Source organism: Drosophila elegans, unplaced genomic scaffold, assembly GCF_018152505.1.
Source record: "Drosophila elegans isolate 14027-0461.03 unplaced genomic scaffold, ASM1815250v1 contig_208, whole genome shotgun sequence".
Taxonomy (NCBI): Eukaryota; Metazoa; Arthropoda; class Insecta; order Diptera; family Drosophilidae; genus Drosophila; species Drosophila elegans.
The window spans coordinates 6,366,848-6,572,267 of NW_024545578.1; the positions used below are offsets into that span (position 1 = coordinate 6,366,848).

The window sequence follows — 205,420 nt, forward strand, 5'->3', positions numbered from 1 at the left end:
GAATTAGTTGCATTTATTTTAAGTATATACGTTTAAAATTTAAATTACAATTTTAGTTAATAACATTTTGGAATTTAAATATTTAAATGAAATTTTTTAAAAAGAGTAGAGCCTCTACGCTTACATTTATGAAATGTAAAATACTGCAAATGACATTTAATAGCTATAAAGCTTGAGTAGATATCATGTTCAATATTATCTCAATGATATATCAATATGTTAGTAATATTTACAAACTTTAAATTTTGATATTAGTTTAAAATCTATTAAGCTAATGCTGAGCAAAATCGACAGTTTTAAAACAGGGGCATTCTTAGAGGGTTAAGTTGGCCCTCGGGGGTCCGCAGGCTTTCGCACCGTAAAACGTTTTCGGCTTTCGGTATAATGGCGCTGTAATTGAAGAAGAACACGCGATCGAACGGAGGGGCAGGGGAAGGGGAAGTGGAAGGGAATGGGCCAAAAAGGCGGCAGAGGGAACCTCCTTCTAACAGAAGGGTTTTCGGCTCTTCTTTTTGTTTTCTTCTTTTTGTGTCGGACCCTCTTTTGTGGTGCCTTCGTCATGCATTGATCCATCGTCTTAATTTCACGAGGCTCCCTTTATTTTGTGGATGCGGGCCCCCGATTGATGTCGGGGATCTGTCCGCCCTGTAGCCGATATTGATTTATGTTTTCTCCGGTTTCGCATTCAGAAACCCCTTGCACTTTGTTCTGCTGAATTTCGCACAACATTTTGCAGCTTTGCGTTTGACAAAAGTCGATGTCGTTGGTCCGATGGTCGATGTCGATGTCCACAGGCTGGGGGCTGCAAATGTAATTACCCAAAAACGAGTCTGAATTTTGGTGGGCGGCGGTCATATGTGACGACCGGCTATATATAGGGTTTTTGACATTTGCCCCGACGAAGACTGAGCGACGGCCATGGCAACTGTTCGCTGTAATTGACAAGGAACCAGTATTGGATTCGCTCTGTGTCATTTTCCTCGATTTTCCCCCAGTTTTTCCCAACCTCCCCGTCTCTGATCCACCGAAATGTCCCTATCTTCACACATATTGGCAATGCTGATGAGTTTTTGAAGGGTTAGACGAGTTTAATCGAGCTTTATGTGGCGTGTGTGTTTGCATTAGGGAGTTGATTAGGTTATGGGGGTCATTTTAGCGACAGCAGATAAACATAATTGGCTTGCCTCGAACGGTGTTAAAGGGAAAACATTTTGTAGTTCCAGGGCACAGTGTTAATCGAAAAATCAGTTGACATTCTATTTATTTAATTAAATTGTAGTGTAAGTGTTTTGTATAAAAAATAAGACAAGTGTTAATGGATTAATAAATGTCCTTGGAGAAAAACATTAAATGTTTTTAAATAATACATAAAATGTGTCATTTTATTCTTTACATTTTAAAGAAGTTGTAGTCATCAATATTTTACAAGCAAATGTATTTTATTTTTCATTAAAACCTAAACTAGTATAAAGTACTTCAAAATTACCAATGGCTTTCTAAATAATATTTCCAACTTTTAAATGTTATTAAATAATATTTTAAATAGTTAATACTTAGCATAAAATCTTCAATTTAACTCTCAGCACTCTAAAGACTTTTCAATCATCAATACATTATTATTTTGTTTTTTTTTTTCAGGAAAATGTACACAAACTTATATGAAATGCATTTATTTTTTTTCAAAGCATACTATTCTTCAATCTTAATTGTATTTATTTTAATTCCTAGAACCACAAAAAAGCTCCCTTTAGTTTAAGAATAAAACTCGGCAATTGATTATTTTTCTTGTTCAGAAACCCATTAAACGCTCAACAACAACAAGGCGATGAGGCGCTCCCAATTTTCCAAATATTTTCAGTAAATTATGGGGTGATCATAAATTAGATAAGAAGATATATTTTGTTCAACTTGCGTCAGACTGAAAGCGGCGCTAAATCTTTGGTAAAAACTCATTAAAAAATATATATTTTCAGTGATCGGCTAGGCGCAGAGTTTCAAAATAATTTTTTTGGGAAGTCGTAAACCTAAGCAAAATCAAATAAATATCATATGCGCGTATTGGGCGGATCGTGTACATAGTGAAACTATAAAATAAATAAACTTTGTTGTAAGTGCTGGTCATAAATATTTATATTTTATAGTATGTATGTCGTAAAATTCAAATGAAGTTGTCCCCATGATGATGGCCGATGTGTGGGACGCGTTTATAAACAAATTTCGAAAGCAATTATGAATTGTAGTTTTTGGCATTCGTCGTCTGACTGACAGGAAATTATATTGTAAGGCCATAAAACTGGCAGGCCCAGAGAACCACCAAATGAGCGCCCGAAGAGATCTCCAGGCCCTTGGTAACATGTGCAACAGGCCTTTTGAAGTCCCCACCTCTTCGCCACTCAAATGACTTTTACCCAGAAGTCGTTAAAAACAAAAAAAAAAACGACGAAAATTTCCAATTAATTTTGATAAACGCGGGCCCACAACGAAAAAATAAAAGATGCATATTGGTGTTGGGGGCCGAAGGAAAATTCGTTTGCTGCCCCAAAGCGGAAATCGTAACTGTGCATTGATTGGAATCGGGAAAATGGGAAAGGGGATAGGCAGTGCAACCAATTGTTGCTTATTAGGCCGAAATCATTAAAAATCTATCCAAACAACAACAGCGACGAAGCAACAAATTTTTGTCTACGAAATGAAGCCATTTCAATCAGGCGTTTTATGAGCGTTTCTTGGGCACTTTTTGCTTGCCCGTTTCAACTGGATTTTTACGATTTTACATTTACAAGAGTCCGTCGTCTCCCGATGTCTATCAAACGATTAGGCCCAGTACATACTATATATATACACATACATATAAAGAGAGAGAGTGAGTCTGTGGGTCTTAATGACCAGATTAATGATGCCAAAAACATGATGGGAAGCGATAGATTAAATGGGAGCTATAAAAGCGATTTAAGTGTGGGCAGTGGCTGGGGCCCTGTGGATCTAAGGAAATTCTTCTGAAGGAAGAAGCTTCTTTGAAGCAACTTTACATATCTCAAATATCCAAAGAAGATATTTTCTTTAATGTCAATTCCAGGAAGAGAATTTCTCGTTTATTTACATATCTACTTATTTTTGTGAATTTGTAAATGCAGCATACATACATAAAATGCCATGAGTTCTTTCGTGAACAAATACAAAAAGATTTTAGTTATTAGCTAACTAACTAAATTATGAAATAAATACCCACCTGCATTACCTCTTGATTAGATCACGCCCCACTCATATTTAATTAAACCTTTTGAGCAATATTTACCAAAATAAATAATCAAATCTTGCAACACACAACATAGAAAAATCATAAAGTGCCGCCTTGGTCGCACCGCAGGCGAATAAATAATAATTTAAGCATTTTCATTTATTTACCACACGCTATTGACCAAAATAAAGTTTTCCATTTATTCTGTGCTCCACTCGTAAATTACAGACAGCTGGCATAAAGTGGAGGGGTTGGGGTATTACTTTTGGGGCCAGGCTAAAAATAAAAATCATTATTAAAAGCATCTAGTGCCCAACAAACTGCCCCAACTCCCCGATTGTATCTTGCATTATCTACGCTGCCGTATCTGATAATGATCAACTGCTGGCCGACGCCTCAGTTGCCGCCTTTTTTCTTTATATATATTTTTTCCTTTATTTCGTGTTTTTTTTTCGCTTTATTTTGTCTTCTTTGTTGCCTTTTAATTAAACGCTCAAGCCGCAAGCGGAGCTCAAGTCGCAGTCGCTGGCGGAGTCGTGCATCGGCGGCTGCCCCTTTGAGAGAAGCCTCCTCAATTCTCCTCCTCCTCCGAAGACGATCTTATAGAGGTTGCCGCCTCATTCAGTCATTCATGCCGTCATTGCTTCATTATCCATGCGCACATCACTCAACGAACACTCTGTATGCACTCATTCCCATCCCATCCCATTCCATTCCATCGCATCCCATCGAGAACCCGGTTCCATTTCCAGACGGAATATCCATATTCATCAGCCGATCCATTCGTCTGTCTCCGGCCAAACTCAATTTCGAATTACTGCCTCATTTTTTGAGCTATCAAAGTTTTTCTTTGTCGCACATCTCTCGGTTTTTTATTATATTCAAACACTGAATTTGTAATCAAATAAAAATTGGGAACAAATCTATTTATTAATAAAAACTGATCTGCTGGGCAATGTTTGGCAACTAAAAAAGATATGTTTAACTGTGAAGAATATTCCATCATTTAGGCCAATGTCTTAAATACAACAAAAGTTTGTCATCAGTTAAATTTAAAAATATAAAAAATTAATAATTGTAGGTATACATAACTCAAATGACATTTGTTGTCTTGAAAATATAATACATTTTACGTTATGAGAGAATAAAACATTGTATTTTGCAAGTAATATATGAATTTGAAAATGTAATATTATAGAATGATTTCAGATATGGATTAATTGTATTATTATTAGTTTTAACATATTCCGCGATTAGTCCAAATCGGAATACTTCTTTGAACAATTCCCTGTAGAAGCCAGTCCATCCATGTCATCAATTCGACCAACTGCGTAAATATAATCTTTATCCTTAATGACAAAGACAAATGGACGATTAAGTTCGAATGTTGTTATATTCTGCATATTAATATCATTCACTTTAGCTAGAGAAAAGTTTAAAAATTGTTAAAAATTGCATCAGAGGTTCATTAAAAAATATGTGGCTTACTTAAAATGTTCCTGGGTCTAATTTCGACCTTAGTTTTTTGCATAAACTCATCGATTTTCATGTTAGACTCCAAATAAAACTGCGTACCATTGAACACCTTAGCCATATTTATTTTTGCTAACTTCGAACTGATGTCCGATTCAAATTCCGCCTTGAATATGGGTATCATTAGATTAACATCTATGGGATCGTCCAGTTCAGCCCTAATCTGGGTGCCCAAATTGTCCAATACATTCTGGCAAGTTACACCCTTTCGCGGGAGAAGAAACAAAATGCCAATGTCTGTGGTTTCGAATTTGATGAATATACCTTTGGCCTCGTCCGTGGACATTGTTTCCATTTTGAGTAAAGAGTGCATCATGGGCACGCATATTGGCGCTTTTGATCTGCCTGCAAAGTATCTGTTGACCTGTGATTTGAAACGAATACTCCATTGGGGAGTTAGTGACATTCCACTGAGGGCTACCAATTGCTTAGCTCTTTTCTCCCTTTTGTCTTTTGCATAGTCGGTCAATACCCTATCCACATTATCCAACACCCACTGGTTAACAGTGCGTGCGGTTTTGATATCCTTGGCGTAATCATGCTTCCTGGCACTTGCCATCAGCAAGGAGAATATCATTGATATTTTCTTTGAAAGCGGGTCTTCCTGAGGCACGAACACTCTATTGGCCATCCAGAATTTCGCCCTTGATGCTTTTCTAAATCTACTGGCTAGTGCTTGCATTTCTTTTTTTACTTCAGAGTTTCCCAATCCAGTAATCAAATCTCGACTTAGTTTCGCATCATTTAAACTCGCTTTGCCGGCATAGATTTTAAATAGAATCATTTCAATATCAAACAAAAATAGTATATAATTCCTTTCAGTCTGACTTCCGATTTCCTTAAACAGTAGAAGCGAACGGTTTTGTGACTGAGCTGCACAAAAATACAGCAAAACGCACAGCACTGAGAAAGCTAATTGAAGCTTGGCCATTTTTCACAAACTAAATAAGACTTCAAGGGGTATGATATTTAAGTAAATGGATTGTAATATAGGAACAAATTTCAACTGTCACGGATAATATTAAAAAATTGGCTCATGGAAGACGAATAAAATTGAAATAACACGGATTTAGACACTATTATCTAATGGTTATACATAAAATAAAAAGTGTATATTGTACTTTTGCAAAACTATATGTATTTTCTTTGTGAGCAATAATATAATAAATAATATAAATAATAGACAGTTGTTTTATTATCTCTTGAAAACCAAAAAATAACCACAATATGTTTTAGAAAACAACAGCATTGCAAAACATATCTTGCTCATGCAGTGTTTGGTTTTAATTAAATTCTCATGTTAGGCGGTGGGAGTTTTAAGTCTTAGACACGCACTCCATCCAACTGAATGTGCTATCCACTCACCCCACCGAGCCACTCATATGTTAATCGCCTCATGCGTCACTTGCATCCTGACGCATTCCAATTCGCCTCCAGATTTTCACGTCTGCGTGGGCGCAGTCCTCCGACTTCAGACTTCAGCCAGCTGTATGACTATGACTTCGTCCATGGACAATATGGTCGCTGCCTGGTGGGTGCCTTGCGGTTTTCTGATTTATAACACTGTTTACACGCCCTGCCAAAAAGTTTGATTTACTGGCCATTGGGCTAGTGGCCACACGTGTGCCCATTCGATTGCCATAACTCATACGACACGTTGGTTGCTCCAGCCAACGAAAAGGACTCACGCATGCGCAGATAACGGCAACATATAGTTTGTAGTTAGTTAAATATATAAAATATTTCGAGTTTAAATAAATCATCTTATTTTAATATTAATAATATTAAATATTAATATTTAATATTTTAAACCCAGTTGATATTAGACAAATAAAAATATGTCTTGCATTGAAAAGTATGTATCTAAACATTTTGAAAATATTTTCGATTTAATTAACCAAAAAAAAATAATTAGAAAACCGTCGATTAAAAACCTTTTAAGTGTTTGTGCACCAATGCTTTTCACATAAAATGAATTAATTATGATGACAAATACACCCAACAAAAAACTGAAAGTTTAGTTGTAGTAAGTGTGTCTTGAAAATAAACTACAGACTGTATTAAAGTATAAGTATTAAACCACTTACGACTTATTAAGTTGTTTTACTACTCGTCTTGAGTTAAAATTAATACTCGTCTAAATGAGACATTTTTCATACCTAGCAGTTCATGCAACAATAGTTTAGTTCTTATGAAAATTTTTTGTTGAGTGTAGAAATCGCCAAAAGCTTCATGGCTTTACACACATTTTAATTAAAAGGTTTACATTGTTTATTATTCAGCATTGTTTCGTGGACAATGCTAAACCAGGTATATTGATTTTTATTGCGGATAATGAATTAAAAAACAAATTTTTAATAACAAATAAATATATAAAAATCGCTCGATGCTTAATGGATCTATGCCCATTTTAATTAACTATGAAACTCTTTTTAACTTGAGGTCATCAAAGCACTGCCGCTTTTTTTTCCTGCGATACAAATGCATTTCCTACATGACTAACTGTTCACGCTGCATCCAAAAACGCAGCCATGAAGAAGATGATGATGATGATGAAGTATATGCCTGATGCTTGATTAGCTGGACAGACCCGATCCTCCTTCTCCAGACCCGATCTCCTCCCCATTTTTTCAATGTGTGCATGTGTCCATTTTGCCCGGCCCGCAGGCGGCCACCTCACACATTCGCCCATCACACACCTTTTGATGTTTCACCGACGTCTTGGCCAAGAGTCGGATCCATCCGGACAGTTTCAGCCACGTCGAAAGCCACCCGTGCGAAAATTGTGAGATAAAAGATCGTTGATTTGTTTGTTCAAGTCGAAGTGTAATTATACTCTTACGTTTTTACTTTTTATCTTTTGATTTTATTTCAGGAATATTTCAAATATATGAAAAGGATGTTTGGACCTTATTGTTTTTGAAAACTTTAAAACATAGGGAACATTTTTATTACAATTTTTTATTAACTTTTTTTTACTGTAGTTACTTTTATGCTCACAACCTCAGCAGAGAAATATTGTAAAAAAGGGGTTTTACTCTAGCTTTTGTATTAAAAATAATTTATTAAAGTAATCTTGTTGTTTGTATGAAATATATTATAATTATATTATGTTGATGATCAATTTTTAAGGACTAACATTGCTATTACTCTATAGATGTGTTTACAAAGATAATGCCCACCACTATAACAGCAAAACGGTGCTGTCGGATTTCTGCTCTTATCAACTTGTCTGAAAGCTCTTGAGCTGGTTCAAATCAATTTGGCATCGGCATCTCGGCGACTTCAAACCGGGCTCATCAGTGCTGCCAATTTGTCCTTTTTTGTGTAAGTGGAAAACCCTATATGGTCAAACTTATATGGAATATTATAACTCAAAAATATATTTTAAAAATCCTTAACATATTGGCATATATACCATAATACTTAGCAATAATTTCATAACCCTTTTTTTTTTAATTTATATATTTTTTTTTAAATATAACAAAGTTAAAATTAAGTTTATGGAGCTTTTTGATGAATAACTCATTTTTTTGAAATACAATATTCTAAATACTTTGAATATTTTAAGGTTTTTTGTCACTCTGGTAATATTTCAAAATTGGCAGCACTGAAAACCACACATGGAGAATCTGCGCATGCGCGGCAGATTCGATGCGATGGTGGGCTGCTGTCGACCAACTGACATATTGAGGGTGCTATTGCCGCCCCTCCAACGAGCAACTCTTTTAGCTTTTTTCGCTTTTCGGCCAGCTGTTGTCGGCTTTTTGCCGGTCTGTTGCTTCGGCTTTGTTCTTTGCCGGCAGCGTTTAATGGTTGATTTTGCTCACTCGATTTTCGATTTTTTTTTTCGTTTTGTTGCGCCGCATTTCGGTGTTTTGTTTTGTAGTTTGCGGCTGGTTTTTTTTCTGACTTTTTATTAAATTATTATTTACTTTTATTACAAAGCGCGACGGCGGCATGGCAAATTGATGCGATATTTCAATTTGCGACGGCCACAAAGCAAATTATTGTGTGTGGAAATAAATATATCAATGGGGCCGCTGCTGCGCCTACACTTGAACTTCAAAGCGCTTTCCCAACCCTTTTGCTAATAAAATTTCTTTGCTACCAAAAATAAAACTTACTCACACCGTGGCGGACCATGGTAATGCTCGACTTCAAAGCGAATTCGAGGGCGCTGGCCGGGGGGAAATGGAAATCTCTCGCATAAACAAAAGGCAATTGAAATGCTTCTAAAAGAGATTTTGCTTTTTGTATATTTGCTGCTACTTAGCTTGGTGGACCTGCCACCCCTTCTTGGCGATTTGTTTTGCCCGTCACTTTTTAATTGTTGTCAACCCACACACAGAGAACAAGAGCTGTAAGGCTAAACAGAGGCGTACACTGTGAAAAATATGCTTTAATACTAATTAGTTATACCAGAAAATAAGAAGCTTAGACACTACAATTAATTTTGATCTACATAGTAGCAATAACATTATAAGTAAATCCTAATACACCCAAATTAATGGTTTAAAACCTATTATTCGTTTAGTTTTCTTTATTTAATATCTAATAGCATGTTTCTTAAGCTTTAAATATGATTTATAAAAATACGAAAATGCTGAAGAAAATCCCAGAGCTAATTTAATTAAATTTTATGTAAGAATGTCTAAAATAAGCAAACATTTAAATTAATTAATTCCAAGGACATATTCTTTTCATGTACTTGAAATTTGAATTTCTATTTGAACCTAAGCTTTCTAGATTTAAAATTTGTAGGGAGTGCTTAGTATATGTGAAGGCAAGACATAAAATATATATTTTTCAGAGCTACAATTTTTTTTTACCGTGCAGAGATGGAGCAATTGGACATGGAGAGGGCCGCACCCAAGTCGGGGACATGAAAAAGACATCAAAGCAAATCTTGACAAGCGTATATGCCTCTTATCTGCATCGAGCCAAGCGGTGCGAGTGCGAGTGAGAGGACAAAGGGTGTGGAAGAGGGACGAGGAGATGGGCAGGACAGTACGGAGGAGCGATGCACAAGGAGCACACACACACACTCAAACATTCACAGGAAGTGCCTTCCGCTCTGTTCTGTTTCTGGTCTACTCCTTATGGGATACATTTCCTGCAGTACTCGCCACCCCTGTGCCACGCCCCCCCTGAACGCCCACACACCCATAGACCCACGGACAACTTTTAACCATGTTCGAATGCATTTTAAAGTTGCCAACAAGAGCAATAACAACAGTCATAACCGTCACAGCCACAATAAAGTTATGCCGAAAAATAGTCATGTGAAACCTGTAGAAGGGTTTTTTGGTCAACAAAACTGGACTTTTGGTACTCAAATAAGGGACATAAGGAGACTTTGTTGGAAAAGTTTGGGAATGTGGCCAGCATACTTGTTTCAGGTCGGCATGGGAGTAATAAACGTGTGTTTGCAACTGAGTGCATCTCTGTGTTTTAATTATGCATTTAGTGTGGCTAGTATGGCAAAAGGAATCTTAAATATTATAACCACAAATATATTCATGTGAGCTTAGGAAGTAATTATTATTTAATCTATTCTTTTTTTCTATTAGTTAGTCAAGTTCGATAGATTTTAGGAGGTGAAACAATGCTATTTCACACCTTGTAACCCTTACCTCAAATAATAAAAATAAAAATTCGTTAGCTCATACAAGGTGCCATTTAACATTCAGTTTATTATTTCTTTAAATTTATTTTAGAATTTATATTCAGTCGACATATAAACTAAACATTTCTTAGATAGTCCGACCGCAAACCCACTTGCAGTAATTGGATATTTTTGGACTTTGATTCAGCTCATAAAACTGACAGCAGGCTTTCCTGTCTTAACTTTGAAATCGGGTCTCCCATCCCATATTTTCCCCCGATTTATCCTGTCCGTATACCCCCTACTTACTTATTCTGATGTTGTTTTTTCTTGCTGCAGCAACAGCTGCCACATTTTGTGTTTTTTTTTTGTTTTGCTTTGCTTTCTTCTGCTGCTGTTGACGTTTATGCAAATTGTGTTGTTATTTTTTGTGTGTCACCCAAAAAACAACAGCAAAAAAGAATATATAACAGAAATCAGAAAAAGCCTCTGCTTGGACCTGTCGTCGACTCCTCCAATCGATAAATGCAAATTTTGTGCAAACGAAACCTGGAGGCTCTCGCCTTTACAACTGTGTTATCCTTTGCCGTGGATTTCAACTAAGGACTTGCCTCACAATTAATTTAATTTGTGATTTATGAATTTTAAATTGAAGACTGTGCGGACATCTAAATCATTTGGCTACTGCTCCATTTACATCCCATGCAAACTTCGTCCTGTCCTGGTTGCGTAACTCGAAAGTAATTAAATTGAAACAGAGTGCAAAATGCACACAAAAGCCGGAAACTCCGTATGAGAGGCAAATGAGGGAGTGGCATATGTTCGTGTTCTACGGGCACTGTAAAAAATTTATTTTTGTATTCTATTCCATTTTGAGTTTTACTTAGATATATTGTATATTATTTGTATTATTCTTCAATATCCGTACAACACTGAGTTCAATATTTTAAATAAAGTTTATTGATATAAGTGGTTATGAATATAATTATTTCCACAAATGAATACTATACTTAAGTGTTATAGGGCTGTTTGGTAAAAAAAAAGTTAGAGCAAAAACTAATTTTTTAGGTTTTTTTTTTTGTAAAGTTTTTTTTTAAAGTTTATGAAAACCTTTAATGTCAGACTACCATACCTTCTTTAAATATATTTTTAAAGGTCAAATTTCATAGCGCAACATTCTGATTTCAAAGCTGTACATTTTTTAAAGTGTATTGCGTGGGATTTGCCATGGCAAGAGTCAAGTGTGTTCCCTACAAAAGTGTTGAGTATAGCGAGGGGCGGGAAATGAAGCGAGCACAGCAACTGGCAGCATGTTGACAGCACACACCGCCTGCCCCTTTTCCTTTTGGGCCAGCACAAAGTTATAGTTATGATGATTGTTGATTTAGAGTTTTTAGTTTTTAGTTTGCCAGATGGGCCGAGGAGGGATTTGTGTAGCATGCAATTAATTTTGTAGCCCCGACTTCAAAGGAGCTGAAAAGAGCCGCCGCCCGTGGACGACAGATGATGACAACAACTCGGCAGCTCTGTCAATGGGGAAATGGTGGGCCTTTGATGCCAATGTCAGCCAGGCCTCCAGTCCAATGGATTCGGATCCCCATGTCCCCATGGGATCTCTGACAGCGGTGCTAATGGGTGATGGGGGCCACGGGGCGGGGAAGCTCCTGTGCCAACCCAAAGCCAATTCGAACTCTTTCTGTTCCCATGGCCGTAACCCGAGACCTCGGAATGTCAAATTCTTGTACTGCACTGAGAAAAAAAAGTGCTCTTAATTTATAAATAAGAAGAAAACAACGTATTATTGAACTGTTAAAGTTATTACAGAAGAAACAATATCAATCAAAAGGTTTTTATTGAACTAATCAAAAAAACTACAGGTTTTAATTGACTTTAAAACAATAATTAAAAAAAATAAAAATAATAATATTAGGTCATATTGTGTTGATGAATTGACCTTTTATTTTGTATACATAAATTGTGGTAAAGTTTGTTAAGTTCTTTTTGGCTATAGCCATATAAAATCATTGATTTATAGGCTGGCCGAATTTTTTTCAAAATTTTACAAATTTTATTCTATGAATGTACATTGTTCTTTACATTGTCCATAATAAATATATTTAAAAAAAATAATCTTTGGTAAATTCCAATTATAAATCAATTAGAAATTAAACGTATCAATGAGATTCTCTGGTATGGCTTAAAGGCTTGGACTTAATAAATCAATTAAACCCTTTAATGAATCATTACACACGTTGAAGCGTAATTCTGCATATAATGCATTCCTTAGGTCAAAGGAATCCTTGACCAACGTGTATAGCTTATTTTCTTTCTGTGTACATCCTCCGCTTCCCCCTTTCATAAGCTCATGTTGTGGCCGACTGCACTGGCCGCCTGTCAATGCGAGAAGTCTTCACTTGACTCCGCCGCTCTTCTTGCGGTTGACATTCGCGACTGGCGGTCGTGCCCGTGGTCTCCGCTCCAGTTGGCCCCCATCCCAAGTTTTTCCCATCCTCGTGGCCCCCGTAACAAGTGGGGCTTTGATGGGACACCAAATCGGACTGTCGGTTTGATAAGCTGACAGCGACCCAGAGCAGAAGTCGACCGCCTATGATGGGGCTTGAACTTGCGTTGCAAAGAGCGAGTTAAAATTAGCGGTTTTATGGCCTTCAGAGATATAAAGTCTACGCTTAAGTAAAAAAAAAGCTGACAAATAACTTTTTAAACCGAAAAATCGTGATTAAAAGGATAAATGTTGTTTGCAAAAAGTGTACAAGTGAGAAAAAAGTGTTATCAATGCGTACATATTTCATTCTTTATTAAATTTTACACAATTTAATGAGCAAATTAGTTATTTATTGTAAAAGGGAAAAAAAGGATCTATTGTGTATGTTGCTAACACCTTTATAAGCTAGGTTTTAATCCTTAACAACACATGTTCAGAATATCCTACCCCACGTCTATTTTCGATATAATTGCCCTAAAAATGTTGCCGTGCATTCTTGTATAAAAATCTGACTTTGGATCTCAACCACTATACACACATGACTTGAGAGGCACTATTAATTCTCCATTCCGATCATGCCCACCCAGAATTAGCCTCCGTAAGCCTTTGAGATGAGGAGTTATGCCATGGGAATGCCATCGTGTCATGTCACTTGTGGTTTTCATATCGAATTTCCAATGTCTAACCAAAAATATGCACATGAAGAGAGGAAACTTAACCCTGCCAATGTTTTCCTCCCAGGGTTCTTCAGTAGCTTACCTTGGGCAAACGGGCATAAATACAGTTTTATTAACAAAAAGCCAGAAGGGGAAGCCAAATGAAAAGTGCCACCCACAGGGCACATACATTCACATTCCTCCCCCAAAAATTTCCACTCACCTGCTTTTGCCCTTACCCTTTTGTCTACGTGTGCGGACTGATGAATGCAAACAGGTGAATTTGCTGCAACAACTGGCATCCTGCCGTCCTGCCGTCATGGCGTCCTGGCATCCTGCCATCCTTTGCGGAGCATCCGCAGTGACATTCACATCCGCGGCACATCCTCAGAGACACTTGTGCCGCACTCGGCTTAAATGAAGTGCACACGCCGCCATGCACATCAAAGCATGCCGCCATTAGCAACTAATTAGACACGCCCCTTGCCCCCGAACAGCCGTATGAAACCATAATTAACGCTATCTGTTCTTTGCCAACTAAAAGAATTTTGAATTTGTCATAGCACAATGAGAGTTCAAACAAAGATGTGGCACAATTAAGTGATTAGCATGTGAGGGCAACTAAAATATATAATTCCAATTTGCAGGAATGAATTAAAATGGTAATGAATAAAGAGTTTAAACAAAAATGAAGGAAAAATTATTTTGCGGATCAAAACCATTGTTTTACCTTAGGCTCAATCACTTCGTTACAAATAACTTTCAAAATGATATATATCAATAATAAATGCATTCCTAGATCTGGTGATTATTTTATATTTTATTCAACAATTCATACATGGCTTTATAAAATTATTCTTATCTTAAGTATTTTAAGCAAACTAAACCGAACTAAAAATTGCAAATAGTTTCCCTATTGTACAAAATGTAGCTCCACTAATAAATTTACCATTGCATTTATGTCGGTAACTTCGTTTTGAAATTAACAATGTTTAGATGCATTTTTAGCTGAACCCTTGCAGTTTAACCGCAATTATTGTGTCTTTTAAGCTTAACTTTGTCATTTAAGGGGTATACGAAAGTGGTTGTTCAGTCTTTGAATTGAAATATTAGTTGAAAAGGATTGCGGCAATGAGCTCTGACAATAATATCAGCAATATGAAATCAATTTCGAATACCCAAATCATTGTTATACTTGGTTGGATATATATACATATATCCTCAGTTTAAAATCGGAACTTTCGTTCACACAAAATTTATAGAAACCAAAATCATTCAAAATTATGTACAATTTATAAACATTAAAACTTATTTAAACATAAAACGAAAATTTTTCTTTCACATATCCACAATAACAAAAATTTACACTTAATACTAGTCGATATTTATAGGATTAGTTAAGGGTGGATCATTTTTTGTGACGCGGGCTCGGAAGGTACTCTTTAGACAATCGAAAGGGAACTTACTTCCTTGCTGTTTGACCCACCATAAGTTTTAGTTATACGATTCGTCGGGAGATATATCGTTATGAGAACCTTCGTTCTCCGTTTTCCTCCTGTGATGTCTTTCGATCGCCTGAGTTTATCCGTTGGTGATTCACGTACAGCTGTAGTGGCGGTACCTGACCGAGGAGTTGAATCGCAGGCGGTGGAGTCAGGTCCAGCGGCGTGGTGGACGCTGTCGATGGGCTTGGCGACGTGGAACTCATGCTCGAAGAGCTGGACCGAGCCGATAGGGATTGAGCCGATCGCGTTCTTCTGAGTGTCTCAGTTCCTTTCGGAGATCTACAACTCCCCGGCTCTCCATAGCTATGAACTCTTCCAACCACTTTCAGATTGGTTCTGTACGAAGGTTGATCCTGTGCCGCCTGACTGTGGTAGGATTTTCTCAGAATAATACAAATGGCCAAGAAGGGAATGATTAAAATTCCACAAAAGCCCAGGGCTATTATAAGCAGCAAATCCACGCCCTCGGCTCTCCAAAAATTCAAAGTATTGGCGTGGGATTTGAGGAAGTCGGCTCCCCCGGACTCCAAAACAAGCTGGATCTTCCGTACTGCCTTTTTGGCTGGCGAGGAATCCCTGCTGATCAGTCGATCCTTAAGTTGACCCAGCCTCTCCACATAACTGGTATTGAGGGTGAGTTGCCTTATTCCATGAAGCAGGGAATCATATGCGATAGAGTCGTAGCCAACTGTCAAGGAGACTCCATGGTGCTGCAGGCGCTTGGCCATCACCTCCTGATCGGCCAATATGGGTATGGCAAGTATGGGCTTTTGTCCATTTATCGATTCCCAGACGCTCAACTGTCCACAGCTACTAATGAACATCTTGACCTGCGGATGGTGCAGAATCCCCTGCTGTGGCCACCAATCAGCAATCATCACGTTCTCCGGCAGCTCTTGGTCCGCTGCAAACTCCTCCTTTTCCCATTTGACCAGGAAATGAAACTCCTTGAGGTGACCAAACACATCGAGAATGATGGCCAACTTCTCCTGAGGCAGCTGAGCTGTTTGCACATCGGCACCCAAACTAAAATAGATCACCCCACTTGGAGCTGATTCCATGAACGACAAAAGATGCTAAAAATAAATAACATTAGGGATAAATAGTTAAAAATAAACACGACCTTACCGCTCCCAATTGTTGTTCGTTTGGGTCGCTTAAATGCAGTCCTCCGATTTCCACCATATTTGGCAAATAGGCACGTGGATAATGCAAACCAGGATGGGAGTTGATCAAGGCCAAGCTTAGGTTCTTGGTTAGATCTCTATAGAGCGGCAGTTCCTTAACGAGCAGCTCAAAGTGATTGGTGTACACCGATTGCTGGGAGATCAGGTGGAAAAAGCTAGGGGGAAAAGTTAAAAATTAGTGACAGATTTTTAAGTTATTTTGGACGAACTTCTATAACTCAACATTATATATAAGTTTTATAAGGAAGTCTGAGTTATAGAAGTCTTTCTCAGATTAGTTCCTACTTGTAGGTCAACCGTTCGAAGGTGCTCATCAGTGAGTTTAGGACCCTCTGCCAGGTGTTCATTCTCTCCGTGAAGGGCAGGAAATTGCTGGGATCCAGTGAGGAGGATTGGGGATTACCAAACATATTGTTCAGCCAGGAATTGGCGCCAGTTGGACTGATTGCAACAGTGGGTATGCCATAGTAGAATGCCAAGCTGTAAGAGGAGAATTTCAAACATTAAATATTGATAAATACTTAATACATAAATCCCATTTTGGCCTCACCCAAGCAGAGCATCGCTTAGAAACAAATCCACTATGAGTAGGTCGAATTTTTCGCCACTCGTTAGGAGCTTTCGCACCTGGGGATCGGATAGCAGGATATCCACATTGGTGGTGCCCGCATAGATCATTCGGGTGAATCTTTCCATCACACTTTGCGAACGCATTTCCTCGGCCTCGAAACTCATGCCCATGTCGAGCCAATTTTCCCGCAGACCCTCGATTCGCAACTCCCTGATCTCGGGGATATTTGTACGTCCATTTTCCAGGTAGCCGGCATGCGGACTGATCAAAGTCACGGAATGATTTTCCCGACTTTCCACCAACTCCTGCAGTATTCTCCGGCCAAAGAGATAATGCGATTTCCATACACTGGGAAAAACCGCCAGGATATTGGCGCCGCAAACGAAGCCACAGAGCAGCGTTGCCAAAAACACTTGCAGGATTTGCATTTTGTGTGTTTGGAGATAATATCCGCTTTAGGTGGATAATATCCGCATTCGCAACCGCATCTACATCCGTATTCGTGTCGGTGAGCTTTGGCTTTCCGGTTTTTTTTTTTATTTTTGCAAAATCACACACCAACACACACGCACAGCTGGACTTCTATTATTATCTGCTGGTTTTGCTTCTGGGTTTTCCGCCGATTTTCATCATCTTGCTGCCACGAAACGGTGGCACAATACCACAGATGTTGAATGAGCACACAAATTGCCAAATAAACTGTAGAGCGAAGCGCAACGAAAGTGAAAAGAACTCGTATTTGCAATTGTGCGGCTGTGTTGGCGTTCTGTGAGAATGGCAATCTCACGCCGTTAGGAATGGCATCAGAGATGTCGGTTCAGCTATGTTAACTATTTAAAGCAAAACTATCAATAATTCCTTTGAAACATAAAGCAAAGCATTTCTAGTGGAGCAATGTTAAAAACTATTATTACTAATGGAGAGGAGCGTTCTATTTCAAAATATAGTTCATAGCATTCAATAATTTTTTTATAAAAATAAAACGCTTGTTTCCATATCTAGCTATCAAGCTTTATCTAGATAGTTGGATATCCAAGAACTGCTTGCTTGCGATCAGCACTGACACCACTTTTTAACTGCTTGCCTTTGGTGTTTTCCACCGGATTCGCGTACGGTCACACTTGTGTGGGAAACCACCCCCGTCACTCTTCTTCTTCGCCATCGCTGTAAACAATTTGAAAATTTGCATTTATTCGCCCATTCGATTTAGTTGCTTATCATCCGCTAAATTGCACGACAAAAGAAGTGCTAAATTGAGTAATTGCAGTGGGTGCAAGCGGACGAACAAATAGAGCAAATACAGAGCGGACAAACAAACAACATTTTTTTGCAATTTGGACGGGTGCCAAAAAAAAAACGGCAAGAAAAACAAAAAGCGAACATTTGAACCGCATTACAAAGCAAAAAAAAGTGAAAAGAACAGCTGGCGGATCAGGTGCGTGGCTGAAACTGAATCATTTGGCGTTAATTCGGCCCTAGGTAAGCACATAAGGTGAAAATCCGGCCAAAAGAGCAGCCAACAACAACAGGCCGTAATAAACCGGCAACAGCTGACAGTAATTACTTACGTAAGCCACTCGTAATAACAGCCAGTTAAGCAATTGGATCAACTGACAAAATGTCGCAGGTATCAAGTAAGAATCAATTAACATCATAACTTTATCTGGGATGCCAAAGAAATCCGGTTACCTAAGACCAAATGTGCACTGCAAAAATGTTCATGTTTTTTCTAAATAAAAATAAATTAATTCAAAATAAGACTGTAACCTCACACTGGTTATAACAAATTCAAGTTAATCAAGCTCTAAAATGCACAGTTTAAAAAGTCTTAACTTTTAAGATTTACAATAAAAAAATATTGCAGTGTTCAAAGAGTCTAACATAAATCCAGTTGACTAAATATTAAAAGTGCACAACAAAAATCAGTGTTAGTTTGGAGCTCAATATAATTATTTTTTGTTGTTAAATTTTCTTGTACTTATTTTTATAGAAATAAAAGGTTTTAGAAAGCATAACAAATGTTTTATTTTGTGCTTATTTTTTAGAAATAAATTGTTTTAGGAAGCATAACAAAGTGTTTTTTTTAATTGTTATTAAACAAAGAGGATATCTAAAAAGCTATAAGTTTTTCAAAAAAAAAATCTAACGTCTTGGATTTCTGTGATAACCTGCAGATAAATATTTAAATTTATTTATAGTATATTGATAACCAAATCTACCTATTTCTACCCTAGCCCTTATCGATGTGGACAAGCCCCTCTTCGATCTCAGCACCTTTGCTGGGCGCTTTCAGTATTTCGCCTGGATGACGGATCCCCGGACCGTAATCCTCTCCAGCGATCGCCTGCTGGAAGCCAAAACCATGATTGAAAAGTACCGGAAAGGTGATCAATCGCTACATGTGAAACCGGAGGAGGTCCATTACAACATGAAGCTGTATAGCTCCGCATTTCATCCGGATTCTGGGGAACTGCAGAACTTTTGCGGCCGCATGAGTTTTCAGGCAAGTCTCGTGATGGTTTTGGCACGTGGGTGCTGAAAATAGAATCGTCTGGCGAAGACTTTAGTGAATGGTTTGCCAAAAATACAGACGAGGCACGAAATCAACACAAGACGGCTAGGAATTTGAAATCTCGAGGGATTACATACGTCAGTTTGTTAAGTTGAGGAACCTACAAGTTTGAAATGATATAATTGTATAATTGAACGATTTAAACATTTCATTAAGACTAACTTTAGATTTTTAGAAGTAAAATAAGTTTTTACTGAAAATAAGAAGTAAGTCGTTCTTAATTCTGAGTGTGATTTATCTTTAAAAATTGTTCTAATCTCTTGAAAGTTTTTATGGATCTTCTCTGATAAGAATATAAAGTGTTCAAGGTTTTAACTTACAATAATCTTTTGCTTCAAGGTAGTTTTTAAGTGTTTGGCAAACTACTTCTTCTGTTTACTAGTCAAACTAATTGCTTTGTGTTTGTGTAACCCCTTTAGGTGCCCGGCGGCATGTTGATCACCGGCGGCATGTTGGCCTTCTATCGCACCGTTCCGGCCGTAGTGCTCTGGCAGTTCATCAACCAGTCCTTCAATGCGGTGGTCAACTACACCAACCGCAATGCCAATTCGCCCACAAGCGTTACGCAGCTGGGCGTGGCATATGTATCGGCCACAACATCGGCCTTGATAGCCGCCATTGGATGCAAAAACTATTGGTCCAAGAAGGCGAGTCCGCTGTTCCAGAGATTTGTGCCCTTTACGGCTGTGGCGGCGGCCAATTTTGTGAACATTCCGTTTATGCGACAGAATGAGATACTCAATGGCATTGAGGTGAAAAATGAGGATGGAGAGATAGTGGGCCAGAGTAGATTGGCAGCCATCAAGGGAATTGGTGAGGTGGTTATATCCAGGATTGCGATGGCGGCACCTGGCATGCTGGTCCTGCCTTTGATAATGGAGAGGCTGGAGAAACTGCCCGCTTACAGACGCATCAAGTGGATTAATGCTCCCTTCCAGACCCTCATGGTTGGCTGTTTGTAAGTGGCTAAGTCGTCCATAACTATTTCTTTAAGTTAAACAATTTATATTCTTTATTTCAGCCTTTGTTTCATGGTGCCCACTGCCTGTGCTCTGTTCCCACAACAGTGTTCATTGGACACTTCAACTATGCGCACCTTTGAGCCGGAACTCTATCAGGAAATCGAGAAGAAAACTCGGGGCAACGTTCCCCAACGTGTCTACTTCAACAAGGGCCTGTAAGATCAGCTCGATATTAACTCTAGATTTTGAGGAAGACAATAACGTGTTAGTGGTTTCTGTTCTCGTCGTGTTTTTTGTAGCATTTATTGTATCTGTTTGCGCAATATTTTGCGAATGTTCCTTGTCTCTTGTCAATTGTCGTAGTCGCTAAGCTGAAAGAATCTCAACTCTCTGAAAAATTAATATTCAGCCGTGTTTCGGTTTTCGCAATTTTAATTAAAATATTTATCTATTAATGCCATCTAAAATAATAATTTTTAGACAGTTAAATATTGTAAACTTTACTTCGTATATGATTTCTAAGTCCAGGACTCCAAATCAAAAGTGAAAACCGTAACATGGCATGTACTTAATGTACTTTAAAAGCATGTCGTAATTTTGGTAATTCCAAATAATTCCGGTGAAGGTATTAAAACTGTGGATATGCTTATATTGGTTTTAAATAAACTGAATACATTAAAATACCTATGTATTATGAAACTCATTTAAACTGAAATACTTGTAAATGCCCAAAGATATAATGAGATCCTTAACTTAAACAATAAGAACAACGTTAAACACTTATTTCCTGTAAGCATACAACAAAAACACCGTGGATTATGCTTTTTAGAACCACTATTAGATAACTAACTAACTCGTTATGTGTTTCGTTTTAGGACTAATTTACTCAATTGTTTTAAATAAATGTTTACAAAGCAAAATCGAGAGTTAAACTGCAATTGTTTACGGGTTTTAAAAACGGTTTTATTAGTTATGCTCTTGTATCCTGTATAAGTATATAGATCATTATATATAACGCTGCGGGGCTGTTGTTTATTTAGATATTCGGTTTTCTTTCATCGTGTTGTAAAGTTTACAAAATGTGCAAAACACAACTAGTTAGCTATAGAATATTCGTCCTTAAACGTTGACAGAAGGGGACTCTTCTTTATTGTTCGACTACTTATCGATCGGTTTTGTTGAAGCTGCGTGCTCAGTGCTACCGCCGCAAATCTTTTCTCTTGGACTTTTCTCAAGGTACAATTTCGTTTTTCGTAAAATTTAATTACATTTTTTTTTGTTTTAGGTGTATTTATTTTTTGTTGGCACTGTCGCTGTAATTTCTCTTTATCTTGGTGCTAAACATTGATGGAAAAATTCAACACTCAGATGTACAATATGTAAAATTGTTTATCTTATGCTAACAAAACCCAAAGGACTAAAATGATCTCGGCAAATAGGCCCACGCCACGCCCATTTTTGGGGGGGGGCATGGGCAACAAATGCGCTGCCTGGCAGCAAAATTTCGATGCCACTTCGCATTCGCTTGTAAAAATTGGATCGCCTTGTGCTGTTTAAAAAAAGTTGGAATTTGTCACATGGAACAGCAAACCTTTTTTGTTTATTACACTTTCGGTTATCTTAATTATTAAGTGGCAAAACGTTCGACACACGATTATTTACGGGTTTTTGGGGATTTGTTTACTTTGCATTTTGTTTAAAAAACGTATTTTATGCCGTTCAATAGTTAATAATTGTATTCTCTTATTTATGTTATACTGACTGAGGCTTTCAACATTAGATTGGCATTTTAAACTTGTTGCTTAAGTTATTTTTCCCATTTTTTTTCTTTTTGCTTTGGCGCTTAGCTGGAAAAGCTCGTTCAAAATCGTAGGGGTTTCCTCTGCAAAAATCTTATTGGCTAGAGCAACTAGAAGTTTTCTAGCTTAGCAAGCTTCCTTTTTTAGCAGGAACTTCAATCCGTATTTAGCTGCCTAATCAAAACCCATTCGTTCGCTTTAATAAAGCCATTTATCTAATCAAAACCAGTTCCGCTTCGGAACTTCAGTTTTTTTTTATAATAAAAACTCTTCAAAGTGGACACTGATTTGTATGGAATATTTTTGGATGAGGAGTGCCATGGAGTTGGTAGTCGCCTATTTTGTGAGACCAACGTGAGTTGGGTCTATATATTTCCCAAAGCATACCTATATCGCACCCTTACAACCCATCATCGGGGCTGGACCTAGTTCCTGAGCTTTAAAATTTAGAATATTCTGACCATTTCACTTACCACATCTCCGTCTGTCCTTTCTATCTTTTTTATCAAATCGAATCAGTCGAGCTTTGGCTAGAAACAAACTCCTGCCTTGGGCCAAAGAAAGTTGTTCACCGTATCGTATAAATCCAACTAACCCATCCATTCTGGCATATCAACCTTTTTCATATCAAACTCTGTATTAAATCTCCGCTTGTCTCTACAGTTATATATATTGTTTTTATATTGCGCACAGCCTTATTTTTCCAAAAAAGTTTCTGGTATTATTTTCAGTTTTTTTTTCTTTCGTCTTGCTTTTGTATTACATATAAATCTTTGTTCAGATTTATTTTGGTTTTTTATTTTGTTTTTTGAAACGTCACCTGATAAAATTTTGTACCAACATTGCCTGAATGGAAAACAGCTGACATACAACTTTATTCATATCCATTATATAACAAATTAGTCCTTTCATTTATTTCCATCGAACTGTTCTCCAACTTTAACATTTCATTTGTAGAAAATATTTTTTTATATGATTAATCGGCTTGTCCTACAATCTAGACAAATTCTCAAACCTTGCTAATCATTTTTTAACTTGTTTGGTCTGTGCCGATATTTTTTCAAGCCACCCTTTAAAAACCATAAAAAATGTTTCACTTTTGGCAAAAGTATTTTGTTTTCTGTGGTTATTTGTGTTGTGCAAATGCTTGTATTTTATTTTCTTTCATTTAGTGTTGTTTTTTTTTTGTTTTCGTTTTCGTTTCAATTTTTAAAATTCTTCGATACTCGGGATTTTAGTTCACTTTTACACTTATATGACTTGGCATTCGGTAATTATGTGGTAGGTAAATATATATTTATATTAGGGGGCTTTCATTCGCGGCCATTCGTTCCGCATCTAACAAACTTTACATTTAAAAACGATTTCGAGTTTTAGTAAAATTTAGAACTAAAAATAAAACTATACGCCTAGAAAACCCGTTTAAGGTTTAATTGTTTATTTCTGTTTCGGCTTTCATATATATATTTATTCTCTTGACTTGGCTTACGAGTTAAATACAAACATGTACACTGCGTATATATAAATATATTTTATATATTTTAGTTTTTCATTCTTTTTGTATAGTTGTAGTTGGTTTGCGTGTGTGGATAACATTGGATTTTGTTTGCATTTGACCTTAAAAATGTACTAAACATTAAATTACTATTTTTTATGTGGTATTAATTTATATATGTGTACGTTGGGTATTTCCTCAAGACTTTTTGTACATTTCGAAAAGTTTGAAATCGTACCCCTATTTAATAAGCGGTTCATATGTATGTATGTACTATATATGTGTTTTGTGTGACCACCAAGTTGGGAAATGCCCAGCCATCTAGGCAGCCTCATCCTCATCATCTTCCTCGCCGCCGGATTCGATGTGCTCCTCCTCGGCGGCCATTTCCTGATCGCGATGCTGCACCACCTCCACCACGGAGACCGCCTCCGCCGTGGTCGTGGTCGAGGTGGACGAACTGGTGGTGCTGGCCGGCGACATGTTGTCCGGATTGACCGCCAGGCCGATGGGCGGCGGCGATGTGGCGACGGCTGCTGCTAGGATCTCCTGACTTGGCGGCAGCACGAAACTCTTACCGCCCAGCTGCTCTCATTTGAGACCCGCATCCGACGGGGTCCAGCGGTCGAACTCGATGCCGGAATCGGGCGACACGCCGGTGGCCTTGGCCAAGTGGGCGGCCATATATCCACCCGTCTGCATGCACTTGCAATCGGGCGCAATGCAATTGCACGAGAACTTGGAGCCGCGTCCGCAACGCGAGGCAACCACACTGGGATTCGCTGTCAGAACATTGGACACGGTCCCGGTCGAGGCAGGATGTCCCAGTGCCATGGACACAACGGTGCCCATCATCATCCCGGACTCGTCCATCGCCTGTCCGTCACCGGGACTCAGGCGCAGTTGACTCTCGAAGGACTGCAGCTGCTGCATGAAGTGGAAGTTGGGCGACACGTCCGGCTTCCGGTCCCGCACCATCGTGAAGGCGTCGTTGAGACTCAGGCCCCGGGTGTGCATCAAGTAGGCGAGCGTCACGGTCACCGAGCGCGAAACCCCGGCCAGGCAGTGGACCAGCACCGCCGAGTTTGCGGACCGCGCTTCCTCTGTGAATTTGGGGAGGGGGGTAAAGCAGAGCATTAGTTTTGAGTGGATAAATCAGGATGACATCATAGTACTTTTGTATGGCATCATCATATACCCCTATCACTTGTATCCCTCTTTATATTTAGTAAATACTATTTATAATGTTAAATAAACTTAACTCTGTATAGCATTATATAAAATTAAAAGTAACAATAACCAAACAACTATAAACTATCATAAATATTTATGTTTATAATACAAATAATGAGAAATTCTAATCAATAATAAGTATTGAACTTAAAATGTAAATTGAACTTAATTTGTTTATTAAACATTGATTTTCATATGATAACCAAAAAAATACAATTTTAAAAATGATTAAAATAAAAATCTGCCTCTCCATATTAATAAATCTGATTTCATCTATACACATAATTTAGGGGAAGTATTTTTTGACAATTCATATGGTTATGGTTAATTAAGAACTACCTAGTTTAGAGTTTTAAATGCTTACCTATAAACTGTATGGCATCTGGGAAATGCATGGCCAAATCTTGTGAATAATGATCGGTGATCGGAATTTGCAGATACTTGATGATGCCCGACTTCTCAAACTCATTTGGCAAATCTGGTGTCACATTTAGCACATACTGGAAAAGTCAAATTTAAAATCTTAGCAATTATTGTACAAGGACATAAAGCGACGAGGACTCACCTTAATATTGTACTTTTGCAATGCATTCGAGTCGCAGCTATGCGAAGCATTTCCCAGGAACAATAATCCTGGAATTATCTCCACGGGCGCCTCGTTGAAATTATGATGATGGTGGTGGTGGTGGTGATGGTGGCTGGTGCTCTCGCAATCCGACGATTCGGCCGAACTGCTGCACGCGGAATCGGAATGCGGTGTGGAAATGCGAAGGGATCTGCCAAATACACAAAGGAGGGTTTAATTAATTACAGCAATTTTAAAAGAGCCTTAAAGGTTAAAAATTAAACAATACATTTCACATGAGAATATTTCAAAAGAAACAAAGGTGTTATCAACCATAGATTTCATTTAAAAAGGGATTCTTTGAATTTGTCAAATGAAAAAGAGATATTTCATAAAAAAATAAGAAAACATATACTAATTGAAGTTGATTTAAAGTTCACTTAAAAACAAATCTGTTGAAAAAAAAATCCCAGAAATCTCTTCAACAAGAGAATCCCCGCATGTATCCATTAAACTTTAAAATGAAATATAGATTAATGAGGAATGTCCCAGAAATGTCTTTCTTTCATATATCAACCAGTTTTCAGGGACATCCCCGCTAATCTTCTTCAAACTTTGTTATTGTTTAATATACTCTATTTAAGCTAATATAGATGTTGCACTTACCTAAGACCCATTAACTGATCGGTCTGTACATTACGACTAGATTCCATCTCTTTGCTGTGCGCCTGATTATCATCCTCGCACCATTCCGGAAATGCTTGGCGAAAACTGGAGAATCCATCTGCAAGTTAAATAGAGAGGGGAGAAAACTTTAGAATGCTTTTTGAACAAAGTGTTTGAAACCTTTCTAGCCTCGCTTTTGGCCAGCATGTCATTTGAGGCCTCTGGAATTTGACGTTCGTTATGCTTGGCCAAGTGTAGCTTTTTGGTCGTTCGTCTTTGGTAAGGCAACACCTACGCGGCATGTTGCAGCTATTAACCCAACCCAACCCAAGTATGCGTGAAATTCTTGCAAGCGAATCATTCATAAAAAAAAGAAGGGGAGGAAGGAAAACCAAGTGAGAGGGGCTGAGGAAATGGAGAAGATCGACTTTCCTGCAATTGGAAACGGAAGTGCGACTGGCCATTTCAACGGAAATGCTGTTTCTATATTTATAAGCTTGAGATTGGTATGGGAATTGCCATCAAAAAAGGCAACGCCAACTGCTCATCAGCATAACGCAAAACGGAAGCTTACAATTTTCTACTTGGCGCATATTAAATGCAAAAAACAGAAACAGCAAATTGAATAAAACGGAAGGCACAGCAAAGAGTTCAGTAATCATCAACTTATTGCCGGGCCAACGGGTGGTATACGCACTTTGCCGGCTCAATCTGCACATGCTGCAGAACTTTAAAAATAGCCCAAGATATGGCCGGATCGAAAAGCAGGAAAAACCAAAGGGGGCGAAGCCATTTTTTTTGCACCGATTACAAAACGGCCATGGCCGTGGATATCAATCCTCGGTATGACATGGCAAACTGCATTTGATAGCAATTTCCTTTTCAAACGAACTCAGCCCAACGTTGAGTTCCATGGAATGCATCGGAAGAAATAGATGGAAATAAGCATCGCCAGGGTGTGACTGAATAAGACGGAAATGCTGGATAAGCTTTTCCTTGGAAATGATCCTTGCCATGGCTATTTTAAATGTTTATATGTAGGTAGGTATCTTAGGTTAAAAAAAATATTTCAGACATCATCATATATTTTATATGATAAATTATAAAACTCCAAGAAAATATCTAAATTTAATTATTGTCATTTTCTCATAAGCAATTAAGATTTAGTTATTTTGTCTCTTTTTCATAATTTTCCCTCTAATTTCAATAAAATAAACAAATTTAGGCATGTAGTATTTGAATTCATTTGTAAATAGCCCACCTGAACAAATTATATTTAAATTTCATTCATAATGCGTATTTTTCATCACTGTACCGCTACAGGTAACTTTCCCTATCATAAACTAACCCTAATATAAATTTACAATTTGTATCTGCCCATATGGCAATCGTTTCTCCTCGTTTTCCCCTTGTTTTGCCCTCATATGGTTTATAATCACACACATATAACTGCCAGTGTGTGCCAGTATCTATATCTTTATAGTTTTTTTTTTTTTATTTTTTTGTCACGTTCTGTGTCACACTTGTGAGTGCTTTTGTGTTTAGATTGTTTCATTGATGAGTTCACACAAAACAAAGAGAAAACAAAACCACAAAAACAATCGTGAATAACAGTGGAAACGACCTTCAAAACGTTGAAAATGTAAACTTGAAAAAAAAGCGAGTCAACAAATTGCTGAACTGAACAAAGCGTAAACTAAATGCGAGCAAACAAAACAAAAAACAAAATGCTTCTGAGTATATTTCATATTTGTTAGAAAACCGGATTTTGGCAACATCAGCACATCTGGAATGAAGGCACCCACCCACTGAACCACTAAGCCACCACACCAACCCACTTAAGTCAGCTCATCAGCCTCGCCCCCACAGTGTTCCAAATTTGTTGCGATTATTTATAATTATGTGGCTATATAAAAAGGGAGACAATGTTTGGGGGCTTAAACGATTTGTTCCGCTCATTCATTGTTTTTTTTTTTCGTATATTAATATTTTTATTTCTTTTTTTTGAACTCATCCACTTTGCGCCCACAATTTATAAACAAAAACCCTGAACATTTAAAGTGTTTTGTTGACCGATTTGTTTCACTCATTCATGGTTTTTTGCGTATCTAATGATTTTGTTAAAAACTTGATGTCTTTTTTATTTTTATTTTCTATTACAAATTTGTAAAACTAGTATAATTGTTGTATAATTAAACGAGTATAGTAAGGGCATCAAAGTTCGGAAGAGACTTGTAAAGAGACTTGTTCCGCTCATTCATTGTTATTTTTTATTTGTTTGTTTTTAATTATAGTATGTATAACCTTTTTTGTGTACTATTTTTATTATTTCTGCTTATCTGGTGCTCTCTCGCTGGTTTTGTTTATCTCCGTGTGTAAATATAAAAAATAACAACAGGCGCAAAAAAGACAAAACGTGAGTTAAATAACTTTTTAGCTCACTTCGCTAGGTTTCAACAGAGTGCCGCAGATACAGTGAGTACACAGATATGGGCACACACCCACAACCGCAACGCTATTCATTCACAGGTACCCACTTCAGAGCCCCCAATCACCCCCGTTCACCTCTTTTCCGCCTTTTTTTTTTTTTTTTTTTTTTTTTTGTTTTTGCTCCCAACGGATATGACGTAGGCGACTTTTTCTACTTTTTTTCTCTATTTTGCCGCATGAAAACTGTTAGAGAAGTGCTTTTTCGAGAGGGGGGAGGGCGGGCAGAGCCCTTGTATGGTTTGCCATTCTGTGGGCGTTTTTCGAGTGTGTGCCTTGTTTAATTCATTTGCGGTTTCAGATGACGCAGATCCCTTAAGTGGAACAGTGGATGCAGAGCCCGATACGCAACCAGACCCCAAAACCGAATCCATGTCCGAATCCCCAGCGAATCGAGACACGTACTTTGCATCATTTTGGTTTGGCCCATTGATGGATTTCATGGAGCACCAAGCCCCAAGCCGGAAGTTGAACACATGCATTTAGCGGAACACGGCACATACCGAACATTTCTATTCCCATATCTATTTATATGGTATTGTTTACCCCGATCTCGAAAGTTTTCCGTGGAAATATTGTATGGGATCTTTAAATGCCGAAGAAATTCATTGGAAATACTTGGTTGCTCCAATTAAATTAGCTTTTGAACGGGGATAACTTTATGATTATAGATAATTCTCTGTTAAACCACTTTTAGTTTAATGTCTTTAACTTGCCAATATAAATATTATCTTTAAGTTTTTATTACAAATTTTTTTTTGATCTTAGTCCAAACTTTTCAATAGATTGGAATGTTTGTTTCCTTTAGTTATGAAACAAAAAAAGTAAAGTTGTTATGAAATTAATGAACCCGCATTATTTTCCAACAATAACAATTTTCGTAACATTTCAAACACAATATCACCATGTGTTTTCCGAGCCTGTACTGGAATTTTTAAAGCTATTTCACTTTACATTTTTCCGCATTATTCCGTTCCATTCCCGAGTCCCCACAGAATGCCTTTTTAATCACTGTCGGCACATAAATTCTTCAGCCGCATTCCATGCACCACCGTAGCTCGATTTTTTTTAGAGTTTTCGAATTGTTTGTCGTAGGGATTTCGAGCTATTCGCTGTTCAAAGGGATGTTTCAAAGTTGAGACAATCGATATTACGCATACGCAATGTGTGCGGCGGTGGGTAAATATTGTTTACTCGCACCCCGGTGCTTCTTGGTCTGGCAAATGCACTCAGCCGGCCGTTGCACAATGCCAGATACTGAGCTACTGAGATACCCGGGTACTATAAATATATATGGTACCTATATATCGCCATGTCATATATGTATGTAATCAGGCACCCGCACGCATGTGTGCATTCGTGAGGCATTGGGTGGCAGAATGGGGAGTACTGGCATGAATGAAAAAACCAGACCACGAGACAACGCCTGCCTGCAGTTCAATGCTATTTGTCAATGAGTCAGTAGTCCGTCCGCAGTCGTCGCTTTTCGATTTCAACTGGAATGAGGAATGAGGTATGAGGTATGAGGAATGGGGAATGAGGAAAGAGGAAACGGGGCACAGCCGTAAAGCACAACGGCAACCATAATGCGAGCCCCATTTGGGGGCCCCCATATCCATTAGCCATATGCATATAGAGCATTTAGTATCTCCCATCGATGTGGGCGGTTGCGTATGTTTTTCCCCCACTCAACGTGGCCCCAATTTTGTTTACATTTCTTCCATTCCGTCCCCCCAAAAAAAATCAAATTTTTTATGCCTTTCACTGAGAGCAAATTACAAGTTTTTTAACTGCCTTATATTTGTCATCAAATTAATATAAAACAATATTTTAATAGCTTTAAATATAATACTTAAAATCAAGCTTTAAGAATTTAAGATTTAAAAAGTTAAGAATTTTTATCTCTTTTCTTAATTCTGTTTTACAGGCAAAAATTTAATTAAAATATTATTTTTGTTATTTTTTTTTTTTTTGTAAAAATTCTACCTTAGTATAAAACAATTATTTTTCGTGTACCTTGCTTTTATTCATGGAGGCACATTTTTTTCAACTTGGCATAAACAAAGTGCACAGGAAAATGGAAAAAACCATTCGAGAAAGAAGAAAACTTGAGGAAAATATTAATGTCTGCCACTTCCGCCTGCGTATATTTCGAAAGAAGAAATTGTTGATTTTCCAATCATTGCATTTCCTCACTGATGGGCATAATTTCTTAATCAACTTCGCTCGTGTTCCTTTTTTTTCTTGTCTGAAAGCGTTGACATTTTAACTACTCGTTCTCGTGTTAAAGAACGGAAGTTGATTGATTACAACATGATTGATTGATGCGAAGAGCGAGACAGACACGGAAAGCGACTTGCAAAATGTCAGACGTTCACGTTTGCCTTGGCTGCACTTGGATTGCCCTTGGGCCATCTGCCCGGTGGTAAAAAGCGGAAATTAAGGCGTTGTTTGCATATGAGAGCACCTCAAAGTTACCTGGCATTTAGCAAATATCACATGTGCAGCCAGAGCGCTGAATATTAAAGGGCACTCACGAATTATTGATTCGGTGAAAGTTTCAAGATAATCAATCAAAGACTTTGACACTGGATTGTGATCGATAGATAACCATATTCACTTTGGTTAAGCACTGAATATTTAATTTAAAATTCTTGCTATTAAGGTGATTTTTAATTCTAGTTAGCCAATAAATGATGAGAGAGAGTTTATCAAGAAAATAAAAGGAACTTAATATTGTTTTTTAATTTGAATTACTGTGCATATTCAAAAAAGTGATCTTAAGTAAAGAAAATATTTTAGGGCTGAGCACTGTACCCAATTCATTTGATTTGATTACTTAACAAATTTTTATTGAGTTGTTCCGTTCTCAATTGATTGCCCACTATATTTGTATTACCTATATGCTGGGCTTACTGTACTTGGGCATTCAAATGGCCCAGACACTTGACGTAACTGCCGAACGGGCTTTAAAAAACAAAAACATCAGGTATATAAAATCCAGGGCTCAAGTCACATTTTTTTTTGCTACCGAGGCAGTTCATGTTGCTGCTGTGTTTCAGTTGTTGTTGTTGTTGTTGTTGTTGTGGTTGCTGCTGCTGTGGGAGTCGCCCACACCGGCAACTTGCCTCTGAAAATCCCCCGCCCACGGCCGTAAAACCAAAAATGAACGTAACAACTGCAACAAACAACACAAAATTCTAAATAAATGCCTCGCCCACAAGAAAATATTATTGTATGGAGAAATATATATAAAAATAAAGCGAAGGCAGACCTCTTAAAAAATCAACAAAAATAAATATGTATGCGTACACTGGACCCAAACCTCGGCACACACAGTTTTTAATGCTGCTGCACCTGATATACAGATATATATGTACATTTCGAGTTTTGGGCTTGTGTGGGTGGAAAAGTGAAAGAGTTTTTCTTTATATAAACCGACTTCCATGCCAAAATGGCTTTTATGAATGAACCCAGCCGTAATGAAGACGGCAAAAAAGAGAAGGCAACCTAAGTGGCAACTTTGCACGCAACTATTTGCTCAACAACCCACGACAACATATTTGCATGGAAAATGAGCCAGACCCCCATAAGTAGTTAAAGTCCATTTTCATTCCATTTCATTCATTCATTCATGCATTCAATTAAGTTTTACGTTGTTTTTTTTTCCTTGCTCTCCACTCAATTTGCTGCAATTGAAGAGGGGATACTACGAAGAGGCGGCAAAAGAGTGAGATAGGTTTTAACACGGAAAGAAATTGTATTCGATATTGATTTTATTCAGAAAACATTACTTTTCCAGTAGATATATTATTACTTGTTAAAATATTATAAATACTGTTAAAACAGCCTGGTAGCAATAAATTTTAATATATAATTTTAACAAATATAATTTTTTTTAGTGTCCTCTCGACGAACGTGCGACATAATAGTTTCTTTTAGCTCTTCACCGTCATTGTTGCCACTTCCGCATTGCAAGCAACAGGCAAATAGAATACTGCCGACATGAGAGACTGAGCTTAGTCACCGCATCAGTTGCTCACTTAATCAGTTAGTCACTTGTTCAATACGGACTCACTCACTGAGTGCATAGTTAAATAAGCCAGTTACCCGTCCGTTCTACATCGCTGTACGAGCTAATAGTTGCAAATGGGACATGTGGGAAAAGAGGAGTCGTGGGTAGTGACAATGATTAGTGACGAAAGACTACTTAACTTCAGAGGATAGTCCCAAATGGAATAGGTTTTACTTGTATAATTAATTATATGCTTTTTCTAGATATTTACTCCTTTTTTGACCCACTTCTGTTTAATTATTTAAGCTTTTCCATCTATTTGATGAGCTATTCAGCAATTAAACTTGCCTTGCTGCTAAACTGTTTGCCCAGAAACTCGACTCGTCTTCAAGTACTCCCCAGATACACTTTTATGCCTACACTACATAATTTCCCCGCTCAACTCTTAGTCAACGATCGAACAGTCTTTGTAAGCCTCACCTTGTGTTCCATAAATTTCGGGGGACACCCATCTAATGACTGTCTAATGGGTGCGGGATGGGGAAGGGTTTACCTTTGGCATCCCTGCTCGGGTCGCTGGCAAAATGTCAAATTGCGTAAGCCAATCAATCAAAATGTAAATAAGCAAAAACCTAATTTTGGTCTAGGCACGCCCCGAAAATTTCCCAACCCTCCCCTCAGCAAGCTTCATCCCTTGGGGAGCTGTGAGCTATAAATAGCAGGAAGCCGCAGCTTTGGCAGCGTTACATTGCCCCAGGACCCATTTTGGGTCCCGAATTCACTCTCAGAAAATATGGTTTACTCAAATTGCAACTTTAAATTGGAAACATGTCCTTACATTTAAAAATGTTGAATAAATTACAATAAATTATGTAAGTACTTTATTGTGATTTTGGCTTTCATGTCAAATGAGTTTCATACTGGTTTTGAATTTGGAACATGAAAATAGCTTTAAAGTTATCACTTATTTACAAGTTTCAACCACATTGAAAACTATACTTCAAAATAAAATGAAAATCATTTTTTTCTTTTGGTGCACACGCAATTCCTCTCTGGCTTCTGTCCTTAGTGGATGCCGCATTATTAATTAATTATATTGTTCTGTATTTGCTTGAAAATGGCAACTGACAATGTTGGCAGTGGTGGAGAAATTTGGCAACGTTGCGTGGATGAAAACGTATTCTCGCAATGGAAAACCGAACCAATCCGGGATAATTGAAGTAAACCAACACTCTGTAAATGTGAGTGTGTCCTGTGAGTGCGTTTGTAATGGTTTCGTGCTTTTGGGGCGAAGGTTGCCAACGAGGTCAAGTTTAATGTGCAATTTCCTGTTGCTTCTTGCGATGCTTTTTGTAATTGCAGTGGGTTTAACTGTGTTATTCTGCTCTGCCATGGGTGCAACAAGTAGTAGCATAGATATACATTATTGTAAAACACAGAAAACAGTCAAAGTTCTTTAGCTAATCCAAAGCCTTGCAGGATATTTTATAGAGACCTTAAATTATTATATCATTACTTCTTGGCTTAAATGTTATCATGGATATCGTAAGTATCAAATTATCCGAGGCATAGTGGCAGTGTAAATAAATTTTGTATTACCCATTAAAAACAGAAAACTACAAGCATGTATTATGTTTATAGAGTGACAGCTTCGCGTAATCTATCTACTAATTATATACTTCAGGAAACAATAGAAATAAGAGTTACGAAAGCTACATTTTTTCAGGAAAACATTAAAATATCCTTTTGTTTACCAAACCGTTTTTGAGTGCCTTGAACTCAAATGTATTTAATAGGCAACGTACAAAAGTTTGACTGTGCTTTTCCGGTATTGATTTATTCTTTGAGAGACAGCGGCAAGTTTGCATAATAACAGAAGAGTGAAACGCACTTTGGTCCAAGACTGGGTCCCCAAGCCCCTTAATCCCCTTCCCCCACCACCAGCAGGGATGTCCAAAGCACAAGCCACCCGCTGGGCTGGCAAATAACAAAAGACAGCGACGACGACAGCTGAATTTGCACGGTAGCATTTTATCCAACTCCAAACAACGTGCGTTGAATTTCATTTGGAATTGAAATGCTAAATGCGCCAAAACGCAAAAAAGGCATATAAGAAATGAAAACAGAATGTAGAGGAAGGTACCAGGGATTTTATAAATATTGCATATGCACCAGAAGAATAAAAACACAGTAAACCTTGGATAAGACCGACCGTGATTTTACAAAAATATAATCCTTTAAAAATAATACTTGTACTAATATTTTTAGATCTGCTGTTTATGAATACTATAGCTCTTCAATTTTTTCTTTTTATAACAGGAGTAAATAATTAACAAAGTTTAATTTGTGAGCTAATCTAAGAATTATATCAATTCTGTTTCCAGCGCTTTGAAATTTTTAAAGGTTTGAGTTTCAAAGGACATTCGGTGCTGTTTTCAATCTTGTAAATAAGGAATGGCCTCCAAACACAGCGCTTTCTTTCTCTTAGTTGGAAGACTTTATTGCCTCCCCAGCAAGAAGAAGTCCAATAAGAAGAGCACCAGCCAATTGTCAAGGGGAAAAGGATTCTGTTTCGCTGCACTTAGGAAAGGGGCAACAATATTGCCATATTGAGAAAAATGTGAGAGAAAGGACGCAAGAACTGTAAAACCAAATGAAAGTTTAAAGATGTAACGAATAAGAAATACCCTTTAACAGAAATGGTGAGGCAGAATTTCTAAAGTATAATAGAGTTAAAGAATTGCAAAAATATGGTTTATTTTCTTAATTTACAGAAAAGTACTATACAGAAAACTAAAGTCTCCACGCATAAAAAAGTAAAGCACAGCGCTCCTCCCTCTCTTTCTCACTGGGAGTCTTCTGCAGATTCTTTCAATTCTTTTTGGATTCTTCTCCACCCTTTTTGAATCTTCTGCTGCCGTTTGTGGCTCGTTCTCTTCTCGTTTTGGATTCTGTTACTAATTTGCACTTTGATGAAATGCGTTCATGCTGTTGCTTTTCCTTCTGATTCTTCAGTTTTTTCTTCTTATTTGCTATTACTGTAGATTTATGCATGCAAGCGCATCGGCTACAACTTTTAGCTCCATTTCATTTTGATGCTCGCCCCCTTGTTCTCTTTTTTTTAGCTTTTCCTTTTTGCGCGACAGACTGAAGTTGTTGTTATTTTTTTGTTGTAGCTTGCTAATTCCGAGAATATAACAATTTACGCGTCGTCCCCCGCTAAGAAAAAAAAAGAATTGAATGAAGGGAAGCGCGTCTCCGGCCCCTGCCCCTTTTGCCCCCGTCCTCCCCCTCGTTTTACACATTCTTCCATTTGCAATGCGCCGTTGATTTTCTGTTTCCCATTCCATATGGAATATGTGTGCTCGTGTGAGTGTTTATGTTATATGCGCCCTGGAAACTTCCGTTGAACGTTGAGGTATGCAACCGCAAAAAGAGAGAAAGAGAGTGGGTGGAAAAAGAGAAGGGGGAGTGGGGAGAAAGAGACAACACGCCCGCACAAATTTGACCGGAAGTCTTTGTTATTGCCTGTACTTTGTTATTACTGTTGTTGTCCCTGCGTCAGTTAGCGTTGGAATGTTGCTAATGTAGTCATACCTCTTTAACTCGAATTGGAATCTAAACTCCTTACATTTTTCTTACATTTTTGGAGAAGACATCACTTTGAAATGAATAAAAACTTCTACGGCTTATGAGACTTTAAATGCTGACCCGTTATTTGTAGTGAAATTGAGTTTCGAGTCATCACTGTGTTTAAACTGCAAATATTTGCACAGCCTCCAACGAGGCGTTCTTCGATGTGGGTCTCGCCGTTAGCCGCTAGTTAAGTTATCCGTTTTCAACGCCTGCTTAATTACAATTACAGCCCACACAAACTTTGACCCAAATCTACTACTAGCTACAAAAACAACACTTAGAAACTTTTGTCGTAGGCTTAAAGTCAAAAGAGATCAACCGACGACCATTCTCCACCTCCCTTTCCCACTCTCTGCCTGTCCAACGCCCTGCTTGTCAAATGTTGTTGCTGTCTTCCTTCCACTTTGGGCCCCCCCTTTATCCCCATCTTGCTCCCGCGAACTGTGATTACTCTATAAGATGCTGACGCCAACTCCAATTGGAAAGATGTCCGACTGTCTTTCGGCTCAATTTGCATGTGGGCATGCGACAAAAACAACAAAAGCAGCAAAAAACAACAAGGCTATGTAGTAGGATCGATGAGCACAGTGGAACAAGCAGACATTTAGTAATTCATATATTTCACTTTATTAATTAGAAGTATTAACAACTTCGATTAAATCAGTTTTGAAGAACAACTTGAAGCTTTGAAGTCCATAAGAAACATAGGTAATTTAGTGCTTATATTAATTTTTTCCTTACCGTTAGAGTGCTTGGCAAATTATCTCCCTGCTTTAATCTAGCCCACTGTTGCGGCAGACAAATTTGGCCCAACGGCTTTTTGGCACGTAGGTGGGCAACCAAGCCAACTGTCTCAGCCTCTCAGTTATTTTACTGTGTTTTTTGTAGCTGGTTGTTGACGCCGATTTTTTTTTCGGTGAAGGCAGACCAGTTGGCAGAGTTGCCTCAATGGAGAAGAAGAGGAGGGGGGTGGGAAAACATGTGGGGGAAGGGGGTTTGGTGGGAGCCACCGCCTTTGTGATGAATTATCATGAAATCGTAATGAGAGACGGTCCACTCGATTGGCCTTGGGATTGTGCCACGTGTTACTTTACTTTTCACAGGCAAACCCCAATAAAATCTCAAGAACTCAAAGTACAAGTTGTGAAAAATTCTATATAAGGACTATCTATAAGAGATTTGAGGGTACATTAGCCCAGTCACTATTTGGGTCTCTTAATTGAACAGGCCCATGGATAATGTTCATACATACATTTTTTGGATTATTTAATTTATGTATGCTCCTCTGTATTGTGTGAATACTTGAATGGGTGAGGAGAAAATGCAGTGGAAAATGTTTGAGAAAATCGCCGGGGCCCAAAGACAATATCAATGCCGACCCGTCCCAGGCCAAAAACTAATAAGCCAAACAAAAAAGCGGCAACAACGAATTCGTTAAAAACAGCAAATGAGGCAAACAACTCTCCGAAACGGAGAGTCAGAGAAAAGCCAGTTGGGAAAAGCCAGTGGAAATGCAGGCGGCTCGACGAGAAGTGGTTTTTTATGGCGCATGCGCAGCAGCTCGAGTTCAATCTCTATAAAAGGGTCGGCTGCCAACAGAGCGCAGCTTTGTATCCGCCTGGCCATAAAAACGTACGAAATAAGGCAGAAGACAGAAAATAAAATAAAGCAGACGAGTCAAGTTCCCTCCCATCACCATCGCGCGGATCTCATCTCCCGATTTTCCAGTCTCCAGAGAGAGATGCATCGTTCATTCAACTCCCTCAAAGAGAGGCCACGATCACTACAGCGGTTCGGAACTCGGCTAGATCTAATTGAATTAAATTCCGTCAACGGAAATGCTTAGTTTACGATACATAAGCTGCAGTTTAAAGCAATGAGTCCACACACATATAAGCAAGTGCAGATGCGGTCAAAATACTAGTTGTTATTCCAAAAATTTTAATAATACGTTTATATTATTTTTGTGAGATAAAGTTATTAATAAGAAGCACCGAACTACACACTATAAATATTATCAAACTTTAAGAGCTACATTTTAATGTTAAAGAAAACTAAAAATATATTTTAATATTTAAATTCAAAATACTTTGAAAGTTTTTAGTGTTCTTGATGCTTAAAGCGTGCCAATACCACTATTCTTTTGACCTCAACTGTATAAGAGTGTACATTTCGCATTCTATCCTATATAGTTGGTGCCCCAGTTGGCCCCATCTTAATTGTTTTAATTCCGAGAAATACATACAAAGTGGCATTTAATTAAAATGAATTTTACATCGACGGTTCAAGCTGGAAACGTATCTGCCCGCGATGCATTATGCATTTTTCCATGCTGCCCAGGGACTTAATAAAGTTTTCATCATCGTCCTGAAACTGAACCTGAATCTGAAAAAGACAGCTTCTGATTTGGCAAAAGGGACAGCATCAAAGGTTGACAAAGACCTCATAATTGCCCGGACTTGATTGAATTTCAAGGTTAATTAGCGGCAAAGAGGGGGAAAAACTTTATTGTACCCAAGGATTGGTAAGAACTTCTTGGTCAAGTTTGCTCGGGGAGCTTAAGCTGATTACCGACGGTTGGTTGGCGGCTGTTAGCCGGAGATTTTCTGTTGGCCAGAACACAAAAAGGGATTAGATAGAGTGGCCATTAGGGGAAGGCACATAAAGAGCTCTAATGACCACGGAACATGATGTTATATGAAAGGATTTTAGAAAGACTGCCTAAAGGAACTAATTACAAGCCATAAATACAAACTTTATTACAAGCAACAGAAAACAAATCATAAGATCTATCAAGATTTTTGGTAACTCAAGTACTGTAAACATATTGAAAGATGATTTTAGTGTAGGTATAACGTTTATAATGCATTTAAATGATTCAAACAAATATTTTGTCATATAAATGGTTTAAATTCCTAAGAGTTTGTTTGCGGTTGCGATTTAAATATTTCTTGAGTGTATCATTATTTACATCCTCTTTCTGTCTTCCGCTTTATACTTCCTTCCCCCTTATTTTTTTTTTTTTTGCAAACCTGCCCCAGTTCCGTTTGCTTGCCAACCCAAACTTCCTGCCCCATTTCTAATCGTATCCAATAGCCATAGATATCCCCCCAAACACAAATAAATTCTGGAATGCCGATACAGAGGGGATGTACATACATATATATGCCACAATTTCCTCTATACTCGGTTGCTTTTAATGCATTTGCATGGCATAAAGACCCAACCCCAGTTCACGTGATAAGATAAGCCAGTCCGACAATATTCCCCGATAGATGAAAATCATTTACGGATTGAGGCAAAATTGTGAAATTGATTTTGAATTTGTATATGCTCAAACTTTGCCCATGATTCACTTACGATTTCTAGGTGATTAAGAAAAATCGTTAAAACAATTATGAAACTCATTCTTGCATCTTGTTGAAATTGAGAAATTGGTTTTATTGAGTTTTGTTTTAGGAAATGCAATAAAAGTCGGTTGCTCATAAATGTTTCCATTCAAAATATTTCCCTCAGGTCGAAGAATTCATTTACCATTTCGGGATCATTAAGGAAAACGGTTGAACAAAGCGGGCACTTCAGCAGGCCGGAAAAACAATGGAATCCTTTAAAAGGTGACACTGGATTTTCACGCTGTTACCTTCTATTCGTGTTTCCATTTTTATTTTTATTTTCATTCCCAATCCGTTTTGTTCTTCTGGCAAATGTCAAGAGGTTCCTTATTTTTTTTGGGTGTTTCCCTGGTATTGCCGGTCGTAAAATTTTTCCGGGACCAATTCTCTTAATTACCTGAGCACAGGTAGATATCGCAGGATGCTCTCGAGCAGCTATCTCTTTCTATGGTGCCATCTCTTTTCATTGCCTGACGTCATCGTTGGGAAGGCACCTTATGTTATGCTAATTTCTTGGCCTTTCATGTTCTATTTTTCTTTCGAAATTAAATCGGTAAACAAAGAAAAGTTTCAACAAAAAAAATATGAGAGGGAGGAGGAGGTTGGAAAGCCGGTCCATTTGTTGACGCTAAATTGTCAATTTGCGATATTAGCAGACGTAAAGTTTTTATAGGATGGTAAAGTAGCACAAATATATATATATATAAATACAATCACAATTCTGGTTTGCCTGTAAGCGAACGGAAATTGAAGTGATAAAAATAAAATGAACCCATAGGCAAGACAGATAATTATGTATATATTTGAACTATATATATACTATACAGAAATAAAAGCTAGCATATATGCACATAAATAAGCATATGTTTCTCTACATATATGGCAATTTATGTGGCTTTGAGTCATGGGAGTTAGGCCCCGACTCACTGAAAAGCAATTGTGACATTTTTCTGAATGACACAAATCTATGGGAACACAACAAAAGTGTGTAGTCAACAATAGTGGGAAGACCTCAAAAGCTTCGACAGAATGGATGTTTATTTATGACTTCCTTAATCTCCGATCGTGTTTGTAAATTACCAAATGATTTTTAAAGCACATTTATATTTAAATCGCCTTTTAATTGATATGGGGCAATCAAGGAGAGGCATTGTGTTTATAAATAAAATACACAAGAGGGCAAAGGAATGCATTATATATTGGATAAATAACCGGCGATATGGCGAGTTTGGCATTTTATTCATCGATTGCCTGTAATTGTGATAAGGGCAAATGAATAAAACCATTGAGCGCATTAAACAATTTGGATCGCATAATAAAGGTTCGTCGTTATACATAATTTGTGACAAATGATTAAAACATAAAAAAACTGGTATAATAAATCCATTTAAATATTTTCCCGTTTCTTCAAGAAAGTACTCTACAAGCAATTAAAAAATATTCTTGCGAATATAACTTTTCATCGATCAAAATCAACAACATCGTGTCAGCCAAAAACAAGTTCAAGAAGGTGAAATCTATTCAAAGACCCAGTCAGAATTTGTAGTATAAAAATTTACTATAGAATGTCAAATCGAGATCAGGCAGACTAAATATAAATCTAATCTGGCGCTAGCGTTATCAGCAATATGGACTACTAAGCTTTTTTGCATTTTTCATTTTAGTTCCTCCCCCCAGACATTCTGTTCCGCAAAAAAAGAAAAAAATAATAACAAATAAATCCACGCAAATGTTTATTTATGGCCAGGCAGTGCTTGCTTGTATTAAAAATATTCTTTCGACTTTGTTTTGTTTTGGTTTATTCGTGGTTTCGTTCTAAAAATGCCGCAAACAACATTGGGAAGTATAAATAAATTATGATTTGGTTAGGCCTAGGAATGGAATGTGCCGTAGTGATTTATGGACGGTGTTGGCAAGTATCAGGTATTTTAAGAATCTGATACCATTACAATCAATCTAGAATTCTTTTTGCGTTACAGGTACCGGCTAAACAGATGATTAGTTTCAAAGTCTTACGAATCCTTCTAGGTGTTACGTTATTAGTTTTAAGTTGAAACCAATTGTTTATGATATCTGTCATATATTGAACCCAGCGCTTAAATGACTATGTGAAATCATTCAACTAAAAAAACATAGTTTGGTCATCTATTATAAAAAGAAAACTCAGAGTTTAAGTTCGTAAATTTTAAAGGAATTAGTCACGAAACCAGTTACCAAAACTGGGATTTAGTCGTTTTAACTGCAGTATACTGAGAAAGTTCTTATCTGTAACATTCGCTTTACATTTATTTTAATTGCTTTTGATTGATAACATAAAACTCTTGTATGATTCTGTCAAAAGTCGAGTTTGAATATGTTTAGTTGATTAACCCCCTATTTCCCATATAATATTGTAAAGTCTTCGTCCGTTTTTTGGAATGTTTTTAAGAGTTTATAGATGACTCACCTTGTAGGGCAACCACTCGGCAGCCGTCCTGTTTGAGGCGACGGTGCAGGGTGCTGATGATGGAGTCCATGGGGATGGCACTAGCTAATTCCGGATTCGGGCCGACCACGCCCTCGCCGTTGTACAGGATGAACCAGCAGAGCTTGTAGCCCGTCTGGATGCGCTCCTTCAGCTCCGGCGACTTGATCGTGGAGGCCAGGTCGATTTTTCCGTTTGCCAAACGCCGGAGGACGATGCTGGGAATGCAGAGGTTGACGGCTCCGCGGATGTGGGATTCACTGTACTCGTGGGATCCTCGGCAATCCAATAGAATGAGCTCCTTGGAGTCCAGGGATCTCAGCTGCGATTGCAGCCACTCTTTGTTGCAACTGTCCTGCTCCGTTTCTGGCATTTTGATTTTGTAGAAGATTCTCAAAATCTTAAAATCACTCGAAGATTGAAAGAATTCAAAGTACAACTTTTCCCGTTTTCGTCTTTTTTTCTCTGCTTTACACTTATTTGTTTTTTGTTTTTTTTTTTTGTTGGGTTACAACAAAGTTTACATCATCTTTCTTCTTCTGCTTCGCGCTGGCTCTCTGCTTCTTGCTTTGCCGCGCGTTGGTATTGGTATTTGTTGCTGTTGCACGCACACACGCCCGCAATCATGAAAAAATCTTGGAAATCAAAACGAAATTTTCTTGTTTGTCCTCGATTTGTGAAAACTGTAACTTGCGCTGTTTTTCTTTTTTTGGCTTTACGATTGTTTCGCTTGCCGTTTTCTGTTTCTTTGCACTCCGAAATTCTTGTTTTCCCTATTTATTCCTCACTTTTTGATTTTTGTTGTATTTACACACGCACACTAGAGCGCGCCAAATCACAACCGTGTATATGTGTTTCCTGTGTGTATGTGTGGTTTTTGTATTTTTTTGTAGGTGTGCTTCACTAAAACAACAATAACCGTTCCGAATCGAATGAAAAAAACGTGCGGTGAACGGAGAGAGAAAAACCTGTCGCCGAGTTATTAAAGCATCCGAAAATCGTTAAATATTTTCCCAAACAAATATAGGTTTTTATTGGGTTATAACTTTGTGCCTATCAAATGTCCATATTTTGTGTTGATGTTTTTTTTTTGAATGGAAAGCGAACACACAAGCAGCGCGGGTGAATATTTGTCGGGCAATAACAAAGAGCGTGATTCGCAGGTCCCTTAAATAGGTTTCGAACGGGAGAGAAATGGAGAGCAAGAGCGGAACAGATAGAGCGAGAGAGAGAGTGAAAACGTCTCTCTCTCTCCATTTCATCGTCTGTTTTAAAAAATCGAATTTTTAAAATAACACTTTTTTTGCATATATATTTTTTAAAAATATGGGGCCAAGTAGATTTTTTATTATCTTAATGGAAATTTTTATTTTAAAACAAGTACTCTCCATTACAGACACTCACTCGAAGGTAGAACGCACCCGCACACACAGGTACACGAGAGAGGAGAGAAGTCAGTTCTCTCCAACTCTCCAAAAAGGTGAACAAGTACCAGTGCACAGAGAACCCAGTGGAAAATTCGCTTCGCTTAAAGAGGGTATGGGAATGCAGGCTGAAAAACATTAAAATTTATAAATAACAAAAATGATTTACTAAATTGGAAGTTTTAGGGAACCATATTAGGTTAAAATAAACTGGAGGAAGGCTTTTCTAAATGTAATCACTGAATAATAATATAATTTGAATTAGTTATCACCTTTATAATAGGGTAAGAAAGTCGTTGCCTACTTTTGGGCGATTGTATGCAAGGTTAGAATGGCAATTTAACTTACAAATATATATAGGTATACCCTTTCTTGGACCGATACGCTAGCATTTTTAACAGATATTCAAAATTTCGTGCCGGATTGGACTACGCTCACATTAAAGTACACATAACCAACATGGCGGATGAGTATTTTTTTTTATTTACGGTTTTATTTCAATTACATTTTCTTGTTTTTATTTAAGTTGCCCATAAAAGTAACTTAGGAGAACGTTCTGAAATCGATCCAAACCTTAACATAACTCAACACATATAACCGACATGGCGGATGGGTAATATTTCTTGTAATTTTTTATTAAGTTTTAAATATAATAAAATATGTTTCTTGCGCATAAAAGTAACAAAGGGGAACAGTTTGAATTGATAGAAATCTTAAACCGACATGGCTAAAAATTAATATTTTTGGTATACACCCTAAAGCTATAAAGACATTTTAAATTATTATCGACTGATGTTGCACTTAGTCTCCAAAAAAATCATTTGCAACTGAAAATTCGCATAGCGAATTTCTCACCTGCCTTTCGCCGCTTTGACTATTTCTCCACGCTCACAAAGTTTTTGAGTAAAGTTCATTGATATTTTTGTGCAGTGGTGTGCGTGTGGGAAGTAAAACGCTTGTATTTGTGTTGATTCATTGAATTCGCAAACCAAACTAGCTCTCTCTCGCTCTCCTACCAGCCGCCACCCGCTCTCCTTCCACTACTCATTTAATTTATGATTACTCTCTTCTTCAAGAGAGCACAGTTAATATTATATTGCTCTCTAAATTAATGCAAAAGTTAATGGACCAAGAATTTGGAGATAAGAAATTATGGAAGTCAGGAGAATCGGAATCATCAATGAAGTTTCTGTCTTCTCTTCAACGAAAGCTCCTTCGCAAGTTCTCCCCCAAAACTGTCGTTATTTTGGAGACTCCACGAAATGTTTAATTTTATAACCATGACCCTGATATTTACACCCAAAAAGAATATATGCACATATACACACATACCGAAATCGCAAGGAAGGACAATTTCAAGGATATGCGGCGCGTGCAAAAATTTCTCCACAAAACAACAACATTTTGAGCTGCGCCTGCGTTGCAACAGTTTTATATACTAACATGTATATCGTATGTATATGTATTCCGTTAGGTAAAGCCCAGCACAACGTGCTTTTATATGCGAAGCGACGACTTTGAGCGAAATTTTCATGAATGAAAGTCCCACGCAGAGAAATAAAGAAAGAAAGCCAGACAGGGACGGAGATAGGCAGTAACAGAGAGAAACGGCAATCGAAATCTATGCTTAACCCACACATTTTTTGCACTTGGGACACGGGGGTCTTGAAATTTAGGGGGGCGTGGCACGGGGCGCAATTCCCCAGGACTTTACTTCGCTTTTGGCCCTGGCGCGTGGGAGGCTAACAGCTCGTCTGCAGCCGGGACGACAAAGAAGAAGAAGAAAGAGAAGTCCACTGAAAAAAAATCTACAAATAGCAAGGAGAAAGAGGAAAACCAAATTTCAAAATCTATAAATTGACGTTACCGTATAAATAGCTCTTAAGTATCAAAAAAAGTGAACAGAAAAATCTGCTTCTGAATCTTAGTTTTTAATAACCAATAATTATATATGTATTTTGAAAACAATTATAAAATAAATACTTAAACCGATTAAGAGAGCGAGTAAGTAAGGAATTCCAATTTCTTAAATTTAATCTTCCAGTAGTGTAAAGTCTTACAATGAAGATCACACTCATCTTAATCTCAATATTACGAAAATCAATTATGAAATTATTTAGAAAAAAATTATTTTTAAACGTTTCTAATTAAAAAAAAAAAATTGTCAAGTAGTTAATTTATAATAAATAATATATATATAAATAAAATATATACTTTCAAACATTTTTATATAATCAAATTAACAGGTCCCTTTTTTTATTTTAAAAATAATTTATTTAAGACCATTTTTTCGACAAGTTGTATCTTGAAATAACATTTAATTTAACGATTAGCGAATCACGAAAATACACGGATGCAACTAGAATCTAGAAAACTCAGATTTGAAATGAGTAGTTAATCTTTTTGCTTATATTAGCGGTCAAAATGTTGCTAATTTTGTACAGTGCCCCTCTCGAGTTTATAGGAATCTCAAGTAAGCACCTGGATAGCTCACTTCAAAAGGCTGCTCAATTGCACGTTCCGCGTGTCTTGGGGGCTGACCTTGACATTACATTATTTTTGCCAGTGTAGAAACCAAGGTCAGTCCTTAAGGCTTTTTTTTCAATAGCACAAGTTTAAAGTCTAATTCCAGCCAAAAAGGGAATACCCAACCCATTTTTATAGCTCAATGAATCACTTGACGCATTATCTGTATTATCGCAGTAAACTTAAATCAAAACTGAAGAATGAAATTAAATTTCTTGCACCTCACAATTGGCATTTTCAAATAGCTCAGGTGACGGGACTTTGCCTTGATTATCAGGCCACCTATTGTCTAATCAATTTAAAGATGATGACGCTCGCGAATGTGTTTAGATATAGTATATACACTCAGTCATGGCCATTTCCGATTTTGGATGATTCTTACCCATGAGGAAAATTCTGGGAAAATGAAAAAAAGGGGATCATCGTGATTTGCAGTGCGGAGAATTATTTTATATTTTTTTTATATCAGAGTTCTTTCATTTTATTCATGATATATTGTCTTTTTCCATAAGAGCTACAATTTATACTTTTGGCAAATGGGCAAACCAAATGAGACTGAATTATCTTGTCGCATTTTATAAAGAGTTAATATTTAATATTTGAAATTTTAGTTAATGATTTAAAGTGTTATTGATATAATACTTAGGTTTCATTGAAAACTAAAAAACTTATTCTTTAACCCACTGGTAGCCATATTCTCCCACACTACTTTTGCATTCTGCTTTACTGACCTAAAACAACTCAAATGGGATTAAGAATTTGCGCGTCCGCTTATCTGCCATTCATATTTCCGTTCTGCCTGATCAGACATACTTGTCGTACACGTACACACATATTGGCACTCGTATTTGGGTATAAAACCAGCCCACATCGTTGTCCAGCCCCCAGAGTTCCGTTCCGAGAGATTTCTGTGAATCACTCGCCCATGTGAGCAGCGGATGTCGGTGGGCGCCACACGGGTCTCGAGAATCGACCAACGACCATCGACAATCGACAATGGACGTGCGTTTGACGTTTGACCAGCCCAAAGAGGCTGATATATCTCACCGATTCTCTACATATATATTCTCGTGCGCCTCCCCCTTCCAACATTTAAAATTCGAGGCACTCCAATGACGTTGTTCCAGACAAGTGTTGCTCAAAAATTAGAAGCCAAAAAACTAATTACTCAATTAAAAAAAAAACATTTTTTAAAAATGTAATCCACAAAATGTATTCAAATTACTAGTATTACATTCTTCTTTATTTATTTGTTCATGGGTCGATCTAGACCACTTGCCGTATGCGCAATTATTGTTTTACAATTACATCCCTGCTTTAAATATCAAATTTTCACATTTAGTTTTGCAGCTTATAAAATTATCTGGTTTGGCTTCTTTTAACCCATAACATAGAATTATTATTAATTACATTGATCTTAGTTTGATCTGGAACACCTGTCGTATGCGTAATAACTTTTGTAATCATTGTTTTTTAATGTCCCAAAACTTAAAACTAAACATGATATTTTATTAATCAAATCATTTTTATGTAATTAAACAAGTTAACTGTTATTATGAAATATGAAGAATTTCTCTTAAAATAAAAACATGTATACTTCTTTTGAAAATTGTTTTATACTCTAAATCGTTGAATTCCCCCAATGAATGATATGAGTTTCAGCAGATAAAAGAGCCATTAAATCGCTAAAAAATCAGAACTATTCCAGACGCTTAAAAAAACAAAGAATTGAAGACGCAAAGGGGCAACAGATGTGAAACAATCATTTGGCTTTGGGCGCCCACGCGAGCAAAAGTTGCGATTGATACGAAACAAACTGCGACCTGACCAAATGACTGACTATTCAGCGAATTGAAATTCGAATGACGTTGGTTGTACCCACTTTGGGCCTGCTGCTGTATGGCTCCACTGACTCATTTCACTTTGGCCATTTCACTCAGCTCACGGTGGCTTAAACAGCAGCCCGTGCCACGTGTTCCTTTCGCAGGGAAAATAAAATAAAATAAAACAAAATACAGGACGAAAGGGAAAGGCAGCAGCATCTACGCCAGGATCAAAATCCTTCTGACGTCATTCGGCGGTTGCTCAATGAGTTTTCTGCATTTTATTTTACTGTGAATTGATTGCGGAACCTTAATTCTAGGCAACTCATAATTGCTGTCTGCAACTTCTGAATACATCAGTTTATGAGCTGTTTATATTATATAAATATTATATGGAAAAGTTGTGGTTGAGGTTTTTATAATCACTTGTAAATAACTTTTATTTTTAGCAAGTCTCGACAATTAGTTTTTTTTATTGTAAACTAATATTTTAAGTACTCATTTAAAAATCATTTAGGAATTCTGTTAGACAGAAGCAAAACTTTAACATTGATTAAGATTAGGAGTATTATAAAGTATTTTAAAATTCAGTAAATAGAAAATTTAAAAAAAAATAATTTTATTTGATGCATTATTAATTTTGTTAGGAATTAATTAATATAATTTAATAAAGGCCTACATATTTATGTGGTTTTAAAATAAGCAACAAAAGTGTAACTAGTGTTTCTTGATATTAAATTCGTGCTTATGTCCTTGCCCTTTTTCTTAAGCATCCCTCGTTTTGGGTTTTTTTTTGGTGTTGACTTTACGAGATTGTATTTTTAAACTAGAGCATTCGAGCGCAGAAATTTCCGCCACTTCCACTTCTTTTTCGCCATCATCATCATCATCGTCGTCGTTGTCATCGCCAGTCCATCCTTCTTCAATTGAAATGGCGGAGGGGCTAACGAAGGTTAATGCGAGGCAGTGTTCGACCTCCAGGGTCAAGCTGAAGGCAAATTAATTGCGAGAATTGGGTGAGACGGCTAGAGAAAGCGCGGAGCTACTGTAATTGATACAAAAACAAAAATGAAAAGCCAAATTGCAGCCAATTGATTCAATCAAAAGTCGAGTTAAAGGGGCGATGCTCTCGAAGTTGGCACTTCCGTTTCTTTATATATGGAATGGGGATATCCCCGACCAGAGTGATATTTTTTCGGAATTTTTATGGGTGTGCAATGAGCTGGCAGCTCCTTAATTATGTTGACCCAAGTAATTTGTAAAGTAAATAAAGAGCTTTCCAAGGGGCCTCGGTCTTTTACTGCCCTCCACCCCCACTTGATTATGAACCGGAAGAAATACATTAACCAAATTGATTCAGTAATTGGATTTCGATTTTTCTTGTTTTTATTTGTTTTGCTTTAGAAATGCTGCTGCCATAATGTCTTCGACTCAAATCATCATGGCTTTGTAAAGAACTTTAGTTCGAGTGATTAAATTAAAGTGAGCTTTCAATTAATTTAAGGTAAATTTGTTATTTAATACAATATTGTTAATTTAAACAATATCAGTAGTCTATTATTTTTGACAATTTTTGTAACGATTTAAACTAAACCTCAAACAGAGCTAATAAATAGATTAATAGGCAACCCGATTGATTAAGATAGAACGGATTTAATCATGACAATGTGGATCTGGCAGTTACTGCGATTTGTGGGTATTATAAGTCTGCCATTGAAGGCGCCGCGGCCCACGCAATGACTTGGCCCAAAAAAATGGTAATAAAAGAAGAGCGTCGCTGTATGTACTTTGCAAGAGGGACACCCGACAATATATATATACTATTATATTTTTGATAACGCTCGACGGCGGAAATATTGCACGCCAACGCCCGAGCAGCGCAGTCGACGCTTTTCCAGACCGCCAAGCCGCCATTCATTTCCACCAGCTGCAAAATGGCAAAATACACAGAGGCAGCCAAAGATACAAGATACAAACGCACAGATACAAAGTAACAGCGGCCAACTCACAGATACACACTGTGCCAGCATTTTACGCATTCCAATCAGCCATGTGGGCGTCCAATTCCCCGCAAAAGCAAAAAGTCCAACGAAAAAGACAATATATACATTTATATACATATATATATATATATATATATATATATATATATAAATCTTATGAATGAAAAGCTTCTGGGAAGCGTGGGCGGAACGCTGGGCCAGCTTTTTGCGGGCTAAAAGCTTGCGAGCCACCTTTTCTCAGTCCATCTCAATGGCAATCGCATTATGCCAAGCGACCGAGCTTCGGATACACACGGAATATTGATTGGACGTAAAGTCTCCAAATGCGAAGTAACCTTGAAATGTGGGTGGTCGGTGGGCGGGGAGTGGGAGTGGTGGTAGGAGTGTGAGATGTGTGGATTGCGGATTGCGGATTGTAAAGAGCTTGTGTGTGGGCTGAGCTTATAAAGTGTTGTTTAATTAATGAACTGCTCTCCGAAAAATTGCCATCAAGAACTAAGAAATTAAGACTAAAATCGTTGTTTTGCGTTATTTTTATAACAGTTATAGGAAAACTTCCAATTTCCAACATATTTATGAAACACTATATTTAAAGAAGTGCAACCCCCTTTTTAATTTGTTTAGAGAATATATTTTAGTAAACAAAAATGTGATCTTTACTAATCATTTGCTCTTAAACCACAACTTGACTAATAAATATTTGTTTAATTATACAAAAAACTTGTACATTTTTAAAAATGAAGATTTTATAAACAAGTATAAATTTTAATTATAAATAATAAGTAATTTTTATAAAATTACTTGTATAACCTCGATTTACATAAGCCAGCTTTAAAATACAGCAATTATTGACTTGATATTAGTTTTATAGATATATTATACTCTTTAAGAGAATCAAGTATTATTAAATATAATAAAATCGGTTCATGACTAAATATAATATTTCAAATTAGGCGGGCGCTATCAACTATAACAATATAAAGTTATCGATATTTGTTAACTAGTGAGCCCTTATTCTAGGGTAACCATGCTTAAATTAAACTTAATTTTACTCGCGAGAACTGGTCACACTGCCAAACAGCTGTTTGTGGTCAAAGACCCCCCATAAAAATTAAATGCAAAAGATATAAAGTCTGCCTTCTGCGAAAGTAACCAAAGAACGTGCTTAAAAACAAGGATTGCTAGCCAAGTAAACCGAGGGAAAATGGAATCGGATACGCTGGATAATGAAAGTGCTGCGGCGGCCCTGAAAAAGCTATCGCAAAGTGAAAGTCCCGAAAGTACGAAGAAATGGGTGCCGACGTCTGTTGACGAGGGGGTGGCGGAGGGGGATGGGGCACCGCCAACAAAGAGACAAAAGACTGCAGACGAAAAAAAGGAGAATCCGGAGAAGAATCTGAAGGAAAACCGGGAGGAGGAGGAGGAGAGCGAGAACAGCGAAGATCTGGATGATGATGACGAGGAGCAGGAGGAGGATGATGATGAGGAAGTTCCCTTACTAATCCCCGCCAGGGAAACTCCCCAAAATCCCACCCAAAACAGTCTGAGGAACTTCCAGCGCATCCCTGTTTTCATCGTGGACTATCACAACGATGTCCTGGAGTTCATCTATCGCTGCCTGGCCACCCGTCATCTTCCCCTGGCGAACAACACCCTCGTGCACTTCGATTCCCATCCGGATCTGGTTATACCCCGACATATAGCCGCCAGTTCGGCCTACGAAAAGGACACCATGCTCAACGAACTGAGCATCGAAAACTGGATCATGCCCACTCTATATGCAGGTGAGTAGTCTTTAAGGAATCGGGGGAGCTTTATACATATAATGTTCACAAGTCTGCGGTTTAGAATAGTTTAGCTACAGAATTGTTTACAAACTTTAAATATATAAAGTAAAAATTAAAAAAAAAGAAAGAAAGTAATAGTCAATATTTACTTACCATCACGAATGTTCATCCAATTATTCTATTGGCAATCGCCAGTTCTCGGGTTTTAATAATTCAAGATAACAATTTGAGTATATCCCAGAGATAAATTTTCGCGGGATGTTTTGAGAATTTTAAAACTAAATTATTAAGCCGTCAAATTTTTATGGATTAAATCCTTATCTTTTATCTTTAATAGAATTGTTATGAAGTTTGGTATTATTAACCGACACCAAAACTATTCATACTATGTTTCATATAAAACTACTTTAAAGTAAATTAAAAGCAATAAAAGATAAACCTAATGATTCAACATTGATTGACAAGAAGTAAAAGGCTCATATATGTTATAATTTGTTTACCTAATTAAAAAGCTCAACTCAACATGTTTGTTTTACTTTCGCTTTCAGGTCATTTCAACCGAGTGGTGTGGCTCAAAAATTCGTGGTGCCAGCAGCTGCCCACTGGCAGGCATGACTTCAAAGTTGGTCAAAAGGAGGACCGAATTGGCGTGGACTGTCCGCTGGACTACTTTATAGCCGATGGCAACTACTGCACCACCGAAGATCTCCAGGATGTGAAGAGCGTGGAGCTGCAGGTTCACGATGCAGACAACGAAAGTCTCAATCCCAATGATTTCCTAACGGAGGAGGATGCCAAGGGATTTGTACTGGACATAGACCTGGATTTCTTCAGCACCTCCAATCCCTTTTTAGAGATCTACAAGGATGCGGATTGCTACAATCAGCTGAAGGAGATCTTTCATTTCGAAAGCGTGGAGAAGGTGAAAAAGTCGGGTACTGCCACCATAGCCGATTATTTGGCCACGGCGGACAGGCGACAGACGCAGTTGGAGGCACTGAAGGCGATTTTCTGGCATTTGGAAGAGGAGCGCAATCTCGAGGGTTTGGAGAAACCAGATGAGACTGTGGTTACCCCGGAAGTTTATGCCAGGATTGTTAAACTGGCGGAGCAGCTGCAGGAAAAGTATCCAGATGACGAGATCGACTGGCATTTGATCTTCGATTCGGGCAGCACCACCGACAATAATGGCTTGCCCCACCACATCAGCACCGCCGAAGAGTTGGAGACGTACTTTGCGAACTTCAAGAGATTCATAGAGCGACTACCAGTTCCACCGGTGGCCATTACGATGGCCCATTCCGCTCAGGACGACTATTGCCCCCAGGATCAGGTGGCATTCATCGAGGAACGCGTTCTACGGCTGCTACGCGACGTCTTTGGCGACAGACTGCATGAGAAAGCCATTCTGCACTACATGGACGATCCATGGGACGTGATGAAGCTCTAAGCTAATTAATATCTAGGGGTTTTCGCACCCGCCATCTCGAATTGGTTAACGATTTTACAAAACTCTCTTGGGTGGGAAAGCCCCGCAATTAGGAGATCCCAGTAGTAACTTAAAGATCGAAAATCCAATTACGATTATAACAATATTTTTTACTTTTAAATATACGCAACGTATTTATTACAGACAAATAAGGCAAGTCTATTATTTAAGAAATATAACTATAATATTTTGTCATTATTGTTTCAAATATTTTTGTTTTGATATTCAACGTTTTATTTAATTTGTTTGTTAAACAAATCAGACACAATGAAACCAGTGAAAAATGATGGTAATGCAAATATTTATTATACTTTAAAGTAAATAATAACTTTTAACAGGTATACAAGGAAAACTCTTTGATGAAATGCCAGTTGTTCCTGGGAAATGCTTGAAATCTCATTTATAAAAATGCTTAGGTGGTTGTAAACACCTGGTATTTGTGTCGATGGGGGTTGTCCACCTCATTGAGGGCAGTCAACTTTTAATTGTTGACCCCAATTCGTGGCCGAAATCAATAAGCCAATGTCCCCAGGCGAAACTTTCAGTAACATTTTGTGGTTCAGTCGATGTGGAAGTTTTACAAATAAAATTGAGATACAGAGTAAGTTTACCTAAACTAATTACACACTTTTTGCTTTGATTCTATAGGTAACACAAATACATCTTGTTTTCCATTTCGAACAAAGTTGGGGATTAGTCAATTGAATTAACTTAGTTTTCTAATATGTTTTGAGTGGAATTAGAAAACTAAGTTAATTTAATTTTCAAATTATGTTTCGTTATGGTATTTAAACAAGGAACGTAGTTCTTGAAGATACTAATTGATTTGATGGCTTCACAGCTCCTCCTTATCCCCCTTGGATTTTTCGTGTTTTTTGGCCTTTTTCGCTTCCGGCAGAGCAAGTTGCTCCTTGAGACATTCCCTTTCTTCCTGTTTCTTGAGTACATGGTCCTCGCAGAGGTGCTTCCTCAGGGACTTCTCGTCCTGGTGCTTGAAGTACCAATCGCTGATGGTTTCCTCGTACTCCTCCAGTAAATTCTCGCACTGTGTCTTCATCTGGGTGACCTCCACCGGTGGCTTGTCCCACAGCTCGTAGGGTATACCCAGATCGACCTTGACACCCTTGTCCACCAGACCGTGAAGAGTTTGGAAGGTCTGCGACATTCCCTTGGCGAATCTGGTGCTGTCCGATCGCTCCTTGTGCAGATTGTACTCCAGGACTCGCTCGCAAACATTCTCCAGCGACTCGAGTAGTCGCAGTTCACTCCGGCGGTACTCGGTGCGTTTCTTGGGCTTCACATCATCCACGGAATAGCCAATCTCTATCACGTCGTGCGATTTTCCGGTCTCTCCAAGTCGCGCTTCCAGTTCGGCGGACAGAATTTTGCAGGCCTCACAGCGATTTGCATAGCGAACTCCCTGTTCCTCTTCGGGGGAATCCCCTTTGGCTAGTTGAAGGACCACCAGGAGTCCCACAATTATTGTAGCTCCTTTGAAGCGCATTTCTGTTTATTAATACGAAAAACAATAATAAATCTGACGTGGAAATGCCGCTCGCGATAAGAAGGCAGTGCTGCAAAACATTCAAAAGTAAGCAGTTCTGACGGTTTGGCATTTTATTCGCCAATGTATTGGTTTGCAAAATAAATAAAATGGCAAATTTAGGTTTTTGAAGTTTTTCATATCGTTCATTGCTTTTTGTATCACAAAATTTTACTTTATAGTATTACTAAACAATTAAATAAAATAAAGGTCAAGATTAAACTTGTTTTTTGTTTTATTTTATATTTTTAAACACCAACCATGCAACAAAGGGATGAAAAAGTACAATTTTCTTAGCCATTCCAATGAAAAGTACTTAAAAATTTGTAAATTAATTTAATATACAATATTAACGCTTATGATACCGATTAAACCGGATAAGAACTGTTTAACAATATATTCTTATCAGTAATCCAAATCGAGACAATAACCAATTTATTTTTTTTTACGAAACAACCAAAACCAAACACTTTACCGGCTATAAAAAAAACTCATAAAAAAGTTCTAACAGCTTTTTTAGATTAATAGATTAGCAGATGTGAAAGCACATGTTTTTGTGGTGGTACCGAATTTTTGTACATATGCATATGTTTTTTAAATTATTTAACACAGCTTTAGCTGTATTTTAGGTTTTTTTTTAAATAAATGCTTATATTTTTCTAATTTTTGGGGCATCAAATAAATAATTTTATATTTTAAAGTTGTCTCGATAGAAGAAAATTTGAAAAGCCAAAAATGTAATGTTCAGAATGTAAGCCTGGATTAAAATTCTGGCTTCGGCTGATATATGATTATGTTGTATTTAAAGGTCCGTAAAAAAGTTTATAAAAATACAAAATATTTTTATTAGTTTATAGTCTATTTCGGACACTTGTTCAGACTTATTAACAGTCGCTATTTTCAAAATCAGCTTGAAATGTAGAAGCTATTTCATTTACCATATCACTCGCTAGCAAGCTACGGCCAAACTTTTGAAATACAGCTGAGTTTAGTCTCTTCACAAAATAGCTTGAAGCACATGCGGCAATGAGCGCAGGATTTGGTTCATTTGACTGCAAGGACCAATAATAAAAAGTTGCCAAAGATCCGCTGAGCAAATCGCCCTGACCTCCGCATCTACGACCGGAACCACCTATTGGCATTATGTGGACTTCGTTCTTTTGGGGAATATGAACCTTGTCATTAGCTCCCTTTTCAAGGACCACAACTCCATCTCCAAGGAGGGACATCTTTTGACGAGCAGCATCGTTATCTTCTCCAAATAGTCTACGGAATTCCATTACATTTGGCGTCAATATAACATTTCGCTGTCCACAGATCAGCTCTAAGTTATCGTTGAGAAGAAACAATCCATCGGCGTCTATAACAACTGGTTTTTTAACATTCAAACAGAGTTTCAGAATGTTAGAAGCAGTTTTCAAAATACTCGGCTCCCGACCCAATCCAGGACCAATGACCTTAAAAGACAATAAATATGTTAAGGTATTAAAAAAAATAAGCAACAATTTGTCATTTGTAACATATTGGTTTTCAAAAACGAGTATTTGTAAAAAATTTCAAATCTTTGTCGATTAGTAATCAAAAGTATTACAAGTACTTACAACTACATGAAGTCGTTCCAACCACGGTGTGATTTTTTCTACTGCGTCTATGGAATCCAGTACTGGATGTACGATAAGATCAGGACTATAAGACTTGATAATCGCGGATGCATTTGAATGGCAGAAGACGTGCCCCAAATCAGCCCCAACTCTTATCGATGTAATGGCTGCGAAGTACGGTGCACCAGTATATTCCAAAGACCCACCGATTACGCCTATTCGTCCATACTGCCCTTTATGCTTGTTGTTAGTCAACTTCGGCACTATTGTTTTGAACAATGCCAATAGCTTTGGCAAATGTACCGGTATTTCAGTTATTGTTGACATCGTCCTAGCTTGATTAGTATTTGTTTTATTATTAAGACTAGTGAGGAGTTAAAAGACTATCGCACTAAAAAAACATCTGTTGCTTTATCTTATTTTCGCTGTGAAAAGAAAATAGGGGATTCGCACGGGTTTGCATTTGCAGTCAAAAGGCAATTTGTGACTTTTTCTATTTAGGATTCAAATCGACTAATGTTTTGGACAAACATAAACAATTGTTAGATCTGATATAAAATGTTTCCTCTACCCGAACTGAAAAATTTTAAGCAAAACGATATTTGAGTAATCTTTATACCTCGTTTTCTTATACCAAAGAAAATCTTTAAACAAAAAAATGTTTTTTTCCATTTTTGATTTTTTCTTTACCCGAACTGAAAAATTTTAACCAAAATTTAAGCAGTACACAAAACTGATATTTGCTTTAAATCAAATGCTTGTGTTTTTGTGAATTTTTAAATTTTGCGTTGTATACAAATTAAAAAAGAAAAAATTTATTTTTGCTTCTTTATAAAGCCAAAATAACCTTTTAAATTTGTTGGGCTAGGAAAATTGCGCTGACTATTTCAAAAATGTTTAAAAAGTATCCTTAAATACTTTAATATTAAAAGCAAAAACACAACAAAATACATTTGGTTATTAATATCGACATGTTATCGACTTTGAAATTCACTTTTAACCGCTGCCCCGGCAACGAGTGGCTCCAAAACAAAGAACCACGCGCTTTCACCCCCAATCCTCAAATCCCGCCAGTTAAGTTGGCCCCTTTCCGGCAGTCAAGTAGACTTTCACTGGAAGACAGCCAAAAAATGTCACACAAAAGGTTTTATGTGAAGTTGGACTTGCAACTTCATGCGGTTGGTGGTGGATTCGATGGGATATAGGCTAAGCTCTAAGACTATTTCTACTTGCAGCTCACCTGTCCAGGCGTTTGGCTCTGTTCCCACGGATTTTTGGAGGCCACCATCAAGACCTTGGGCTACTACTTTCGAACCGGAGCGATGGAGCCGAGATTTCCGATGCTCTGCCACGACCAATTCACGATGGAGGGATATTTCAAGAGTGTGGGCTGCTTGGAGGACATGCACGAGCTGCTGCGAGCTGAACAGTTGGAGATAACCGTCTGGCAGAATGGTCGAAGGCTGGCCTACTTTGTGGGGAATCTCTCGGATGTGATGCAGCCCACAATTCCTCGGCTAAGTTGCGCCCACAGCTCCAATGTCCAGCTGTTGATGAAGGCCACGCCAGCGTTTCCCGGAATCCTGGCGCCCAAAGTGGAGCTCTCCGCGCAATTGACCACGCAGGATCGAAGAAAGGGCTGCAGTTGCTCTGGTTTCAGAGAGCAACCCGTTCCTCCGCCCAATCGCCATGTGGAGAGCCGTTGCCTGGACCATTTGGACCAGCCTCGGAAGCAGCAATCCGTGTGCCATGGCAGGAAATCCAATTGTTGTCCAACTGCGAGTTACGCCGGATGGAGAGGAGACTCGCCGGAGCAGCAGAAACAGCAGGAACGTCGTCTGTCCACCTGCTCGAGCACCACGCAATTGAGTAGTCTTAGCCAGAGTTCCTCGCTGACGCAGTGCAGCCACTTCTCCAGCTGCAGCAGTCCATTGGACGATCATCACAGCAGTTGTGACATTTGCCAAGCCTACAGACGCATGTTTCCTGCTTATTAAACAAACTACAAAATAATAAAGGAATAGAGGCTAACCTTTTTGTTTTAATTGAATTTATAAAGAATTTTAACTAACCATTTGAATAAGAATTTTTTCGGCTTTACGGAATTTTCAAACTTATAATAAATCATCTTTGGACATTATATTTTTTAAATGGAAATGAAAATGATTTTACGCATTATTTAAAATATATAATTTAAGTGATCTTTGAACTTAAGAATCTCAAAATATTTCAGCACATATATGTTATTAAATTCAATATTAAGCATATGAAACAGCTAAGCTCCGAATGTTTTTAAATGACGTTTACAAAAGTAGTACTAAACATCGTTGGGTACAAATAGCTTAAGCTTATTTACCAGAGAAACTTCTTGGCTTTTAAGATTACCAATCTGAACAGTCAATTTGTGCTTATATTAGGGCTTACTAAATCAAGAAATCAATACCTTAAATATACTCCTTAAAATCACTCTGGGCAAAGACCTGAACAATGAGGGTTAGTAGCAGATTGTAGGGCGCTGCTCGCTGCACTTCCTCTGCCTTTAATTGATTCCTCAGTTGGATGCAGGATCGGGCGACATATCGAAGGGTGCTGAAGACATGAGGTTCCAGCGGCAGATGCAAACACACCAAGGTGGCATATAGCCAGCGGGCCAGCCAGACATCCTGAAGGAGGTCGATGTCCTGATCCTTGACCTGCAGCCATTTGCTTAGCATTTCCAGCAGGTGCTCCAAGTCACTTTGGCTCAAATGGAGCAGTGTGCTCAGGAGGGGCTGTTGCTTGCGGCAGAACTCCTGCCACTTCTCCTGGTCCGAGGTTAGCGGGGGTTCCCCACTCTGGTCGTAGTTGTGGTTGACCAATTCCCGGCGAAGAATCAAAACCTGGGAGCGAGCGGCTTGGAAGGATTTCACCTGTTCATCCCGCCATTCGGGCGTGGGCAGCAGGCACTTAAAAGGCGGCAAAGCGGGCTATGAAATATATAAATACAGTAAATTACCCATATGGTCTTTGGACTATTTCCGATACTTACATTATCCAACATTTCGAAGGCGTTGTTTCCCGTAGTATCCCTGATTTTGGGCGACCTTTTGGTCACCACCGCTGGACAGCGTTTCCTCTCGTACATCATGTGCATTAAGTACTCTTCTCCGGATTCTGGCGGCTTCTTGGGATCGAAACTGTCATCCGGTTCGCGGATCTCCAGTGCCTGGAGTTGGAAAGTCTGCTCTTCGGGCTCGTGCTGCATGTTTATTACCGTATTTGTCTAAATTTTTGTTTAATTTAAATGGTAAGACTAGTGAGGAGTAAATAATGGAGAATCACCGATGCCGACATCGATGTCAAAAATATCGGACATATCGATGTTTATTCGCACTGCTTACTGAGTAATTTTAGCGCCTGAGCACTGCTTGCCGTGAAAAGTTAGAGCTGCGCACTGCTTATTTCACAAATGGGCACACCGACAACATAAATACAAATCGTAACTATCGTAAATTGCTGGTTGAGCGTTTGAAATTCAAATTTGTAATTATTAAAACAAAAAGTATTTGATTTAAAATAACTTCTTAGATTGTCTTAGATTTCCTGAAGTCGCCACTTATTTCCACAAAAAGAAGTATTTTTGTTTTGGCTGTAATATTTTTCATATAATTATGGCTTTTAAAATTTTTAATAAATATAAACAAATATTTTGTCTGTTAGGCATCAAAGACCGATTCAAAGGAACAGAACAGACGTTAAACCAACCAAAGGTTAACATTTGTGTGGTTTTTCTAAGCATTGTTCTACTAAACACTTGACCAAATTATTTAGCTTTTAATCTTTAAAATTTTATTTAAATACATAGCTTTTATAAAAAACTTTACACAGCTAACCTAGATTAGGTCTATTGCTTAATCATCTTTTAAATATGTATTTGTAACTTAATGCTTTATGTTTTAATTTGTGTTGATATTACTCCCAGTAATACGGAGGTTTAACTTCACCTTCTAAGTTTTAATTGTTGGTCAAAAATTATATAATAAAGCTTCTTAAAATTAATTACCCTTTGTTAACCATGTTGAGCCTTTTTAATAACCGGCCTTAGCACGAATTTCCTTCTCTTAAATAATTTTAATTTCAATCTCTTCAACCAGCGGAAAATTATATAAAAAAAAGGAAAAAAGGACATTCTTATGCAAGTCGTTTGCACGTATAATTTTAATCAACGGCAGGCCGAGACAAAGCGATCTTGGCCATATAACAAAGCCCGATTGTGTGCCGTCGTCCTGCAAAACATCCCAGGACCCGGGCAATAATAGGACTATAAAAAACGCATTTCATAATTGTCCGGGGAGACAGTGGGCGGACAGTCGGGACCTGAGACTCAGTCCCGATTTCAGGTTAAGCTTCAGTTTCAGGCTCAGGTGTGTGCGTGCGTCCTTTGTGCGAGTTCTTTGGGGCCGTAAAATAGCCCGTAAGGAGCAGGCTGAGCTCAATTAGCTGTCAGTCGCAGGACGAACTTGGTCTCGACAAAATCTCCATTTTTTTGCTCGCTCCGGCATTGAATTTGCAAATAGTTATGACCGGTAAAGTGCTTATTAAGCTGCCAGTTTAAGTGCATGAATTAAATTTAAAATTCATTAAAAGTAAGCGCTGAGCGCAAAGCACATTGGCAAAGGGCGCAAAGAGAGGGAAATTGGAAAAATTGACAGAGGAAGATACATATGTTGTCGAATGGAAATTGCAGACATTTCGGCTGCTGTTTGTGTTTTTTTTAGTACACAGGAAAATATATCATAGAAATATACCACTTTTATCATTTTAAAAAAGATAAACTGTAACAAATAAAACCAAACAAATATTTTTAGATTGCAATATCGTTAAAGTAATAATTTATAGTTAAGAAAATGTACCATTTGTAAGAATAGGACATTGGAAAAAATGTTAGTACTTCGGCAGCTGCTGCTGAGATTTTCAGAATTTAAGAAAGAGAAAATATCTGACCTGTTGTATATTATATTTCGGCTGCTGATGTACAAATTTTCTGTTATAAAAAAAATTGTGCAAAATAAAGTGCAGATTGCATGTAAAATTTAAAAAAGATAAATTAAATACCTTTCAAAATATATATTTTCTGGTTCAAAGAAAAAGTATCTTGGATATATTTAAATAATATTATGTTCTTGAACGCATCGCCAAAATAAAAGAAAAATAAGAAAGTATAGTAAAGTTAATTAAGATTGCCCAAGTATTATTGGTCTATTATTGTTTTGCCTTTCTTACACTGTACGTTTTATTAAGGAAATCATAAAAGAATTGTTAAAAGCCAACAAAAACGGAGCAAAAGGATGTAAAGAGCCAGCAACATGCGTTGACATCCAGACACTGTGTCGCTTTTCTTTTCCCTCACCCCTCAGCCCTCTTCCTCCATTCCTCCACTCTTTGATGCCTTTTCCAATTGTGTTGAGGGAATGGAAAACTTACTGCACGCGCTTTTCTTTGGAATCCTTCCTTGTCCTTTTGCTGCACTGAAGTTTCTAGTTTCCGGGTCGGATCGTAAAAAAAATGTATCCGCATTTGTTTTTCTTCCCTTCGCAGTCAGCAAAACTAATATCCTTGCTTGCAGGACCCCCACATTTCTTTTTAACCGTTCGGCCTACGTTGGCATAAAATATGCCACCACAAAAAAAAAAGAATTTATATATATACGTATATAGCCAGGGAAAATCTTAACTGTTTATCTGTTTGTTCGAGTGTGTGTGACAGTTTCCCAACTCGGCTTCTACTACTTTTCCAGTTGGTTGTTTTTCTTTCCCCCTGAAAGTTATTGTGCTGCATGCGCGCCTTTTAACCTTTTCTTGTGTATCTTTAATCATTTTTAATTGAAATGCAAAAGGTCTGCGCAAGGCTTTGGTACAGAAAGTCTTATCTGGTTATATAAAACACCATTTCCCCAACTGCGAGCGGCTGGCTTTCCCATCCACACGAAATGCCTTCCTCATCCAATTTGGCGGATCATCATTTGCAAAATTTGTAGGCAAATTACTTTCATCGTGTGCGTAATTTAAAATTTAAATCTAATTTAGTTTGACCTTTTTGCGAAGGCCAAGGAAATTCGCTTAGGCTTGTTTTCTTCAATAATTTAGGACGGAATATATTTTAAGCCAAGAGTAATTTTTCATAAAATTTATTAGGCACCTTTTTCGTTTTTGAATAAATGTTATAACATTATTGGAATACAAAGATTAATTAACTGCAAAATATATTTTTTTGTTGATGTTTTGTGAACTTTATGAAGATTTTAAGAAATCATAATTTATACCCCGAATACAATTAAATTTATGCACATATGATTTCCTTCTTTTGATTGCATGCATTTATTCCTAGTTGCTCGTCGAGCCTTCAGCTTTTAACTTCCGACCCAAAACTAGTTTCGGCCATCTCTCTCCAAAAAAAGTAAAAAAAAAGTCCGAAAATATGGATCTTTTGCTGCTCTTAGCAGGCGGACAAAAATTTCAATTTCTGGCCGAGGTCACCTAAACCCCACACAAGGACACCCACAGTCAGAGTCAAGGCCTCGACAGAGGCTCGCATTTGCAACAAGTTTAAGCACAAAGGCTGGAAAAAAATAAAATAAAACAGGTGCATTTGCGGTGGCTCTCAAGGCGGCGGCTCGTGTGTGCTTAACCCTCTTCCTGCCCCACCCACCAAATAAGACCCGACTATCAGCCATCCACCATCCACCAACCACCACCCACCTGCTAACTGTTGCCTACCACTTTTCAAATCATCCACATCCGCATGAGCATCCGATGTTCTGGCAACCTTGAGGGCTAAAAATATACGGCCCAGGCGTATCAAAAGTTACAAATACCAACAGACGGCAGCAGCAATACACCGATAAAAAACAGTTTTCATAATAGTTAATATATGTATTAAACACTTGTTAAAGTATCTACCAGAAATCCCAATACATCCATATATAATATATAATATATGAATGCATTAATTAACTTTAAATGAGTATCTGATTAGTTGCAGTTATACTAATATCTACAACCTTGGAAGAATAATCAGTGTGACCTTGAATTTGTTTTAATACCAATGAATTACTTGAAACATTAAGTTATATATTATACATTAATAATAATCAATATTACCATAAACCTGACTTACACCTTATAAACCTTATAAATATTTTAAAAATATTTTTTCTCTGTGAGCGCAAGCAAAAGCTGTTGAAATATTTTTAATGCAGCCAAAAGTGAAGGCTTGAAATTGAAAGTCATGCTATAGAAATGTTTCGAATGCAGTGAGTCGTTTAAAATTTCATTTCAATTATCTGGGCATTTCAATTATTTGGGCAATTGTTACGCATTCGCTCCCCACTGGTCACACACTGCGTATACGCAATATGCTATACATATGTATGAACATCCGGGCCAGCAGGAATCGAAGGTCCTGACAATTGTGTTTACCCCTGTTATGGTTGCGTCCACAGTCACTGATTCCATTTATGGGACTTTTATTTTTGTTTCTCTGCGGTTTGCGTGCTTAATTATGCACCAGACCCCCAGAACAGACCATATTTTCGTACTGGTATATGTGTGTATATATGTGTATATATGGCAATGGATTCTTCCGGCCCCAGCGCCTTTAATCCAGCCGGGATTTCGTCAAATGTTCTGGCCTAGTTCTGGCAATCTGTGCCAAATGTCCCTTTGGCTTGGTTTCACTCAGTGTTTTCATTCCATTTCGTCTGGCAGCCAAGTTTGCTTTGCCCTTTATGGATAAATTAGTTGGCAGCACACACAGAAATGTGGGTGTTACATACCCCACATGAGTATGTGTATATTTGCACTGGCAAATCAAATTGAGTTTGCTTAATTATTTAGATTAGTAAGTTGGCCGAAAGACAACCAACGACAGAACGATTTATCACAAGGCCCGAAGAACTTTGCGAAAATTTCGCATACCAACTGTGATTGCTTGTCCAAATGGGAAACTGGAGATTGGGTTGGAGCCATTTTCAACTGGCCAAAGTTCCCAAAACAACTTATTTCCTGCAATTTGTAAAGTTCTTCTGGCTCATCAATCTGCGTTAAATCGATTTCGTAAATATATGCACGGATGCCAGCTTACTGACAATTCAATTATTAGTGGTTCACAAACATGATTATTTAATGAATGGCCATAAACTGAAAAGCTTGGTTAATATTTAACAAAATATCTTTTTAACTGACTGACTGTTCAAATAATAATGGAAACTAATTGTTGAGCAATTGCCTTTAACAATGATTTACTATACCACGACATAGCCATACATTTTTACATACATACATCTGTTGATTATTTTTCAGCAATTTTGTTGACACGGATTTCATTTAACTGTCGGTATCAAACGATTTTAATACGTGCAATTAAAAGTTTCAATTTCATCAATTTAAATAATTGTGTAATTAATACAAGCAATTAATTGTGTTGATTTGTTCAATACTTTTTAATGAATGAAAATAATCAATATTCGTGCAAAATTTATTCAAAATAATAATTATTGATTTATTTCGTGCAATTAATAACTGATCGATAGGAATAATTTATTAAAAAACCTTCACAATTAAATTCAAGGGGCAACAGATGAAGTACAATTAGAGTTGTTCTTAATGGATCAAAGTTTGTTCCTGTAGCTTTCAGTTTACACGCTTAATTCGTTTCCATTACCAGCATTTATGCTCCCAAGCATTTTCCAACTTCTTCTGCTGAAAATCGAAATTTTCCATTAATCATCATCATTTTCATTAGCTTCGATTCTTCTTTGCACCTCACTCTCAATTAGTTATTTCCGATTCCCGGTAGCCAAAAGCAAAACGACCCATAAATGATATAGTGAAAATTTTACGTTTTCAATTTAATTTTCCCTTTTACCGTGAATAAAATCGCAAAGGGAAAAAGAAACACAAATGGAATGGTTTATTTGAAAATTTCTTCCTTTTTATTGTTGCACGTTTCAACTTACTTCAGTTACGATTACAGTTGGTTTTTCATTTTCATTTTCATTTTCTTCTCATTTCGGTTTGTGTGACATTTAATATGCATTTTTTTTTTTATTTAACCATAGTTGGTTGCACACCAATCGTAACAAAAAAGAGAATGTCGTAAAACTATGCATAAATATTGATGAACGCCATCGACAAATGTTGAAATTATTTATGCAAAAAAGAGAGGAAGGAATAACTTATATTTATGCAACCAAATGTTTATACTTTAGCCGGCTTTAGTATTAATATCAATTATTTAACATTACATTTAGTATATATTTTTTTACTCTATATAAAATGTCTCTGTTTTTGTTTTGTATTTTTGTTTTTTTTTTCATATTTTAAGGTTTATTGGTAGGCCAAGCTCATAGAGGAAATAGGAAAAAAGCTCTGAGAGATAAAGATGTTACTTTCAAAAGGTTTTTAGTTCGTAAGGCAGCAATTTATGAAGAATTTGTAATTGTAAGTCGGGACTTTGTTCATCGATCTTGTTGTTTTCTTGTTGTTCTCAACTATTTTCACTAGAGGAAAGTAAGGCAGCAAGTTAAGAGTAGAGAGTTTGTATTGGTATTTCAGCAAGTGCTTTGTCACATTTAAGCCGCTTAGGTATACATTTATAAACACCCATATACATATATATAATGCATGTATACATATACATATATATTTGCTTGTATAACTATATATATCTACTATAAATATGTTTATTTAATATGCCTGGATTTCCGTATATATCATATCATTCCGCCAACATCTAGTCGTCTAACAACTCAGTACAAATTTGTCTTGTTTGTCGGTTCTACAATCGTCTGCCAATATTCCAGAACCCTAGAACTAATGCCAATTATTCAACACTAAAATGGTGTTCTGGGGCTTGTAAGGAATGGTAATGAATAATAAAGCTTTGGTTAATGACGATAATTAGGTATCAAATTGGTTGGATATATTTAATTGACATAGAAGCTCCCATGCGCCGAAAATTTTATACAAGAAATTAAATATTAACTGTAAAATTAAAGGTACAAAAAAATACATAAAAGCGAAATACTTTGACATAATTTCATTAAAATATGTGATAAAACAGAAAATGATATCTTAACCTAAAAGAATTAAAATAAAATGTATTTTTATATTTAAATGAAGATGCACATATCCTCCAAATTCCCAACACCAATATATAGTATATGCCCTTCAAAAAATGTTTAACTACAGGATTATTTATCTGGACTACTGCAGCGCATAAATAGTTTTATTTTCAAAGCTGCTGCCATTTTCTAAATTCGTTTTTATGAAGAAAACATAAGTAAGCAGATTATTAATACAATTTGTAATCATTTTAAAATTAGTTAGGCACTTCAACCGCAAACAATGAAACTGGATTCTGGGTTTTTGTCCTTAAATCTTTGCCAAATAGGAGCCTAGAAAATGCGAGCAGCGATTTTTAATATTTATAAAAAAATATTATTATTCATAAGTATTTTATAAATTTGATGAAACTCTGGCAAGCCTCTTGAAGCTGTTTTTTCTAATGTTTAAGCCTTTAATTTGTTATTCCATTACCTTACATTTTTGTTACACACATTTGTGTGTCTTTGTCTTTGTTTGGTTTTCTTTTGTGGAAAATTTGCTTTCATTGATAGTTTATCACAAAATTTCACTGGTCAGCAACTGTTTGCAATACTTTTAAGGTTTTGATAGGGATGTTTTCAAATTTAAGTCTTGCTGTTTTTAATGGGCTATCTATAAATTATTTATATTTGACTACCGATAAAAAAGAAAAAATGGATATAGTTTTAGATAATAAGGTACATTGTGGAATCAAAGAATAATTTTATTAAAATTTTCAATTAAACATTTTTTTTTTAAACATTTTTTACAATCGCTTTAAAAATGCCAATTTTCTTATAGAGTGTTTTGTTTGAATGGAAAAAATTATATCAAGACCATTTGAGGTAGTGCAAATGTTGCCGACCAGTTTTCTCAATGCCTGTTTCAATGCTTTCTTTAAGAATCACTCGAAGTCGCCGGCCTGACGCTGGCCCAATTTACTCCTGAACCCCGACATGTGCTTGCCCAGACTGCGGCCCGCCGATGAGATGATGGAGGACGACAAGGACGATCCCTCCTCCGCTCCGTAGTTGGCCTGATATGTGACTGGGAGCTCTGGCGACGGGGCCAGGAGCAGACCTCACGTCCGCACGAACTTGTAGACGATGAGGAACACCATGAAGGACAGGGCCACCAGGACGACGGCGGTGACCACCTTGGCGCAGGTGTTCAGCCCCGACTCATGGGGATTCAATGGCCGGGAGCTCGTGTGCGTCGCCGATCGCCTCCGCTTGGTGGCCAGACCCCTGGCCAGAGCCGGAAATGCCAACGACTGGGTGAAGGTGAGCTTGTGTATCGACTCGCTGAGGCTGTACGGACCCACGGAACCCCGGGCAGCGGCCCTCAACAGCACGTACTCCAGGTCCAGGGCATCGAACAGGGAGTAGCGAGCCGTCATGGTAGAGGACCTGCGCCGTCCGTCGTGCCTGGAGTCCCTATCCCTATCCCGATCTCTATCCCTATCGCGCTCCCGATCGGATTGCGGCTGCAGCCAGGGATCGGAGACGCGCTGCTGGACGCCCGCCACGCCCACAGCGTAGGCGGAACCGGAGGACGAGCCGCCGGTGGTGGTGGCCCCACCTGCCCCCGAGTGGCCACTACCCAATCCACCGGCACCGCCCAGGCTGACCGCGGCCACGGATGTCAGCGACGACGTCGTCGATGAGGAGGCCGAGCACAGCCGCAGATTGGTGGCCAGTCCGTTGTCGTGGAACTCGTTGGCATCCTCGATGGAGGTCTGGTCCGGCGAGGTCTGTGCCCGCTCCAGGGCAGCCGCATGTTTCATACGCAGGGCAAAGAGTCGGGCATGATCCGGATGCAGCAGGGCACTCGACTTGCGCCGCCCATTGCCACTGGGCACCACGCAAATGCTGTTCCGCATGCCCCTCCTGCCCAGCGACAAATTCGGCGATCCCTGGGTGGGCGTGCTCGTCGGCGACACGTGGCAGGATCCGCCGCCCGTCTGGCCCAGCGGCAAGTGGTGCACCCCCGGCGGCGCAATGAAGGCGTTCGGCGAGGGCGAGGCCTGCACCGAGTCGATGCCAGAGTCGCCGGCGTGCAGGGTATCACAGTACAGGGAACTCCGCCGATCCGTGGACAAACTGAGGTGGTTCGTGCTCCGCCTGGCATTCAGACTCAGGTGGGTGCTGCCGATGCTGCCACTGCCACTGGCCACCTCGATGGCCACTGGACTGCTGACGCTCGTCTCCACGATGGCCGGGAACACGAACGACTGCCCATCCGCCTCCCCGCGCGGCGAATCCTGCAAGAGTCCAGATCACATATAAGATGGGTTACCATTGTCCGGATATCATTTTGTGTGAGGGGGAGGGGGAAGGGGATTATTATCAAAGGGTTCGGGGAGTTTTTAAGCTGGTTTCTCAAGTGCAGTGCGGCATTCGCTGCTTTTCGGGGGTGGAGTGGTTAATTCTCAGTGGTGACTTGGTTAGTTAGGTGGCGCAAAAACTTATTTCGGTAGCAGTGGTGGACATTATTTTACACTGGAGAAGGTGGTGTGTCGTCGAGTTTACTTACAAAAGGTGAGCAAGGGCTGATCGATAAGAAAAGGTTGGATATTACTATTTGTAAAATACTTTGCTTACAACAGAAGTTGCGAAATTTTTAAAAAAATGTAATTAAAAATATCAATTTATATGATATAATGGTTTAAATTAGGTAATCTTCGAGTTGTTAGTAATTGTTAAAGATTCAGCTAAATTGCAGTTTAAATTATATGTTAGCATTGCCTTAATCGTTAATATTCAAATAAAGTATTAAAAAGAATTCGTAACAAAAAGTTTTAGACTATGAATCCTAATGGTAAAAGCTATTTGGGCTTCCCAAAGCAGATTATTTCCCTTTTAATTACATTTATTTTTGTCTCGTTACTTTAGGCTTTAAGTCCTCAAATAAAATAAAATTAAATCAAGTTCTCAGAATGCCAAAACGGTATAAGTCACACATAAAAAGTGATAATTGAAAGGTTTACACCAAATTGCGATATGGAAATTTCATTCAACAATTGCATATTTATTACAAACCAAGTGTAAGCGCGAATATAAAGCAATTTCAACCGAATTCTCTTCTCAATTGTCGACCAACCTTTGCCAAAAATTGTGCATGAAAAAATAATATTTATTTTAGCGAAAAAAATCCCAATAGAGTTACATGAAAAACGAGTTCTAGGTAAAAAACACTTGTAGAATACACAAAAATAACCTCAACAATAATGGGTACTGTGGTCAGATTTATACAGTTGGTAGTCAAAAACGATTATAGCTCGTTGGAGGCTTTTTGTTTTTTCAAAATTGTTAATCGAGGCATGCAAAAAGTCTAGTTAGGAGTTACGAGTAGCATATAAGGTAGATATTAGTTAGAGAGTTGAGAAAGTAAGTGGAGCAGACTAGAGAGGCTTGAAAAAGAGGAGGAACTGGATGGAACCATACCCGCTGACCCTCGGGGCCGCTGTTACGACGCAACTGAACGAAGCCCTCCTGGCGCAGGAGCGGCTACCACAACGGACCGGCAATCAAAACCGAACCAGAACCAAAACCAAATCCAAATCCAAAAACCATAAGCAAAAGCCACAGCCATAACCATAACCATGACCGAAACAAAACCAAACACGCAACGCACACACAGAAGGATATGTATGTATTAAGGCGGGTGGTGGTGTTTGGTGGTGTTTGGTGGAGTTTGGTAGAGTTCGGTGGTGTCGTTGTAGTGGGAAGAAACAGAGAGAGTCGGAAAAACAAATTAACGCAAAAACAACTGGCCACAGCATAAGAACAACTCGTAAGCGAGTGGTTTCAAAAAAGAAAACAAGAAAACTGAGAACTAAAAAGCCCCATTTTTGGATACTGTTGCGGTTGCTTTTTCCCCAAAACACATTTATTGGTCTATAATTTTTGTTTTAACTTTTCTTTTGCTGGTGTACACGGGGAGAAAAAACATGTTCCAAAATATATATATAACATTTAAATTTAGAGTTCTTGTATCAAATGTATATAAAATAACCATAAGTTTTCTAATATTTTACAACAATAGTTTTCTTGTCTAAAAGTATGCAACATTAATTTTCTTAAAGAGTTTTGTGTTTGTGTTATTTTCTTAAAGAGGTTTGTGCTTGTGTTATTTTTGTTTATTTGGTTTTTATGGTCTGACACAAAGTTTCTTTTTAAGAAGTTTAAAATCTTTGAAAATAGGTATATACTTTAGAAAATTACAACCACAGTCAAATTCCTTTAAGTTAAGCATAAAAGACTATTCCTTTGGTGGCCTTAAATATATTTAATTGCATACCTTAAGGCGGCCGAACTTATGTTGTAAAATTCAATCAAAAATATCAGAGTGTGTTAAATTTAAACTCCCAGTTTTGGAACATGTTTTTTCCCCCACAGCGTGTTAGAAAAAGCAAAAATGGGGAGACAAGTGCATACCTGGCTGGGCCACACCTGCAAAAGTGGCAGCGAGCAGGAGGGCTTGTTGTTGCCGGTCGGTCCAATCGCCATTGAGCCCGCTCCGGACGCAGTGACTCCGCCCGCCGACGACGAGGTGCCCGATCCCTGCGACAGGCTGGTGTAGTGCAGATGGTTAAATCTCTGGGCATCGCTGCTGCCGCCGGCACTGGACGCCTTCGTCCTCGTTGGACTCTCATAGCCGGTGGAGTCCTCCGAGGATGTCGTCTTGGGGGAGCGCCAGAATCGCTTCAAGCGCAGCTCCCGCCTTTTTTCTTGTTTCTGCAAAGTGCAAACGCGGATTGATTAATTCCTACCATCATTTCTTTTAATATATATCTACGTTTCATGTACGTGCTGCAGAACAATCAACGCATTTCGGTTGCATAACAAATTGTGTATTTGTGTGTACCTCACCGAACTATATTATTTTAAAGTTGGTTTTTCGTTTGCTTTTAATTCCTCGAGTTTTTAAATTTTACCACTTCATACTTTTCTTAAATTAATGTTTAGTGCCAGAGGATATTATACGATTTTTAAAATTAATTGAGCAACAATTCATTTAAATAAATACATAAAATAAAGTGAGCTAACTAAATTAAACAAATTAATCACGTAAATTCCCCCAACATTTTTTATGCTCTTTGTGATAAATTTTTTAGTGGTTTACCATTTAATTTCTCAGTCTCGACACATTCCAGCAATCTGTGTTGAGAGGTTATATGTTTTACTGAATTGTTAAACAAATAAATGTTTTTTTAAATGACAACTACTTATATAAAAGAAAGGCATGTGTCATGAAGTGCTATTGCCAATGTAGGTGTCAATTAGAGTAATTGGCATGTGTTTGCATTTAAAATTGCGAACAAATGGTTTGTTAAATCAATTAACTAGATCCAAAGTTAATAAATAAAAGAGATAATATCAAAATTTGTATTGCAGGGAAATTAATTTCACATTTTTCAATGGATAAATGGATGATTTTCCTAAAAAAAATGAAAATGCTATTTTCATGATTTAAAGAATAAATTATAATATTTAGTTATTATAATTATTAATTGCCAGGGAAAAACTGAACTAACTTTATTTGCCGCTTTCGTTTAAAGTCCTGGAAATTTGGAAACTCTGCTGGTAATTTAAAACTAATTGATCGCAACAGCTATGCGTTTGACAGAGTAATTTAATTTCCGCACTTGCGTGTGGCTTTTCTTCGGGCAGGAGCAATTGCCTTTGACATTTTCGTGCGGTGCCAATAAATATTTGCGTTGGCGATGCAACATGACATTATGCGCCTCAATTTCGGCCATGCCGACCTTGGATGCTGTTGGCGCAATTCGCGCATTATTTTTTCAATTTAAACTGTGGCACTTGCCGCTTGTTTGCGTTCCCCTTTTCGCAATTTGTATGCACGTCAGCGCGGCGAGTGTGTCTGTATTAAAAAATGGCTTGTGTGTTGTTTTCCGGTAGCAAATGGCAACTACCGTGCAATAACAGCAACTCAGGGCCTGAGCGGCTGCGACGTGACTTGGCCGCCGCCATGTTGCATTTGCCGATAAGCCGCAGTCGCTGGCAGCCATTGTTTGCCATTGTTTGTCGTTGTGTGCCATTTGGTGTATGGTGTATGGTGTATGGTCTATGGTGTACACTGTTTGGTGTTCAGCGCTCGCGGCTTTTTACAAGAAATTGCCAAATTGTGTGCCTAGGGTGGCCCTGTGATTTTTGTCAAAGTCAAACGGGGACACATTCTACAGTTCATTTTTAGCCCAAAATATAGATACAAAAAATAAAATGGTCAAGCATATGGCCTTTAAACTATAAAATCTAAGCCCCTTTTAAACTCGACTTTAAACTTCTTAAATTTTTTTGTTTTTCTTGGAAATATTTTGTTTTTTTTAGTATAATAATAATTTAAATGAACCATTTCTATGCGATACATTTTGTTAACTCATTTCCGTTGTCTTTATATGTAAAACATATTCTAATATATTTGCAATTTTCTGTAATGTAACCACAAAAAGTTTCTGGTGAGCTATAAGATTAGCTTAAAAAAATTTGTTTGTGGTTTTGTTTTAAGCACACGAGCAAAGAGGATTAGCAAATTATTACTTATCTTATTTTCTATAGCCTTGGGGAACTTCTTTTTTAAAAAAATATCTGTTATAAATTTGAAATATTTTTAGTGCAATTCTGATTTATCAAAACACTTTTCAAACATTTAAAAATACAACAAAAACTTGATAGATTTATGACATCAAAAGTGACGTTACAAAAATAACTTAAACTTATATAATACCACCCTAACGTTTTTATATTGCTACGTATTTTTACCTGCATATTTTTTTAATATCAAATCCGTTTTATGTGTTTGGTGTTTCATCCCCAGTCCGTTGTGGCGCAAGACGAAAATCGATGGAAAACTGCACCAGGCATAAATTCTGCAAAAAAAGAAATCGAGCCGGAGAAATGGATAAATGGATAAATCAGGCATTCGTGCAGGAGCGAATGCAGCATTTCTGTTGTTGACCCCAGAGACCTCCTCATGTGAGCTGAGCAGATGTCCTGGCTTTCAGTGCATTTTAGCCCAAAGGAGACGGATCGAATGCACGGCAAGCCGGAAACATATTTCAATTGCTTTACCTCGTTCAAACAAACAGGGAATTTTAAAATGCTTCTTTTCAATTCGATTTTAGCTCGTTGGATGGAGACGTCATAGCAGGAAACTGTCGCACATTAACACGCTGGCAAGGACAAAGGCAATGGCGTCGGCGCCATTAGTGTTTGACAAGGACATTTCCCTCACACACAATCAGACACACATACATAGCTACATAGCTAGCTGAATGGCAAGCGCAATATGAAGAACAGTCCGCCTTCCCATGCCAACATTCATGGTGGTCAAGTTGAAGGATATACTGTTGGTGCCAGGATGGATGAATGCTTTTGCGACGCCTGCAAGCATAAATCACCCGCCCGGACACGGACACGGATCTGAATCCGGAACCCCCTCAACCTTAAACCTCCTCCCTAACCACCAAAAACCCCACTCTCCTTAGCCCCCATATAGCCTCAGCTGCGTGGGTCAGTCCAATAATTAGTTTTAGCAATTCAATTCGTTACTCTGAATGAAGTTTGCCTTGCGGATGGCATCACATGCTAATGGCTCTTGTTGACAATCTTAAGTGCTGCCCAGTGTCCCCAGAGTGCGATAATTTAGTGTTTACGACTTCATTTAAATGGCACTGTAATAATTTACACTGATTTATTTATGGCTAGTAGTAAATTGTTGCCAACCTTGATTTATTCTTACGCTTCTGTTCCGAACTTCACTTTTGCCAATTTATTTAAAAATTCAATTTAATTTAATAATAAACTTAATTTTCAAATATTGTTTTTGTTATATGGTTAACATTTATATACCAAATTCCAAATTTTTTTTAAGAGTTTTCTTGGGCACCCTCCACTGGTTTGTTAGAACAAAGTTCTAAAGTACAACAGTGCTTTGGAAAAATGTAATTCTGAATGTACAAACAATCACTCTTTTCCATTGTCTGTTTTATTCTCATTTTTGACCAGAGTTTCCTGTGGCCGGATTAGAACACTTAACTTGTGTGTCTGAAAGTTGTCGTAAACTTTTACTATTTCCTCTATAATTTCGTTGATTGCCTCAAGGATGCCACAAGTTTTGTGTGCCCATCCATCGGCCGTTCTCGACTACTTTTTTATTTTAGTTCCCACAGCCACAACAATCTGACCGCACACACAGATATGTATATAGTATATATAGACAGAGACACCTGGTCCGATTCCCAGGCCCCTACACACCTGGCTGATTGCTTGTTGCACATATCCAAACGCTTTGGCAAGGACAACACGTGGGTTACCCGTTACTCCAACTTAACGACATTCACGTTTCATTTTTTGTTCTGCCGACTTGAACTCGAACTCGGTTGGAAAAAGTTTACCGTTGTTGTGGTGCGTCCTTCGAACTGAAGGTACCATCACCACCACCGCCACCCTCAAACACCTTGTCAATCGATGTCAACACTCGAGTCCGAGACTCTCATTGCCATTGTCAAGGCCCCGGACAGTCCGGTTCTACTATATCATATATATCACGGGTATAGTACACTAGCAGCCTTGTCGGCACTGAAGTGCCACTGCCCGTCTGCGATTTCGAATCGCCATTGCATATCAAGTAATTCCCAGACATAAATCGTCGACGGTTGCCTAGCTGGCTGGCTGGCTCATTTTCCTGCATAAATATGCCATTGGAGATGGCGAAGTGAATTGATATTTGAAGGTGAGCAAATCACAGAGAAATCACTTAAGGTTTTTCCTTAAATAAATTTAATTTAATGGCGGGTCGATTTATTGAAATTTAAATTGAAAAAAATCATCCAAAGCCATAATATTTCATACAGGAGTCCGATGTTAAAAAGGGATAACTTTTAAGGTTTGTGGTTTATTTTTCCAAGAATCTGCGCGTAAATGTTGGCTTGTAATTTCGGGTAGATTTTTTAAAAGGGTAAATGTTTTTTAAGATAGCAAGCATTAAGTTTTAAAATGGAAACATTTAGTTTAAAAGATTGTTAATGTTTCTTAGAAGAAAGAAGTGAGGTATTATTATATTTTTTTGCCTATGAGGTATTATCTAAAACTTTGAATTTGAAATATTATTTCTCTCAAGGCAAGCCAGAAAATGTTTCCGTGCTTTTTATTATTATATGAAATTAATTCGTAGCCTGCAGGACATTCCACTGGACAATGCTCATCTCGAATTTCAATACCATCTAGCCTCCGGTTTGTTTCGCCCTGGCTAGTTTTCGTATGGCCGTTTTTTAAGCCCCCCTGTCCACAGATGATAATGTCCTCATCCATTTGGTGCCAAGCGTCCTTGGAGCGTGTCATGGCATAAACTGGGAATCTTCGGGGGGCTGGCAAAGGACAAGACTTACTCCTCCATCACGACAGCAATTATACAAATGGCAGTTGCCCCAAGTTCCCACTTTTTCCCCCATTCACTCGCTTAACTCGCTTCTTGTGCTGAGCGTGACCAAAATTTTTAAATTGAAATAAATTTGCCTGCTTGTGTTTCGACAGTGTCCTTGTTGTCCTTGCTAGCTCCCTTCTCGTATCTATATAGTATCGTTATCGTGTTTGCTTAACGTGTTTTCCTTGCCATCGTTTTTTGTACAATTCCACAATTTTCGTTGCTGTTGCATAGTTGGCCTTTTTTTTCTGGTATTTGAATTATAAACAAATTTTGTTGCCCGAGGCCAGTTACATGCAGGGTCTAATGTCAGGGGTCAGGGCCAGTCCTAAACACGTCTGTGTGAGAGTGTGAGAGTGTAAGGACACGGTCGCTTTATCGCCCGCTTCCTGACAAATATTGACAGCTCAGCCAAAGACAGACGTTTGCACTGGCCAGCTAAATCATATTTAATTAGCGCAATTTGGACAATTGTTATAAATGTCAAAATGTCCAGCCAGCACGGCGGGTCAATTTACGAGAAAAGGCTAGCTAAATTAACAATAAAAACATTAGCCTTTGAGGGGTAAGTTACATTTAGTATTCGATACTTAATTTTTGAAATAGTTATTTGGAATTTTAATTAAAATGTTTAAAGTTCTTATATATACAAAGCAATTTGTATTTTAAATTAGTTTTAGTTCTTTTCTACAAACAAGCTGTAAAGGCTATGCAATTTTCTAAGACTGCATGTTAAGTTTCATAAATAAAAACTAAGTTTGCTTTAAGATTACGAATCTATCAACAAATTTTTTGAAAACTCTTCAATATAATTTAACGAATTCTTGAAGAAACTTGGCTTTAAAGAACTAAAATTGTTTTTAGAATATAAACATCAATTAAATTTCCAACTAATATTGGTTAGCCGGAATTTTGATAAAAAAAGTGTCCTTAGCTAAAATTTTAAAAAATAAATAATTTTTTCCAACATTTTCTAACGACATATGTGGATTTACCCTAGTGTCTGCTTGGGCTAGATGAGGAAATTCCTTTTTCATAAGGGCAACTTTAACGGCAATACTAAAAGAAAATCCAGACAAAAGCAATTTAAATTTTATTACACACCATTTAGTCAAAGTGCCAGGACTCGGTGAGTGAGTAAGTGTGTGGTGGCAAATTATTTATGTAGCCCGTGCGGCCAACAATGTGTTTTTTGTCCGTAGTCCGGGGTCCGATCCCTTTTTCTTCGCTTTTTTTTTGCTGCGGCGCTAAACTTTCATGTGTAAAATATTGCTGCATACTTTGCCGGGCAACCAGAGCCGTTTACCTCTCGAAGAAATGTTTTCTGGTGTTTTTTGTGGGAGTCGTTCAACTCTCATTGAAGTCGAGTCATTGTTTTTAGCCCACGAGCATTTGACTTAAAGCCATCTGGACCCTCTAATGAATTCCCAGCTGGGGTTTTTAGGTAGGGTCCTGTGTTTGTCAACGTGTACATTGACCTAGCCGTGAAAATGCTGGGCATGGGATTAAGAAACTTGTTTGAGGTACTTATTAGCTGCTAAGGACCGCCCTTACCCTCATTTATTAAGCTTCTTTATGGGGCCAGTTAACCCGAACCCGAATTCATTTGGCTTACGCACAGATTTTCACTTGGCCTTTGACAAGTGAAATGGGTTAAAGGTAGAAGGCTGCCCTTGCTCGATCGAGATTTTCAGGAGATTGTTAACAAACGCTGATAGACATGATTAGATTAATCACGGTTTTTTCGGGCTTCCCGAGGGAGTTCAAATTGAATTTTATTATTTTTTTTGGAATATTTAATTTAAAGAAGATTGGCCTGTTAATTCTTTAGAAAGGCATTTATGATAATTAAATTATTTTTAATTTATTCTGGACATGGCATTGTTTAAGTTTTAAAAGATGCTTGATAAATAAATTACCTCAACAGAATTTAATTACGTTCGTATCAGAGGAAACTTATTTTCATAGTTTCACAATAAAATAAGTACTTTTAAAATTTCTTGGAAACAAAGAAATATTGTATAGCTAACTACTACTATTTAAGAACTTAGATAACATTTTTCTGGTTGACTTTGCTTGTGAAACATAATATATGCAAAGAAATTATGTCTAGTTTAAAATATATATTTTTTCTTTAAACAAACTAACTCTCTTTTTCTTCTTGAGCAAATGAACTGGTGGCTTGTTTATTAATTTTTTGAGACTTATATATCTTAGCTCCGCTTGAACATTTCAACAATTTTTTGCAAACTTTTTCTCAGACTGCCTTGAATTTTCCGCACCCTTGCCGAAACGCTCCCCGCAAAATGGAAGCCAATGGATGAAAATTTTTCCACTCAATTGAGCAGCAACTCAACTGGCAGCTCGACTGAGTTTCATTTTTTCCCCACCGTCCAGCTTCCTTGGCAGCTTTCTCTTTTGACTTTCTGCCTCTTGGCGACTGCTTTATGCAAAAGCAATTAACTTAACTTTTATTTTCAACCTTTTCAGGTATTCCCTCTCAATACGGAATTTGCATAAAAACGCGGGGACAGCGAAATGAAAAAACGACGTCCAATGGCTGGACCACTCATTCCGGCTTTGCTGTTATTTGATTTCGCCTATGGTATGTTTGTCGTATTAACAGTTTAGCACATTTTACGGTCGAAACGTGACATTTTGCTGCCTATGAAACGTCTGTTTTTGGGGCATTGTATCTGCATTTGAAAAGCGTTTCCAGCTTTTGGTGTCCGTCGAGGGTTTCCCGTTCATTGTGTTCGCTTTTTGTATTTCTCGTTTGCCACGTTCTAAAATCCACTCCGTTTTTAGGGCCTTTGCTGCAGGATAACAGCTGTTGTTTTGTATGTCCTTTGCAGGGACATTTCTATTCTCTTGGGGAGTTGGTCAAGTGGCGAGGAAAATTCTGTATTGATTGGCATCGAAATGCTCTTGTCTAAAGCTCTTAAAAGGCAACTAGTTTTCACAGCTACGAGGTTAAGAAGCTGTCATTGCTTGCACCACTGAGCTCCTTGAAATTGATTTTGATTCCACTTGACTTGACGGGGATAACAATGTGCTTGTAGGTCAACATATTATTGGGTCATTAACTGGTGTAATATTTGCCTTTTAAATGAAATGAAATTATACCTATTTTAAGTTTTTATTCATTATGTAGTAAATTTATTTGGTCATAATTGTATTTAATTTAAGTCTAAGAAATGTTAACCCAAATATAAATAATATTTTAGGCAAAGTAAATTCGAAAATCAGGATATTTAAATTATCCTTAAGCCTCCATTGAAAAGCATATATCCCTTAACTTAATCTCCATTGAAAAGCATATATCCTTAAATTGTCACAATTTTCTAGAGATTAGGTCAATCGTGATTATTTAGTTCGCAAGAAGACTGTGAAGTTGAATAAGAGCATCAAAAGTTCTCCTTGCGGTGAGTTTACAGCTTAATAATTTGGGTTTCAAGGCAGGTAGTAGTACTCGTTCCTGACTGCCTTTGTATTTGTTGTTGTGCTCGTGCACTTGTACTTGCGGTTGTATGGGTGTTATTGTCTACGTGGCAAAACTTCCGCTGTGGCTTTGGCTGCTGTGGCTTTCGGTCGCTTCGGTGGCTGCGGCAACCGGAAGCGCCAAACACTTTCCGGTCACGCAGTCACAAGGTCTGCCCTTCTCCGCTCCCGCCAAAAACCAAAAACCAGAAAAAAAAAACCAAATAAAATAAACCAAGTCTCGAGCAGTCACTTAAGTTGAAGTGTTGTTGTGCGCCAACCATTTTGTGGCCACAGCAATAACAATAGTGGCAACAATAAGGGCAACTCAATTTCTATGCGTAGCACAACGCGACTTTTCGCAGGGCGAAAGTTTGCCAAAGTGCGTCCACAAATTGTCGAAGAAACAAAAGTTACCAGACCGCTTCTAGTTTTGCATTTGAATTGTGCCAAATAAGTTTTTAATTGAAAAGAACTGGCAGTCGAAGTCGATGGCCGTAAAAATGGGGAGCACACATTAAGTATACGCACCGTGGTTCGCATAAGGATTTCATCAGCGGGAAAAAACATTTCAAATTTAACTCGGGATAAAACGATTTTTATTTACATTTAGAAGAACGAAATTTATGAAAACTAAAAGTAATAAGAACAAAATAGAACAATAGAATTTAGCTAAGTTTATTTAACAACAGTATTCTCTTATTTGGATCCTTTTACTTACGTACATTAAAATAACGAACGGTAGTTCACAAATCGCTTAAAGGCAGAGACTGCGAAGGCAGAGTTGTACCGCATAACATGCGAATTTACCATAATCTACGCATCGAGGCACCTGGGGAAACCCTAACCTGATTTACGCACACAAAGCATTATCGATTATTACCAAAGTCATGTGTATAACGAGCGTATTCGATTTAATGCCCAGTCCATTAGTTAAACAGCCTTGGTCTCGCCACGAACCTGACCCTTCCTTTGTGTCCCGGTGTTAATAAGCCAAAAGTCAATGTGTTAAATGAGCTGTGGGGTCGATTTGCTGGTGGAGGGGCGGACTAAGGGGTCTGTGAACTAGACGATGGTTCAGAGTCGTGTGAACATTCAATAAAAAAATGGGAAAAAACAAAGGATGACTTTTGGCGTCCAGGTGGCAGTCAACAGTTGAATGAAGGTGGATTGGAGAGTAAAAATTATGGGCGATGATGGGGTAAAGAAATATTGAATTAATTATTTTTTTTTGCTAATAAAAATCAATTTAATTCATAATAAAATGTAGATTTCAACTTTTTCCAAAAAAAAAGATACATATTTATTACCGGGTATATAATGTTTTGATTGTAAATGATTTCATCGTGCATCGATTCCCGTGAAGATTTGCCGTTTCTTATGAGCTTGACGATTATGGTTTTTATGCCCTTTTCCGCCATGTCTCTGCAACAAACAATGGGCTAAAATGTGATTTTAGTTTATGCCATTTTGACACGCAAATACACTTCCTCTTTTGACCGATTTTGCCATCCATGCCAAGAGCAGGCATTTATAATCTAAGGCATTGTTAGCCAAAATCCATTTGCCTTATTGCCAGTTGGTGAAGAAGAGCTGCCGGAACAACTTGCACTCGAGTGCACTTTGCCTTCATCATGATCATCCTCATCCCCATTGACGTCGATGTTTGGCATTCAATTCAATTAAGTGAGTATAACTTTTGTGCAAAGAAAGAGTGTATAAAGAAAGCCAAGGATAAAGTTGAAGTACGAGAACAAAGGCAACGATTCGATTCCAGTACGAGTATCCGCTGTCTGCCTTATAGTTGTTACCATTTGTTCTCATCAAACTTTTTTCTTTCGTAGCTTATTTGACTTTTCTCACGACTTTTTCTTTGTAGACCGAACCTCTTAATATCTAATTGATTGTGTTGTGAACTTTCAAGCCATGGTGCTTTTTATACCCTTGTAAAGGGTAATATTTTTTTGTTCTTTAACTTTAAGTTTAACTATAAATTCTCGGATAACCTAAAAGACGACACAAGGCAGTAAAACAATAATATGTCCTGTCCAGATCTGATGATGCTTGACAAAATAAATCATTAATTAACCTTTAAGAAAATTAGGTATGTTGAATTAATTAATTCAAAAGAGACTAGTCTTAATTTAACTTGGGACTTATGAGATCTGTGCATATTTTCACAAAAACATTACCTTTTTTAACTACTAAGTTTGAATATTATTTATCTCGTTTTTATTCCCTGTGTAGTACCCAAAACTTCGTTACTGCTTTCTGACCTTCGCCCCAGTTGAATTGAGCCACCTTTCTGGCCCCGCCAACTGCAGTCCTTGGTTCTGTAAATTTCATTTGTGCATTCTGATGATGCCGATGTCGATGTCGCTGCACTCTGTTGCATTTTATAAGCTCTACGTGGCAGCAATCACCCCGAGGAGAACACCACTTACTTCACTTCTGCCCCTGGGAAGTCCTGCTGGCCATGTAAAACGTGGGCGCCATCGGTTTTTATTTTAACCAATAAAAGTACTTGGTGCATGCAAGTTTGTTGTGATTGTGCGGCCAGCGGAGCGTATGAGCAATGTCATGTTGTATAAGAACCAACAAGACCCGTAAATAGGGACATTACTTTCTAGGTTAATTGCTCTCCACAGAGTTCTGGAATGTTAGCCACTGCATTTCAATGATTTATTAATGAACTCGGTAGTGGAAAATTCTTGTTTTCTAATTCAACAGATAGAGTGGGACATACCAAGTGCCATAAATACAATACTGTTTCATTTTTGTTATACGTTTTCTTTAAAGTCATGCAATCGAAATTTCTTATAGATGGGTTATCAAAAACATCTATACATTCTGTAATACAAGTCTGTACACAACACAAAATATATTTTCAAATTTCTTATATAAATTTTTTGTCTGTTATTAAAGTCGGGAAAGAAAATTGTTTGACTGTGAAGAGTCCTCCTTTCATTTTCATGTTCATTCTCAATTTGTTGGCAGTGTCTTGCATAGCTTCGGTTGATTAAGCAATAATTTAAATAATTTATTGCTACAACGAATACCTGCATTTATTCGACCTTCAAACCTGTGGCAGCCAACCCAAAATCAGAGCCATGTATTGCAGCTCAGGAGAGCCAGACCCAGAGTCCTTGTGCCCTGATTTCACATCCTAAATTTCGCATAGCACTTAGAGGACTAAGGGCTGTCGTCAATGTCTTTGTGGCACCGCTGGGTTTGTGGGAAATCAGCGTCGGTTTCCGTTGCCCCAGTCTTATAATTTATGCAATTGCGGTACGCAAGGAGGGTCGCCACTCGGCTGCCATGATGCAATTGTCAGCATTTGGCTACGTCGGCACCGCAATCGCCAGTAATTGTGGAATGCCACGGGGCACCAAACTCACACAGCACAGTGAAAACAAAAAAAAAACAAAATACAATAAAAAAAAAGGGGAACAGGAGCTGAAAACCAACGTTGATGCTGATGTTTTGTGGCCTCAATTTGCTTAAACAGGCAATTAATATGCGCGGCAACGTTGTAAACAATGCCATCGGGGAATTGCGGAATAACCCCTCTTTAACCCCTTTCACTAATGGCCGGAATAAACACACTTGTGTGCGGTTCTTGTTTGGCTTAATTCAAGTTAATTTAATTTACACTTTTAGCTGACATTTCACTGGAATTTCCTGCAACTGGAACAGCAACTGCACTATCGAATCGCCTCTATACGTCCGACCATGTAAATGGTGCTCTGATCCTTGATAACGAACACAAATGGCTTGTTGACATTGACAACTCTTTGATCATTACCGCCCCCGAAATCCGAGCTCACTAAAAGTAAATTTATTAGCTGGCTCACTTGGTAAAATGGTAATCAATTCGATTTGCATATCAAAATAGTTCTCATTACTTTCAGAATTTAAATCCAAACTATAGAGCAATTTCTTTAAGATAATATAAGATACAATTTTGATGGTAAAAAAATATTATTGTACTAACAAATAAACTTACTCAACACCCGATTTGGCTTGGATTCCAACGCGGAGAACTGCTTAAAACTTGCCACAGTCGCATTCCTGTCCTCATCTTCGTCAGTGAATATTTTCTTGATGCCCAAATCTATTAGGGCTGCGTTTAGGTCCAGGGTTTCTTGAACACTAAAAATGGGTAATAGCAGATGCGTTTTCTCGGCTTTTTGCAATTTAATTTGCAAATATTTATCTAGATTTTGTAGGACATTCTGGGTGCTCAGATTTCGTCTGGGCAATAGCACCAGCATGCCAATATCGGTCTTTGAAAATGGGATCATAACACCACGAATTTCTTCGTCGTTGAAATACTCGAGGGGCGCCACAGTGTACATCATTTGGACCTTATAGACAAATGGTTTCTTATTCGGCCTTGCAATACTAAAGGGCATTTTCGCAATCGATCTGGCCCGATGTTTCCACAGGGATGATACAGAAACTCCTTGCACTGCCACCATATTTGTGTTTTTTGTTAAATCACTCTTGTTAAAAAGATTTTTTCCACCTTTCTCAATTAATTTATTTATCCACTTCGTGATCTCATCCTCAGGCTTGGTGTTTTCGGAGAACTTCATGTTTTCCACATCTACACTAAGATTTCCACTCAATTTCTTCATTTGCTCCAAGTCATTGTATTCGGGTGATAAATAAATTCGATTTGCCATTGTAAACTGTTGCTTGATGGCTTTGAAGCGGGCCTGGCCGAAATAGGATATGATCTTGCCATTCTGACGCCCAGTGATTCGAAGGGCTCTGGCCAATTGGTAATCCCTGCGCGTATCCTTTCCCAGGTACAGCAGGACCAGAGCCTCACGAACGACGAATGGAGAGACCACAAAGTTCTGCGGAAGTTTCCTGTTGCTCAGTTGCTTTACTAAATTAATTTCGAATCTATTTGCTAAAAAATCTCTAGCCAGCAGCAACAGGAAAATACAAATTAAAATGGCTTTATCCATTTTGAAAGTAACTTTGTAACTGATTTTGTATACTGATTTAAAGTCACCGGGAAAAACCAATTGCATTAGGCACACTTAAATAGCTAACAGATCATAAATATATTATTAAGAAAAAGAGTTCCGACCTTTCGATGCTTCTTATTAATATTTTTAATATTGTTAAGTGTGTTAAAAGTAAGTTCAAAAATTTTAACCAGCATATAGAAAAATGTTATAATTAATATATATTTTATATTTTTAAAAGCTATTGTAATTTTAAGAAATGCCATTTTTATAATGATAGTGTGTATGTTTTAAACTTAAATAAGCATGATGTATAATGAAAAGGGAACGAATTTAAATTAACTCGGCTTAGTCACTTAATTTTTAGCTGGATAAATGTTATTAAAGTTAGCAAAATTGTTTAATAAAATTATAATTTGTATAGCTTTTGACAAGCGCTGAAATGTCAAGTATATATAAGCATTTTGCTCTGCGATAAATTATGGTAATAAGTTCTATAAAAATGTGCACATTTGATTAAGATTAAAACAAGCTGCTTTCTGCTATCCAATTAAAAAGGGGAAACTCAGCCGGGACTCATAATTATGTTAACATCATTTCGACGGCAACGCCTCTGCACTTCCGTTTCTATTTCATCTCGGTGAGTTAACCGACTGCAATTTTAAATCCGAGCTCAGCTCGGTTCAGCTCGTGGCATAAAACGTTTGTGCGCTCATTGCATTTTAATGGCTTTTTAAAGCGCTGATGTTCCAGGAGAACGAGCAGCTGATGTGAAGGGAGAAAGCTGCATTGAGAGAAGTCGATTTAGATATGCTGCCATACAACGCCCACATGGAGCTTCATGGATTCCTCAAACACTGTGCGAAAAAGCATTAAAATTATTCCTTTGTGGTAATAATATTTAAAGACCATCGAAATAAAATATGATTGAAAGCTTATTTGAAACAAAACTTTTAAGCATATTTTCTTTAATCACAAGATATGACTTTAAAATATATTTGCTAAATATTTTATGAAGTTTTCTAATATAAAAATTATGTTCGCTATCCAAATAATTGAAACTCAATTAACTTAAAAGTCTCTCAAAATTTTTATCGAGATACAATTTCGATCAATGAGCAGTCTGTATCAGTGCACAATCGTTCTCTTAAGCGTTTGCCACTTTATTGTGCCATCGTCTGTTTATCTACGTCGCTGCCATTGGTTCTGGGGCTTCCCTGGGCTGCTCACCTAGCTGGAAGCTCATCGATGAAGGCAGGGATCCTGGCAGCAGAAGGAAATTAGGTAGAAGGAGGTGCTAAGGATCCAAGAGCTCCGCCAGAGTCAGAGTTACTGGCTGACGCACTGGTGCTCTGCCGCTCTGTGTGTGGCATGTCAGTGAGCACTTACACTAATTTCCAGTTATTTGCATGCAAATTTCTGCCGGCACCGGCAGAAGCAACGGCAACAGGAATAGGAATAACCGCGGCACCACAGGAGTAGCCAACACTAACACTAACAAGGATCAACACCAACGCAAACGCAAATAAGCCTGACCGACACCAACAAAAATGGCAGCTGCTCCTTGCTCTTTCAACACAGGGAAAAATATTTACCTTATCTCGAACCACAAGAAAAAGGAACAACAATTAAAATCTGTTAGACATATTTTAAGCCATAATTTTCGGAAGCTTGTAAATATGTGTATGAGCAACACTGCGTATAAGTAATAAGTTCCAAGTAAGCTCATTTTGAAAATAATTATTTACAATTCTTATAATGTAAACTTTTTTTCTAGTCAATCTAAATAAATTTTGTTATTTTAAATTATAAGCTAAAAGATGTGATTTATAAAGAGACCTTTTTGGATGGAACTTACATTTTAGCTCCTGTCTTTGTATTTGCAAGTCACTTTAAAGCGTAATGATTTTATCAGTGCACATCTCGTCCGTCAGCCAATTAAAAGGAGAAAATTATGTTAATTTAGAGGGCCTCGACTGCACTGTCATTTATCATTTGGCCCCGGATTCCCTTTTTGGGTCGGACTACCCCTTATGCCCTACCCGCCCAGCTCATTATGCCTCCCACTCAGAATGGAGCACCGAAATCCACCTCCGCTCCTGTGCCACTGACTTAATACCCGTGATTGGCACTTGCCACAACGCCTACGCCTGATGGCAATTTTTATTCTTTCGCCTTGCTGCAGGGCCCCTACAATACTATGTGTGGGTGTGTGAGCCAACAACAACACATGCAACACCCACCCACTTAGGAACTCAGTCCTCGGCGAGGACATCAATAATTTATATAGGAATTTGATAAATTATTTGTATGACAGTCCGTTGCTGCCGCAACTAAATAAGTTAATTTGTCATAGGCAAGCACTACAAAAAGTTGTTCAGACATGTAAATGGTCTCAATGGGGTTTCGGCTTAAGCATTTGGTTGAGCTCGGATAGGGAATTTGATATTAATGGTCTAGACTCTAGTCATGTGTATGTGGACAAACTACTTTAGTGTGCTCTTTATGCGTAGGAATAACCGTCAGCAATTTGTTATGTTTTATTATTGTGTTTGAAGTTGATTAATTGTCATGCTATAATTTTTTATAGGTTTTTTTTGTTTAACTTTTAATTTTTGACTAAAGGTTTTTAAAAATATTTAAAGAATGATAATACAATGATAATAAATGATAATACAATGCGTAGGTAATAACAATTACTCAGTATAAAAAAAAATCCAAAGCATGACTCTTGGTAAATAAAATTCAAATTATTAGGATCAATGCAAAAAAAGTTTTGAATTAATATTTATTACAAAAATCTTTTATTTAGTCAATCCAAACTCCAAATGACTTATTTTTTATTTTAAAAAATATATTTCGATTAGCGTTAGGTTAGGTTGTGAAAATGCCAGCATACAGAAATATATATCTCACTTTCCAATTAAAAATCCAACAAAAGCTATTAAATCTCTTGTCACCGTTGCATAAAGCCACAAAGCGGCAGCTCCCACACACCCTTTAATACAATCGCAATTTCATTGCAAAGGTTAAACTCTACGGACTTCCACCACTTAATCTCTTGGTCCGGTTCAATTGCAAGTTAAACAACTCAATTTGCCCCGGAGCAAGCTATCGAATATGGACAGGCAATTGCAGAAGCTAAAGCAGCACGGAAAGGATATGACCACTCCCACACGCACATGTGTTTGAATAAAAGGACAATCAATGTGATTTTCTGCGACTAGATAGGACTGAACAATAACAGCAAAAACAAAAACAAAACAACTACGACAAGCCGGAAAACAACAATTTAATTAAAAATTTATAAGCGTGTCGTTATCTTGGCAAACAAGCAGCCAAACAAAGCAACAAACTGTTGCTGCAAAGCACCCACACGAAGGCAAACAACCAATATAAATGTACTAGGGACAGCGGAAGTGGAGCACTCGAGCGCCCCCTGGCGCTGGGAAAACGACAGCACACCAACACACACACATGAGTAAACCGGAAATGGCCTGCTGCCATTGTTCTTGCCCCCACCATTGAACTCCCCTTCATTTCGACTCATTTGCTTTCGAGTTCGCCTTGTTGGCTTTGTTTAGACTTCTGCCGGGCTAATTACTGCAGCTCGAGCTCTGAGCACCCATTGAGCTTAATTAGCACGAAAAAACTTTCACCCGGCCGCAGCGACATAATTGAAATGTTTACATTTACATTTACGTTAACGTTTTGTTCCGCAGTTTGTTGCTGTTTACTTTGCATTTGCCACAAAAAAGTTTGTGCCTCCCCCATTCATTTCAATTAATTCGCAATTTCATTAGATCATAATTCTATGCATATTCCGTAAGATGCTCCCACTTCCGTTTCGCCTTGGGCTTTGTTCTGATTTATCCTTTATGCTCATTATAAAAGCAGGGAATTACCTAAAGCCAGCCGGCAGTCGGTGTTGTCTGTGTGCGGGAAGTATTGTTCTGGCTGCGTAATTTATGGCCACAACATGGCCATAATCTGAACGAAGAGCACGGTGCGCCGGCTATTTATAAATGAAGCTACTTCGGGCGACCTTCATAAATAAGATAGATAACTTCAATAGGTGGCGGTGGTGCGCTGATTGATGGTAAATACGCACTTAGGGCAACTACCAATTTTCTGATTTGCAGATAAATATAAACCATTATTATCTTCAAGGAATTTCATGCAAAATTTTTAAAGAACAAACCCTAAAGCTGTTTTTAGTACCTTGCAATAGAAAAGAGCTTAGATATGGTAATTATGTACTATAGTGATTGAATATTTAAAAACCAAAATAGCCCTTTAATGCAATTCGTATGTATTAGCCAAAAATTGGTCTACTGTAGGATTTTTTATTTAAAATTCTATATCGCCTTTTAATGTCTTACGAAATCTTAGTAGAATTAATATTAAACTTATATACATAAAAACAATTATTGTTTATGACTTTGCAAGAGTTTTAAATACCAATACCACTTGGTACTAAAATGTCATGTAAAGTATATAACATTTTCACAAGAATAATAAAATTCAATCATTATATCTTGGCCTTCCCGGAATTTCCATCATAAACTCCCAAGCATTTTATTTACCTTAAGGCATCCTTTAACCAAAATACCTGAAGCGCTAAAAGTTAAAAAAAAAAAGCATCTTTGTAAGAAGCCAAAACAAATTCCTTTCTGTATTTCCCCATCTCCTTCAGTTGATTTTACTCAACGTGCGCCACTTATTTATCTCCATCCCACTTTATCACTTCCCCGTAATTTTTCTCCTTGGCGTTATGGGTAGCATATTTTTTGGCGCTCCCTGTGGGGGCGGAAAATTGCAAGGTTTACATTTCAATATCAGGGGCGTCTGTAAGACTCTTAAAAGCTTTGCCAATTGTTGAATATTTTACAGTTTTTTATTAGCTTTGTGTGTTTACCGATTGTCGCAAAAGGTTGTTCTGCTTGTTTGTGTACTATATACCCGAATACCATACCGTTTATATATCCAACTTGTTCACACGCTGGCATTAAATTTGCCGCTGTTTGTTCGCCTTCTTTGCCGATGTTTAACCTGACCGTGTTTCATTATTTTTTTTTTTTTTTTGTGATTATTTCTCATTAACAGGAACGCAGAGAGAACTGCGCTTATAATATTTTTGTATTATTTTTCCCCGCTTTCTGGCCCCGTTTTAATGGACACGGACCGTTGATTTTAACGTCTCGTGCCAGTTGACGTAGTTGTTTTTGCTTGGCCGGGCTTTCTTCCTTTTTTCACAAATTAGTCGCACGAACATTTTGCCGCTTTGGTGCCGCCGCTCTGGAAAATTGTTTGCAACATGCAAAGCGGCGGCCACAAAATAGGCCGACAGAAAGCCACATGGCCTAGGCCTAGCCAAACCCAGATCCACCGTAAACCTCGATGCTTTCAAGTGAAAACAAATATGCAAGCGGGTCGCACTAAAGAAAGTGCTCATAACTATCTTTACACTTGGAAAAGGACTATTTTAGAAAATGTTTTTAGGCTAGTGAAGTTTACAGAAGGATAAAGTCTAGATACCTTAGAGATTTGACCAGAAGCATATAAAATTAAGTAAATGGTAAAGAAAAAGAAATACAGCTAGTGCCGGTAATATAAGATTGACAAGCGATTGAAAAATTAAAACCATAAGGCGATCTTATTTAAATACCTTTTAATGTATTATTTTTTAAAAAGATGATTTTTTCAGTGCCATGAGATTTGGTGGCTTTCTGTATCACGTAGCCGTCTCCTGCCAAGCAGAAGAACCAGAAAGCAGGGACCAGGAATGCTCCTGTCAGCATTCTTTGGTGTCGTTCCAGCCAGACTGACAAATACACAAAGAGACATGCCACACTCTGGGGGCTCCTTTTTTCCCATTTTTCCCACATTTTTCCCCATTTTTCGCCGTTTTCCGAGTCCTTGGTCCTTCGGCGTGCATGCCACTTTTTTTTTTGCCTCGCTGCGGCTGCTTACATGAAATGAATATGGATTTTCTTTTAATTACAACTCCATGGCCCGCATAAAGCCTTTCACATTCTTTTCCGCGACTCTGGCTATTTGTGCCTGTGCCTGCAGCTATTTTTGGCCCAAAGTCTGAGCCAAGGCTCTGTTGCATAAATTCGACATGTTTTGGTATCAAATTTCCCCGTGTCTACTGCCAATCAGAGCGACAACAATGGAATCCCATCTTCTCGGCATGTTTACGTCTGCCTTATAGATTTTAATGCCACAAAGGCTGAGGATTTATGGCTGGCAGAATTTGAATGTGAATTCAAATGAAATCTGTTGAATGCAAATATTTTATTGTTGTCTGTTATCGAGGCAGTTTTTTGTTATTGCCAAATGGGCGTTACGGATTGTGATTTGCTTACTTATGTAAATCTTTTTTTTATGATTAAGCGATTATATTGTTGGAAGAACAATTTTTGCATTTTACGTAAGTAAATTAAAAATATAATTTATACAGAGCACAAGTGGAGCTTGTGGAAAATATTAAAGAAGTCTAAATCATAAAACTTTAATTCGTTATTTATAATGCCAGAATTGTGCTTAAAAATAGTAAAAACTTTAAAATCCTTCACATAATAACCAGTCTTTATTAGCAAAACATTAAATGTAAGGCAAAACACAATGAGTTAGATTTCATATATCAAATAGCAAAAGCTTAAAGTTAAGTGCCCATTCGAATCACTTCAAAGCGCTTTTCACAATCCCACAACTCCATTAAGCTCATCAAAGACATTCTTGGCTAATCCTCCATTTAGTTAATGGTTGTTTACCGGTAATAAGGATTATTATTTCATTATCGAGAGGGACACAGCTTGCTTATATTCAGAGCGTTGTGAACGTTCGAAACGGAATATTTAGTGAGCACATATTCTTATATAGAGTATGGCGCCTGAAAGGTATATAGTACATATGCAATATTCGCATACATATGATACCTGCACGTGTGCGCTTGTAAAAAACAAAAGCAATGGCCGTTGGCTTCGACATGTTCATCTTTTGCTTGGATGAGCTGCCTTGCCTCTCCGGGCTGTTTAAATATGTATTGCTTTGCATATTTTATAAACTCCACGTGCTTTTTCAGACAACACTTACTCAGTAATACTCCCGCACACATACAGAAACTCGCATTTCGCGTTTCCTAACTCGATAATATTGATTGGTAAGGAGGGACTGAGAATGAACAGCACAGATGCCAGGCAACTTATAAAAACAAAAAGAAAATAAATCAGAAAAACTAATGCAGTTTAAAAATTGATTGATGGAAATCTTTTTAAAAACTTCTAGTATTCGGAACTAACTTAGTAATATATATTTATTAGGAATATCTTTTAAAGACCCCGAAAAATATGCAATAAAGAAGCTAAATAAAAGCAAATAAAGATTTAGCTTGTTGTGCTAAACGACAAATATAATATGTCTAAACAACATCTTTCGAAACCGTTTAAATTGATTTTAAGTCATAAAAGATAAAGATGATCTTAGTAAGGATTCTCACTAAGACAATTAGGCATCTTGTCGAATACTAAAAAGGTCCAGCTACCGAACAGAGGATTTTTCAGCTTTTTTTTTTTGAAAAGTCCCCAAATGGGCATCTCTGCCATACATTATCCATTTTCTCAATCGAATAGTGAGTCACGGGGTCTCCTCCGGGGTCAGTGTTGTTAATGTGGGCCATCAACTTACCATTTCGCGGGCTCCACCGTAGCCAGCTTCAGTTCCGTGGTCCTTGCCATCGCGATAATCCTTTTGTTCGCTGCTCTGGGGCGTTTTAAATCGCGAGCGTTTTTTGCGCTACGTGTTTTTGGATTTTCACCGCTTGGGATTTTTTTGGTGTTTATATGTATTACGGAGTGGCTGTGCACTTGACAAATTGTTATTGCTGTTGTTTGCTTGTTAGTTGCCGGTTTGCTTGTTTATTTTTACACTTTGTGCAGCACACTTCGGGGATGCTGATAAATGGCCCTTCGGTTGATCATTTCACATATGCATTAGACGCTTCATTTTTGTATATGACCGCGACACATTGCCACGGATTATGTGATTTCTTCCGAGCACTGGATGAATATTTAATACTTCAATTTCCGAGCGCAGCAAAATGAGCAAGTGGAACGGCGAAAGGGGAGTGAAAGTGAGTTGGCTACAGTTTTCCCCGCTTGGCCATTTAAGGCGACTTTCACCGCAGATCCATTCGCATTATCAGCATTTGGCCTAACCCTATAACGCACTCCCACCCCCGCCCACCGACCGCCGGACACGCCCCTTTGGCTGCAAAGTGTCTCAAGTGCGCCATTAGGCGTTTGTTAATGGCTTTTTACCGTTTTGCTGCTCATCTCCAAGCGGCATGCAACGAGACACTCAGAAAAAAGAGGTAAAATAACCTTAAGCTAATAAATCTAGCTAGAATATTTTCCAGCTCCAACATACTTTTATTTGAAATCTAAAATATCTGAAGTCTTTTCTGATTCTAAAAGCATAATTTGTACTTCATTTTAAGCTAAAAATTACGTGAAAATGTTAATGACTTTAAAAATATTGGGTGAACTACTTTTTAATTATTTATTTTTTTTTCTTAAAACTTCTTCACTTTTTGCAATGGAATGGAAACTGAACTATATCCAGATCTTATCGAGATATTTGTTTGACGGCTATCAAGGATTCTGAAAACTTGAAACATGAAAAATCTATACCTTCTCGGCAATAAACTAACGAAGCGCACTTTTTCACAGGACATAATAGAACTAAAATCCATTTTTTCAGTGTTCAGCAACAAACGCGCTGAAAACTCATTTAGTATGCTTAATGACGTCATGTGTGCGCTGTTTTTAAGTAGCCTCCCCCTTTCCGAAAGTGTGTGTGTGTGTGTTTGTTGGCCCCACCCTGCATGCGACAATTCTCAGTTGCCTCCTTTTCTGTTATTGTCACAGCCGATGTTGCTGCTTTTTTGGTGGGTTTTTTTTTTGTTTTTTTGTTTTAGGACCACTCCTCTTTTGTTGATTTTCAGCCTTCATTGTTGCGTTGGTCATTTGAAATGCAGATGGCCTTGGACGGCTTAGCCCCTGGCTCCACTTTGAATGCTCCGCCCAAAATAGTCTCGCTAACCTAAACTCTTAACAAAACAGCGAATAGTTGTGTGAATGGCAGCACAGCCTTGGGGGAAATCTTACTAACTTTGCCATAGAATTTCCATGGCGAGGCGCCGAGACAAACGAGCACAGAGTCAAACGGTCTTCATTGTTTCTTCTTAACTTTTGGGATTATGACCTCGAATCAATGCTGATTTGGCAGTTTTCTTTTTGTTCGCATGTTAATAAAATAATGTATGAGGCGGAAGTCTTTAGCCGCACGAAATATTTCATAATGTTTGATAAATGAAAATATTATATTTAATGTTGATATTTCTTTATTTATATTTCAGTTTTAGCTTTAAGACAACAAAAAGATTTATAAATATGTAAAAACTCATATTTTTAAGAAAATAATATTGAATATTTTATTTGAACTAAATAATTTATTTTTTTAGTAATTCATCATTAAATTTCAACTCTACTAAGAATTGCATAAATATTATTATTTGGTTAATTCATTTCTACGACGAGTAAGGAATAGATATATAATTAAGGTAATTTAGTTCACTCTTTAGTTTTTCCCGCATTTTCACAGTACTTAAAGTTTTCCAAGGCATGAGCTTCAGTTTACTTTAATTCAAGTATTTTAGTTATCTAGTTCTAAGACGTGTTAAGTATAATGAGATATTTCAGTTCTTTGTTTAACTTCCAAAGAGTCTGCTTTGGAATTCCCTTTAATTAAACTATTTTAGTTTCCTAGTTGGCAAACCCTCTGACCCCAGCTAAATGGCTGACTCTGCGTGGTTGATGAGTTAATGTCCTGTGTTCATTAAATGTCACAGACGCTCCTCTGGGGAAGTGCATACAGCTGGAGTTAGTGACTGACCTAAGACCTTTAAACACTTTATATTCTGCTGGTCATGTAGCCGTCTTGGCCTCCCATTTAAAGTCAGTTGGCTGACACAATCTAATGTTGACTTTGCATGTTATACTGGTGGTTGGAAAGTCTTGGTCTGGCCGCTGATATAGCCACTATAGCCAGCCAGTTTTCCGCGAAAACTAGTTCACTCCCTTTTTGCCGTTTCACCAACGCTTTTGTATGCTTTGTTTAATTTTGATCGTTGCGTTATTCAAATATGTAGGCACTCACATTCACACACACACTATAGAACCGAATGGCAAAGAAATTTCCACTCCTAGAAGTTGGGGAGCAACTCCCCACGAAACTTGTTTCTGTTATTTCTTTTTTTTTATATTTTTTTTTTTGTTTGGTTAAAAAGGTACTACTGGCCGAAACCGAATCGAAGTCACAACTGTGGGAAGCGAACAATTCTGGAGGAGAGACGTCCGTTCGGGAACAGCTTGAGCAACAAACTGTTGGCCAAGAGGATTTTTTGGTTTTTGGAGTCGGCCAAAGCTCGTCGTCAGTAGCTCGTGTTTGGGGCACGCTGTTGCTATTGGCAGTGAAAGCTTTCCCCCTGTTTGCCGCCCCCCACTCCGCCACTTTTCCACCATTTTCCATGTGCGGCAGGACACGTGCGGAGCTTTTTAGCACGTGAGCCGTGTGTGTTTTACACCTGGACACTGGCTGTGTGTGGCAGTTTCGAAAAAAACCTTTCTCAACAAGTGGAAAGCTTTCAATTTGCTATTAATTAGCGAATGTCTACTAATTGAATTTTCATGGCCACGACAGCGCAGAGCTACTAATTTTTCAGTCTGTCCTCATTTTTGTTGTTTTTGGCAAGTTTCTAAAAGTTTCAACTGCGCTCATTTTCAACCTGTTGACCAGCTTATGGCGTGGTATTCGTTTGGGGGGGTGGCACAACTTGTGTCCTTACACAGTTCTGCCCCAGCAGCAGGGACCTTGTGTTGCTCTTGAAAATGGCAGCCAGCAAGCAGAAGTCGGCTGAAATATTTATGCACGTAAGGTCATCACAGCTATTTGGCTGCACTCCGCTCGGCGGGCTGGCACTAAAAATAAGTCGGTAAGTAGATATAAGTATAATTCGCGTGAGAACACTCTCTCGTCTCGCACATATATATGTTTCGCAAGTTTTGGAAATTTCGTGCCTTAATACTTTGGCAAGGACATGGCGCTAAGGCCTTTGCTGGAGTGTCCGACAACAATGAAAACTCTATAATTGAAAAATAATTGCAATAATTGCATTGTGATCAAATTTTGCCAGTTTTTCTTACAGCCAAAAATATGATGAATGGCAAAAGAGCAAAGTATACAGTGCATTTAGTGAGGAAACAAAAATAATAGTTTTTCTGAATGTTTTGTTTTTTGGGCGCGGCTGACGCAAAACTTATAAATTTAAAGATTTAGCTGTTAATGGCCTTAATTAAATGTGTAATGTACTAAAAACATATGTACTTATTTTAAATACATTTTTAATTCAAAAAAGTAATTTAATTTTTATTTTAAATTAGGCTTAAATTAAATTTTGTTAAATTCAAATTATAACGATTGTTTGAAGTTGTTAAAAGCAATAAACGCGGTTCGTGTATAAATGTCCAAGCCTTCAAAAGCTTAAAAATACAATTTATTTATTATCTTAAAAAACCAGTATTTTTAAAAAGGCGGGCTTTATTGAGGTCTAGATGGTGGAAGAAACGGGCTATTGAGTTTGATGCCAAAAAAGCTCATAAGAGCCAACCTCATCGGTGTAAATGTAGAATGTAGAAAGATTTATTCAACACGGAATTCTACAAAGTAGACAACATAAATGGTCTACTTTATTTTTACTTTACTTTACTTGAGCTGGTGTTTCCCGCCAGTGCTAGTCACCTTCAAAAAGCCCTGGAAGAAACAGTTTCAGTTGACGGAAAAACAGTTTAAGCTAAAGAAATCAAAAGATTCCGTTAGACTCTGACTGGTAGTCTAAAAAATCGCCAAAATAAAGAAAAATTTCAAGCAAATGGTGCGCTTTTAAACTCGCAGTTAATGTTACATTCGTGAACCTTCTGACACAATTTTTAATTTGAAAGGTGTTCATAGAAAAGTTGTACTCGCATCGCTCTTAAAAAAGTGGCTTGTTCACTTAAAAGACTGGAAATGAACAGTCTAAAATGCAAGTTGTTAGAAATAAAAATAAATTTTAAAAAACATTGTCAAATGCTAGGCCATTTAAATGCTCTTATTTCAAAGTGAACAAAGTTCAGCCCAGCGGTATGCTTTTTACAAACCTATTGACCTGTACTTGATTGACCATTAGGACAATCAATTGATTCCTGCCCATTCCCATAAAAAGAAAGTGCGCATCTTACGTTGTTAAATTTTATTTTAAATGGTTTTTCTCTTTCAATTACAAATGTATTTAATATTATTGTTGTTGCTGCTGCTTTTTCGTATATTTTGTTGTTGTTAACGCATTTGATTCTTGACTTGTGTTGCTGTTGTATATTTTTATGTGTGCATAAAAATCGATTCACAATCAACAACATTATTTGGTTTTTGTTTTGATTTATATTTTTACATAAAATGCATTTCGTTTGTAAATAAAATAATGTCTGCATGAATTTTTGTTAAAGTATTCTCTTGCCAGTTGCCCTGCGCGGCGCGCTTCATATAAATATGTAGTGTATATATAATTTGCTTTCGGTTTTCATTTATTTTATTATTAAATTACATTTCACAAAATACAATTCACAACTACACTTGACGTCAAGTTTCTGGTTTCCGTGTAACTTCAACTAGTCCATCAATCACCTCCCAGCTTTCAATCCTCCTCTATCCTGACCTATCAATCTAAAATCCACTCCATTATGAAATATTTTCTTTTTAAAATTAAAAAGTCGTATACATTCGCAAATTGCAATCAATTTCGGTTCATCAATTTAGTAAATAAATTTTCAATCACAAATATAAACTGAAAATGTTTCGAGTCGCTTAAACTGAATAATGTTTGCATTAAATATTTTTACATTTTACCATTTCAATTCATTTGGTTTTCCCATTTACGTATATTCGTTACACTCGTTAGCCTTTAATATTTTTTAATTATAGATAAAAGCGTTTGCTATGTACGCCTTGAACTTAAGTTGGAGAAATGCAAAAGTCCATTCGGGGATCCAACTTTCTCTTAGAGAACTAAACTAAACGCTACTAGATAGCAATATTTCTTTAAGCTTATTAACAACATCAAATAGTACGCGTAAATGGTTGTATTGGATTTTGTTTTTTTTTTATTTTTGCGTTCAATGCGTTTAATATGTATACTAAACATTGTACGTCGTGTAGAGAAATTTGCTAATTAATGATTACTCTTTTTTGGTTTTGTTTTCTGCTTCTGTTTGCTTAACTTGGAGAGCTTCGTTTTAATGATACGTATAAGTGTTCGAGGGATTCTCTTGTAAATGCTTAAAATTAAAATGAAATCACAAAAAGAATAAACAAAGCAACTTAAACGAAAATGTACTTACTTGTCATGCACAAGGAAATCATGATAAAACGATAAGAAAGTAACTCAAAAGTGAAATATTTTGTATATTGTTTTTATTACAGCTTTTGCATGTTTTTTGATTTGTGTATAGAAATAGTTATAGTTGCTAAAAACATTACACACATAGTTGTTGCTATATCATATAATTTATAATATAAAGTTCATTCCCTCTTTCTTGTATTGTTTCGTATGTGAAATGGTTTGAAATGCTAACAGTTAAATTGTTGCTTTTACCATGTAATATAAATATTAAATTTAAATACAATAGTTTTTAATGCTTGATAGATATTTCGTTTTGCTTCATCTTGCCATTTTGTTTCGTTTTTGTCTACAACTAAGGTTACATTTAATTTAATACTCTTATATAAACGTTTTAGCTTTATACAATTTTTATTTTTGCTTCTTTTATAAATGCAAAAAATGCCCTGCGTCGGCTGCAAAAGTTGGCATTTTCATTTACTCATTTATTTGTTAGGTGAAGAAGGGGGATAAGGGTTTTGGTAGTATTTTCTTTTTGGGTTTTTGTAAAAATTAAATTCAATTTTTGAGCTTAAATGCAGAGTTGCTTTTGATGCTGAAATGCAAGTTACTATATTTATATTTAATTTCATATTTTAGTTTCAGGGTTTCTCTCGTCTCTAAACAAAAAATACGATTACAAACTAGGCGCGATTTGAAAATATGTACAAAACTTAGTGTTGGATAATGCCTTATGTTAGGTTAAATAATTTACAAATGGTATCTGGCAACACGGACTGCCTGCTCTTTGATAATGCGACAACCCTAAAATCGCAACTAACTTTCTACGGGCATTCGAAGTGTTTCTTATTTTTTTGTATTTACTTTTTATATTTGCGTTCGTAATGTTTAATGTTTATGTTTAGGTTAAGGTTAATAGTGTAGTTAGTTTGATTAAAAGTTAGTTGTAATTTCGAAATATGGCTCGTGGCTCTGACTTGGCAGTGTGGGCATATTCCGCTCGCTACTTTACCCCCGAGTGCTCTACGTGGCGGTTACTTAATTGGTTTTGCGTTTCTCAGTCTATTTCGTTGAGGAAAGTGTTTTGTGGAAGGGCATAACAACAGAAGAGGTGGCATTATGAATATTTTGATAGGAAAGTAGTTAATGGCAGGTGGAACAAACGCGCTTCAACTGGATTCGATCGTCATTTTTTTATTTTTGGGAAAGTACCCTTTTCGCTACGCCCTTGGCCAAGCTCTTGGCTCATCTGCTTTAAAAGACAAAGGTTTTTTTGGACTAGAATCTTGTATGCAGATTGTTTGGTTACCACATCTCTAATGGTTATTCTCGACCCTGTTTCGATTTCTAACTTTTAGGAAATTTGTCGAAATAAGAAGGCATTGAAATTCTTTCAGAAACAAATTGTAATTAAATAAGACTTCGAAAATCTGGTTTCTATATATTACAAAAAAAAGAGCTACATTTGGTAGATGTAAATTTTATATTGGAAAAGTTTTTGTTCCAGTAATTTTAATAATTTATTAAATATTAAGAAAACAAAATATAACAAAATGATTTCTATTTTTAAATTATTAATCTTTTTAAAATGACATTTGGTGTGCGAAAGTTATAAATGGTTAATATTAAGTCTACTTTTTTGAAATACAATTTTTGTTTAACAAATCATCAAAATTGAAACAAGACTTTGTTGAGATAATACAAAATTTCATGAAATCACATTCCGCAAAAATCGATCGGAATTGGAAACAGAAACAGAAACAGGGGCTCTTGTTGCGCTTTCCACTCAGTGAACAAACTACGGCTACTCGAATTAATATGGCATTTTGCTGGAAAACCTTTGCTAAAGCTGCCCCGAGCGAGCGAGCGAGCGAGCTAGATGGGTGATGGATGTGGTGGAGGGGTCGTCGGGTGAGAGCCTAAGAGTGCGAGTGAGACAGCAGAGGCCGGGCATGCGAATCGACCAGCTTGAGTGGCTACAGTTGGCTAAAACTGCTGGTCGATACCCAGTGCGCGGTGTCCGGGCGTACCATTAACTATATGGGACCGTAGTCGCTGAGCGCCTGGCCCGGATGCTGGGCACCCGGTCCGCCGGGCAGCGTGACCACCACGGACACGGCCCGCGAATCGATCACCGATCCGGGAGCGGTATTCTGTCCGCCCACGCCATTGTTTCCGTTCCCATTGCCGTAGACATTGCCGGGATTACCGCCGCCGCCGCCAGAGGCGCCATGCATCAGGGTGCCGGGGAGAGGGCCCATGCCGACCGTGCTGCTGCTCATCGCGGTGCCGTGGCCAAGGGTGCCGCCGCCAATGGTGCTACCGCCGCCCCCGCCACCGCCGCCGCCCATGGTCGATGCTCCCCCGACTCTCCATGTCATACGTGGCTGGCCGCCGGTTGCTTGAGAACATGGTGGTGCAGGTGATGGTGGCTGGTGGATGCCACCGAGGCGCCTCCAGCCTGGGTGTAGGGCGTGGCCAGCAGCGAGCCCGCCGCCGAGCCCACGGGCATGCCCATCCCGGATCCGGCATACGGATGCGGAATGGGGGGTCGCTGCTTGATCAGCGCCTGATTGGCGCCCGTGCGATCGGGCGCTCCGAAAAGTCGCCGCCAGAAGCGACGCCAGCTCTCCAGTGTCTTGCCGGACCAAATCCAAACGCCCGAGGTGATGCCCACGGCCAGGGCCATGAAGTACTTGAGCATCAGCACCGAGTAGAGCGGCTTCTTGCCGGGACCCTTCACCTGGGCACACGGACAGGCCAGCGCCTTGATCCAGTCCTCGAAGTAGGCCGCCTCGTACAGATAGCAGCCGATCACTATGGTGGCCGGCACTGTGTAGAGCACCGAGAAGATGCCAATCCTGATCATCAGCTTCTCCAGCTTATCCGCCTTGACGCCGGCTCCAACGCCACCCTGCTGCTTGATCACCGATCGAATCCGGAAGAGGGAGACAAAGCCGGCCATCAGGAAGGTGGTGCCAATAACCAGGTAAACGAAGAGCGGGGCCAGCACAAAGGTCTTCAGGTGATCCGGGTTCAGGTTGCCCACATAGCAAATGCCCAGTATGGGATCGCCATCCACCGCGGAGAGCAGGAGCACGGCCACCGACTGGACCGTGGGTATGAGCCAGGCGGCCAGGTGGAAGTACTGCGAGTGCTTGGTAATGGCCTCATTGCCCCACTTCAGTCCAGCGGCCAAAAACCAGGTGAAGCTGAGGATGACCCACCAGATCGAGGAGGCCATGCCGAAGAAGTAGGTTAGCAGGAAGACCAGGGTGCAGGAATGCGGACCCGTTGAGCTCTCCCGCAGCAGCAGGCCATCGCAGGCTATCTCCTCGTTTTGGAGGAAATTCCGGGACAAATAGCCCACGGCCACCATGAAATAGCAGGCGGAGAGGAAGACAATCGGCCGTTCCGGGTACTTAAACCTTTCGGTGTCGATGATGAATGTGGTTAGGGTCATGAGCGTGCTGCAGAAGCACAGGCCCGACCACAGGGCGATCCAGAGGCCGGCGAAATCCTTTTCGTCGTTGCTGAAGAAGGGTCCCTTGCAGGGAATGCCGCAGTTTGGCACGCCGGCGATCCTTTGCACAGTGAGGTTCATGTACCAGTGATGCGGATGGTGCATCATGGGCGACTGCTGCTGCTGCTGCAGCAGCTGCTCCTTCCCCAGGAAGATGAGTGGGGAGCGGCACGAGCAGCTGCACTCTTTTCCGCTTGCCTTTTCTCCTTGGGGATTTTGGCAGTTTTTTGAATTGCGTCCGCGGCATTGTTTTGTGTTCGTTGAGCCACCGCTGCCGCCGGCACCACCGCCGCCGGAGCCACTGCCTCCCTGCTTTCGCTTGCCACCGGACCCAGAACCGCTGCCAGATCCTCCCGACCCGCCAGAGCCACTGCCGCCACTGCCCGCTTCGGTATAGGAAGGCTGCTCCATGCACAGGTTGTCGGGGTCACCATGGATGGGCAAGTGCTCGCAGGCCATCCTCTCCGGCCACTCGAAGCTGTACTGCTGCATAATGGGTGCACATCCCGAACGTGCTCGTTCGCAGACACTGCGGCAAACGGGCAGTGGTTTGTGATAGTCCTCCAAACATATGGGCGTGTACATGCTGCACAGGAAGAACTTGAGGTCCGGTGAGCACTTGATCTCCACCAGGGGCCAGAACTGGTGCACCTCCAGGCCCGCCTCGTCCTGTGTTTCGTGGTTCATTTCGTTGGGAAAGGAGGTCATGTTGTAGCCAATGCCCCGGCACATGGGTATGGTGATCTCCTCGCAGCGCAGATTGGGATCCTTGGGTATGGCCGGCACTCCGTATCCGGGCGCAGGACTCGCGTCCAAACCATGTCCGCCCATTCCCATGCCGCCCATGCCCAGGCCGTGATCCGGACTGTGCTGCGGCCCATCCGCTCGACAGCAAGTCGTCAGGATGAGGATGAGTGCGAATCCCAGGAGTCCCAGGAGCCTCATTCGATTGTGTCTCATTGTGTGCGTCTTAGCTTAGCTTCGTTCTCGTGTGTGACTTGCACCCCCACTCGGGGTCTCTGTTGGCCCTCTGACCTTCTCTGCGCTTGCACCTCACTCCACGTGGAGGCGCCTCGAGAGCCGGAAAAGCGAGTCGCGTTTCCTTCCTGCCAGACAGACAGCTCAGCGTCAAATCGTCAGCGCTCGACAAACGGCGTGGTCTAGCTGTAATTAAAGGAAAATAAAAAAAATAATTAGTTTTAAGGTTAATTAAAAAAATAAAATAACTACTAAGTTCTTAATAAAATTCACCAGTTTCTCAGAAAATTATAAGACCTCATAAACAACTGCCTTGAAAAGTACAGGGTCCAAAAAACCTATGCTAGTTTAAAATCAAGTTGTATTTAATTTGATTTGCCTTGATTTATTTATTTAGCCAGTAATAAAACCAATAATAAATTACTCTAATATTTCCAACGTCACACCACACAAATTTATGATCATTAAATCACCATTTTGTTTACTGCTATACTTTTATGATAAGGAATTCAGATCCTGATAATGATAGTCTGCACATGTTCAAACCGATTTTTGAAATTATTTTAAGCTTCTAACGAGTCAACCTCCGAAATTCAACTGATTTTCTGCTCTAAAATTTTCCAACAGACGTCACATCGTGGAAAAGAGATGGTGTTATAGTCGTAATTGTGGATCACTGATGAGGCGGCGACAAGTCGTAACTGCTCTTTCCTGTTTTCTGATTCGCTTTCTGGGCCACTCCCTGGAGAACTTTCGCGCTTCATTTGTTTCAATTGAGCGCCGCGACACTTGGACGACATGTCCATGTCACATGTCAAGCACTCCGCTTCTCCCACCATCCAGCACTTCTCCCCGATTTCCCACTCCTCCAACGAGTGTCAACCCTTCCGCCAATATTTGCTGACGCTTCGGGGCTGTCCCTGCTGATGACTCTGATTCCGATTCCAATTCCGATTCTGGAACTGCTACTGCTGCTGCTGACCAAGAGGCGCATCAATCAAAATCAGTGAGTTTTATTAAATTTGACGGCGTCTGCTGGCTGCAAACGCATACATCCAGTGCAGATAGAAAAAAAATTACCCTCTAGAATTAGAAACGATATATATGAATTCAGAAGTTTGCAATAAAAAAAAATATACAAAAACTACTTTTTAGATTAAAAAAATATGTATCTAAATCGGGAAACAATTAACTATATCAAAAGTATGCAACATAACATACTACATTTCCTAGTATCAGAGGTTTATTAAATAAACAGTAAATTCGAATAAAAAACAGCTAGGATAATGGGTTTAAGTATATTAAATATATCAAAAATAACGTATTTCCTTAAAACAAAATTTATAATATGCTCCTATGATTTATTTCTGTAACATGTGTGCTTTTGAAGTTTTTAAATCTGCTAAATTTTAAAGAGTCTTTCAAAAGTAGTTACTTTCCATATGTTACACCCCGTTTTTTTCTCTTGTGTGTGCTTGATGAAAGTGTTTGCTTTGGTTTCCCAGCCGAAGAAGGGTGTGAAACGCTGATGGATTGGATGTGATGAGGCAGAAATTAATTCAAGACAATTGCTCACTTGAAACGCAGTCAAAATGGAGGCTGCAAAGCCACCCATCAAGTTAAGTTTCCACTCATCGCTGGCTGGATAATAAATATTATATGGGTGACACCTTATTTGGGGATAAACAACTCTGACATGGCAGCTGGCGATATCGATGCCAGTGGTTTGTGGTCAACTCAACGGGCACACAGCACAGCTGCTCCAGCTCCAGAAGCGATACTTGGCGATACCGAAAAATTGACAGCTGGACAGACTGAAGTGAAGGGCAATTTACTCGCCAGCAGCTAGCAGCTAGCAGCTTCTGTATGCTCAAAGTCACGAAATTTATCTACAAGATCCAGTTTTTAGCAAGTGTCAAGTGACATACATATTTGCGGCTTTTGCGGCCAGCTTCAGCATCAGTTTCAGTTTGGGATGGATCTCAGCTGCGCGTGTGTGGTCCAAAAGGAAAAGCATCAGCTTTAAAGCTTTACAGCTATACAGAGCTCTTGGAAAAAGTGTCAACAACAGCTGCAAATAAAACATAGTCGTACTCCCCGTACTTTACCCCGCCTTCTACTTTGTTTGGCGCTGAAAGTCCTTTCATTGTTTTTCCGAATGAATGACATTTTAATTAATAACATTTGTGTGCGCTAGTCGACGGCGTGGCGTCCATCACAAATTTGCCCACTCCTCCTGTTTGCCACCGATACAACCCCGAAAATAAGTTGGTAAAGTGTGGCTGTGGCTCTCACTGAAACATTTTTCGTGTTAAAATGTTTGCCGAGCACTTCAAAATAATTAAGTAAATACGCTACGGAAAATGTTTCTAGGACAGCGTGGACGTGGGACGGGGAAAAAGCCCAAGTGTTGTGATTACAACTCGAGGGTAGCGCCAAAAATAAACGTTGAAATCCAATATCGAAATGTGGGCACCAGGCAATCGGATCGTGAGAAACAATGCCAGGCGTTAGTCCGGCTATCGATTACAGCGAATATATATTCTTTATACTCCACATAAGATGGTGGCATCTATCGGTTGCGGTGATGCTGCTTACGCAATGTTCTCCTACTCAAATGACAAATTCAGCAGATGATGGAAGTGCAAAAGTGCAGAGAAGCTGTCATAAATCAAGGTTGAAGAGTGGTTACAGCTGGCCGAGGATTTGAAATAATTTTTCAAAAATTATTTGTTGCAAAACAAAGTTAAATTTGATTTACAATGGCTAAATATATGGGGTACAGAAGCTGTAATTCATTCAAAGAAAATTTAACAATCCAAAATAATTAAAAATAAGTACTTTAAAGTTTAAAACAAATTAAATTTCCCCTAGTAAGTACCCCAATGGCAAAACCTAACCCAATGCATTAACATTTGCCCTCCCAAATTGACACTTGGGTTTTTTCTTCGTACCCGAAAGTAAAAATTAGCAGTAAGCCGAAACAATGCGACAATCACCGAACGGAAAGAGGGAAAAGTCTAATTGGTTTGTCCGACGCAGGAAAATCATATTGAAATGCAGCGAACGTGACCAAAATGGCAGAGACCCCAGCAGAGCGAAATGAAACAGAAAAGAAAAGAAAATGCGTACATATGAACACGTTGGATATGGAAAAGCCACGTTCACAACGGCTTCCACATTTGGATTTGGCCAACGGGTGGTGGTGATTCTGGTTGTGTGCTGTTGTTGTTGTGGTCCGAAAAGAAAAACACTACTTGCTCTGGTTATTAAAGCCTCGAGTGGACGAGGGATCTTGGGCTCCTTTCGGGCCCGACTGTGTTCTGATTGCCGGGCAACACAACTACCACTAATAGGTGGATGTGTTCATGGGAAATGGCCTGGAAATAATAGCAAACGTGCTTCTCTCGAGTGGAGCGAGGCAAAAAAAGAAGAAAAAAAAGAAATAAGCAGAATGCATAAATATTATTTTTAATAGAGAAAAATGTCTCAAGTGGCGGTGACGAATGGATCGCTTCTCTGAGATTCTCTGTGATTCTCCCCGTTTTCTCGGCTTCTCCAAGTGGTAGCTAAATGTTTGTATTTGCCCCGATCGACTGGGCCATGTTTGCTTAATGATTTGTTGTTTTTCCCCCGCTCAGAGTATTTAGTGCAGACTCATATTGTTTATTTAATTGTTAACAAGCGTGCGGCTCAGACGCTACAAGCTCGTTACGAGTAACAAATTATTACTCGAACCCGAATGCATGGCTTTTTGCCAATCATTCCGCCGCTGCTAGAATTTATACAAAATCACGCTGCCATCCAGTCTCAACGATGTTTGTCCAAGCTCTCCAGCAACTAGAGATCTGGCTCTGACTTTCCTGGCCATGTTTGCCAAAGACTTGAGAATGCAGCGAGACAGAGATTCAGCGGGGAAAATGGAGAGGGATCCCCCGGTGATCGGTGAATGGCTGCGCTTCGATGCACTAAAGAGGTCGTCGGGCGGAAGCTGTTACCAAAGTTGGTAGCTCGCCATCACCAGCAACATGGGCAAAACACAGCAGCAACAGCAGCAGCAGCAACAGCAACAGCAGCAACTGCGACAACGACAACCTGACTGTTTTAATTAAACAAACAAGCCAAAGACACGACGGGAAGACGACACCAACGAGCAAATAAGTAGCAAGTGTTGCTGGCTACTCAAAGTACAGTCGACACCCATGGCAAACAAACTGCACAAGGTGTGGGTTTCCAAGAAGGTGGGAATTTCAAAACAAGAAGAGTCTTGAAGGAATGATCTCATTTGCAATATTCCGAGCATCTAAGAAGATGTGTTGTATTTCATTTCATGGATGACTAAAAATGTTGATTGTAACTATTTACATACTTTTCTTAATTACCTTTAACAAAGCCATAAACTTTTAACTACCAATATCGCTTACAAGTACAGTTTACAGCGAGACACAAAAGCGGAGGAAGTAAGTCCGGCGTTCAACTCAAGATAATGATGATGAGCAATTAACCAAACAATGCCCGAAACCAGCATTGTTGGGCAGCCAAAGAGAATGCTAATCGATAACTTATCGCCCCGATGGAGGCCAATCAATCAATCAAAGGCAAAAAACTATAATAAAAAAAAATCCCCCATCGAAGAGGTCTTCATACAAAACGGCTCCAAATCGCCAGCTTCTGGAGTTTGGGGTAAAAATGCAGGAAAAAATAAGCGCCGAATAAGAACGCGGAACATGGAAAAGCCAAAAGGAAAAACTTGCCAACCACAAAGCACTTAAACTTTCTATGGGGGGTATTTCCGCTCTGTTCTCCGTTTTTTTTTATATTTTCGGGGCATCCCCTGTCCCCGTCGCAGGTGCACGAGGCACAAAGAAGCGTTGAAGCAGCAGCAACAAACTCGAAGGGCTCGCAGGTGCAACAGTCAACTCAAATCGCCCACCCACCTCCCCCACTACGCTGTGGCCTTGGCCAAAGCAAACCGCGAAAATCAATTGAAAAACTCGCCGTGAAAAGCGGAAGGAAAAACGAAGGGAGGGTGGCAGGTAGGAAAAACAGAATCAGGAGCTGGATGAGGAGGAGGAGCAACTGTTTGCCTTGTTGGCGGCGGCATCAAAAAGCGCGTAGCGGCGCAAAATGAAAACAGTTTGTCGACACGGTAGGGTCAGAGTGAGAGAGAGAGACAGGTAGACATTTACTGAAAGAGACGGCAAATGAAAAAGTTTTTATTTTACCAACCCCTTGCCCACCACCCCAACCCAAAGTCAATGCAGACAAGTTCCATGACCTTACAAACGCAGCGCGAGTTCAAATGGGGAAACGGCAAAAAGGGCTGCGGAAAATGGGGAAAAGCGGCGGTCTCGACTCTCCTGTGAGCTTTTCCCCGAGGAGCTTTGTCAACGTAATAACACAAAACTGGCTCAAGATTTTTGCGCGTCCGCCCATTAAAATCATTGACATTTAAACGTGTTTTTGCTTTCCTTTTTTTTTTTTCTTTTTTGCATTTGCATTTGCCAGGCTGTTTTTGCTGTCACACTTTTGCAACAAAAATTTTTTTTAAAAAAAGGGTTTTAGAGCACTCTTCCCTGCGCTTTGGATCTTTGATGTTCGGTTGCTTTTGTTGCTTTGTGAAAGTTTTAGCAAAATGCAAATTGTTTGTGCATGTGGTCCATCATTAAATGCTTTTTTGCATAGTTCTTTTTTTGTTTCAGTCCATGCTTAACCACTGTGAGTCCTCTGACTTTACAATTAAGTTTTAATTAAGTGGACGCCATCATGACTCCGCTGATTGTGAATCTATCTCATTATTCACTGGCTTTTCTCTCTATTCCTCTGGTGGCTTCATTTGGCTCCTTTGATAAATTATGGTAAATGCATAACTAAGAGATCCTCGGAGATCGGGGAAATCCGGTGGGCACTTCACGCAAAACGATTTGCAAATGTCAAACTGTTCCTGTGTATTTTTGGGAACCACCCTGCACCACCAAAGAAATTCGGAAGGGATGGGAAGGGTTCTTTCGAGGGGTTGATTTCGTCGTTTAGGGTTTTCTATTATTGAATATTTCTTGTCCTTGTTTTTTTTTCGTCGTTGTTGTCAATGTTTTGTGCTAAAACTCTTACTGCGGACTAAATGACACCGCAGAAAGCGAGTGGAACAGCTAAAAGGACAAAGCCAGAGGGGTGGCAATACACGCAAAAAATTATTTATACAAGTTTGCTAATAAAAAAAGTACAAAACTTGATTGAAAGTCGTATTCAAAAGACCATGAATGTATGACAAACATTTACAATGTCTATTTTTATCCTTTTAGGCAATATTCACTAAATAAATTGTTATATATTTTAAGTAAGATTCATTTGTATTAAGACAATAAATATAGTGACCTTCTATTTAAGAGTAAATATAAAATTAACATATTTAACTTTCTGTGCAAAACAAGATTATTTCAATTTTATTTTCTGTGCAAAATAAGTGAGCCTGAGGTTGAAGGCGAAACAAAAACATGGAAATAAAATTAAATTTCCGATTTTTACCCCGCTTCCTACGCCCTGGTAAATTTTGCTAATAACAAGACAAAAGTGCAGCTGCAGTGGCCAAAGGGGAATGAAGGGGTGCTTTACAGGGGGTGTGAACTGTCGGCTGGCTGACTAAATACAAAAGAGTGTCAAGTGTCTTCCCAGCTAAAAGGCAAAAACCTACAAAAAAAAAAACATGCAAGTCCTGCATGTGTGGGTGGTAGGGTGGTTGTCCTGTTGGCAGATTTTATTTTCCATTTCAAATTTTGCAGCATGAGCAAGCGTTTTTATTTTGACAGTTGTTGCCACTCCCCTTTTGGTAGACTTTCGGGGGAGAAGAAAAACAATTAAAAACGAATTGCCTTGCACTCCCGTTCCCAATTCCATTTCCTCTGCGACAATGAAAACACATCCCGAAGCCCATCAAAAAAGAGTTTTGTGGGGTACAAATTAAATATACCAAAGAATAAAAAAAAAAGTAAATATATATATATTATTTTTGTTGCTTCAGGATATGGCACATTTGTAAAATAACAATTTTCTGGTTGGGAAAAGGCGAAGAGGTTTTATGATGCAACTTTAACGCATCATAAAACAGCGGCGTGAAAGGAACTATAAAAATGTTCATGACTTTTTCCACCAAGCTGAGGTGTTACAAGATATATATTAAGTGCCGAGTAACGATAATGACTTTTGGGAAAAACAGGAATGGAGGTAATCATTGTCCAGTTTTATGGAATTCCAATGGATTTCGTCCCATAAATTTTTTAAATATTATAAAGTTATTGCACATAAAATAAAATGTCCATATCCCATAGTTTTTTCACATTTTATTTACTCCATTCAAATTTATTTTGTTATTATTGTTAACGTAGAAAACCAGTTACCATTCAGGTTTCAAATTTTTCATTTTTCCATTTAACGATCTTCCATTCCCGAGGCATTTATATTATTGCCATTTGTTGGTTTTTTAACTTTCCAAAATGAAAAACGAAAAAAAACTGTTATTGCCATTTATCTACGATTTACATTTATAGGCATATTTGATAATCGACCGTTTTATGGCTAATGCCGGTGACGGCACTTTTACACCCCGATTTGGCAATAAAAGTAATTGAATCATAAATGCAGCGCGGCTACTAAAAAAATAAAATATGCTGATATTTGTTGATGGAAAACTAATTGAAACAGCAGGAAAGCTAGAGAGGTGGTTTAACGACTGTCGCCGCGTTGTCTGTGGCTCACATTCCGGTGGCTCTTTCATTTTTATGGCAATTAAAGGGAACCGCAGTAAAAAATAACCAACTGCCGGCGACATTGACATACAAAAAACCAACAAAAAAATAGAAAAAAAACGGCAGAAAAACTATTACGGTAAGAGTTTTCCCGGCTGTTGTGACACATGCAATAAAAACGATTTTTATGGTCATTTGAAAGCGTCAAGAGGGCAAAAAGAAGGGCCCCAAAGAACATATACATTCCGGCATGAATGATGCATGTTATGTCTGAAGTTCTAGGTTGACAATTTAGCATGTCTCCCTGGTTGTACTCCTTCTCCGGGGATGGAAACTCCGTCCCCATTTGGCGTACAAACATTTTTAGTGCCCTTTGTTGTCAACTAACAACCTCGTGCCGTCCACACACACACACACCAGCACACCCACACACAAACGTGTATTAATTAATGTCAGTGTGGAAATTAAGTGAAATATATCTGCAACATGCTCCCGGAAAATGCGAGGATGTTTCGTAGGTAGCGTCGCTTGTTGTGTGACAAAATGCCGCTGACATGGATAATTAATGGTGAGCTACGAGGTGGGGACTTCAAGACACATAGGTGACATCGGGTTGAGGGGTCGTGTGTGGTGACCTCCACCTGCGAAAGGTGCTTAATTGCTGAGCTTGGGCCAGACTAAGTACAGTGGATGTACCGCAGCAACACCTTTAATTAAGATCTAAACTTATTTTCCTAATAATAATTGTTTCCTCAGCACGCAGAAAAATTAAAGCCATTTGGGATGCGATATTGCAAGACCAAATTTTTTATTAACCTATCATCATTTAATTCGCCAAGTTTTGATAGAGTGTAAAAGTATTTAAAAACCTTAGAGCATTTAGGTATAATATTAACTAAATATTTTCTTTTTTATGATTTTTAATTTACCATAGAATTTTTAAGTGTAAAATATGCAATGCATCTCAAGTGTTAACCTGTTTGTTCGGCAGACCATAAGTCAACATTTTCTATTTACGACCAAACAAACGAAAATAAAAAAATAGGAGCACCATAATTTATGATGTGTTTGCTTTGACCGAATTTCCGCAATTAATTCACAGACATTTATTGTATTTATTTACGCGACGCCAACGCACTTTGGCAACATTCTTGATTGGTAGCAATTAATTTATGCAATTTAATGCAATGCAAACAACGAATCACATCATGGCTCATAAATTCCCATTTTTAGAGTGCGGCCTGCCAAAAAGGATTTTTATTTATTTGTTTTAGCCAGCACTTTTGCAATAGTTTGTATGGTTTTTGACTTTGAAATTCGTGTGTGTGAGTGTATATGAGGGCAATTTGACGTCTCGATGTCTGGTTTCTATTTCAATGCTATAAATTTGTCGCCGCTCTCACTCTATTTTCATGGCTCTCTGCGCTGCTCTTTCAATATTACGCATACGCCTCGGGGGCTCCGCTATCCTGGTGGGTGGCTCTTCCTCCGCCTGGCATTGATTTTTATGTTTGTTTGTCGCTGCTGTTTCTCCCCATATTCCGTAGCGTCTTTTTGGCTTGCTTTGTATTATATGTATATGCTCCCTTTCCCCTCATACTTTTTTTGTTGTATTTTTCTCTCGTATTTAATGGCATTTGTAGCTTGGTTTATTTTGTTGGCATGCGTGCGCGACCCGACGCCAAACGATAAACACGCGGCAGCCACCGTCGCCGGTTTGCCCGCCTCCCAATTTTCCGATTTTCCCGCTTTTCCCCCATCTTTTAACCCCCTTCTTTATTTCGCTATGTGTCTCTGGCATGCGTTTAAGTTTTCAGTTAATGGCTTTTAATGGCATTGCTGCTGCTGCGTTTGTTTTTCTTGGCTTTCTTGTCAAAATGCTAAATAAACATCCAAATCAATTAGTTGCGTAAATTTCGATTCAAAAGAGACAAAATTAGTTCAATCAATAGATGAAAGATGCCATTGAAAAGCCATAAAAAGTATACAATTCCCCTTTGACTTGACTAAAAGTATTTCAGTGCCATACCAAAGGAGAAATTTGAGTTTCGAAACACCAATATTATTAATATAAATGACACATCCAAATCCCCGCATCAGATAAACCATCCAAATAAATAATATTAACCACACTCATTTATCTTCCCCGCATTTGTCGGGGCGAAAGAATATCATTTAGAAATCTGATTAATTTACCACCTTTAGCGCAGGCCAGAGACATTCTATAAATACCGACCACAAATATTGGTTTTGCGCCGCCCAAAACACACGTTTCCAAATATTTTCCAACTAATTTAGCACCCTCTTCAAGTCATAAAGTTGCAGTCCAATTCAGATTCAAATGGAAATGCATAAACCAATGCGAGACCACAAATTACCAAATTCAATCTGCGTATACAGGGCGATGTATAGTATATACTATACATGTGGATGTAAATTTGAAATGCGAGGCACATGTCCCAGGCAGTCGTCTTTCCCCCGGGCTCTTGGTTTTTGGATTTCTGCCTTCGGCTAGGGGAATTTCAATGAGGCATCTCGCATCTCGGCGACTCTGCTCTCCGGCTCTGGTTTATAATTTATGGCGCTGTGGCTAATGGCCAAATTGCCCATAACAATAATTTGCATGCAAGCGCTTCCAACTTTGACTAATTTCTTTTGGCCAGACCCACAGAAATCTTAAAAATTCACAGGCTCGCCCAGCCATATATCACTCAGTATCAATATCAAAATCAATATAAATATCGGTCGAAGGAAATGCAGAGAGCGGGCAGAACAGAAATCGAAAAACAATTTACAATAATTGCTTAATTGAAACGCCAGGGCCACTGTAGAATTTAAATTTATGAAAGCATCAGACCCCAAATCGAACAAAATCATAAATAAATCGCGGGCTTATCAGCGTTTTTTGTTGCTGGCACTTTGTGGCATTTCAAAGTGAAAATGCCGCCCTACCCTAAAAAGTTTGAAAGTGGACAGCACATGACTCTTGATACCGATCCGAGTTTCGATTCCTAGCTGACAGATGAACTTTGTACTCCACATATCAACCGTCTTGGTCTGACAGCTTTCATGTTTTGTTGGCTTCCAAAATTTAGGAATATTTTAAGAGCTAGGTTTCTCCGATAAGCACATTTCAATATTCTATATTGAAATTGTCATGCAACTTTCTGTTGATTTCCTTTTACAGAACATACTAGGTATTGAAAATAAATCTCAACCAATTTTTCTTTGCATAATTTGTATTTGTGATTGACAGACAAACAACTTGGGTATCAAACTGCTGCACTGAAGAAAAGAAATTTTATAACAAATTTGGTAATTAAAATGATTTATAGATTTTTGTTGTTAACTTTATGCATCTCAATCTTGCTGCACATAACATTTATTTTTCTTTGTATTAAGTGGGAGAACTCTTAAATTTAATTTTTTTCTGTGCAGCCTATAGGTAGAAGTAAAGTTTCCCCATTAGCATTTTCATGCCACATATGGCTGGCAAATGTAGGAACAACAGTCAGTCAACTCCACTCCACTCAACTCAACTAAACTCGACTCAAAGGCAGACAATAGGCCTGCGGGACATGCGACAGCGCCTATGTGTTTTCGAACTTCCCCCGATGTTTTATACGACTTTTTCGTAGGCGTAACATGTGTGGCATAAACAAAGATACAAAACGGACGGAAAATATCAACCGATATTCGCTTGTACATGTACTATACATGCCAGTATGCAAAAGTCCGAGGGAAGGCGTGAAACTGTTGATAGTCTATTGCACTTTTTTCTTCTTTCTGTTTGTGTTATTCTTTTTTATAGCTATGCAATAAAAATATTTACGATGCCAAAGCGCCAAATATGTAGGGAAATTGTTCGAAACAAGGGTGGGGTCGTTGTGGGGGGTAGGGACAACCGGAGGGTTAATAAAATGTTGCACTTGTAACAAGAAATTGAAGTTGCAAAAGTTGGTTGCGGAAATTTATTTCACTTTTATTTTAAACGCTGATGGAAAAAGATTTTGTTAGGCGATAAAACTGAAAAACTGATTTGAAATTTAGTAATAAAAACTTGTGTAGTTGGGTTTCGTTTCGTTGTGGGTTTAACTTTCAAAAATGAGCCAAAGTAGAAGTTATGGATTTAAATATAGAGTTTCTATTTTTACTTATAAATTTATTTGGTTTATTTTGTACAAGTTTTCTGCATAATATAGTTTATTATTTTGCTTCTTTTAAATTTTAACTTCTGCCTTAAGTTCAACATTTTCGGGCTTAATTCTTTGGTCAGCTTTGATTTCCCCCTGGTCACAGTACAAGGAAATCAAATGAGCTGAACAAGAGAAAAAATGTAAATGAGCAGAGTCGAATAAGGAAAGTTTTGAAGGGGATGTGCTGCAGAGGAAGTGGGAACCAATGAACTCTTGGTATGCTGCAGATGCAACTGCATTCTGAATTCACCATTCTCCATTCTGCACTCCGCAGTCGCTTTCAAAATAACTCGGCCCACACGATTTCCCCGACCTCCTCCCAACACCCAGGTTTTCCACGATTTTCCACCCACCTCCCAGTGTAAAGTGCAGGCGGCTGGCTGCAATCAACGCACTTGTTCCTGTTTTTCTTTCCTTCTCAGGGAAACGCTGCTGCCGCTGCTTCTGATTCCCTGTTATTGTTGTAAACTATTTATGCATTTCGAAGTTTATTTGAAACACGAACAGCAACACACAGGAATTCCCTGCATGGCATTTCAAATGTTGTTCGAGATTCCCATTGCTATTCCTATTCCTATTTGGCTTTTCCCTAGAAGATGTGGATCTTTGTTCAGCTTCTCCTGCTGCTGCTGCTGCTGTTTGTTGATTTTATGAACTGTTTTTCTTGCTTCACTTGCTCTCAGTCGGGTGCCCCCTGGCCACATATGGTCACCTTAATTTTCCAGAGGTGGCTGAGGAATGGGGGTATTTTCTTTTCCCTTTTTTTTGTTGTTGCATCAAATAATTTATGCCTTTTTCCCTGGGCTCTTGGTTTATTTTTTCAAGCGCATTTCAACAGCCAAAGCAATCAGCGCGTGTTTTTCGGGCAGGAAACAGCACGAAGGGATGTCGGATGATGTGTGCCACTCCACTCCAAGCCCCTCCACCCCCCACTTCCCACTCAACGGGTGGTTCCACTGTAGCTGCACGATGCGTGATCCGCCTTAGGTGGATATCCACTGTTGTTTACACTAACGCCATGGCCGACGTGCCACAAAAGTTGAGTTCAATCGAATAGAATCGAATCAGGGGCAATTCGAGCCAACCGTAAGGTGCAAACTGATTTGGGCAAACGATTTGGTTTAACCGGAGTTCAAGTTGCCGTGAAACAGAAATTCAGTTAGCATCATTGTCTGCTCATGTCTTATATAACATTATCGAGACCCATTTGGTTTATTCTTGTGAGAATTTCTGATAGCCTCTAAAAGGGCACTTTTAAGAAATAAGAAATATTTTTGGTAGGTATTTACTTCTTTGAATAACGAACTTGAGAATCTTAAACTGCTATTCATTTAAGATCCAAGTACTAAAAGGATATTACAATATTCCGGTATTTATATATATTATTGATTTGGTAAATTAAAAAAAAGATAAATAATCAATTCAAATTGTATAGTCCTGAAATTACACATATAAAATGTAGGCATACCTAAGCCTTAATCATTATTAAAATCAGGGAATCAAGGAACCATGACAAACAATATATCTATCACACAACACATTTGTTACTCATAAGCATTTCTATAATTTCCCAACAATAAATATCATAACAATTTATGTATCCAATCCCTAGCCAAGTGAAACCCATCTCCAAGCAGCACTGGCATTTCTAATGAACTCTGCCTGAGGCTACACGGAATATATACACATTTTACCCACGAGCAGGCAACGAGAATATGAAAATATCTTTAGAACATTGATTGACTGCTCGACATGATCGACGTGATCAATGCGAGGGAGTGGCGTACAGGGGGAAAATCTAGGGGAAAAGATATCTGCCTGGCTGCCGTCTACAATTATAATTCAATTAACCGAATAATTCCATCTTTCTCTAGCGCAGTCGAGCGCCACATGCTGCGATAGGAGACGTTGCATGTTTGGCATATTAAATTAGTTATTTGTAATTTTAAGCAAACGCATTGTAAACAAAAAACAGAAAAGGCACACGAAGATCGAGCGAACGAACGGATTGAGAATGATGATGTGTCATTGCAGTATGTTTGCCCATCTGGCTGAATCAATGTTTGTATTTATGGAAATATTCTCATGTTTTAATTACGAGAACATTTCGAAATGTCTCGCATAACAAATGAGCCTCGGAACAAACGAAAATAAAACAACAGTGTCTGGAGAGAGAAAAAAAACAAAAAGCAAACCATATCAACAAAAAGCTTCGACAGTTGGCCAGACAAGTTGAGACGACGAAAGAGACGACTGTAGAGTGGCAGAAAGAGACGGACAGATGCTAACTAGACTGCAAGGCTTACCAGGATATTTTGCATTAAAGCCGGCAAAGGAAATATGAGAGAATGATGGATAGGCAAAGCAGGGAACCAGATGATGATGACGACGGAAGATGGAGTCGAGCTGAAGAACTTGGCAACTCAACTGCCGGCAAAAGCAGAAAGAAGTCAACAGCTCGTTAACGTTAAAGTGGCAAAAGATATGCCAGCAGATTCAGTTCTCTCTTTCCCGGTCTCTCTACCACATTCTCATATTCTCTGCTGAAAAGGGTAAGCCAACAATGGGGCAACAAGTCGCGTCTGAAGATGCATCGCCCACGGCAGCCGAAACCAGAAAACCAGGCTCAAACCAAAAGAATAGTCCTACACCGAGGAAAACTATAATAAGTAAGGTTTAATTAAGTTCCAACTGAATTATCTCCTTAGTTAATAAATTGTACAATGGAAAATGCTAGGAAGTTTGTAATAAAAATGTATCAATAAATAATCAAACAAGTTGTGGCTATAGAAAATCATTTCTTAAAGGAGTTGAACTACATACTTCAAAGAATTCATTTTAATAAGAAGTTTTTCTAAATCATCTCGTAAGTGAGCTAAATATATAGTTATTCGAAAAAATCTAGAAAGTAAGTGATATCAATTTTTAAAGAGTTTCTTAATTTGTTAAGTATTTTTTCAAAATAACTTATAGATGTAAAGCTTATTTTTATTTTTCTCTGTGCACCAGGAGTTGGCTCGTTTTGAAGAGTAAAATTGGCGTTGAAAAGTAACTGCCGACAACCGCAGACGAAGACGATGTTTATGATGCCGATGGATGCTGGATGCTGACTACTAGGAGATTCATGCTTCTTGGCTCCTTGGTCAATTGCACTGCCCGGGTCACACAGACGGCCATGGCATTTTTCTCTCCATTGTGCGGCAAACTAGGCGCAATGAAGTAGCCAAGGGGCCAAGTGTTGGTGGGGAAAGGTCAAGTTTTCTGGCCTCTTATTTATTTTCACTTCTAGCTGATGTCTTCTTGTATGCAAAATTGTAAGGAACAGGAATTTACAGAGCAGAAGAGTCTATAAATTGTAACCAAACTAATATTTTGCAACGAAATGGTGATTTAACAACTTATAAAACTTACAAAATTAAAAACACTACACGGTCAATTCCCAGTCCAGAAATTATATTAAAATATCAATAAGAAATTATTAATTATAACAGCCAAAGAAATATTTGTAAAATTTCTAAGCTATAAATTTCGCTTTCAACTTACCATTTTTTCCATTCCGTTGGTTTAGCTGCTTTCTGGTTGATTTCCTGCTTCATACAATTCCGACCAGCTGTAATGAGATGCAAAAAGAGATACGAAAAGGCTGATAAGTTATCTGATATCTGATGATTTTAGATGCAGCTATAAAAACTTAAAATAAGCAACTTCCATAAAACGAAATCCCCGAGCGGAGATTTCGAGAATCGCTAAATCTTGCTAATCGTAAAAGGGGTCGTAAAAAAATGTTTATAAATCTTGTATAATTAGAAAATATTAAAGGCCAAATAACTTAATTATGCAATAAGCATAAAACTGGATTTATGCCCGAAAATCTGCTGGAAAAAAAGGGACTTGGCGACATAATTTACAGTCTGTCCGAAGGGGAAAAGAGTTTGCCACAATTTGCGGCATGAGTTATGTTCTGGGCAAATATGTTAATATTTGGACAATAAATTTGTGGGCGGCTAAAGAACAATTGCAGTTGTCTCTGCGGCAGCACTTCAAAAGCGGAGAAACCACGAAAGAAAAACAGAGGAGCAGAAGCAGCTTCCAAAAAGCAAACAGGAAAAGCCAGCAAAGAAAAGGGGGAAAAGCGTGGAAAATGGCCGGGGAGTTTTATCCCTGGGCCCAGCCGAAAGTGGACTACTTTAATCACGCCACGGGATTAAGGGGCCAGACATTCGCCGGATGATGAAGAAGTTGCGTGTGTGCCAATGAAAGAAGCAGCCACTCACTCGCTTACAATTTAATTAACTTTTTTCACTCCCTCTCGGTTTTTGTATTTCTTTTTTTCTTATTAAAGAACGCGCCTTGTTGTTATTTGCTTTAACGGCACTCTTTGTACATATATTTATGTGTATATATAATGCAAGTTTAATCAGCCAGCGACAAATAAAAAGCCGTAGAAGAGGTTCCCTCCGTATCCGCATCCATATCTGTTTGTGTATCTGTATCTGTATCTGTATCTGTGTCTGTAAATGTATCTGAAGCTGAAAACTGCCCGTGTGGGAGTGCCGCCAAAGATTTGCCTAACCAAACCGAGCCAAGAGAACCCAGATAAGTCGGAGGAGCAACAATGCATAGCATTTGTGGGCCCACAATTTGCCGCCTTTGATTTATCACCTCGCACCACCTCCGCCCCCTCACAATTTGCCAGGTGTAATCTCTGCTGTAACCAATTGCAGATAAAGTTAAGCAAACGACAACAAAATGACAATTTTTTAATTATGAACGTCTGCCTCTGGCTTTTGCGTTCTTTGTTTTTCTGGCTTGCTTAATTGAGATAGGACACGAGATCATTGCGAAATGGGGAGCGAAGATGAAGTGTTTCATCCGTAATTGAATTCTTTGGTTGGCAGGGGTATTACCCACTTTTAAAATGTGTTTCTTTGTAATTAATATGGCCGAGAATGAAAAAAATTGCTTACGGCTTATAACTTTTAATTTATGTTTTCAAATTGTAACCATGGCCTAAGGAAACCTCATTTATAACTAAATTTTAAGTTTAAAAAATAAATGGTTTATATGCTGATAAAACTTATTCAAGTTTTTACGAAAATTAGACAATTAAGATTCATAATTCATTTTTGACACTTCCCAAAACTTCATTTAATGCGCAGTTTTGTGTTGTTTAAATTCTTTATAAAAGCCAACTTGTCATTATAAATCTCTTGCCATAGAAATCTGAGAAATTATTCTTTATTCAATTTCCAAGCTTGAACAAATCAAATTCCAAGAAAAGCTCAATTTGAATGTGAACCCAAAGTTATAAATCTGCGACACACAAATACATTTCCATAAAAATCTTTGAAACTCAAGCAAAAACAAAAAAAGAACAACCTGCTAACACAAAATGGAGAATCTCCAAGCTCTTTCGAGCTCTCAAGACTCGTTTGATTCGCTTTTCTGTTTCTGACTAATTAACTGGGAAAGATTTTGAGTGGAGGAATTGGAATTTGTAGGCCAATTAATTAGGCGCATAATTTATGGCAAAATATTCTCACTGTCTCGCTCTTTCCTTCACTCCGTCGAATGTCAACATGATGATCAATAAAAATAAAAGGGGCAATAACAGGGAGGGGCGAAACGTATCAGTTTCGAAAATGTTTAATTTATGACATTGCAAAAAAGCAGAAAACAAATTTATGAGCGAGCATTTAAATGCCCAACACGACGGCGAGCGACGACAATAAATATGTATTGTGTGGAGTATCGTTTTTTGAAAATTGAAATTCCAATGAATCTCAAGGAGCAGAGGCAGAGGCACCCCTTCTTAGTTCTCGAATCTCTCCTCCGCTCGGAGGAAAGCAAATATCGCCATCGTCATTGCCGTCGCAGGAAACAACAGTCAGTCGCAGGCGCAGACCTTAAACAAACAGAAATTAATTATGTTTCGATGCGAGAGCCCAAAAAGATACTCAAGTACAGAGAGAAAAAGGATATCCTAGCATTAATATAATATAAAACTTGAGATTTAATATGCTTTTCATTTAACTATTTTTATACCCTTGCAGAGGGTATTATAATTTCAGTCAGAAGTTTGCAACGCAGTGAAGGAGACATCTCCGACCCTATAAAGTATATATATTCTTGATCAGCATCACTAGGCGAGTCGATCTAGCCATGTCCGTCTGTCCGTCTGTCCGTCCGTCTGTCCGTCTGTCCGTCTGTCCGTCCGTTTATATGCAAACTAGTCTCTCAGTTTTAAAGCTATCTGCATGAAACTTTCCCAAAAGTTGTCTTTCTATTGCAGGTAGTATATAAGTCGGAACGAGCCGGATCGGACGACTATAGCATATAGCTCCCATAGGAACAATCGGAAAAATAAATGAAAAAAAATTATAACTTTGCTGTTTTTTAATTTTTTGTTTAGTTCTTCGACATATGGCAATGTTTAATTATTTCAGAATTATGGTTTAAATTTTATCAAAATCGGACGTCTATATCATATAGCTCCCATAGAACTAATAAAAATATATAAAATAACTATCTAATAATTGAGCTGCAAATCATCATAGCTTCACTGTTTTTCAGTATATACTGAAGTAAATCATAATTTAAATGTTTTCAAAAGTATTTAATTCATGCAATAGCTGCAAGGGTATATGAACTTCGGCTTGCCGAAGTTTGCTTTCTTTCTTGTTTCATAAGAAAATCTTTAGTAAAATAAAAAAGTGAACTTTTTAAATATGGGTTATTATACACCATGTTAATAAGGGCTTGTAAAACCAAAAATAAAAATATACCTATATGAAAACAGTACAACTAAATTCTTTATGTATATTGTGACAAAAAATTTAAAATTTAAGCGTTTGGACTTTAAAATTTCTCCATGTGTAAATTCAAGAGAGGTGGTGCTAAAGGAAGACACCGAGATACAAGAGAACCTGCTGCTGGCTGCTGAAAATAAAATTATTTTGTTCTGAGTTCTGTTTATAAGAAAAATATGTTTTTGTTTGTTTTAACGCGAGCCGAGCGCTTCCTTTTCACTTGGAATGGACTGAGAGCGAAGCATGTGCATGTAGATGCAACCCAGAGATGCGTATCTGTTGGATACATGCAACAGAGACTTCAGTTGTGGCTTCTATTTTTGGGACCTATTTCAATTAATTTGCTTTGCTACCTCTAAACAAAGTTGCTGCTGCTAGAGACCAGACGAGATATTTATGAGTAATATTGCATGCTCGACTGCAGCCACAGATTTTTCTCTGCCTTTTAATTAGCTTGACATTTATTTCGTGCCGGACTTCTTCGTTGCCGTCTGTCTGCGGTTTTTTAGGGTTAACAGCGCGTAGATTGATATCTTCAAGTTCATTAGAGTTGCAAGTCGCTTTAATTGGAAATATGCACAACGGGCCGAGGAAGCGGTAGAAAAACGCTCCAGTCGTCGTGCAACACTTGGGTGAGAATTAATGATGCCTGCCCATCCCATCGCCCTTCCTTCCTCGGGATCTCGATCTGAATTCTGTTTAAACTTGGGCATTTTTATACACTCAACTCAACTTGGGTCTGCCTGCTCCTTGCCTTTCTTTCTTCGTTTCTTTTTTTGTGGTTTCAGTGGTGCCCCTTTCGCTTTGCATCCTCCTCGACTGGTTCTGTATATCTTTGGGCTTTTGTTAACTGATTTCAAGGGAAGCTCCCGCCAGAAACGGCCGCCCTCCTACAGGGTCGATTTAATTAACTGCTTTCTATATAAGGCATATTAAATAAGTTTCATCTGGGCTTGTTTTTGTTTGATTCTTGGGGGGAATGAGTGATCAAAAGGATGTGTTGAGCGAAACTTTCTAAGAAGACCAGAAAATCGTATTCAATCTGAGGAATTCGCATGGTCTGTGTTAATTAACTTGTGAGTCATTTCGATTGGAATGCATTTCATGAGATTTTTAACAATTGAATGAAAGTTCAAGTTATAATATTATACTTTTTTTATACAGTTAAATATGTTTATGTATATTAAACTATTTACATTATATTTTAAAAATACTTTATTAGGGTTAAAACGTATCTGCATTTTAAATTATTATTATACCAACTCATAAATATGTTTTAAACTTTTATTAACCTTAAAGCTATTAAATTGAGAAACTTTAGAAAACTCTGAAAATTCTTTGACCTTTTGGTAACCATCAATTTTTAATGATCCCCAAAGATAATTTCCATTTAAATTTTCCACTTGTTGCGGCGGTTCCCCTGCCCGTTTAATTTTCCCAACACCTACACTCGCCCGCATGTCTTGTTAATTTTCATTTTTAATGGGAATTTTCATTTTAGAACTGTTCGTTTGTGAACTATTTGTTCCTTGGGATTGGGGACTGGGGACTGGCGACTGGTTCGTATAACAAACAAAATTAACACCTAGTCGCTACATTTCCAGCTAAAAGCCACACACATGGCAGCTGGAAAATATCCCCCCACATCCCGTCATAAGTCAGGGCTCTAACAAGGTGTCGTCTTGCTAAATGAATTAGACTCGAAGCGAAACTGATGCCCGACGAAAGAAAAAATTCCATAAATATGTGTTTCTATTTCCAATTCTCCCACACGTCTGAGTAGGCCATTGGATTTACAACCGACACTTTTAGTTTTGTTCGTATAAAATGCAAATTGCTTCAGCCTGGCGTATGCTCAATATTTGCATTGGCAATTAGCATATTAAAATAGTTAGGTACCAATAACAAAATACTCTTGGAAATCATGTTTTTATCGTTTTTTCATGTGGGCTTTCTGTTTGCTCAAACCCGAAATAAATTCTAGTTAAAATTGCCCAATGTACGCTGGTGTCGATTGTGTTTGTATTTTCTGTTGTCGGTGCTAACCTCTCGAGTAAAGTTGGAAATCTAGGTAGCAATGAAGGTGTATCTATGAGTTTGAATTTATTCGGGTGTGTGCGTGTGTATCTGTGTGCAGTCTGCCTTGTGTTCTTCTATTACCGTAATTTTCTACTTGATTTCTGACGCTCATAAATCATCATCAGTTCTCCCTCAGATAGCGTCGTCGTCGTCGTCGTCGTTTGCCGTTGTCATTTCTCATTTCTCATTGTTACTGTTGCTTAGGTAGTCGTCGATTTTAGAGTGTGTTGCTGTTGATTTTTATGGAATTTATCTCCGCCAACAACACCGCACAGCACATTTAGCGACACAGTTAGCAAGCAGCACAGCCAGAAATTCAGACAACGCCAGAAAACCGAAACCCAAGCAACAAGTTTCAACTTTTTGTTTGATGTATCTGCCAGATACGAAAGGTGAAAAATTGATAGCTTGCGCGCCTGTCTAACCAAACTATGCATAATAAATGTTTTTCGTAAACAATCGAACAAAAAACGCAAACCAAAAGAAAACGAAAAACAATAAATTTATTGAAAAATTATAAGAGATAAATTGGTCTGGAGACGAGAGGTATATTTTTCTGTCTTAAGCTGCCTTCAAAGTTGGCAAACCTTTAAGATATGCAAAGATAAACAAATATATAAATAAGTAAACTGCCATTAAAAGGCAATTTCAGCTTGATTGTTGGCCAAAGACAAATAGTTTGCTGGCATGCTAAAATAATATTCAAAAAAAGTGCGAGATCTAAGGGAACCGAAAGCTGATCTTTTTTTGCCTTTCGAGGTTTTCTGTGATATTTGGTGATTTTTCATTTAAAAACAAATAATCGTTTTTCGGTTAGAGAGGCGTTTGTGTTGGCTAATTGCCGGGCCAATTCCAACGAGCTATGAGCAGTTTTCTGTGGAGTGTGTGTGCCCCATGGGTTCAGCTCATAAATAATCAAAACCTAATAGCCGGCAAACAAAATATTCAAAACAAACACACACCAAAAACTCGGGGTCCAAAGAAAGCGCCGAAGAAACCAACCGAATAAAAGAGAAAGAAAAAAAATTATGATCCATGGCAATCATGTCAAATTGATTTCGATTTTCCTCCGCTAACCACAATGGGCAGGGGCTTCAAAAAAATGAAAAAAAAAACCTTGGGGAAAGAGAGAGCCTCAAGCCTAATGATATGACTGAATGGAGAAAATTGAGGGAGCTGCAAAATAAATCAAACAAAACGAGGCCTAACAAAAAAAAGGGAACTTACTGTGAGAAAAATATAGATTTGATATTCTTGTTAAAGAATAATTTTGATAATCAGGATACATGCAATATTAGTTTTAGTTATAGTTAAACAAAAAGTTGTTTTCTTTTGCTTTTAAAATGAAATTAGAGTAGTACATATTTCTTTCTGTGTATCAAAACAAGGAAGAAAGCCAACACATTGTGGCCCGCAGTTTGATGAATTGCAGCACGGGGCTCGGGTTGACTTGGCCAGTTTGATGGACGACTCGAGACCTGCTTCTGGCCCGTTTCGAACCATGTCAAGTCCCGTCTTCGGCCCTGCTTCGAAAATTAATCAATATGTTGGTGTTATTTAAACAAGCCACATGTGTACCGAGAGAAAAAAAGGGAGCGAGAAACAGTGCAACAGAGATGGCAATGCTTGTATAATTACGAGGGTCGTTGCTCAGGTTGTTCGTAAATTATCGGTTGCCCATTGGAGGAGGAGTTGCCCGGGCCTCAACATGATTAGACTCTGGCAGAGGATACCCGCAATAAGACAATTGTGGGTTTTATAATTATAACAAGATCGGTAAATGATCATGGGAACACATAACATAATGCCACTGCCCCGCGGACAAATTACCATCGGAGGTGGAACAGGCAAAAGGTGGAACTGAAAGCCACATGTGGCAGATGATGATTGCGGTCTCGATAAATTGAGAATGATATGACAACATTGTGGCACTGTTTGTTGAGTTTATACCATAATAATTTGTGTGCATTTCCTTGTGTTTTATTGTGACATGTGTTTCTAGGTATTTTTGATACTTTCAATGGGTTAAAATTTGTTCGTTAACTAGAAGTATACACAATTTAATAGTCCAAAATTATTTATTAAATTCAAGTCAACTTAAAACTCAAGCACTTGTTGCGCTACAACCTGTTTAAATCCGAGAACATTCCCAAATAGTTTCGCCGTCAATTCCCACTCTTTTTGCCATAAAGCTCCTGAAGCATCCGACATTAGTATGCACATTAGCGCCTAAGCTGACAGCTCCATCGTGGCTGATCAGCAAAAAAACGGTTACCAGGATACAAAACTGACAAACTGACAAACCCGTCGCGAGTGACAAGTCAACTGACATCTCCCCGCTGAATTGAGTGAGTGAGTGAGTGACTGACTGACTCACTTTCCGAGTGTCAATAAATTTTCGCAGCAGCCAATTGCTACAAAAAAAAAACGAGATAATCCTCTTGCAATCACAATTAAGCTAAAGGAGACCCCGAAAAATCATAAAAAAAATACCAAGTCAAGCACCAAGAAAATGAAAAGACTTTGACAAGTGGAAAGAGTCAACCAGAAATTTATAGCCAAGCCCATTGGAGGAGACAAAAAACCAGCGAGCGACAAAAAGCAAACAAAACATAATTTATGGCTGACTTTTGGGATTCTCGGATCGCCGGGACCAGCGGGAACAGGTAGCCCAGGACCGTTTGTAAAATGATCACCTGTTTGGGAGATTGAGCGGAGGCGGGAAGAGGTAACCGGCGAGAAGATACAGGCAACCGGAGAACCAGACATGCCGGAAAGCCGCGGGAGGCCATTTGGCACAGTGGTCAAGAATTTTCAGGAAGAAGGGGTTTCTACAATTTTGAGAGACTAAAAGTTAAGCGGATTAATCCTTACACGCAATAGAATTAGGAAAAGGTAATGATCAAAATGCATTTAAACAAGAAAAACTAGATAATTAACAAACAGTATTTATTGTCTTTGTATTTATATGACGTTTAATACTAGAATTAATACCTCTGAATTAAATAGTATTTACTTAAAATGTACTTGATATTGATATAATTTTCCAATATAGATAGATTTTAATTTAATTATAAAGAAAATAAAAAGTCAACTAACTAGCGCATTGGTAGATCCTTCCAAAAGATTTAAAAATTATGCAAAAAAAATGTTTATACATATAACGTGTCAAAAACTGATTTAAACTCAAATTTATATCCAAATAATTCTGTAACGTAAAACCAAAAATCGAATCTATATATATGTTAAATTCTCATTATTTTTACAAAATCAATCATTTAGAATTGATAAATAATAATAATATTTTTTCCTTTTTTAATAATAAGGAATTTATAGTAAATGTGAGGTAAGTGTCTTAAGCATAGAATTTCTCCAGGATATTTTCCTGGAATGTTCGACTACCACTGTGCCCAAGGCAACAGGCAACACTCGGCAGTTGCAACCAGCAGAGAAGAGCAAACAGCACGGCCTGGCATTTGAGTGTCGCCCCAGCAGGCGGCCGAAAGTCGTTTGCTGTGTGACAAAGCGCAATTTTTCGAATTGCGAAAGTGCGGGCCAGGCCCGGAGGAGAAACCGAGAATCGGGAATTGGGCACACAGAGCACCACATGATGTCCCTGTGTCTCTGTATGTAAATTGATATTTTTTAGCCGGCTCTGCGCGGGCAGTTGAGCCAACACCTTTTGCTTTTGCTTTAGCCTTTAACGAGAGGGTCTAACCTTGGGAGCGTCTGCTGTTAACTGAAAAATTAATGAAATCATTTCTTGTCTCAACGATCCGAGTCCTCCGCCTTTTCGCTTCATGCGAAAAAAAATACCAATGGCAGAGCTATAAAAATGAAATAAAATATTTAACGACATATTGGAAACCTGTAGACGAAGGTGTCGCGTTACGCATAATTTATGACCGCAGAGGAACATAATTTTCCACACAGAGACACAAAAACAAAAAAAATAAACTGGCAAAGAAAGAAAGAAAGAGGAAAACTATCTAGGGGATCTGGGGATCTCGAACACGAAACGATCGACATGCAATGGCTTATCTTGATCACAGATTAAGTCGAAGACCAGAGACAAACTCCAACTTTTTCCAGGTAGAGCAACAAGCACCAAGCACCTGCAATCTGCGCTCTCCCTCTATCAGTGGCTCTTTCACTCCCTCTTCTATATTTTTCCCTTTTTTTTTTACTGATTTTCCAACTCTATCGATTGCATGGTAGTATTTCTGGTAGTCGCTGCCTCGGCAGCCAAAACTTTGACAACAAATAATGAAATAATGTAGACACACACACGCATTCCAGACCCCACTTTTTCCCCGTTTGGTGAGAGATAAGATTTCAGTTCGTGGTTCTCCATTCATTTGACGGCAATATTGATTCGAATGAAATAAACGAATATTGTCGAAAAAAAAGAACGTAACAGCCGCAATTTTTGTTGTTGAGTAAACAAAAAGCCAGCCGAACAGAAATCGAACAGAGATAAGGTGCCTGGCTAAACGAATAAAACGGTAAAAATAACCATGTGTAACTGTTGTTGGGGTTAAATATTCACTGAGTTTTTGACCCTCGGGATTTGTACTATTTTGAATGGGATCAACACCAAAGTTCCCACAAAGATTTATGAATCCTCAAGACCATTCAATCTTCTTTGGTGATACCCTATTCGGAAACTATATTAAGTATATATAGCAAGACTAGATTTGGCTTAGAAGAACAAGTGTTATACAATAAATCAATAGACTGTTGTAAAGAATAAAGATGTTCTTGATTTAATTTTTCGTTTATTTAAAATTAAATAATTAAATATTTAAATGTTTTGTTGATCTAATTTCAAATAAATTTGTTACACTCAATTTGTAAATAATCATCTTATCATGGATATATAAAAATATATTTAGTTTCTTTCACGCTTTTTCAATTTATGACATTTTACAAAATCTATTTTTATTATAATAGTCAGTAAGTATTGCTGTATTAGTATATTTAAAAGGTATTCACCTAATGGCTCCCACCCAGATCAGATAAGCTTATGTTCAACTGAATCAGCTTTGGTAAAAATATATTTCTGAAAGTAATTTTCATTTGCTCGAGTTGGGTATTTGTTTCCCAGACTTTTTCCTCTCATTTGGAGATCGGTTCGCCCCTGGATTTTGACTGACTAGCATATCCCATTAAACGGATCTCCCGCAACTGATCTTTGACTCCCAGTGTAATGGAAATCCGCTGGCTCCCCAACTTTACTCTTCTATATGGATATGGACATTTACCTGGGGGAGCTGGTCCAACTTTGCGCTGTTAATCCCAACAAAAAGAAAAACTCTTTGGTGGTAATTAAAAACCGCCGTACGTCTGTCAAAGTTAATCCAATTTCACGTCTGCTTACATCAAACACTCACACAGGCGCACGGACACCTGGAGATGCAGGCTCACACGAATAGAGAGTATCTGACGGATACACAGATACTTGCGCCGATTCTCATAGAAACTTTATGTTGCCGCTGCAAGTAATTTTTACTTTATTTTTGGACAGATTTTTTAATTAAAATTTCATGTAGCGCCAAATGTTGTCGCTATCTCAGGTGTTAAAGGTGTAGGATGTATGTTTTTCATAGATTTTTTTTTGGTTGTTTTTCGGTTTTTTGTTCCGTTGAGCGCCGAAAATCCAATTTCAGTTGACGCTTGTCGATCACCGATCACAGATCGGGATAGCAACAATAACAACGACCACAAACGACAAATCTTGTTTCTTTATAACAATTTTCAACACACATTCTCACATGGCACGGCCACAATTTGTATTTTCATAACTCGTTTTCTGTATTTTCTGTCGCTTTTATTCGAGGACGCCGCTTGGTGGCTATTTAATGAAACTTCTTTTTATTCACGACTGCCCTCGGCTATTGTTATTGCTTTCGATTTGCGCACAAAAGAAAGATATTTATATATATATTTTTGGTAAATATTTTCTTCGTTGATTAATTGCCGTTTGAAAGGTGCAATTAAGGTTCGCGAGACTTTACGTTTGATTTATTTTCGAGCGGCAACCATCCGTCCGCTGAACCGAGTGCTCCGATCGTCGAAAGAGAACTGAACCAAAACTGAGAGCTGAGCTCGCACGTCGCTGCCAATTGTGCGGGAGGGCAGTGAGAGAGGGTGATTGGAACTGGAAGAGAGTTTGGAAGAGAGAACTCTTTCCTATAGCATGCGATAAATGCAGCTAAATAAATGTTTTGTTTACGGTTTGCTTTCTTTTTGTTTGCCTTGCCCTGCATTTCGTTACTTTTTGCATAAGCTAAATAAATATGTGATGGAAGTAAACTTTTAATGGCTGCATTTGTTTTTTCTTGGCATTTCTAAGGTGAGTTTTACGGTTACAATGCCTATGTAAATCGGTTTTTATGACAGCGATTTCCTGTTGCATGTTTAATAGGATTATCGGGAGGAAGTTTCTTATTTTGATTATCTTTGCTGTGTTAGTTGTAGGATTTTTTCTCACTAATTAATGTGCCTAATAAAAATTGTAACTTAAATTTATATTATTAAATAAATAATGCTTTTATTATTGGCTATTAAAATATTATGAATTCTCCCAACGTAAAAAGACTTTTTATACTTTTTATTATTATTTTTTTTTTTTAATTTATTTATTTCTTTATACTTTTAACTTTACTTATGTTTTTTATGCAGTCACTTGATTAAATTTGGTTGTTTTCTGTTCCTTATTTTACTCCACCTATTGTTTTCCCATTATTAACCCACTTGCGACTTCCCAACCCCCGTATAAAAGTTGTCAACTCTCTCCGGGTGACAAATCTCTGACTAGATTGACAGCTACACTTCCTTGCGCTCTCTGTCGTTCCTCGTCCTTGTTTTTGTCCGTATTCCTTCTCTCAGCTCTCTCCTCTTTCCTTTTCCTGATTGTTCTTCCTCTTTTCGCTGCACATGTGCTGCGTTTCGCATACCAAACCACCACCACCCCACGCCACCCGATCCCCTTTTCTGCCAATTTTTTGTCAGACGCATCTGTTGTTGTCTGGCATATTTTCAGGTTTTCCATTTACTCTCTCTTTCTCCTTCTTTCTCTCCCTGATTTTTCCAGTGCACCCTGCTAAAATTTCAGCAAGTTCTTTGACTTTCTCTGGTGGTGGTGTTAGAAGTGCAGGGTATTCGGAGTTCTCTATTTGCCCCCCACCTTGCTACGGGATAATTGCAATTCCTTCCTGTTTATATGCTCACCTCGCTAATGAGCGCACGTTCCAATCTCTTCTGAAGACTCTCTTCCGGCCTACCGCTCTATCTTACTCTCCCTGGTTAACCCCGCTCTCGACCGGTTTTCTGGTTTTTATCTGCTAAGGGTCTTGTTAAAAGTAATTCGTAACACGTTGTTACCAGATAACGCCGTCAGCCCACGAGCTCCGTCTCTCTCTGTTGCTCTCTTTCCCTCTCCACCTCCCTCTTCCACCCTTTCACGATTCTTCTGAGAACCCCTTTTGATCATTCTTCTGCCCCCGTGCGGTTGTTGTTGCTCTTGCCTTGTTAGCGTCATCGGTTGGCTTGCTAAAAGAGCGATAAAAAGGTAGAATAAAAAAAAAACTTCCAGGTTTACTGGGCAGGTTTACCGGTAGGAGTGACGAGGGGGAAATCGAGAGATGAAAGGGGGAAAGAGAGAGGGGGACGCAAGATCGCCTGCAATTCCAGGCTCACGTTTTGACTTTTGGCTTTGACTTTGCTCGTATTGTTGTGTTGTTGCCTTTGCTGCGGTTCAATACACCCCGTTCTTTTAGCTGCAGGGTGCCGCTGGAGCTGGAAGATTTTGCCATCCTCTCTCTTCCTCTTCTACCACCTCTCCTCCCCTTTCCGATTTTGCTCCTGGCGAGCCGGTTCTTCGCTCTTCCGACCACATGTGGTGCACTGTGGCTGCAAGTATGAGTGATTTTGCCTAGTTAGTTAGGCGGAGCTCCCAGGTATGCCAAAGCACAAAAAAAAAGATTAACAAGCAGTGACGATAAGCTCCAGTGAACGAAACTTAAATACCCTAGGATTTAGTAGGCTGCCTTTCATTAAACTTGACATGATTCTCTACAGTGTTATTATACATCAATCATCAAAGTTTAATATTAATATCGCGACAAATATCTTAGATTTTATAATTTGTATCTAGTTAATTCGTAGGAGTTTAATATATGTATAAATAAAAATTAAGCAATATACCAAGCTAAGTCCCAGTGAATAGTACCTAATAATAAGAAAATAGTACTTTAAGCATAAATTTACTTAAATAATATAAAAAACATCAAGTATATAGTTAGCATTTGGGCATATTGTTGATTAGAAAAATGCTTAAAATTAAAAAGCTATGCTCATTTAAGTTTATTTTACCTTATTTAAAATTCTATTCCATAGATTCAGTTACAAAAATCTTCTATATTTCTCCAACATATTTAATGTGCTCATTAATCGCGTTGCTAAAATCACAGTACTCCCTGCTTGGGTATCAAAAATAAAAGTCTGTCCAGGAGGTGCAGAAAAATCTCATGTTTATATGCATTTCGGGGGAGGTGGGGGAGGGGCCACTAAAGTCCGATCCACCATCCAACATCGGGCATACGGAACAACAACAATAACAACAATAACAACAATAACAACAACAACAACAGCAAGCGAATCGTGCACTTGGGCCGCTAATGAACTTACAATGCATGGCTTGTTCAGATTCGAAAAGAAGAGGAAAATGCAGCAGGATCCCGAGGAGGGGGAAAGTTATAAATGGCAGGAGGGGGAAACGGAAGGCACCCACACACCGATACAGAAAGGCCCGATTAGAGTTATTTGCAAACTGTGAAACATGAACTCGACTCCCAGACCCTAACTCCAAGTGCAGCCTCAAGTCGGAGGAACCCGATGATTGACCCACGAAGGAGTTTCGCCTGTTCGTGCCTCAATCAGTTTGTCCACTGGGCAGGGCTCCAAAGGTTACACTGATCGAAATTGGCTGTTCAGGCTTAACAGGAACATCAGTTGGGCAAAATTATAAATTATTCATTTTATGAACTATAATCTAAATTACACATTTGTTTAATTTTATCTTAAAAATTGTTATACCTATTCAAAAACTATTCCCTTTTAACGAAGTTTTAAAGGAATAATTAATATATCTGCCACAATTTGCTTTGTGAAATTATTATCAGAATATGGGCAGAGCTTTGCCCTAATTTTGAACAGTGTATTCGGCACATCTCTCTTCTCCTGTCACGATCATGATCAGTAAAACTAACAAGAGGTGTTGCCTCTGTCGTTGTTTCCTTTTGCGGGCCATGTATTTGTATCTGGCCGGGCATCAGTTCGTCATCGTGATTTTCTTGGGTGGTACCGGGTACCCCCTCCTCACCCCCGGTCTCCCTTTATTTTCCCTTTGGCTAAGCCCCCTCCCCACCCTCCCCACTCCTTTTCTCTGTGGCATGCCTTTTGTTTGTACTTTGTCGATCGATCGTCTGCGCTTTTGTTTGTTTCTCAGGGGGAATTTCGCTTTAACTTTAGCTTTAACTAGACAACCAGTGGCGTTGTCGCTGATGTTGTTGCTGCGGTTCATGTTGTTTTTGTAGACTGGACTGCACCCGGCGCTCTGTCAATGGGCATTAAAGACATCCCATAACAGCTCACTTCCCTGGAATCGAATCGCTTCAAGCACTCACATAGCATCGACATCGCAGTTGGTTTTTTTGGTATTCGGTTTGGGTTGGGCCCAGTTATGTTGGCCCTTCCGCAGTCCACAAGCTGACAAATCAATTTGATACCAAGGACTTAAAGAGTTAAGACACCGAGTTACAAATGAGTCGGATCAATTTAAAGCTCATAAATCTTGGGCATCAATTGAGAGATCATTAATCTCACTAAGTTGTAAGATGAATTGACCAAGAAGTGGTAAAAAAAAAGTACAATTAAAGATGAATGGGGGCTGTTTTGGCATTTACAAGAAACTACAATAAAGAAAAGAATGAAGTAAATTAAATTCATTGTTAATAATGCTTTGTTGTACTAGCCAAAAATAAATCTATAAATTTCTGAGAGGAAATCACAATTCTTCATATTTCAACACCGATATTTTCAAGGCTCTCTGATCTCATTGTTTAATTGAAGATAGTCTTTTTCATTTGTTTATACCACAAGATTATTTAAAACCTCGTTAATCAAGTAAACAATTTAATTAACTTTGTTAAATCCTCATTAGCTCTATCTGCAAGTATGTATATAGCAAGTAAGTACTGCAGATTAAAGCAAATATCAATGTCATCGCTCGGAAATGAGTTCAATCCTCTGAGCTACAAATTCCGATCGTGCCAACGCCAGAGATAAAGAATAACACAAACGGACGGACGGACGGACAATAAATGCGCCACTACAAATCTCATTTCCCATAAATAAGCACGATTTATGACAGACAGAGGACAGACTGGGATCGAAATAAATATTATTACATATTATTATCATTATCGCAAATGAACAAAAAAACCGATGTGAAAATGATGCAAACAATTGTCAGTCAGACGAAATTATCAGTGTAGAGGAGGAAAGGTGGCAGCGTGTTTGGCACGCAGGGTAAACATAAAAAGCCAACTGCAGTCGGATCATAATAAACCATTAAAGAAAATTAAGATATAACAATTCTGGTCATAAAAAATCCACACGAGAATGTGAAAGGGAGAATGGGAGAGGCAGACAGAAACGAACAAATAATTCACACCATTCTAAAGCAAATTATGGCATAGTTGGGATAGTATTCCATTCTTCCGATAACCGCACGTCACACCAAAGATAACCCGCATAGATACCGCCCTGTAGTTCCCCGACTTCGAAGTACCCAAAAAAAAAAACGAGTACGATATTGAAATTTATGACCCAACTAAATTGACAGGAGTGCTGCCAAGGGTGACTTTATATATATAGAAACTATTGGGTTCCATAAACAGAACACTAAGTATATGGGACTTCGGCAGCTACCGCATAATTGGGCTTGTAAATTAGTAGAATGTTTCGCATATATGAAAATGTTCACTTAGCCTTTGCTCTCAAAATTACTTGGCCCAGATGTTGCCAACTCTGAGAATCGCTTCCAATTCATTAAGCCAGAGTGGAGAAAATCTTAACCGACATGAAGGAATTTCTCTCTTTCTACTTTGAAGCAAATGAAAAAACTTTGCTAAAATAAAAATAAAATTCAAAATAGCTGGAAGGGGCGAAAGATTAAAGGGGTCCTCGGATCAACTGAGCGGAACAATTGCAGTGCGGCAAACAATGTGCAGCATGCCAAAGCATTGAAGAGCGACAGGAGCTGGAGACAGGGAACAGGAGTTGCTACACAGAGAGAAAAACATGTGGAATAAACGAAAAAAATACAATTTTTGGAAGCTTTTATCCTTGCCAATATAACAAACATGCGGAAAGTCGTTTAACCAATGTATTTATATCATTATCTTTCCTAAGTTTAAGACTTGTGAATCTCTAAACCATTCTTTTTGTAAAACCTGATTTTAGTTTTCAGTGAAGATGAGAAAACAAGCCAATAACTCATTATTATTTAATTTGTCTTAGTAATTTCAGCTCAGTGTAGAGAGAGCAATGGAAGACAAATCGAGCGACAACTGCTTTTTGGGTTGGTTCATTGCTTTGGCCGTTGCTCCACTAAACAAAAGTTGAAAGCCAGAAACTTTGGCTAAAACCAAAACTAGTGACAAATCGGGTCGGCAAAAGGGGCGGTAGAGTGGGAGTGGGATGTGGGATGTGGTGGGCGAGGTCAGGTCGTGGGGCCAAATGCAGTTGCTGAAATCAGATAGCAACAATAAGAAGACCGAAAGACCAAAGACCAAACGAACCGAAGTTTGGAGCGATGTGCATTTGAGGCCAAAAGGAGCTGAATACAGGGAGCAGATATATGGATAGTTTATCGACACATATCGAGTTATATGACTGTCAAAATCTACACAGAACCCCAGCAAAACAACAAACTTTGACTTTTGCTTGTGTTGCTCCTGCTTTTTCAACATTAACTCAACTTGTTTGCCGCTTCGCAGTTGGCACTCGCAATTTTCTCTTGGCTGGCAAAAATATGTGCAAAATTTCTGTCATTTGTTCCCCAACTCCCAAAGTATTTCCTTTTTATGGCAAACTTTTACTACAAAGTTTCCAATTTGCCTGTGCGCTCGTGTATGTGGTTAAGTTTAGCTAGAATACTTCGAAAAAAAAGGGGGAACGCGATTTGATTGCTTTTTCATTGTTTTCGAATGGATTTTTGAATGTCGTCGGGCTCAAATGTGAGTGTGGCGAAATCGATTAAAATCATATTTATGAGGTGCCCATGGGAGGAGAGTTTACAAAAGCGCGTCGCGTTTGTTAGTTTTCCGACAAGCAAAGTTTCTTTTACGGTTCTTTGAGAGTTCAAAGATATTACGTAAACTGGGAAAACTCTAGCTTTCTATGAAAAAGTTGATATATGGGTACGTAAATATAATTTAATGATGTAAAATCAATAAGTTAGTATTTAAATGATTCTTCATTTTTATACAAAAGTAGAAAACTTTAAAAACTAAAACTAAATCTAAAACTCTAAAAACTTAAGCTTCGTTACACCATTAGATCCATAAAATCTTTAACCGGTTAGGTAAAATTTCAACATTTCCTTTCCCATTCGGGTTTTAGGCTCGACTCCATTTTCGGCCAGCTGCCAAGTGAAACTTACTTAACACCTCAATGCCCCCTAACTGTCAAACCGGCAAACGAAATATGCACATTTGACCTAAAACACACACAGACGGCCATAAAAACATCAGTTAGCCATTAACAGGAAACCCGAAAATAAACAGAGAAGTTCCGGGCAATTTCGAAATCGTTTGAGAAACGCAGTTAAAGTCTGACAATGACTGGTCAAGGTCAAGTAGAACGGAAACCCGAAATCCGTGCCAAAGGGTTAACTAGTCAAATGACCTTTCTAATATTGTAAAATGAACTTTAGCAAAATAAAACCGAAATATGTACATTTCGCCTTGGCTGCACTTGAGCTCAATTTGAAAAGTGATTGGGTTTGAGTTGTGAGTTCTGAATCTGTTTTCCGATTTTCGGTTTCTGGCACAGCTCAGCCTTCAATTTATTAACCTCAATATCAATTGTGGCGCATAAATCTCGATAAAAGTAAATACGAGTGCTGCATATTTCACACAAAAATTCAAAAAAAAAAAAAAGGCGGAAGCAAAAAGAAACGAAACGAATTCATTTGAAGCCAAGGATGTAAAAAGGATTGCGCTCAGGCAGTGATTTTCAATTTAAAAAATTGCACGCAAAAGCGCCACAAATCAAAGGAATTGACTTTGCCAGCAGAGGCGGAAAAAAAAGGGGGGATCTCTCCCTCTCAATAAATTTCAATCTAAAAACTTAACTAAAGGCACCGGGAGCAGAGCTTCTGTTCTGAGCTGAGTGAAAAAAAAAAAATAACAGAAAGTAAGGATATTTTGGGAAACCGATTCTTTAGATACTCTTTAGAGTAATGTAAGTATTTTACAGGACACAAAAAAAGATGGTTTCCTATATATTTATATAAAAACAAAATACATTGTTTAATTAGGTCAGATATTTTCCATAAAATTGTATTAAAAAGACTGATCACAGATAGATAGAACTTATTTTTAATCTTTATATAAAATGTATAGATTGTGTTATTCCTAAATTCTTTAAAATATTTTAAAGAACAACGTATATAGTGATTTACCAGGAATAGCTTATCAATAATAAATAAAAATACTTTATTAGTTGCGGTCTAAATACCTTTTAATAACTACAATACCCCAAAAAAGGGTATAAAAACGGAACTGCTCTGTAAAGTAGTAAACTGAAAAATGCAAAGCGAGTGAAGCTGCCACGCCCCCTAAACCAATACACGCCACAATAAATCTCAATTGAAAATGCTTTTTACAGCGGCCAGTGAATGAGAGAGGGGTATATTGGCGTAGAGGGGCGGTGAAAGAGAGGGCTTGATTCACTCTTGAAGCTTCGAAAGAAATCAATGGAACGAACGTTTGAGTGGCGCCCCCTGTCGCTCTTTGCTCTCCACGCTTTGAGCCATCGAAGGGAATTTATAATTAATAAATGCCCCCAAGTGAGGCAGTGAGAACAAGTGCTGATTAGTGCAATGACAAAGCAATCAAAACACTTTAGCAAACGTGGCAATTAAAATTCACAAAAGCCCAAAGAGACTCCCCCTCCCCAGTGTGTTTCTGGCGCCCTCTGTTGACCGCAAACGGCAACGAATGTTTGATTGCTGCCAAAGGGAAATCAAAGTGAAATCGGTGGGAGTATATCGCCTAAATAGCATACGTGTGTTTGTGTGTGAATCAATCACACCAAATAAATCATTCAATGTATTTGCCAGTTGCCATTTTGGAGTTGCAGAGGGAGACGGCCATATGCGAAGAGCAAGAGAGACGGATGGATGGGGCGAGAAAGAGAGGGAGCGAGTTCCGGAGAAGTTGCGAATTATTCATGGCACTCTGCGGTTAAAGGGAAGTGGACCATCGTTCCTGGCCTTCAGGATTCAGGATTCCGCACTCCGCTTATCTGTCATCAACCGCACAGTTTAGTGGCAAAGGAAATTACTTTGGATCTCCGACTCCGGCAAAATGGCCGACGGAAGTTGGTCGAGCTGAATGGATTTGGTCATCGTTATCCCGGTGGTGATCTGATGGATGAGCGGATGGATGCATAGGTGCCTGGATGCATACATGGGGTTAATGTGGCGCAGCAAATGACAGTTGTTTGGGAACGTGTGAAAACATATAGGGCAAGGGAAATAAAAGCAGTTTACTGGATTCTTCTCAAGAGAATATATATATATAAATACTCTGAAACCCATTTATATAGCTAAATCACCTTTATAGAATTGTTAGCTTTGATTACAATACAAATTATAATAATTCAAGCAACAAGTGGGTTTTATAACCAAATTATTCTGCAAATGAAGTACCAATTTGTGGAAGAAATAATTTTTACCTTAAGATCCATAAATTATTTTTTGAGAAATATATACAAATATAACCTACCCATTCGTAATTTTGATGACTTCGTTTCCATAGTTTTGTTAATTATTCCCTAGCGACAGATTCTTTACCATTTCCCTACAACTTTTCAAACCCAATCCCTGAAAACTCAATTTAAATGACTATACCCCAATGTAATTAGGTGAAATTTGTTTTGGTTTATTGTTTGGGCAGTCAGTGCTAATAATGAGGCTTGAAATTGCCCAAAATGGAATAATAGAATGGATGGGGAATTGAGCGTTCTAAGACGCTGTGACGAATCAACTGTACATCCAGCATTGCGAAATTCCCATGGAGACAAAGCGGAAAGAAATCTAAAGCGTGTTAAATCTCAGGGTCCCTCAATGGTCCTCGCTCCCGACCATTCAATGCGTTTCAGTCTGGCAGCTGTGAAAATCCAATTTCCAGCACGCCTAAGCGGATGTAGTCCGGCCCGGCATTTTCTCGAAAATGACACAAAAGGAACCAAAGGACACACATGCAGCAAGGCAGGACGAGAGGGACGACCGTTGTGATGGACGCGGCACTGCCATTTAAGTGACATTAGCAGTTGACATGTCTCGTCTGCGACTGCGACTGCGGTTGGTCCCAATAGTCAGGTCAGGAAAATGTACACACAAAAAAAAATCTCTTTTACAAACCAATTTACTATCTGAAAACTTAAAATACATAAGGAAAAATAATAATGATAACAATATTCAATTTATCGTATATTATTTTTAATTTATTCCAAATTTTAAATTCTTGTTGTTTGTATGACCTGAGTTGAAATCTAATTAAACTTTAAATTTTGATATTTTTTTTCATTGCTTTATTTTCTTAAAGTGTCTGGGGCTCTTTTTTATTATATAGATATGCGCTCAATATTTTTTTTTCAAGTGCATAAAAAGGACTCAGGAAGCAATTTCAACTCCTGATGTTCAGCGCTTTGAAAATTACTTTCTGTTTAGACAATATTATGGATCGTTTAATGCCAGCCACTGTTGACAAATTGTTTACCCATTTGCCCCAAATCAATTGAAGGAACCTCGCCTCAAAGCAGAAACTGTCGCCGCCGAGGTTCAATCAACTTTCGACCCACGACCCCTCGTTTTTCGTCTGTCAATCATCAAAGCAAAACAAAAGCAGCAAACTTTTTCTATTTCGAAAATTGGCCAGAAACGTAGAAATAATTCCAAACAGCAAATGTTGTACAGCACGCCATGCCAAGAATGAAAAGTAAACGAGTTACCAAAGGGAAAATGGTTAAACTACCATTTTGGTGGCCCGCAGGTTTTTGATCAACTTTTCCATTTTCATTTATGCATTTTTCACTGCAAATCATGCATAGCCCAACTGTGGCGTCAAATGTGTGGGGAAAACAGCGCGGCCCAACCGCACTGTCAGCCATCAAAACTTGTCAATTTTCCATATAGTTAAGCAATTTTCTGCAGTCATGATATGCACTGCGGTAGCTTGGATGGAGCTTGGATGGAAAGCACCGAAGAACCTTTCAAGTAGCCAGACATCGAGCTGATTTGGCATGTGATTTATGGGAAATTGATTAAATGTTCTTCGCCAGCAAAGGTTCAGTGGGGGAAATAAGAAAAAAATAAGTTTTTGATTGGGATTTGTTTAAAGGGAAATCTATAGGGAAGTAGGATGTGCTTAAAAATGTAGGTTACTCGAATTTATAGCTACTTCTAGGTACATTTTTTATGAGTAATTAAAATTATTAGGATATTAAAAATAAAGAAGTCATAAAAAAGTAACAATTATTCCACTTTTTTACGACCCCAATAGAAAATCCGATTGCGAATCCCTAAATGGCACCCCATAATCTAGACATATAATAATAACTTCTCATCCCACGAGACCATCATCCATGCCATTGTTAACCACGCTACTGATTTATGATATCCAAATTCATATTTTGACAGGGCAAAAGAAGGCAAGTAAATGCCGACAATTGACGCCCTTAATCTTAATCTAAGCGTCAGTTCGAAGAGGGTAACCCGTAACCTCGATCCGTTCAGTCGACTGTGATATAAAACCCCTCGAATCCGTCGATAGGAACCCATAACCCATGGTGACAACGACAATTACGACGACAATCCACTGTGCAACCGTGCAAACATAAAGCGGCAGCAAACTCAAACAAATCGCTGGAAATCGAAAGAAATGCGCCATAAAACACAGGATGTGGGGAATGGGAATGGGAACTGGTACCGAAATCGAAATCGAAACAGAAACAGAAATAAAGAAACGCGTTGACAGTTTTAGGCAAGCTGTCGATCAAAAAAGCAAAGTGAGACAGACCGAGTTCCAATTCCAGACTGCACTGCAGTTTCAGTTCCTCCACAATTCACACCTTGCCCGGAAAATGAAATCGTTCGCGGGGGTAAATATATATATATATATATATATACGAGGGAATATACGGTTACGGGTACGGTTGTAAAATGCGCACAATCAGTGCTTCAAATCTAGAAAAATCAACAAAGGAATCGAACTCAACTGAAGTGACGGTGGGTCGAGAGTTGGGGTTTTTGCTTTTAGGTGAGTGGCAGCCCAGTTTATCAACAGAATGTGGAAGAGGGGGTACTCAAGACCTCATATAACATGTAATAATAAATAGAAAAAAAATGCTATATATATAAAATATGATAGAGGTTGTGATAAGACAGAGAAATGTTTATGACTGTGGTACGGGTTCAATATTTGTCAAGGATAAACTTATGGCTAAGGATATTATCAGTGAAGTTATCTTTTGTTAGGGGTAAGAATTCAATATTAAATGAGTCTATCATGAACGGTTTTATATAAATCTGTTAGAAATTCTGTAAAAATCAAAATGAATTAATTTCGTTATCAGTTATTACTTTCCAAGATACAAAAAAGTCACAAGCGTTTCGTCAAAAATGCAAGTTCGCTTTTATCATTATTTTTTGTCATATAACATTCACGAAAAATGCTAACGCAACGGAAAACAAAAGATTTATTTTTAACAAACAATTTTGTCAGTACTACAGCAATCTATTTCGCATCAATGAAAATATATGTGAAATATATTGTCATCATGTTGAACAAATTGAATAACAAGCCAATAGATAAATACAATTTATTTATAAATGAACAAAAATCCGAGCAATACTCGACGATTGATCAGACTAAGTAAGATTTTTGTGAAAACAGTGGCAGAGTCAATGTGGGCCAATTCTATTTATATTCAATAATTTGCAATTCAAAGAAACCCCTTAGGTGGCAGCAATAAAATCCAGCACAGATATTTATGACAAACAATCAACACCCGCAAACAACAAACACACATGGCTAGTATCGGAAACAAAAAAGGCTTTATGAAGCTATAGATAGACGCGTATCTATCTATCTGTGCAAACTCGCACTGTCAATGAGAAATGCATTGATATGTAATTCAATAGCAAAACTAATAAACTGCTATTGCAATTGCAATGGCAATGGCAATTGCTAGTGCGAATACGAGTGCGAGAGTGCAACTTTTATTGAGCCAACCGACCACCCCAGGTGGGTTGCGATGCCAAACGATTCCTGCGCTGTTTGCCTTCGATACAATCTTAACCAGGTGAGTGCAACCGGCACGGGCATAAATCAAAGCACAACTTCAGACTTATCAAGATATGGCAGAGCCAACACAAAACTTGCAGTTGAAACAACAGTTATCTACACTTCACGAAATATACAACAATTTTGTACATTTTGATAAATATATTAATAAAACTTTTCCATTTTCAAATGCAATTGCTCAATGCCTTTCTTAAATAATAACTAAAACTTTTTTAAATATTAAGTGTTTCAAAGGTGTACAATATTTTTGAGAATATTTAATATATAACTTTTTGAATAACTTTTTTTCAAAGTGCACATAACTGCTGCAGTTTACAGTTCAAACTTTTTAGTGGCATGAGTAATCGAAGTTGGTGACGAGTAGAGAGGACTAAAATGTTAGAAATGAATTTTAAATATTTTATCGATGCGCGTTCGTGACTCACTTGAGTCCCCAGTCTGGCATTCTGGCCTTCTGGCTTTCTGGCTTGCTGTCTCCCGGCGGACGCTCGCATTTTGATCAAATGTGGCCCAAAGTCAAGTCGAGCCAAGTCAGTGGCAACCGCAGAAATCCCCACAGAAATATCTCAGAAGGGTCGCAGTGTCTAACTATATATGTGAGTCACGTAGTCGGGCGGAGCATGTAAATGACTTGGGTGACAAACAGACTATAGACTGATATTTGGGGGCGGCGGTGGAATAGACCTTGTCACATTGTCTCGAAAGCCCAGGAAAAATTAGTGAGAAGGAGTTTGCCGCTTTGGTTTTCGTTTTTTTCCGTTTTTTTTTCGGGTCTTTTAACTTGTTTTGCTCATTCGTGACACGCGCCAAAACACAAATTTCTGTTCGATTTATGCAATTGAGGAAATAAGTTCGACTTCGACAACGGAGGAAGATTGCTTTCGGCTTGTGGCAACTTTGGATTTGGATTGGTGGCGGATTGGATGGTTGGAGTTTGGGAGACTTAAGTGGATATACCAGGAACGGAACACGAAGTCCAATAAACGTTTTGCGGTAAATGCGAAATTAATAATTAAGCAGACACAACTGCAAGGAGTTAGGCGAACAGTTGAGGAATATTTATTGCCTGTGTCAATTGGTTTGTATACGAAGTGTGATTACTTTTTGGGCGATGGATTTTTTCAGGGAAATTTAATGGAGTTCGAGTTGGCAATGCAAAAACCATGCAATTACCAGGTATATCAATTCAACCGTCTTAGTTTAGTTTAGATTTAAAAGCTTAAGTTAAACCTTAATCGAAAACTCATATAGCGAATTAAATTTCATTGCTATAAGCATACGAAATGGTTAATTTAATTGCACACAAATTAAATCTATTTATGAAAGCTTGTTTAATTATAGAGATAAGATACCAATTATTGTACAAATCATTAAGCTGCTCAAGCGTAAGGATATCCAAGAAATTATTTAAGACATTTGATGCGTAATTTAATAAATTTAAAAAAGTATGCAGACAACATGCCTTGTACACTAAATCATATAACCAATTAATTGGCGGCACGATTTAAATTTCAAAGGAATAAAGAAATTTCAAACAAATATTCCAAAGAATAAATCAATCTAATAAACTTGTTCAACAAGCCCTAAGCCCCAACAAGATTACTCTTTTCCAAGCTCGAAAGGAACACTCCCCAGCAGTTGTGTGTTGGATCCCACACACATTGAGGAATTTATGTGCCATGACTGTCTCATAATTCCTATATGCATTTTGTTCAGTATCGTATATTCGAAACCCCTTAGTGTATTCTGTGTTTCTTTTTTTTTTTTATCGGCCGCAAACGTTTACCATATGTGGGCAATGTCACAGATTGCTCATGTTCGTGTTCCAGTGCAGCGGGGTAACTTGAGAACTCAAGTTCGAGAACGACTCTGCTGTCCGGGCATTTATTTCATTAGCACGCTGATCGGGGGACAGGATAAAAGGAGAAGTGAACAAGAACCGAGAAATTCATTAAAGACTAAAATTCGAATAAGAAAAGCCAAAACGATGCCCGGCGAACGATAAACTCGCGACATGCGACTCCAAACTCAAACAGAAAAAACAAAAAAACAAAAAAAAAACATCCTCGACCGCTGGGTGACAGAGCGTTGGTAATTTATTTAACTGCATTTTTGTGGATTCGATTTCCGAGGAGCCAGAATTTGTATACGCACGACAGATTAATGCGCCCGTGTGATGCCAAAAGATACAGAGATACAGATACAATGATGCTGGTTCGAATGTTCGTAGACTGCGGCAGGTAGAGATGTCTCGATAAGATACTTCGTTTTGTGATCCTTTCATTTCTCAGTGTGTGTATGCGTGTGAGTCTGTGTGTGTGGCAGACAGACAAGAAGTTCAAATATAAATATTTATGTGGAAAACAGCAGGCGTTTTGTCAAAATATTTGTGTAAGACCTCGAAGCCATCCATCCACATTCAGAGCTAAACACAGATTTTCTGATTCCGGCTTGCGAGAGCGATTTGTAGCCCGAAATATTGTTTACACACCCGATTTCTGTTTGTCTTTATCGATGCCAGCAGTCAGATTGTATTGTATTAAGTCATTCGGTCGGGAAAGAGTTCCAGCGGTTTTGTGGTTTTATCCTGAAGACCAGGTGAAACGCCCCTGTTTCCTCTGTTTCTTGCTTTCTGTGAAAAATTGCTGGCTTACATGGAGATAGATAGCTGGAGACAAAACATGGGAAAGGGGTTTTCTAAGGGCGCATAATCCTTTGGCCTGTCACAGCCCAAGAGTTGCGTATCCCTTGGCTTCCTGCATTGCAGCAGATGCCCTGTTGGGCCATAAATCGTTTCAACTGGGTTAATTCGATCTGAAAGGGATTTTATTGTGCCTTCTAATCTAAGCTTAATTACGGGATATGCTGAGATTCAGTTCTTTTTATGTAATTATTTAGATTTTTTACATATGCAATATTAGGTAATACACTTTAGCATGACTAAAATTTAAATAAATGTAAGCCTTAAAAGTTTTTTTAATTGAGTGGCAAGTTAGGCAAGCAAATTTATCATAATCAATTAAATAAAATACATAAATTTGTCTTTCACAGAGTGATTTTAGAATAATATATTTTATTTCAATTTACATACAATTTTAAAGCTATTAAATAGTTAATATATGTTTATTTCTCTTCAAAATTAATTTTTAATGCTTTAATTAATTTAAAACTCAGTACAATTTTATATCTTTCTTTCAAAATTAACTTAAAATCTTTAAAAAATTATTTGACTATATAAAAAAATTAAACCAGTTAAGTAGATAATTTGCAAGTCGATTTGGCCACTCTAAATCATTTCTTCCCTCCAGAAGCCTCCATTTTTTTTGGCTGTCCTCAATTTGAGCTCCGGTAGTTAGCTTCTGCCATGCGGTCGACTTGCCGCATTATCCTATTTTATTTACTGCTAATGCTGCGCTTTCGACGTCTAAATCGCATTTGCTGTGATTTTTTCCCTATTTTCCTTCTTATATATACACTTTTTTCTGGCATGGCCAACAACAGGAGCAGAATAAAACACATCATTAATTTAAGACGAGGCTGCGAGACAAACACATATATTAGAAGAAAGGACTAAGAGGCAGGCCTTCATCATCAAACGAGGCAAAAGTCAAAGGACTTAAGTAGCATTGGCAACAACCAACAGCAGCAAAGAACAAAAATTAATTTAGCTTAATTCGTCCACGAAACTTTGTGTGGAGGCCAGAAACCAACTCGGATGCTCAAACGAATGTGTGTGAGTTGGACTCCTTTAGGGCCTTTTGCCGCTGAATCCTTTAATCCCATTGCCTGCCAGTTTAATTATGTAGTTTATTAGGCGGAAATGAAAAAGCGAAAGCCAAAAGCGGAAACGGAAACCAAGCGACGACCGAAAGAACTCCCGGGTCTTATACAATTTATACATGCACAAGGAGTCGGCTGAAACCACTTCACCCAGCGAAACTCCAAACTCTGAATCATTTAACTCTACTTTGCATATATAGAGTCGGGCACTGAAAAAAGGTTAAACTCTTTTTAGCTTACCTTATTTGGTGGCTGCACTCAATAACAACTAAACAAAAGTCTAGCTGGAGCTGAAAAAGAAAATAAAACAGTTCAGAATTAGTTTACAAGTTATAGGAAAGTGGTGAAGAGTGAGATTTTTTAGTTTAATAAAATTATAAGAGTTCGAAACATCTTTGTGTATTTAATTGGGAACATAGCAATATAATTTCGTAAGTATAATTGCATTTTAAAAACCATAAATATACAAATTCTTTCTCATTTTAGCTTTCTTTAATACTGTGTGTTAATCTGAAAAAACTTTGTAACCTGAAATGTTTGTGAGCAAATGGCAAAAGTATTTGAACAAAAATTCTAATGTTTTTTTTTACCTCTTATAACCGAAACTCTTGAAAATTCCTGACCGCACCTAACAAATCTAACCAATCAGCAAAGGGTAACTTAAATTAAAGAAGAAAGCCAAAGGCTTCTTTTCTCTTATTTTCATTGTTTTAAGGCTGAGTGCCCTGCACTTGTTATGGAAAACAGAAACAGAAAATTTTGTATTTTGGGCCAAAGGTTTTCCCGTTCATGGCTAGCGGCCAATTTTCCAACTGTAGTCTGAAGGAATTTTCGTAAATTGCCCCACAATCAGCATAAATTTTGTCAGCTAGCCCAAATTAGCTTCGGCAGACTCTCATAGACGTCTCCGTCTCCAGAGCCCGAGTAAACCTCCCTCTTACTCGTACTCGTATTGAAAGGCACAAATTTGTGCTAATGAGTTTTGAAAAAGGGATTTGTAGGTGGCCTGTGCCGACCTGCTTAATGCTTGGCCAGCTTTCGGGCTCATTCCACTCCGTGCCTACCAATCTCGACTAACCTCGGCTAACCTTACCTCATCTGATACAGAATCCCAGTTAGTCACGTGTGGCGACTGGGCCCGTAATTGAGTTAAACTTTTCTAGGCCAGGCCCGAAAGGCTTCGACGTCTTTTTTTTTTCTCGTGCCAGTAGGAAATGGTAGTGAGCTACGACGATTGCATCAGTTGATGGGTCGAATCTCTTTTGGCCCGACTGTGGAAAGTTTTTAAAGCCCAAACACACACACACACACTTTGGCAATTGAAAGTGTTTGCGCCGATGTGTGTCCATATCGAAGCATATCGAACGTGCCATAGAATTCATCTAGTGAACCAACAATTGCCAGGCTAACACAAACCAAAAGCCCGTACAAATATGGTCAGAAGGAGAGGATTAAAATGTTTCAGAATGATTAGCTCTTTTAAAAAATAAGTGAAAATATTTAAATAACATTTTTTTTAACGCAATTTAAAACGGTTAAGTTTCAATTTTTCTTTTATTATTTAAAAAATTTATTTGTATATGTTTTTTTTTTTTGAATGACACATTTTCGTAGAGCTTACTCTTAAATATAAACCAATTTATTACATTATTCAAAACTTATTTATTTAATATTTATTCATGTTTTAACTAACCTTTTAAACTAGTTTTTTTCCAAAAGCATCCAAAAGGTAAAAAAATTAATGCATTTAATAGAATAACTTTGGAAAATTTTGTATTTTCTGTTAAAATTATTTCTTAAATAAAATTGTTAAAGTAAAAACTTTTTTTTATTGCTCTAAGTTTTTTGTAAAAATTAAATTGATGTCTTACATTATTTAAAGTTTTCTTATTTCTTATTGGAGATATACAAATATTATAATTCTATCGAACTTCTACGATCTTATCCCACAAACCTCTTTAGCTTTACGATTGCAATAGGGTTTTTTTTTTGGATTTTTGGATTGGTAATCCAAATATGGCAAGTGCCATGGCTATGGCCTGCCCGTTTGCTGCGATTTGAATTTGAATTTGAATCTGGAGTGCCAAAAGCACTAGACACCCGCACACAATGGAAAGTGCATTTACATTTGGGAGGAGGATGAGGAGTCAGCAGGCAGTCGGCCAGGCAGGCGCACTCCAAATGTTATTGAAATATTTATAAGTTAGACACCAGGCCGTACGATGGAGGGACCTCAACACTTACAGCAATCAAATGCACACAATAAAACATTTTCAATAACTCTTTCGACGCTGCGACTGAGGCCATTAAGGATTGAAAAAGCTCCCCAAAAAGCCACCCAAAACCCACAAATGTTTGCGACTGCACATGCTGGGATTGAGATCCCCAATTGCAGGAGTAGTTTGTGTGCAAGTGTACTTCTCATTGTGTCCCACTGTGCCCAAACGCCCACCCAAATGTATTTGGTGCTCAGTGCACTGGGCAATGTCAGTTAATACACAGGAACAGCAGTTTTTCAGTTTAAGTAAATGTTAATTTGTTAAGTAGTATTCTGCAAGTTAAATTTCTTTGATTTATATATGTTGCATTTATTTATTTATTTTAAAAGAAATTCTGATTTTATTCTTTTTAGCATTAGACTAAAATCTGAATGATACCAACAAACATAACTTTACAATTTATTTACAAAGCTTTTTAAAATTAACAGCTCGAAAGTGTTTAAAGCATAATACAAATATTTTATTGAATCCATTTAAGCTTCCTTATAATTCACAGTTTTCTAGTTAAATTTACTGTAAAAATGTAAAATTGTGGTAAAGGCAATATGTTTTTGACCGTTTTTTTTCCGGTGTACCTGATAGTGGAGGCAAAGCAGAGGCCGCTTTTCAAGTGGCTATCAATCGTTGCCCTTGCCGGTTTCTGTTTCTATTTAATTTCAAAAATTGTTCGCCTCTGCCGCACTCAACTGATGATGGAATTATTTGCAGTTAAAATACACGAACAAATTTACAGACTTGCGGGCACTTCACGAAAAATTCAACGGTTTATATTTTTAGTTAGCCGCGGAGGGCAACTATTCCCATATGAATATAGACGAGCATTTGATTGCTTTGAAAACATGCAGCTGAATCTCCTGTTTTTCCGCATTTCTATCTTTGGCTGGATCTCTCTTTCCGTTTTTGCCTTTTCGTAAATTACTAACGAGTTTCGCCGGTGGGCGGAAGATGGGTGGGTTTTGGTGGAAAATAAAATGCAAGTCACGTACTAGGGGAAGGGGGAGGGGGCGAAACGCGGCATCAGCAAGGACATTGTCAACACACAAAGCTTGCCGCTTGTCCTGTTCAGCATATCCTAGGTCCTTCGCTTCACTTCGCCTGTCTTCGGCGTCACTCAACGCCGCTGTTTGTTTGTCAACAACCCGGACCCATCACACCCCCAAAAACCCCCATCTTTTAAAAATGGAACCTCTCTGCCTCCCCCGGAACCCATGAAAAACGCAAATTGCGCAAATCCTTTTAAAGGCAACGGCAAAGCGAATGCCGCTACGCGTTTTTCACTTCACCCCCACACTCCCGTTGACAACCCCCTTGGAAAGTCCATATCTCTCCACCCATGATGGGCCATGTTTAAATACGCAAACAGCCGACAGAAGCTACGTGCTTGGAAAATAATTTAAAAGCTCAAGAGGTGAGCAAAAGCAATGCACATAGGCACGTCCTAACAACAACATCAACAAAAGCAGCAACAAAGGCTACAAAAAATTGTATTTATTATGACGGAGATTGATGAATAATGGGATACCCTCTTCGGCAATCAAGGGATGAAATTAAAGCTTGCTGATGCGAAAGAATGTTGGTCAATAATGAGCTAAAATGCTATAGTTCATTAAGAAGGCAATGGGAAATGGCAAGCATTTTCCATCGTTATTTTCAATTAAATTTTTTTGATATGACAGGGAAAATAGGGTTGTCTTACATGTGAAAAGTATTTTCTGATAAGAAATGAAACTTTTAACTGAATTTCTTAAAAACACTATTTCGAAAAAGAAAAGCTTCATCATACAGCATGCCAGTGATTACAGGGTAACCACAAAATGGCGCAAAAAAGCCACCAAACCCGACTCCATTTGAGGCTCAGCTTTTCGCTTTCCTTTCTGTTGCTATTTCTTTTCTTAGCCTTTTTTCCAGGAAAACTCGTGTGTTTGTTTTAAAAATTTATGAAAATTTGTTTTTCCCCAAAGTAGGAGTCAAGGGAAGCCGGCGCAAACATCAAAAGACACGACAACAAGAAACTGCAGTCGTGAGGAAAACGCAAAATCAGGGTGAGGAAAAGCGGTAAGGAACGGTACGGGAATCGGAGGAGCAATCATCTGGGCAATTTGCATTTTCAATTTGCAGCAACAAACAAGAGATAGAAAGGGAGATAAGCGCCGAACCGCAAAACACCGCCTTAAACGCGACCTAACGAAGCAATAATCAATTATCAATAAATTTTACTGACGCCACGCCCACCCACGGAATGGAAGAGAAAAGGAAACCCCCAGGCGCTGATTAAGGATGTTTTTGGCTTTTATCTGAGAGTCGAAGACATCTCGATGGTCTTTATGAGCTGTCGAGTGGGGAATATTCGCCAAATATTTGCTTCTTCACCCAGCTCGATTGGCTTCTGGTTTTGGTCTGGGCTTTGGTTTCTGGTTCGGGCTTTCCCCCATCTGGTTTCGTCCTGAAATTGTCCTCGCAGTCACGCCCTTTTCGTGCTTTAATGACATTTTAAGCACACAAACACGCACGTATGCAAAGAAAAAATGGCAGCAGTTGGGGCAAGAAATACAACGTAGCATCCTAGTAAACAATGTTTATACGTGGCATAGATGACATTTAAAAACTCACTTTAAGCGGCCTTAAATTTATAACTACTATTTCAAAAGCTTTAATGCTTAATTTTTTATTTATCCTATATTAGCAGCATATTAAATATACTTTATTTATACTTATATGTAAATAAAAAAATATATTTTTAGCAAAACTTGTGTATAAATATTATTTTTAAAGTAATTTAAAATAAATAGGAATTAAGGTTAGGTTCAAGATTAATATGTCTTCACTTTGTGTTAAGATTATTGTAAGGTAATTAACTTTGAATGGCTATTATATATAAAACTTTTAATATGTAACTTAAATCTAACAACAATTTAAGGGGTTTTAATAGGTTACTTAAATCTAATAACAAGTAAAGGGGTTATCTGATATTCTGAATAATAAACAGTCGTCAGCCCGTAAAGTCCCGGTTTTATGTCCCATTTCTTTGTAATGTATGAATTATCTGCACATACACCTTAATGCCTTTCTCTTTATATATTTTTTTAATTTATAAAATATCGGATAACCTGTTTACTTTCTAACCGTAAAACAAGTAATCTGATATTTTAAATAGGACACCGTCACTAGCCCGTAAACTCCAGATTTTATGTCCCAGCTCATTGCAATTTATGAGCCCGTATATACGGAAATTGCGAACGCAGATGACAGTTAACGACATCGAGGCACCTTAACACCTTGTCGCCCAAGAAGTGCGTTAAAGGGGCGACAAGAACAAGAGTAGATGAGCAGCCTTGAGCGAAAGAGGATGCCTTCATCTCCTGTTATTGGTATCCTGGCGTTGAGGCCCTTTGCTGTTTTATCCTTGACTGCATTTTGGCGGCACTTGCTTTCTGTTTTTCCGCATTTTCCCACCCCTCTTCCGCCCACTGACATTTTCCCGGCTCGCCTCTTTGCAAATTACTTTGCAAAAATGAAGAGACAGCCACTGTCGCTGACTTCACCTGCAACACTGTTTACTTGGAGAAAAAAATTATTATAAAGTAAAGACTTTATTTTTTCCATTTTAAAACAGTGTGATTTTATGTTCTTAAAAAAAATATTTAATAGCACATAAATATTTATAAAAAAGTATATTTTTGTATTTTAAAAAGCCGAAAATATACTTTTTCCTCAGTGCAGAAATGCAAAGCGATTTTAGAGAAGGAGAGTTGGGAGGATACTGGTGCCAGGACCAAGGACTCGCTGCATATCTATCCACAGCTTCGCAGCCTGTCGTCGAGTGTTTGCCATTGCCCGCTGGCATTAGAGAAATGGCGACGTTTGCCCGGTCGCAGGTCCTAAGTCCCTACTGCAGCTCCTTGATATCCTGCGTGGCAAATCCTGCAGGGGTGGTGGTCTCCTTCGGCCCCCGGGTTCATTTCTCAGCTGTCTGCTCGCTGTCTGTTTGCTGCCAGGCAAAAAGTCCGCACTCCACAGGCAAAACAGCAACGTAATCACCTTTTGCAATTAATTTAAGTGGATTTAGTGTGCGCCGGGTTTTTGCGTATTTGCCTGGCTCTTCTACTTCCTTTTTCTACGCCGAAAGAAATTGTTTGATAGCTACATATGTGTTGCTTTATTTATATTTTATTGGTTAGCTTTTCTGAAGTTACAGGAGTAATTTGTAGTTTAACACATTTATAAGATTTATATCTCTTTATTAATTGAGTTGACCAAAACCAAGTCTTATTCCTAAAGGTTCAAGAATACAACAAGAATATTCTTTAATCTTCTAGAACAAAACTTAGTTTTGGACATTTAAATTAATAAGGCAATGGTAATTTTAACTTACTTGCTTAACTTTGCCAAACTATTTTGTACCATATTTTATTTTTTATTTTTTCTTCATATAACTTTTCTAAGAATAATCTTATTATATTTTGAATCTCAAAAGCAACTATTTTTGCCAGTGCATATTTTCGTAGATGTGCCTGTGTGGCCATATTATCGCCATGTTGAAAAATGGCTGACTAAAGGTGTTGATGAGCTGCCCTTGTTGTTGCTCAGCTTTTGGCAAATGACTTTGACTCGAAATGGGGAATCCCCTGGATTCAGCTTTTTGCAGCTTCTCCTGTTGCCTGCGTTTTAAGATTAGGCCCCGAACCCTGGGGTAAATGTGTATGCATATATATATATATATGAATATATAGCTGGGTGTGTGGCTGGCTAAAGTTTGGCAGGTTGTAAGCGTAACGTTTCTAGTAGATTACACTCAAGGCATTTTAATGCACAACAAAAACTATTCCATAGCGGTTTTTCGGATAAAAGCGGACGGAATTTTTGGCAAGAGCGTAAGATTAATGCAAGTTGCAATTTATATTTACAGTCTTTTTGAGCCAGCAAAAAAGGGAAGGCGATGGGAGAGGAGCTTATAGAATTTGGCTGGAAAAATTTAAATTGTTAATGTTTTTTGTGCAATTTGATTTCGCTTAAAAAATTACAAACTTTCTTAAATATCTTATGCATAGAAAAGTCGATTAAGAATCCTCGAGCTAAACACTTTTTTAAAAATAATTGGTGATAAGCCTTTTTACTGAAACCCATGGCTCATATTATAAATGCAGATCAGCTTTCCATTGAAGTCACCAAGATAATCCCAATCAACAAAAAAGGCACTCATTCGTTTATCCCATCGACTCTAATCAATAGAAAAATCTATCGCTCTTTGAATAGAGAGATTACCAACTGCAACCCGCAATTTATTTCAAAGTTTATCAGTTTTGTTTATTTACAAAACTCTTGCCCCGCCAGCGTGGCTTGCATTTCCAGGAAAATACTATTGAAAAACTCAACTCAAGCCGATGCGCGACTGAAGTCATCTCAACTATTTGGATCGTGTGCTGTTGCATTTGATTTATTTACTTGGCTTCGTGTATGGCTGCTTCTATATCTTTCTAGTCGTTTTTTTTGTTCGCATTGCCTTTATGTATAGTAAAAATTCACATAGTTTATATTGACTGGAAAATAAATACAAATAAATCAACACAATTTGTGAGACGGTTGCTCATACGACGCGTTGTCTCCTCCAAAAACGACTGCAGTTAATTTGTTGCGCTCACGTCGGCGTCAAGATATTTTGTTTACTTTAAATGTTTACACTGCATTTTCACAAAACGAGCATCTTTCGTAGAAATTCCCAATTGTAGCATGAAGTTTTCGAGGAAGAGGGAAGATTCTGCCGTTGTAGGTGGATGCATGAATCGGAACCATTCGGGCTGGCGTTAATCATTATTTAAATTTTTGATTTGTTCGTGATGTTTTAATGAGCTGCGAGTGGAGGGGAGCTCTTTCTTTTTTCCCTCTCTTGTTTACTTAACTTGGCCCCAGCTCATTACGCATGCAGTCACAGATTGCAGCCGGGGCTCTAAATGAAATTAACATACATTTTTATGAGTGAGAGACCATGACTGTTTAACTTGGCCTTATGCTAAGCTTCAATAAACAAAAGCATGAGGGGAAATAGAGTGCTGGACTTTAAGTTAATGAGTTGATTCTCCAATCCCTGCATTTATTGATCTATCCCCGGTATTCCCTGGTCTAAACTGTTGCCACTTGAGCCCGGGCAATTCATCAATTCGTTCGTTTGCTCAGCCAATTCAATGATGCAGACAGTTGAAAAAATAAATTTCCTTTCCTTTCCCTACCTTCCTTTTTTTCTTTTTGTGCAAATCATCATCATCATCGGGGTTCTTTTGTACCGTCATGAAGTCGTTTGTATCTATCAGTATGTTTTGGTATCGAAGTTGCATCCCACCGAAGTCCATGACATGTGAGTTTGTATCTCCAACTTCTCCTTTCACCTCCACACCCAGGAATATTTTTTGTGCCATTTGTGGGAGTTGCATTTTTATTGGAGAGTGTCCTAATGGCTAGACTAGTTTTTCCATGTGGCAGCAGCTGCTAAGTTGAGAAATTGAGATGAGAGATTTATGGGCTTCGGCTACTGAAGAAATGTCGGAAATGATTTCGTTTTGGGCAAGTTGTTTCTCAGGCTATTTGAAGGGAAGTCCATTTCGTTTGATTCATCTCTTTTTATCTTTTCTCTGGGAGGAATGCAAATGGGACGCAGTTGTACAGGGTTATTTGGAATACCGCTTGGTGTGATCTTTCATTTGGAAAGACCCTTGATTTTGAGGATAAAATGAATGTTTGTTTATGTTTTTAATGTTTAGAAGACACTTTTTTGTAACCTTTTTTGCAATAGCGCCTTTCTCCGCACTTCTCATAACATTAACGTGCATGTACATTGCACGCATCTCTCTGCGCTTCTCAACAATTCAATGTCAGAAGTTCTCGGCTATTAGAACATTCATCTGCAATTTCCATGCAACTTGGGGGATATTTTCCCGGCACTATCATCGCAGCCAAATCCCCTATTGCCCATTGCACAAACGTTGTCTAATTTGCTCATTTCAATTTCATTAAGTTGGCAGCTCTGTTTGCATATTAGCAGGCCAAACAGACTGCCACCGGGTGGCTGAGCCAAACAGTTAAACAGCTCTCCACTGGGCCATAGCATCTGCAGACTGCGAGGATGATACTGATGCTGATGACTTTGTGGATCCGACGATGTTGGCCAATAACAACAGCAACACAAAAGAGGCAAAACGAAGGGGGAGGAATTGCCAGCAAGCTGCTGGCAATATCAGATAGGAGTACGAGTACCAGGGAATGGGCAAAACACACGAAAGGCTGACTGCATAGTTAACTAAGCAAAGGGATGTGGATGTGGATGTGTGTGCCTTGGCTGTTAGTCGCTGCCTACAAGTTGGGAATCTGCTAGCCAAGGGCCTTCTCAGCTACCACCCCCCACCCCACTCCCCGCGTCCACACGTATTTACCAAAAGTGAGGCCCGAGTCCAAACGCAAACACAAACACGGCTGCAAACCCAAACGATACCAACCACAGCTTGGAGTAACAGAAGCAGAATCGGGAGAATCGGAAGAAGCAGAAGACCGAGGAGCTCCAGCAGCCTAAACGCTGTTGATACATTGGCCAAGTTGGCAACCAAATATTGTTGCAGCCAGATACAAAACAAGTCGCACGATGGCACAGTGGTACAAGGCGGTTTACAAAAAAAAAAGTAAACAAATCATGTGGTCAATCAAACATATTCCATAAGACAAAGTGCAAACTTATTAAATTAACAACATAGGGTTTGATATTAATTTTAGTTTGTTAATATATTAAACATTTTGGTAAATCAAATCCTTTGAACAACAAAATAAATTTGTGTTACTTATAGGTGTATTTATTATGTGACATCTAAATACTATGTTTAGATATATTCATTTGTTAAGACTTTTATTTGAAATTGATTATAAAATAAAAAAGTTTTTGTTTGGAAATGTTTCTGTATAAAGCAGATGTTATTATTTTAAAGAATATAGATTTTTATACCACTGTGCTGTGGTGAGGAGATCATTCAGGGAGCAAACGAGCAGCAGGCGGAGCGGAGTGCGGTGCTGTGGGTAATTGGCCAAGGTGCCCGGTTCCAGCTCTCGGCAGGGACCCAATCCCCGTCTTCCCGACTTCTGGCAACAATCCACTGCATTCGCCACCTGGAGCTGAATCATGGGACCGGGGAGACCTGGTCCGAGTCCGAGTCCGAGTTAGAGTCAGAGTCCGTCTCTCTATCGCTGCCTTTGCATCTCGAGACGAGTTTGCCAAGCAATAATTTTATTTTTAGTCGTCGTTCGTCGCATCCTCTGCGGCGCGCTCTTTTGGCTCGGTCCCTGCAATATCCATCCTGCGCTGTACCCCCCTGTACTTATAACGACTTGCCGCTTGTGTTATTATCTCTGGGCATAAATTTAATGGCCAATATTCACAGCTCCACCCACTGTTGAAAATGTTTTCCTTTCTGCCGCCGGAGAGCGGAGAATGAAAAAATGAAATTATTTGCGGGCAATGGATGCGGCAAGGATGGAATCCGGGCAGCTGGGGTTAGGGCCTATAAATTATGATTTAGTTATGGCTTTTGGGTGTATGGGGAAGGAACCCAGGCAAATTGATTTGAAGAGGCTACCCGAAGGTTGTGAAACGGACATTTGTCACAGTTGGTTGATGGATGGATGAGGTACACCGGCATCAGTTGGCGCCTTTTCTTGGTTAGTATCTGCGAGATACAAATCATGCAGATACTTTTTTTGCAACACTTTTTCGTGTTGCGAAATCAGCAAAATGGGTTTGCCAATACCACATGCCATATTTGGTGCGGGAAGTGCCCGGGGCAAGAAACAAGTTTCCATTGCCAGCTCGGCTGTTTTGAGCCATTAGACTCGGGTGTTCGGGTGTCAACCCAAGCAGTTTTTCTATTCATTCGCTCATTTGTTTATGTTCGCTCGTATTCAGATTGCGAAGCTATTGACAGTTGAAATTGCTTACAAGTGGCACACGCAAAGTTTTCGTGGCAGCCTCTTCGCGCGCGGATTTCTTCTGCCCATTGTACCCTGTATCTATGAAGTTGTTTAAATCCGCGACAAGTGCCACTTGAACTTGACGTTTTTGGAGAAAGACGGAGAGAGAAAAAGAGACAGAGACAGAGCTGGCGAGAGTGTGGCAGTCTCAAGAGACAACGATACATTGTTGAAGTTGATGGATTGAAGATTTATGCCACTCGAAAGCGCCAGCAACAACTTAAAAATATTACAACTTTATGGGGAAGCACCTAAACAGTGAAAACTTGGCATTTAATTTGTAGAACAAATTTAAGAAATTATTTAACAATGAAACTGCAATATAAAGAATTTTTACTTTTAGCAATAACCAAAACTAGAAAAGCATAAACAGTGAAACCTGTGATACTGAACATTGAATTGGTTTTTCCTGAGACATTTTCTAAAAAGAAATATTCCTTAAACTTGTTTAGAAAATCAATTAAAAATTGATACTAATTTTAGTTAATATCAAAAATTATTTAAGATTCAAAATTTTGTTCAAAAATATTCAAATTTTTTATTAGTTCTTTAGAGTTTTATACAATTTCCTGTTATTCTTGTTTTCACAATTCTTCAAAGCGAATCTTTACTGTATTCTGATGACTATGGCAGCTTTTCGCGGGCGCTTGCCTTGAGCTCAAAAAAATTGCCAACTGGCTATAAAAATTTTCCATACTCAACTCCGAAAAACAACAACGCAAAAGAGAGGAGCCATCGAAACGGAGTAAGGAGGAAATTGTTAGAGGCCAGAAGGACACCAACACGTGGCCATAAACTGGCGACAGGCAAAAACAATTTAGCTTATAGATTGAGAGGAAAATGTGCGGGGGATCGTTGTCATATTTTATGCCCAAATAGTTAAACGAATGCACAAACACACATAAAAACCAGCTGGAAAATTGCTTGTAAAACATTTTTGTGTGTGACATTGAGAAGGTGGTGGTCGAGGGGCGGCACGCATCTACAGCAAATCTCCGGGGCTCCTCCACACATTCCCATAAATCACAAAAAAGTATTTCCCATTTTTTCTCTCTTACACATATTTATATATATATTTATATATATATATTCTTCTTTTTTTGCCGGCTACATTAATGCGCCTACACACATCTGTGCCTGTTGGGTTAAAAGGAGGAGGTCTTTTTGGGGGAGGTCTTTTTGGTATATGGCTGACAGCCTATTTGCGCCTCATCGCTGGCGGGAAAATCCGGCAGCAGGAGCCGCATGAAAAGCCGGAGCTATAGCGACTCCTTGCCTGGCTCCTGCCAGTCGGTTACTTCGTTTTCCAGCTATTTATGATTTTAGCGCGACAATTTTTTTCGCTTAGCTAAATACCCTTTGAGTTCAAGGGTATATTGGGACAAATAGAAAAGAAGATCAAATATTTTATTATTTTTTTTTGAAGAACTTAAAGACTCTACAACATAAATAAAACAGTAACTGGTTGGTTGCTTTTTTTAGTTATTTAAAATGAAACTTCATTTTCATGAGGAAATTTTCTTTTATAATAAAATAACATATAATTGATAAAATAATTTATTTGTAGTAATAAATTGATTCAAAATAATAATTAATAATTTAAAAAATAATATAATAAATTATGTTCACTTAAAGTACTTGATTTGCTTTTTGAGATTGTTTAATGCAATCTTAACCTAAGCTGATTAAAAGGAACATGGATTCATTCATATTTTAAAGCTCCTACTTGTGTTTCAGACCTAATCTCTTAATACTATATATTTTCTATGCATTTGTAAACACTGGGTACGTTTTGTATCTTTCTTAGAACTTTTCACCACATTTATTTTATTGTTTTTTCTTATTTGCTTATTTTGTTTTATTTGCATGCCGATTTTCCCGTCCGCAGTTTGGCAGTGCAATGTTGTTTACTTAGCTGATATCTGAACGGGAGGCCAAGAGGATTTTTTTCTGGGGTGAAGTAAAGGGGCATGGTGTGGAGTCAACCCGTTGCAAACTCACGAATGTTGTACAAATGTGTGACATTTTTGTGCGGTGGCATGGAAGCAATTTTTTTTTGGAGGTGGGGAATTTGAGGAGATGCCATGTGTGCGTATCCCCTTTTTTTCGAACAACTTTGGTCCGCGTTCTGTCTGTTTGCTCTCTGCACACGCGTTTGGAATTGATTTTTATGCTGTGATTATATTTTCGAAAAGGTTGACGATGAGCCCGGGCCTATATAGGGGGTAAATGTGGAGCAGCCTCCAACGCCACTCCACCAATCTGTTTGCCCAGCAACAATGAAGTGTCGCCCCTGAGTCGAGAACACGCTTGAAAAAATATAAATTAAATTATGCGTTCATGTTGTTTTAATGGTCCTCCCCATAAAGTCAGGGGGAGATTTTTTTTTAACGGGGGTGGACAGATGCTGATAGTCAGTTGGTCGCTGCCCTCACCGTTTTTTATGCGCCTTGTTTAACGATCGGAAGTTATATTCATAAAAATATGTCAATGAATTGTGAATTATTTATGGGGGATAGCCCAGGAAAAAATGTCAACCAGATAAATAAATTACGCGTATTTAAGGGGTTTTGTTAAAAGTCGAAGAGTTTTTGCTCTTTTGCAATTGGTCTTTCTTTTATAAAAAATATGTATTTGCATTTATGCTAAAATGAATTAAAATCATTTTTACTTTGGGAGCATGATCTTAATTTCAGTTGTATTTTTTTTAAATAGGTCATGCAATTTGGAATCTTTTTATTAATCAAATTTAAAGTTCTTTCATAAATCATAAAAATCATTTTTGCAAATTTGGCTACCTTTTATCACTGACATCGATGATAAATAACTTATTTACAATCCAATAACAGGGTATTCATAATTAAATGTCAAAAACTGCGATACGAAATTACACATACGCCGCATTAAACCAGAAAATCTGATGAAAAACACCACGAGAGTTGAGAGTCCACATATATAAATTGGATTTTCTTGCATGGCCTCAAGGCCTTGTGCTCAATTTAGTTAGAAAAATGAGTGTAAAAAAAATGGTTATAAAAATTGAAACTGAAACTTAATTGCAATTAAAGTTGAGTGCTGAAGGAAAGGCGCAAAGTGAGCGAACGCAACGCCAGCGAAATGAAATGAACACCTTCAATTAAATTGAGTTTTGCGTTAGCCAGCGACCTACTTTTCAACACACACACAAAACACACCTAGTCTGAAAACCGGAGGCCGGGGGTTCCGGACGGGACAGGTACAACACCACCCGTAGAGCCGGTTCCGGGCCGGACGTCACTCTGCACTCGGCCAACAAAGTGTTGGCCAAAGGCTTAAATTTCAAACGACAATTAGAAAATTTGCAAATTACATGGACATAGATAAGCTCGGTGAAAAATAAAAAAATAAGCCAAAAGTGAGGAGCGGAAATTTTAATGAAAGGAAAAAGTGAGAGGTGGCGGGGCATCCAACAACAACCAACAACAACCAACTGAAAGTGGCCCAGTCAGGTGGGTTTTTTTGGCCTGAGAGATATTATGGACCCTCCTCTCGTTTCAGCGGGTGTTAAGTTGGTAATTTTATGCCCGAGTTAACTTTTAATTTGTGTAAATGATTTTGTGGATTTTATGCGCCTCATTAAAATGAGTAGAAAATGCAGCCGAGACCAAGCAAAGACATAGCAGAACGGGATTTGCCGGAGACATCTCCGGATATATATTTTGATGTAAATGTGCGGCCATAGCGATGCGATAAATGCCCAAGATAGTTGAATGCTTTTCGGGGGATTGACAGATAGACATTTTAATGCCCCTTGATTTGTGGGTCAGTCCAGCCAGGCAATCACAAAGACGGAGAGAAAGAGCGATGGTCTCAGTCAAATTAGGCAAATATCCCAATAAAGCTCACCGAATGCTTGGCATTTTGTAGGGGAGTTGGGGAAAAAAACGAATTGAAAATTTTTGATTGGATGGGGATTCCAAACTAAATTCATATTAAATCAAAGGTAATCTGAATTTATACAAAAGAAAATGTAGGTAAGTTGAGGGAAAAAGCATTATATTTTATATTATTGCAATAAAAAAGTATGGTTAATCCAATTGTAAAACAGCATATAAATGAAAATAAATAAATGACCTATTTTAAGTATTTATTAACAGTTTAATACTTTTCTTGTTTTTTAATTACTCCTAGCCTTGAAATTATATATTAGCTTTTAGAATTATAAATGTAACATAAATCTTTTAAATAAGTAAGTAAATAACTGTTGACTTTTGACAAATCGGTTTTCAAGTGAATATACAGAGGTTTACTTACAAGATTTCTTGTTGAAGTCACGCCTGAAATGATAACAAAAACAGCATTCATTAGCAAAGAAATTCCTTTTTTAATATATATATAAGTGCATTAAAAAATCATAATCAAAGTAATGTTATGCAAGCTATAACCCGCAGCTCAAGTAACCAAAAATGATTATGTAATCAAATTCATATTGATGGGCTGACATGTCTCGCATACTCATACGCCCTGTTGGCGCAGCTGGAAAAGCCATTTGTCCCGCTGCTTTGGTTTTTGGCCCATTCTGAACTCATTTGAATTTAACACTTTTATATGAAACTCCCAAACGTCGCCGGCTCGTAAAAAACAACAGCAAGAGCAACAGCAACAGCAACAAAGGAAAAAACTTTTTTGGCGCCGCACATTATTAAAATTTCTTTATGACAACCGAGTCGGGCCAAAAGCAAGTTCGGCTGAGTGTCGTGGAGCGTAGTGGAGAAGCTCCTCCAAAGAGCCGGTCCAAAGAGTCATCAACAGCCACAGCAAACGACGACAAAAGGCATAAAAACTGGTAACAAAATATTTGTATTTATACGCGTGTCTGTGTGTGTGTGTGTTTGTGTATGTGGTAACAACAGAAATTTGTTTTGGTCTTTAGTTTTAGCATAAATTAACATAAGATTTATGGCCGGTCCACTTGAAAATGAGACGAAACTAGAGAGGCCGTAAAGTTGCTCTGCGCTTAACAAGTGAATGAAAAAGTTTCGGGTTTTTAGGATATATTTTGAAGGAGAGAAAAGCTTTGCTTTTTCGCTTTTGCTATGGAATTTAATGCGGAATATTCCCAACACAGCACGTGTTTTTGGCAAGGGAAAAGGAAAAACTTCCAGATCAACTGGCACTTCTTTTTCTGCCAGTCTGCTCTTATTTAACTTGACAACTTTGCAGCCGTCTGGCCACATTTACTCCCTTTATCCTCCACGTAATGGCACTTCTTCTTTCTTGACCATACACAAAACGAGCGCCAATCAAGGAGACATCAAAACCGTAACGAAAAACTCGTTTTTAATTAAAGGCATCTTTATATCGCCTTGTTTTTAATTCGTTCCGTTTTCTTGTGGTTCATTTTATTTGCCAGCTAAAAAAATACAATTCGATTTGAATGCTTAAAATCCCATAAATAATTGACAGATAAATGATATGATCATCGTGCTGCCGATGATTATCACAAATGATTTGTGCTCGATTTAATTGACGATGGGGGCGAGTTGGAAAATTATGAAATGCAATTAACTCATGTCTGATGTATGAAGTTGATATATGAAATTTATGACCTTTTCTTTCGGTGTGGGTAAGAAAAAAGGAAATTCAAGAAGATAGTAACGATACACAGAAGAGAACTTTTAGTAACTATTACTATCTGTAGCAGTTATTTCAAGCTTTTGAGTCAATTAAATCAATTTTTAGCAACATTTTTCTCTGTGCAGGCTTCGGAACTCTAAAAATTTGTAGAGTCTGTCAAGCGTTTTCCTTATTAGTGGTAATGCGGTGCCCACACCCCATTTCCATTGCACTCCTAGCCATCAAAGGGTTCCACACACACACTCCAGATTATTTCTCGCGGAAGTCACGTAGTCGCTGAACAATTTGAAAATGAGTTTTGTCGGTTTTACACTCACATATTTCTAGATTTCTTGTTCTGCACTTCGGTTGCGGTCAATGAAAAGCCGCCGCGCCAAGATTTTCAAGCGTGGCAAGAATTGAGCTGCCAGGAATTGAGGAATTGAGCAATTCGCACGTTTGCCTCACTCGAAACAAAGTAAAACAAGGAGATTGAACAATACGGAATACAGAAAATAATTCGAGTAGCGTTTCGTATTGATGGCGAGGTCCCAGACTTCTGGCTCGTTTCGTTTCCAAGAAATACCATAAATTCATCAATTATGACGGCTGGCTATGTGGACAACATTGGACATTGCATCTACGGTTGGGGGTTTTTCAGCCTGTGGAGTGGGACTTCGAGGGGGCGGAGGACCAATGGGCTGGGCCTCCTGCTCAGATTGACAGCTGTCAAGCCCAGGAGCCATGGTGGGTTCAGATGGCGCAGCCAGAAATGCAAGAACAGCGTTCAAATTAAACGGAATACTTTTTAATTAAGGAAGTACAGAAGCTAAGGCAGAGCAGGTTTCAGCTATAAATCACACTTGAAAGATTTTGAATTTAAAAATCTAAAAGCTATCATGAAGATAAAAATAAAATGGACAATAATTATAAATAAACTAATAAATATCAGAAAGTTCAGCATTTACATTTATTAATTTAAATAAATTAAAAAAAGTAAATGAGTAAATAAAAAAATCACTTCAAAATTCAGTATATTAGCTCAAATATATTTATTTAATTTCATTAGATTGAAGACTCGCGACTATAAAATGTAGTTATTTAAATATATTAACAATGTATTAAGTTATTCTTAAGTTAAATAATTTATAAACAATGTGTTTTATTCATTGTAAAATATGAAATTAAAGAGTATTGAATAAATATATATTACAAATTTATCTTATTCCTAAGTTAAGCTGTTTTACATTTTCTAAAGCAACTTTTGAATTAAAATATTTATGCAAAGTAAAATAAACCCCAATTGGTTCCCACAAAATTTAACTAGCAATGAGTTCAAGCTTAGAAAACTACAAAAAATAATTAAACAATTTTATGCTCAACTTGCAATGAATTATTAGCTTTTGCTGTTAGCTTTGGACAACCATTAAAAATCATCTCCACTTTCACTTCAAGTGTATCCATCCAAATAAAGATGTTGCCATATAGATTCCCCGTCATAAAACAGTTTTACTAATCCATTTACGAGACTTTTCCTAATTCAATGGCAGCCATTAAATGGGCGATCAGCGAAGCAACGAATCTGGGAAAATGAACGAGGGGGAAAATGCATTTTCCTCACCCACAATTGCCAACACGTGTGCGGCACGAAAACTAAACTGGCGTCATTTAATTAACCCGCCAGTGCAGCAAAGGGGATCCCCTTCGCCCCCTGGCAGAAATGTTAACCCCTGCCGCACACGGCGACCACATGATGATTACGATGGCGATGAGGGTATCACTGTCTCCCTCTCATTCCGTCTCCCCTCCCTCTCGCTCTCTTTTTACCAGGGGTTACGCCTGGGCTTAGACCTCGTAAAATCGGGGAAGTTATTTTAATGCGCTTTTAATAGACTCACGCTTAGAACATCATCCCTGCCTCACATCGTATTTCATGTTTATGAATGCATTTTTATTATGATTTCAGCTCTTTTTGTTGCTTTTCCTTTGTATTTGCTGTTTCATTTGGTATAATTTTCATGGCTCTACTTTATGATCGTTAATTTTTACTGGGTAAAAGTTTACGACAATTACAAGGAGTGTGGGTGAGAGAATAAAAAGAAAGCGGGGGGCAATTAAACTAGAGAAAGTCAAACAAATCTCGAACAAGTCGTTAATATTGATTTGAGTTAGGCAACAGCTCAATTCGAGACTGAACATTGCAGAGCAAATTAGAATGGATATTGTTAATATTATAGAGACATTCTCCCAACTAATATTAAAATTTAAGTGGCAGTATGGGGTTAAAGGGGCCAAAAACACACACAACCCTAAACAGCCCAAAAGAAACAAACCGAGGACAAACTCATAAATCTTAGCAAGGGACTCCGTTTTCCCCCTTTCTTGCGAAATCTGAGGAAACATGCCATAAAACACATGAAGAAGTGTGTAAATAACAGAAGGAGCTGCAGGATGAGGAAAACCCAGGGCCAGGAGCAATGAAGAGGAAGTAGTAGAAATTTAGTGGAGCAAAAAGCGTTGGACACCTTTAAGAATCTGTTTTTGCCTCGCGTTTTTCCCCCCCAACAAACCACAAACAATCTCACAAAATTTATGTGCGAGCATTTTTTGTTCGGAATGAAATCAAAAACAGACCTCCACACAGGGGGTGGGTCATTAATTTATGTAAAGCACAAATTATGATTGGGCGGTGTGGGGCATGGCAGTTGGGTGATGGTCAGGGTTGTGCAGAGAAAGAAACCATAAAAATACATTTTCCATATTGCTATTAGCGCTTATCAGATGCAGAAGACATTTATCTAAGTTAATTAATTATTAGAATGTCACATAAAGATATCAGAACTAACATATAGTTTCGGTTAACTTGAAGTATTGTCGAAATGTTTATATGAAATCAATCCTCTTAATTATTTGACAGATACCTAGGTAGATATTTGTAGGGTAAATGTGAGGTGAAAAAATGTTTTTGAAAAAAATATTGCATATTTATTGTGTTTTCTTTAATCTCTTAAAATCAAAATAAAATTGATTGAAACTATATCTTTAGAATTTATTGAGAGTGTTTTAGGTGAAAGAAATAAAGTTGTTCTTTAGAAGTAAAAGTGTATAGATATTAAGCACCACAAAACATCGTTTTTGATATTATCATTTAAATGCCTTGTACTCAAAATGATTGCATTAATAATATGAACTATTTATAAGATGGATCTACTTATGAAGTAGAATTCTATTAGGCAATAATGGATCTTCATCATATAATTCTAATATATATTTTTTTTAATATTTTTAAATACGCAATTCCTACACTGTTTTTTTTTCTGTGCAGCTATTTCATTCAGTGGCATCCTTCCAACTAGGCCTACACCAAGTGAAGCGGTAGCAGTAACAGCAGCTGTAACACGTTGATTATACAAGCTTCATGATGAAATCCCCGGAATGTGGACGATGATGATGATAATGGCGCTTGGGGTCTCTGCGGTTTCTTTCGGGGTTTCTTGCTCTGGTTAAGGGTAAGTGAAAAGTACCACAGCAAGAGGAAGCCGTTGCTGCTTAATGGTGCAAAATGTTCGCAGTTGGTATAGAAGAACCAAAATGATTTATGACACAAGGAAGTTAATTTATTAATTTCGCCAGGTCCCGAGAATATATGAAGGGACCCACCGATTGGGGCTGAAATGTTTACAAGCTTTCATTTTTCCGCTCTAGGGGCTCAAAACACAGTGGCATGAAATTAGAAAAAGCGCAGAAAAAAGACAAAAACCACCAAGACAAGGTCATATATATTACAAAATCTGTTGAGTAGTACAAAAAATATTATAAGAGAATGGGAATTTAAATTATAAAAATATGTGTATTAAACACTTTTTGTAAATTTGAGTTTTTGAACTACCATACATATTTAAACGTGTAGCTCACAAAACATATAATTATTTTAATGTTGAAATAATTTTTTCATAATTATAAAACGGAAAATTAAACCTTGAGTTAACTTAACTAAACAAACATATTTTTTCCTGGCCTCACAACAGCCTTTCATCATCTCCCTAGGAAGCTTTACCACAAACCAGAACCAAAACCAAAACCATCGTACAATTTTAGAGGAAAACTCAATAAAATCAAATTTAGCTCATTGGCAACGGAACGAAGGAATTGATTGCAAGTCGTTTGCTTCCACTTTGATCTAAAGGCACTCAAAGATTTCGACCATTTCCCATAAATTTGGGGGCCCAGCGTTCATGCATAGAAAATATTTGTTAGGCGCTGATGGAGAGCAAATAGTTTGGAATAATTTTACTTTTGAATTTTCAACATTTTTAGCTCTTGATTAATTACACAATCAACAAAAAGAATTCCTCAAACATTTAAAGCATTTCAATCGGCAAATGAATGAATAAATAAATCGCTTATTAAATCATTGAAATTGTTGCTGGCCAAAGAATTAACGCGTTGACAAACAATTTCATTTGCGGATTGCGAAAAATGTAAATGCGTGTGTGTGAAAAATGTGAATAAAAATATGACGAAGGCAAAAGCGGTGGCGGTCTGTAAATCAAATGATTACAAAGAACACTTTTCCCCATATTCAAATGAAAAAGAGATTTTCCCCGCGGTCTCTCATTTCGTTTTCATTTTTAAATGTTTGAGCAGGCGGCCATTAAGCTGTCAGCGGTTGTTCAGACGGAAATGAGCAAATGGGAAGATGGCCTAGGTCGGAAAAAAGAGAAAAAAAGTGGAAAAAAGAGGCTGAAGCAGAGACAGGAAGTTCGTTGGTACTGAGTGCGTCGCGTGAAAAACATCTCAACGAAGTGTGTACCACGGAAAATTCGCAGCCAAAGCGAGTTAATTTTGATGGATTTTCCATGCCAACTTTAAAGGAAGCAGCGGATAAATAATTGAAAGGCGTGAAACAGTTGTTGACTGGCGAAAAGAATCATTCACGTTGTGGCATTCACTTAGTATGCATTATTAAGCAATTTCCTTTTTTTCCCGATTTTATTTTTGCAAGTAATTTAAGCTGGGGGTTGCAAATTGATCAGGGGTTGGTAAAGGTTCACATATTTGTATTGGGGAAAAATAAAATATAGGTAAACGTTATACCAAAGTGAAATAATTTAACAGAATATATTGAAAGAAATACATACAAAAAAAGAAATACAATTTAACAACGAAATTACATCAACTTAAAATCGTGCTAATGCAATCTAAAAATGCTCTTCATAAAAGCCCCTCATAAAGCATTTAATTCATAAATATTCCACCTATTCCACTTGAGTGAAACAGAAAGCTTTCCAACATCTGTTTTTTCATTTTCAATGGAGCCACTTTGGGAGCGAAACAAACACGATCTAATAAATTCTTTCGTAATAAAAATACATCATCAAATAAATAGTGTTGCCTGACTGCCGTGCTCCATATAACTATTTGGCAAATAAAATAAATTGCCCAGAGCTTTTCCGCTCCTTCTCACTGGAATCTCCCCCTTATTTTCTCGGCTTATCTCTGGCCACACCAGCAACGTGAAATGGGGAAAATGGCTGAAAGGTGGGCTAAGGGCCTGAACAACCCTTAAATCACATTTTGCCTAATTTTTCGCTGTCAAAAAACCTCATTAATCTTTCCCAGCCTGGCAATGGCATGAAAATGGAGCAGGATAAAAAAAACATACGAGGAAATTGCTTAATGGGGGGACTCCCCCCCAGAAACACACCCAAAGCTGAATTTTTTATACACTTCGAGGAAAATTGTCAATAAATATTGTACTTTTGTAAGCAATTTCACGAAAACTTTTTTAATTACTTAATTTATTAAAATATATATATTACAAAATGCCACTATTTAGGAGCTTATTGTAGTTTATATATAATAAATCATAATTGCCTTATAATCGAATGTATAAGTTTGCTTGAGAAATAATGTTTTACAAATTCAAAATACATAAATTGCTAAAAATGCATCAAAACTACATTCAATGCTAAATTTCCCTGAATTTTCGTGGTGTATATAGCTATAGCTCTGACGGCCCTTTTGTTTTACCTTGTGGAGTTCGAGAAGTTGCCCTTGAAAAATTGGTGGCTCGTATGTCAACCCCCGAGAAGAAGGAGAATAAGACGAGATTGGGTGAGAAGCAGAAAGTTAGTCAAACTGAAAAAGTCGAACGTGTGTAATTTATTTAAATTTAAGGGGACCCGGCTCAGAAGTCAAGAGTTTTCGAGTGCGTAACGCTCTGTTTTTCCACTCCATTCTTCCTTCTTTTGGTACTATACTTCAACCCCTTTTTTCGGCCCACTTGAATATTGATTTCTTGCGTAATCTTTGTGGCACGCCCACACCTCCCACCTTTTTCCGGTGATAGTGTCGTTCTTTTGCCCCCATTGACGTTTCATATTTATTAATGAGGCGCATTTGTGTTTGGAATTTATAATTGGGGGGATGGGCGGCTGCTTCTTGTACTTCTGGGGGCTCAAATGTAATTGAGTAATTAACATAAATTATAATACATAATTTGCGCTCGCCTTTTTCCGTAATTGTTGTTAGGTAAATTGGATTACAGGCAAGCTCGCCAAAGTTTTACCCCCCAGTTCCCTATCAGCATAAATGAAAATTATTGTTTAGGCCCTATCGTGCAGTACATATATATGCTCAAAGGAGAATTGGAAATGCGATAAGCAATTTGTGTTCAAAGTTTCAGCCGCTGAAAAGTTTGCCAAGCATTTTGTTTGTACGTCGCTCAGAGCGAAGTCAAACTAAATCGAAATCAGCACAAATTCTCAGAATGATGCTTACAATAAAATCACAGCAAATGTGTGTGGCGACAAAAGGGGAATTTATTGACAGGGAAGGGGGCATCATCAAAAGCAGATTGCCGCTTTTTGTCCTTCAAGCAGGGTAGTGAGAGCTATTAACGAAATTGTGGGAACATATTATGAACGTACACTCATTTCTACGATTATTTAGATTCTGATTTTGTGATATTACATTTTTAAACATAGGTAGTCTTGAAAAAGTTTTTTTTTAATATTCATCAATATTAAAAACTTACAACTAAATAGGTTACAACCTTTTCATTTCAATTCACTAATCTTTTCCGAAAGTAGGGTATAATCTGGTCCTTAGAACCGGCAGACATTTATCAAATAAGCCGAGCACATGACACCGCAAGCCCGCTTCTACTTGATTGCTGCTTTTCCGGATGTTGTTGGTTTTTCTTGCCTTGCTTTGTGGGCAGAGTCGCTGGGGCAGTCATCCGTCAGAAGTGGAAAGTTGGCAGTTGGAGCAGCAACCCCGACGCCATGTTGAATTTTCCTCTGTGGCACCCAGCCGGGTCCTTTAAATGTGCGTTTGTATCTGCGGCTGTTCCCTGGTATCATCCCACCTTGTTGCTGCCTGTCGCACACACATCAACAGCAGCAACATAGGCAGCAGCAACAGCAACATCTACAGCAGCAACAGCAACAGCAACTCGAGATACAGCAACATCATCGCTGACATCGGTAACGCTTCTGGGATTTTTGGCCCATAAGCGAGTGTGAGCGAGTGTGAGCGGGACGCCAAATGGCAACTCTGTGCATAATTTTGCGCCTTGTTGTCATGTTTCAGGACTCCCGTCCAGGCTCCTTGTATATTCACGTGCGTATGTGTTTTTGTTGGGCCTTGTAAAATGTAAATAAATGCAAAGGGACACGACCGAAGGGGAAATCACTTTTGTTTGGTTAGTTAGATTATTTAAATAGGTTTATGCGGTGGCAACAGGTCAAAAAAGGTTATTGATAAGCAGTAAAATATTACAATATATATTGGAACTATTAAATAAACCATAAAATAAGCGTATCCTATTCTAACGATTGCGTAACTGGACATTAGAGCTTAATTTGTTAAGGTAAAAAAAACATTCTCAAAATGTTAAGCATTTTTTTTTATAATTTAATAATTATTTAATTAATTTAAGCCTAGAATATGTTTGAATTGCTATAAAAATGCATTGCTTAACAGCACTAAAATCGAAAGCTACATTTGTTTGTAATTCAGCAAAACTTTTTAACTTCTCATTAAAAGTTTGTATAAAATATAAGGTATTACCTTAAAAATTTGTGAGTCTTATGCAAAAAAAAAACGATTTAATGTTATTAATTTTTTTTTATTATCTAACAAAAATATAACTAAAAATTTTTTTTTGAGGTAGGATCATAATGTTCGCTCCGCACAAACCATTTTAAAGTGCGTATGCTGGGGGCATGAGTTTTGGGTGGTATCTCCAGTTCTGGTTTCAACGCCTTGTTGTAAAAGCTTTTGGTTTCCGCCCTCTAACCCCAAAGGGGTTTTCTTTGAGCCCCGCTCCAAAAATATTTACCTATTCCAGGGCCCTCTTTTCCGAGTTGCGTTGCTTACGCAGCTATCATCAGGCCAGAAGACAACAATTCCAAGACAAAAAACCTCCTCCAAAACAGTAGCCTCTTTTCACCCCTCGAATTCCTGGTGCTGCCAAGTTAAGCGTCAAAAGTTTTGATAGCCTGTGAGCTGCCTACTCAAGTGACTTGGCCCCCTTTCCTTCGGCTTCAGTTCAACGTTTTCTTTTAAGGAACGCAGCCCAAGAAGCCAGTCGGCATTTTTCATTTTTAGTTGGGCAAATTTTTAACACAAAACTTTTATGTAAAATGTCTTCCCAGATAAAAGTTTAAATTGTCAATTGAAAATGTTGTTTGGCAAAAGTTTTTTTGATTAATTTTCACAACGCTGCGTTGACAATAAAGCGATGGGCGGAAAAGCGAAGAGGGAAAATTCAGCGAATGCGGCACAAGGCAAACAAACAATTGAGCACATTAACGCTTAGAGATACACAGAAAATGGGGAGGGAAAAATGGAAGAATAAAGAAAGAAATGAAGGGACTACAGCGATTTGCATGTGAATGTGTTGAAATAGAATTTGATGACGAAAACAACAAAGAAAAGTGAATAGCAAATAAATTAAAAGGAATAAAAGAGAGAGTTTTGCAATGAAAACGAATAAAGTATTGGAATAAAATATTCATTAAAATTGAATAGATCTGTGAAGCTTAAACTGAGGAAGTTTTAATGATTTTTAAGCAGATTTGATATACTTTATACTTTTTTTTTCAACCAATCATAATAATTTTTTTTAACTTTTTAAAAAATAACAAATGGCTTGGAGTTTTTAACTTAACCCAAAGTTAGCTAACACTGCTTATTAAATTCCAATTCTGGTTTAATCCAAATGGCATCTAATTCCTTTTCACATATAACTTCTCTACTCTTGTTGTTGGATTTTTTGTGTGTCTCATCCTTTGTCAAGCTCATTGCCACTTGCCTCGACTTTTCCTCCCTTTGATTTAGTGTTCGAAAAGCTATTTTGTACAATTTCCACACGATTGATTTCGCAAATTTTCGCCGCAACAGAGTCTGCAGGCTATATTTATACTCCGAATCCCAAAAAGCCCACAAAAAGTGGAGGGAATACAGGTTCTACACTTGTAATGCCTTATGCCCTGTAGCCACAATTACCCAAAAAGCCGAACCATTTCCAATTTCAGTCCCCAAAATCCACAACCACCCCTTGCTCACACACGCACACTCCCACAAGCTACTTTTGGGGGCAAGGGTGGGTGATTTTCTAGGACTTATCGACTGGCAGATATCTCTGGTAATGCAATTAAATCGCTCCCCAACATTTTCGGTTTGTCCGTCCGTTGGGCAATTCATAAATATTTTATTTGCCCATCACACCCTTTGACCTACTCGAAAATTTGTTTCAGAAAAGAAAAACGAGAACGTTAAAGTAAAAGCAAATCCTTAGAAACAAAAAAAATTTATTTAAAAAGTATATTTACTATTTTTCTGAAAAAATTCTAAAAAAATGTTACGCGGAAATAATAGGAACTAACACGTTTATTAATACTCATTTTCTGTAATTTTACAACCACAGTCCTAGAATTTTATCCGCATGTGTACGACGCACACGAAAAAAGGAAGCATAGATATTGCGTATACGCCACCATGGCTATTTAATATGGTTTTTTCTACGTTACGTTCTTCACTATTACTAAAAGCCCGAGCAATGGCAGGCAAATTGCTTTTCGGCCAAGCACTCTCTGTTTGGCCATCACATTAGAGCTGCATAAAGTTTCCGGTTCGATGTCGTTCTGTTGCGTTAGCCCCCTCAACCGCCGAGACAAAGGGTTAAAAAGGTGCGGTTAGCCTGAGAGTCGCGGTTCCTCGGTTTGGAAAACCAGACCATACCATGCCATACCATACCATCCAAACCAACCCCCGAAAAATCCGGACACCAGCTGCATGTGCTTTGCTGTCTTCCTTGTTTGCTCTTCCTGCCAGTTAAACTTCCTTCCGTTTCTTTGATGTGCCAGAAATTAATTGCCTACAATTAGGCGCTCTGGCAAATGTCACTCACTCACTCAAAAAAAGCCGGAGGCAGGGATAACCCTTCCATTTTCTTACTAATACTAACAATTTTTGACACTTACCGCTATTCCTGTGCTTAGGTGGCTTAAAGGCTTTCCAGCAAATGTCTGCAAAGAGAGAGTGAAAAAAATATGTTCTGTTAGTCCAAAGTTTGAGATGAAGTGACTTTTGAAACCCGACAAAACACATGCCATTACATGGTCATACTACTTGTGCAGACTTGTGGAATGTCTGCCCGTGTCACACGCCTCCCAACCACTGACCAAGGTCCAACTCCAAAGACCTACGCAGAGTCCTGAGACCCAAGAACCAAGAACCAGCTATAACAAGGGAAAAGTTCCTCCAACTTTGCGTCGAGTGCCTTTTGCCTAATGAAAAGAGTCTGTCATTGACTAGAGGAAATGGAAAAGTTTTTCATAGACCAGCCCCGAAAGTGGTAAGAAGGAGCCAAAAGCCTTGTCCAGTTATGGCCTGTGACAGGCAGTTACTTTGGTCTCCTTTTTTATTGAAATAAATAAAAGTAAATGATCGGGAATGGGTAGAAATCGAAGGGAAGCATAACGAATAAAAAACCAGCTTAAATATTCAACCAACCCAAAGTGTCTATAAATCATTGGCCATTGGACGAAAATCTTTTTAAAATAAAACCTTCTTTAGAATCATGAAACCATAAATAAATATAAATCAAATATACTTTGAATCAAAACAGTTAAAAAAAAATAACAAAATTATTATTTGAAATAAAAATATATTTAAATAGTAGTCGATAGCTTTAACCTAAAAGTAACGAACTCTCAGCTCAGACTGCCAATAAATTTCCCATATTCTGGCAATCATACTCTATCTGCAGATCTTTCCGCAAACCTCTCAAATTGAAATGACCATTTCAAACGGACAGTAACTTGCGAAAGTTGTTTCGTGCCAAAGAGGAATTACATTTATTTGCACTGACTTTGTTGCTGGTATCTTATTTGGCTATATTGTTGGCCGAGTCCCTTGACATTTCTAATGGCGCATAGCGCACATATACAGACTGGCCAAGAGAGATTTATTATCAACTGTCATTGTCGGAGGCCCACACACACACCCACCACATCTCTATATATCTTTGGCCACCAGCAATCATTTCCCACTCTCATAGGAGCCGCAAAACATTTGTTATAATCAAAAGTTCTTGACTAACGCGATGGCTGCTGCTTTGATTTCTTTAGTTCTAACGAAAAAAAAAATCACAACTTCTTCGAAATAGTTTTTGCTGATATTCCTTCGACCTCGAACGCAATTTGTTAGGCTTAAGGTTGACAGTTCAATAAGGCGGAATGCCTCTTTAATATCCATAAATAACCCAGCAAACAAAAAACTTACTACCTGAGGGCGCAGGGTTACTAATTACGCATACGCAACGCTGGCTTAGGGGTTGGAAAAGTTGTCGGAAAAGTTCCTTAACCTTCTCGGCACCCTAATGCCACTTCCAATAACTTCTGCTGCAGTTCCCACAAAGTGAAGGAAAAGTCGAAGAAGATGGCAAAAGCGGAGACATTTGCCAAAAATCCTTGCCTCGCCATATATCGTTTTAACATAATTTCTGTGGTAAAATTAACTTTATGAACTGTTGAATGGAACGAGGACGATAGCGAGAAAGAGAACGAGAACGAGAATAAGACTGAGAACAACCCTCGGTGAGTAGCTAGCGTGCGTCTCACAACCTGCCACTTAAAACAAATAACAAAGTTTTGCTTAACTTTGCTCTAGCTCCTGGTCCTCGTCCTGTTTTCTCGTCCTTCGTCCTCCTCTCCGCTCCTGTCCTTTTTTCGCCTCGTTTTATTCAGTCAGCTCTTGGGGGAAATTATGGCCAGACACAAAGCGAAAAGCGTCGTCAACGACGTCGAGCGGCTTTTGTCTTGGGCGGCGGTATGGCATCCAGCAGGAAAATCATCCTCGACAAGGACTATTCCTGCCCGTCTGCCAAGGAAGCGGTATTGCAAAGCAGCAAAGCTTCTCCTGATGGCAAAATTACATATGAAAGTGGATTTCATTAAAAAGAAGTTGGCTGCAGTGAAATATGGCAAGTAAAAGACATTTATCCACGAGAACTTGTCTGTGGCCTAACAGTGTTGACAAGGCTTAGCTAGATTTTATTTAAATGTTCTTATATTGACAATAAAAAAAGCTAATTTGTCTAAGGTCCCAAAACTCTATAAAATAAACTAAATTTTTTTTATTTAAAATTATTATAAACAATTTTAGTTTAATATTAAGCCTTCATTTATAGAAATAAGTTATAGGTATTTGTTATTTTTAAAGATAAATACAAACTAAACATTATTAAAATAAAATATTATTTTTAAGTTTTATTAAATGCCTCTAAAGTTAAAAAAGGCTCTTCCTTCTGTCTTTGGTTCTTATTTTTCCGCCTTTTGATAGCCACTTTAGCATTACCTTTCCAAACTGGCTGCAAAGGAAGATTTCCATCCTTAAGCAAATCCTTGGACAGGTGACGATGCCATGGCGACAGGCAATAAGTTAATGCAAAGTAGTTCGACGTTCTTCACTTTCCTGAGAGCTCAGGCACTTGGACAGGGAGACAAAAGAAATTTCCATCAAAATAAAACGGCAGCAAGACGCTCGCTAATTGGCTGTAATGGGGAAACCCCCGTTTCCCGAATAAATCCACCAAAGACCATGAAATATCATCAACCGTAAAGGTGTAAGAAAAATCGTAATGAGACGTTTGAGCCAAAACACACAATTGCCGGCATTTCAGTTTAAGGCAATTTCGTTAAGCAATATAGCGTTATGGGCGAAAGGCTTTCAACCGTTGAAGGAACCTCTTGTTGAAAGCTTGTGGGCGTACATATAAAGACGGCGCCAACTTCATGAATTTTGAATGAACGTAGTGGGTAGAAAACTAAAGGCAGCAGTTCCCATTTGCACTACACCACCGAAAAACCAAAAAAAAAAAAAAAACAGGAAAACTAAGCGCGAGGGCATTTTCCCGCTGACACAAGACATGGAGGAGCCATCGTTTCCAACTTCCGACGACTACTTAGAGACGCCTAAACAGCTTCATTACTTTTATGGGGCTGACGGCGCGCTTCGTTGGCTCGCCATTGTCTGTTTGCCAGTTTCCCAGTTTGCCGGTTTGAATGTTCGGATGTTCGGTTGTTTGGATGTTTGCCTGCTTCTCTGGCCAGGCGCAAATTTGTTTGTGTAAATTAAATGAAATGACTGTAAAAATGCCAAATGCTAATTTGCGGTTAGTTTTTTTTTGTGTGCCGGCCAGAGTTTATATGTTTACAAATGGGCATGCAAAAAAAGACAAGGAAATTGGGTTCCCTCAGGTTTTGAGTTATGGGATCATTAGTTTGGGGACATTACCAGGGTTTGCACAAAAATCTCTCTTTATTTTAAAGTAAGTTACTTTGTAAATCTCTCAAAGACACTTATATCACGTAGACTTTGCAATTAGTTAAATGGTATTTACTGAAATTGAGATATATACTTATATTTTCCCTTCTAAACAATATTTTTTGCAGAGCTTTAAAATGATTTTACCAGACAAAGGTTTTTAATTAGCATGGTTTTAATTCAATAAATAAATTTCATTATTTCATTTACGCACATTTTACTTTTAATTAAAATTTCGTAATCATCGGTGGTTGATAATAACTCCTCCGGGCATTTTTGACTTTGTTATATAAAATATTGATTACAAAGGGAAGAGGGAATTAGAATTTGAAACAGCCATGATGGTGTTACATAAAGATAGCTCCTTTTAATTAAATTCAAAATATTTAAGCCGAAAAAACTATTAAAATATGTATAAAAAATGTTGCTTTATGACTAAATATGCAGTTTGTATAAGAACTTGATTTATTTTAATATTTAATATTTTATTATTTATAGCTGTAAAGTCCTTTTGGTTTCTCCCAACTTTAGAGTTATGACGCCATTAGGTACGAGACTATTTTATTACTTGTTCCTCGAAACGATCAATCAGAGAGAACAAAATGACTCCATGCCATTGCTCACTTTCTTCATGCAACTTTTATAAGCCTCCAATGTGGAGTCACTCCAATTTGAGCTCAGTTCGTGCTGGGCTTTTTATATCCCCCGATGGTTTTGGTTCCGTTCCGTTTAGTTCAGTTGTTGTTGTGGTCACCAGCAGTGTCTGGATGGTCATTTTCCGGACTCGACTAAACTCCACTCTGGTTGCATACTAAATGCAGAAAAGTCTTCCGTATCCTCCCACTTTTACAGCGACTCTGGTTATTTTTCTGCCTGGCCATGAATTTTGCATTAGAGTTTAGTTAAAGTGCAGCTGGTGCGAATCCCAAAGGGAAAGGGATTTGGTGAGATATGTATGGTAAGCGTAGCGTTAGTCTTTTTTTACGGAATAGATATGGCGAGAATGGAAAGCCACTGTCAGGGCCATTAACTATGTAAGAGGGGGTGTGATTTAAAGAATTTAAATTCAGTTTAAGGGTTGATGGGAAAGTAAGTAAAGCTATAGCAAACAGAGCGAAACCTGATATTATGACTAACTGCTGCAAACAAATCATGAACTTAACAAAAACAATCATTTGTTTAATTGCATATATAGCTGGAAACTAAATTGTTTTGTCGAATTTAAATCCAAGGACTTTAAAAAGGAAACTATTAAGTTATATATACAAATAATCATATACATTATAATAAATAAATAACCATAAGATTAACTTGGGTTAAACTTTCCTCATATCTTTTACTATCAACACATAACAATTTACTTGTCAGAAAGTTATATTCAAATCATTAGTGTTTGTGACAGCTGCCGAGATAAGCTAATAGAGTGGGCATTTCCCAAGCCCGTTAATCTTTATATGAAACTAATCCTGAACTCAGTTTAGTCTCCAAATGAACCCAACTATTTTCGCCCCGAGTTGCTCATTAGTTTTCCCGATTGCCTGCAGGCACTGCCATTTCCCGGCTTTTCCCTGAATTGATAATGGGGAAATGTTCGAGCCAACCCCTGGAACTAAACTCCTACTGAGCGACAACAGCTGCGACAGAGTCCTGTTGTCCTCCTGCAAATGAATTATAGCAACAACAACAAACTTTTGCATTATTTTATGAAAATTTTTGTTAAACAAATTTGTTGCCCGCTTGCCAGCCATGAAGTTTTGTATTTGTGTTTGGGTGTTTTACTTAAATGTAAGCAAAATCGGAGGGGCACAAGTAACTCTCGTCGACCGTGTTGAAAAGTTGTTCAGTTTGTGTCACCCGGACACACCTGAGAGTCCTGGAAGGAAGGATGGGCCGAGGGATATTCAGCGAGTATCTGGCGCACATCGCGTCTTCTTCGTCCTTTCCCTCAATCCTCGCCATCGTCCCCGCCCTGTAAGTATGGTATTATAACTTTTTTCACGGCATAATTTATGCGCACTTTATGCAAATTTTTTCTATAAACCAACCAACGCTGCTGTACAGTGAAAACATAATATGTCAAATTGTACAAAAGCATTAAATTACTTGCAGGGACCATATAAGAAAACATAATACTTTTTAAATTAATTTAACAATTTTTAAAACATTACATTTTAAAAACATTTATTTAATTTTTTTCAAACTTTTCAAAGCACAACTTCTTTTCAATATTTTAAAACTATTCAAAGGAAAGTTCTTTCAGAATCCTTTTAAGTATTCGTTTTAAAACGATTTAGGAGTTTTTAAGAGAATGAAAATAAAATAAAATAAAATGAATACCATTTTATAAATAAGCATTAATCAAAGTTTTAATATGAAGTATAATTTAGTAAAAGACTAAATATATGGAGGATTTTTTTAACAAGATTATTTATAAAGAAACAATTTTAGGGGTTTACGGAATTTCTCACGGTGTAAAAAGCATGCGTGCTCTGTAGGAGTGTGCGTTGTTTTGAAATGTAAACTGTGAGCGGGTTTGGCTTTTAAAAAACAGATATTCAACATGGTGTGGAGTTAGCAAGAGAATGAGAAGGGAGATTGAAGAGCGCTTCGTAAACGCCAGTAATTATACATTTTTGCTAAAGTTTCTGCTGCCAGGTTCGAATTTTTGGCCCACCAATCCCGACCAGGCGCTTATTTTTAATGAAAAAAGTTCCCCCAACTGGGTGCCTCTGTGGCCCGGGCAAGTTCTAATTGATTTTTAGATTGATATGCAAAGCAGCAGAGCCGAGCAGAGCTTTTTCCTATCCGAATCTACATTTTCGGTTGACAAAAAGTTTTGGTGCCATGACTCCGCCGCCACTACGAAAATGCCACCGTAGGCATATGAAATTTCAATTAAAATACCAAAAACGAAATGCTAATGGCCAGCTGATATGCAACTAATTTGCAATTTTATTTTATCTGCTCGGCTTTGGCCAACCGTTTTCATTTCCCAATAATTTATCAATTTGCTTATCGTTTTGTGAATTTCGTTCGGGTAATTTACTTATTGCACTTTAGAATGTCCTGATTGGCAAACGAATTGTTTGCATATTTTATTTTAGTGAATTTTATGCTTTTATGCTTTCACGTTATTTTGAGAGCAGAACAAATAAATTATCATTATCTGGATATCTTTTAATATTTGTTACGTGTATAAAAACGGGAACAGAGATTTATTCCTAGCATATCCATTCTGTTTTAAAAAGTTGTAAGCATAATAGAATACTAATTAATAGGAACATATTTAATAATATACAGCGATAAAGCATGAACCTGACCAGGCAGAAATAATGGATACGACTTTATAAAAAGGTTTTCTCTTTAAAATTAAGCTTTATTTGCCCACACCATTTTATCCCCCACTTCCAGGATTAGACTTTCCCATCTCCATTTGAACATCACTAACCCAAACCGTTAATTTCTACCCATATACGGTGGCCCATTTCAATTCATTGAGTGAGTTTTCCTTTCTTTCTGAACTGAATCCAAATCCTGGCACCTGTGCGCCTCCCTTCAAATCTCCTTCCCCTCGAGGTCCTTAATTGAATTCGTGTAATTCGTCCGGCAACTCGCCTTTCCGCTCTTCCGCCTTTTTCTTATCCTTGTCTGGCGCTTTTCGTTTAATGAGGACTGACAGGCGACAAGCGTAATTAAATTTTATTTTACTCTTACATGCAAATTCTATGGGAGTTCTTTTTTTAGTCATGTCGCTTTGTCTTCTGCCCAGGTCTTGATTTGATTTTCCGGGGTGGTATTATCTTAGTCAATCTCCATTTGGGGTAGACTTGGGTGTAATTTATGAGCTGACCAGCGGGTGGTTGTGTGAAAGTGTAGCCCACAATTGCCCAACTTAAATTTTCACCACCCAAATTACTCCAAATTGAATTTGGCACACAAAAGCCTATTGATTTCACCCCTCGCATTAAGCATACGCAGTGTGAGTCAGGTCCTTGAGCTTCTGCTGCTGACTATGATGGAAAATGCAAGTCTGTCGCTGACAATGACATATTAGACTCATTTACACATTTTATGTACATAGATATATAGTGCTCTTGTGCGTTCGTTATAAAAATTTTTTATTCAGTTCTTGACTAAAGCAATTTGTATGCAAAATAGTCGTAAACAATTTTAGGTTCTCTCTGGGATGGAAAAAAAATAAGTCAAGTGCATTGACGAGTGACTTCTAATGACACGGCTATGCTGATGATATGGGATGCACAGAGATAAAAAAATATAAAAATAGGTCATCGATTATTGGTTTTGCCCACAAAAAAATAAAGAAATACATTTTTAAGAATATTATCTTTAACCAATTATAAATATTTATTTAGTGAAATATTAGACAATTACTATATTTTAACAAATTTATTCTCTGTGTGGATTTCACAGTTATCAGAGTCTCAATTGACATAGAATTCTATTTGCATTTCTCTTTCAACGAGTTCATGACTATAGTATACAACATACTTAGTTAAGATCTAGCCACGAGAAAGAGATAGACACAAAGTGGAAGCGAAAGAGAGGGAGAGAGAATTCTGGGTGAGTGCGCTGAACAAGTCGGCAAATTCTTTTAATTAGCCCATCGCCTTTTATAGGCCAAAAGCGAATGCATTTGCTTAGACCTCGAGTGGGCGGCAAAAGGCTAAAAGCAGGCGGGGCAGCAGTTTGTAAAGAAAATACAATTTATTTGAGTTGGTTTAATTAGTTATGTCGGGACTGCTTGAGTCGCTTGAAGGGTTTTACTCTATAATGAAGCTGGCGACATGGGACTTGGTTGATAAATTTGGGCAATGTAAATTAAAATTAAATATTTAAATGGTCGAGTAAAAGGTTTTGTCTAGACAACATTTTGGGGCATTACCTGAAAGTGAAGATTTTAATAGGATATTAAGGCTGTTTCTTAACACGTACTTTACTATGTTTTCAACAGATTTTTAAATACTTTAATGAAGTATAAAGCTTGTCTTTTAAACTAAGTTGTATTATTTAATTCAATTTTAAGCCTAAAATATAATTGTAAAACCGAATAGCTATTCTATTTATTTTAAAACTAAATACTAAACTGTTGAAGTTTGTCACACATTAATAAATTGTAAGAAACTTAGTTATTCTGAAGATAATTCACCCAAGCCTTAATCGATCAGAAAATCAAATTATTACAGTGAATAGCTTATTCGACTTGGCCTTAATCGATAAACTATAAAATAATTAGTTATAGTTGACGCCATCGACTTGGCGATTGATTTGCTTTCAACGCGCCAATTAATGGTAATTAAGAAAGCGAAACTGTGTCGCACTGCAGTTGCTCCACATTCTAGACATATATATGCATATATATAAACATTCAACCCCTCCAGTGGCGTTATCAATCAGTTGGCTATCTGAAGTCAGCTTGTCAGCAATAAATAGTCAAGTACATAATACTTATAATTTATTTTGCATATAAAAAAGGAAATAAAAAATTCAAATTGCATATGAGCAGCCGGTACCGCTCCCCCTTTTCAGCCCCCCTCCCCGCTGCTTTTGTATAAAAGCCACCCCTCTCCCCACGCACTCGCAGTTAGCTAGATTTATGGCAAAGTCAGTCGAGCAATTTGCGTGGGTAAACATGCACTAAAACTCAATTTAGAGGCGGATACAAGTACAATTTTATCTATCTATGTATACTAGATGTATATGTATCTGTCGTATATATCTATGCACAGTTCTTGCAAATTGTATGCTGACACAGCATTGAGGCAGGCGCCCAATTTAATGCGATTTAAGCAAGAGCAGCGCAAATTGAGCGAGCCACTTGAATGAATGAATGAATGATGGACCCAGTTGCATGGGCAATTTCTCGAACAATATAACAATAAATTATGGTTGGGTAGAAAAGACTTTTTTATACCTTACCGTGAAAATAAAAAAACGATTTTTTTTTGTTTGGCATAAATTTTTTATTATAAAGAGAAATTACCAATAAAAATTTTTTAAAATTATGTATACCCTAACCAATCAATATTTGCATGAAAAGAAGGTAGATTTCTGAAATTTGAGCAGCTTTAATACCCTTTTTAACCTACATTTACCACAAGTTACTGCCGCAATGGCAATGTTAACGATATCAGACTGCCAAAGTCTTGCCAATCTAGCTTGGGCCTGCCTCACATTATTAAATTACAAACACTCACGAGAATCTGGTGTCGTCTTGCCGCCTCTTTCCTGCACTATATGCCGGTCTCTTTCTATTTTTAAGAGACCTTCCCTTCGCCTCCACCAATTAATCCCAACTGGATTTGGCATAAAGATAAAATGACGACCATCGCAGCACAGTGAAGCTCTCGGCTGTCGCTTCTGGCGCTCGAGGGCAATATTCCGATCCCAATCCCAATCCCAGTCCCCATCCAACAGCCATCAAGCGCCCCTCGCTTTTCCAAACCCCCACGCACTCCACAGAGTTTTCCTCGCTTGACAATTTTCCAGCGCGTGGCGGAGCGGTTTTCCACCCAACCCGCCACTTGATACAAGCAGATAAGTCATTTTTATGTGACACTTTGCCTTAAATATTTCACATTTTTTTTGTGACCTTTTTTTTTTTTGTGCTGCTTTTTCGGCCGCCATTATGTAACTAAGCCCCCATCTTCTGCTGAATGTTTGGGCAATGACACTATTGTGTATTATAATGGATACTGCGCCATTAATGGCTGACGATTCTGAGGCGCTGATACGGGCAAGATGGCCCCCAATGACCTTCGTGCCCAGTGGGCGGGGTTTTTGACGCCCCGAGATGCTGAATTTTGTCAAAGGAAACCCAAAATGGAAGTGAAATAATATCTTCCTTGCCCTGTGTCAACGTTAGTTTGCGATAATCTTGAGCTTTGCTGCTAATGCAGTAGTTCCGAAGTAGGTCACTCTGAGCAGGTGAAACAGACAGAGACAGCCTTAATCCCAGTGTTTTTGGGGCTTACTGCGATGCAAAATGATGAAAATGGGTTAAGGATTTAAATGTCCAGTGAAGTGTAAGCGTAGCTATTTACACGCTTAGTTAAGCTATTTTAGATGAACATTTACTCACTGGATTATGCCATATTGTCTGTTAAAATGAGCTAGCTTCTTTAGCGGAAAGAAATAATTGTAAATTATTTTAGCAAAATCACAAATATTTAAACAGCTGTTCTATAAAATATTTTTGCTCTTTATCATAAAATTTAAATCCATTAAACTGTATCACAACCCCCTTCATTTCCAACCTTGAACTTAAAACTCAATCTTCAGTTTCCCAACTTCATCCATAATAAATTCGCTTTATAAACTCCTAAAGATTCCCAATCATTTCCGTCGCCAACTTTGACAACTATTTTTAAAGCGTTAATAACACCAAAGACCCCAAAGTCTCAATTTCAAGTTGATAATATTGCGTTCCACCAACGAGTTGAGAGAAAAAAGCCTCTTAAAAAATTATCGACAACATGTTGCCCACGCAAATGAGAATTTCGAATGAGGCATGACAAAATTGAGCCGCTGTCAATTGATCTGCCTTCGATTCGGTGAAATCCCCACCGTATTTCCACCACTTTTTGACTCTGCCCATTGTAACTGGAGAATGACGTTGAGAAGGCGTTGAAATTGAAATTGTAGAACGGCGAGGTCACCATCACGCACTCCTCAAATCGCTCCCACCTGGCAAAAAAAATAAAAGCCAAAAACGTGAGCGGACCGCAGAGCTGGGGCTTAAAAGTAAAGTCCCCCACCTCATGGTAATGTAAACACGGCCCGAAAGGTGTGTGTAAATAATGCGTAAAAATAATAACTCAACAAAAACAGAAAAGCATAATTTGTGTTGACTCTTTTTACATTTTTCTGTATGGTCCAATCAAAACTTTCTGGTCAGGGAGGGCATCTCAAGTGTCGCTATGTTCGGGGCTTATAATTAAGCCAAAGCTGTTGAAATGTGCCCACACCATCCTCTCTCGATTCAATTAAATTTTCCAGCCGGCCACAAAATAAATGACTTTATTTTCCCCAATTTTGGTTTAGGTGCGAACGGCGAGAAAAAAATGTAAAAAAAAACCAGTCGGCCAACTACACACCCAACTTTGGCCAGAACGTGTTGGGTCTATTAAAAAGCAAACAAGTTGCAAAAATTGCCCAAATACAAAACGCCGCCGCGGCCTGCAATCAAATGTGCAAACTGTGGCAAGTGGCAAAAACGATCTGATGACAAATGAGATGGACTGGCCCACTATTTTGGCGCTGATGACCCACTTGCTCCGCATTTGGTCACGCCACTTGCCCAAGGAAACACTTCCAGTTGTAAATGTGTCTCCCGCATCGTTGTTTCTGAGATGGATGGATATCTGAGCGATGGAGTGGGTTTCTCAAGATAGATTAAGCGTGGGGTGGAAAAAATGAAGGCGCGAAACTTGAAGAGAGAAAAACTTTATGAGCCATTTATAAAACAAATAATACAAGCCTTAGTTGACATTTAAGTCATCAATAATAAATAAATATAATCATTTTTAGTCCTTGAATAGGTAGAAAAACATAGTTTTTAAAAACATTAAAATATTCCTTGTTTTTTTCACAATTAATTTTTTTCGTTGTAAAAAGTTTAAGTAAAATTTAAATAAATCCGAATTAGCATCCCAAGAACTCCATAAAACATTACAAATAAAATGCTGTTACCAACATTTTACACAAACAAATTACGTAAAATCTTTTCTTAATATTTGTATTCCACTCTCGAACCCAATCACATTTTCCCACAATCTGCAATTTATTCCTCTCTCAGTTTATGGCACTTGTGTACAAATTTTGACGTATCTTTAATTACACATTGTTATTGTTTTTATTAAATTTGCATTCTGTTGTCGTTGACCAAGCTCAAGTGCCTCAGTGACAGGCCACTTGATAAATAAAACCATATTTTTGCTTATTTTACATATGCAAATACATATCCCCCACATCCTTCATCAAGCTTATACAAAAACTCAAGCTGCTCGGACATTATGGCTCTTAGTTTTCATATTTTCCCTTATAAATTTTAATTGCATTTGTTTGTCCAACGCTTTTGGATTTTTAACAACATAATAAATAAATAAATCCCCAAACGATGTACCCGTCAAATGCACTCGACTGAAGTGAAATTTATGGAAAATAAATACATATTTTTCGTAAACACCATATTCCACAAAAATGGTCGAGCCTTTGAGCCCCGAATAAAACCATCCGCCCCCGAGGCCCGATTAAGGGCCTGTTAATCAAACTAATTTGGCTGGCTGCTGTCGCTTCTATTGCCTGTTATGCTAATCACATTAGGAACCGCAGCAGAGTAGGGAATTTCAATTCGGCCGACGGACGAGGCTGTCATTTTCATAATTGGCCAAAAAGCCAACACAGAACCGCACAACTATTAGCCTGGCACCAAACATCCCACACTGACGGACGCACTAAATTTTGGCAAAACTGATGGACAGAGTGACGCTCTGTCATTTGCAAAAAAGTTTTTGCGAAAACAATGTACGCGATTCCATGGTACAATAGAAAATAATCAAAATAAAATATGGAAAACTATGGGAAATCCTAACTAAAGGCTATTATGCTAAATTTACGTACAATTTATTTATGTTCGGTTTGATTTGGTTTTTATTTTCATTTTGTTTGTTGTCCTAAACAAGTAAAAGGTAAAGGATATTTTTAAAATTTAAATTACAATTTCATAACGTTTAATAATGCACGTACATTTTTTTCATTTATGGCTTCTAGTTTTCAACACTAAATAAATTCTTAAGTGCAACTTAATTAATAAATACTAATCCGTAGAAATTAATATTTATAAATAAATATTTAATTAAATAAATAAAGACACAAACAAGTAAATGCACTTTTATCTTGCTGAAAACCACTCTTATATTTTTTCTTTCACCACCTAAGACAGGTTATCCAAACTAAACTCGCCGTGTAAGCCCAAGATACTCATGGGCTGGCGTATCTCTGGTTTCGTTACGAAAATTGCCCCGTTATTAAAATTTAACGCCGCAAAAGCGTAAAATTGCAACATTTATGTCCTGCAATGTCGTTCCCCTTCCCCATCCCCTCATCCCCGGCCATCACCGCCCACTCAATGACTGTTGTGCGTGCATTAAAAGTTTTTAAAATACACACAAATTGACTTTTGATGTTTCGCGGTTGATTTTCCGCATATTTTTGTTGCTCCTGCTGCAATGCTATAAATGGTGCGTAAAAAGTTTATTAAATTTTAAAGTTTCCCTCGACAAAGTTTGTGTGTGTGTATGTGTAAGTGGAATTTCCATAAAAATAATTTTTCAATTATTCAGGCAATAACGAAAGCAGACAAACGCTTTGGATTTCAACTGGTTTGCCACTTGGCAACGGCTGTTGGAACACTGGTGTTTGTACACTCATGAACTTATACGTGAAAGTAGTAGTAGACGGCACCAAAAAAAGTGAATTAAGGACCACGAAGAAGACAATACCTTAAAAAAAGAATTATTTCAATAAAATATGTATTAGTGAATGATTAAACATGATACCATTATGTGTTGTTGCAAAACAACTTATTCTCATTCCACAAAAAAAAATTGTAAGCAAAATGTTTTTCTTTTTTTTTAAACTTTGGATTTATTACTGTTATAAGCTTAATTTTTTTTTTTTCAGTTTTCTGCTTCAAAACCCTAACGAAAATACCCCTTGAAAGAGTGTGAAATAGAGATGGTGATGGCGTCATGTAATGAAGTTTTAAATGAAGTGCGACAACTAACCGAGCAGCAGCAGCAACAGCCGCCAAACAACCAAAGGAGTCGCAGAAACAACAACTGCGGCGCGACATTTTATGGCAATAACGTTGATGATGGTGCCGCCGAAAACTGAGAGGCAGAGATGGGGTAGGGGGCGTGGCCCTTTCATATGCTCACACACACACATGTGGCATCATGGCAACCTCCGACTGACTATTGCAATAATTTGGCAGCAAGTGTCGCCACCCTAAAACGAATGAACGAACTCCGAACTCCAACTGCATATTCCGCTCTGCGAGTTTTCCTCTTTTCAAATCTGGGTTTTTTTTCTTTTTTAAATTGCCAAAAGCCTGCTACTTGTCCGGGCCCAAAGTTCCTGGTGTTGGTGAGTGCCTTCTGTGCAGTGTTCGGTGTTCAACGGGCTGTCAACATTGCTACTTCATATTGTGTTGCCTACTGTGCCTTCTTTTTGGCCAAAAGGGGAATTGTATTACGGCTGCTGACAGGCCAGTCCCTTGCTAAAGTGCTACTATTTGGTTGGAGATATAGGATTTAATAACTCCAAACCAGAGAGGTTTTAAATATGGGAGTTCCTTGAGATTCATTCGTTGCATAATCACTGCAAATAGCTTATACTATACATATTATGTGGAAATAATAACAAAGTGAAAAAAAGGAAGAAATTTCGTAGGGGTAAGATTTTCCACAATTGACCTCCCACAATTTTATTTTTGCAAGAAGTTTGACTGTTTAATTTTCCTATTTTTAAGATATATTTTTTTTTGTAATTATACTTAGTAGATTTGGTGGAAATTAAGGGATTTACTATAATATTTCATTTAAACATTAACGTATGTCACAAACACTTGACGTATGTCAGGGAAGTACTTCATGCTTTCCTTTCAATTGCACTCCCATTTTGAGGACTTAAAACCAGCTGCTGGCGTTAATTATGAATATCAATCAGAATCAGAGACAAATAGAGGGCAATAAAGAAAATGCCCAACACCCGTTGCACATCGGCTACAGCGGCGAATTTATCACACAATTTTGAATAATTCGCTTCACGCTTCTTGATTAACAGACAGAAACATTTTTCGGAATATTTTAATGCCCGGCGTTGATGATGATAAAGAGCGATCAAAACAGTTTAAAGAGCCATCAAACGCTGCCTTATGCAAGCCATCAAATCTGCATAAATAATAAGGGCAGCCCTCGAATGTCTATTTGTCGTCTAACACTCACCGGCGGCACCTTTTTTGATCTCCAAGCGCCAATTTGGTTTTTATTCCAACCTTTTTGTTTTTGTTTTGTGTGTCTGGCAGCGAAATTCCAATCAAGTTCCCAACTATCAAAGGGAAAAATGCCGACGACGACGTTGTAAAAATTTGTGTCTATTTTGTTTCCATGAAAACTTTTTTTGCCAAGCCAGGCGAAGATAAGCAAAATAGTTGGCAGCTAGCAGCCAGCCAGAAATAAATACTTTGCCCGAAAAGTTCTTCGCTTGGCACCTGAACAAGAACAACAAATAATAGGTATAAATAATAATTACCCAACTGCAGTTACACTGATTTGTAGCTCGCGAATGGTTATCAAAATTTATGCGGCAAAGTTTTTGGGGTTTCCTAGGTGGCTACCGCTTCTGCTGATACTGCCACCAGAAATTTCATAACTCAAATTAATGCTTATTAATTTTTATTGCCATTATTTGTGGCCCATTATTAATTATCTATTTGGTATTTTTATTGCCTCGAGACTGAAAAGGTGCCAACGAAATGAATTCGTTTCATTATAATATCTTCGGTTGTGGTTTTCTGGCTTCTTTTTGTACCGGTTTTGTATGCAAATGGGAATTATTGAGAAGTTATAGAGCATTCGTTTTGGATTTTGCATTTAAATTCTGTTATTTCGGTAAATGGTTTCCTAGGCTTAATACAAATAAGGAAAGTTAAATGTATGAAATTATTTAAAATATCCAATCAAAATTCATAATTAAATGAAAGGTGGCTGAAAGCCGTTATAATTGGCAACTTAAAGCATTAATTTCTAATAAGGATAGCTTTTCGTTTAATGATAAATACAAATTTGCGTACCATATTTAATTCTTTTTGTCGAGACTTATAACCTTGTGAATTGAACTATTAAGAAACTGTGTTAATTTTGTTACACTTTGTATACAACATTTTTCCAAAATTTACATCAGTTTTAAAATGTTTGGCAAAGAAATTTATTTTACATCATTTTATTTTATTATTTCTTTGAGTAGGAGAGTAAGAAAAAGATCCAAACAATTTATTTTACCACGAAATTCGATTTTTCGCTATAGATTACCTTATCCATCATTTCAGCTTGATAAGCTTCCCATTGATTGCAAATCCCGCTCATCCATCAACGAAAAAGAAGGTCTAAAATTAATTAAACTAATAGCGAGGCAATGCTAATCACTTAATTACTTCTCCAATCGCCAGATGTTTTTACCCATCTCCAAGTCCTCTATTTTTGCACAGCTCTACCGGACTTCCTGCATATTTATAATTTGAAATTAAACTTGGGCGAGAAGTGCAAGCGTGATCCATTGAGCCAAGGAAAACCAATCAATCAAAGACGACAGAGCGGATCCTTGGGGTCCTGGTCCTGGGGTGCCATTGAGCAACTGGCCATCCCCTACTTTAGTTTAAGCTGCCCGCTTGATTACCGTTCAAAATTGATTGATTAAATGCCGTTGTCAACCGTTCTCCGACAATTCTCCTCCTCTGACAAAACTGTCAGCGCTTTTGTCAAACGTCTGCGGGTAAATCCCCCAGGGTTTTGCAGCTGTATCCAGGATGCTCCAGCCTCCAGGAAGACAAAAAACCGAAAACTGAAACCGAAACCGACGAAAACGAACGAAAAAAACACATGCTGGCATTTTAATTTAATTACTTACAGCATCCGAGCTGCGAAAGGAGCCAACGCGAAGACACATTTTACTCCTACATCCGTTTAATTGATTAATAAAGATTGTCAACTGAACAGTTTTTGTGGGGAATTAATGGCGTTCACACGTCATGGCAGTCAGTTGGGCTGATTTGACAAGGGTTCCCCAACTCCCATCTCCCAGATCCCAGATGGGTGTCAGATGTACGACTATGCAATTACGGGGATCTTTCCTTCATTTTTTTTTTGTTTTGGGGTTGATAATGAGCGGATCGGAGTGAAATAATTATGGTGCTCAAGGAGGTCCCCAAATCGAAGGGTGTTTACATTTGTTTATGTCAGGTCTGGTGCCTAAATTGGGGTTGCATGTTAAGCAAAGGCAGGAAAGTGAAATTAGGATCGAAGAAATTTTAATGTGCAATGGGGGAAAATATCTTTTGATGGGGTTGATGCTAGGGACATTTTTTTAGACAAGAAAATCCTGTAAAAGATATAATTTATGACACTCTTATACAAGAGAAATGGCTGTTGAAGCCAAACTAATTTATACATTAATATAAAAACGAAAGAAAAAAGAATAAATTACTCTGAAAATGGCTTTAAAACTTAGATTGTTTTTAATAATATTTTTCCTGCTATGTCAATTTATTTTATTTTTTTTAAAACTTTTAATTATTTAAATAACAATTTTTTGATGCAAGGGGCGCGCATAACCATAATAATTCTCACCTCCTATATATTAGCTCATAAATTACGGACAATAAATATAAAGTTCGACAGTATTCGAGTTCTGCCAGAGTTGCCACACTATCGCTGGAATAGAGCCATTACCCAAACCACACTCATTTCAAATTTGAGATCCCGAGTGGCCATTGTCATCATCGTAAATCTCAACTAACTGTCAACCAAGCGAGTTCTATGGCACAATTCAATGAGTGCCTCTTCATAAATCTCGACTACCCATGTCACTCTTGCCCAATTTTGTTGTGGCGTTTTTTTCTTTACAGACTTATCAGAACAAGTTGACTTGTGTCCCCCTTAATTGTCTTTAATTTAGTGTACAACTGAAATTACAAAATCACCTGAAAACTAAATTTGTATTGTACACAAAAACGAATCAGATTAATTCATTTTCAGAATAGAGTCGAAAAGCTAAGGCTGAAGATAAGCGAGAGGTTCCACAAATTGAATCTAATCGTGCGACTATCTAGGTGTAATTACAATTAACTTGGATGGGGAGAAAATCGAGGCAAAAGCTAACGGACAAAAAGATAATGAAATAATTTTTTGTGCGTGGCAGGTTCAATGTGGGCGCTTTGTGTGTGTGAGTGTGATTGTGGTGGAGGTGGTGGTGTATGTTATGGGTGATGGGTGGTAACGCTTAATGTTGGTTAGCCCTAAAAACAGTTTCCACTTTCGGGTAGGTAATCAATCATTGTCAATGCCCTGTCAATGCTGTGGTCTGCATGCCGCAGGGGTTGGATGGATGGATAGGTGGATCGGTGGCCAGATGAATGCCCAGGCGAAACTTACATTACCTACCAGTGCACTGGGAGAAAAAGCAACATGATATTCTTTGAATAAAAGTCTGATATATTTTCCTTTCTCTCGTCACTCTACGTTTTCAATAAATCTACAGACACCTTTTTTCCTACAATTATTCGTATTTATTATAAAAATAGTTACGGTTAAGCCCGATAAATCGTAGTGAATGCTTTAGTTACAAAATCTTTGAAATATAGTCCAAATATAAGCCCATTTATTTTTATACTTTATAAACTTATTTTTGTTGATTATTCTCTTATTCTACCAAATAATATTCTGATACATTATAAAATATTTTCCACTGTGCTTTTTAATTTAATTAAGGGTGTGAGATTGACATTGAGAGTGTGTGAGCCTTGACAGTCTCAAATATTTGCCTATTTCTTGACAGACAAGAGGAAATGCCGCCGCCGTCGCCGCTGCGGAAATAACTTCAACAAAAAATAAAACCAGAACTAGGCCACCGACGCATGAAAACTAATAAAAATCAAAATGGAATCAAATTAAATAAACAGCTAACAACAAACAAAACAAACACAACAACAACGAAAAAAAAACAGGAAAATAGAATGCGAATGGCAACAATAAAGCAGAGCAATGACAGCAACAACAAACAGACGATAAAACCGGAGAAAGGACTTCGAGATGAGGCGAAAATTTAAGGCAACCGAGGAGGCCTGAGATAAATTTTCCAAGGCAGACACAATGAAAATTACGGCAACACGAGGAAAAGTCGAAGGACTCGGGCTGAAAAGGAAAGCCGAAGGAAAAAAGTAGCGGAAGGAAATGCCATTATGACGTAAATGTGCTAAAATAAAACAACATGGCCGACAACCCAAGCAACAACAACGAAGCGTGTCGAAAGCTATACTACATATATATGAGTGTGTGTGTGTGAGTGCGTATTTTGTGGGGCTAATGTCAAAGTCAATCTTAGGAAAAACGCGTAGCGCATAAACATACAACAGAAGTAGAGAGTACAACGGCAAAAGGCAGTAGCAGTTAACCGAAAAAAAAAGTAGAAGCAAAAAGGAAAACCCAAAAAGAAAGCATGGCAAAGCAACCCCCAATTTTCAACGCGGGGGGCTTTCGCCGGAAAAACCCAACGCAAGCCGGAACCCCTCAAACGACAACTCGATTTTTCTTCTGACACAAGAAAAATTGCCGAAATTAAAGCAAAAAGAAAAACAATTTTCTCTTTTTCCTCTCTCTTTGCGCCGCCCCCATTGTAAGGGTTATAAAATCTTTGGAGACCAAAAGTTCCGCAAAAGAAAAAATTGTTTAAAATGCGAAATGAAGATGAAAATGTTAAACACGTTTCGGAATTGTTTTCTGCGTTTCTTTTTATTTTTGGCTTGTGTCAGTTTGTGTGATTTGTCTAGTTGCAAAGGTGAAAAGAATAGGAAATATGGCAACAGGAGAAAGAAAAACTAACAAACAAAAGTTGGGGAAAAAGTTCAAATGTTTTCTGGCGAAAAAGTTGGAAAGCCTCACGTGGTGCTATGTGAGAATCTCCTGGGTAAATTTTAATCAGAAAATGCTGGGGATCATATTTCTTTTGGAATTAAATAAGTTAAAGACACATTTATTGTATAAATTCCTTGAAATCAATTTTTTTGGTCAAAAAGATAATATGAAATAATATTATTATTATTTTTTGCCACAAAAATATTCGTTAGTTTGAAAACTTAATAAAGGCAAAATATTGTCAGTCCTTTAAATGTACTGTTCGAAACTATTTTAAAAATAAAAGAAAAACTTTCTTATATTCAAAATTTTAAATTATTTAAGCTTAGAAAATGTTTAAGGCTTCCAAATTTTAATTAGATGTGCCCCGAATGACGTCTATTTTCCTGGGCTCTATTCGAAAATAACAACAAAGTAGCTCCTAACCCTTTTGCCAAGGTTATGGCAAATAACAACAACAGAGCACTAGAGCAAAGTCTGCAGCGTCTACGCTCTCTTTGTCTGCTTTTCCCCACTTTTCCCCCGCTTTCCCCATTTTCCCCCTGGCACTCTTCTCTCTTTGGGCTCTCTCTGTCGTTGGTCTCTCCCCCGCAGGATTTTCCCTTTTTTTTATATATACGTATATTCTGCAGTCGACACTTTGGGGGTGGTTAGATAAAATGTGGAAATTGTTGAAAATGCCGCCCGCCTCTCCGGCAGCCGATGGTGCTGCATCGTTATGTGGGAAAACCCGGGTCGACGGACTTGGATGGATGCCGCCTTTGCCGTTTTGGGGGTGGTTGATGGGTGGATAGGTTGGTGGGTGGCTAGGTGGCTGGGCGGTATGGAAGGTGCGACTGCGACAGAAGACAGACGAAGGACGACAAACGGCAGACGACGGCGGCAACTGTTTTCACTCCATGTCCTTGCCACCGTCTTCTGCTTCTGCTGCTTCTTCTGCTGGCAGGCATTTTCAAAAAATTTCCTTCTTTATTTCCCAGTTACACAGGGAGCTAAGGTTTCCATAAAATCTCAAAAATCTCAAGAATCCATCTGATCAGTTTCTCACATAGTTGCAGGGCAACAACTCAGTGAAAAACATTTCTATATAAGCTTTCAAATATAAATAAGAAAATACTACTTTTCGTTTTTTTCCAAATGGAGTTTTACAAAATATTCAAAAAGAAAAAATTGGATAGCTGAATTTTATATAACAAACTTAAATTTTTGTAAATAACAGTTTTCCATTTTTTACGTTTGCTTAAATAAACCAAGACTTGTATTGTAACGTCGATTTTCCCTCAGTACATTTGCCGGCCGTTTTCCCCCATTTCAGTTTTTTTGGGGGGAAAACTCGGCAAAAATAACAACAATTTTGGCACTCATAAAAAAAGGCGAAGGACTGAAGGATCAGGAGGGTGAGGTTGAACAGAGGAAGTAGGAAATTTGAACTTGGGCTTGTGATGTATGTCCGATGTCTGTGGAGACCCAAAAACTGCCAATGCGGCCGACCACTGCGGCAGAGTTTTCCCTGGTCGAAATGAAAATGGCAGACGAAAATGTTAAGCGATGGATGGATGGGCAGTTGCCACCGGGTGGTTTGACCTCTCACCCCTACCAATATCGCTCCTCGCCCATCAAGCAAACTGGTGAAAGTTGCCCTTGAATGGTGTTTTCTGGATTATGCTCTGTTCCGCCTGCTCTCCCAATTTCCCTGTCCCCTTCGTCTACGCTTTTCTCCACTCTCTGGCTACATTTTCCTGCTTTTCCCTGCATTTCCAATTGAGTTTTGGGTCCGGTGTTTGCGGGCAAATTGAAGTCGATAAACAGAAGTCCAGGAAAAGCTATGGGCAATCAACATATGAAAATAATAACACAAAATTGGGTTCCAAATATTTGATTGTGAAAGTGCAGGTTTTTCGTATGTTGGCAAAAACATTATTGTTTATGAGATTTGCAATCATTTTAGATATTGTTTAATATTTCATATCCCCGAAAGTAAGATATTTTCGAGTACTTGTATTAAAGGTCAAAAGAATTTGGTACCAAATGCTTAATAACAGTTTTATTTACGCTTTTCAGAACTCGTCGCAACTTCTTTTTAAAAAGTTTAAAGTTAAAATATCCAAATGGTTTGTAAAACTCACCTCAAAAAATAGTTCCTTTGATGTCCACTTTTTGTTGTTTAATTTTTACAGAACTCCGCAATGCAATTGCTATACTTGGCTTTCAGTGGGCTGTAAAATTGTTATTTCACTTGGGTTCATGTATTTGTAATTTTATCGGTTTCGGATCGTATACGTTTTTGCATTAGCACGGCACGGAACGGAATGGTTGCATTTTCGTATATTATAATTGCTTTCGCTACATCGGACTGATGATTTAAGTGTTTTTTTTTTGGCTGGCGATCCGTTCTTCAATTCACATTTGATTTGACGAACCTAAAGAAGATATTGCAAATTAATTATTGATCACGTGCAAGTGGCGTAAATATCAGTTAAATAGTAAACAAAAGACAGGCAGAGGGGCAATAAAAACGCAGACGTGGCTGTTTGAACAAATAGAGAAAAAAAGACATAGAACAACACAACCGACAGGTGTGAGTGAAAAGGTGTAAGCCAGCCAACAACAACTAAATCAAATCGCAGGAAAATGCCTGGATTTCCCCTCCTCGTTTTAACCGTCGCTTGGCTGACTTTCAATGGGCTCTGGGGCAAATATTTTAAATGCGCAGATTTTTGGCATGTTTTAGTGGCAGTTCACGTTTTGAATTGTTGCCATGCCCGACGGAAACGGTCCAACGCTCGTTTCACTGACAATTTAATACAAAAAATGCCAAACATTTTCACAAAATAAAAGGAACAGCTCAAAAACCTAACGTGGAAAAAGTTTGGCAGTCGTAAAGCTTGTGTTAACCCTTTAAAATACGCAACGAAAATATGTGTGTGTACGTGGGCAGGAATATGCTAAAAAATTGTTTGAAACGGAATTGTAAGATCCTTATTTATGAATGTGCCTTGCAAAGATATATATAAATAGGTATACTTTGCATTAATTAAATTGTGATATTTTTAGAGAAACCAAATTAATGAAGTCAAAAAGAATTCTTTGGAAAAAGTAATATGATTTGAAGAGTTTTTTAGTTTACACTTTGTTTAACCTCTTTGTAATTCAACTTTTCTGGTTATTTATTCTTATAACTATTTTTTGAAGGAAAAATTAAGATTAAAGTTTCTTGCATTTAAGTCTTTTGTATTTCCCTAACACGATAAATTCCATAGGCAACATATTGTTATACTTCTTCTCTCAAATAAACAATGAATTTTGTTAATGAAAAAACTGAAAATACAACCTATATAAAACAACAGTTTTCCAATAAATGAAAAAAGGTAGAAAAACCCTTTTTAAGAAAAAAAAACATATTAGAAGAAAATCTAATTAAGATAATCTTAGAAAACAAGGTTGACAAATAAGCTCGAAAAAATAAACGAAAAGAAAAAGGACCAAAAGTTCCTATTTATTCTAACCCAAACTCAAATATGAATAATTTTCTTGCTTGGCAAAAGTCTGTAAACATTTTTGCACTTATTGCTCCGACATTCCCCGAGCATTTTGCATAATTTAACACACGGGTTTGGCTGTGACCCCCAGCAGCACCCACCACATCCCTTGGATTTCCACCCGCTGAGTCTGGCATACGGCCCCGCCCATTCCGCCCCCCTTTTTCGACCAGAAGTGATGCGTGTGTTTTGCTGCTCCCATTCAAATGCCAGACTAACTCAATTAGAGAGCGCAGACAGAAGTTGAAGTTGAATGTTACTTTGACTGCTGGCCAACATGCGAGTGCAAAGAAATAAATAAATATAACGAAACAGCTGAAATTGTTTGGCTCGAATATTTATGGAATTAAAGCGAGGAGTGTTTAAGGAAATAAACTTCAAAAAGGCGTCTCAATAAACAGACAGAGAACTCGCTAAAAAGTATCTAGATACTTTTTGCAGCTAGCTATAAGATACTCGCAGAAAAACAACAGTAAAAGCAACAGCGATGTCTGGCTTGTAAACTTGACTCGTTAATGTACACAGACAATAATTAGAGCAAGCTCTGGTCAACACTTTCATTTGATCAAATAAATATATTTCAGTGACTAATTTGCAGTTGGAGCTTTTCTACTTGAACTTAAATTATTACTCATATTTGCCCCATGCAAAACTTGATTTTTATACTTTATAATGCAGTAACATATCTCCAGAAACTAAATAAGGAAAATATATTTCGTTTGGTGACTAATTTTTTTAGTAAGCTACAGCCGGAGGAAAAAATATTTATAATCTTGCAAAAAAAGACAGAACTTATATAATTTAATTTAATAAATTGAGCTTTCTGAAAAAATTCACTTCAGACACAAAGAATTTTTCCGTTTTTAAAATAATTTTAAGTAATTAAAAAAAATTAAAAAATTATACTACCCAAATTTTTTTGTTTAAAAAACAAGAGATAACCAAATGAGCTTGGAAAGTAATAAACGTAATGTTATCTTAAGTTTATTCGAGTTTTAAAGTTTTGCCCGCATTTTCCTCTCTCTGTACGATAAACACAACAGAAAACTAAAATAAAATGCAAACAAGGAAAAAGCGAAAAAAATAACTTGGCGTCGTCTGAGTTTTTAGCTCTCTGTGCTCTCTTATTGTATCTTTTTTTTTGTTGTATTGCAGCTGTGTGAGTGTGTGGTTGTTGTTGCTTTTCCCATTTTCCGGTAGAAAATGTGAATGATTTTTCCTTCACTTTCATCAACAGCTGCGCTCACAAAAATGCTTTTTGTACTCTTTTGTTTTTTCGATTACTTATGTATTTGTTATTATATTAGATACACATACATATGTGTTAGCTTTTTTTTAGTATCTTTACCGTTTGGCTATGTTTTGTTGTTGTGTATTTTTATTTTTATTGCAGGCTTATGGGATTTATTCTATGTTTTTGTGTTTGTTTGTTGGTATATATTTAATGTATTTATTTGTTGTGCTTTTATTGATTTCTTGGTTTTGTGTTCTTCGCCGGCTTGCTATTTTGCAAATGCCGCCGAAATTGCAATCAATTGCAGTTTTATATCGTTAGCTCACACAGATACTCACGCACGCAAACACACACACACAAGCACTCGCGACGTCGACTGCGACGCCGACTACGACTGCGGCGTCGACTGTGCTGCTTGCGTCGTTTTGTACGTTAATTAAACGCGCGATTTTTTATTTGTTTCTCTTTTTGTTTTCATTCTTTCCTTTTCATTTGTTTCGTTTTGTTTCTCTCCCCCCTTTTTTGTTTTTATTCCGCCTTGTTATTGTTATTAACTTTTGTTATCGGGGGCTGCCTTTTGGGGCTGTTTTTTTTATTTCCCGTCTGCGGTGTGAATTTTCAGTGACTTTCGCGATTTTCCTTCTGCCGCGCTATGTAGTTTTTCCGGTGATTTCCACTTGCTAACTGACTTTCTTCCGACTCGACTTTTCCAAGCGGAGCGGCCGGCCGTTTTGTTTTGCAAAATCCACAGAGAGAGCAAGCGGGAGAACTGAAAAACAAAACTTAATTGTGCGCCGGTCCAAAAACGTGTAACGTAAACGTAAGGCCAGCCCGCCATCACGTAACGTAAAGTTGGATGGAAACGTTAAATTCGAAACGGGTATCGTTATTTAACGGATTACACCTATAAACATTAAAATAGGTATAAGAAAAGCTATTTATTTTAGTGTAAAAATGCTCCAACCCATTTTTGTGGGTTGAATTTTTGATACAAGTAATTGTAATCAACAGTTAATGAAACCAAAAACCAGTTAGAATAGTTCAGGTAAATACAATTACTCGCATTTTACCAATGTATATAGTAAGCGACTGTTGCTGTTGATTAAGTTCTTTATAATATTTAGTAACTTATAAATTAAAATTTTTCAATTTTATTAAGCCATCAAAACAACAAAATATGTCTTACTATAACTTTTCAGTAAAGATTTGTTGATTTTACAAATTTATTTATTCCAATAAAACCATTTTAGCCAAACAAAAATTTTGGAAACAAAATATTAAAAAAATATGTATTTAGGAGAATCCCCCAAATATAACACAATTGTAGACTGAAACTTGAACTCTTCAACCGAAAACTGTGGTTTAACCATTTCAACCGAACGAAAACATTACCAATTTTGTTTCATGCATAATAGACTATTGACGAACTCATTAAAACACAATTACTTCATCAATCTTTTGTACCATCAGAGTCTAATGATTAGACCCTCCCAAAAAAAAAATCTGTAATAAAAATATGTGAATTTTGTAATTTAGTCGTCAAATAGAAAGCCCCTGAAATGAACGTCAAAAGGATTTTATCTTGGATTGAATTGTTTCTGGGGATAATCATGATGAGCACTGCTCTTGCAAAGGTCAGTTGAATAAATAAAACAAAAACATTTTTTGTAAACAATATTTCTTTTTGTGCTACAAGATGGAGGTCCATATGACAAATATTGAATGCACCAATTATGTACCAGATATAATAAGGAATGTAAGCTGCATTTTAAATCGAACAGCACACAGATCTGGTTCACTGAATATGGAGTTTGCCGTGTCCCAAGATGTTATAGACGTGAACGGCATATATATACTGACGATAAAACAAGGTTCATTCCTGACAAACTTTACTGAATTAAAACTGGAACTCTGCCAATTATTAGCTAGTGTGGAATCACATTTTTTACTTAAGATGGTTACCACCGAGATTCGAAGAATTGGAAATTTGCCACTGGAATGTCCGTTTAAAATGGTAAATAAACGGTTTAAGAATTGTGTATTATGCTTGATAAATATTTGCCTATTTTTTAGAATAAGCGATATTATGTAAAGGAATTTACCATTAACTCAAACGTAATACCCAGCTATATCCCAGCAGTGAACTTCATTTCGGACTTCCACATATTCATTAAGAATCGCAAAGCAGGTCGCATAATTGTCCGTGGCCGACTTCTCCATCGTCGTTAACAAAGTAGATTTTTTAAGAAATCTTAAAACCAAAAAATAACAAGTAAATTTCCTTTCTTTAGCTGTATGATAACGATGTCAGATTCTAATAAAATTATAACCTTAATCATTACAATATTTTGAAAAATAAACTGAAAGGCAGCGCAAGCTATAGACACTATCGTCCGATTCGGCCCGCTTTGACCAGTTATGACTTATATACTAACAGCAGTAGATAGAAGACTTTTGGAAAATAGCTCTAAAGCATAGAGCACAGTTTGCGTAGAAAAAGTTTAAAATGATGTTTCGTGGATAATAGACTATTAACAGGGGTATTGATCGGTAACGAAATAATTGATCGCATTTAAATAAAGCACAATTACCTCAGCAATCGTGCAATTACTTTAAAAGAAGAATTTTGTATTCAGTCAACTATTGTTTAACCACTGAAATGAACGTCAAAAGGATTTTATCTTGGATATACCCGATTTTGGGTATTATCACGTTCAACAATGTTCTTGGAAAGGTCAGTTGAACTAATAAAAGAAATACATTTTTACTAAAAATATATTTATTTGCTTGTGGGACCAGATGGATGTCTATATAACAAGTGTTGAGTGCATTAATTATCTTCCAGATATAATAAAAAACGTAAGCTGCACTTTAGATCGAACATCACTCAAAACTGGTTCAATGGATCTGGAATTTGCCTTAGCCCAAGATGTTAGAGACATACAAGGCATATATATACTGACGCTAAAAAAAGGTTCATACTTGTCGAACTTTACTGAAATAAAAGTAGACCTTTGCCAAGTATTAGCAAGTGTGGAAACATATTTTTTACTGAAGATGGTTACCAACGAGGTTCGCCGAATTGGCAACTTACCAATGGAATGCCCGTATAAAATGGTAAAAATCAGATCTAACTATTAATTAATGCATAATATATATTTCTTTTTTTTTTAAGAATACGCGATATACTGTAAACGGATTCACGATCAATTCAAACTTAATACCCAGCTATATGCCAGTAATGAACTTCATTTCGGACCTACATACATTTTTTAGGAGTCGCAAAGCAGGTCGCGTAATTGTTCGTGGACGCTTTGCTCGGTCGTAATTAAATGTGTACTTCTTTTCAAAAATCTTAAGCCAAGACATAACAGCTTATCTAAATAAAAGTCATTTAATGCTTAGGAGAACTTTATTAAAAGTGTTTAAATGGTTTTTCAAAACAATTTTATAAAAGTATAGGTCAAAGAGCGAAAAAAACAGGTTTATAGATTTAAAATAAAATATCTCAAATATTTTTCTTAAAGTAACAGTTTTATGTTTGTTGGAATGCTGAATCATTACTTTAACAAAATTGGTAACCAGAAATTTGTAAAAAAAAAACCCGTTTGAATTTATTTGAAATTTAAATCGAAATATGTTTGTGGAACTTGAGAACGGGCCATTGAGCCGGTTTTTGAGGATAATGAAAATGAAACATTTTCTGCGCATGATCCTCTCCCATGAAATTTTGCTCTTCTCCTTTGAAGTTCTCGCAAGTACACAAAAACAAAAGGCTTGCTAACAGTCCAAAAGGGGGTTAGTCTACGAGAGGGGTTAACAAGGAGGGGGCGGAGGGATTTTGGGGGATCAGGAGCACCCACTGTGCGGGTGTATGTGTATTTGGTGCTATATTGCTAATGGCAGCAGCAGAACCAAGAACTGCCGGCCGGCGTTCTACACCAACTGAATGCGGTCAGCCAAAAAGCCCAAGTGGCCAAATGGAGAAGTAACCTCAAGGATCGAATTATTGTTGCTGTATCTGTTGTTATTGCTGTTATTGTTGCAGTTGCGTTGACAAATGTTGAGCTGCATTTCGGGTTTTAGACTTCCAGAAGCAGATTTGGGGTTGGGCATTAAAGTGGGAAATGGGGGGCTTAGTACATTCAGGCCACCAGCTTTTGCTATGAACTGCGGTGCTTGATAGACAGTTTTGAAATGTAAGAAAAAGAACAAAAGAAACGGAAGAGAGTTGAAATATACTGGGCATCTAAAAGAAAGACGGAAACACAAACTAATACCCATTCAACAGTTGAACAATAATAAAACTAATAATTCTTTGCAAAAGGGAGGGAAAAAACATATTTATTAATGCAACCATATATAAATACAATAAGAAAATATAAGAAAAGTTGATTAGAAAGACCATGGCTATTCAACAGTTAGACAAAGGCTTAATAGTTGATATCAAAAAAGGGGTTAAGTAATAAAGAATTTATTATATTGTAAGAAAGAAAAAATAATTGATATAAAACGAAGTGAAAAGTAATAAAGAATTGATTGTTAGAGTTGTGATGATGAAATAAAAAACAAGAATGAATACCACATTTAGTAAAAATAAAATACCAACATACTAATAAACAAAATTTGCAAGTAATATTAATCAAAGATTTAAAGAACACAATAAAGTATCCTTTTTAAAAGTATCATATTATATGGCTAGGTATAAAAGTTCAAAATATTTGGTATTAATATATATAAATAGTTAATATTTTGATAAATTCACTATTCATTTTAATTTAATGGTTAAAATATTAGGAAACGCTTTTTAGTTTTCAAGAACATAAGTATCCAAAATTTATTTTCTTTACCATGCTAATACCCACACCTTCAAATCACTGACTCATACCCCAAAAACTCTTCTCTCAATCTCCCCCACCCACACAATCAATCAATCGGCACCGGCACAATATTTTCATAACAATTAATTCCATTCATACACATTTGGTGGTTTGTTTTCAGTGCGGCACCTGCAGTGCATTGAAATTCGAAATTTGTTTTCGTTGCAATTAGAAATTTTATTACGCCTGGTGGTGAGCTGAATTTTCGGGCAGCAGAAATGCTTAAGAGGTCCCCGAGGAGGCGGAGCTCCAAGAATGCTCTTGTTCCGAGGGATACTTTATGGCCAAAACAAAAGATGGTCGAGAGCAGTTGTTTACCTGCGAACCCCCAAAAAAACAACGTCCAGAAATTATGGCACGCGTGCTGAAGCAATTAGTTAGAGAGCTATGGATCGGGGGTGGTGTGGTGTTCAAATACTATATATCTGTCTGATTCGCAACGGGGGCGGCACTCAATTTGCCATTTTTATGAGGCGCTTGGAAGCGAATTGAAAACAGAAACGGCCCACAAGATATTTCATTTGTATTTCTTTTTCTGTGTCGGCGGGTAAACAATCAAAATCTGGGGAGTGAATCAGCGGGAATTAAGTTAACCATCATGCTGGTGGAATTGGAAGTGGAAGTGCACTCTCAGTCAGAAAAGCTGTCGTCTCCCTCTTGGAAATAATTTACTACGAGAATACTGGCAAAATTTCATAGAACCCGCATTCATTTGTTAATCTTAATGATTTGTGCAAATGCCGTTAAATGCCATTTGACATTTGTCAAACTGAAGTGACCTCAATGCGAAAGTGTGCGTAATGTCATCACATTCAATCTGCACTCGAAAAAAATCATTTTATATTAAATTTAAGTTTTAAGTTTTTTTGAATTTATTCCAACTGTAAATTGGTTTAAAAAATATTATTATATTATGAACACCTTTGTGTAATTTATTATTTAATTCTTTAAATAAATATATTTTACTTTACAGCTTAAATTTGTTTTATAAAAAATTGTTAACCTATTTGATATGTATTTTTCTGAATGCAAAAAGGAAATGCTCGATTGTCCCAGGAACCAAATTGAAACTGATGATCCGACACTCACTCAGTCACTCAGCCACCATTTCCTCATCCTCTCAAATTTGCAGCTGGCAAATGAGCCATCAGTCGCTTTACTCTGCCCCTTGTTTTAATCAAAATCTATGATGTGTTATTTAATTAAAATTATAAATATTACAAACAATAAATGCGACAGCGTGTGGGCGAGTGTTTGTCTTGGTTATCTGTCAACTGCCAGTTGAATGAAGTGTTTACTTTTGGGCCTTCAATGTCGCCCTCACAAATGAACACAACTTTTTTCACATCAAGTGAAAATTAATTTGTAAATGCAATCATATGAGTTATGCTGACACGTAGAAAAGTAATAAAGCAGGAATTATTGAATTCTTTAATAATAAAGTAATTACTATTAATGCAAGGGTATGTGTATTTTGGTAAAATAAAAAGTAAATACTTTAGTTGCTTGTATTAAGAGTTTGCAAATAAATTAAATATTTTACATAAATAGCAGAAGCCCAAACGACATTTTAAACGATTTATTACTGCTTATCATGAAATACATTTTTTAAATAAAATAATTAATTTAATAAAAATAATTTAGTTTCGATTTGTAACTATGTAAAAGAATTATTAGCATATTTGGAAAATTTGTCAGCGATTTTATAACACCAAAGATAGATAGCCTGGATAAAACATAATTTATGACCTTAGTGCAGCCACATATACAGTGCATACGAAAAGTCGTTGGACCGATTTCCGAGCAGCACGTGGCTTACCAAAAACCCTTTTATTTTTTTTGTTCTTTACTGCAATTTCCACTGATTAATTAATAACAATAAAAATGGATTGAAGAGTGAGCGGAAAACGGAAAATACAAAAAATAAAAATGTTAATGATTAAACACAGTGGCTATCCAACAAAAACGACACAGCAACAACAGCATCAATTTGTGTGTTGCTTTTGATTTATAGTGGGAAATGCAGAAAGGCGTAGCACACTTTTGGGGCGTTTTTCCGGGTAGATGTGGAAAATGCTGCAGCCGGAGGAAAAGCTATAAATCAGTATATGGTAAAAGTGGGCGACAACGCGCTTTGTTGCATTCACCGTGGCTATGGATGCAGTTTTGTTGTTGTCGTAGATCCGGTTGTTTTTTAACACTTTTCTGGGATGTGCAAAATTCAATGAAGCGACCAGCAGCGACAAAACGGCGAAGCGGCGGCGGCAACAAAAACCTGACAGCAGGCGCACGAAAAATTTGCATCACACAAACAGCAAATACACAAACACATAGAGCACCAGGAAACATACGGCTCAAAAACACATACACAGAAAGAAACATATTATATATAAAGGGGGTTTTAACAGAGGTCCTTATTTTTAACTCAAAATATCATCTCACATTTGTTTAATCAATATTAAATGGATTTAGCTTTTCAAAATAATTTTTTTATAGTTTTTATATCATCTACCATTTATGGAATCCTTAATCACAAACCTATTTGTATGACTAGCTGTTTAAATTCATTATTAAATGGGTTTTGCTTTCCAACTAATTTTATTATAAATTTTGATAGCCCTGATGATCTGAACAAACAGTTTAAAGTACTAAATACTTCATATTTTTGTGCGTGTACCCACAAACTCTGGGTGAGAGACACACAAAATGTTAATGCAAATAAATTGCCTGCTGACTTTATTTAAATTTCCCATAAGACACAC

At 37.9% G+C, this 205,420-nt stretch overlaps 13 protein-coding genes and 1 long non-coding RNA gene across 17 annotated transcripts; 5 read left to right on the forward strand and 9 right to left on the reverse strand.

The window, feature by feature from the left end:
- Positions 1–4,111: 4,111 nt before the first annotated feature.
- Positions 4,112–5,702, reverse strand: LOC108145723 (accessory gland protein Acp76A). Its single transcript, XM_017271286.1, has 2 exons — positions 4,727–5,702; positions 4,112–4,661 (listed from the first exon to the last, which is right to left on the reverse strand). Exons 1-2 carry the CDS (start codon positions 5,700–5,702, stop codon positions 4,492–4,494), a joined length of 1,146 nt encoding a protein of 381 aa, XP_017126775.1. The 3' UTR covers positions 4,112–4,491.
- An 8,636-nt stretch (positions 5,703–14,338) lies between these two features.
- On the reverse strand, positions 14,339–17,599 carry LOC108146456 (UDP-glucosyltransferase 2). Its single transcript, XM_017272467.2, has 4 exons — positions 16,781–17,599; positions 16,516–16,710; positions 16,172–16,385; positions 14,339–16,119 (listed from the first exon to the last, which is right to left on the reverse strand). Exons 1-4 carry the CDS (start codon positions 17,227–17,229, stop codon positions 15,064–15,066), a joined length of 1,914 nt encoding a protein of 637 aa, XP_017127956.1. The 5' UTR covers positions 17,230–17,599; the 3' UTR covers positions 14,339–15,063.
- A 316-nt stretch (positions 17,600–17,915) lies between these two features.
- LOC108145970 (sideroflexin-2) lies at positions 17,916–21,255 on the forward strand. Its single transcript, XM_017271700.2, has 4 exons — positions 17,916–18,435; positions 19,036–19,304; positions 19,793–20,331; positions 20,395–21,255. Exons 1-4 carry the CDS (start codon positions 18,420–18,422, stop codon positions 20,552–20,554), a joined length of 984 nt encoding a protein of 327 aa, XP_017127189.1. The 5' UTR covers positions 17,916–18,419; the 3' UTR covers positions 20,555–21,255.
- A 1,771-nt stretch (positions 21,256–23,026) lies between these two features.
- Positions 23,027–43,228, reverse strand: LOC108145969 (dual specificity protein phosphatase Mpk3). Its single transcript, XM_017271699.2, has 5 exons — positions 42,070–43,228; positions 26,094–26,211; positions 25,428–25,638; positions 25,227–25,362; positions 23,027–24,732 (listed from the first exon to the last, which is right to left on the reverse strand). The coding sequence occupies exons 1-5, from the start codon at positions 42,458–42,460 to the stop codon at positions 24,221–24,223; spliced, it is 1,368 nt and encodes a 455-aa protein (XP_017127188.1). The 5' UTR covers positions 42,461–43,228; the 3' UTR covers positions 23,027–24,220.
- Positions 43,229–50,938: 7,710 nt separating this feature from the next.
- LOC108146195 (UPF0489 protein C5orf22 homolog) lies at positions 50,939–53,288 on the forward strand. Its single transcript, XM_017272109.2, has 2 exons — positions 50,939–51,647; positions 52,199–53,288. Exons 1-2 carry the CDS (start codon positions 51,068–51,070, stop codon positions 53,098–53,100), a joined length of 1,482 nt encoding a protein of 493 aa, XP_017127598.1. The 5' UTR covers positions 50,939–51,067; the 3' UTR covers positions 53,101–53,288.
- Positions 53,289–53,423: 135 nt separating this feature from the next.
- LOC108146200 (protein canopy 4) lies at positions 53,424–54,672 on the reverse strand. The gene has a single exon (XM_017272118.2). The coding sequence runs from the start codon at positions 54,641–54,643 to the stop codon at positions 53,975–53,977; it is 669 nt and encodes a 222-aa protein (XP_017127607.1). The 5' UTR covers positions 54,644–54,672; the 3' UTR covers positions 53,424–53,974.
- Positions 54,673–54,899: 227 nt separating this feature from the next.
- LOC108146198 (ATP-dependent (S)-NAD(P)H-hydrate dehydratase) lies at positions 54,900–57,679 on the reverse strand. Of its 2 annotated transcripts, XM_017272113.2 has the most exons (3): positions 57,524–57,618; positions 56,284–56,618; positions 54,900–56,139 (listed from the first exon to the last, which is right to left on the reverse strand). In XM_017272113.2, exons 2-3 carry the CDS (start codon positions 56,608–56,610, stop codon positions 55,567–55,569), a joined length of 900 nt encoding a protein of 299 aa, XP_017127602.1. In that variant the 5' UTR covers positions 56,611–56,618; positions 57,524–57,618; the 3' UTR covers positions 54,900–55,566. The 2 variants fall into 2 exon arrangements, with proteins under 2 accessions (XP_017127602.1, XP_017127603.1); XM_017272114.2 differs by lacking the exon at positions 56,284–56,618 and having other exon boundaries at positions 57,524–57,679.
- On the forward strand, positions 57,071–58,303 carry LOC108146196. Its single transcript, XM_017272110.2, has 2 exons — positions 57,071–57,461; positions 57,519–58,303. Exons 1-2 carry the CDS (start codon positions 57,255–57,257, stop codon positions 58,278–58,280), a joined length of 969 nt encoding a protein of 322 aa, XP_017127599.1. The 5' UTR covers positions 57,071–57,254; the 3' UTR covers positions 58,281–58,303.
- LOC108146199 (protein Gemin2) lies at positions 58,200–59,621 on the reverse strand. Of its 2 annotated transcripts, XM_017272117.2 has the most exons (3): positions 59,312–59,621; positions 58,727–59,249; positions 58,200–58,285 (listed from the first exon to the last, which is right to left on the reverse strand). In XM_017272117.2, the coding sequence occupies exons 1-2, from the start codon at positions 59,525–59,527 to the stop codon at positions 58,728–58,730; spliced, it is 738 nt and encodes a 245-aa protein (XP_017127606.1). In that variant the 5' UTR covers positions 59,528–59,621; the 3' UTR covers positions 58,200–58,285; position 58,727. The 2 variants fall into 2 exon arrangements, with proteins under 2 accessions (XP_017127606.1, XP_017127604.1); XM_017272115.2 differs by lacking the exon at positions 58,200–58,285 and having other exon boundaries at positions 58,305–59,249; positions 59,312–59,620.
- A 5,610-nt stretch (positions 59,622–65,231) lies between these two features.
- Positions 65,232–94,740, reverse strand: LOC108146316 (protein lingerer). 2 transcript variants are annotated; one of them, XM_017272277.2, is made up of 6 exons: positions 94,541–94,740; positions 92,009–92,379; positions 73,193–73,299; positions 70,847–71,146; positions 69,854–69,916; positions 65,232–68,670 (listed from the first exon to the last, which is right to left on the reverse strand). In XM_017272277.2, exons 3-6 carry the CDS (start codon positions 73,196–73,198, stop codon positions 67,489–67,491), a joined length of 1,551 nt encoding a protein of 516 aa, XP_017127766.1. In that variant the 5' UTR covers positions 73,199–73,299; positions 92,009–92,379; positions 94,541–94,740; the 3' UTR covers positions 65,232–67,488. The 2 variants fall into 2 exon arrangements, with proteins under 2 accessions (XP_017127766.1, XP_017127767.1); XM_017272278.2 differs by lacking the exon at positions 69,854–69,916.
- On the forward strand, positions 72,832–74,108 carry LOC121467110. The gene is made up of 3 exons (XR_005977230.1): positions 72,832–72,888; positions 73,248–73,405; positions 73,555–74,108. It is a non-coding gene; the product is annotated as an uncharacterized LOC121467110 (long non-coding RNA).
- Positions 82,957–84,319, reverse strand: LOC108146317 (accessory gland protein Acp76A). Its single transcript, XM_017272280.1, has 2 exons — positions 83,341–84,319; positions 82,957–83,160 (listed from the first exon to the last, which is right to left on the reverse strand). Exons 1-2 carry the CDS (start codon positions 84,311–84,313, stop codon positions 83,039–83,041), a joined length of 1,095 nt encoding a protein of 364 aa, XP_017127769.1. The 5' UTR covers positions 84,314–84,319; the 3' UTR covers positions 82,957–83,038.
- Positions 94,741–100,087: 5,347 nt separating the features above from the next.
- LOC108145814 (frizzled-2) lies at positions 100,088–198,470 on the reverse strand. Its single transcript, XM_017271404.2, has 7 exons — positions 197,893–198,470; positions 195,132–195,425; positions 172,951–172,995; positions 161,156–161,178; positions 145,824–145,873; positions 117,797–117,863; positions 100,088–102,501 (listed from the first exon to the last, which is right to left on the reverse strand). Exon 7 carries the CDS (start codon positions 102,295–102,297, stop codon positions 100,192–100,194), a length of 2,106 nt encoding a protein of 701 aa, XP_017126893.1. The 5' UTR covers positions 102,298–102,501; positions 117,797–117,863; positions 145,824–145,873; positions 161,156–161,178; positions 172,951–172,995; positions 195,132–195,425; positions 197,893–198,470; the 3' UTR covers positions 100,088–100,191.
- An 870-nt stretch (positions 198,471–199,340) lies between these two features.
- Positions 199,341–201,060, forward strand: LOC108145790. Its single transcript, XM_017271360.2, has 5 exons — positions 199,341–199,412; positions 199,475–199,792; positions 199,852–200,512; positions 200,578–200,895; positions 200,954–201,060. The coding sequence occupies exons 1-3, from the start codon at positions 199,389–199,391 to the stop codon at positions 200,005–200,007; spliced, it is 498 nt and encodes a 165-aa protein (XP_017126849.1). The 5' UTR covers positions 199,341–199,388; the 3' UTR covers positions 200,008–200,512; positions 200,578–200,895; positions 200,954–201,060.
- Positions 201,061–205,420: the final 4,360 nt, after the last annotated feature.

Bases quoted from the DNA above. Each gene is read 5' to 3' on its own strand.
- LOC108145723 (XM_017271286.1), bottom strand. From the start codon at position 5,702: ATGGCCAAGCTTCAATTAGCTTTCTCAGTGCTGTGCGTTTTGCTGTAT. The intron at 4,662-4,726 runs GTAAGCCACATA...ACTTTTCTCTAG, and splicing joins TAGACCCAGGAACATTTTAA to CTAAAGTGAATGATATTAAT.
- LOC108146456 (XM_017272467.2), bottom strand. From the start codon at position 17,229: ATGCAAATCCTGCAAGTGTTTTTGGCAACGCTGCTCTGTGGCTTCGTT. The intron at 16,711-16,780 runs GTGAGGCCAAAA...CTCCTCTTACAG, and splicing joins CTAAGCGATGCTCTGCTTGG to CTTGGCATTCTACTATGGCA. The intron at 16,120-16,171 runs GTAAGGTCGTGT...ATTTATTTTTAG, and splicing joins ACGAACAACAATTGGGAGCG to CATCTTTTGTCGTTCATGGA.
- LOC108145970 (XM_017271700.2), top strand. The intron at 19,305-19,792 runs GCAAGTCTCGTG...TAACCCCTTTAG, and splicing joins GCGGCCGCATGAGTTTTCAG to GTGCCCGGCGGCATGTTGAT. The intron at 20,332-20,394 runs GTAAGTGGCTAA...TCTTTATTTCAG, and splicing joins ACCCTCATGGTTGGCTGTTT to CCTTTGTTTCATGGTGCCCA.
- LOC108145969 (XM_017271699.2), bottom strand. From the start codon at position 42,460: ATGCCAGAAACGGAGCAGGACAGTTGCAACAAAGAGTGGCTGCAATCG. The intron at 26,212-42,069 runs GTGAGTCATCTA...TTTAACTTGCAG, and splicing joins CCGAGTGGTTGCCCTACAAG to ATGGATTCTCCAGTTTTCGC. The intron at 25,639-26,093 runs GTAAGTGCAACA...TGTATTTGGCAG, and splicing joins GATCAGTTAATGGGTCTTAG to ATCCCTTCGCATTTCCACAC.
- LOC108146195 (XM_017272109.2), top strand. From the start codon at position 51,068: ATGGAATCGGATACGCTGGATAATGAAAGTGCTGCGGCGGCCCTGAAA. The intron at 51,648-52,198 runs GTGAGTAGTCTT...TTTCGCTTTCAG, and splicing joins CATGCCCACTCTATATGCAG to GTCATTTCAACCGAGTGGTG.
- LOC108146200 (XM_017272118.2), bottom strand. From the start codon at position 54,643: ATGCGCTTCAAAGGAGCTACAATAATTGTGGGACTCCTGGTGGTCCTT.
- LOC108146198 (XM_017272113.2), bottom strand. From the start codon at position 56,610: ATGTCAACAATAACTGAAATACCGGTACATTTGCCAAAGCTATTGGCA. The intron at 56,140-56,283 runs GTAAGTACTTGT...TTGTCTTTTAAG, and splicing joins TGGAACGACTTCATGTAGTT to GTCATTGGTCCTGGATTGGG.
- LOC108146196 (XM_017272110.2), top strand. From the start codon at position 57,255: ATGTTATCGACTTTGAAATTCACTTTTAACCGCTGCCCCGGCAACGAG. The intron at 57,462-57,518 runs GTTGGTGGTGGA...TTCTACTTGCAG, and splicing joins TGGACTTGCAACTTCATGCG to CTCACCTGTCCAGGCGTTTG.
- LOC108146199 (XM_017272117.2), bottom strand. From the start codon at position 59,527: ATGCAGCACGAGCCCGAAGAGCAGACTTTCCAACTCCAGGCACTGGAG. The intron at 59,250-59,311 runs GTAAGTATCGGA...TATATTTCATAG, and splicing joins CCTTCGAAATGTTGGATAAT to CCCGCTTTGCCGCCTTTTAA.
- LOC108146316 (XM_017272277.2), bottom strand. The intron at 69,917-70,846 runs GTATGCACTTGT...CCGTTGTGGTAG, and splicing joins TGCAGGTGTGGCCCAGCCAG to CCGCTCCTGCGCCAGGAGGG. The intron at 68,671-69,853 runs GTATGGTTCCAT...GGACTCTTGCAG, and splicing joins GCGGCCCCGAGGGTCAGCGG to GATTCGCCGCGCGGGGAGGC.
- LOC108146317 (XM_017272280.1), bottom strand. From the start codon at position 84,313: ATGGATAAAGCCATTTTAATTTGTATTTTCCTGTTGCTGCTGGCTAGA. The intron at 83,161-83,340 runs GTAAGTTTATTT...ATTTACTTTTAG, and splicing joins CAAGCCAAATCGGGTGTTGA to TGAGCTCGGATTTCGGGGGC.
- LOC108145814 (XM_017271404.2), bottom strand. From the start codon at position 102,297: ATGAGACACAATCGAATGAGGCTCCTGGGACTCCTGGGATTCGCACTC.
- LOC108145790 (XM_017271360.2), top strand. From the start codon at position 199,389: ATGATGAGCACTGCTCTTGCAAAG. The intron at 199,413-199,474 runs GTCAGTTGAATA...TTGTGCTACAAG, and splicing joins TGAGCACTGCTCTTGCAAAG to ATGGAGGTCCATATGACAAA. The intron at 199,793-199,851 runs GTAAATAAACGG...CCTATTTTTTAG, and splicing joins TGGAATGTCCGTTTAAAATG to AATAAGCGATATTATGTAAA.